At 44.2% G+C, this 237382-nt stretch overlaps 2 protein-coding genes and 1 long non-coding RNA gene across 6 annotated transcripts; 1 reads left to right on the top strand and 2 right to left on the bottom strand.

Moving 5' to 3' along the window:
- Nucleotides 1-73793: 73793 nt before the first annotated feature.
- Ppp4r2 (protein phosphatase 4, regulatory subunit 2) lies at nucleotides 73794-114719 on the bottom strand. Its single transcript, NM_001106613.3, has 9 exons — nucleotides 114464-114719; nucleotides 113585-113666; nucleotides 91844-92014; nucleotides 82374-82467; nucleotides 80542-80579; nucleotides 79120-79194; nucleotides 78619-78762; nucleotides 77659-77945; nucleotides 73794-77494 (listed from the first exon to the last, which is right to left on the bottom strand). The coding sequence occupies exons 1-9, from the start codon at nucleotides 114495-114497 to the stop codon at nucleotides 77178-77180; spliced, it is 1242 nt and encodes a 413-aa protein (NP_001100083.3). The 5' UTR covers nucleotides 114498-114719; the 3' UTR covers nucleotides 73794-77177.
- Nucleotides 114720-115425: 706 nt separating this feature from the next.
- On the top strand, nucleotides 115426-117152 carry LOC134486825 (uncharacterized). Its single transcript, XR_010066234.1, has 2 exons — nucleotides 115426-116459; nucleotides 116832-117152. It is a non-coding gene; the product is annotated as an uncharacterized LOC134486825 (long non-coding RNA).
- Nucleotides 117153-119571: 2419 nt separating this feature from the next.
- On the bottom strand, nucleotides 119572-222043 carry Gxylt2 (glucoside xylosyltransferase 2). 4 transcript variants are annotated; one of them, XR_005503781.2, is made up of 8 exons: nucleotides 221383-221798; nucleotides 195611-195800; nucleotides 186048-186179; nucleotides 157728-157979; nucleotides 154396-154519; nucleotides 145254-145426; nucleotides 138870-139186; nucleotides 119572-120126 (listed from the first exon to the last, which is right to left on the bottom strand). XR_005503781.2 is itself a non-coding variant. In XM_039108771.2 (7 exons), the coding sequence occupies exons 2-7, from the start codon at nucleotides 195698-195700 to the stop codon at nucleotides 139004-139006; spliced, it is 954 nt and encodes a 317-aa protein (XP_038964699.1). In that variant the 5' UTR covers nucleotides 195701-195800; nucleotides 221871-222043; the 3' UTR covers nucleotides 132959-139003. The 4 variants fall into 4 exon arrangements, 2 of the variants coding, with proteins under 2 accessions (XP_038964699.1, XP_001066466.1); XR_005503782.2 differs by lacking the exon at nucleotides 119572-120126 and adding an exon at nucleotides 129266-132057; XM_039108771.2 differs by lacking the exons at nucleotides 119572-120126; nucleotides 221383-221798 and adding an exon at nucleotides 221871-222043 and having other exon boundaries at nucleotides 132959-139186.
- Nucleotides 222044-237382: the final 15339 nt, after the last annotated feature.

Below are 237382 nucleotides of genomic sequence, written 5' to 3'. Positions count from 1 at the left end.
ATGTTGGAAACTGGGTCTGTGTGTGATGGTTCTCCAGAAAGGGCAGAGTAAGAAGAGGAAGGGAGGAGGAAGAAAGATGAAGAGGGGAAGAAACTGAGACTTGATCTAAGGACTTGGTTCCTGCATGTGAGGAGGTTGACAAATCTAAAACACACAGGACTGTCTAGCAAGTTTGGGGCTCAGGGAGAGGGAATGCTGCATTCGGAATCCAAAAACAACTGTCCAGAGAGGCAGGAACCCTTCAGCTAATTAGAAAAGGCTTTAGAAGCGTCACCCACTCAACTCAGATGTTAATCTCCTCTTAAAGAAAAAAAAACTTCATCTAAAATAATGCTTGACCAACTATCTGACGACCATGGCCTAGCCAAGCTAATGCATTAAATCGTCACAGCAATGAGGAGACAACAGGAGACAGGAAGCTTTCTGAGTTACAAGACCAAGTGACTTGCTGCTTTAGCACGGCTCTCCTAGAATGCTCTTAGGACACAAGCTACCCTGAGAGGCCACGTTGTGAGCAAGTTCACGCAGCCATGTGAAAAAGCCAAATGAAGAAAGATATGCCTGATCCATCCCCAGCTGTGCAAGTCCTCCTGCCAGCCTAGGTGGCAGACACGGGAGAAGCAAAGCATCGCAAGTGCCAGGCCCTACCGAGCTTCTGGGGCTTCCAGCCTTGGCTACAACAACACACAATATTCTCAGTGAGAATTGCCCAGCTTGGCCCGTTGCCCCCACGGAACCATGACCAACCTTCATGTACTGCATTCCAAGCCACTTAACTTGAGGGTGGTGTTGTATAGCAATAAGTAAACAGACAGGAATGCGTGAAATGTTAACTAACAGTTCCTAAGGTATGCGTTAAATTTAACTTCACACATATGCACACTGTCTACACCAAAATATTTTAAGAATATAACAGCCAAGATAACCCTCCTGCCACATTCTCTCTTTCCATATTTAGCCCAGTTTGCTCCTTGTATCCGCTCATAACAGGTTCAGGATGCGGAAGAGGGGAGGGGCACTAAGACCCGTATCCGGATTGGAAACCCACGCAGCTCCTCCGGACGAGCACTTCCGTGTTTGCTGGTTTCTGCCAGCTAAAGGTAGGTGTGGTCACGGTACAGAGGACATGATATACAATATGATGCCTTAAGCAATGATGGTGGAATGAGTCTTTCAGCCCTTTATGCTCAGCACTGAGAGTAGATAGAGAAGCAGCATCTCCCCGTTTCCTTCCCCAGGACAGAGCTCCTCTGAGGAGCCCACCAGTCAGGGTGCACGGAGAAATCAGGCATCGTGATTTTTTTCTCCCATTGATTGAGCTCTCCCTACCTGGCTCTTGATTTCATAAGGATGGATGTCCCCGAGGGTACCCACTCTAACCATATACTCAGCCAGCTTTTCTGAATGCCCCTTAGACTCAATCTGGAAAGTTCGCTCCAGGTAAATGAAATGGCAGTGAATACTGACAATCTAACAGATTAATCACTGTAACCGGGTGACCCTGGAGTCACGATTTAAATTTGCTTTTGAGGAAGAGGCTGACAGCCAGCCGCTTCTCTGAAGAGCAGGGTTACCGACTCAATGGCTCCGGGCAGCGGCGATAGTCAAAATATTTAACAACTGCATGCATGCATGGCTTCAGCAGTGGCAATCAGACTGGTGAGAGGGGAAGTCGAGCGGGAATAGAGAAGCTCCCTGCGAGAGGAGGGCTTTCCCACCCCAGCCAATGGCAGGCCTGGGAATGGAAGCCTTACCACTACCAGAATTTTTCTCCGAAGAGGCTCTAATGAGATTTCTTTATGAATCCCTCAGTACAAATGTTAGCAATTCATTTTAATTCCACTGCCCCCCCAAAAAAATTTGTATGTCCTTTGATATGAACATTTGGGGGTTTTATGTTGAAATTCTCAGCCCCTTGCCAGACTTAACAGAACAGGCTTGTACTCTTAGCTACTCAAGGGGTTGAGGCAGGGGACTAGCAGGATGACTCATTCGTAAGGACGAATGTTCCCAAGCCTGACCACCTTAGTTCAATCCCTGAGATCCACAAAAAAAGAAAATCAAATCCCATACATTGTACTCAGATCTCCACGTGTGCTCTGTGGCACATGCATAGTCACACACACACACACACACACACACACACACACACACACACACACACACGATAAAAGGTTCGAAAGCAAAAGAATGGGAAAATATAGTGGGGATATAGCTCATGGGTAGCACACTGATTTGCTAGTATTCAGGAAATCTGGGGTTCAACCCCAGTACTGCAAAGAAAAGGAAAAAAAAGACAGAAAGACATCCAAAAGGAAAAAGAAAGAAAGAAGGAAGGAAGGAGGGAAAGGAAGGAAGAAAGATGATAGATATTGCCTCCTGAACACGTGACTCTCATGAGTAGAATCAAGCTCACATAAAACAGACCCTTGTCACTTTCCCTCACAAGTACACAGCAAAAAGACAACAGACTGCAGTAGTTCAGCCTGCACCTAGTTCAGCCTGCAGCTAGTTCTGCTGAGGCTTCTAGATGCAGGCTGTTGCCTTCTTGCTGTGTCCTCTCAAGGGGAAGTTATCCTGATTTCAAATTCCTAGCCTCTAAAACTGTGGGAAACATATTTCTGTCATCCCTGGGACTCTCAGCTTATGGTATTATGTTATAGAATGCACAACATACTAAGACACGGGCCTCAGTGGGTAGACTAAATGTCTATGATTCTACGCTGAGGCCCTCCTTTAAAGCCAAGCCAGAAATTCCTTGGAGCAAACTGTGCAGTCCCCTGTGAGTCCATTTAGAAAACCTCTTCATCACCACCCAGGGGTAGTCACACTTTGAGAAGATGAAACTGGCTCTCCTTCCCTCTTGCAATGGAATGTTCTAGAATGGTAAACCAGATGAGCTGCAGGCTCTAGGAACTTCCTGCATGAAAATACTGATGGTCCCAAATTCTCCTCCCCAAAAGTCAAAGGTGGATAAAGCCATCACAGAAGACTGTGATGGACCAGGTGGGGTCTACTTTTTAAAAAAAGTAAAAAGTTGTACAAAGAGAATGTCGGGATGGTAGGCAGCACTGGGATGTACCCCTCTATGCAGAGTTAGCTGTAATCCCTCAGTATTTGTGTTCCGGAGAGGGACACATGAAATCACATGAAAGAAGCCCTGAGAATAAGATCATGGTGGCCCATGACCCTAGACCAGCGTTGGCTGTCATACCAGTGACCTCAGGGGCTACGGTCAGTTGGCTTTCCAGACTCCTTTCCCTCCCAGCCTGGTGTTCAGAGGTCACCTTCTGAACTGAGTTAGTGGGTGGGCAAGGTTGCATGAGGGATGTGATATGTGCCAGCATAGAGGTACCACAGGCTTGGCTTAAAGTTTATCCATAAATTCTTCATTTTGAACAATGAATCCTGCATGTTCATTTTTGCATTCAGCCCTGGAAACTATGTACCTAGTCCTACCTGAGGGGGGCAGGGGACAGAAAAGAGGCCACTTCTGAAAAGGAGAAATGGGGACCTTAACAAGTTGGTACAGGGACTGGAGAGATGGCTCAGCAGTCAAGAGCACTGGCTGCTCTTCCATAGGTCCTGAGGTCAATTCCCAACAGCCACATGGTGGCTCACAAGCATCTGTAATGAGAGCTGATGCCCCCTTCCTGTGTATCTGAAGATCGTGACAGTGTATTCACATACATAAAATAAATAAATCTTTAAAAAAGAAGTTGATACAAAGCTAGGCATGGTTGTGCATATCTTTAATCCAAGCATTTTGGGGACAGAGGTAAGAAGATCTCTGAGTTTGAGGCCAGCCTTGTCTACATGGTGAGTTTCAGGCCACCCATGACTATATAGTGAGACCCTCACACAATAGAAGAAGAAAAAAGAAAGAGAAAGGAGAAAGAGGAGGAGGAGGAAGAGGAGGAGGAAGAGGAAAAGGAGGACAGAGGAAGAAGAGGAGGACAGAGGAAGAAGAGGAGGACAGAGGAAGAGGAAGAAGAGGAGGACAGAGGAAGAAGAGGAGGAAGAGGAGAACAGAGGAAGAAGAGGAGGAAGAGGAGAACAGAGGAAGAGGAGGACAGAGGAGGAAGAGGAGGACAGAGGAAGAGGAGGAGGACAGAGGAGGAAGAGGAGGACAGAGGAAGAGGAGGACAGAGGAGGAAGAGGAGGACAGAGGAGGAAGAGGAGGACAGAGGAGGAAGAGGAGGACAGAGGAGGAAGAGGAGGACAGAGGAGGAAGAGGAGGACAGAGGAGGAAGAGGAGGACAGAGGAGGAAGAGGAGGACAGAGGAGGAAGAGGAGGACAGAGGAGGAAGAGGAGGACAGAGGAAGAGGAGAACAGAGGAAGAGGAGGAGGACAGAGGAGGAAGAGGAGGACAGAGGAGGAAGAGGAGGGGGAAGCTGCCATTGTTGGTACAGTCCATCCTTCATGGTGATATGCTAGACAAACTTGCCACAAATGGTGAATTAGAGAACACAGAACCACTGTGCCTAAGGAAAACAGGGTTAGGATCCTACTTGTTATGATCCAGCCATAAAATCTTTATGACGTGATCAATACCTATCCTTATTTTATGTGTATTTCTGACAAGGACAGCTTGTCTTCAGTCAGCTCTCACTGACAGTGGATAGGCCGGCAGAGCCACAGCTCTGGCCTGAACATGGAATATCTCCATGGGACACCTCACGGCCTGAATAGAGAAGACCTCAGCATGGAGATGGATGAGGGGCTGGTTTAACCGAGAACACACTAAGAAACAAACAACCCAAGGAAACCACAGAGAAATGAGAAAAGCATTCCTCTCCACAGACCACAGAGTGACGACATTGGTTACTGTGTGAGAGTTAGGACAAGAAGAACACTTGTCCCATTTCATCTGGGGACATTCCCATTGGGCAACTGAGATTTTCCACCACCATGCATGGCTACAAAGGGCCAGGAGAGCCCCTTAAATACTGATTCGGGGCCTACAAATAAATCTTACCAAATAGAGTGAGTTCGCAAATATGACATCTTCACATAGTGGATGTTATAACTTACCTTATTTTTTTTCTTTTTAAAGATTAATTTATTTTTCATTTATATCAGTACACTGCAGCTGTCTTCAGACACACCAGAAGAGGGCATGGGATCCCATTACAGATGGTTGTGAACTCAGGACCTCTGGAAGAGCAGTCAGTGCTCTTTTTTTTTTTTTCAGTTACTACTGTACTTTATTGTGTTCAACCAAATCACCATGTTACAAAAATAGCAAGCTGCCATAATAAAAAATAAGGCTCCTCTATCCAGCACCAGATAGCATCATTTTACTTTCAAGCCTAGAAATTGCGCACTTGTATATAAACCAACCGAAGATGAGGATTGAGAGTTCATCTTGGTGGATTTTTCCTTTGATGAATATGAAGTGTCCTTCCTTATCTTTTTTGATGACTTTTAATTGAAAATTGATTTTATTTGATATTAGAATGGCTACTCCAGCTTGCTTCTTCTGACCATTTGCTTGGAAAGTTGTTTTCCAGCCTTTCACTCTGAGGTAGTGTCTGTCTTTGTCTCTGAGGTGTGTTTCCTGTAGGCAGCAGAATGCAGGGTCCTCATTGCGTATCCAGTTTGTTAATCTATGTCTTTTTATTGGGGAGTTGAGGCCATTGATGTTGAGAGATATTAAGGAATAGTGATTATTGCTTCCTGTTATATTCATATTTGGATGTGAGGTTATGTTTGTGTGCTTTTCTTCTCTTTGCTTTGTTGCCAAGATGATTAGTTTCTTGCTTCTTCTAGGGTATAGCTTGCCTCCTTATGTTGGGCTTTACCCTTTATTATCCTTTGTAGTGCTGGATTTGTAGAAAGATATTGTGTAAATTTGGTTTTGTCATGGAATATCTTGGTTTCTCCATCTATGTTAATTGAGAGTTTTGCAGGATACAGTAACCTGGGCTGGCATTTGTGTTCTCTTAGGGTCTGTATGACATCAGTCCAGGATCTTCTGGCCTTCATAGTTACTGGCGAAAAGTCTGGTGTGATTCTGATAGGTCTGCCTTTATATGTTACTTGACCTTTTTCCCTTACTGCTTTTAATATTCTTTCTTTATTTTGTGCGTTTGGTGTTTTGACAATTATGTGACGGGAGGTGTTTCTTTTCTGGTCCAATCTATTTGGAGTTCTGTAGGCTTCTTGTATGCCTATGGGTATCTCTTTTTTTAGGTTAGGGAAGTTTTCTTCTATGATTTTGTTGAAGATATTTACTGGTCCTTTGAGCTGGGAGTCTTCACTCTCTTCTATACCTATTATCCTTAGGTTTGATCTTCTCATTGAGTCCTGGATTTCCTGTATGTTTTGGACCAGTAGCTTTTTCTGCTTTATATTATCTTTGACAGTTGAGTCAATGATTTCTAGGGAATCTTCTGCTCCCGAGATTCTCTCTTCCATCTCTTGTATTCTGTTGGTGAAGCTTGTATCTACAGCTCCTTGTCTCTTCTTTTGATTTTCTATGTCCAGGGTTGTTTCCATGTGTTCTTACTTGATTGCTTCTATTTCCATTTTTAATTCCTTCAACTGTTTGATTGTGTTTTCCTGGAATTCTTTCAGGGATTTTTGCGATTCCTCTCTGTAGGCTTCTACTTGTTCTCTAAGGGAGTTCTTTATGTCTTTCTTGAAGTCCTCCAGCATCATGATCAAATATGATTTTGAAACTAGATCTTGCTTTTCTGGTGTGTTTGGATATTCCATGTTTGTTTTGATGGGAGAATTGGGCTCCGATGGTGCCATGTAGTCTTGGTTTCTGTTGCTTGGGTTCCTGCGCTTGCCTCTCGCCATCAGATTATCTCTAGTGTTACTTTGTTCTGCTATTTCTGACCGTGGCTAGACTGTCCTATAAGCCTGTGTGTCAGGAGTGCTGTAGACCTGTTTTCCTGTTTTCTTTCAGCCAGTTATGGGGACAGAGTGTTCTGCTTTCGGGCGTGTAGTTTTTCCTCTCTACAGGTCTTCAGCTGTTCCTGTGGGCCTGTGTCTTGAGTTCACCAGGCAGGTTTCTTGCAGGGGAAAAGTTGGTCCTACCTGTGGTTCCAAGGCTCAAGTTTGCTCGTGGGGTACTGCCTAAGTCCTCTCCGCGGCGGCAGCAACCGGGAAGATCTGTGCCGCTCTTTCCGGGAGCCTCCGTGCACCAGGGTTCCAGATGATGTTTGGTGTTTTCCTCTGGCGTCTGGATGTGCACAGAGTGCAGTCTCTTCTGGTTTCCCAGGCGTGTCTGCCTCTCTGAAGGTTTAGCTCTCCCTCCCACGGGATTTGGGTGCAGAGAACTGTTTATCCGGTCTGTTTCCTTCAGGTTCCGGCGGTGTCTCAGGCGCAGGGGTCCTGCCGCTCCTGGGCCCTCCCCTACGGGAACCCAGAGGCCTTATACAGTTGCCTCTTGGGCCAGGGATGTGGGCAGGGGTGGGCAGTGTTGGTGGTCTCCTCCGCTCTGCAGCCTCAGGAGTGCCCACCTGATCAGGCGGTGAGGTCTCTCTCCCACGGGGTTTGGGAGCAGAGAGCTGCGGCGGGCCGGGATCCGAGGGTGTGGGACTTCCGGTAAACACAGGAAGTGCCCGGTCCTAGAGGAATTTTGCCTCTGTGTGTCCTGAGTTCACCAGGCAGGTTTCTTGCAGGGGAAAAGTTGGTCCTGCCTGCGGTTCCAAGGCTCAAGTTTGCTCGTGGGGTACTGCCTAAGTCTTCTCCGCTGTGGCAGCAACCGGGAAGATCTGCGCCGCTCTTTCCGGGAGCCTCCGTGCACCAGGGTTCCAGATGGCGTTTGGTGTTTTCCTCTGGCGTCTGGATGTGCGCAGAGTGCAGTCTCTTCTGGTTTCCCAGGCGTGTCTGCCTCTCTGAAGGTTTAGCTCTCCCTCCCACGGGATTTGGGTGCAGAGAACTGTTTATCCAGTCTGTTTCCTTCAGGTTCCCAACTTACCTTATTTTTTAAAACTGTTTTAATTTTTAATTTTAATTTTATTTTATGTGTATGGGTGTTTGGCTTACATGTGTGTCTGTGCACTCCATGTGTGCCTGGTACCCTTGGGTGTCAGAAGAACGTTTTGGATACACGGGAACATAAGTAACAGATGGTAATGAGTCAGCATGTAAGTGCCAGGAAGCAGACCGGGTCCTCCGAAAGAGCACATGACGCTCTTAACCTCTGAGCCATCTCCCGATCCCCATATCCCACCTTCCTGTGAGCAGTTTCCGGGCAACAAAGATGAGACTCATAAGCATGCTAGGACTCCAAACTGGCACACAGGTCAAAGTAATCACAACGGTGATGATGATGTGCTGTCACTTGCCCACACAGCAGTCACAATGTAGCTGGTATTCGTTACACACAGCAGCCCGTGGGCATCACAGCAGTTAGGAGGTATGCATGGCCATGATTCACTTTCAAGCTCTTCCGTGGGGATGGTGCAACAAGAAGCAAGTGGCAGCTTGTCCAGCGTTAACTCTGTGGCTAATTTGTTACTCCCATTTAAAAATAAACAAGTCCTATCCATGACTGGGGAAATAGTTCAGTTGGTAAAGTGTTTACTGTGCATGTATGTTCAATCTTACACATGTTCAACCCCAGAATCTATGTTATCCCCATGTATAAGAACCCAAGTTCAATCCCAGAATCTATGTTACCCCCAGCCATCATGGCATATACTTGTCATTCTCATGCTGGTGAGGTCAGCACAAGTGGATGTCTGGGACTCACTGGCCAGGCAGCCTAACCTACTCAGTGAATTCCAAGCCAATGAGGGACCCTGTCTCAGAAACCATGGTGAATAGCATGATATCCAAGATTGGCCTCTGGCCTCCACATGCATACATACTCACATATAGGCATGTATATATATATATACATACATACATACACACACACACACACACACAGAGAGAGAGAGAAAGAGAGAGAGAGAGAGAAAGAGAGAGGCAGAGACAGAGACACACATAGAAACAGACAAACACACTCATACACACAAAGAAAGACAGACACACAGAGGGTGGGGTCCAGTCAGAAGGGCTTCTCCAGAGCTCAGAGTTTCTTTATCTATATTTCCATCAACACTCGAGGTTGGACTCATTAGTGTAACGAATGTCAAAAACAGGCTGACTGGTAAAATTAATGGCTTCCTAAGTGGCATAATGAATGTTCAAGGAGAACTCTTGGCAGGTAACATCAAAGGTCTGTGGCTAAGATGTTAGAGTGGTGCCCTCCCCTTTCAACAAGATGTGAGAATCTGGAGAAATCTCACAGATCTGCTCCCCTAGTTGTAATGCCTGGACTGGTGCACAGGTCCACCTGCTGTTACAGAAGGGTTGTAGTTGCCTAGAGACAACCACAGCAGTTCCTGGAACCAACCTTGCATCAAAGGTGCCAGCCAGAAGAGCCAAAGATCGCAGAGTGCCCAGAGCTTCTCCTGCCAGCACAATGGGGAAAGCACCATCTTCTGCTTTTATCACTGCATGGTGAACGAGTTGTTGAAGGGATGGTGTGGTTTCTCTAACCATGTGCCATCCCTCCCTGACGGAAACAGTTCAAGGCTGCGCCTGAGCCAATCCTCACCTCCAGCTTCTTCAGCAGGTCCCTCATCCACAGCTGAAGATGCTAGGCCTCCACAGCTAGGAAGCAGCAGAGCCGGGGTTCGCTAGTGGAGCCATTCCTGACCATGTGAAGCCTCCCTTCCACCCAGAAGTGAGATACAACCTGAAGCTGCTGCTGTTGCGTATATCGATTTAGCGTAGCCATACAAGCCCCGCACGTCATGATACACACAGTGTCAGGGAAGAGGAAAATGGCCTTATGAGAGGGAGACAAAGAAAATGAACAAACCTAAACTATGAAACTTTCCAAACACCAGGCTCCGTGCATTTTAATGCAATTGTTCAAGGTGGTGCATTGATTTTCTAATTAATTGCCACGGCAACAAAACATGCATATCAGCTAGCATGACTGTAACATTATTAAAATATGAAGAAACGGCCTCCTTGGAGTTAGGGAATTATAGCATTTTTTGTCACCTCTCCTTCAGTCACAGGGGCAAATCCCCTGTCTGCAACTAAGTGTAAGCCTTGGGGATGCCTCTCTCTCCTTGTAAAACCTTGACCTTCTAACATGTGCATGTTTTTTTTAATTAATGTGATACCATAACTGTAATATGCAGAGTAAGCAAAAAGATAGATATTGAAAATAAAATCATATGTATTTTGACCTTTAACATTGAGGAATCTGACAGCACTCAGATACATAATGTAGGTTCAGAATAGATCTTGTTAAGGACAGAATTGGGTATGTGGTGTTGGCCATGTAAATACAAATGGTTTCCAATTTTCTGAAATCCTAAACTCCTGATAGCTTAGTAGTCATGTTGCTGGAGAGTGACACATATATTCAAACTGTTAAAATGGAGGTTTTTTTTTAACTTTTTTCAAGGTTAAGGAGATAGTTCAATGGGTAAAGTATTTGCCGTATGGGCATGAGAACCTGATTTAGTCCCCAGAATCTACATTTAAAGAGCTGAGTGTTGTGCCCTTCACTTAAAAGCCCAGCACTGGGGAGGCAGAAACAGGCAGATCCCTGGGACTCACTGGCCAGCCAGCCTTGCTGAATCGGTGGGTTCAATGGCAGTGAGAAATCCTGCCTCCAAACACAAGGTAGAAGGTGACTAGGAACACATCCGAAGTTGACTTTTGGTTATCACATCTGTGTGTATGCACACTCATGCACACACACACCAAGTTTTGACATATAAAAAAAGATAATACGCAAGGGGTTGCCCATATGCATGCCCAGAGGCACATTTAGGACTTCCTTAGAATTCAGAGCAATTCATTACTTTGTAGAACTATCCCACACATAGGAGATCACCTTGCAGCCCTGTTTCCACCCACTACCTGTCATGAGATTCTGTCCATCACTGCAAGGCTCCACCAGTCCCCCAAATACCTCTAAGGCAGCAGCACTGTCCCCACTGTGAGTGCTACAAGATTTTTTTTCCTGGTCCTTTGTCCCTAAGTCTAGGAGGTCCCAGGAGGCCAGTGACTAAGAATGAAACAAGAATCTTTTGACCCCAAAAGTGAGGAAATTCCTTCAACCCACCCCTCCACCCCCTGGCCCAGAGCCTGGGCTCCAACATGAGGAGGTCAAGACCAAACTGGTCCAGAAGCAGACTGGGAATCGATGACGTTATTAAGCTCTGAACTCGGCTCTGCTTGTGTTTGCTGTGATGGTATGTTTATAAAGTGCTGTGTTTAGAGCAGAACTCCCCTCCCCAGCCCACTGCAAGTGCAAGTAGCAGCCAGAATCAAACTCTGTCCTGTCTCAAAGATGCAACCGAGTTCTCCAGCATTGGCAATGAGCCCAAGGTTTCAAGATTGACCATTTGGGCCCTGAGGAACAGTGTGCTTTGCTCTGCTAAACAGTGGTATCCAACATCTTCAGATGTTGTTCAGATGTGTACCCGACATCTTCAAGATTCAGGCTCCCTCAGTCACACTGCAGAACTGAGGTCCCCATGGGAGAAGTCCTACAGAACGGAGAACCTCCCACAGCCAGCCAGTCATGAGGAATGAAGGGACAGAAGAACAGGACAGTCCACGTAGAGCTGTGGCCAAGCCCGTGAGGTAACGTGAAAGATGGACAGTCACAGGCTGCAGAGATGACACAGAGGTCAAGTGCTTTTGCAGAGAACCCAAGTTCTGTGCCCAGAATACACAGCAGGCAGCGAACGATTGCCCCTAACGCCAGCCCCAGGGAATCCGAGGCCTTTTCTGGCCTCTGCAGGAGCATACATATATTACACACACAAACACAAACATAAACATACACCACACATAATTTTTCAAAATAAATCTTTAAAGAGAAGGGGAAGTGGAGAAAGGAAATGAAGAGAAGGAGAGAAGAGGAGGAGGGAGAGGAAGAAGAGGAGACTGACAATTCAAGGACTTGCTGCTCTGGTAGAGATGGAGACCGTGGCAGTGACAGAGTTTGAGTCACCAGTTGAACAGGAAAGGAAAGCATGTCGCCATCAACATCTAGAAATAGACTCAGCAAAGCCAATGAGACTAGGAAGAAGGGCAGAAGGAAATGAAGAGAAGCCTCTGAGTGCCAGTGGGTAGGAGCTCTCATCAAAGGGAGCTGACTGAACACAGGTGGCAGACAGAGCAGCTCAGCGGTAGAGAGCGCCTAACATGAACCAGGGCTTGGACTCATTCCTGGGTACCAAAAACAGGAAGGAAGGTTTAAACACGATAGGAAGAGAGGTAAACCGACAGCTCTTGGCACCACTAAATTGGAGGAAATAGAAGCTCCCAGAAGGAGAAACAGTCTCCAGTGTCCCCAAGAACCCATAAAATCCTCACATTTCACAAGGCCAGGTCAGTAGCCTGAACATCTGTGAAACAGCTGCCAGGCAGCCTGGGAGAGCCAGGAAAGCTGAAGAGAAACACATATCTCCCAGGGAGGCTTGGCTGCAACCGGTGGGGAGAAAAAACAGGTTCGCAGGAGAATACCGAGGGTAAAGTGCACAGAAGTGGAGGAGAGGCAGCCTGGGGTAGCTCTGGACAGTCTGAGAGCTCCTCCAAAAATGGACAGGAATCAGCTTTGGTCATCACCTTTCCTCAAGTTGTTTGCAAGGTAGCCAGGTGATGTGAGGCCCAAGTGTTGCCTCAGCTTTTACCTGCCATTATTCAGCGTCACATCTTCACCTCCATTTGTGTCTGGTCCCCAACCTCCACGTAGCCCCCGTGGCTACCTTGGCACATGGAGAGGAGTCGACAGGAGCCCCGAGGGTTTTGTGCTGTGGGCTTGGCACACGCTCTTTGTTGGGAAGCGAGTTTCGGTGGGTGCCTCAGTGCCCCTTGTGAAACTGAAGGTACAGAAGGCTTCGGGAATTCAAGAAGCCAGGACGCGCGAGCCCCTGGAGAAGGACTATTTTTAGCACGTGAGACAAAGCAACTGACAGAATCCCTCCCTGGCATCTTAAGCCAGCTTAAAGGCTGACAGCCCAGCCTGACAAAGACCAGTCAAGGCCTTGTCCAAAAACCGTGAAGACGACAACAACTGTCTCCCCAGTAACAAACAGGTGCTGCCGGTAGAATCCTAAATGTCACTTAGGGTTCCAGGAGGAAGAGGAAGCCCCTAATGATAAGGGAAAGATGATTTTGTCAACCTGTGGAAAGGATGAGATTTAAAATTACACTCTATTTCCTATGACAATTTTTTTGGTCTAATTTACAAGGTTGTGAGAATTGGCTGTAGACGACTATTTTAAGCTCCTTCAGCTCATGCACACACACACACACACACACACACACACACACACACTCAAATCTGGTACTGGTTATGCATAATTCATTCACACAAATGAGCTAAAGAAACTAGAGATGAAGTTTGAAATAAAGGTTAATTGCAAAATTGGGAAAATCTTGGACTTATAGAAGGAAAAAGATCTGAGGCGAAGCTGGCTGTCGCTTCAGGAAGCCTGTACCCAGGGCCCTGCAAGAGTAGCAAGTGCTCTCACCCACTGAGCCAGGTCACCAGCGCAGGACACACAGAATTATATATGTGGCAATGAGATGAAAGTGGAAGCCAGAATATCTAGGGAACAACAGGCACTAAGAAAAGGAGAAAGAGAGAGAAAAGATGGGAGACACCAGAGAAGAAAGTGGTCAAAGCACACTGTGCATATGTGCAGAAATGCCCTTGAGCTGTGCAATGAGTGTGTGCCGGTTTAAAAAAAAAAAAAAAAAAAAAAGAAAGAAAGAAAATGCCTTCTTTCATTTCAAGAAAAAGCCATGCAGTGAAATAACAGATCACAGGTAACTTTGAATCCACTTTCATTTTCTAGAAAGTAAGCCAGCACCTAGGCTCCTGCATAACTAATATTTTCCAGCACAATTCACCGAATCTGACGTCTAAGGCTAGCAGTTCCCCAACTCATCTACCTATTTTAACTCTTACTCATTAGTTTTCCAGCCTGGCTCTTAAATCGGCTTTGGGGACATGAGGGTCAATCTTAGTTGTCAAGTTGAGCGCATTTGGAATTACCTAGGAGACACATTTCTGGGCATGCGTGTGAGCATGCTTCCAGAGAGGTTCAGTGGAAATGGGGAAAGTCACCCTTAAGGCTAGGCTTCTAGAAGAAACCAAATAGAGAAAGCAAGCTGTGTATCAGAGTTCACCTCTCTCTGCTTCTTTACTATGAACATCAACTGGGGAATCAGTTGGGAAACCAACCCTTCCTCAAGTTTCCATTGCCAGGTAGTTTCCCACGGCAACCAGAAGAATAACTGACAACACAAGGGATGGAGAGTGGGGGAGGGGTCCACTGTAGTTATTCTTGTTTTCTTTAAATACTGTTTCTTCCAGGGGCTTGCTACTCAGAATTTTCCATTTTAATAGTCTCCGGCAAATTTTCTACAGAGCTCCTCAGGTAACATGTAGCCAGGAAGAGGACAGCTCTTCTTACATATGCATCCACCATCCATCCCAGGTACCCACAAACCTCTCCCTCTGAGCCTCCCAAAGAGCCTTGGCAAGTTCTTCTCAGACAGATAGCAACAAAAGGAGAGTTAGAAGTCTCCCTCGTCGGTATAACAGGTAAACCAAGAACTCCACATCCAAACCCAGTTTCTTCACAAATCCTTCCACTTTCTTTCTTCTGCCCTAAGCTCAACAGCTACACACAGGGCTGCAGATGCTCACGTGACCCTGTAATGGTGCCTTAACCTATCAGTGGTCAGAACCATCTTCTGGGCACTCCTAATAAACAGGTGTGCCATGAACTTAAAGTCATGGGAGTCCACTTCGGTCACTGGGAAAAGATGCCACGTGGGTCCCTACAAGTGTCTCTTGGCCACGCCACAGCAGGTGAGCAAAGGCTTCCAACCTTTTCTTCATACACCCCACATTTTGTGTTTCGTGTTAACATGTGGCCCAACCTATGGGTCCTATTCCTTGTATCTTCAATCAAACCATTTGTTCAAAAGGCAGAGAGAAGAAGATCGGGCTTTTCTATGTAACAATTAAAATGGGGGAGTCGGGTAAACAGACACCTCTTGAAGTTTTGCTATGAACACAAGTAGATGCCAGTTCCCTCAGACAACCCATCTTTGCTTAGCAGCTGCAGAAATAAAACAGCTGACATTGCACTCTCTGTCCCTGTAGGAGACCTTGTATAAAAGGAGCCCACAGAGGTCCCGAAAGCTCTTGGGTCCTATAGTTAAGGTGGAAATATGGAAATTCCGGTGTAGGGAAGAAAAAATATACCACATATGGTTCTAGGTGTTAAACCTGGTGACTTTCGTCTGGTAGACAAGTGCTCTGCGGTGAGCTACATGCCAGCAAAACACACAAGTTATGGTTTAAGCATCTTTTTAATAAACAAAATTGCTTTAACTTACACTGTCATTCCTTGGTTTTTTTGTTTTATTTTGTTTTGTTTTGGTTGGTTGGTTTTTGGTTTTTTGGGCTTTTTGTTTTGGCTGTTGTTGTTGTTTTCGGTCTTTTGTTTTGTTTGGGGAATTTTTTATTTTGTTGATTTTCAGTGACAGGGTCTCACTATGTAGCCCACGCTGGCCTTGAACTCACAGAGATCTGCCTGTCTCTGCCTCCCAACTGCTGGGATTAAAGGCCTGTGCCATCTGCCTTAAAAATCCATTCTTAAATATTTTAATTTTGCAAAAATAATTTGGGTGTATAACTTAAAAGCCATCCCAGCCTAGCAGGACAGATAATAAAAACAAGACTTATGTGCTACATCTCTTTCACCCTGGGAGGCAATCATTACAGACACATACATACTTTCTACTTCTTCTGTGATTGACACCTTACAATTTACTCATTTTCTTCCCTTTCCCCACACCGACATCTGGCACGAAAGGAAATTACACATGCCAACTCAAGCCATCTTTTTAAATGGCTGTACATTTTTAAATTTTACTTACTTTGTTAGTGGAGGGCAGACATGTGGCACACATGTGTAAAGGTCAGAGGACAAGTTACAGGACTCAGTTCTCTTCTTTCTGCCATGTAACTCAGGACATAAGGCTTGGCAACTGGCCTTGCTTCGCTGGCACTTGAGTAATATTTTTTAAATCTATGTGGGAAACTTTTCGTCATTTTTAATGGCTTGGTGGTGATGCATGGGGCCATAGTACCACAGAGCTAAACTTTCTCGAAGGACTAAGGCAAATCAGGACAGGTCACAGAGGGTCATAGCTTGGTGTCAACACAAGTCAAGGAAAACGCACAGAGACTGACATTCTATCTCCTGGACATCTTGCCTTCAAACCGTGAAAAACATCTGTTGTTTCACCGTCTTGGTTCCTGGTGTTTCGTCATGGCTTTCCTGGATGGTTGCTACATCTGTCAATCAAACACTGCTACGCCAATTACAGCATATCCATATAACTTGATTAATATAGCACTTCCAACAGACATGGTGTTAGACTCACGAGCAGGACCACAAGACTTTGTCCTATGTGATCAAAGCAAATTGTGAATATCAGCACTCCCTAGGCCCCTGAAAGACACGGGTCATGCTAGGTCACCCAGAATCAAGTGTGCAGAGAGTGCTTCCAAGGAGGAAAAGGGTTATAGTGGGGAGGGGTGGGGAAGGATTCACTGTGTAAGTTAACAAAAGGCAGCAAAATTATGATTTAAGACAAACAGGAGTTTATTGTAGTTAGTTAATTTCTGAATATGTACATTGAAAAGCAAAAGAAGTGAATGTTTTTAAGATTCTTTGTTTCTTCTTTATGTTATGCATATGCATGCCTGCATGTCCATATGTGCATGCGAATACAGGTGTCCATGAAGGCCAGAAGGGGACATTGGGTCTCCTGGAGTTGTACTTAGAGGTGCTTGTGAACCACCTCATATAGAAGCTTCAAAAGCAAGTGTCCTTAACCACTGAGCCATCATTTCAGCCCCCTCAGAAGAATGTACGTAGAGTAAGACTTTCTCATATTTATCTTGTGTTTATTCTCCTGTACATGTTTGTATGCGGGCACATGTGCTTGTGGGTGCATGTGTACGTGTATGACTGTGCGTGTAAATGCTAGACATTAATAACAGGTCTCTGCTTCCATAGCTCCCCTTTTGGAGTCTCGGTCTCTCACACCACCTGGAACTCACTGATTAGGCTAGACTGGTTAGCCACACGTCCTGGGGACACACTCGTCTCTGCTCCCAGCTCTGAGATTGCAAATGCTTGACACCATAGCCAGATGTTTCCATGAGCACAGAGATCCAAACTCTGGTCTTCATACATGTATGGCAATCACTTTGCTGGTTGAGCCAGCTCCCCAGCCCCTATTCCTGTTGTGTTTTTAATTTCCCTTAGTTTTTAGGTCATTAACACCTTCTGAGTTACAGGCTAACAATGACTTTGTGGATCAAGAGTTTTAAGTATTCCTTGAGCCTGGGTTTCATGTAGGTGGGAATCCAGGTTGATGCCCCTCTACCCAATGTCTATTTATAACTAATTCCATACATGCTGAAAAGTTGGATTTCATAGTGAAATTGTATATGCTTGCTATCCTGACTCCACAATTAATATTTGTCTATCTTGCTTTATCCCATCTACTCATACTGCTATTGATCTGCCAAGCCATCCAATTTCTAAAATACACTTCAAAGGAACTTGCAGACATAAGTAGACTTTCCACCTAAGTAAACTTCTCATATGCATAACACACAACCTTCTCTTCGATGATAAAAATAGAGAAAGTTTACACAGCCAGGAGACCACCCAGTACAAGGTGAGACAGTCAGGGGAGGGGTTTGAGACTTCAAAGGGACTAATTAGTTTACTGTGATGGTCCAGCCTCCACCAAGAGAGAGCAGAGCAATGTTACACCTCATGGGCCAAACACCGATGTGTCCGTCTCTCATCAAAACTGTAGCACAAAGAAGACATATCAAAGAGAGAATCGGGGTCTGGACATATTTGACCATGTTTTCCAAAAGGAGTTGGTGTCTACAAGGCAGAGCTCAGCCCAGGCTGGCTCCATGCCTGTAGCTTCTGGGAAGGTAACAGCAGCCAAGCATCCTTTCAAGTCCCCAAGACAGGGTCTGCTGCTGTTTTCCTGCAAATATTTGCATGTTCATATCTCCAAACATCCTCATGTTCTTCCAGGGCTATTCTCACTACAGAAACCACCATCACTGAAGAGCACAAGAAGCATTCGTGTATGGAACCCTATCACTTCTCCACCCTGACCCGAGAGCTTTATTCCCTCACTTTAAGGTAATCTTAAGCTGTCTTGCTTCTACGTGGCAGGGAACCGCACAGATTAAAGAGCCTCATAGGCCCTGTGACAGGACTCTCAGGAGCCCTTTCAGTGAGAGAGCAGAGCAAAGCAATTTTTGTCCACTCCCTCTCCTTCTCTTTACCCCTCACCCGATAACACACCTGCCTCAGTGACAGTGCCCAGGTCAGTACAGCAGGATGTAACCTTGGTTAGGATGATGGGGAACTGCTGCTGCTTGATCATAATTCAGGGACAGGACACTTAGGTAAAGATTTGGGACAAATGCTGCTCCTTGGGGGGGGGGGTAGATGAGACAGCTGAAGTTCCAAATTTTGAGACCGAATCTTGGGACTGGAGTATAGCTCAGTGGTTAAGAATTCTTCCACTGGGTTGGGGATTTAGCTCAGTGGTAGAGTGCTTGCCTAGCAACCGCAAGGTCCTGGGTTTGGTCCCCAGCTCCTAAAAAAAGAGAGAAAAAAAAGAGCTAGGGTCCTTCACTTTGGGGCTGGAGAGGTGGCTCAGTGGTTAAGAGCACCAACTGCTCTTCCAGAGGTCCTGAGTTCAAATCCCAGCAACCACATGATGGTTCACAACCATCTGTAATGGAATCCAATGCCCTCTTCTGGTGTGTCTGAAGACAGCTACAGTGTACTCATATACAAAATAAATAAATAAATCTTTAAAAAAAAAAAGAATTCTTCCAGAGGACAGAGTTCAACTCCTAGCTCCCCCATCCGTCGGCTCACAACCACCTCATTCCAGCTCTGAGGGATACAGGGCCCACTTCTGGCCTCCTCAGCCACACATACACATAAAATTACATAGACACAACCACACATAAATAAGTAATTAATAATTAATGAATCTTTAAAACATTATACTTAATTATATTTAATTACTTTACACAGCCCACCCCTGCCACAAACCACAGGTGACACACTGAAAGCAAGAAGGAACTCTTTCATATTTTATTTAGTTCATTTTGGGTTTTCCTGAGAGAGGGTTTTACTAGAGAGCCCATGCAAGCCTGGAACTTAAGAACCTCCTGCTTCAGCGTCTGGAGTGCTGGGATAAAAGGAGTGTGCCGCACCCTGCCTGATTTATTGCATGCTTGATTGAAGTGAAAATAAAGGAGGGAAAAGCAATATATATCTTATAAATATATATGAATAAATATATAAATAAATATAGATGGGTATATATAATACACACACACACACACACACACACACACACACACCTTTTCAGTTAAGTGTATGTGTGACTGTATGCTGCATGTGTACACATGACTGTGGAAGCCAGATATGCTGGAACTGGAGTTACAGGCAAGCGTGAGCTGCCAAATGAGACCCAAACTCAAGTCTTCTAGAAGAGCAGAACACACTCTTAACCACCGAGCCGCCTCTCCAGCCTTGTCTTTTTAAAACATATCTGTCCTAACTTCTATTATTATTCTTTTCTATTTGAAATTTGAAACTGAATCAAAAGCTAAGACTTCATGGGGAGAAAGAAATGGCATTACCTTTATCTGTTGAGCACATCATCAGAAAACTAATTTGAGAAAGAAAAGACCAATTAATAGGAACAGAAAAGACTAGTGAGCTTCCTTTGATCTTAGAATTTATTAAATAGTAAAATAACCACTCTGTTTTATTAGGCGCCATAAAACAGGAAAGGCAAAGGAAGCGGAAGCAGGCAGAGGTGACCTTAGAAGAAAGGGCAAGTTCACTGTCAGAGCACCTCTGCCTGGCTGGCTCCCTCAGAGAGCCAGGGGAGCCTCCACCCGGCTTACTGGTGATAGCTCAATTCTAAGTCCCGACTGCTACAGCAGGAGAGCAGGAAGAAGAGCGATCCACCCTCCAGCACTCTAGCTGTGCAGAGGATTTCCCACACAGCACTGGATGGAGCCCAACGGGAGAAATGGTTTCCAAACCATTCATCCAACCAACGATTAATGTCTAGAACTCTTAACCTCAAACAAGTCAATAGACAAGAATAAACAGGAAAGCTTTCTAAACTCTGGGGCTGAGAAGATGGCTCAGTGGGTAAAGAGCCTGCCGTGGAAATGCAAAGACCTTAGTGCAGGTCCTCAGCACCCAAAGAAAGCCAGGCATGAAGTGCACACCACAGGCCCAGAGCTACAGAACTGTGGGCAGGAAGATACTGTTTGTCCAATGAGAGCAAGGCTTCAGCAAAAGACCATCTCAAAACAAACAAACAAATAAACAAACAAAAACAGAGAAACTGAATTAGAAGACATCAGACATCAACCCTTGCACATGCAAGCGTGTGCGCGCGCACGCGCGCGCACACACACACACACACACGCACACACACACACACACACGCAAATGTAATCCAATTTATAAATTTATAAATGTACTAAAAAACTGAATAGGTGGGGTTGGGGATTTAGCTCAGTGGTAGACCATTTGCCTAGCAAGCGCAAGGCCCCAGGTTCAGTCCCCAGCTCCGAAAAAAAGAAAAGAAAAAAAACTGAATAGGTATTTCTTTTATTTAAAAAAAAATGCAGGAGTTGGGCACTCACAAGACAGGGAGAAAAAGCAGGCAGACTACTGTGAGGCCCAGGCCAGCCAGAACTACTCAGCTGGACCTCATCTCAAAATCATAAAGAAAGGAAGGAAAGAAAGGAGTTGGGGAGGGAGGGTCAATAAGACATGCCAAGCCAGTGGAGACAGTTCAGTGAGTGAAGGTGTCTGCTCACACAAGCCTGAAGACCTGAGTTCAATTCCTCAAACCCACACAATGGTGGAAGATGAGAACAACCAAAACTGCAATTGGAATAGCAAAAATACAAAAAAAAAAAAAAAAAAAAAAAACTTATTGTAGAGAATTCAGAGGGCGAAGGCCGCCACATCTGCTGGTGGGAATATATAGTGACACCCCGGAAAACAGCAAGGGATGCCTCAAAAGAGTTAAAATAGGCCTACTGTTTAGTATAATTAATATTCCCTAATAGAATTTTTATTTAAATTAGAAGTACTATATGATCCAGAAATCCTATTACCGTGCTTCTGCTGGGATCAAGTGTAGTGTATCAAACTCATCCACGCAGACACATTCCCTACAGGACTATGCTAGGGATACCAAGCTATGAATGGTGGATAAAGGAACTGTGGGACATGTATACAAAGAAATGTCCCTCAGCCATGAGAAAAGACAAGAGCCTGTGGCTGTGGTGGTAGGGATGAACGGAGATATTTTGTGGAGTAGAACATCTCAGGCACTCCGGGCACACAGAATCAGTTTCAATAAATCACTTATGGAATCTAATAATGTTACATTTTTTTCTCTCCTGAAAGTTGAAAGCAGAATGTAGGTTATCAGAGGCTGGAGAGAGCTGGACACATGGACAAAAGTTTGGAGGGTTCTGGGATGCAGTTAGAGCAGAACTGTCCTGGCTGCACCACAGGAGGGCTACAGACAATGATGACCTAGACAGATAGATAAGAGGACTGTGAACATCTAGGTCAAGGGGACGGCTATGCTAATTACTGTGACATCATCCGTTCACATTGTGTAAATGAATCAATCACTGTGTTATAATATGCCATAAATATGCATATGTCAAAAAAATTGTTTTCAAACCATCATAATCCCAAGAACCACAGGCAAATCTCAGCAGAGGCCTTAATCCCCGCCCTCTGGTTCTTGTCAGTCAGCTACAAAGATAAACCAAATCTCTCAAAACCCCAGTGGCACTCAGAAGACAGGAGCCTAGGCCAGCGAGGATCAGGTCAGAAAGAAATTTCTAGAACAAACAAACCTCAGCAGTCTTGGAGGCTGAGAAGTTAGAGATGTAAATCAAGCTCCATCAGGTCCCCACAGAGCACATAGCTCATGACAAGGCCACGCTCAGTAGAACCAGCTTACATACAGTCACGAAACAGCACTGAGTGATCCAGTAACAGCTGCTAGCTCCTGAGTTCTGTGATCAAATTAGGAGCTTAGACACCACGGCCTGAGTGCACTGCTGGAGAACTCTGAGCGGATGTGGTGCTTCATCACTTGTTGGCTATTGCACCAAGACTTAGTAAGATCCTCAGTACCTAGACGACGAAAAATTAAGAAGACCCAATAAATTGCCATGAGCATGGTAAAAGGAGCCAGGCAAGATGGCATTAGTCTGTCATCTTGGCACTCAAGAAGCTGAGGAAAGTAGACCATTGCAAGTTTGAGGCCAGCCTGGACCACATAGCAAGTCCCAGGTCACAGAGCGCTCCACAGTGAGACCCTATCTTTAAAAAAAAAAAAAAATTTAAAAAAAGACAAAAATGAAAAGTGGTCGGAGAAGAAATTCTAAATAACTGAATGTTTTTTTTTAAATCAGGATGGGTTCATGCCCATCCTGTGGAGCTAGTTGAAGGCTCACATTTGGAGAGGAGATCATAAATACTAGGGGCCTACTACGCTTGTTTCACTAAACGGACATGCTGTCGGGCTGTTTTCTAATGTTTATGTTTATATTCATGGACTGGTTTATGCACCTGGACTGATGCTCTCTTCAGCCTTGACCACAGAACCTTCTCTCTGCAGTGAGGAGTGGTTGGTGCAGCCTCGTGGCAGATCAAAGTGTGGAGAACAAGTGGCCCTGGGTCACTCTTAAATGTGACACTCATATCATGCTCTCCAAGACTCAGGCAACATGATGAAAGAGGAGACGAAATGAATCTAAAAGCCAGATGATGGAGAGGAAGGCATGAAAAGTGTCTTCTGGGTGTGACCTGGCCATGGCACTCGTGAACTCACCATCTGGGATTGCCTGCATCGCATCTGCAGGAGACTGAGCCCCAAAATATTCAGCTGTAGCTGGGAATGGGTTCATGGACCCTGTCCTACCCAGGACAGCAAAAGAGAAGTCATTGTCTTCAGTGATGTAGCCACAGGTAAGTGACTCAGGTTCCAGCTGTCAGTGCCCCACCTATGTCCGCTCAAATGACCTGGTCACAGTCACTGGGTCGCAAAAGAAAAAAGTCATAAATATGGTGTGGGAAGGGAGAGGCAGAGAGAAGGGGAAGGGAGATAGATGTAGAAGAGCAGAATGTGTGTGTGTGTGTGTGTGTGTGTGTGTGTGTGTGTGTCTGTGCATGTGTGTCTGTGTGTGTGTGTCTGTGTGTGTGTCTGTGTCTGTGTGTGTGTGTGTCTGTGTGTGTGTCTGTGTCTGTGTGTGTGTGTGTCTGTGTGTGTGTCTGTGTCTGTGTGTGTGTGTCTGTGTGTGTGTGTGATTGTCAAAGAATAAATTAACTATAAATTCCAAAAAAGAAACTATTTATATAAATATGTATATCAAAATTGACATGTACATTCTTGGGATTTTTCACAATTTGGTTTCTAAAAAGAAGAGGGACCAAAGAGATGGCTCTGCAGTTTAGAATGTATCCTCTGACCCAGGAGTGCAGACATCCTGAGGCCGCAGGACAGACTGCCACCTCTGCATACCTCGGCCTTCATCCCTGGTCCAAAGGGAAACTGCACAGTGCCTCTGGACACAGGATATAGGAACAGGCAGCCACCAGTACCCATGTTTCTGCTCTGTGCCCAGGACCGATCTGAACTGGCCAAACAGCTCCCTGAACCCAAAGCCCGTAGGAGAGAGAGCTGGATCCTCAGAAGTGTGGACACTCCTGAGAAGTCAGAGGAGAATACCCTCTGCCCACAGTCCAGACACAAGAGGGAATCGCATAGTGCCAATTGTGCCTGCTGGGTGCAAGGACTTACACGAGCAATCAGGGGCAGGACCCTTTGATTCCTGCCCACGCCTAGAGCTGGAAGACAGTCTCCAGGAGCACCACCACAGCTGAGATCAGAGCACCTCTTCTCAGGCAAGGCTGTAAGAAAACAGGAAAACAGTTCTACAGGAGTGCTGACACAGAGGCCTACAACAGGGTCAAGTCACTCCCAGAAACAGCAAGACAAGCAAACACCAGAGACAACCCAATGGCTAGAGGCAAGCGCAGGAACATAATCAACAGAGAACAAGACTACTTGGCATCATCAGAGCCCAGTTCTCCCACCAAAGAAAATAGTGGATATGCAAACACACCAGAAAAGCAAGATTCACATTTAAAAATCACATTTTCGGGGTTGGGGATTTAGCTCAGTGGTACACCGCTTGCCTAGGAAGTGCAAGGCCCTGGGTTCGGTCCCCAGCTCCGAAAAAAAGAACCAAAAAAAAAAATCACATTTTTTGATAATGATGGAGGACTTTAAGAAAGACATAAAGAGCCCACTCTCTCCCTACTTATTCAATATAGTTCTTGAAGTTCTAGCCAGAGCAATCAGACAACAAAAGGAGGTCAAGGGGATACAGATCGGAAAAGAAGAAGTCAAAATATCACTACTTGCAGATGATATGATAGTATATTTAAGTGATCCCAAAAGTTCCACCAGAGAACTGCTAAAGCTGATAAAAAAAACTTCAGCAAAGTGGCTGGGTATAAAATTAACTCAAATAAATCAGTAGCCTTCCTCTACACAAAACAGAAACAAGCCGAGAAAGAAATTAGGGAAACGACACCCTTCATAATAGACCCAAATAATATAAAGTACCTCGGTGTGACTTTAACCAAGCAAGTAAAAGATTTGTACAATAAGAACTTCAAGACACTGAAGAAAGAAATTGAAGAAGACCTCAGAAGATGGAAAGATCTCCCATGCTCATGGATTGGCAGGATTAATATAGTAAAAATGGCCATTTTACCAAAAGCAATCTACAGATTCAATGCAATCCCCATCAAAATACCAATCCAATTCTTCAAAGAGTTAGACAGAACAATTTGCAAATTCATCTGGAATAACAAAAAACCGAGGATAGCTAAAACTATCCTCAACAATAAAAGGACTTCAGGGGGAATCACTATCCCTGAACTCAAGCAGTATTACAGAGCAATAGTGATAAAAACTGCATGGTATTGGTACAGAGACAGACAGATAGACCAATGGAATAGAATTGAAGACCCAGAAATGAACCCACATACCTATGGTCACTTGATTTTTGACAAAGGAGCCAAAACCATCCAATGGAAAAAAGATAGCATCTTCAGCAAATGGTGCTGGTTCAACTGGAGGTCAACATGTAGAAGAATGCAGATCGATCCATGCTTATCACCCTGTACAAAGCTTAAGTCCAAGTGGATCAAGGACCTCCACATCAAACCAGATACACTCAAACTAATAGAAGAAAAACTAGGGAAGCATCTGGAACACATGGGCACCGGAAAAAATTTCCTGAACAAAACACCAATGGCTTATGCTCTAAGATCAAGAATTGACAAATGGGATCTCATAAAACTGCAAAGCTTCTGTAAGGCAAAGGACACTGTGGTTAGGACAAATCGGCAACCAACAGATTGGGAAGAGATCTTTACCAATCCTACAACAGATAGAGGCCTTATATCCAAAATCTACAAAGAACTCAAGAAGTTAGACCGCAGGGAGACAAATAACCCTATTAAAAAATGGGGCTCAGAGCTAAACAAACAATTCACAGCTGAGGAATGCTGAATGGCTGAGAAACACCTAAAGAAATGTTCAACATCTTTAGTCATAAGGGAAATGCAAATCAAAATAACCCTGAGATTTCACCTCACGCCAGTGAGAATGGCTAAGATCAAAAACTCAGGTGACAGCAAATGCTGGCGAGGATGCGGAGAAAGAGGAACACTCCTCCATTGTTGGTGGGGTTGCAGACTGGTACAACCATTCTGGAAATCAGTCTGGAGGTTCCTCAGAAAATTGGACATTGAACTGCCTGAGGATCCAGCTATACCTCTCTTGGGCATATACCCAAAAGATGCCCCAACATATAAAAAAGACACGTGCTCCACTATGTTCATCGCAGCCTTATTTATAATAGCCAGAAGCTGGAAAGAACCCAGATGCCCTTAAACAGAGGAATGGATACAGAAAATGTGGTACATCTACACAATGGAATATTACTCAGCTATCAAAAACAATGACTTTATGAAATTTGTGGGCAAATGGTTGGAACTGGAAAATATCATCCTGAGTGAGCTAACCCAATCACAGAAAGACATACATGGTATGCACTCATTGATAATTGGCTATTAGCCCAAATGCTTGAATTACCCTAGATGCCTAGAACAAATGAAACTCAAGACGGATGATCAAAATGTGAATGCTTCACTCCTTCTTTAAAAGGGGAACAAGAATACCCTTGGCAGGGAAGAGAGAGGCAAAGATTAAAACAGAGACTGAAGGAACACCCATTCAGAGCCTGCCCCACATGTGGCCCATACATATACAGCCACCCAATTAGACAAGATGGATGAAGCAAAGAAGTGCAGGCCGACAGGAGCCGGATGTAGATCGCTCCTGAGAGACACAGCCAGAATACAGCAAATACAGAGGCGAATGCCAGCAGCAAACCACTGAACTGAGAATAGGACCCCCGTTGAAGGAATCAGAGAAAGAACTGGAAGAGCTTGAAGGGGCTCGAGACCCCATATGTACAACAATGCCAAGCAACCAGAGCTTCCAGGGACTAAGCCACTACCTAAAGACTATATACATGGACTGACCCTGGGCTCCAACCTCATAGGTAGCAATGAATATCCTAGTAAGAGCACCAGTGGAAGGGGAAGCCCTGGGTCCTGCTAAGACTGAACCCCCAGTGAACTAGACTGTTGGGGGGAGGGCGGCAAGGGGGGGAGGGTGGGGAGGGGAACACACATAAAGAGGGGGGGGGATGTTGCCCAGAAACCGGGAAAGGGAATAACACTCGAAATGTATATAAGAAATACTCAAGTTAATAAAAAAAGAAAGAAAGACATAAAGAACTCCCTTAGAGAAATGCAGGAAAACACAAGTAAACAAGTAGAAGCCCTTAGAGAGGAAACACAAAAAATCCCTGAAAGAATTACAGGAAAACACAACCAAACAGGTGAAGGAGTTGAAAATGGAAATAGAAACAATAAAGAAAGCACAATGGGATACAACCCTGGATATAGAAACCAAAGGAAGAGACAAGGAACCATAGATACAAGCATCACCAACAGAATATAAGAGAAAGAAGAGAGAATCTCAGGGGCAGAAGATACCACAGAAAACATCGACACAATTGTCAAAGATAATGTAAAACACAAAAAGCTCCTAGCCCAAAACATACAGGAAATCCAGGACACAATGAGAAGATCAAACCTAAGGATAATAGGTATAGAAGAAAGTAAAAATTCCCAACTTAAAGGGCCAGTAAATATATTCAAAAAATTATAGAAGAAAACTTCCCTAACCTAAAGAAGAAATGCCTATAAACAAACAAGAAGCCTACAGAACTCCAAATAAATTGGACCAGAAGAGAAATTCCTCCCGTCACATAATAGTTAAAACACCAAATGCACAAAATAAAGAAAGAATATTAAAAGCAATAAGGGGAAAAGGTCAAGTAACATATAAAGGCAGACCTATCAGAATCACACCAGACTTTTCGCCAGAAACTATGAAGGCCAGAAGATCCTGGACTGATGTCATACAGACCCTAAGAGAACACAAATGCCAGCCCAGGTTACTGTATCCTGCAAAACTCTCAATTAACATAGATGGAGAAACCAAGATATTCCATGACAAAACCAAATTTACACAATATCTTTCTATAAATCCAGCCCTACAAAGGATAATAGATGGAAAATTCCACTGTACAGAAAGCAAGAATATAATTTCCTTGCAATGAAACCAAAAGAGAGACAAACAAACATAATTCCACCTCTAACAATGAAAATAACAGGAAGTGACAATCACTATTCCTTAATATCTCTCAACATCAACAGATTCAATTCCCCAATAAAAAGACATAAACTAAAAGACTGGATACATAAAGAGGACCCAGCATTTTGCTGCATGCAGGAAACACAAAGACAGACACTACCTCAGGGTAAATGGCTAGAAAACAACTTTCCAAGCAAATGGCCCAAAGAAACAAGCTGGAGTTGCCATTCTAATACCAAATAAAATTGACTTTCAACCAAGAGTCATTAAAAAAGATAAGGAAGGACACTTCATATTCATCAAAGGAAAAATCCACCAAGATGAACTCTCAATCCTAAATATCTCTGCTCCAAATGCAAGGGCACCTACATTCATAAAAGAAACCTTACTAAAGCTCAAAGTACACATTGTACCTCACACAATAATAGTAGGAGATTTCAACACCCCACTCTCATCACTGGACAGATCATGGAAACACAAATTAAACAGAGATATAGAAAAACTAACAGAAGTTGTGAACCAAAGGATTTAACAGATATTTGTAGAACATTCCATCCTAAAACAAAAGGATATACCTTCTTCTCAGCACCTCATGGAACGTTCTCCAAAATTGATCATATAATCGGCCACAAAACAGGCCTCAACAGATACAGGGAGATAGAAATAATCCCATGCATCCTATCAGATCACCATGCACTAAGACTGGTCTTCAATAACAGCAATAATGACAGAAAGCCCACACATGCATGGAAGTTGAACAATGCTTTACTCAATTGCAATTTGGTCAAGAAAAAAAATAAAGAAAGAAATTAAAGACTTCTTAGAATTTAAGGAAAATGGAGATATAACATTCCCAAACTTATAAGACACAATGAAAGTGGTACTAAGAGAATAACTCATAGCGCTGAGTGCCCGCAGAAAGAAACAGGAGAGAGCATATGTCAGCAATTTGACAGCAAACCTAAAAGTTCTAGAATAAAAAGAAGCAAATACACCCAGGAGGAGTAGAAGGCAGGAAAAAATCAAACTCAGAGCTGAAATCAACCAAGTAGAAATGAAAAGGACTAGACAAAGAATCAACAAACCAGGAGCTGGTTCTTTGAGAAAATCAACAAGATAGATAAACCCTTAGCCAGACTAACCAGAGGTCACAGAGAGTGTATCCAAATGAACAAAATCAGAAATGAAAAGGGAGACATAACAGAATCTGAAGAAATTTTTAAAAAATCATCAGATCTTACTACAAAAGCCTATATTCAACAAAACTGAAAAATCTGCAGGAAATAGACAATTTCCTAGACAGATTCCAGGTTCCAAAGTTAAATCAGGAACAGATAAACCATCTAAACAACCCCATAACTCCTAAAGAAATAAAAGCAGTCATTAAAGGTCTCCCAACCAAAAAGAGCCCAGGACCAAATGGGTTTAGTGCAGAATTCTGTCAGACCTTCATAGAAGACCTCATACCAATACTATCCAAACTATTCAACAAAATTGAAACAGACGGAGCACTACCGAATTCCTTCTTTGAAGCCACAATTACTCCTATACCGAAACCACACAAAGACCCAACAAAGAAAGAGAACTTCAGAACAATTTCCCATATGAATATTGACTCAAAAATACTCAATACAATTCTTGCAAACTGAATCCAAGAATACATCAAAACGATCATCCATCATGATCAAGTAGGCTTCATCCCAGGTATGCAGGGATGGTTTAATATACGGAAAACCATCAACATAATCCACTATATAAGCAAACTGAAAGATAAAAACCACATGATCATTTCACTAGATGCTGAGAAAGCATTTAACAAAATTCAACACCCCGTCATGATAAAAGTCCTGGAAAGAACAGGAATTCAAGGTCCATACCTAAACATAGTAAAAGCCATATACAGCAAACCAGTAAACTAATATTAAACTAAATGGAGAGAAACTTGAAGCAATCCCACTAAAATCAAGGACTAGACAAGACTGCCCACTCTCTCCCTACTTATTCAATATAGTTCTTGAAGTTCTAGCCAGAGCAATCAGACAACAAAAGGAGATCAAGGGGATACAGATTGGAAAAGAAGAAGTCAAAATATCACTATTTGCAGATGATATGATAGTATATTTAAGTGATCCCAAAAGTTCCACCAGAGAATTACTAAAGCTGATAAAATAACTTCAGCAAAGTGGCTGGGTATAAAATTAACTCAAATAAATCAGTAGCCTTCCTCTACACAAAAGAGAAACAAGCCAAGAAAGAAATTAGGAAAACGACACCCTTCGTAATAGTCCCAAATAATATAAAATACCTCGGTGTGACTTTAACCAAGCAAGTGAAAGATCTGTATAATAAGAACTTCAAGCCTCTGACGAAAGAAATTGAAGATCTCAGAAGATGGAAAGATCTCCCATGCTCATGGATTGGTAGGATTAATATAGTAAAAATGGCCATTTTACCAAAAGTGATCTACAAATACAATGCAATCCCCATCAAAATTCCAATCCAATTCTTCAGAGAGTTAGATAGAACAATTTGCAAATTCATCTGTAATCACAAAAAACCCAGGATAGCTAAAACTATCCTTAACAATAAAAGGACTTCCGGGGGAATCACTTCCCTGAACTCAAGCAGTATTACAGAGCAATGGTGATTTAAAAAAAAAAAAAAAAAAAAAAGCTGCATGGTATTGGTACAGAGACAGGCAGATAGACCAGTGGAATAGAATTGAAGACCCAGAAATGAACTCACACACCTATGATCACTTGATTTTTGACAAAGGAGCCAAAACCATTCAATGGAAAAAAGGTAGCATTTTCAGCAAATGGTGCTGGTTCAACTGGAGGTCAACATGTAGAAGAATGCAGATCGATCCATGCTTATCACCCTGTACAAAGCTTAAGTCCAAGTGGATCAAGGACCTCCACATCAAACCAGATACACTCAAACTAATAGAAGAAAAACTAGGGAAGCATCTGGAACACATGGGCACTGGAGAAAATTTCCTGAACAAAACACCAATGGCTTATGCTCTAAGATCAAGAATTGACAAATGGGATCTCATAAAACTGCAAAGCTTCTTTAAGGCAAAGGCCACTGTGGTTAGGACAAATCGGCAACCAACAGATTGGGGAAAGATCTTTACCAATCCTACAACTGATAGAGGGCTTATATCCAAAATATATAAAGAACTCATGAAGTTAGACTGCAGGGAGACAAATAAGTCTATTAAAAAATGGGGTTCAGAGCTAAACAAACAATTCACAGCTGAGGAATGCCGAATGACTGAGAAACACCTAAAGAAATGTTCAACATCTTTAGTCATAAGGGAAATGCAAATCAAAATAACCCTGAGATTTCATCTCACACCAGTGAGAATGGCTAAGATCAAAAACTCAGGTGACAGCAGATGCTGGCGAGGATGCGGAGAAAGAGGAACACTCCTCCATTGTTGGTGGGGTTGCAGACTGGTACAACCATTCTGGAAATCAGTCTGGAGGTTCCTCAGAAAATTGGACATTGCACTGCCTGAGGACCCAGCTATACCTCTCTTGGGCATATACCAAAAGGATGCTTCAACATACAACAAAGACACATGCTCCACTATATTCATAGCAGCCTTATTTATAATAGCCAAAAGCTGGAAAGAACCCAGATGCCCTTCAACAGAGGAATGGATTCAAAAAATGTGGTACATCTACACAGTGGAGTACTACTCAGTTATCAAAAACAATGACTTCATGAAATTCATAGGCAAATGGGATAAACTAGAAAATATCATCCTGAGTGAGGTTACACAATCACAGAAAAACACACTTGGTATGCAGTCACTGATAAGTGGATAATAGCCAAAAATCTTGAATTACTCAAGATGCAATCCACAGACCACAGGAAGCTCAAGAAGAAGGATGACCAAAATGCAGATACTCCCACTCCTTCTTAAAAGGGGAAAAAAATATCTATAGGAGGGGATATAGAAGCAAAGTTTAGAGCAGTGACTCAAGGAATGGCCATTCAGAGCTTGCCCCACATGTGGCCCATATATATATACAGCCACCAAAAACTAGATAAGATTGATGACACTAGAAAATGCATGCTGAAAGGGACTGCATATAGATCTCTCCTGAGAGACACATCCAGAGCATGTCCAATACAGAGGTCAGTGCTAGCAGCAAACCACCGAACTGAGAATAGGACCCCCTTTGGGGGAATTAGAGGAAGGATTGAAAGAGTTGAAGGAACTTGCAACCCCATAAAAGCAACAGTGCCAACCAACCAGAGCTTCCAGGGACTAAACCGCTACCTAAAGACTGTACATGGACTGACCTAGGGCTCCAACTGCATATGTAGTAGAGAACAGCCATGTTGGGGCACCAGGGGAAGGGGGAACCCTTGGTCCTTCCAAGGTTGGACCCTCAGTGCAGGGGAATATGGGGGGGCAGTAAGGGGGATGTATAGGGGGAATACCCATATGGGCGAGGGGGAGGGGAGGGAATGGGGGCTTATGGACAGGAAACCGGAAAGGGGAATAACGTTTGAAATGTAAGTAAAGAAATATATCTAATAAAAAAAAGGAGAATGTATCCTCTTCCAGAAGACCTGAATTTGGTTTCTGGCACCCATGTTGAGCAGTTCATAAGCATTTGTAACTCCAAGTACCAAGGCAGATACAAGGAAACTCCTGCCACCTCCACTGAGGCCGAGGACCCCAGGGTCCCCAGTGGAATCTTTGTGTGAAGCCACCTGTGCACAGAAGGGGGAAACAAGGAATCACCCTGGTCCTCGTAGTACTCACTACTCAGAAAAGTGGAAAAATTTGCATAAAACTGCCAAGACAGAAGAGCCCGCAGCCTCACGTAAGTGGATTGAAACCACCTTCCATTAGTGGCATAAATTTAAAATCCAGGTAGGCAAGCACCATTTCAGCTTGCCCTTGTCCTAGTACTACATAAACGGGACTCAGCTGCCCAGGGTTCCCCTGTCCCAGATGACTATTTCTAATCCATCACTGTCCCCCTGCAAGAGATCAATAGATGTTTTGGATCCTGCTGTCATTGGCTGTCTTCTTCCCCAGGGTAGGATGGGTGGGGACCAGAGATGGGGATGAATCTCACTCCCATATCCTAAGCCTCCTTCATGTACTACGAGGATCAGTCAGAACATTCAACCAATCTCAGAAACTCCCACAAGGCTGGCAGGTGCAACTGCCCTCGGAAGGGTACCGTGCAGAAACACAACTTTGCCTGCTCAACGGCCACTAAAAATGTGGTTTGCAGACTGTAGCAGCTGCCCCAGATAGATGATGAGTAGTCCTGTGGAAGCCTGTGAGACAATCAGGCCCACCTCAAATCCTCTATCACTATCTGTCTCCTGCAGCTATGACAACATTCTTTAGGCTAGATAGTTTATAAAGACTAAAGGTTTGCTTGGCTTATTCTCTAGAAGACGGAAGTCCAAGAGTATAGTGTTGTACCTGCCCGTGATCTAAAAGCCTTGATTGACGTCCTATGGCAAGATCCTTGAGTCCTTGACACAGGAGACAGAGCAAGTACACTCTCACGTGTATCTCTTCCTCTTCTTACGAAGCCACTACTGTCATGACGGGAGCTCTACCCTGATGACCTCCTCTGATCCGAATCACCATCTCAAAGACCCCCATCTCCAAATACCAACAAGTGAACTGGGGCACTAGCCCCTCAGCACACCAACTTTTGAGGAGTGCACTGAAATCATATCACCCAGGGAATAAGAATGGCCACCTTCACAAAACTTCCTGTAGGATCTATAGTGCTAGAAAATCAACCCAATAGAAAAGACATGAAAGAGATCATTTCATAGCTAACAGCGGTTGGAGACATAGCTCAGAAGGAGCCCTTGCTTAAAGCCATCCCAAAGAAGTCCCCAGCCTCCTCTAGCCACTGGCGTCATGCAGTAAAGTCAGAGCCCACAAGTGCACAGGCTGTCAGGGTCTTCCTGCTAGATTGACACTGTGATCACCTCTATGCGGGACATTCTACTCATTCCACAGGCTGTGACCTTGCTGCTAATCATGAACTCCACTCCAGTGGCAAGACCCATTATGTGTTGTGTTATGAGTCTGGCTCCCTCCGCAGGTGGTTCTGACACAGGCTACAACAAACACCCAACAGGGTAATGATTAAACCAGGAATCAAAGGAAACTATGTTTATTTACAATTCTGGTCCCAATACATGGTGGGGGAGAGGGGGAGTAACCAGAACCTTTGGATGATGCTGAGACAAAAGAAAAACATGTCTGTACCTAAATTTATCACAGGCAGGTATGTACCTTGGGGCTACGCAAGGGGCATGGAGGATGGAACCCAGTTCGGGGTGTTTATAGAAGGCTCGTCAGGAGAACACCCACTCCTAATGAGAAGCAGAGTCACTGACAAACAGCTGTGCTGTTAATTGGTAGAAAACTGGAGCATTGGGGTCCTTAGGCGTAGGGGGGTGGGGCCTGGTCTTCATTTAGTCTGAGACAAATATCAACATTTTCTCTGTTGTGGATTCAGCCCCAAGGTAGGTCCTTAGACCCTGTTAATTCTCCACCATCCAAGAGACAAGTTCTTACAACTGCTGGTGAACCATCCTCATTGGGAGTTAGGTGACCTTGGGACACCTCTCCAAGCTCACTCTGGAAAGGAATGCCAGCTCCTGCTTAAAATTTTGCAAAAATCTGTATATTTAGTGTGTGACAACTTGTGTTAACAGAAAAACAGAAAACAAACATACACTTATATGGGTAAACTCATATACCTTTATATAGATAGATACACATTTATACAAACACATGTATCTTACATATACACAAAAATGTATGCTTAATTTACATAAAATTTCCCTTAGCTTACACAACAAACCAGAAGCCATGAAGAAAAGAGGGGTTGTTTGTTTGTTGTTTGTTTTTGTTTTGTTCTTTGAAGCAGGATCTCACTATATAGCTCTGACTAGCCTGGAATGCATTATGTGGAGACCTGGTGAGCCTAGAATTCATAAATATCATGGGTCATATGCAATGGCACATAAACGGAAGTCAGAAAACAACTTTGCAGAGTTGGCTGTCCCCTTTATATGAGTTCTAGGGACCAAACTACAGCCTTCAGATTTGTCTGGCAAGCACCTTTCCTTGCTAAGCCGCCTGCCAGCCCTGAGAGGAGGCTTTTTACTATACAAAGTATAATTCCAAAGTTTAAAGAGGGGAATGTGGGGCTAGTGTTAGGAAAAGGAGATGAGGGAGGAAAGAGGAAGGAAGGAAAGAGAGGGAGTGAAAGAAGGAGGGAGGGGGAAGAGAGGGAAGAAGGAGAGACTATAGATGCAGTAGAGGAATGAGAAAGCAGAAAGGGAACAGAAGGGAAGGAAAGAGATGGGAGGGGAAGGAAAGAGAGAGGATGGGAGTGGAAAGGAGGGGGAGGGGCAGGGAGGGGAAGAGAAGGGAAGGGAAAGGAAAGGAAAGAGAAGGGGAGAGGAGGGTGTGGTGATTTGAATATGCTTGGCCCAGGGAGAGAGTGACACTATTGGAAGTATGGCCTTGCTGGATTAGGCATAGCCTTGTTGGAAGAAGTGTGTCACTATTGGGGTGGGCTTGGAGACCCTCCTCCTAGCTGCCTACAAGACAGTCTGTCCTGGGTGCCTTCAGATCAAGATGCCAAACTTTCAGCTCCTTCTCCAGCACCATGTCTGCTGGCATGCTGCCATGCTTTGTGCTGTGATGATAGTGGATTGAACCCCTGAATCTGTAAGTCAGCCCTGATTAAACGTTGTCCTTTATAAGAGTTGCCTTGGTCACGGTGTCTCTTCACAGCAACCCTAAGGCAGAGGGAAAGGAAGGAAAAGGGAATTGAGGGGAGGGAAGAAAGGGAGGGAAAGGGAGAAATATGGGGGGGGATGAAGGAAAGATGAGTTTTGCACCCTGCAATGTTACTGCATAAGTCACTAAATTCAATTTTTTTTGTTTAAGGAAGGAACACATGAAAAGTTGCTAGAAGCGAATGGACAGCAGAGCCCACCTTGGATCTGCCTGCTCTCTGCCCCATTTGCCCTGTGACTGTCATCCTGGCCCCACAATCTCACTCTTCTCCTCTGGAAACTCAAAAACGGGGTTCACATGGTTTGGTCCCCCATGGAAAGACTGATCACTCTGTCCCAAATGCACCCCGATCCCTACTCACCTATCACCTACTCACCTATCACCTACTCACCTATCACCTACTCACCTATCAACCTACTCTCCTATCACCTACTCACCTACCACCATCTTAAATTGCCCAGGATTGATGGCTATTCTTGGTTTTCAACTCAACTACAACCAGAATTAGCTAAAGCCCAAGTGACTGGGTACACCTGTGAGGGGCTTTTCTTAATTAAATCATCTGGAGTGGGAAGACTCACCCCGACTCTGAGACGAGCCACCTCCAATCTAGCCACACCTCCTGGTGGTAGCCCATATAAAGGACATGGGAAAAGGAAGCTCTTGCTTGTTGCCTGCTTGCCCTAATGCAAATCCATCCTTTCCCTAGTATTGGAGCCCACTTCTTTGGAGACCAGCTGAACTGGACTGAACATCGTAGAGTACACTTACAATCCCAACACTGGGTAAGAAGTCATAGGCAGATCTCTGCTGGCCTGCCCAGCCTACTTGTCAGGTTCTAGGTTAAGACCCTGTCTTAAAAAGAGAACAGGTAGAGAGTGGTCTCTGTCCTACACATGCATGCAACATGAGTACAGGCACACATAGTGATGCTCTCAGAATGAGATTCTGAGCAGACTCTCAGCGGGTTTTTCTGGCTTGGAGGTACCAGATGCCAACTTTCCTTGTGTGGTGCTAGGTAGGACCAGCACCAGCAAAGCCCTGAAGAGTCACATGGGAAGCCCCAACCTCTGAAGGCAACAGTACACAGCTTCTGAGACAACTCATGGTGGGCTGGGAGAAAGCTAATCCACAGGTTCTGCAAGAGGAACAAGGCAATATACTTGAACTTCCCTGGAAAAACAGTGTGTGACTGGAGAGAATCAGTCGCCTCCAGTGACAGACTCCTCATAGGTGTCCAATCCCAAGTGGTCAGCCTTAGGTACATAGAGACACAAACAAGGCTAAATGGTAATGGACTCAGTGGGTCAAATGTGATTTTTGATATAGTAATATATGTGTGTACACACACACACACACACACACACACACACACACACAGACACTTATACGTATAATGCTTAAGAAGAGAGAGACCATGAATTTTAGGAAGACCCTGCAGGAGTTGGAGGGGGAGAGGAAAGAACAAGAACGATATAGCCATAGTGCTCATGAAGCAGATCTCAAAACAAAGTCCACTATCATTTAAGAAGTCAGCGTGCGAAGGTCACAGGCAGTGCAGCATTTGTGATCTTGGGTTACTGCTTTGGGCTATTTGTTTGGGTGCTGGGACAGAAGCCAGCACACAGTAGGGAAGAGCTGTGCCCCTGAGCTGTGCCCCTAGTCTGTGCAATTGTTTTCCTCATCTGATTTCCTTTTCGCTTTTCAGTTTTTTTATCAGCACATATTAAATATATACAATGAAGGGTTTATAACACTTTCAAACACATATGTAATCAGCCTCTCTTGTTCCCCTCCCATTCCTGCTGGCCTCTTCCCAGCTAGTCACCTGTGGTGGTTTGCATGACAATAGCCCCCCCCCCACTCCAGAGGCTCATGTATTGGACATGTAGCACCCATTTTAAAGACAAGAGCCTTTTCCAGTTGCCCACCCAGTCTGCTTCACGCTTATAGTTGAAATCATGAGCTCTCCGCTTCCTGCTCCTGACGCCATGCCTGCCGCTTGCTACCAGGCTTCCCCACCATTATGAACTCTTACCCTGTGAGGTCAAAAGCCAAAATAAACCCTTCCTTTTCTAAACTGTCTTGCTGTGGTATTTCATCACAGCAACAGAAAAGCAATGAATGCAGCACCTTCTGCTTTCTAAATGCCATATTCAAAGAGGAGAGTCTGTCAGCTCTGCAAGCTTTCTTCAAAAACTCATGTGTGACTTGTACTTAAGAATTCAAAGGAAGTCAGATTTGTTTATCGATCATCCACTTAATTACGAAATTCAACAGTCTGCATTCTCAAAATATGATTGATTAGTGGCAGAAACCTAATATGACAAATGAGTGGACTCACACAACGCTAGAAAGGCCACGATCTGGGTCTCTAAACATTTCACACTGTTTCTGCCGCCTGCCAGGGTCGCGGGGTTGGAAACCTCCTCCTCTGACACAGAGAGTCTTCTCCCCAAGTATTCTTATTAGGAGTCGAGATCTGTCCGTATAAAAATTCCTTTTATGTTGGTATTTTAATTGAACACTAAAAAAATAACAGTTCCTGGAATACAAGATTTAGTGTAGCACATAAAAAAATAAAATGACAATAATAAAAAAAAATACCTATTCCACTCACATAAATTAAGGCAAAGCCCTAAAACTTCAGCCCTATGAATATCATATATTCTGCATTTGATTTTCCATTTTGCCTCAGAAATGCAATAAATTACAAAATATTAGCATGCCATGGCACAACTTGGGAGCTGATCAGACACATAATTCTTCCCTAAAACGCTGAGGCCATTTCTTATCATATTTGTCTCTCCAAATCTTTATTAACTCCACCAGAAGAGCTTATTGAAGGCCTCCCTTCATCCCGACCTCAGGGGCTTTCAGCCAGTAAAAACAAAACAAATTAGAACCCTGATATTCCCATACATAAGGGGGGAAATCAATAGTTTTAATTTTCACGTCGAGGCCCACAATTTTCAACTGACGGCCTCAGCAGGTTTTAATGGACACAAACAATTTACTTTTACTGTTTTAATTGTTTTTAGTCAATCACTTTTTATTGCCTCTCTACATCTGACTAAACAAATTAATCGAGCTATATTCATAAATGATGACTTGGTAAAATGGCCAGTTATGTATATTTTACTATTGGAGTCTCAAATCCAGGCAACTTTAGAGAATAGCCGGTCCAAAAGGTATCATAGCCATGAGAGCAGAAAGTAAAGCAAGGCAGGGGAAAAGACAGGGCAGTGACCTCCAGTGGGTGAGGGCACCAAGGGCTATCCCACTAGTCCTTCTGTCAACCAAATGGAGCCCTTCTTCCCTGGGGAGAGGTCACAGGGGTCCCAAGGCAGCCTGAAGGCAGGTGAGAGCTGCCACTGTTGACTTCATTAGGAGGGTTTACCATCCAGGCTAGCTAGTCAAGCAGGCTGCCCGTATCTGCCACTTTCTCGGGAATTGAAGAAACCCTCCCTAGTTTCTGAACACCAAATAACATTCTGAGCTGAGCTGCTGCCCTTTGTGTCTTTAAGTGGTCCTTTATGCCTTGCAGGCAAACTTCAGAAATGCCCCTGAGGCTGAGAAAGCTTGGACACAGCACAACTTGACCTCCCTTTAAACTAAAGTTCCTGCAGCTCGACTCAGAGAATAAAGGCTCTTGCTGCCAAGCCTGGTGACCTGGATTGATACCCAGAACCCACGTGGTGGAAAGAGAAAACTCACTCCCAGAAGAAGTCCTCTGACCTCCACAAATGTTTTGAGGCATACCTACATACACATACACACACACACACACACACACACACACACACACACACACACACACAAGCACAAAATAAATAAATATTAAAAATAAACTAATGTTCCTAAGAGTTGATCTGTAACAGTCTTGACCAAGATAAGCACCTGTACCCCGCAAAGGGTTACATTTTGACTTGTAGGTTAGAGGACCCCTGCCCTGGCTGGATTTGAATCTGGAGGTGAATGAATCCCAGATGTCAGCACAGTTTAGAGAACTGAGTTTTCCAGCAGTGATGGCAAACTTTGAAAAGTCAAGACTTCTTTACATCTCAGTGGAGAACAGCTGTCTCATGGTGGCCTCCGACAAAGACACTTATGTGCATCCTCCCAAACAAGTATTTATAAAGAGAAGGGACAGGATGGGGGGGGTGATACAAGGTTTGCCTAGCATTTGTGAGGCCATAGGTTCAATCCCCAGCACTGACAGAAGCAAAGAAATAGAGACAGACAGGCAGAGATAGAAGAAATAATTCCACTAAGGCAGAGGATTTTGCCCTGGAAGCATGTGGCCACAGCACCAATGCACCCCCCCACACACACACACACGTGTGTGTGTGTTATACATGCATGTGTGTGCAGAGACCACACATCTGTATCAGCTGTCCTCCTACTCTCCACATTATCCCTTGAGACAGAGTCTTGCCCTGAACCTGCAGCTCTCCAATTGTCTAGACTAGCTATGCAGCCCTATGGTCCTCTTGTCCCCACCTCCCAGTTGGGCATTAGAGTTATCCACGGTCATGCTGGCTTTCTCACACTACTCCAGTCCTCATGCCTGTGTGGCAAGTACTTTACCTACTGAGCCACGGCCCTACCCCTGACCAGCACACATCTTGAAATGAGATGAGCTGGGGGCACAGGGTTCAGCTGTTCCCATTGTCATACAAACTCTGGACTGATTCTAAGTCATATCTGGTACTCTGAACAAGCAAGCCACAATGACTTATGACTTCAGAAGAAGTTGGCTGTGGTGGAACCTTGATCTGTAAGCACAGCACCTTCCTGAGGGACCCTCATGAGAAGGAGCCCTCAACGTGCTCCTAACCACCATCTTTAAACTAACTCCCCTGGGTACCTGTGGGCATCCCTATGGGCAAATTATGCCAGGCACAAAGGCTTGATTTATTAACACACTCCAGCAGTCAACCCCTTGAAATCTCTGACTTGACCCACAGGGCAAATAATGACTCCTTTTAATTGTGATAAATCACTCCGAAGTAAGCAAATATTTGATTCTCAATTAATTTGCCAGCAGTGACAGAGTGGTTGCTCCACGGTCCCGTTGAGTTCCCTGGTAGGATGGAGGGCAGATCTGAATGACAGGACAGGTGGCTGACAGTGACTTACAGGGAGCAAGATTGGGAAAAAGCAACACACTCAGAGAAAATCAATATGCAGATCAGAACTGGAGATCAGATATAACAGGCAAAAACTTCAAATAAACTGGAAGTCGTTCTCTGATAAAAGTCATTTATAATGACATAATTCTGACTGTGGGACCAGTAGATGGCACCCAGGGCCAAAAATATCAATCAAGCCTGGACTAGTGGTACACACCTGCAATGCCAGCTACTCAAGACATTGGAACAGAAGAATAACAAGTTCAAGACCTGCTATGCAAAAACCGAATTCACGCCAGCCTTAGCAACTCAGTGAGTTGACCCTATCTCAAAATAAAAATCAAGAGGGAACAAGTTCAGTGGTGGGGTGCTTACCTAGCATACACAAAGCTCTGGGCTCAGTCTTTAGCATCACACATATATGCACATAAGATAAAATAAGTGTCTTTAAAAAGAAAAATAAATTAACAAAATAGTCCGAGGAGGCCTTCCCTTCACAGATGAGTGAATGATGATAACATGATTGGATGCTACTGAAGTGACTTTGCTATAAAATCCCCATCTTCCACAAACACACATTTACACTCACCACATCAGGATCTCTTGTGTCCACCCTCTTTCACATGCAAACATATTTTTTTGCCCTGTGATGCCTTCATCCGTGAAAAAAGTGATCATATAACTTATCAACATGCTAAAGGAGAATCATATCTAATAATGCAGCAAAACAAAATCTAAGAGGAATTCATGAAAAAAAATACTTGTCGCACTAAGAGTATGGAAGCGAAGTCTCGGTGTAACAAAGAGTGTCTATAGAACCCCAGCTAACGGAGCGAGGAGAGCTGAACTCCCTCAATACCACAGCTCTAGCTTAACACAGTTCTGGGAGTCCTAATCCCTGCAATAAAGCGAGGAGGAAAAGCACACATATTATGAAGGAGAAATGATTGCTCCTGACGCAACTGTGTACACAGAACAACCCAGGGCATCTGTCAAAGTCCTTCAGAAAACGACAAAGTCACTAACAGAATGTGAAAGTGAGTACCACAGGATTCAGGTAGCAAGATCAATACACAAAACACAGAGCTCAATCCCATTTCCGTGCAGTTTGTGACACTTAGGTCTGTATTTTTTTTTAATGCATCATTAAACTACTGTGTTGTGGTGTGGACAGGACACAATGTCCTCTAATTGTATACACTCAGGCTTATGATACAGTCTATCGTACAAACCTGTACAGTCTACTTCTATACTAAATAACCTGAGTAACTGTCACACAGTGGTAAACATCTTTATATTTACTTAAACATATCTAAACATAGGAAAGATAAGCTAAAAATACTAGGATCTAGGAATTTCTTGATTCCCTTATAATCTGATGATCTGCTACTCTGGCAAGATTGTCTCCATCACTGGCCAAAATGTTATCATGCAGCCCATGACTAAATATTAAAAATGAATGCATGCCCAGTGAGATGGCTCAGCAGGTAAAGGTATTTACTGCCAAGCCTGATGACCTGAGTTTGATCCCCAGAACTCATATGGTGAAGGAGAGATTCTATTCTCACAAGCTGTACTCTGACCTCTGCCTACCTGCACTCTGAGGTATGTGCATACACACACACACACACACACACACACACACACACACACACGTATGTGTGTGAAAAATGAATGTGTGATAATTAGATTTTAAAACAATCCAATGCCATATTTCTCCCAAAAGTAAATATCCAGCAGTGTCAAAAAAAAAAAAAGAAGAAAGAAAATAATGCAATGTATAATTATGCCAAAGAAAATGGCGTTCTCAACTGTATGGGAACAGAATACACAGATGATCTATCTATATGCAGAAAATTACAAATTTCTCATTGAAGAAAAGAAAGCAAGTAAGAACTAACTGAAGGGACTAGAAAAATGGCCCAGTGGTAAAGGGCGCTTCCTGCTCTTCCAGGGGACCTGAGTTTAGTTCCCAGCACTCATGTCTGACAGCTCACAGCTCTCTATAACTCCAGCTCCAGGGATCCAGCACCCTCTTCTGGCATGCACACACACATGTATTCATGTGCACATACCCACACACAGACATGCACATGCTTGCATAATTCAAAAAGAACTACATATATGAAAAAGTATATCGTGTTCATTGATCAGCAGACCTATTAAAGACATACTTCTTCCCCAAATAGTTCACTAGATTTGTTTCTAACGAAACACCAGTAAGTAAACTTATTAAGACAAGCTAGGATAGACAATGAAATGATACGTGTTTTAAAAAGAGATAAGGAGGGGCCTGGAGAATTGGCTCAACAGCTAAGAACATTGACTGGACTCAATTCCTAGCACCCACATGGCCACTAACAACCATCTGGAACTTCAGTCCCAAGGACTCTGACACCCTCTTCTGGACGCTCTCAGCAAGATATGTATGTGGTACACAGACAGACGTGCAGACAAAACACCCATGCATGTAAAATTAAAACAAATAAATCTCTAGTTGTCACCCAGGCACGGTATGTGCCCAGTCGCCAAGATACTATGGTGTGAGTTAACAGACACACAGATCAACATGACGGGATAAACAGCCCAGAAGGAACTATAAAATGTGCCATGCTTATTTCTGACAGAACTTCAAAGTCAACTATGGAAGGATGGCCTCTCCAATGAGTGGTGCTGGAGCAAATGGTGTTCATGGGGTAAAACAAGCACATATCTGACTCTGACACACTCCTCAAAAGCGATTATGGGCATGAGAGTAGAAAACACAACCGTGGACATTCAGAAGATACCAGGAAGAAAGCCTCCAGGATTTAAGGCTAGGCCATGAGCTGTGTGGTTTGCCACCAAAAGCTTGGCCCATAAAAGGACAAACTGAAGAACAGGACAGAGTAAGGGGACAGGAAATAAGCCACAACCTACAAGATATTTTAGTGGGCAAAAGATACATAGACTATATAAATATCTCTAAAGCCAGAAGACCAAGAACGAATGTTTGATTCAAAATGAGCAGGAGCTGGATGTGGCGATGCTCACCGTCGATTCCAGTCCTCAGTAGGCAGAGGTAGACGGAGCACTGAGAATTCAAGGACAGCCAGAGCTACATAGTGCAGGACTCTAAGAAAAATCAGACTCCAAGCTCTCTCAAGCTAGCGCTCTCTCGCTCTCTCTCTCTCTCTCTCTCTCTCTCTCTCTCTCTCTCTCTCTCTCTCTCTCCTCTCCCTCTCCCTCTCCCTCTCCCTCTCCCTCTCCCTCTCCCTCTCCCTCTCCCTCTCCCTCTCCCTCTCCCTCTCCCTCTCTCTCTCTCTCTCTCTCTCTCTCTCTGTGTGTGCGCGCGCGCACGTGCGTGCACAAGGGCAACAAGTGCTCTTAACCACTGAATCACCTCTCTGGCCCCCGGATGCTCAATCCATCGGGCCACACTAAAAGCTCTAGAGCCCTTCTGGGCAGTGCTATGCTTCTGTGCAGCGACACCAACTTATCACTCAGCAGTGGTTTAAGTCTGGCTTAGATAGGATCCTGGCTCAGCCACGCATTGCCTGGATGACCTGGGAGAAGCCACTTAGCCTGGGATAATTCAGTGTCCTTTTCTATGAAATGGATAAAATGACACTGAGAACCACGCCCGAGGCCTCCCAAGCAGTATCCAGTCCTACCCTCGACTCTTAGCTGCTTTCCAAGAATAAAGAATAACTGGCTTTGTCTTTCCTCCCAATGAAAGAAGATGGAATTTACATTTGACCTGGACGTTGTAACAACAAGGAAAGGCCGTATGTCACACTTTGTCCCTCAGGAACTAGGAGAAACAACTAAAGAGCTACCACAAATCCCTAAATCGTGATCTTTTAATGGCCACGGAGACCGATCTTTTGATAGCTAACGCCCTGCACCACCACCATAAATGGCTCGTTCTTTTCAGGGTTGCAAAGGGACATTTCACAGCCATCTCTCCATTGATCACATGGCTTATTGACACGCCACAGCTGAGCCAACTGGGCCTTTGCAGGTGCTTAGAGCAACAAAACCCTGCCATTTGCGAGTGTGGCGATTAATCGTGAACTCCTCGGTGGCCATGTGGCCACCTCATACCAACCACACAAGAATTTAAAAAAAAAAAAAAGGCTCCTGTGTATTGGGTTGAAGAAGCAATTTCTCATCTCTGGAGGCCTAGATTCAAGCCTCACAGAGGCCAAAAGGGGACATAACTTCTGTGGTCTCCATTTAACCCACAATTGATCCAGTGGGAACAAAATCCACCTCAGAGAACGTTAATCAAAGAGAGGGGACTGTCGCACGGGATGGTTGTGATGCAGGGAAGCTAGGAGTGGACACGTTTAACAGTTCCTCTTCCAGCATAGGCCCAGAGAGGGTTAAAGTGAGGGACACAATCACCAGCCATCCCCAAGTCTGCTCTCCCAGCCCAGGAAAACACGTTGACAATCTGTCTCCAGGGATTTGGCTGTTCTGAGCACTTCACATAAGTGCAATTATGCAGTTCTTAAAAACCCGTGTTCTTTTAGGCCTGTCACTCACAGGTCCTCTGTAGGAGGCTGCCCATGTGCTCTTAACTGGTGAGAGCCTATGTTTGGGGTCTCTCAGTGGTCCACAGGGTAGGGGGTTTCCATGGAGGGTCTTCCACACAGCACATTTTTAAGGTACATCCCTGCTGTGGTATAGAATAGTTCCTAATTGAAGCTGAATAATATTTTTAAAAAATATAGACATACCACGTTTATTTGTCTGTTGTGGGATGGTTGTTTGATGCCACGAGAATCTGTGTACACGTTCCTAACGCCGAGTGGGTGTTGAGGAGTGGGAAAGCTGGGTCTTACGCTGTTCTGTGTTTAGCTTTATGAAGAACTGATAGTTTCCACTGTCTCTGCGCCGAAATCTCCATTCCAGCTTCTCCTCCAACCACTTGCTATTGTCTTTTGCATGTTGGCTATTATGGGGAATTAGAAATTGATCAATTAACCTGACTGAAAGCATCTTTCTGTGTGTTTATTGGGCATTTTATTTAGAAAAAAATCTGTTCAAAATCTCCTTTTTTCAATTTTTCCTTTTTCTTTACCGTCCTTGTGTGAGCATGTGCATAGGCACTCCAGCCATGGCTCCCCTGTGGAGCTCAGAGATTACTCTCTGAGTCAGTTCTATCCCTCCACCACACGGGTCCCTGGATCAAGCCCAGATCAGTGGGATTGACTGCAGACACATTTACCCACTAAGCCATCCCACTCACCATTTTAAAATATTTTGTGCACTTTAAAATTAGGCTTGTTTGTCTGTACCGAGGCTTACTATGTAGCTCAGGCTACCCTAGAACTCATGATCTGTCATGCCTCTTCCACCTGTCTAGTAGTTTGATTTTTTTTATTTTACTATATTTTGATTTATGTGGATATGGATGTGCATGAACCCAGTATGTGAAAGTGTTCTTGGGGGCCGGAAGAGGGCACTGGGTCCCCTGGAGCCACAGTTAACAGCCGGTGTGAGCCACCTCTGTGGATCCTGGGAACTGAACTTGGGTCCTCGGGAAGAGCAAGAAGTACTCTGTAACTGCTAAGCCATAATGCAACTTTTTAATTGTTGAGTTGAGAAAGCTCTTTATAGATTTTAGATGCTAGCTCTCCATTGGTCACACAATTTGCAAACACCTTCTGCAGTTCTGCGAACCATCTTTTCACTTTGAAATCCAATTTTTAATCTTTCCTGTCAGGTTGCTTGTGCTTTACTTTTAAGTAGCAAACACAGGGCACTCTGGGTCACTGTAAAGACTGGCAGTTAGACCCAGCAAGAGGCTCAGCAGGTAAAAATGCTTACTACCAAACCTGAGGACTTGAGTTCGATCTGAGGGAGCAATGTGGACTCCAGCAAGCAGTCCTCTGATTTCTTCATACACACTGCAGAGCTCTCTTATACCTGCATCCCGCATCCTAGGATGAGGGGTGTGTGTGTGTGTGTGTGTGTGTGTGTGTGTGTGTGTGTGTGTGTGTGTTCGCGTGTTCACGCGCACGCGCAGAGGTGGGGGGTGGTGTTAAAGACTGTGATATGCTTTTACTTAAAGTTGAAAACTCTCCAAACCATGATGTGTGTCTATAGTTTTTTATCAATCCACAAAGTAGTTTTAACGGATCGAGATTATAAAACCTGCACTTTTGACACCTACAAAGCTACTTGAAGGGCTGGCTCTCCCACACCAATGGGCCAGCAGTTCTACTTGGGCTGGGTCCTAGATATCTTGTGACACTGTCTTTTTGATCATCAGTAGCTGGCTCCGAGGCCCAGATCTTGGTTGGCTCCCTCCCTGCAACTTCACCACAAACTGTTTCCTTGTTGAAAATCATATTGGTGGCATATGCCGGCCTGCTCCCAGAAGGAAGCAAGAGATGCTCTCTCAGGAGCGTTCCCTGCTGCTATCTATCTTCATGATGGACCCTTCTCAATGGCACTGTCTACCTCCTAGTCTCCTCCCATCCCATCCTTCCCCGGGCCGGAACGGGTGTTATTTTCCTTCCCAAACAGGAAAAACCAAGTGGTGGCACTATAGGGTCGGCACCAACCCTTGCCTCAATTACATAAAACTAAGGGACTTTGAAATATGAAAACACTGGCTTGTTGGACACCTTCGGAGTCAGCACTTTCTTGCTTATAAATGACAATAGAACCCAAAACAGCTCGGATCAAAGAAGTTTGGGAGATCCTGACTCAGAGTCCCAAATACTAGGAATAGCAAAAGGGGGGCAGGACTGGCTAAAATGACGAGCTAGGTAGCTTTGCACCCACACCTGTGTCTAGGAGTCTCTGCGCAGCTCTTTGGTCTTTCTTTACACCAAAGACCACAGACACTCCATAATGGGTGGTTCCTACACTCATATCCCACATTTCTGGCAAGAAAGAGCTTTTCCTCCTGATCTCCATTTTTAGGAAGTACAAGAGAGGAAACTGATTGGATAATCCTGAGTGACATGTTCATTTGTAGACCAATCATGGCAGCCAGGGAATAGGCTACTGTGATTGGCTGTTACATTAGCGAACACCCCATCAGACAATGACTGTGGTTAAAGGAGCTTCAGCTGCCGGAAGGAACTGCTGAGGAAAGGCCGGAAGCCAGAGAGGAGGGTCCCCACGAACTGGCTGTGCCTTGCCTGTAGATACCACTGCAGTACTAGTTAACTTAATACCAAAGAAAAGAGTTAGGAAGGAACAAGAGGGTTACCTAGTATTTACATTGTTTCCATTAATGAACCATTCACTACAAAATATTTCTTACAGTCATGGGGTTGGGGGAAGTTCTATACAAACGAGTAAACTAAGACCAAAAAAAAAAAAAGTTGCTTCGCTGATCCAGGTTCCCAATTTAACAAGTGACGTCACTGTCACTCTAGTCGTGTCAATTTCTTTATCCCAGCATCTCCTGTGGCTTTATTGTAGGCCATCCATACCCACGTAAGCAGGAGAATCCATCGAGGCTATTGTGGACTCCGCCATCTAAACTCTTAGCTTCCCTGAACAGTTCCAGCATTTCAGTCCATGACTGACTCGCACAGTTGCTATGGACCTATGGCAGGAAAGCTAGGCAGGGGTTTGTGGTACAGGAAGCTACAGCCAGGAAGTAAACAGAAAGACTAGAGAGTAGTATCCCATGATCCCCTTCTAGAGAAATGACCTAAGATCTCCCAAAAGACTCCACCTCTTAAAGGTCTCAGCACCTCCCAACAACACAAATGTAGGAATAAATGTAACACATCAGAGTGGAGGGTGGAAGACCTCTTAATCCAAGCCGCAGCACCTCTGCATACAGCAGGGCTCTCAAAAGCTTCGATGGAAACGCAAGCCCCGTTCCGTTGCCAGTCAGCCCCAGTGTAGAGCGGCCTAAGACAGTAAAGAGAGAACTGCGGAGTTTCTTCTCCACTCGGATGGAAAGGAAGGGCAGTAGTTAATGTGTCAGACAAGGGCACAGGTGCTCCACGCTTACCAATTTCCCAAAATCAGTGATCACGAGAAAACCAGCCCTTTTTCTTGTGACTTTGGATTTTTTGTGTTGTCTATCTCTGGTTCCTCATAACGTAATTTGGAATCATTGTGCTTTTCTTCTCTCTCAACACTATCCCTCTATCCTCGTGGTCCGGGGACATTGCCTTGTTTGAGAAAGCATCTTTATGGTTTGGGATTTTGTTGTTGTGGTGATGGTGGTGGTGGTGGTGGTGGTTTTTGCTTTGTTTTGTTTTGACGGTTTATTCTATTTCTTTTTAATCCTTTAAAGAAATATAATTTTTAATTTATTATTTTTTTACTTTATTACTTATTTACTTTATATCCCACTCACTGCCCCCTTCCTGGTCATCCCCTGTACAATCCTTCCCTCATCCCCCAGCCCCTTCTCCTCTGAGAGGAGACCCGTGGGTATTCCCTCCACCATAGCACTTCAAGACTCTGCAAGGCTAGGAGCTTCCTCTCCCACTGAGATCAGACAAAACAGCCCAGCTAGGAGAACATAACCCTCCCCACAACCCCTGTGCAGGCAAAGGCTTTTGGGACAGCCCCCCACCCCAAGTTGTTCAGGACCCACATGAAGATCAAGCTGCACACATCTGTTACATATGTGTGGGGAGGCCTAGGTTCAGCCTGTTGTCCTCTGAGAGGTTCTACCCAGCAACTGACTCAAACAGATACAGACACCCACAGAGTGGATGGACAGAGCTTGGGGACTCCTATGAAAGAATAGGAGGAAGGCCCAAAGGGGATAGGAACCCCACAGAAAGACCAAAGAATCAACTAACCTGGACCCTTGGGGCTCTCAGAGTCCAAACTACCAACCTGAGATGGCATCTCTTACCCTCCACTGTGCCAGGGCTTTCGGTGTCAGGGTCCTGTCACCACTCTGGGTCTCTTATCCACACAAAAGCCCTTTGCTAGCCTCTGCCTAGTTCCAGTTTAGCTCAAAGCATGGCTGTGTGGGCCCCAGACTCTTACTGCTTTATCAACGCTTTCCATACTGAGCAGGGCCTTTGCCTTTCCGCCTTTGTAGATTTCTCACAGCACATGCAATATATATAGCCGTGCATAAGTAATTCATAGACATGGAGGTTCTGCCGCCTCTGAATATGCACATAAAACCATAAAGACTCTGCATGTGGAGGTGTGTGCACACACCACTTCCCGATCCCTCACCTTCTCAACCCTGTAGAGGTGTGCTGTTAGTGCCAACCTTCTTAGGATATATGTGAATTGGGAGAAAGGAGAGCTTTTGAATGTACCTGCATCTATGAGGAATGGGGGTGGGGTGGGGGTGAATCCGCACGGTCAGTCATTACAAGTCCCAGACTGGAAAGCACCTGAGCAGCCTTAGGAAGCAAGCAAAGGAGATTAAAATGAGCTACAATATCAGCAACAGGAAGTGCCGTGTGGCTTTTCCTGTGAGTGAAAGGAAAGAGAGAGGGCTAGAGGGAGATGAGAGTTCCTAAGACTTCACAAGCTAAGGAAACTCAGAAAATACTGCAAACTCAGGAAGCCATAAGCATCCAAAGTCCGTTCCCCAAAGATACTCTGTAAGCTTGTAAGATTGTAAATGAATAATCTCTCTGAGGGAGAGAGGAGTCTCTAGTGGGCCTGCCTGCAAGCACGACAGAGAGCCCAGGGATGCAGCCTTTATGAGCCTTCACCCACGCCTGCAGGGTGAGGAGGCGGGGCCTTCTCAGGGATGCAGCTTCCTTTGAGTTACCTGTGCTCTTGTAAGCTAACACAAAAAACTCACCGGTTACGAAGCCAGACTGGAGTGCAATCTTTTCTTTGGTCTGCCGTGGGCGCACCATCTGAAATGAATAGATCTTTGTTTGCCTGTCCCCAGGAAAGGCCATACGACAGGGAAGGAGCAAAGGGAGGTGCTGAACAGTTGTTCCTATGAAGATAATACTGTAGGTTAGTGAGTGCCTTAAAAACAAACTATAAAAAGCCACTACCCAGGGGAATGGTATAAGGGACATTTAACTTTTGAGATTTTATATTTTAAAATACTTTGTCTGAATAGAAGTGTCGATGTTTTTTTTAATCTTCTTCATAATGCTTTAGATACTGTTAAGATTTAAGACTCCACTGAGGACCCAATCAGAAAGGAAGAAAGGGAACAGGAAGAGGGAGGCTGACAGAAGGAAATGAAGGGAGTTGGAGGCAGAGAGTGATGAAGTAGGCGCCACCTTCAACACAGATTCCTAATGTCCCAAGGACCCATATGAAGGAGAGGATTGTCTCCCCAAAACTGTCCTATGAGTTCCATATGTACACTATGGAAATGCCTCACTATACACTCTTACACATAACACACACACACACACACACACACACACACACACACACACACACACACACACACGCGGGTCCTGGGAATCCAATTCAGGCTGTCGTGGTTGGCCACAGGTCCCTCTCACCTGCCGAGCCATCTCACCAGCCTTGATGTGTGTGCCATTTTTAGCATAAAAGTTAGTCTTTGTTCCAGTTTAATTACTTAATCTCCCTGTGTAGTGCAGGCCAATCCCAAATTCACACTCTTGCCTCGGTTTGACAAATAACGTCAGTTTATGCAGGTAATTGAACGTGGCCTTCCGGGGTTTAGGAGCTTGAGTTCCGGTGCTGGACGAGGCGTAGGCAAGGGTAATCCAGTCTCTGCGATGCTCTCCTTTGTTCTGTGGGAGCCGCACCCTCGGTACAGCCTCACCTTCCCGCTGCAGAAACCAAACAAGGGCTTCACCTCTGTGGATCGCTGCCTGAACTACTACTGACCTAACAGAGCTTATCTCTGGGACTTGCAGCCCCCGGAACGACACCAAACTCTCTTGGTCCTGTGACCGTGGCGCTGCTCGCTGCTCTTAAGTGAGTCCTACAGGCCACTGGGCTCCAGCCTTACGGCTCACGGCTCACGTAAAAATGCTTTGTGGCACCTTTTTTTTTTTCCAAATTAATTCTCCTTTAAAGCTCCTCACACCGCCTGACCCCATCCATCCCCAAGTTCTGCCTCACCTTGAGCTGTTGCAATCTCCTTGTAGCCATTTGTTGGCGGTATTTTCAGACAAGGCAGGAAGTCGTTATTCAGTCGCCTCCGCAAATGAGCTCGCAGCTCCTTCTCGTCCAGGTCCCTGCTGTGTTATTGCTGTGACATGTGCATCCCTCCGTTGAAGGTGGCATTTCATGGTTTTCTTAGGAACCTTGGTTCGCTAAAAATTTACGCCTTGATTAAAAATGTGCTGTCGGGTGAAACACCCCATCCAGGGGAGAGATATTTGCTAATTAGTAAGACAAATCAGGTCAAATGTTCCTCATAAAAGATTTTGCACATCTGCAATCCTGAAATGGCTTAAATTTAGCTTCCTACGTGATTTTGTTTGACAGAGAATAAAGGCAAGAGGAAATCTATATTGTTGTAGGAAAGTTCTAGAAGTAGCAAGAGAGATCTTTTTTTTCCTCGCTTAAGTTTTTATTTTTACTTCATAAAACCATACATCATAAAATAACATCCAAACAATGACAGTTCTGGTCCTACAGGCTTCTTTTGAACTTAAAGTAACAGATACCCAGAGAGCGGCCAACGCTTTTCTCCAAGGCGGGTCATCCAATACTCGATCAGATGATGACCGTTTTTTTAAAGTATGTCCCTCGGGCCCAGGGTCAGCTCTGTGCACATGATGCCTCTCTGCCTGCTCTCAATCTTCAATGGACACATTCTTCATTTCTGCCATTCATGCTGAATAAGAGCCAATGTTGGGAGGCTCTTCTGAATGAAAGCGTCCCTTCCTAGAGGGAGGCAGGACAAGACTCAGAAAGCTAAGGAAACTCACAAGGAACAGAAAGCTGTAACACTCGAAAGGCCCAGCCCTGACGTTAGAGAAGTAAGTATTTGGGACTGGAGAGATGGCTTAGCAGTCAAGAGAGGGTACTTACTGCTCTTACCCGAGTTTGGGTCTCCATGCCCAAGTTGGGCAGAGTGGCTCACAATAGCCTATAACTCCAGTTCCTTTACCAAGCTAGAGTTCAGTGGAATGATTTCTTTCCTCTGCCATTGGTGCTGGAGTAAACTGACATTTGTTCCCCAGGAAAAGGCACCAAACAGAGGCATTCCTGTTTCTGGCCCCTGGGAACCTTCCAATACTCTTCCAGAACAGCCCCTCTGTGAGGCATGCTGTGGTAATGAGCTGAGCCCCATGTGAGTTCAGGTGTGTTCACCACTTGCTCTAGGTGGTCCATTAAGCCCTTCCATCCCTGAGGAACCACGGGGCGATGACATCTTACTCACTTCTTTGATTCCTAGAAACAGAGAGCAGCCCTCAATACTTTCTTCTGAAAGGTTCCCAGCTTCTATCTGCACGGCAAGCATGTGAAATACACAAAGAGACGAAGAAAGCAGGCTTACTTCCCGCCGCTGTCCTGCATTTATTAATAGTAACTGATAAAAATAAGCACGACTTGAACGTTTCACGTGGACCGTTCCCGCATGGCTTTTTGTCCTCTCAGCAGCTCCTTGGCAGCTCTGGAGATTAAACCTGGGTCCTCATATATTCCGGAAAAGCACTCTACTGCTAAGCCTCACCCCCAGCCCAGTGCAACAACCTTTCAGGGTCCAGTTATTTATGTTGTATAAACAAGGAACCCGAGGCTCTGAGGAGTCTCAGGATTTGTGGGCCTTGTGTCTTGCTTGTAGCAGGAAAGGGCCAAAGCAAGGTTGCTTTACCAGTGAGCCCAGAGTCTTAAGCAAGACCAGGCAGTGGTGGTTTTATTCTAAGGACTGTGACAGGGTCAAGGATAAGGTCAGGGACAACACTGTAACTTGGAGAGTCAGGCACCATGGTTGCTTAACAAGTCTTGAAGTTCCTTGTGACTGACACAGAAGGCCAGCTCAAAGTGGTTTTGAAAACAAAGAAGCCCAGTGGGCTCTTTACAAGAGAAATCCTGAGATGCAACTGTGGCAAGACCCAGCTGCTCCCACAGTGTCAGCAAGCCTGGTCCCCAAGTCTTGGGTCTGCTGTCCTCTGGGTGCCTTGCCAGGTGGGCATCTGCTCTGACCACACCACAGATGTCCCCAGCTCCAGGAACACACGGAACAGCTTGGCACCTCCTGCCAAAACCCAGGGCCTCACAGCCAGGAGCTCCAGCCAAGTCTTGAGCCCACCCCCTGCCCGTGTGCCAAGTCCTGTGTGTGTGCCTGGATGCTCTACTGTGCCTGCCCCAGCTGCTGAGGATAGGGCTGCGGAGAAGACACCCTGGCTCCAGGAGGGGAGCAGTCATGATCTCAGAGGGCTCGCTGTGCCAACCATGACCGTTGCCTGTGTTTGCTGTCCTTCCCGGGACAATAAAATAATAACATGAAAAAAAACCAAAATCGAATACAAATTTCAATGAATGAAAGTAATCAAATTACAAATTAAATGGTAAGAATGTAATTGCATCAATTTAAAATAAGTAAGCTATACAAATGTAAATTTTAAGTAAATGAAAAAATTTGGTAAGAGGCATGAACATCTCTGGGGTTGAGTAGCTATGAGATGCCTGAGAAACGGAGGGAAGGAAGCTGTGAAATGATCCTTTGTCCATGAAAACAAAGGGCAAGCACTGGCTGTGTTCTGGAAGCCCCAGCATCTGGTAGTGGGTGAACTAAGTCCAAGCCTACACAAATAAGACCCCAAAGCAATAAAGAATGCATGCACGGTGTTTTAATATGTTTTTCCATCTAATCTTTGAGAGTTCCGTGCATGCACACACTGTGTTTTGGTGATGTCTACCCTATTTCCCCCTGAGGTTTCTCCCAGACTCCTCCTCAGTGTGTTCCTCCCAACTTCTTGCCCTCTCTGGTTTCTTTTCTATGTAATTCATTTGAGTCTGATTAGTGCTGCCCTTGGCACATGGGTTTAGAGCCGTCCACTGGAGCATGGGCAACGACCACAGACCACGCCCCTGAAGAAAAGTAACTCAGCCAGGGGTGGGGCTTTGTGACCTTCCCTGATTTGTGCTGGAAGTTTGGCTGTTTGGTCATGTGTAAGCAGCCATGATCCCTGTGAGATCGTGGGAACAGGGATTGCCGTGCACTGAGGACACCACATCCCAGCAACCCTTTCCTACCTCATACCTCCAACTCTCAAAACCTGCCCATCCCTCTTCTTCAGTGTCCCCCGGGCCTTGGGAAAAGAGAGTGTGGTACGGAGGCCACATTCAGAGCCAAGTACTCCACAGTCACAAATGCACGTACGGCACTTGGGCGAGGTAAGTGTCTGTGTTAGCCACTCAGGCGTAGTATATTTAAGTTAACTATTTTCAAAAGCTTTGTGATTGACAGGACAGTCCCACAGCAGGACACAGTTGAACCTCGCTCAGCTCCCCCATTAGGAGCACCATCGCCGTGTTCTCAAAGCCAGGCTGTCGTTGGCAAATCTTGTTCACTCACCTCCAGATTCTATTTGAATTCCACTAACATTTTTTTTCTCCACGTGGTATTGAGAAGGCAGGCACTCTACCTGGTTACAAAAGCGATGGTTAAATTTCCAGTTGTGTCGCCTGCACTCCAGATAGGGAGAAGGTGGTGTGTCCGCTGCCTGCAAAGCAGCTGTCCTCATAACGAGTCCCTGTGCCCAGAGGACGTTGACCTGTCCTTGGTGAAAACTGGATCACAGGCACAGCCGCCTCTGAAAGAAGCTGGAAATGTGACTGGGGCACTTTCCAGAGTCCAGCGCAGAGGCAGATGGGAAGGAGACAGGTGAGGAGATCGCAGTCAACACTGCCCACTGAAGGAGACAGAACCTAAGAGCATTTCACAGCCACGTCAATGTGAAGCTCTGAATGTGAAGGGTTCGTCTCTGTTGTCTGAGAATTGAGCACTTCCTATCCTCTTAGACACCATCTAATCCACCCAGTATAGTTTATATGAAATTATCTCAATGGCTTGAATAGGTTTGAGCACAGATTATTCTCAGGGGCCTCTGCACTCGGTCTGGAACAGCCCAGGAAGCAGGGATCGAAGCTTGGGCTTGGGTGGGTCTCTGAGGTCCTGGTGTTGAGCGCTTTGCGGAGGGCTGTATCACACAGAATCCAGGCATCACTGTGAATCAGTGAGGGGAGCATTTCCAAAAGAACTAGGCTCTGTCAGCAGTTAGAACAAAACTGAGACAGCAAGCCCACTGTGCTGCCTGCACTCCTGATGTGGGGATGGAGCGTGATGTCCTACAGGACTCTCAAAGGCAGGAGTGAAGTGGGATGCTGGACACTCGTGCACACAGCAGATGGTACAGCCTGGTTGCTCACATCTGCCAAGCTGCCCACTGCCCAGCACTCAGGCCTCACACAAACCATAGCGGCTGTGCCAGAGGGCTCTCTGTGGCCTTTAGTGGGGAGCATCAAGACTCTCCCACTCCCCTAGAGGAGGCTTTCATGGACTGCGACAGACATTCGGGACTAGATGCTCAGCCCTTGGTCTCCAGCAAGACAATTCTGAGATATACTCAGAAAGCCAGAGTATATACTCAGGTACCCAGGAGTGAGGAGGACTGACAACCCAACCAGCTGGGCTCTGTCCCTTTCTGAATCTTACCTCCCAAGATGATTCTTTGAAGCTACCTGGAGGCAAATCCTTATCAAAGGGTCTACTTTTGATAAACACTAAATCGAGACAAAACATCACCTATAAGACTTGCGGGTGCTATTAACGCTTTCAGTAAACACCTGGAATGCTGCCAGACCGGTAACACCCATGCCACTCCTCTTCTCTAGTGGGCAGTTACTGCTGCAGATCAAAAGACTGAGGCTCAAAGAGCCAAGGAAACTTCCTTGGTAGCACGCAGTGAAAACTGTCAGACGTGAACAAGCAAATGAACAGATCATGCTACGTATGCATATAGAAATGTGGATGCATGTCTTCCAAAGGAGCAGCACGCGACCTGCATGCTCTATGCAGGCAGTGCAGTGTGGTTATAGATTTACACACATGCATCTACAGTGGAGTACTATCTGTTTAAAGGTCCGCTGTTCCGTTTACATGTGCACATTTGTGTCTGTGCATGAGGATCATAGGTGTGAGTTAAGATGCTCTCGGAGTCCAGAAGAGGATTCAGAACCCCTCGGAGCTGAAGTTACAGGCAGTGTAGTCTACCCACATGGATGCTAAAAACCAGACTTGGGTCTTCTGCAAGACTGGTATGTGCTTGTAATCACTGAACCCTCTCTCTAGCCCCTGGACCATTATTTTTATTGGCACACATTAACTACATATAATAATGGTTTTCACAGTGACATTTTTATACATACAGATGTGTGTGTGTCCTATTCTTTCTCATCCCCCACTACTGAATCTTGCTTCCCTCTCTCTTGTCCCCACCAACACTCCTCCCCCACTATTCTCAACAACTCCCTTGTCTCTTTTTTCTTGTAATCCCACAAGTTTAGGGGTGCTTATAGGAGCATAAGCGAGAAGCTGTTTATGGGAACATGGCTTCACCACTCAGAAATGTCCTTCCCAGCAACACTGACTACCTATAGATCCCCATGGAAGGGTGGTGTCTTGGGAGTTCCTCCTCTGTCCATAATGAGAAGGCTGGGCCTGAGCATGTACCCCAGCTTCCATGGATTCATATGCAATGTCACGTCATGTCCAGGAGACAGCATTGCATAGCATGCCCTTGAGAGGGTGAAATAGATGTCCCATTTAGGGCTGAGCTGTGCCCTTTAGGCAGTTGTGAGGTTCTGCATTCACCTCCATCCACATCAAGAAACGTCTCTTAGTAAAGCCAGCAGCAGCAATAATATGTGTGCAAATATAATCTTTAGAGTTGGTGTGTTATATCTATATGGAATAGTATGCAGCCCATAAAAAGGAATGCTCTACTAATACATGCTGCCACATGCATAAACTCAAATGCCATGCAGAATGAAGACTCCATATGGCCACCTTATACAACTTCATTCATGTGAGGTCACTGAAACGTGTGACTCAAGACAGGGCTTGAATAGGTAGCTGGCAGGAACCAAGGAGAAAGGCTGCTTGATGGAAAATGGTTTCACTGTGCCATGGAGACATCGCTTGGTGGTCCCAAGGCAGTGGGACCAAGATAGTGAGCCAGGGCAGTGATGGGAGTTGCTGTGAAGAAGTAACAGTCACTGGCTCATTCTCTGAAATAGCTAAAATGCTGGCACTCACTCCCGCTAAGTGGACTAGGGTGGGTCCTATGAAAATGGTTCCTAGCAGAGCATAGTCAATCTCCCTGCCAGGGTGTACCACAGGAAGGACGCCTAACATGTACACATGCCTGGCTGCCTCTGCTTGCTTATCAAAGAGTCATGCTGGGACTGGGGGCTCTCTCCCCCTAAGTCCCCAGAACTTAGATTTGTTGTGGTTTCTGCAAGACAACTCTGAAGCTTGGGGATCATCCTCAGCTGCCACCAAACCTGTGGAAGCTGAACTGCAGACATCACCCTAGACACAGCATGATGGGGGCCCTACCAATAAACCCCAAGTAATGCCAGGCTCCAGAAATCCCAACCTGTGCCCATCAGTACCAAGAAAGGAAAACAAACCCCGTGGATTTGATACAAAATCAGTTAGGTAGAGAAACAAAATTATGCTCATTTTGCACTGGGGGTTGGGAATGGTAGCTCAATCCCAGGAACAAAAGTCTTGCGTGCAATGGACTCTTTTAAAATAAATTTCACCAAAATTACTAAAATAACTCAGAGAGCTTATGTTTGGCATTTTGGCTCTCTCTGTGTGTTTTGTGTGATGCTATGAATCTGCTAGACATGTGCTCCACCACTCAGTCACTTAGAGACCCCCTTCTGAAGCTCTGAGGATAGTCAGCTCCTGAAGCGGGGTGCTGCGGCCCAGTGAACCCTTTAGAGAATCATGATGTGTAATAGCACAGTAAGGCTCTGAGGAGCCTTGCAGCACAAAGCCTGGGGAAGGTCAGCACAGCACTGCAGCTCAGAGCCAGCGTCTGACTTCAAATCCTTACTCAGCACAAGCTGTGTGACCTCAGAAAAGTTAGGCACCCTCTCTGGTGCGTCCTTTGTCTTTTCACTGATAGACTGACATAAGAACTGATTGGATGTATGTGTGATCAGTACAACAAGAATCCAGTGGATCAATCAACTAAATATATATTATATTTAGTATGTATATATATATATTATATTTATATATGTTGTACATAAATAGAATGTATTGTATGTGTATAACATATGTTGTGTGTGTGTATGTGTATATCCTTCAGCACCTACCAGATAAATGTTAGCTACGCATTACAGTTTATAAAGGTTTTCACTCGTTTGCTACAACACATGACAGAACTTTAATTTCATCATAGCTTCATGTGTTTAGAACATATTATGTGGTCCTGTGTATATGCAAACCTATATTTGTGTGCTTGTCAAGCCCATCAATTTCTCTCCACCTTTTTTGAGCCTGGGCCTCACGGCGCTTCCCAATTCAGCTAGACTGTCTGTAGAGTGAGTTCCAGGGTTCTCCTGTCTCTGCCTCCCCAGTGCTCAGCACACAGCACCAGGCCTAGCTTTTGGGTAGGCACTGGGGATTCCACTCGGATGCTTGCTCAGAGATCCTCGCTTTACCAGCCGAGCCAGGGAAACTAGGAGAGTAACACACACTCCATCCAGCCTTGCCTTAGTGCTGAGAAAGCATAGAGCCACCGGTCTCTTTAACTGCCATCGGGATACTGAGCAGTGACTGTACCCCTAACTTCAGTTGGAGCCCTTCAGCTCTACACCCCTTCTTCTGCCTTCTGAGCTGATTCCTCTGCATACAGAGGTCCCCACACGATATATAATGGAGACTTTTGAATCTAACTCCTTAGGCCAAACACGACATCAGATCTTCATTTTAACGACTGCTAGATACGCCGTGATACTGAGAAATCAGAATTTGGCTGGCCAGTTCCCGTTGATGGACAGCTGAGCAGCCCGCCCTCCGTCTCTCACCACCACCACCACCACCACATCGGAGCACGCCTACTGTCTACCTGCAGCAGCCTCCTCCACCTCCACCTGGCCCACTCCTCTCTTCCTCCCGTCCCCAAGGTCTGGCTTGCCCTTGAACCGAGGTTGGTGTCAGAGCTCAGCAGGTTAAACAAGATGTAGGGCTTGATGGTCCAGGGATGACGGTGCTGGCTTCCACCGGGGTCCAAAGCAGATGGAGTCGGCCAGAGGGAGATTATAATAAAGAGGGAGTTGGCAGCTGGGCCTTCCTTTGGGAACCAGGGAGGCCAGGAAGGATGAATTAAATGGGTTTTTTTTTTTTTTGAAAAAAAAAAAAAGGTGACATGAGCTGGAATCTAGCCACAGGCTTGTCTTGTGTCTGACAGCAACACACATGCCTGGCAAAGGCAGACTCGTGGGAGACAGTTTGGGACTCCATGGTGACACGAGGGACACAGGATTACAAAGGCCAGCCTCCCGCGCCCGTTTCGTTGGTTGGTTGGTTTTTCCGCCCACTTCACGCAGCCCAGACCGTGTCAGGGCCTTTGCGCAGGCTAGACCCTGTTTCTGGGATGCTCTTCGCCTAGATGGAGTCTACTCCTTAGGCAGTTTTTCTCCATCCCCTCTCCTCCCCGCAGCCATGGGCACCCTCTGGAAAGCAGCCATTCTTCCCCGCACCTACAACGCTGCCCGTTTGCTCCTCCTGCACAGCCATGGAAAGTTTCTTGGGGCTCAGGTACAGCTTGGTGGTACAGCACCTGTACCAGCGTGACAGTCAACTTTGTCAACCTCACAGGATCTAGAATCTTTTAGGACAAAAAACACCCACGAAGGACTCTCTAGATCGGGTAAACTAAGAAGGGGAGAGTCACTGTAAATGTGGATCAGACCATTCCTGGGACTGGGGTCCCTGGCTCAATAACAAGGAGAAATGAGCTGATGTCAATGTCAATGGCTCTCTGCTTCCTTACCGTGGACGCTGACTGAGCAGCTGCTCGACATGCCAGTTTCTACAACACGATGACCTGCCTTCCAAAGTGAAACGCTTCTTCCTTCTAAGTTACTTCCTTTTCTCTCTCATCTATCTATCTATCTATCTATCTATCTATCTATCTATCTATCTATGGTTCAAAGAATGTCTGTCATGAAACCCAGTTTGTAGATAAGGTTGGCCTTGAACTCACAGAGGTCTGCCTGCCTCTGCCCCCGCCCCCGCCCCCACCTCCACCTCTGCCTCCTGAGTACTGAGATTTTTAAAACGTTCACCACTATGGCCAGCACTTCATTATCTTGATTGGGTATTTTGTCCCCCCAGTGAGGAGAGTAACTAATACACCAAGCAAGTGCAAGGCCACAAGGAAAACAAAGTTTATCTTCTGTTTTCTTGGTTAGTCCAATCTAGAGTGTAAATTCTTCAACGACAGAGATTTTTGTCTGCCTTCTCCCTGCCTCGACCCATCCCAAATTTACATACTGTCTTGCATAGAACAGAAAGGGAGGGAGCCACACAGCACAGGGTTCGAATCAGAGTTCTGCCACTAAAAGAACTGAGCAAATACATACTCAGCTATTTTACACCCATTCTATTCTCTGAAAACGAGAATGAGGGCTAAAGAAATGGTTCTGTCGTTAAAGATACCTGCATCTTCTTGTAGAGGACCCAGATTCAGTTCCCAGCAATACAGGAAGATTTTTGAACCACCTGGTGCAAGGAATCTAATGCCCTCTTCTGGCAACAAGGGAGTACTGCACCCATGTACTGCAGTTCCATACATGCAGGAGAAAAAAAACCTTTTACACAGAAAATAAAATGTTTTATTATAAACAAACAAACAAATAGAAAAAGGCTCTCACCTTACCAGAATGTCACGAACATTAAGCAGCACCCTTGAACACTCCATGCACTATACAAGGGCCCACAGGTCTGTCCAAAGGAGTTCAGCTATGTCAGGCACCACCGCCCCCTTCTGTCCTCCCGTGGACTTCCAAACTCATAATTCTACCCTGAAAGGCCTGGCCCAGATCCCTTTACGGCTGCTGCAGACCGCCAAAGATAATTATTACACGAGTTCTGGAGACCAAAATGTTATTAATCCGTGCTTCTTTACAGTCCTGCTCAAAGGTCAGTTCTTAGCAATTAACGGTGCCTGGGGGGCAGATCCTAACTTACTCATTAAGGTAGAAAACCCTGCCGGTAGCCACTGTCCACTTAAAGCCTTAAATGCCAATGATTACAGCCAGCACGGTCCACACCCACCTGCTGACCAGAGGTATTAATTATTTACAGAACAACACTAGTGGCCTCATCTCTCCTTGAATTCTCAAGTTCCCCGCAACAGTCTCTGGTTGTATCGCTCATTAGCGGCTCCACATGTAGCAACAACCTGCAAGATGAGGGGGGGGGGGGGGTGAGGGGAGGAGGGTGGCCGGAAAATGTTGATGTTTCTCAAAGCATCGTGCTCCCTCTCGTGGCCAGAGTATGAACTGCAACACCAGGATCCAACTAGCCTTAGAGACAGGCTGATGAACTTTAACCGGAAAAGGGGATACACGTGACTTTTATTAAGTCTTATGTGGGAAGACAGGTAATGTGTACAAACTCATAAAATAACAGGAATTAGGGCTTGTGCCAAAGTAAGGCTACACCTGAACCTTTTCCCCTGGATTTCAAAGCCAACTTGTGCCTGCAGGGGAAGGGGAGCTGGGGGAAGTCCTGGGATTTGTTTAGGCTGGGGAAGAAAGGGTTTCCTGCCCTAAGAAGACCGGATCTGAGCTCCGAGCCTCCTCTGGCTGCCAACATTTTCTTAAGCAACCTCCTTTGATGAGGCTGCTACCAATTAATGGAAACACATAGAACACGCGGGGTGATTTTCACAGAAATCCACCAGGCCTGAGAAGGAAGAGAAGCCGGAGCTCGAGGCAGAAAAGAAAGGCTGCCAAGCCAAAGAGAGACAGCCTCAGTTGAATGTGTGGTGGGCCAGCAAGGACCCAGGATCATTAGGAGGGTGGAGATTCCTTGGGGAGACCCACTAAGTTCCAATCCCTCGATCACTTTGTACACAATTCCAACCGGAACGCCTTCCATCCTGTATTTTTTTTTTTTTTTTTTGGTTCTTTTTTTCGGAGCTGGGGACCGAACCCAGGGCCTTGCGCTTCCTAGGTAAGCGCTCTACCACTGAGCTAAATCCCCAGCCCCCATCCTGTATTTCTTGATAATGTTTCTGACACTGAAAATTTCCCAGGTGTCTTTGGGAGCAACCTCTAGGTTTCTGAGTTCCACCCTCTGCCATCCCTTGCAGTGCAAAGGACACCTTGCTGACCCTAGGTGGCCACAAACTAGGCACCTAGTTCATCTGTGAAACCATCAATCCGAAGATTTCACATCCAGGAGTAGAAAAGAGTGTAGGGGACAAGCCATGGCCTGGAGGAGTGGCCATGGGCACAGCTGAGTGGGAAAAAAAAAAGGAAGGAGACGGTGTTATGGGAAGGACGGTTCCGCAATCCACTCCCCACAAGTGGATATTCGGTTTGTAATACAAATACAAACAGAAGTGCTCCCTCAAACGGTTAACAGTAGTGGTGGGCTCAAGAGACTGGTGGGGGTAGGAGCTTGGCATTTTCCCCTCGTAGTTGTATCATATGTCTGGTTAAGAAGCTGAGAATGTAATTCGGTGGTAGAGCACTTGCCTGGCATGCTTCAAGTCCTGGTTTGATCCCCCAGGACTAGTTAATTACTTAATAGCTACAAGAGGATACCCGTCCTTGTGTGCCGCACCTTCCCGAAGCCCCTCTCTTCCCTACGAAAGATTTACTTTCCAAAGGATTTATGCTAAATGCCTCACAACTGAAGAAAGTGGTTGAGCAAGTTCAAACTCTAGGGCTCCATGTACAGAACCAAAAAATGACATGCACCGGTTGCTTCTTGAACCTTGGCCAGCAACAGAAGCCTCTGGAGGGAGTCAGGGCATCCCAGGGTGGCTAGATCAATGGGCTCCATTGGGACCTAGGAGACAGGGTCTTACATCTTGTAGGCTCCAGGATAAAGCTGAAGATGCAATTCCCATTCTGGGAACTACTGAACTGGTGAGCACTGGTCCTGCTGTGAGACCTAAGCAAAGGAGGAAATGACAAATGGAAGAGAGGTTGGCCAAATAGTTCCCAGGCTTGGCTGAGCCTCCTAATGTCATGCCATCCCCGGCCCCCATGCTTGTTAGAATGCAAGTTCCCAGCAAGCCAGCATCTAAAGTTAACATTCACTCCATGAGTCTAAGATATGACCCTGTTTCAGAGTTACCATGATTGGTTTTTAAACTCCCATTTAGATGAAAAGGAACCTTGAAAGAGGGGTCCAGGTGTGGGGCACACACCTGTAATGTGGGAAGCCGAGACAAGAGTTTTACCATGCATTCAAGGCCAGCCTGGTCTACGCAGTGAGACCCTATCTTAACACCATGGGTGGAGGAAGGGTGCAGTAGAGGGCCAAGCGGCCACTCAGCTTAAAGAGCTGCTATAGGTGCTAGGAGACAGCTCACAAAGAGCTGTCATTGGTTTCCCTTCCAGATACCTGAATTCAGTTACTAGCACCTACATGGTAGCTCACGATAGTCTATTAACTCAGTTCTAGAGGATCCAGCAGTGTCTTCTGGCATTTACATGCATGTGGTATACATACATACATACATACATACATACATACATACATACATACATACATACGAACAAACAAAACACTCGGGTTGGAGGGTGTTGGGGTTTTTTTGTTGTTGTTTTGGGTTTTGGGTTTTTTTGTTTTTGTTTTTGTTTTTTTGGTGGGAGGTAGAAGACAAGGGAGACAGGGTTTCTCTGTATAGCCCTTGCCATCCTGGAACTCGCTCTGTAGACTGGCTTCAAACTCAGAAATTCACCTGCCTCTACTTCCCCAATGTTAGGACTAAAGGTGTGTGCCACCATAACCCAGCAACACTCTTACACTCTTATACATAAAGATAGATAGATAAATAAATAAATAAATAAATAAATATCTGCTCAAATGTTAAGAAAAACCTGGAATCCTCCATCGTGTGATAGAGAAAGATTTCCAAAAAACAATTGCTCGATCCTGTCACTACAGGTTACTCATGGACAACTCCAGGCCTCTCATGGGTGGATTTTCTAACCCAGGGAGGGCCTCTCCCTCACCCACACGTGGCACCAGGCTGCGAAAGGTGAAGAAGAATAGAGCCCTGCCCTTGCCTGGCTTCTGGAGCTGCCTCTGCGCTCCTGCAATGTGCCTACACCCCTCCACTCCCTCGTATCCTCCATCCCGTTCCACCACCTGGGCCAGCTTCTTCAACACTTCCTGAAGTGAGTCAAGCCAGTACCACCAACCCGCCTGGGTGTGTCCCTCCCTACCATGGGCAAGCATTCTTCACCGGGGAAGCTGAAGTTTGAAACAGCTTACAAGGCAAGTTCAAGTGGCAAAGCCACAAGGGAACTCTGACTGTGGGACACAAGTACTCCCCTTCTCCAATGACATCGGGTCTCACAGCCCAGGATAGTCTGAAACTCACTATCTAGCCCAGACTAGCCTCCAACTCTCCGTCCTCCTGCCGCAGCTCCAGAATGCCATGTGTAAGAACACCGCTTTGTACTCTGTGGGAAACAGCACCTATGAGAGCAGAGCTTCAGGCACGTCAGGGCCTCCTCTCCCTGAGAGCGGCGTCTTTCTACCATACCCAGCAGCATGGGTTCACATTCCCATGGCTTCATCTTCACATGACTCTTCAGGGACATGGTCACCCCCATTTGACAGTGACCTCCAGTGTACAAACTACTCTCAGACGTTATCGGTCTGACCTAAGTCAGCCGAGTAAAGACAGGCTTCTCTCTGAAGTCTTCACCCCAGATGGGTCCAGATCTGGAGTCACCCTGCTCCACCTGCCAAGGGAGAAGGTCCCTCTTTGTCAACACCAGTGGGGACAGCAGTGAGCAGAAAGGCACCTAGACAGGAGCCCATGGTTTTCCCCGATAGCCTGCCACTCAGACACCTGGGAAGCTGCGGCTGTGGGAAAGCAGCAGGCAGGGAAAACTCATCCACAGACCATCAGAAAACCCCAGGCAGGCACAGCACGGGTCCACGCCTGGATCCTTTCCCCTCACACGAGGACAGAGTCCAGCAAGGGTGGCTGGACGAACGCACTCATACTTTCTCATATACTGAGGGAAATTCAAATTTCACATGGATGAAAAGTTTTTAAACAAGGCTTTAATTAACCCCTTGAGAATGTCATACAATGTATTTTCAAAGAGTTGCTTGCTTTAATTCTGTGTGTGTGTGTGTGTGTGTGTGTGTGTGTGTGTGTGTGTGTTTCCTGTGTGGTTCTGTGTGCTACACGCATGCACTACCTGAGTAGGCCAGAGAGGGCGTTGGACCCTTTGGATCTGGGTTTATAGATGATTGTGAGCCTCCCTGTGGGCATCCAGCTCTCTCCTTTTCAACCACTGAGCCATCTTTCATATACAATGCGTTTTGATCTATTTGAACTCCCACTCACCAACTCTAAGATCCACCCTCTCTATCTTCACCTTCCTGCACTCAGTTTCTAGTTTTTTTTCCTTTTTTCTTAACCATTGAGTCCAGTTTCTGTTGCCTAAGTACTCTTGCGAGTGGGAACTGCCCTGCATTTTGTCACCCTACCCGGGTTAACAACTTGAAAGAAAACTGACTCTCCCTTTCCCAGTAGTTGTCAATAGCTAGTGTAGTGGTAGGACTTCCTGTCCACCTCTCGTCCATGATGACTTGAGTTTGTGAGGGGCTTGTGTATGCTGCCACAATTGCTGTCACTTTACACATGCGACTCTCCTGATGTGGCTGGATAACGCTGCTTTCTTGGGGTTATCCATCACCTCTGTCCCTCACAATCTTTCTGCCACCTATACCTTGAAGGTCACAGAGCCTTGGCTATAGGCGTGTGCTACAGACATCTCATTTAGGACTAAGCACTCCACAATCTCTTTTTCTCCAGGCATGGACCAGGCTAAGTTGAGCGCCTTAGAATTAATCACCATCATGGGGGCTGGAGAGATGGCTCAGCGGTTAAGAGCACCGACTGCTCTTCCAGAGGTCATGAGTTCAATTCCCAGCAACCACATGGTGGCTCACAACCATCTGTAATGGGATCTGATGCCCTCTTCTGGTGTATCTGAAGACAGCTACAGTGTACTTGTATATGATAAATAAATAAATCTAAAAAAAAAAAAAAAAGAATTAATCACCATCTGTTGTAAGAAGAAGTTTCTCTTCTAAGGGAGATGCTGAGTACTGGGAGTGGTTTCTATAGGATGTCCATTCAGCAGAACAACAGCGTTTGGTTCCCTCCCAGGGCTATCTAGACACAGTCCGTGACTCTACTAATGGTGCGAAGTATGAGTTCCAACTCATGGAGCAGGCCTTAGACATAGCCAAAAGGTGGGTGGTTGCCCCCATAACGTTTATGCCTCTACTGCATCAGTGGGTGTGTCTTACTTAGGGTTTCATTGCTGTGAAGAGACACCATGACCAAGGCAACTCTTTAAAAAAAAAAAAAACATTTAATTGGGTGTGGCTTACAGTTTTAGAGGTTCAGTCCATCATCATCATGGCAGGAAACATGGCAGCATCCCGGCAAACATGGTACTGGAGGAGCCGAGAGTTCTACATCTTCATCCACAGAAGGGGGCCTAGAATTCCACACTGGGTGGAGCTTGAGCCCAGAGACCTCAAAGACCACCCCAACAGTGACACACTTCCTCCAGCAAAACCACATCTCCTACTAGTGCTCCTTCTCGTGAGCCAAGCAATGAAGCACATGCGTATATGGGGTTGGGGATAGAGGGCAAACCTATTCAAACCACGTAGGGTGTATCTTGCTGGGCAGTTGTTGTAGCACATGGGAGGGATTTGCAGATGGGTGAGTCTGATGGTTTTCTTTTCTACTCCAGAAGCATGCACAGCATCTTCCAGCACTGTGAAAGCCACAGTCGGGTGAAGCCTCCAGGTGAGTACCGGCTTGATTTCTCCATGTTTTACAATAAGGGCTATCCATGACAGTAGCTTTAGATTCAAGACTCTCTTCATAACTTACCCTGCAATGACAATGTCACAAGGCCATTAATAAGGAAGGACTTCTCCATTTTGATTTTTAAAATTTGTGTGTGTGAGAGAGAGAGAGACAGAGAGAGACAGAGACAGAGACAGAGACAGAGAGACAGACAGAGAGAGATAGTGAGACAGAGACAGAAAGGTGGTGTAGGATGTGTGTGTGTGAATTCAGGTGTGAATGCCACAGCATACATGTGGAGGTTAGAAGAAAACTGGGAATCAGTTCTCTCTTTCGACCATAAAATGGAATTCAGAGCTCCAGGGTTGTGTGTCACGCACTCTTATACCCTGAGCCGTTTCACCAGCCCAGGGGTCTCCTCCAACTGCACACCGAGGATCTAGACAGGCCTCTTCACAAAGTTCACAGGTTTATCCCTTTTCTTCACTGCACTTTCCCTTCTGAAACTGTCTTTATTCTGTGTTTGTTTACTTGTACGCCTCCCTCTTTAAAATCGCTCCCCATGATCGCAGAGGCCGGTTGCAAACAACTGAGGAAGGAATTTCGTTTTGCAAAGCACACAGTGAGCTCAGCCTCCAGCCCTAGATCCTTGAACTCATGCCCTCTCCACCTCTCCGCTGCCTTTCTGGGCCCAGGCTCTGGTTCTCACACACATGCACATGGCTTGCCCAGCTTCCTCCCACACCTCATTGTTGCCATTCAAAATGTTCTGGCAGCTCTCACTGTAAGGCTAGTGGAGAACGCTGAGGAAAATGTCCACTTTTTGCAGAGATTAAAGTTTGATGAATTGCTTTGGCGAGTCTTAAAATGTGCTGGCTAAAAACATATGTAAGACTTTTCCTTCCTTCCCTTCTTCTTTCCTTCCTTCCCTTCTTTCTTCCCTTCTTCCTTCCTCCCTTTTTTTCCTTTCTTCTTTCCTGCCTTCTTTCTGTCTTTTTTAAAAGAAAAAACCAACACCATCTTGCAGATTGACTCATGACCACAAGGGGGCACCATGAGGCCACTCATCTAATCCATCCCCGTGATGGTTTGGTTTGGTACACTGGCAAATTGGCTATTTTTCTTCTGTCTAAGACATAAAACTCTAAGTGGGAACACTTATTTGGGGCGGCAGACTAAGAAGTACCTGTTGAGACCGTGATAACACTAACAAAACGTATGATTTCTTCTTGGTGCCTGAGGCTTTATAACAACTGAGATTCAAGCTTTTTTTGTCCTAGGTTTGTTTTTAAGTCAGAGTTGGGAGAAATGTACAGAGAGCCACAGCAGTGAGCATCCACTGAGGAAACCGGACATCCTGTTAGCTGACGCCTTCAGAAAATCTTTCTTCACATGGAACCTTCAAAAGAGTGAAGACAGGCTGTGAACATGGGTGCTCACGAGGTCAGCCCTCCCCCTCCCCGAGCGCGCGCGCGCGCTCGCTCGCGCTCTGTGTGTGTGTGTGTGTGTGTGTGTGTGTGTGTGTGTGTGTAGAGGGGAGAGGGGAGAGGCAGGAGAGGAGAGAGGGGAACAGAGAGAAGAGGGGAGGAGAGGGGAGAGGGGAGCAGAGAGAAGAGGGGAGGAGAGGGGAGAGGGAGGAAAGGGGAGAAGGAAAGAGAGGGGAGCGGGAGATGAAGACAGAGACAGAGGAAGAGGAAGAAGTAGAGAGGAAAAGGGAGAAGCACAGGGAAGGAAGGGAGAGAGACAGGGAAAGGGAGTAGGAGGGAGGGAGAGAGGGAGAGAGGGAGAGAGGGAGAGAGGGAGAGGGAGAGGGAGAGGGAGAGGGAGAGGGAGAGAGAGAGAGAGAGAGAGAGAGAGAGACCCAACAAGCAGTGGAGGCATTTGAACCCCACCCATTTTTAAATATTGATTCCTTCCGAGGGGACTTGAATAATGCCATTACTAAGATCAGTTGATGAGTTTGGAAGAAGTAGGGAAAAGGGAACAGGAAAGGGTTTTTAATGAGCAACAAATTATTACAAACTTCCCTTGTACAGACAAGAGTTAGACAAAAGGAAAAAACTGAACTTGAGATCCTATTCAGTGTTCACACCGCTGTGTGTCCCTAAAGAAATGAATCAGCCTCTGAGATGCTGTCTTATCTCCGAAGAAGAGGCAATAGCAGGATCTGCTTCCTGGGTTGAGGTGGGTAAGAGTAGGAAGTGGTTGCCTCACTCTGCTCCTGCAAAATAACCTCTGTATGACCTTTATTTCAGGTTATGTGACTTGGAGCCCAGTGAGTGGCACTTCTTGCTGTCAATTTTAAAAGTAAAATGACTCCACGTCTGTGGATGATAAAATGACCCCTTTCGCATCACTCAAAAGATGCCAGGAAAGCTTGCAAATGTTTTGCTTTGTTTGTGATGGGGTTGCACTATACAGCCCAGGTTGACCTTGAACTCTCAACCTTCCTGCCTCAGCCTCCCAAGTTCCGGGATTTTCTTTTTTTTTTTTTTTTTTTTTTTTTTTCCTGAGCTGGGGACCGAACCCAGGGCCTTGTGCTTCCTAGGTAAGCGCTCTACCACTGAGCTAAATCCCCAGCCCTAAGTTCCAGGATTTCCATGCCCAGCTTTAATAGCACACTTCTCAGGTGAGCTGAGGAAATGTTTGTCTTTTTCAGTTTCACCACTTACCCCAGGCCTCATAACCAGGGTGTATTTAAGAACTGACTCTCTTGGTCCTCTCTCTCTCTCTCTCTCTCTCTCTCTCTCTCTCTCTCTCTCTCTCTCTCTCTCTCTCTCGGTGGACATGACGTCAGATCAGTGGCTAAAATACAAGCATTTTTGGAAAATGTGGCTCAGAAAGTAAAGGCGCTTGCTGCTCACGCCTGAGCCCTCTCCTTGAGTTTGATCCCTGAAGCCTACATAAGGACAGAGAATGGACTCCTGCAAGTTGTTCTCTTCAGGGTGTCCTCATTCCCCACCCACACAAAAGATAAAACACAATAAATGCTCTTTTGAAAAGGTAGGGGTTGGAGAGATGGCTCAGCGGTTAAGGGCACTGACTGCTCTTCCAGAGGTCCTGAAACCTCTGGAACTCCCAGCAACCACATCAGGTGGCTCACAACCTTCTGTAAAGGGATCCAGTGCCCTCATCTGTCACGTAGGTCTGCATGCAGATAGAGAGCCCTAATACATAAAATAAATAAATCTTTTTTTAAAAAGAAAAAAAAAAAACAGTTAATGGGGCTGGTGAGATGGCTCACGGCTCACTGATACTAACACTGGCTGCTTTTCCAGGTTCGACTCCCACCACCTACATGACAGTTCACAACAGCCTGACTCCAGTTGCAGGGGATCCAATGGCCTCTTCTGGCTTCCACAAGTACATTAGGTACACAGACATGCACACAGCCAAAACGCTGATACACATAAAGTAATGCTAAATATCAAAAAAAATGTTTTTAAAACCACTTTAATGTGGAGGCTGACCTTTAAGCACCGATTCCCCACATGTCACAAAAGTCCTGGTTTTCTTTGGATCTCTGTTCCAACCACCAAAATGGGGAGTTTTCCTTTTCCCTCCACGATGTCTAAGGAGATGGGTCTATCACCTAAGTGTTCTACTGGAGCAACCAAGGCAGTCTCCAAAGCCGTCGTGCTGGGTACTCTAGAAGACCTTTCTAGCACTGACCGTCCTGCTGTGAGCTTTTGAATGAGAATTCCGGTGGGAACACTATCTGCAGGGACTGACTGACCTGTCTAAACTGCAGCTCTATTGAGAAGTTGGAGTGTAGCAGGCTCAGAGACTCAGTACCTTAGTTCAGGCTAGTTCTGATGCTCTGGAAGAACCGCCATTGCCATTCCTTGCCCACCTCTTCCTCAAAATTAACATCATGTGACTAATGGATAATAATCTTTTGGAATCTATTGACTCAGCAGACCACTAGTTTCCACCAACCCAAAAGCTAAGAATGTCATCAGATAGCATCTAAGACCTACCGAAAAGCTCCCCTGAGCTCCCTGTGCTGAATCTGTCTCTCTGGTGTTCTCACCAATACATTTTAAACTTGCCTTGATTTATGACATTCTACGACCTATCCAACTATAAGGCTTCATGAGACTGCTTCCACACTGGAAATGGAATTTGGAGTTACCTAAATCTATGTTCACAGGTCATGGCTACTCAAAATGGCTCCAGAACAAACTGTCTTGCTCCCTTTAAGATGAGAGCTGTGGTTTTCACATGGACACCTTGACGGCACTTTAGCCAGCCAAGTCACCCAGTCATTGCATTGCAGCCTTAGATCTGCCTGCCTCCATCTTCAGCTCATGGCCGCTTGCTGCTGGCTCTTAGCCACTGGGATTTGCTCTCTTGGAAAAGAGTATCAGAGTGTGTTTATAAATAACTATGTTTCTGTGTTTTGTTTGTTTTAAAGTTGGGGCCCTCAATGGAGGAGAGTCACACACTGTGCTCAGTGTGCTATTTCAAAGGTATCCTACAAAAGGATACCTTCCATGCCAGCTCTGTCCCCACTGTTGAGGGTCAAGCGTTCACCGCTATCTTAATGTGTATTTATCTCCTGAACCCCCCAGCAGGAGTTTGAAGTTATGAACACATGAGTATGTATCACATAACTGATGGCTCTTCCAGAGAAGTTGAAGTTCTGCCTCTCAACTTGGAAACGTAGACATGTCTCTGGAACTCACAGCTGGTACCACCTAGAGGAGGCACAGAGGTCACACTGAAGTCGCTCTACCCAAGGTGAGGGTGGAGGTGATCTTACATGGATGTAGCAATTAACGCCCACCAGAGCCTGTTAGACTCCTAACAGACTGCCCTCTTGTTTTGGTGATTACCCAGGCAACAAGTTGTGGCAGAGTTAGGATTCAAACCCAAGAAATCTGGCCAGCTTCAATTCACATGCAGACACACACATGCGCACACGGTGCTATGCTCCATGGGTAAGGGAAAGGGTTTAAGTGGGGTATGTGGAAATAAAAGCAGCAAAACAGAAATTGAATTTGTCTTATTTGTGCTATTGCTGGGTGTGTGTAAGCTATCCAGAAACTAGAGGTGAAGAGCTGAAGAGATCCACGTTATCTGGTGTCCTTGGCAGGACATCAGGGCAGACCATCCTGACCTCCCTCATAACCAAAAAAGTCCAATCACCTAATTCTTACTTGCCTCCCTTTTTATGTGTATAGATGTTTTGTGTGCATGTATGTCTCTCTACCATATGCCTATAATACCTAAGGATGAAGTCAGATCCCCCAGGAATAACTGTGAACCAACGTGTGGGTGCGAGGAATCGAACCCAGGATCAACATTCAAAATGTATTTTTGCGGGGTTGGGGATTTAGCTCAGTGGTAGAGCGCTTGCCTAGGAAGCGCAAGGCCCTGGGTTCGGTTCCCAGCTCTGCAAAAAAAAAAAAAAAAAAAATGTATTTTTGCTACTCATTTCTGGGTACTAAAAATTTTTTGTATGCCAAACCTAAAGACCATGAACTCTAAACTGGCCACCCAATTCCTGGAAGGACAAGTCAATTCTAAATTTCCATTATTACTGCCAATTCTGTGACATCACAAAGGTCACACGGGAATGAGAAGTAAGAAATCTTGATGCTCTCATCCTACCCTGCAACACTTACCATGCAGGTGCCTCAAGGTGGGGTTTCTCAGATGATTCCAACATGAATCAGTACATGCAAACTAAGCCATGTTATGTCAACAGAGACCCGCATACAGGCCTGGGACCCAACCGCCCATGCTACCCATCTCCCTGATGACACCCTCATGTATTAGACATCGTCCCTGTGGCTCCTCCCTGAAGGGCAATGGGGAAGAGACAGATGTATCCAAATAGTAAATAAAGTGAATCCACACATGAGAACATTCTAGTTCATACTTTATTGCATTATGAAAATAATACATTTATTTGGCAAAGTGATTGATCTAGGCTCCAAATTGAAAGAGAATTCTGGTGTCCGGACTATTTTTTAAATGTGAGATATATGAATCATGGCCAGTGCATACTAGCATCCTCGTTAGGTCAATAACCCCATCACGATAGTTTTCATAATTCCATGAAATTACAAGGTGTTTTTGCATCCATTCATCTTATTAGAACAAATCTTAAGAACTGATCTTCATTTTGTCAAAACCAATAGATCTAAGAAACTCCTGCTCAAGAGACAGTTTGAAACACTACCCAGAGTAGTTTGCTTTGGCTCTGCAGTTACATTTCCACCCTCGGTACAGGCTTCACATTCAAAATTGCAGCAGCTTCAGGCTCTGCCCAGCACCATTCAAGCTAGTACATTACATACATTATTTGAAAAATCGATTTTACAAATGCATAAATACATGCCTATCTACACTGCCAAAATAAAACACAGGGATCTCAATGCTTTAAGACTTTCCGATGCAGGATTCCTGGAACAGCTTTCCAAAGCCAGAGCTGTAACTCCACCGCTCTGGAGTTCCACATGGGAAAGGCTGTACTTGTGACGAACAGTAAGTGGATTAAAGTTATCTAACACTCAAAATATATTTCCACTATGTCTTTTCTGCTACATTTTCAGAACTGAAGACAGTTTTCAAAAACAGTTTCACTTTTTAAAGAGAAGTGACAAAACCATGTCATATGTATACTGTCTCACTGGCATTGGCCAGTTCTTGCCTTAGGATTGGGAATGGAGAAACAGGTTAGGATCTGTTCAAGACAAAGAGCCAGCTACTTCAGCCTCCAAAGCCTTGCCCCTCCCTTGGATCTTCTCATAGGACTTTGCTGGGTACATTAAGGAAATGTGCCTAAAACTTGCCTTTTCATCATTCACATATGACTGAGTTGTTAGAACTGATGCTTTTCTTGCATTTCCTGTAAGTGCATCTAACAAGACTTGTGGAAATGGACTTCCAAGGGGCCAATGCATCCACAGCCTGAACATGGTTTCACAATGTGAATATTGCAACTGCCCTAGAGACCTTTCACCAGTACCCTACATGTATCTGCATAAACAGCAACAACTTTCATCTATGATCAACATAGGAGTAGCTAATAAATATTAAAGCTATTAAACTATAGATTAAAATGCAGACCTCTCATAGAATTGAGTGATGTCATTTTGGTACAGTCACCATTATTAATTGTACTTTATTTAATAAAGAAATACATTTCCCCTTGCAAAGATAGCAATTGCAAGTTTACAAATAAAACCACAGTCCTCTATTCATGATGCTAAATCTTCACCTTTTAACCAGCAGTGAACTGATGTTTGTGAATGGTCCGTGGCACCATAAAGAAAGACTATCAAAGGTCACAGGAGCTTAGAGAACAGGTTTATTGACAACAATCTCATAAATACCCTAAGGAAAATCTCGAAAATTCTAAACCTATAATGTTTAAAATCTGCTCTTACTGGCAATCCCTCAACTAAATAGAGTAACAAGCCATTACAAATGAATGTCACACTTAAAACTTGCTTCATTTTAACCCTTTTGCCAAAACCCTTTTAAGTTACATTTGATTTTCACCCCTCTTGGGTGCAGTAAATCAACATTCATTTTATTAGATTCATAAAATCCAGCTGCTGTGAACCTGAAGGTCATCAGTCAGTAGTATATTACTTTATGAACAAACGGAGCCAAATATCTTTTTAGCCAAAGTAATGTCTAAGCAGTCAAAATCCAAACCTTGTGGTTCCCCTCCAAATCGCCCAAAGCTTAGGATACAGTGTGAGAAACTGTTTGCATCAGCTAGTAAGTCCATCTGTGTACCTCAGATGTCTCAAACTAAAAAAAGGATTTTTTTGTATTTTGATAAAAATGTACTCGAATATTTCATAACATTAATATTTATTGCTTTATATGAATACTGTATTGAAAGCCAAGCATTCGGTTACACACGAAATTATACAATTATATACCGCTTCACAAAGGCAGTGAACACATTACAGTCTACAAAATCTACTTTACAGAAATTTAAAAATTCTAAATATCAAAAAGTACAGCTGAAGAAACAGGTATAAATTTGGCAGCCAGTAATTCTGACAGGGAAGTTGCAGCTTGCATGACTTTAAGTATGTGAATTTGAAAATGTTGAGTTTAGAGTAATAACCATTGTGCTTTGTGTTGATCTGAAAAATATAACACTGGCTGTTGAAGAAGCATGTTCAAAAATAGTAATTCACTTCAAAATGTTATACAAATCATGGTGGTTTCTGTGTACCCTAAAGCTTCAGTCATCTAATCTTAGCTCAGGTACATTACTGAAGGACTATGAATTCTTACAGTGACGCTTCACACCAGTGCCATGCGCACACAGGGTGATTCAGAAGGACAGATGGAACGGTGACAATGTGCAGAAAAGCAATCAAGGGTTATGGGCCTGTGGGCTCTTCTGAGATGGTTTCATGTCAGCTCCTAAGCGCTCATTCTACACAGTAAGCTAATGCTGGAGCGCAACTCCCAAGATAGAGCACGCTGTCTCATAAATAATGAAGTCTTTTTCTCAGGCACCTTAGAAGTATACAAAAGAATTCAGTTTGCACAGATCTCTTGGAATGTGTTTAACCTGGTATTTCAATAGACTTAAAGATTCCCAGGGTTTCACAGGGGCCAGATTTTTGTCTCAATTACTCAGAAGAGAAAGAAAATGTCTTCTGAAAGAAGTGAACTCAGTTATTACCAATAAAAAAGTATCCACTGTATTCATCTCTTATAGAAACAGAAAAATATAACATTCCCCCAGGATAATCTACATATGTATATAGGACTTAAAGTCCCATTGTACAGTCCAACAATAAAAACCTGAAACCACATGAAACCCTATAATTCACATGTTAACATGTTTAAACTATGACCAAAATATGAAACTGCTAGAGACAAGACAAAAATCTTCCTTGTGTATGTATAAACCAAATGAGATCATCTTTAAAGTTTTCAAAATTATAATTATCTTCCAGTTTAAAACCTTTAATTCTAAATTAAAAAAAAAAAATCTATACACAAACCACTGATTTGAGTACACCAGGAAAAAAACAAACAAAAAACCAAACAAAACAAGAAAATCAGCAATAAGCGGGACCCAGAGGAGCCAGTATTCACAGCTCTTCCCACGTACAACTCTTTCAGGGTTTATTCTTAAGGTTCTTTATTTTACAGCCTGTTTCTCTTGTAAAACTAAAGGTCCACTTTATTTATTACTTAAAAGTTTTATACAGTGTAAAACCAGAACTGTATGTAAAATACTGCCTCTAAGTGTTTTTAAGTAGTTATTCTTGTTCCACTGGTTCATCTGTGACTTCTGTGGCTTCATCATTCTCCATGGCTGACCCTGACACACACTCTCCAGTTTTCCTGGCAGGGGGCCCTCCTGACTCCTGTGTCTCCCGGCAGTCAGAGCCACCCCTGGAGGCCCCGGCACTGTCACTCCTTTCTGAAGCGGAGTCTGTCTGAGATGGAGACGCACCAGAGCCCTCCGTCTGATGGCTCTCCTCTGAAGTCTCTTCGTTCACAGTTAAGGCATCATCAGATTCCTTTTCTTGATTTTTTCTTTCTGGAACCATTTCTCTTGGTGTCATAAATGACTCTGGAAATAAACAAATGTTGCAGTTAATTTTCAAAATACACCCAGTTAAGTTTCTTGATTTCTGTGTCTATAGCTCATGACTCCTCGAACTCAGCAGCAAGCACACAGGAACCCCGTGTACATGTATGTGGGAAAGAAGGGGTGATCTCCACCCCCTCTCTCACCTTCTTCCTCCTCTTCCTCCTCCTCTTCCTCCTCTTCTGTACAGTGCTGCCTGGTTCGATTTTCTCTGTCCTTCTCAGGGGGGGATGATGCTGTTTCCGTTTCCTCTGCTCTAACTGAAGAGACTTCACTGGACACCGCTTGGCTAGCTGTCTCTCGGACATCACCTTCATCGTCAAACTTCAGTCTTTTCACCTCACGTTCCTCAGATTCCACAGTATCTTCATCTGGATGTTTGTTTTTACCAGAGCTTGGAGAGGAAACTTCTGAATCAGATGCTGAAGAATCACTGCAGATGGTTTGTTAAAGTGTCATTAATAAAATTACTTTCCTCATAATTTGCATTCTCACCTCTAATTTTAAGTTTAACAAATTGACTGTGAAATTAAATGGTGGTATCTGAATTAAGAAAACCATTTCCAAAGCAACCTGAACTGCTTCATGAACATTCCCATTAGGACCAATTTGTCAGGTTCTGGGAGCTTTCTGGAAAACTCTAGGAAATCTTGTCTACGTTCATCTTCAGCTGTACTGATGCAATACATAAGCCCTGTCCCTTCGGTCACTTTAAGGCCTGTTCTGTCCCTCAAACCCATGGAAAGTTCTAGGACTCCCAGGGCACCAAAGCCTAAAGACCGCCAGTACATACACAGAGCCTCCCTTACAATTACACACCAAATCATGTATCCCCTTTATATATGAATCACTGCTAGGGGACAATACCTAATGCAAACAAGCACTCTGGGCACAGGAGACAAAGTCTATAGCTAACCAGGACAGATGCAAACGTTCTCCTTCTCCCTCATTTACTTTTGATCTTTTACTGACTAAATCTTTCAAACCCATAGATGGAGCCCATTAAATACGGAAGGTCCATTCTATCTTGTAAATAGTAAATCATGCTATAAAACCTTTAACAGATGCTATGCATTTCTTGCTCTTTAAATATAAAACACACAAACCTGTGTCCTTTCTCTTCACTTAGCTGTAGGTCTGAATCTCTGCTATCTGTGCTCTCAGGCAAACCATTTGTTGTTAAGGGGGCTGACAAAGAAAGCTTTGGTCGATTAAGTGGCCTGGGTGTTCCAGGCCCATTTATATTAGACCTACAATGAGATAAATGAACATCATTTTCAACTTTTAGAAATAATATAAAAATAAAAATAAACAAAAATAAGCACGTGCACACACACACACACACACACACACACACACACACACACACACACACACACACACATCACCCCTTCCAAACTACACATCACAAGTATTTGCAATAATTCTGGCTTTTGGACCTGTGCCTTACCCTATATTAGCAAATGTAGCCTGGTGTCTCCAACACGTATCTTCCCCATAAAATGTTTATTTAAAAAACAAAGTATACCGAGCCTTAACTCAAATACTACCAGAAAACAGACACTCTGGGCAATTTTAAAAAAGAAAATAAACCACAATATTCTCACCTGTCAGTATAGTTTGGGGAGTTTCCAGGAAACATAACACCATTCATTCTGTTTAAACTATTAGAATTGTTCTTCCTGTAATTGAAACAAAACAACAACAACAACAACAACAAACAAAATACTTCAGGTGAGCATGGTAGTATATGACTTTAATCCTAACACTGAAAGGCTGAGGAAGTAGAGCTCTGTGAGTTCAAGGCCAGCCTGGACCATAACAAGTTCCAGGTCAGCCAGGGCCACAGACTCAGACCATGTCTCAAAATAAAATAAAGCCATAAAGAAGAAACTGAAGGAAGGAGGTCATGAATGGCTAATTTGTAAGAATCTGGGTATAGGTCTGGAGTGATTACTCAGCAGGAAGAGTCCAAGCCGCTCTTCTAGAGGACTTGCGTTCTGTTCCCAGCACCCACACGGAGGCTCACAACCATCCATTAACCCCTTCTCCAGAAGAGCTAAAGCCCACCTTCAGAACACCATGGCATACACATGGCATACTTACATACATTCAGGTAAAAACATCACACACATAAGCAAAATAAATACATTAGAAAGAAAAATCTAAGTCTAAATCTAAATCTAAGTAGAAGGTCTTGTGTAAACAGCTGTCGAATTCAAACACATTAGCACAGGCACACACCAATATTGAGATTGGTTTTAAAAATAAACTATTAGTCAATGACACTTGCTTCCAAACTCTTGAAATGTCAGCTAACTTTACATTCATCAGAAAAGCAAAATATTTAATTCAAAAGGAAATCAATTTTGTAGCATAATTTTTGGTTCTACCCAGAGACAGCAATAAATTATTTCAGTATCTGATTTAGTTAAAACAAAAAAAAGGTAAAAAAAAAAAAAAGTTCTAAAAATAAAATTTTTGTTTTTAAATAAGTCAGTGGATCTATGCAAGTAGCAGTGTCTTCGTCCCAGCCCTTCTCATGTCCTAGTCTCTGAATGTGCTGGGGTAAGGTTGAGGGGTGAGGGTTCACTAGCCTTCTGAAATTTCTAGGACATCCACAGGCAACAAAGAATTATGCATGTGGCCTAAATACTAATGGTGTCATGGCTGAACAGATGTCTGGAATCAAGTCCTTAATTTGGATAGTTATCTTGACAATCAGCAAATACCCGTCCATCATGGAGAATACCATGAAGTAAATCTTATTTCACACCTAACTGCCACCCTACAAACACATCTACATGGCCAGAACTGGAGTAATTAACTCGTCTCTTTGGTTCACATCTTTCTACTGGAAGCACCTGAATGTCTGGCAACATTCTACCTCAGGGACCAGGTGCAGATCACAACGCATGGATGCCATCGTGTTTAGTTACATATGAAATACTAAATGTAGACTGTTTAAATAACACCATTAAAATAACTAGACTACAGTATTATCTACCAAAAGCAGAAAATATACTTACTCTGAAGAAGGACAAACGCAGCTAACAACCATGACATTCTGAAATAAAAGAAACCGGTGAATGGAAAAGCACAGAACGTAAAATGTCAACCTTGTGGGAGACTTTCACAACCAGCCTCATGGGCAAGCCTCCATTTACTCCAACACAAAGGACTGGTTAAAAATGAAAGCCATCGGGGCTGGGGATTTAGCTCAGTGGTAGAGCGCTTACCTAGGAAGCGCAAGGCCCTGGGTTCGGTCCCCAGCTCCGAAAAAAAAGAACAAAAATGAAAGCCATCGGGGGCTGGAGAGATGGCTCAGCGGTTAAGAGCACCGACTGCTCTTCCAGAGGTCCTGAGTTCAATTCCCAGCAACCACATGGTGGCTCACAACCATCTGTAAAGAGATCCGATGCCCTCTTCTGGTGTGTCTGAAGACAGCTACAGTGTACTTACATATAATAAATGAATAAATCTTAAAAAAAAAAAAATGAAAGCCATCAAAAACTACGAGCAGCGAGACTTCCAGGTCTGACTGCAGCAGCCGCTGGCTTGCTTTACCATGTTGGTATTTACCTCAGATGTGTATATGTCTTTGAATTCAAGTCCACAGAACCTTCCCACTGTACAGGTCTCAAGATCAGGCCTCATCTCCACTCCTACCCATCTTTTAAAGCCCTGGAATTCACTAGATAGATCAGGAAGGTCAATTCAGAGATGAATTAGATTGCCTCTGAGTGCTGGAATTAGAGGCTTGTACCACCACACCAAGATTGTTTTCTTGGGGTTGGGAATTTAGCTCAGTGGTAGTCTAGCAAGTGCAAGGCCCTGGGTTCGGTCCCCAGCTCCGAAAAATAGAAAAAAAGAAAAAAAGAAAAAAAAAAAAGTGTTTTCGGGGGTTGGGGATTTAGCTCAGCGGTAGAGCGCTTGCCTAGCGAGCGCAAGGCCCTGGGTTCGGTCCCCAGCTCCGGAAAAAAAAAAAAGAAAAAAGAAAAAGAAAAAAAAAAAAGAGTGTTTTCTTACAGGAAGGACAATTCCAATAATTTATCAGATAAGTGGCATTATGACCTCTGAAAACTCGTCATCATATTGTAGGGGAGAATGTTGGTTCATTTTTAAATAATTCTTAATACTTTCTTTTAAAAATCATATTTTGGAAGCCAAAGAGAGACCAAACCCCCTCTTCTGGTGATTATACCAGAAAAGTACTTTTAAGTTTGTCTCTTAATCCTGTCATCTAAATTTCAGAAGAAACAAATTTTGTTCAAATCCCTGGGCTCAGAATGTAAAACACCATAGCACTGATTTGACAAATGCAGGCTGTAATACCCTGTCTGTTCATCTAAAACACACACACACACTCACACACTTCAAAACACAATTACTTTGGATCCTTAAGCTGAAGTACTGATGACTCCTGAAGTTGACCTTCGGAACCTCATTTATAAACAAAGACTCAGCAAGTTAGGTAACAAAGACTTAGTAGCTAGGTAAGTCCTAACTACTGAAAAATACCAAAGTTAACAGTCCTAAGATTCCATTCCCAGAGTAAAAGAACTGATTTTGAAACAAAACAAACAAAAAATGGAGTATTTCCATTCTCCAATACTCTTTCCTTTATTACCTTCCACCCATAATCTAAACCAGATCTTTCTAGTCAATATATACCACTTAAATGGTTTTACATTCAAGTTTCCAAGTGCTTCTGACTTTTGGAATTCCACAGTGACATTTACAATGTACTGCTAATTCTCGTGTTTCTGTGTTTTTTTTTTTTAATGCTTTAACAAAGAAAACAAAATAAAAGTAAATAAGCAGATCTCTTCAAACTTAATTCTCATGTTAGAATACGTACCTTTTCTACTCCTCTGAGAAATTTGTCAGTTCCTGTATAATTTCTTCTTGGATCTGTTAGCAATTCACATAGTCGTTGAATAGTAAAAGGGATACTGCAAGATAATTTTATAGTTTGAGGATATTAGTGTGAGAAATTAGGAGCAGTTTAAGTAAGCTACAGAGAATGAATGTAGAAGTCACTTAGAGCAATAAAAAGGAACACAGGAAACAGAATAGTGGGCTGGAGAGATGGCTCAGTGGTTAAGAGCACCGATTATTCTTCCAGAGGTCCTGAGTTCAATTCCTAGCAACCACATGGTGGCTCACAACCATTGTACCAGGATCTGATGCCCTCTTCTGGTATGTCTGAAGACAGCTACAGTACACTCATATGCATAAAAAATAAATAAATCTTTTTTTAAAAAAGAATGCTTTAAAAACTCATTCCAGAAAAAGATTAGTACAATATTGTAAATTCTGACCACTCAATTTGAACTTTTTTTAGAAAAGAGCTAACATAAACAATTATTCAACAACAGCAAGCTTTCAAGCTTTCTTTTGTTCCCATTTTTACTGAACATCATAAATGATTATGATTCTGTTACTAGATAGAGTATAATAAATTAGTTCTGACACAAAAGTATTTTTTTAAAGATTTATTTTATTATATATAAGTACACTGTAGCTGTCTTCAGACACACCAGAAGAGGGCATCGGATCTCTTTACAGATGGTTGTGAGCCACCATGTGGTTGCTGGGAATTGAACTCATGACCTCTGGAAGAACAGTCGGGTGTTCTTAACCACTGAGCCATCTCTCCAGCCCCCGACACAAAAGTATTTTAAGTAGACTTTCCTCCATTACTACAACTTTATACATTTAGTCAAACTTTACTATTTTCTAAAAACTTGTGGGGTTAAATATACTAAACACTTTTGCCAGAGTGAAGTTTTCCCTTAATCACAGCAAATCCAAAATATAAGACTTGGAACAATAATCACTTTACAAAGAATTTAGAAGAAATGAGAGAAATGGCTCATCAGTTAAGAGCATTGAATGCTCTTCCAGAGGATGAGTCCCAGGACCCACATGCAGCTCACAACTTTCTCTAACTCTAGCCCCAAGGCATCCAACAACACTGGTCTCTGTGGGAAGCAGGCACACATGCAGTAGTACATAGGCATACATGCAGGTAAAACAACATATAGAAACAAAGACATTTTTAAAAAAGGTTTTGGACTCAGAATTATTAGCAATCATCAAAATTACAGTAAAGGGAAATGTGAGTACAAAATGGCATGCTGAAAAAATGCACAAAATACATCTCTGGGTTTCAGTGTTTCCATTAAAACCTACTTATGCTGCTTATTAAGGGAATTTCAAAGCCGTAAATTCACAATGTTCACAGTGCCTTCATTTCCACACAACAGTCTACCCTACAAGCAATGCAGATACTGTATGGCAATGCCATAACCTGAACCCAATTCCCCTAACACATCAAAACACACACACATCTTTGTACCACACACATCAGGTAGAAATTATAGTAGTTTTTTTTACTGAATAAACTATACTTAAATCTCACGCTTTTTTAAAAGACAAGGTTTCACTTTTGTAGACCAAGCTGACCTCAAACTCAGATATCTGCCTGCTTCTGCATATTCAGTACTACAATTGAAGACACTGTGCCATCATACTTAACAAAACTCACATTCTTGAGGGGAGGGGTGAGAGACAGGGTTTCTCTGTGTAACAGAGCCCTGGCTATCCTAGACTTGCTTCACAGACCAGGCTGGCCTTGAACTCAAGAGTTCTGCCTCAGAGTGCTGGGACTAAAGGCGTGCACCACCACACCCGTCAAAACTTAGCATTCTTTTTTTTTTTTTTTAAGTACTTATGAGTACACTATAGCTGTCTTCAGACACACCAAATGAGGGCATCGGATCACATTACAGATGGTTGTGAGCCACCATGTGGTTGCTAGGAACTGAACTCAGGACCTCAGGAAGAGCAGTCAGTGCTCTCAACTGCTGAGCCATCTCTCCAGTCCAAAACTTAACATTCTTTTTTTCTTTTTTCTTTTTCTTTTTTTTTCCGGAGCTGGGGACCGAACCCAGGGCCTTGCGCTTGCTAGGCAAGCGCTCTACCACTGAGCTAAATCCCCAGCCCCCAAAACTTAACATTCTTAACACCAATACTATTTCTTGCATTATGTCAGAGTACGATTTAGAAAATATTGTTCATAATAAAACAAATGTTTTCTGATTAAAATCCAAGGTTCTATCTTTATTCCACCAGCAGTCAAATCTGGACATTGTTCTGCCAAAGAATGTAAAATAAGAAGCAGCATTTGCCTCACATCAGAAGCGGACAACACAAAGCAATGTCAAGTACACCAAAGAGACAATCTGAGAACAAAGCTAAGCAGATGACCATAACATCAGACAACCTAATATTAGAAAACAACAAAAAATGACAGTTACAGACATGTGGATCGATGGAACAAAACAGAAGACCCAAATGTGTGCATGTTACTACCATCCCACACTTGACAAAGATGCCAAAAACTACACAATGAATAGAAAGACAGCATCTTCAACAAATAGTGCTGGGGAAACTGGATGTCCACATGTGAAAAACTCAAATAAGACCCATTCTCTATTACCTTGCCCTATTACCATTATAGAAATCCACAAATGTTTAAAATACAAAATCCACAACTGGTGTATCGACAATGCAACCCTTGCTCCCAAGGCTCAGGAACAAAGCCTTAAGATGGGGTGGAAAGATTTGCAGGAATCAGAGAACAAAGATGTCTGCTGCTGAACAGTGTCTTCTAGACTTAACAGGGAAGCTACACCATTAAGTCTCAACAGTACCGCTGTCCAAACAAGACTCGCACAATGACAACATCAGCTGATGTGTGGGCACGAATCGGGGAACTCAGACAAGGTCCTTCCTCCGGGTGAAGACTCACAGGCAAACCGCAAAAGGCGATGGTTAAGAGCACTTACTGCTCCTGCCAAAGATCTGGATTTTGACCTTAAAGTATTCCTGCATGCGTGAGGTACAGAAACCTATACTTGGGTATGTATATATATATATAAAGTTACAGGCAATAAAGGGATACTAAAAGAGAAAATCATTCTTCTCCAGGAATGAGACCCCTGATAAATTATCCAATCCTAAGTGAGTAGCCCAAAACATATATACAGGAGCAACACTCAACTCAGTATGCTACGCACTTACATACCATACACACACAGACAGACAGATGGACGGACAAACAGACACACATACAGTCTCTCTCTGTCTCTCTCTCAAAGGTCATGAATTTGAGAGTAGGGGCAAGAGGTGGAAAGGAAGGAGTGGAAATTATGTAAATGTAGTGATTACGCATTAAATTCTAGGGGGAAAGAAAAGGTCCAAAGAGTCATTCACTTTTGTATGTAGCAAGCATGGAGCTTTAGTATTATGTCTTTCTTTTTTACTCAGTCTACACACTATTCATGGAACCTAATAAATATCAAAAACTGAACAGAAGCTGGGTGTGGCAGGGTACAACATTAAAAGCTCTCAGTAGAACAAGGCAGATGATCTGGGAACTCCAGACCAGTCAGAGATACAAGTGAGACAACAGTGAGATGATGCTGCATCCTTTCAAGGTCCCACAAGCCTGACTGGGAGCAGTGAGGAGGGAATGAAGAAAGGGCAAAGACACACTGACACAGAGAAGCTAAGATCAGGTGGTCTGTGCTCTCAGACAGAGAAACACTGTAACACCCAGGAAGCTCAGTGTGCTTGTTAGTGTTTACAGGGGAATAAGGAGGTGTAGGAGCGCTGTCTTCAAGCCATAAATATCCAGGAGAGGAAAACTACTGTGGATTCCTTTTTTTTTTTTGGTTCTTTTTTTCAGAGCTGGGGACCGAACCCAGGGCCTTGCGCTTCCTAGGCAAGCGCTCTACCACTGAGCTAAATCCCCAACCCACTACTGTGGATTCTTTCTGCACATACTGTCAACATTTACCACTCTCATGGGTCCTTGTCTTGTCAAACACATTCACTCATAATCTCACTTGATCATACGTGACACTGTCTTAAATAAAAGCTGAATAGACTCCTCTCTATACTAAGCCCTAGCAGTTAAATGTACCAACTTCTTTCAATCTTGGCAAAAAGCCAAGATTAAAAGTATTTTAATGTTTGTATCAGCCCATATCCCAAAACCAATCTTCAGTATGTCAAAGTTTTTAAACAAGTTAATCATTTCTACTAGTACTTATAGTACTCTAATATCTCTATTAAATATGTATCAAAAACTAACTAGTTTTATATAAATCTTACTTTCCAATTTTAAGAATTTTATTTGATTATCATACCAAGACCTATCATCACAAGGCAAGGTGAGGGGATAGGATAAGGAGTACCAAATTATACCAATTCTCAACTAATCATACTATGAAAAAGGAAGAGAAAAAATAAGTACATTTTAATGAACAGATTCATTAGTGCTGTTAAGTGCACATAAAACCACCACCCAGGTTCTCAGTGCACACTTGAGAACCTACCAGTCTGGACCTGAAGTCTTCTATGGCCTTGTTTAAGGAAGTCAGTTATCATAGAAGCTAACAGTTCAAGTAATTAAAAAAATTATTATTATTCTACTTTTTAAAAGGGAAAAGTGAGTGGACAACTTGAAATTCAAAGAGCAAAAAATTTACATACACAAATTTACTAAAATAAGGATAAAACAGGGAGGGGAAGGTGAAAGAGAGTAAGGTAGGGAATACAGAAAGGGACAAAAACTAAGTGCCATTTGAGAGGTATAAAAACCCATAAAGTAGAAGCTTCTTGAAATATATACATATCTAAATGAAATCACCATATAATGGGAGAAATAAAGCCCCAGTTAGACACTGTCACCAAATGAAACCTCCAATTCTAAGGATAGGTTACATCTAATCAAGTTGTTGGCCAAAGGGGTCCCATGGACACCCTCAAAGGCTATTGGTTACTTTCCATAAACTGATGGCAAACCCTATTGCTGACTCGACTCAACTAACATAAAGACAAGCTGATACTACTTAAGAGCATTTACCTGTATGAACTAGTGTTCATGACACTACAAGTACTCTACACCCTACCAAAAGGGAAAACTAACCCAGCTACTTCAATTTTCAATGTTAACGGCAACCTACTCTCAAGATATACTTGCACATTAGTGGCATAGTGTCTGTGGGAGTAACCAACCAATACCTGATTGGATTTAAGGCCCACTCCATGAGATGAGACCCATGGAACCCATACCTGACAATGTTTAGAAGACCAAGAACCTGATTTAGATAGTCCAGATACCCAAGGGAAAACCAAATACTACTGTTCTACTAAAAGAACACAGCAATAAAATTACTCCCAATGATATTCTACTTCCTCATACATCAGCAGTGGCGTGCTTGGCCATCCTCAGAGAAGCCTCCTCCTCCTCCAACAGATAAGAACAAATACAGAGTCCCATGGTCAGACAATGTACAGAGTAAAAGACTTTGGAACACTTAGCCCTGAAGGGAAATGAATGTCTCTTATCAATCCCTCTCCTCAGGGATCAGGGAACTCTGAAGAAGAGGAGGCAGAAAGAGTGCTAAGAGCTGAAGGAGATGGAAGACACCAAGGAAACAAGGCCTCTAAACACAGAATGAGTGAGTGTTGCACATACGAACACTTACAGAGGCTGTGGAAGATGTACAGAGTGCATCAGAGGATGTCATAGAACTGTGAGCTAACTAGACACAAATCCTGATCCCCAATCAAAAATTATATACAACTGACAGCCACTTAGTTTTCTCCAGGGGAATTTCACTGGGTAAACAAAGCAAGGATAGGCCACCATTCCCAGCAGCAGACCAACATAAAATGAACCCAATGGCATCTTGGGAAGTTGTTCATAATGTGTCAGGGCCTTTTTTCTTTTTAATTTTACAGGTCCTTTAAGAATATATAAAATTATGGTTTACAGTTTTGTGTTTTCATGAGATTGCTGTGTGAATGTGTGTATGTGTTCCTTGTATTTTATCTTCTGTTCGCTTTGTCCTACTCCAATTTATTTGTTATTTTATCTTATTTTACTTTATTATTATTCCTTAGATGACTGTTTTCTTAGGAGAGACCAAAGAAAAATGTTATAAAGATGGGAAGCCATAATTGGAATATACTGTGTGAAAAACAAAATCTACATTCAATAAAAGAAAAAATTAAAATAAGGAAGTAGACAACTTGCAATTCAAAGAGCAAAAATTACTCAAAATTTACAACAATTTTAGAAAATAGTGATGTGTTAAGATTCTTTGAAGCATTTAATTTACAGCTTTTAAATAAAACTAGAAACACAGCAGCAATACAGTAACACAAATAGAACAAGCGGTTCAGCCTCTAAGATCAATGGCTGCTTTGCAGAGGACCAGCATACACATGGTAACTCATAAACATCTGTAACTCCAGTCCTAGGGGAGCTGATACAGTATCCTGGCTTCCAAGGGCACCATGGACATGGTGCACAAACATACATGCTAACAAAATACCCATCGACAAAAAACAATTAATAAAAAACTTTCATTTTATTTTACAAAAGTACAAACTGGCACCTTGAATGTAGACAGAAAACACAGAGGTATATGTGAGCATTTTGTGATAAAGCTAAGAGGTAACTCAGTGGTAAAATGTTGGCCTAGAAGTTGGAGTGGCTTGATTTCAATCTGTGGCATCATACACACACACAAAGTTAACAGCCTGTTTGTGTTATGTTCTTCCCTAGAGCAACAAATCAGCAAAAGATGTTGTGTAAAAACATATTACAAACAAGCATGGTTCACAGTACTGCTCCCCCTGAGTCACTTTTTAAAAAAAAAAAAAAGCCTGCCTATCTCTAGAGAAAAAAAAAAAAGCACATTCTGAGCTATTTATATATGCTTTCGTTTTTGTTTTTAAAAGGTGTGTGTGTGTGTGTGTGTGTGTGTGTGTGTGTGTGTGTGTGTGTGTGTGTGTGTGTCTCCCCACCAGTTTTCTGAATAGCCTGGCTGTGCTGGAACTAACTCTAAAGACCAGGCCATCTCCAACTCAAGAGATCTGCCTGCCTCTGCCTCCAGACTGCTGGGTTAAAGGCATGGACTGCCATAGCCTGGCTGCAGGTAGTTTTTGAAAAGCCTGACATGGGTGTTGGGAACCTGACTGTGGCCTTCTGGAAGTACACATTCTTAACAGCTCAGCCATGGCTCAAGCCCCTCTCCTTTCTGCTTTTGAGACAGAAGATCTTAACTATGTAGCACAGGCTGGTCAGCACTGAGTCTTAAATCATCCCAGACTCCTGAGTGCTGGGATGACATGTGTGATGAGCTACCACACCAGGCTATACAAGTACCTACTGATCACTGAGGCATCATATCCCTTGTAAAATAAACATACAAGTAGCATACACCATGATTCCAATACATTCTTTTCTGTATGTATTTCTGGACCTAAAAATATATCACTTTTATCAAAGACAACCAATAACACGATTAATGTATACTAGAAAAAAGATTCCCAACTGATGAATAGGCCTGAGGAATGACTCAGTGGGTAAAGTATTTGCTGTGCCTCAACCCAAGGACCTGAATTTGGATAGCCAGCACAAATCTGTATCCCAAATGCTGTAAGCAGAGACAAGTAGATCCCTGGAGCTCAATCACAGCCAATCAATGAACTCCAGGGTCAGTGAGCAGTTGAAGATGACACTCTGTCAGATCTGTGGTGACCACAGTAAACTACACAGATGACCACACACAGGCACACATCACAAACACAATATTACTAAAAAAGAAAGAAGAAAAACTGGATGGAAAGCAAAATGATATGGTTTCTTTTTAATTTATCAAAATCTATATTCAGAACTTAAAAGGTTATCTTGTTTCAACATGTCAATATATAATTATAGACCAAAAAGGCAGGTATAAAATGAAAATTCATAACATACCACTAATTAAGACTTAGATCCTGCCTAATTAGAGTAAATAATTAAAAAACAGTCGTTCTGAAAACTGGAATTAAAATACTTATGGCTCAAAGATGAAAAACACCTTAAGAGCAATTATGCTTAAGTGTGCTTAGGCATTAATGACTGTTCAAATCATCTGAAGTAGATGAATACATGTTTTAACAGGTTAAAAATTAAAAATATTTTAGCCTTATCCAATAACCTACTTATCTGTTATCTATTCTAACTTTAATACAATTAAGAATATTTGCTTTTACTAATTTATAAATTAGCTCAAGTCACAATGAAATTGTATAATTCACTTTAACTCATGTATCTGAAATGGCTATGCATTTTGTGTGTGTACACATACATACAGACACAAGAATTCTACAAAGGAAGTCTGTTTATCCTGCATATACCCAGTTCAAAAATAAATCTTATGCAACATATAGCAAACATAACATGTGGCTTTTTCCTGGTGCTTACTTTCTTAAGAGTCCTAACTAAACTCATAGTGACCAGGCACGCATGTGGTAAATAACTAAGGTGCATGGTCAAGATAAGTCTCCTTCCATTCCAGAGCCAGGGAAAACTAATGTGACGAAACACACCAAGCATAGCATCTCCTGGAAAAAGTAGTTTTATTAATAGACCCAATATCAAAGCATAAGCTTCTGATATCGTAGGCAAACCCCTAAACTTAAAATAATAAGCAGCTGAGAATGTTGGTACACACCTTTAATCCCAACAAAGGATAAAGAGGCAAGTGGATCTCTGTGAATCCAAAGCCAGTCAGGGCTACATAGTAAATAAGACCCTGTTCCAAATACCAGCCCCCAAAACAATCAGGCTATTTATGGATTAAAAACATAGAATTAAAACTTCTTCACAAAACCTACCAGTAAGCAGGAACTTTATTAACATAAACCAAGTCACTGTATTTCATACTGTTATCACACACTTCAAATCGCTAGTGCCAATGCAGTGTGCTCAGCAGTTCACCCTCACAAACGCGTCATCGTCCCTTGAGGACGTAAACACGATACTGTGAAGCACAGCGACGCTGTTATAGCATCACACTCATTTAGTGCTCCTGGTGTTTTGAATGTTTTACAAAAGGTTAAAAGTGTTGAGTTATTGGAAGAAAGGAAAACACATAAACTCTAAAATAAACCTCTTATAAATAAGTCTTCACCAAGTATCAAGATAATAGTAAATAAACAAAAGAAATATTAAAACATAATTTGATATAGGATATCACTGCTAACACGCATGTTTAAAATCTGAACACCCTCGAAATTCATAAGAACAGTTCGAGTTTTTTTCAAGGTTGTAAACATTTAAAATATTTATGAACCAAAATTTGGCAAACACTAAAGATAAAAGTCAATTATCAATCTGATATAGCAAAACTTAAGAAAAAAAATATTTGTTGTTAAAATTAACTCTTGAAAATATTATCACTATCATTATGTGCATACCCATTAAATCCAGTGACAATTTTCAGTATTCTTTCCTTCATTTCATCAAAGGGAATATATTCAACATTAGGATTGGGAGGACCTCTTGGTTCAGGAGCTGAAGTTCTAAAATCATCCATCACTTTCTCCAGTTTGAAAATGAAATAGCCTTTAAATTGGGACCACTGAATCCTATAAAAAAAAGTCACAAAATATTAATAATTACTTAACACTAAACACACAAATCAGACATTATAAATGCGTTCATAATTTTCATACTATAATGCTTATATGGACTAGGAAAGTCTCTTACCACTACAAGTACAGAATATGCCAGGTTTAGTGGTATACACCTATAATCCCAGCACTTGGGAGACTAAGGCAGGGGGATCTCTAAGAGTTTATGGGCAGTTTTGTCTACAATGTAAGTGCCACACAGTGAGATCTTGACTCAAAAATATAGACAAATAACTACATTAAGCCAAAATAACTTTAATTTCACCCCCACTCCTTACACTTTCAGTCAATTGTCATTTGAGGTACTCAGGGTGCTGGTCCTAGCCTGTCTGACAAAGTAAGTAAAGCACACAACTGCCTAAGCTAGGAAGAAGAGCTCAAGCATGAGGACAAGAGGTTGGATTCCCAGAACCAGGTACCAGGTACCAGGTAGGTACCAGTGCTTAGGTGAAGACGGGATCCCTGAAGCCAGCTCACTAGCCTGACAAGCTATGAGCAAGCTCTGGGTTTAACAAGAGACACTGACTCTACTGAACAAATATGGTAGAGAAATCAATTCCAACGCCATCTTTAGATACACATGCACACAAGCACACAAATATTGCATGGGGAAAATATGCATTTTCCATCTCTATTCATTGTTACGTGGCAATTTCCTCTAAGATAAAATGCTCCATCTTTGAAGGAAGCTGTTCAGACTCAGGAAATTAAGGAATGCCCGTAAGACCCAGTCAGTAAACAACTCAGCTGTTTCATAAGGACCTGGGATCCTGACACTGACCAACTCCCTGCAACCTGCTTTCCCAAGCTTATATAATCTGTAAGAACTGTTACTTTTAGTACGTATGGGTATTTTGTCTGAATGTTTGCCTGTAAACTTTCTGGGTGCCTGGTGCCCAAAGAGGCCAGAAGAGGGTGTCAGATTTCCTGAAACTGAAGTTTTGCTGACAGTTGTGAGTTGCCATATGGGTGTCAGGAATCAAAACTCAGGTCCTCTGGAAGAGCAACAAGAATTCTTAACCACTAAGCCATCTCTCTAGCACTGTCTCACTCCAAGGCCACAGTGCCTGGAAGACACTCCCTCTGACATGCTTGGCTAACTACAAGCAGCACAGTACATTCCTCATTTCCAGTTCCCCCGTAACCAGCTACCCATCCCAGAGTGAGCTTTTGGTGAAAAAGCATTTCTGTTCTTGTAAGAAACCCTTCATCCACACTTCTGTAAGGACCATCAGTGCATTTGAATACTTGGTCTTTAGGGAGTGATTCCACTTGACAGGATTTAGGAAGTGTGGCCTTGAGGGAGTAGGTGCAGCCTTGCTGGCAGAAGTATGTCACTGGGGATGGGCTTTGGAGTTTCAAAAGCTCCAGCCAGGCCCAGTGACTGTCTCTTCCTTGCTGCCTGTAGATGGTGACATATAGCTTTCAGTTCCTTCTCTAGCACTCTGCCTGCCTGCGTGCCATCATGCTAATAATGGATAAATTTCTAAACCAGTGTTCTCAACTTCTGAGTCCAGACCCCTTGGGGACTAAACATCCTTTCACAAGGGTCCAGTCAGCTAAGACCATCAGAAAACAGATGTTTACAACTCATAACAGTAGCAAAATTACAGCTATGAAGCAGGAAGAAAACAATTTTATTGTTGGGGAATCAGTTTTACATGAGGAACTGTATTGAAGGGTCACAGCACTAGAAAAGTTAAGAACTACTACCTAAAGTGTAAGTGTAAGCAAGCCCTAAATACTTTCCTTTATAGGAATTGTCATGGTCTTGGTGTCTTTCACAGCAATAGAACATTGACTAAAACAACCAGTAAATGTAAACGGAGCCAGTGCTCACCAAGCTGGACTTTGGTGGCGGTATCCTTTACTTAGGTCTGACACTGGTTCCTAATCAAGCATGAGTCAAGGTTCGTTCATATCCCCTAGGAATAGAACCAGACCTTTTTATCCTCCCCTTACGCTTCACCATTAGTGTAAGAAAAAAAGTAAAGACGATACCTGAGCAAACAGTCTAAGTTCTAGGAGACACAAAAGTTAGGGGTAGCTCCTATTTTCTTGTGCAGACAGAAATTTCATGTAAGTTCACTGTTTAATATAATTATAAAAAACAGCAATAATTCGCAATGGCATACATAAAAATGCTAGACATACAACTCTCTAGCAGTACTGTAAACTACGAAAGTAGCATAGATCATTCATCCATACTTCTATAAGTAAGTGATTCAAGAGAGTAAGGCTTGAATCAGGAGTCAGACATCTTTACTGTGCTGACAATGTACTAATAATGACCCTAAAAGCAATGATGGATGAACTGATGACAACGTAACAGCAATCCAGAAGCACATCAAACTGCACTAACAGCACTTAGGTTTGTTTTGTTCTTTTAAATCTGGGGCTGGAGATGTGGTAGAATGCTCACCTGATGCCCTAGACTTGATCCCTAGCACTGGGAACGTTGATGTAAGACTGCATCCCCAGATCAGAAATTCAAGGTCAGCAGGGGCTATATGAGATAAGCCACCCCACCCTTTTCATTTTAACAACCCACAAGGTCGAGAGCAGTTCAAAGGTCCTGAAGTGATGTCAAAGATTGTGGTCTCAGCTAGTCAAGAGGCTGAGGCTAGGAGATCACGGGAAAACAGTTCCAGGTTAGCCTATCTCAACATAAAATTTCCTGATGAAATAGAAGAGGAAGATCCACAATTAGCAAAATTAATTTCAAAAGACTTAAGATATTAAATAGAAAATTCACAACAGAGATTTTAGGGCTAATACACAGAACTCACAAAAAGATCAAATGATTTACAACTATGGCACAAGGGTATCAGGACATAGTCCAATCATAAGCTAGTTCTTAGAAGGATGAATATAGGGAAAAAATAGAAAAGGTCAAATACTCAAGTAAAGCCAGTGCAAGAAGGAAAAAAGTAAATAAAGGGAACTTCTCATACTCATAATGCTGGCACGGTGGGCCAGAGAATCTTATGTTATGGCAAGCTGCTTTATGTGTTTTGGTTTTCTGCAGCAAGGCCAACCATTATTCACTTGTGCCAGGAACACCAGTCACACCTCAGAAGTAACAGTGACCTGTGCCTCCTGACATTGCTAAATGAATGGCCACCAGTTAAGAATCGCTACAATCCTTAATTCCTCCCTTCTGCTGAGGACTACAATGAAAAATGAAAGTAGGAAACCCAGAACCTCCAACTGAAATCTCACAATGGGACATAACATACAGGTGAAAAGACAAATTCTAAAGTGTAGATGGTTCATTTAAAATACTCTAGCACTGTGACCTTTAAAAATATCCACTTTAGTCTTCTGGCACCACCATAAGACATCACTATGACACTGTAATCCAAACTAAAACCCTTCTCCTTTAAGTTGCTTTTGTCAGGATATTTTATAACAATATTGAGGAGGTCACCAAGACAAGCAGCACATGAAAGACGTCTGTAGGTTGAACATAATAAATGTTAAGGAACTTGAGCATCCAGAATTTGGTATCAGCAGGGCTCCTATAGCAATACCTTGAAGACATCAAAGGATGACTATCAGTTTTCACAGTCAAAAAGTTTAAGGGTAAGTGAAAGTAGCCATGCTAAGAGTTGACAAAACATACATATATCAAGGCACAATGTAAAGTGCATAATCTTAGAGCCCTACAAAAAAGTACTATAATATTTCATTATGAAACACATCAGAGGGGGCTGGGGATTTAGCTCAGTGGTAGAGCGCTTACCTAGGAAGCGCAAAGCCCTGGGTTCGGTCCCCAGCTCAAAAAAAAAAAAAAAAGAAAGAAAGAAACACATCAGAGGACCTCAGATATATAAGTCAGTGTCATAAGAGCAATAGGAAGAAGAAACCTTCGAAATCCAAAGAGATGATGATTTTTTAACTATATGCCCAAACTATCCATCGTTAAGGTGATGCCAATACATCTGTAAACGCTGAAAGCAGAATTAACCAGTTTCCTGTCCAGTATGCCCTTGCTCAATGAAATCAAGTGAATATGGCATATTGCATAGAAAAATGAAAATCAAAAATCAAATTAAGAGCATCTTCATTATAAAAATTGGCATCTTAATTATAAGACTAAGATTCTTTATAACATGGTAGAATTTAAAATCTAAAGGCAATCAATTTGAAATAAACAATCAAGAAAGGCTCTTTCTGGGTCAGCAAGATAATTCAACAGGTGAAGGAGCTTATTGCCAAGCCTGATGACCTTGATTGAGTTCAATCCCTGGAAGCTACAAGGCAGGAGAAATAAGCTCCTGCAAATTATCCTCTGAGTTCCACATGAGCACCACTATACATTATGCCCATCACACAATTGAAACTTTAAAAATGTATCTTCATCGATAGACATGGAGACCCTTGTCTATAATCCTAGCAGACAGTCCTGTCTCAAGCATGTATAATAGGACTACTTGAATCAACCCTTCCAAAACCAAAGAATGATGCAGAAGCAGCCTGTGCATATGACACTAAGTGGTCAACCATGGCTCCTACATAAATTGTTTCTATTTTATCAGACAAAGGCATGTTTCACCTCAAGATTGATATGTCAAAGAATGAAGAGTACATCTAACAGGAATGAATATACTTTAATGCAGGTTTCTCAACCTGTTTGTCATGAACCTTGGTGGGGGAGAGTGAGAGTGTCAACGACCCTTTCAGAGGGATTGCCCAAGATATTTACATTACAATTCATAACAGTAGCAAAAGTACAGTCATGAAGTAGCAATGAGAGTAATTTCGTGTTTGAATGTTACCACATGAGGAACTGCATTCAAGGATAGTAGCATTCAGAAGGTTGAAAACCACCACTCTGAGGAGACATGTATGCTCCCCTCTTCAGCTGTCAGACTGACACTTGCTGCTCCTGCAGAAGGCTGGGAGTAGGTTTTTTTTTGTTTTTTTTTTTTCGGAGCTGGGAACCGAACCCAGGGCCTTGCGCTTCCTAGGCAAGCGCTCTACCACTGAGCTAAATCCCCAGCCCCGGGAGTAGGTTTACATCACTCACACTGTGGTTGACTAGCATTTGTAAATCCAATTCCAAAAGATTTGATGTTCTTCTGACCTCTAGGGGTACCAGGTATGAATGTGGTATATGTATATATACATACATATAGGTAAAACACTCATACACATAAATCTTTAAAAGTAATAAAGCTGAAAGAAATATAAGAACTTGGGGATAACTGCAACATTTTGAGATGACATTATTAACAGTAAAATGGTCAGTTAAAGACTCTTTTTACAGTTTGTTCTGGAACTCACTCTAGCCAGGCTGGCCTTGAATTCAGAGGTCAGATTGCCTCTGCCTCCCAAATGCTGAGATTAAAAGTGTTGTGCAGCCCCCACCCAACAAAATAGACTTCTGTTGAGTTCATAACATAGTATCACATAATAGTTAACTTCAGGATGTCTCTTCCCCAGAAATACTTTCAGAGCACTTTATTCCCTTTTGTTAAGGAGAAGAGAATGAAAATTCTCAGTATTGATTCCCAACTCAAATATTTATTTAAAGATAAAGATGTCAAATGACAGACCAGTATAGAAAATAACAACCAATACAAACTATCACTTGACTTTGTCCTACTCCAGTGAGATTTACTTTTATAGTACTCAATAAGGGAAAGACATTTATGGACTTCACATTCCCAAGTCTGACTCCACCAGGATTTCCAGTGCACTCACCCTTATTTTCACTCTCTTCAGTACTTTTCCTTACTATCCTCACTTCCTGTTTCTTCAAAACTGAAGCATTAGGGAAGAAATACCCAGCTTTCTCTTGCATACTTCCTGATGAACAGTGTATATGCTCACCTATGCACAATAGTGCACAATTTCCCTTCTTATCACATACCTACATAATACTTCATTGGTAAACTACCCCACCTACCTATTTCTCCCATCTTCATTTTTTCCTTTACCGGCCTTTCCTAGTTCCCACCTCATTTCTTCATTGTCCTCTTCAGTAAAATTCCTATAGTGATATCTCCCAGTTAGGCTGACAGCTCTATCGCTAAATCTAACTTGCCCCATCAGGATCATCAGCACCTCCATGTTGCTTTATCTAGTGGTTAATTTAAAAAAAAAAGAAAAGATTATATTTAAATAAGTACACTGTAGTGGTCTTCAGACACTACATGAGGGCATCAGATCCCATTATAGATGGATGTGAGCTACCATGTGTCTGCTGGGAGTTGAACTCAGGACCTCAGGAGGAGCAGACAGTGCTTTTAACTGCTGAACCATCGCTCCAGGCCTCAGTGGTAATTCTAACACCTCAGCTTTCCTGTTCTACAAAGAGCATTCTGCAGGGTTACCATTCTTCCTCATTTTCAAATGTTCAATGCTGCAGCATTCAGGGGTACAACCTACCTTTTCTTTATGAACAGATAATGGTTTTACCCAACATGGTTTTTATACCTATGTATATTAATAAGATATCATTTCTGAGACTCATCCATTCAACCACATACTTCATGTTTCCACTTTGCTTTAATGATTTTTCCCACCAATGGTGCCTACCAGAATTTTCTTCTCCCTATGATGAAATCCCTAATTTCACTACTGTCTCATTTCCCCCATCACATCTTCCTGTCAAAAAATCTATTTATACCTTTAAATTAATACAGCTGGGGCCCAGGCATGATAGTGCACACCTGGAAGGCAGAGACTAGAAGATTTCTGTGAGTTCAAGTGTAGACTAGGGCTGGAGAGATGGCTCAGCGGTTAAGAGCACTGATGCTCTTCCAGAGGTCATGAGTTCAATTCCCAGCAACCACATGGTGGCTCAAAACCATCTGTAATGAGATCTGGTGTAGGGAGCCATATTGGATTTGGGCCTGGTCGCCTGGTAGATTGTTGGGACGAAAACCTCTCCCATGAATTTACGGCACAGGAAGAAAATAATCACGGATACATGTGGAAGCCTTTTGTTCCTTACTAGGAGCAGTCTGGTCTGGTACTTCTCACCTGAGTCAGAATTAGGCTGGCCTTCCTGGTTATTTCCCTAATTTATTCATGTCTCGTGGTCCGGTGGTCTTTTGTTACCGAAGTCTCCGAGCCAGGGTTTCCCACTCTGCTTCGCATATACCTGCTAACTGGTGTACTTGGGATATATAGTTTGGTAAATAAAGTTACAAGAGAGCCTTTCCTCTTCTGGCTTGACACAAATAACCTCTGTGTGTGTGTGTGTGTGTGTGTGTGTGTGTGTGTGTGTGTGTATCTGTGTGTGTGTGTCTGTGTGTGTGTGTGTGTGTGTGTGTGTGTGTGTGTGTGTGTGTGTTTCTTGAATCCCACAGGCTTTCGCCTGATTCTCGGTACCGTGTTGGTGCAGGCATCGACAATCTGGTGCCCTCTTCTGGCCTGCACGTGTACATGCATGTGGGCTGCTGTATACATAATGAATAAAATCTTTTAAAAAAAAAAGTCTACACTATAAATTAAGTTATAAGCTAGTCAGGGCCATTGAAATCATGTTTCAAAAACAGAACAGAAAGCTGGATATGGTGTGTACTCAGCACTCAGGAAACAGACTCAAGGCCTCCAAAAGTAAGGTTAGCCTGATCTACACAATGTTCTAGGCCAGCCAGGGCTACACAATGAGACCTTGTCTAAAAATAAATAAATATATACACAAACCAATTTTTACTACCTCTGGCTGTCACTTATTCAAAAGTACCACTATTCTTTAGCCTGAATTCAAGCTGTGCCTTTTACAGAGCTTCAAGCTCAGTGGTAAAGCTGTGTGCACACTGTGCCTGAGAGCTGGGTTCAGTTAAAAGCTCAAATGAAGGGGAAAATAACAAAGAAAAAACAGCACCCACATCTCCTTTCCCATACCTAAAAGGGTTCAGCACAACCACTCACAGTACAATTCCTTTGAAAATGCAGATTAACATTACTTCTCTCTGTTTCAAACATAGGTTTCACTAAGAGTAAAGACCCAAGTCTTCAAGAGGTCTGCAATGTCATGGTCATCCCACTCCAGCCTCTCCCTAATCTGGGAAAATGCTGCATACCCCTACATTACCTTAATGTACACATTTCTACATTACCTTGTGACTATACAACAGGTGAAAGGTCCAGATAGCTCCTTGAAGCTCACACTCAAACCAAAAGCATCAGCATGGCAAATCATACACATGACTATATAAGTCATCAAGTGTCCTAAGCACTAACATGGGAAAGGAGGTTTTCCAGAGGGACCCCTTAGAATGCCTTTGAATTTGGGCACCCACAAAGGAGGAATATACAGTCACTGTGAAGGCCACAACCTAAGCAGGCTCATGCACTCAGACTCTTAAAACTTCACAGGGCTTTAACATCTAAATTCATGAAGACTTTCAATATGATGTCTAAAGAGAGCAAATGAAACTGTAATTCAGGAAGCCATTTGTCTTAAAGCCTGAGCTTTTAAAAATCCCAAAACAATGGATAGTGTATAGAGAGTGGTCCCAGATGGAAAACCCCAAATTGTCTGATAATCTTATTTCCCCTATTGCAAGTCTCAGTTCCTGAAACTTAACACACCACAGTAGTTTCCTGAGGAATTTTCTTTTGTCCTAAGTGTGCTAGATTCCCAAGAACAAAGCCCTGGATTCTCTTTGCACAAGATCCTTAAGCAACACTTCTAGTCTTTCTACACTAAAAATGAGTCTTTACTAAAGTTTCTGATCCCCTACGGTAACCAGTAACCTTACATTTTATGATTTAATTTTAATCACTGTAGTCACCTACTTCCTTGTATAACTAGTAAAAACTACTGATCCCTTCCCAGGAACCTGACCTAATTTACTTACTGAAACATACACTATAACTGTTAAAGCATCAGATACCTTGGGCTGGAGAGATGGCTCAGCGGTTAAGAGCACCCGACTGCTCTTCCAGAGGTCATGAGTTCAATTCCCAGCAACCACATGGTGGCTCACAACCATTTGTAAAGAGATCTGATGCCCTCTTCTGGTGTATCTGAAGACAGCTACAGTGTACTTATATATAATAAATAAATAAATCTTTAAAAAAAAAAAAAAGCATCAGATACCTTGATGCTAAAAAGTATGCCTGAGAAAGTCACTACCTTCCTTAGTCAGGCTCAGTGGCTCACAGCTTTATTCCTAGAGCTGGAATCTCTATGAGTTCTGCCAGCAGAGTCTGCATGTAGGGGATAGGGGACACTTCTTTTTAGGGGGAAACATCCTTGTTATGAGGACATTAAGTACACACCACCAATTCAAAGACTTCTACAGACTGAGGTACTGCATGTATCTGGATCCTCAAGGCAGGAGTTGCTCTTCCCACTGCTACAAAGTTGCAACTGTAACCCTTACTGATGAACTTTAGAGATCAACTGAGTGGCCTACAGTGCTGGCTGTAAACACAGGAGTTGGCTCCCCAACTCATTTGCAGTCACTACTTTTCTGTGAAGACTTAAACACCGGGACTCCCCTCCCCCAAGCTGTTTCTATTTAATTTTGGTAGGATGGTGACTACCAGGTGTCCTCAAAAGAGTGGATCAAGCCAAACAGATCAATCACTCTGCCTTGGAAATGTGGGGCAGAAAGGAAACAAAGAAAAACCAATTGAAGCACACACAATCAGCCTCATGGAAGCGGCCCAAGGAACACTCTACCCTACATGGCTTTGTCTCCCACAGGTCCCTTATCCTCCTACTCAGCCTACTGTTGCTAACTCAACATCCCCCCCCCCCCAAAAAGGTATCTTTCTCCTCTTTTCCTGTTTCCTTTTGGATTTAAGTCAATCAAAATAAAGTATGCAAAAGTCCTTAAACTTAGTATGATACTTTCTAAAACCCAAATACTCTTTTAGGATAACATTTACAATGCTTCTGTTTCAACCAGAAATGACAGGCGGAGGGTGGTCTCTTAGGACTTTCCCATTACAATTTAAATTTTCATTTCTTATAGTTTAATACTAAAAATGTTGTGGGACTACCCACATTATTAACTCAAGTCTTTGTGAACACTCCCCAATGAGCCATTCAAACATTCACCCTAGCAGATTACCTAACTTAAAAGGTTCACCTTAGCATCAGAGAATCTGAGCTTTAATGTTGCACTCTGTACAATCTTCAATTAGTCACAAATTAATATTTTTGCCATAAACCCTATTAACCTAAAACAGCACATATAATTTGAACATCTCTGAACAACAAATAAACAGCCTGTTTTCTTTTATAACAGTTGCCATAGTCATGGTGGTTCTGCATAGCGATGGAAACCCCAACTAAGGCAAGCCATTGTTGGGTTATAATTATGTCAAAATCGTAGAAGAATTTACATAAATATTCATAAACAGGAGAACTTTACATAAATGTAAATATTTAAAGCTAATTTCAATTTTTCATTTTCCCTTGTTATGTGTACACATTAGAATGCTAGGCTAGTACAAACAACATGACACCGACTCACTGAGCGTCTATCTCCCTAGTCCCCTAAGGTACTTTGGGTACTTGCAACCCAAGCTTGAGGACCAACCTATCTGGTTTTCACAGTGATAAAGACACCACTTCAAGGTGGAAAAAACCTACATACTCATACCATATACAACACACACACAGACAGACAGACAGACATCCCCATACACCCCCATACATATACATGTAGGGAACTTCATCCTTAGGATGAATCCAAAACAAAATCAGTAGTCGTTTGCTGACTTCATTCTGGTCCCAACTAATCCTAGACTCCTCTTAAAAAATATGTGAAATTTCTCCTAACTAAATTTTCAGTCAGGCCCAGTGTCACACATTCACTATAACAGTTGCTTGAGAGGCAGGAGTAAGAGATCAAGGACTACAAAGCATCTCACATGTACAGGCTGTTGAATACCTAAGTAGTCACACAGATTATTCTTAACAAATCCAAGCTCCTTATAGCTCTTTAAAAGACAGCTAAAATGTCCCACAACTCAACATACACTCACAAGACAGTCATCTTCAACAGTGCACCCACACTCCAATTTAATCAGTAAACCTGAGGTTCAGTCACTGTACAAATTTGTGACAAATATTAACCCAATTATGAGATCTTAGAATATTCACAATTTGAAGCTCTTAAACTTCAACACAATGCTTTTAGAGATGGTGTCTTTCACAGGTAATTTATGGCTAGTTAAGAATAGCTGCATGGGACCTTCATGAGATGTTTAGAGCCTAGAGACACGAGAAGCTGACATGTTCTGAAGTGTGATGAAATACTGGCAAGGCAGACAACAAAGTTTCACCATCCGAGGACACCCTCATCTTAAATTTCATAGTCTAAGAAACTGGGAGCAGAAACCTGCTCCCTAAACCATGCAGCCTCTATGTTGTTACATCAGCTCAAGCTAAAATAAAAAGTTTACATTTTAAAAGACCAATGATACAAAAGCATGATCCCAGCTTAGTATTCCAGCTTGTTGTGGTAGTCGCAAGCCTAAAATCAGGAGAGACAGTAACAAGAGTATATAACAAGTTCTAGGCCAGCCTTACATAAACCTAAGAGGTGCAAGGACTGCTCGAACTACAAAATGAGGCCTAGTCCCAAATAAACACATGCGTAAATAAAGCGAGACAAGCCTATTATCCAGTATTTAGAAGCTAAAGACAGACTACAGCTACAAATAAGGACAAAGAGTTCAAGGTCTTCCTGGGCTACAAGGAGATCCATGTCCAATAAAAATTTTAAAAATACACTAAGCATCTTAGTGTATGCCTTTAATCTCAACAATACCAGACCATCAAGGACATTCTGACTCTAAAATAAAAAACTAAAACCACACACACACACACACACACACACACACACACACACACACACACAAATATACAGATAATGACCAGACATCCAAAGGAAACTGGCTTGGCATGAGACATGGTTTTAACAAAACATTCATAATACAAAATAAAACACAGCAAAATGAGAACTTAATGGGCAAGATCACTGTATTCTTCGACAATCAAAGATTTAAGAGATGGATAAACTAATTAAAGAATATACAGATTCTGGACATACAGAAATCGAAAGTAAGCAAGGTATACTCATTCCAAATATGTATACATAAGACAGTCAAGGTTCAGATATTTTCTATTGTTTTCTAGAGTTAAAATATTGTCCTGGATCTGAGAAAAAACTAGAGACGGTGATGGGTAATTATGTAAACCCAGTTTTGAATAGGTGAAGACAGAATTCCTAGGACCAACGAATGAGCTCTACCATCATTAGTGAGTCCAGGGTCCCAGTAAGAAAACTCATCTCAAAACCAAGGTAGCCAAGTGTGCTAGCTCTCTGTGAATTAAAGACAACCTGATCTAAATAATGAGTTCTAGATCTACCTACTTACCTACCCATCTACCTATCCACCCACCCACGCACCTATCTACCTATTGATGAGGTAAGGATTAGATATAGATATATGTGGATGACCACTGAAAACCAACACCTGCATCAACCCCTTCCTCTACACCTCTCAGCACTACTATGCACACCAGTTTTATTCACTGTAAATTTTTTAAAAAACTTTTTCTTCTGTTAACCTAGCTGTGTACCACACTGGAGAACAAGTCAAGCTCTATTCACTCACAGAACCATGAGTAAAAACAAATCATCAACACATATGAATCATGGAAGTTTCTATGAAGAAATACAACCATGAAAAATTTTGCATATAAAACATTTGGTCAGACACTTTATAACTATGGTCATCAACAGAATAAATAAAAAATTCCTATTGCCTAGTGTGATGCCACAGTCTTGCCATCAAAATAATGTATTGCAACACACTACAGTCACACGAGTTTCCCAAGAACCCACTGCACTGTGTAGTTTAGAACTATAATACGTATACAGTGACTATGATGCATAGTTCTTGGTAAGAACATGTGACTCACTGGCCTACATACATTTTATTACTAGAGAAATGTCTCTAGCTAAAACTAGTCTAGCTGAAATTGACTAAATAATAGCAAACTGCAGACTCAGACACCAAGAGGACCTACTGCCTGACCACCACACCTATGTTTGTAAGTGCAATCTCCATTGTTTGCAAATAGTATCAACTCTCAAGGTTCTCAGAAAATAACCCCATCAAGTGATACAGGACTGTGTGTAGAGAGCCCTTTGAACAGTCTTAAATGACAAGATGAAGTAATTCTATGGTGAAAAATCTAAAATATGGTAGGTGGTCGTGGTAGCACATGCCTTTAATCCCAGCACTCAGGAGGCAGAGGCAGACAGATCTCTATGGGTTTAAGAGTCCAGTCTAGTAGTCTACAGAGAGTACCCAGACAGCCAAGGAAGGCTACACAGAGACCTTGTCTTAGGGAGAAAAGAGAAAACCCTAAAAAATTGCCAACAGACATTTAAATTTTAAAAAAGATTTATTTTTATCAGTATGAGTTGTGTCTGCATGTATGTTCATGTACCATCATGTGCACGCAATGCAGTGCCCATGGAGGCCAGAAGATGTCAATCCCTGAAAGTAGTTACAGAAGGGTTTTTTTTTTAATTTTTTTTATTTATTTTATGCATATGAGTACACTGTAGCTGTCTTTGGACACACCAGAAGAAGGCATCAGATCTCATTACAGATGGTTGTGAGTCACCATGTGGGTGCTAGGATTTGAACTCAGGACCTCTAGAAGAGCAATCAGTGCTCTTAACCACTGAGCCATCTCTCCAGCCCCACACAGATGGTTTTTGAGGTGTGTGGGTGCTAGGAAGCAAACACAAGACCTCTGCAAGAATAAATGATCTTAACCACTGAACCATCAACAGTATTTTTAAAGTAGTCACATTTGTGCTGTACCAGTGATTTCAATCATATCCTAGAGTGTGTGGGACAGTAAGACCATAGACCACAGAAAATACAAAAAAGCCAAGCAACAAGGAAATTATGAACCTACCAAATGAACAGTAGCAAAGACCAGAAAATAACCAAAATGAAAGACTACAGCACTGTGAGCTATCTTGGACTCAACAAGATATCTACTCACTGACTCAATACGTACCTTCAAATTAGACCAGGCACAGTAGCACAAACCTCTAATCCTAACATTACAGAGGTGGAAACAGGAAGATCAATCATGAGTTCAAGGCCATCCTTGGTTATATACAAAGTTCAAAGCCAGTTTGAGCCACAAGATACTGTCTCTAAAAAGAAAAATGTTCAAATTTTACCCACATTCAAGATTGTTCTATCAAGAAATACTGTTATAGGGGTTGGGGATTTGGCTCAGTGGTAGAGCGCCTGCCTAGGAAGCACAAGGTCCTGGGCTCAATCCCCAGCCCCGAAAAAAAAAAAAAAAAAAAAAGAAAGAAAAAGAAGAAGAAATACTGTTATAACGGGGTTGGGGATTTAGCTCAGTGGTAGAGCACTTGCCTAGGAAGCGCAAGGCCCTGGGTTCGGTCCCCAGCTCCGAAAAAAAAAGAACCAAAAAAAAAAAAAAAAAAAGAAATACTGTTATAAAACCCCTAAAAAATGAGACCAGTTTCCATTCCCAGAAATGGTAGGAGATACAGAATGCAGCAATCTCAGAAATAACTGCAAGTCACTGTGGAAAGATCCCTAAAATACGATAATTTAAAAAAAAAAATCTATAAGGGGTTGGGGATTTAGCTCAGTGGTAGAGCGCTTGCCTAGGAAGCGCAAGGCCCTGGGTTCGGTCCCCAGCTCCGAAAAAAAGAACCAAAAAAAAAAAAAAAATCTATAAAAACAAACCCTTTAGCATGCAAAACTTAGACAATTTGATAATGGTTGATAAGCCACCTTATCTTCTTTTATAGACACAATAGAGCAAAATCTATACCAGTGTCAGTGAAACCTCTCATATCTCTCAAACTTCAAATTCTTCCATAATTTATGCCTTCATATAATGAAAAGGCTAGGCTTATTTATTACAAACTAAAATAGCATGCATCGATCTAATCATCAATGTCATACCAAATTTATGCCTCTGCAAAAACAGTATTTACATAAACTATTCAGCCTTTGGAGTTGCTAGAAATGTCAAAATACAAAGTGTTAACGAGTACGTGGGTCACCTATTTTCCTGCCAGTGTTCAAGCATCCCCAACCTGACCTTCCAATACCTGTCCAAACACCTCTCCCATGGACAGGGCTCAAGCATCAGGACATGTGCTGTATGCGCAACACAGGAAGGAAAGCTGTGCAGGTATATGAAGTCAGTTTAGGTGACCTATGACAACCTCAAACAACGATGACAATGAATTCTCATGGTGGTTTTAAGTAAGATGGCTTTGGTGGAGAGGGAAGATGTTGCACAAGTGAACACAGCACAAGCAGTGCATCAAGGAAGGAGTTTTGATAGGACGTGATACTGACCATACCCAAGGATGACTGCATTGCTTATCACCTTCACAGAAGATTGTAGGCCTAGTTCCATTTTAAATAGAATACATACATCACAGAAAACAGTCACAAGGACTAAGGCAGGGTATGTACAGGAAATATTTGATGTCTTATACAATATAGGTTTATTGTCTTCCTTGAGGTTTGGTGGGAGACAGTTAACAACCCTACACAGAAATTCCCATGTAAGCCAGGCATATGCTTACCTGCAATTTTAGTACTAAGGAGGCTAAACCAGAAAGGTCACAAGTCAAAGGGCAGCCTGGGCTACAGAGCAAAGTTGTACCCAATGGAAAAAGAAAATTGCCAGGCAGACATGGTGGTACATGCCTTTTAATCCTAGCCACTTGGAAGGCAGAGGCAGGATCTCTGAGTTCAAAGCCAGCCTGATCTACATAGCTATTTCCAAGCCATCCAGAGCTACACAGTGAAACCCTGAAAGCATAAAAACCTCACACTGAAATCCATTATGTATGAATACATACTAATAAGAAAAAAAAATTTTTTTTTTGCTTCTTTTTTTCGGAGCTGGGGACCGAACCCAGGGCCTTGCGCTTCCTAGGCAAGCGCTCTACCACTGAGCTAAATCCCCAACCCCTAAATTTTTGCTGTGGGGCCTTGAGCTAACAGCCCCCTGGTTTCCTGATGGCAAGAGGTTACCTCCTATGTCTCCCCCCCCCCCCAAGCTGGGGACCGAACCCAGGGCCTACCACTGAGCTAAATCCCCAACCCCTAATAAGAAAATCTTAAGCAGCAGAGCTGGGGAGATGGTTTTGAGGGTTAAGAATGCTTAGCAAAACTAAGTTTGAATCTTCAGCATCACAGAAAAAGCAAAGTTTGGCTTTGCGTGCATATAACCCCAGAGTTGCAGGGTGGAGATAGGTAGATACTGAGCTCCAACCAAACCAGCTTAGCCACAAAAGTTGAGTTTCCACTTTTCTAGCCTCCACATGTATGTGCAGAGGCGTGCTCCCAGAGCTCATACAGACAAACAAGAACACAAAAGCAATATATACTTTAGTGTTTATAGACACACTGAAATTAATTTACAAAACTATAGTTCATACAACAGACTAGGTTTTAAATGTTACACCCTTAAAGGGAAAATTAACAGAAGTTAGTCCTGAGGAAGGAAAAAAACAAAGTCTTTAATCTATAGGTTTTTTCCCCCCTCATAAAAAAAGAAACAAAACAAAAACTGGGGCTAGTAAGATGAAACACAATGTGAAGACCTGAGTTGGTTCTGGGGCCGCATAGTAAAGTATTATAATTGATTCTTGCAAGGTGTCCTCTGACTTCCACACTAAAGTATCACACTAAAAAATTAAGATTGAAAAACAAAATCAATATGCTCCAGCAATACAAGATTACTAATAAGTTAAAAAAATTCAGTATTACAAAATATTCCCCACCTTAAAATTATAAAAGACCCACCAACCTCATGCTGTAATAGTGTAGATATTCCCAGTGACAAGTAACTACTTTTAATACCTAACTTTATTTCCTTCCTGAGTATCATATATATAAACATAAGGAAAGTCAGCTAGGACTGCCAGCTGGAACCAACCTACACAATAAACCAAGCTCCAGGCTAAGCTGGACAACAGCTAGACCTCTTCCAAGTCCCACCACAGCCACAGCTGCAAACTGTACCACAGCTATTATTTATTTAGCACCAAGTAGTGGTCTGGGGTTTTTGCATATATTTCCATACTATCTGAGGTACTAGTTTTATTTTAACAGGCTGCTGTGTAACATTTTCCTCCGTGACCAAAGCATTCCATCCTGCAGGCAAGAGGTAAACAAAGCAAGAACTCCCTAAAGCTGAACAGATTCACTAGTCCTATCACTGACTGAGTAAACAATAAAGCTAAGAGTGAGTCCCTCTCAGGGCAAGAGAAGCTGAGCTTCAAAGACTCTAAGAAGAGACCAGCTGCCTGGAAGAAGCAGAAGGCAGCAAAGCTGCTTGGAAGGTTTTACTTCCAGCTGAAACACAAAGAAAGTACTCTTTCCAACACCTATTGTGCTACCTGCAGGCTGTGCAGTGCTTCAGGTTTATCAGACCTTGAGCTGTCACTCTACCTGGGGTGGGCCTTGGTAGTAATGCAGGTAGGTGTCTTTGAGTCATTCTGCTCCTGTTAAGTAACCCCAGTAAAATTCACTGGTTCACCAAGTGGGACTTTGGTGGTATCCATACTTTGGTCTGTTGTGGGCTCCCTATCTTGGGTGAGTATACTGTTCCCCTAAAAAAGTTTTGTCACACAACATTGATCTAGCAAGGATTTAAGTTTTCTTTTAAGAAAAAAAGAAACCAAAAAGAATGGCATTACTGGTTATTGGCTTTGTTCATCTCTTAAAAACCCCTTTGGGACCTACCTATTCAACAGGAAACAATGAATGGTAGACTAAGACAGACAGACAGACAGACAGACAGACAGACACACACACACACACACACACACACACACACACACACACACACACACACACACACACACACACACACACGGTCCAACAGCAGAGCCACGGCAGCCTGAGTTGAGAGCAGCAGTTACAAATTAAATACTCTTGGCCACTCCACCAGTGAGTTAGAAGATGTGAAGGAATCACTTGTGCTCACTGAGCTCCTAAATATGACATTAACAAAGCTCATGTTCAGAAACCAACCCACATAAGGAGACTATGGGTACAGAGTAAGACCCTGCCTCAAAACAGGTAGAGAGGAAAACGCTATGAAATTGATACATTTTTGTTAAAAAATAAAATAACTTTCTTGGGGCTAGAGAGATGCTCCAGCAGTTAAGGGCACCTGAATTCATTTCCAAACACCCACAGGCAGCTCAAAACCCCCTGAAACTCCATTCACTTCTGATCCTGGCAGGCAGAGCATTCGCACAATGCAGACAAACATGCAGGGAAACTACCCATACACATTAAAATAAGGCCCGGCAGGAGTGGCACATGTCTTTAATCCCAGCACTCAGGAAACAGAGGCAGGAGGATCTCTATGAGTTTGAGGCCAGCCTGGTCTACAGAGTATATTCCACAATAGCCAGGACTATACAGTGAACTCAACTTGAAAAGCCAAAAAGATAATTCATTAATAGTAAGTAAGTAAACCTTAAAAATCTAACATTCTTGTTTCATGGAAGTTACACTGGCGTTATTTCCATCTTTTCTCCTGTAAAATAGATTCATGTAGTAACTGTGAGACATACTGATCTGATCATTCAATATCCAGAACCAGGGGATTTGTTGTGGACAAAGTTCATAAAAAAGCTCACAGCATTGGACTGGGGATGTTGCTCAGTGGTACAGTACCTGCCTAGAACACAGATGGCTAAGAGTATCATCTCCAGAACCATTTAAACAAAGTAATTGCTATCTAGTCTGCACTTGTGACTCAAAGGCTGAGCAGTGGGTTAACATATGCAAGAGCCAGGTTCCACCCCAACGACACTATAGTGAAAAACAAGCAAACAAAGGCTACACCTAGTTTGGGGGGAAAAATACTGTTCAAACTCCACTAAATGTAATGAAGAATATAAAAGCACCAGTCATTTTAATTATAAACATCTAAACAAACATTATCCAAACAATGTAGTGAGAGTTCAATTCCTAAATCAGAACAGACCAACTATAGGCATTGTACTTATCAAAGATGGCAACTTGTATAGACCTGACTGATAAGATACCACTCTCCTATCCCCAGACAGGGTTTCTCTGCATTGCCCTGGCTGTCCTGGAGCTCACTCTGTAGACCAGGCAGGCCTGGAACTCAGAGATCTGACTGCTTCTGCCTACCAAGTGCTGGGATCAAAGGTGTAAGTCACCACCTCCAAGTTAAGATAATCTTTTGTAAAATAAAAAACCCACTTTGCAGAAATGAAATGTTTTTCTTGTAATGACAAAAAAATAGTTCAGTCCAGTCAACAGCTCAAGAGGAAGAGAAGCAATATAAGCAATGATTTTTTAGGGACTCATTTAGGGACTACTTTTGAAAAATAGTGCCTAGTCATTTTTAGGCTTTTCTATATAAGTAAAACTAGTGACTTGCATTCTTTCTGGGGTGTTTGCTTGCATGTATAAATATCCACCATGTGAGTATGTTGTCCCTTGGAGCCCAGAAGAGGTCATCAGATCCCCTGGAACTGGAGCTCCAGGGACTACTATGAGCCTCCATGTGGGTGCCAATGATCAAACGTGGGTCCTTTGGAAGAGCAGCCAAACCTATGTAGCCTTGGCTGTCCTTGAACTGGCAAAAATCCACCCGTTTCTGCCTTTAATCTTCTACTGAGATAAAAGGTGTTCACCACCATGTCCTATAAAGATTTCATTCTTAAAACTGACATGCACAGAAATATTAAGTGGAGTAAATGAATCAGTCACATTAGTTTGACAGATATATTTTAACAGGTCAGTGAAAACCTGCTGTGTAACTACTAAATTATGCACTACACCAGATATTTTTTCTTCCTAAAATGCAGCTAGTTATTAGAAAACTAAACTACAACCATAAATCAATCTTGTAAAAGACAGAGACCTGAGCATGTTGGGGCATGCATGTAATCCCAGCACTGTTGAGGTAAAAGAGCAGGACCCTAAGTTCAAAGTCAGTATGGGTAGCTTAAAGAGACAGTAATTCTCAAAATCTTTTTTTTTCCGAGACAGGGTTTCTCTGTGCAGCCCTAGCTGCCCCAGTACTCACTCTGTACACCAAGCTGGCTTTGAACTCCCAAGAGATTTGCCTGCCTCTGCCTCTTGAGTAGTGGGATTAAAGGCTACAAGATGAATTTTTAAGGGGGGTGAGAATATAGTTTGGTGTTATGGCTCTTGTGTAGCACATGAGGCACTAGGTTCCAGCTCCAGTGCCGCTGGGCATACTAAGATGTTGATGACAACTATGGAGGAAGCTTGAGGTGGCTGTCACATCTTTAACCCCAGCACTTGATGGCTGAGTGACTGACTAGATAAGAGTATGAAGTCAGTCTGGGCTACCTGAGTTCCAAACCACCTGAGCTAGATGGAGATTGCATCTCAAAAGATAAAAACAGCCTGACTTGACTACCTAAGACTTTAATTAAGAAGGCAGGGGCAATATGGATCATTTAATTCAAACCCAGCCTGTTCTATACAGTTGTTGGTTCAGGCCAGCCAGGGCTACAGACCCTGACTAAAAACTGATAATGACAGAGAAGCTATATAATCACCGGCTGAGTGTTATATTCAAACTAAGTAGACAGCTCACAACACTGAACCCAAAATAACCTTTCCTCTTTCCGGCCCCACACCCTACACTACTCAGAGCAGCACACAAAGATGGGTTATCTTCTAGAGTAACTGAGCCAAACTGTGAAAGCAACTTTTCTCACAAAGCTACAAAACAATAAACCAGTTCCTTTCTTTTGAAAAAAGTACAGTGTAAGTTCAGATCAACACTTGGAAAAAAGCCTAGTAAGATGTTGGGCATACGTAGGTAAGCTAACCTAGAAAGTCAAGACAGTGACACTTCACCATCTGGAATGTGTCACCTTAAGTCCCCAAGGCAATAAATACAAGTTAGACTTCAAACAACTACAAGGATTAGCAAGACAACAAAAGGCTGGCAAGCAACAGTACAATAACAAAAACAAAAAAAAACAACAAAAAAAAAAAACGTGGTCCACAAATCCCCAAAACAGTATCAAAGCCACACAATGAAACATTTAATTGGTTCTTTCCAACTAAAACTAGTAGATTCTTTGTGCCAAAGCACAGAAGAAATCTAGAAAACTCTGATAAATTCTTAACAATTGTTATGCAACACACAGAAAAGATTCTCACCTTTACTGTGTGTGATCTTTAAGACATCTCCAATTTTTACACTCGTTTATTTATTTGACTTGTGTACGTGTCTGAGAACAACTTTTGGGAATCTCTTCTGTTATGTGGGACTCCCAGATCAAACGCTCAAGTCCTCAGGCCTGGCTTAAAGTAAGCACCTTAACCTGTTGGGCTCTCTCTCCCATCCCCGGGGCTCTCCAATTCTGAAAGACCTATCACACGAGTGTTCAGAAATCCTCTTCCCCCCCACAATCCTGAGCAACTCTGAATGACAGGTAGGCCTGCCGGCACAAACCCATGTTCTCTACTTACATTGTTTCTCCAGTTTTGGCTACATGACAGAGAAACTGATCCAGTACAGGACAAACTTCCTTTTTCCCTCTCTTCTCAAAATCTAGATTAAGAGAAAGAAAAGAAGGGTTATCACTATGTCCTCGCCAAGAAAACTTTATTCAAACTCTTTCTCTACATATCAAGACAAGAACATCAGCCTCAGCTGGGCGCCCGTGGGTCACGCCTTTAATCCCAGCACTTGGGAGACAGAAGCAGGCGGATCTCTGGAGATCGACGCCAGCCTGGTCTACAGAGCGAGGTCCAGGTCAGCCAAGGCTACACAGAAAAACCCTGCCCCCGCCCCCCCAAAAAAATTATTTTTAAAGAAAATCAGCCTTTCACTCAAATACCCACATACATGCAACCCTGAATCCCTACCTCGTCACCCTTTTCCACCGGCAGTGAGAAGTCTCCTAAAGGGGGCACTCCACCTCACAGACCATCCTTCAGTGTTCCCCAAGAGCGGCACAGGGGAGCACCGGCATCCGACCGGAGCCCCGACCGCTGCAGCGTGTATTTGAATGAATCCAGCCCCAAGCCACCCAACTAAGCTGCCATCCTCCAAATGCTCCTGCACGTCCAAGGCGGGGGTCCTCAGAACGCCGGGACCCCGCGGTTCCAAGTTTGGGAAGCAGTGTTCTCGAGCCTGTTGCTTGCCAAGGCTCAGCCTCAGCATGGTGAAGGCGAGCCTCCCCAGGCCCGGAGGCCGCTGCCGCCGCCACACGACGAGGCCGCGCCGGTGCCAGGCGCTCCCCTCCCCCCACGCCCGCAACCCACACAAAGCCCGGCGCGGGCGACGGCGGAGAGGCGCGGGCGGCCTCCGCCCGAGCGCGCCGCCGGCAGCGCGGCGACCCCCACCTTTCAGCGCCTCCTGCAGCCTCTCGACGTCCATGGCGCCGCGGAGTCCCTCGCCGCCGGCGCCTCCCTCGGCCGCCGTCCCGGGGGCCGCGGCGCCCGCCCCCGCCCCCCCGACGCCCGCCCCCGCCCTCGCACACACTCCGCCACACGCCGGCGATCGGGGAGGGGGGTCCCGAAGGGAGCCGGGGGAAAGCGAGAGACGGAGCGAGACGGACAGAGCGAGAACCTCCCCGAGCCGCTACCACCAGCCCTCCAACATGGCGCCCGGCACGTCAGCGCGCGCACGCTCCCCACAGCTGTCGTCCTCGCGCCCGCTGCGCGCGCGCGCACCCACACACGCCCAGGAGCGCTCCCGGCCCGCCGAGTGCGCGTGCGCTGCGGAGGCGCGAGGGACGGAGGTGCGAGTTCGGAGCCCGCGGCTGTTGTGGCGCGCTGCAGGCTGTTGTGGCGCTGAGCAGGACTGTAACCGGAGTGTCCACGTCGCTTCTCTGCGCCTCAGTTTCCCCATCAGTACACTGAAGGCTCTGGTGTGGTCCATGTGTACTGTTGTTGTCATCACAAGGGCTCAGAGAATACATTTTCAATGTTTTTTTTTTGTTTTTTGTTTTGGTTTTTTTTTTTGTTTTTTTGATTTTTGAGGATCTTATGTTTCCCAAGCTGGAGAATCTGGAAGATGACCTTATGCTACTCATTCTTCTGATTTACCTCTCAAGCATTGGGATGAGAGAGGTGTACCACCATTCCTGTTTTTATGGGTGCTGGAATACAAACCAAGTGCTTGGCAAGCATTTTACCAACTGAGACATAATCCAGCCTGTAAGCCTTTACATATATATATATGTATGTGTGTGTGTGTGTGTGTGTGTGTGTCTGTCGATATATATATATATATATATATATATATATATATATATATATATATATATATATATATATATATCGGGAAGGGGGTGTACCACAGCATGAATGTGGAGGTCAAAGGATAACTTGGGGGAGTTGGTTCTCTCATTTCTGCTTGGATTCTATGAATGAAAGCATAGACCCATAGGCTTTCTGGTAAATGCCTTTACCTGCCAAGGCACCTTCCTGGTACCTCTGCATTTTCAAAACAAAACAGACCTGGACTCAACTTTGATATTTGGTGAGAAATGACAGCTACAGCTGAGTAACCAAGAGCCTGAAACTCTAGAAGCAGCTGGATTCTTCTCTCCTCTCCTCTCCCTTGTGTGAGGGCTAGTGACCAAAAGTCAAGAAATTCCCAGAGCCTCATTGTGTATATGAGCACTGCATAGGTAAGGTGAGGCGCTGCACTACATCCTCAGCCCTTGAAACCTCACTTTTCTCCCCGATGAACTGGGAGAGGCTCTTTCAAAAGAGATGTAAGGCTAAGGAGAAGGTGCAGTTAAAAGCATTTGCTCTCAAGCTGGGACTTGAGTTTATTCCCTTGGGTCCCACATGGGTAGAAGGATCGAACTGATTCTCACAAGTTGTCCCCTGATCCTTACACACGCCCACTCTCCATCCCCACCCTACCCCAATATGAAAACAAAACTTTTTAAGCAGACATAATGAAAGAATGAAATGGTGGGTACGAAGCACTCAACCACAGACACTTTGACTCCATTCGGAAATGTTCAGGCAGCTGCTATTGTATTTTAGGCATCAATTCTTACAAGGGGAGGGCAAGAATCTATGAGAAGGTCTTCCGCCATGACAAATAGATACGAAGTATATCAAGACAGTACTAGAATTCCATGACAAATGGATACAATATATGTCAAAACACTTCTAGAATTCCATGACAAGTGGAGACAATGTATGTCAGGACAGTTCTAGAACTCAGAACATCTGGCTTTAAACCAACAGGGAGCATTTTATACTCTTTCTGTGGGCCAGCAAGTAGCTTATGTGGTGAAGGCGCTTGGAGCCAGCCAGAGTTCAATCCATTGCATTCATCTGACTTCCATTTTAGAATTCATACTCAGGCACCCACAAAGTAAGTTTAAAAATATAAAGATAAAAGAAAAGCTATTGCTTGTTCTACCTTCTCTTCCCAAGGCCCACATACCCTGTCGCCTGCAAAGAAGGGACGAAGCCTGTTGCCAGACGTAACTGAGACGGACCCAATCTGAATCTGGACACAGCCATTACAAAGTTGACTTTAAAAAGATGTTTCTGGGGGTTGGGGATTTAGCTCAGTGGTAGAGCGCTTGCCTAGCAAGCACAAGGCCCTGGGTTCGGTCCCCAGCTCCGGGAAAAAAAAAAAAATGTTTCTGACTCTAACCCTGGGCTGTAGATGCAAGCAAAATCCTACCACACTCAAAATACCTGTCAAATTTTGCTGCCAACCAATTATCTATGTCTTTAGGTCACTGCTGATGAGGGTGTGTGTTCAGAAATCACAGGAAGATTTCAGGGGAGGACAATGTTGTGAAACCACTGCCAATGGCTGCCATGTGCCTGGGTCCCTCCACTCTGAATGGAACCACTAACTCCACAACAAAGTTTGCCATCTCCCTCTGCTACCCCAGCCACTGTAGGGCCCAGTTTCTCACACCAGAGCAATCTGCTGTGCAATACAGCTACACTAGCCAAGCACAGATATTTAAGTCTGAGGGGGGGAAAAAACTCAGTAAAATTTAAAATTGAGTTTCTGGATTCTTCAATAAAAACCAGTTCTTGGGCCCCAGCCCTGTTTCAAGTGGCTATTAGCTCTTCTCTTCCATTGTTAGTTACAGGGTTACGGGGAGTTCTATTGGAACCTTCCAGTGGAGAACAAGCCAAGTCCTTTCCCGTCACACTGCTTTGTCCCTGGCATCACTCTCAGCTTGGGTCAAATTAAATTTGTTCATTTTGTTTCAGTTTGTTTTACTTGTTTTGTGGCTAGTCAGAATCCATCTAACTCTTTTCTACATGCTGGGGTTCTAACCCAAGGCCTTTCACGTGCTAGGTAAGTATTGTGCCACTGAACCACACTCCCTACTTAGATGGCTCCTCCCATTCCTTCCTTTTCCTCCTCTCCTCCCTCCCTCCTCCCTCCTTTCTCTCCCTCTCTCCTTCCTTCCCCTCTTTGTCTTCTCTCTTCCTCTTCCTCTACTGTCTTTTTCTCTCCCTTCTCCCCTCACCTGTCCTGTTCTTTCATCCTCCCTTTTCTCTCCCAACATCTATTTCTTAAAGACAAAATTGCACTCTGTAGACCAGGCTGGTCTGGAACTGGCCATATAGCCCACTCTGACCTCTAACCCTCAACCCTCCTTCCTCAGTCTCCTGAGTGTTGAGATTATAGATAAGCATTGACCAGCATGGCCTGCCATCTCTCCAGCCTTCTCATTTAAAGGTTCCTGCTTTGAGGGTTTTCCATTTGAAAGCTCTTCCCCTGAAGATCACTGTGGGACCTTCCTCACACATTTCTGGTGTCAGGCTAAACTCACTTCCTCTGAGAAACTTCCCGTTCCCTTAGGCAGGCATTGCTGTGCGCCCTTCTGTCTCGTACCTTAGCTTCTCTTGTAGCTTATCTGTCATTTGGAGTTCAGGCTTACAAAGAGAGTAGAGGCAGAAAAGGAGCCTGAGGACTGGCTTTTGGGGTTGTTTCCTCCTAGAATTCTTAACTGTGCAATTTCCTGCTAATCTCGTTTTAAATCCCAAAGATGGGAGGAAAAAGACCACCTACCAATATCATGGCCAAATTAATTAAAGCAAACAATTAAAGCAAGCTCTTTTTTTTTTCTATTTTTCAGAGCTGGGGACCGAACCCAGGGCCTTGCACTTGCTAGGCAAGCGCTCTACCTCTGAGCTAAATCCCCAACCCCAGCAAACTCTTTTTATTTGTATAATTGGTGTGCCTCCTCCTAAGGAAGGGTTTGAGAAGTCAGTATTGGATGTGAGGAAGACAAAGTAGAAAAGCTTTAAAAGCTCAAGAGTAGGGAGGGTTCCAAATGGGGGATTTGGCAGGAACACACATTAGTCTTAGCGACCTCCTGAAACAAAGGCACAATTGCAAGGTGGTCATAACAACAGGTCTCACAACAAGGTAGCCATAGCAACCCTTTGAAGCAAAGGGGAGGTTGCAAGATGCTTATTGAAAACAAAGACATGATCGCCATTCCTGGAACAGGCAGCACCGAACCATTTGTAGTCAGGGTTACAGGGGGCATAGCCCGATCCTTGAGAAACAGGTCTAATCATAAACAGGAGTGGATCAATCGTCCTTTGCTGTAAGATGGCCTTTAAGCCTAAGGTGGAGGCAGGCGGGTTCCTCACTTGTTAATTCCCTGGGAGGAGAACTGGACCAGGATGTGGCTGCCAGCCCCAGAACTCCTCATAATGATCCCTGCCTATGTATCATCTCTCCCTACAGTGAGTTAGAGAATTCAGTGTGCACAGAGGAGGCTAAATCATAGAGGACCCTGGGGTTTCCGCCTTGGGGACAGAAGTCAGCTGCCATTTGTGAGAACACTGGCTAGCCCAAGGGAAGGAGCCTGAAGAAGAAAGGCAGAGGAGAGCTTAGGTTGGGGGAATCTCTCAGTGACTGCAGGAACCGTTGATGCTAGGACTGTAGTTAAGGTAGGATCACCTAGAACAGCCCATCTGAACAGCTCCTGAATGACTGATAAAAGGAGTCATAGAAAATGACAATGGTTATAATGTTTCCACCTCTGAAATTTCAGGATTTCTAGATGTACTAGAAAACCAATGCAACCAAAAATTAAATGCTGACAAAAATTAAGTTTTTAGTTTTTTTTTGTTTGTTTGTTTTTTGTTTGTGTTTTGTTTTGTTTTGTTTTTGGACAGAATCTCTTTGTGTAGTGACCTGCCAGAACTAACCAATCTGGAACTCACTTTATAGGTCATGGTTGCATCAAATTCACAGACATCCACCTAGCTCTGCATCCTGAGTGCTGGGATTAAAGGCTAACTTCACACTGCCCATTCCAATTCCCAGGGGAGAAGTAGCAGGAATCAGCAGGGCCAGAAGCGTGGAGTTCGTGGAGTTCCGGACTAAGGGCAGCAATGTGCAACAGCTGGCGTGAACCAGTACCTCAGCTTTCTCCTCACTGTGATCAAATGTCTGACAGGAAAACAACAACAACAACAAAACAACAACAAAATCAGGAAGAGAAATTTATTTAACTCGTGGTTTCAGAGGGCTTAGTCCATTCTGGGGGCAGGGTGGGGGTGGGGTGAGGAGAACGCAGGTGTAGCTCCCTAGTGCTTGATGCGGTAGTTTGTGTCAGACATTGTTCACATCAAAGCAGACAGAACAGGGCATGAAACAACAGTTAGGAATAAGTCTCAAAGGCCAGCTCTTGCAACTACTCTCTCCAACCCACCCACCCGCCCCATTTTCTAAAGGTTTCAAGGTGTTCCTAAGCATTGCCACTTGCTAACGACCAAGCATTACAAACTGAGCCAGTGGTGGACATTTCAGGTTTAAACCAAAACAGGGAAGGACCTTAAACCATTGCAAACAGCAACTGGCAGGCTGTAGCCCCACTGCATGTCACGCATGCGCACCGAGGGAAAGCCGCAAGCGCAGAGAGTGGGTGGCAGAAGATGGAGACAGGAAGAAAGGGTAGAGAGAAGACAGCCAGGGTGACTTCGGAGACCATGTGGGAGGATCTTTTTATAAGTCCATGGAGTCTGGCTGTCATCCTGGACTGAGTCTGTAGAAAAAGACAAGAAAAGATTTAGGAAAAGTATAGAAAAAACAAAAAACCAACATCCAATTTCCACAGGTTGGAGAACAGCAAACAGACTTGGGTTAAAATATCACTGTATTACTGCTTAGCAAAATAAGCAACCAACAGAAAAAACCACACAGAGTAGAAGACCATATTTATAAAGCATCCCTCTGAAAGGGGGGTTGATACTCAGAATATATAGAAAACTGACAAAATTCAGTAACAACAAATCAGTTTAAAATGAGCGTTGAATAGGGATGGAGAGATGGTTCTGTTGCCAGCACCCACATGACAGATCACAACGGCCTGTGACACCTGCTTCTTGCCTCTTTGAGTTCCTGCAGATATGTGCTACACATACAAGCAATCATGCATAAAAATATGAACATTTTAAATGAGACCTAAATGTACATTTTTGTGTGCATGTGTATATTCATGTGTGTTTGGGTTTACATGTGTGTACATGCCCTTGGAGTTCATATCATGTAGGACAATGTAAAGAATCCCCTTTTATGACAAGGCATTCTGTCTGCTACATAACAGGAGGTTAACGGTCAGTGTGTACTTCACAATGAGATCATGGCATTATAGTGCATCTTTTACAAAGCTAGAAAAGGCAGAGCAAGACAGGAAAACCCCTGTGATTCCTTGAGAGGCAGAGGCAAGAGGATCTGAGTTCAAGGCCAACCTGAGCTATAGAATAAGAGTTCCAGAGCAGCCAGAACGGATTCAAACAGACAAAAATAAATAAACAAATAAAACTAGGAAAAAAGACTTTTATCATAAAGAAATGATAAATGTTTGTGAAGATTGATAAGTTTACCTTGATTTAAATAACACACAAAAGCCAAGCCAGGTGGCACACACCTTTGATTCTGGCACTTGGGAGGTAGAAGCAGGTGGATTTCTGAGTTCAAGGCCAGCCTCGTCTACATAGTGAGTTCCTGGACAGCCAACTCTAAATAAAGAGACCCTGTCTCAAAAAACCAAAATCAATATAAATGAATAAAATAAAATCACGTGATACATAGATGATTCCCATAAATTCTCTCAATTTTTTTTTTTTTTTTTGAGTTGGGGACCTAACCCAGGGCCTTGTGCTTGCTAGGCAAGCGCTCTACCATTGAGCTAAATCCCCAACCCTTCTCAATTTTTATATACTTATTCATCAGTTAAACTAAATTTAAATTAAATGCACTATATAAAGCCTGGAAAGTTCTGTGATTCCTGTGGCCTTTTATTTACGCCTTTGTGTCCTTACTTGTACATCACAAAGCATAGGAAGATAGAGCTGAGGTAGACAAAATAGACCGACTGGTTATAATGTTCTAAACGTATGGCGGTTATTCCCATACCCACTGGACTTCCTGTCATCTCTCAAGACTCTCAAAAGTTAACGGGTTCTTAGTGAAAATACAGAGAGCTCAGGTCTGCTCTTAAAGAACTGGGATTGCTTTCTGGGGTGTCATGATCAATGCTGGCGATGAAATGCAGCTTTTGAGCAGATAGAGAAGAGGCGGATAGGCTAGATAAAATGTGTCTTCACGGGGTTGGGGATTTAGCTCAGTGGTAGAGCGCTTGCCTAGGAAGCGCAAGGCCCTGGGTTCGGTCCCCAGCTCCGAAAAAAAGAACCAAAAAAAAAAAAAAAAAAAAAAAGTGTCTTCACTCAGCCTGTCCACCATTGTGGATGTGGGCTTCCAGAAATCTGGAAAAATAAAACAGGAGACTGTTAGGAGAGTGGAGTGTTATACGAGATTAGGAGCCCTGCTCTACCTGCCGGCTGTCCATTACCCCCATCCCTGAACCCCTCCTCCTCCTTTGCCTCTTTATCTTTCCCTCTGAATCTCCCTCTACTGCTTAGGAGTGCACATCTTCATTCTAATTAACTTGCTAAGGACCACTGAGCAGTATGGTTCAGTTACAGGCAAAGTATCTGGTTGGCTGACTCAGGCCAAGTGTCCACACTGCTATACCTAGGAACCAAGGTCTTGTGTAAATCTGGCTGTTGCTGGCCGCTAAGGCAGAGAGTCCAGGTCATGGAAGTTCTCGGAGAAGGGGTGTGGGGATGTAGAATTTGGTCCGACTTTGAGCACATTTGTAAGTATGTTTCTGCATGGGAGAAGCGTCTGAATCAGAAGGCAGATGAGAATAGCTGCCCTTCCCTAATGTGAGCAAAGGGCTCAATAGAACAAAAGCCTTGGGGTTGGGGATTTAGCTCAGTGGTAGAGCACTTGCCTAGCAAACGCAAGGCCCTGGGTTCGATCCCCAGCTCCGGAAAAAAAAAAAAAAGCCTTGCTCTTCCCCAAAGTGATCTTAAAAGTTCTGTCTGATGACTTCGCCCAGGACCTGGTTTGTCAAGTCACCCTGTAGATCATAAATAGGGCTCGCAGCCTGCACAATATGAGCCAGTGTTCCGACAATGCTTATAGTAATTCTCAACCTTTCTCCTGCCTATCTGTCTCACTCTCTCGCTTTCCCTGGTGTTGTCTGTGTGTCTGTACACATCACACTACGAGGCACAGAGTGTGGGTGTCTAATCCTAGTACTGGGAAGGTGGACAGAAAGATCTTTAGGGCTCACTGAGTTCCAGGCTCAGTAAGAAATCTTGTATCAAAAAAACAGAGTCTCTCTGTCCCATATACACTATTTCTGTTTCTTTGGAAAACCTCAGACACATGCATATAAATAGAAAGATACACGTACCACTATCAGTAAGTAATTGAGTGTAATAACATTGAATGTTCTTCTGGTTTACATCAAGGTCTAAAATCTGACATCTGGGTTTAATTCCCTGCTTCCCACTTCCTGATTGTGTGAACCCAGGTAAATCATTAATGTCTAAAATGCCTGTTTCTTCAGCTGTGACCCGAAGCCACCAGAGGTGACTTAACCAGTTAAGCCAGTGGCTTGCTTCAGTGACTGCAACCTGCTGTTCTCGTTCAGGCTGACTGACAAAAATATCTGTGAGTTTGCTACTTCTGCCTTTTGAATACTTTCAAATGCAGTCACAACACTACTACAAGAACACTTTCTCTGAGATGCTTAAGACTAAGGTTCTGGGGGTTGGGGATTTAGCTCAGTGGTAGAGCGCTTGCCTAGCAAGTGCAAGGCCCTGGGTTCGGTCCCCAGCTCCGGAAAAAAAAGAACCAAAAAAAAAAAAAAAAAAAAAAAAGACTAAGGTTCTAAGGTTCTGAGCAGGTAGCCACAGGCTGCTGCAAACCTTGGTGTAAGCCCTTACCACAAGGACAACCATGTTCCTGTTCATTCCATTAAGAAATGAGCAGTGATATGCTTCCTGCATCTGTCATAGAGCCCTTTATAAGAATGGACCCAGTAAAGCATCACAGAGGGGTCCCTGGTAGGAATACCATGGAGAAATGCTGTATTCTTTTCCCACCCCATTGCCGGGCATACCATCATTAAAGATAAGTCACTTTAATTTCGTCATCATGAGTGTGTCAGATTTCTCCTGCATGCATTCCTTCCCTACCCTCGTGTTTGTTTTCTGTAAACAGCAGTGATGATTTACTACTCTCTCAGTTGCTTAAACTAATGGAAAATTTTCCCTCTGCAGCTCTGAGAAGGAGGTCGGAAGCCAAGGTGCAGGGAAGCTGAGTCCTCTGAAGGCTCTCCAGCCAATTCAGGCCCTGTCTCCTCCTCTTCTGCCAGAAATTCTCTGTCTCTGCCATCTTTCTCTTTGTGTCTGTGTGTCTGTGTGTCCCTCTGTGTCTGTCGTGTCTGTCGACCTCCCTCTCCTCTCCTCTCCTCTCCTCCCTTCTCCTCTCCTCTCCTCTCCTCTCCTTTCATGTATCCCAGGCTGGCCTCAAACTCCTGTATCAGAGGACGACCTTGAATTTGTGATCATTCTGACTCCACCTTCAAAGTATTGTTGAAATAGGAGTGGTGGGAGCAACTGGATCATACAGTGCTGGGAATCAAGCCAGTTCACCAACTTGTGATTATTTTGGACAGTCTTGTGTAGCCTAAGCTGGCCTCAGACTTTATATGTAGCCAAGGATAACCTTAAATCTTTGATCCTCCTATCCCCATTCCCTCACCTGCATTCCCCATCTTGTTTGGCAACCTTTTCCCTTAAACTCTTAAAAAAAAAAAAACAATTTAATTATTTTTTGGTGTGTGTATGAGTGGCCTGCAAGCCACTAAGCACCTTGATGATCAGAGCACTACCTGCAGGCATCTTTCTACAACATGAGCCCTTGGGGGATCAATCTCAGGTCGTAAAGTTTGGCAACAAATGCCCTTTCCCGCTGAGTAATCTCTCCAGCCCCACCCTTAGCTTTAAAAGAACTCTAATTGGAGGCTAGGATATGGTCTAGTTACTAAAACTAAACTGTTGTGGTCAAGGAGGTGGGAGGAGGGCCGGAGGGTGCGAAAGAAAGGAGGAGGTGTCAATAGGCCTGTGGGGTTTCTATAAACAATTTAATTCTCAACTCTCAAGGCACATAAGCGGAAATGGTTTAGTTTTAGTTTAGTAGTGTGTGCGTGTGTTGTAAATGAGTGCCTGCACCCCCATGCATGTAGGGCAGAGACCAGAGCACAGCGTGAAGAGCCGCCCTCAGTCCTTCTCTGCTTATTGCCTTGAGACAGAGTCTCTCACCGCACTGGAAGCTGCATGCACTGGCGAGCCTGGCCGGCCAGTGTGCTCACCTCAGTGCTGAGGGTACAGCGCATGCAACCAAGCTTGGCTTTTGGCCCGGTGCTGAGGAATTTGATCTTAGGTCCTTGTAGAGCTGTACATGCCCCTACGGTGGAATGGGCTTTTGTTCTGACTGTACATCTGTTTGTCTTTTTTAGACAAGATCTTACCATGTAGCCTGGCTGGGCTGGGACTCTGCCTGTGTAGACCAGGCTGGCCTTAAACTCTCTGAGATCTGTTTGCCTCTGCCTCCTGAGTACTGGGATTAAAAGGCATGTGCCACCATGTCTGGTGACAGTGAAATGCTTTACCCACCCAAACGACAGACACTGATTTATATTTGTCAAAATCAAAAAAAAAAAAAATCCTCAGTGTTCTTGCCGAATCTTTTTTTCTTGGACTCCCAAGAGAGCACTCATCTTTTAGAGATGCCCATGACGCTTCAACACTGCTCATTCTCAATGTGTAGAGTGATCTGGAATTGTGTGGGGAAGCTTGAGGAAAGGGGCATTCTGGCTCCTATTTCCCAAGAATCTGAGTCAAAGGCCTTGGGTAGGAGCCAGCATTGTCCATTTCAGCGAGAGCCTAAATCGGTGGTTCTCCGAGTTCCCTGAAGGGCTCATTCAAACACAGATTGCGGGCATGCCTACAGTCTTGTGGTTGAGAGGCAGAACGCTGCTTCGGCTTGCCTGAGACTGTTGTCTTGATCCTCAGCACTACCTGAAAGCTGGCTGTGGAGGTCTACTTACAGTTCAGATTCAGTTAAGTCTGTGGCAGAGTCCAGACATATCCATTGCTATCATCAGTGATACTGAGCCTGCCGGTACAAAATACATACTGTAAGAACCGTGGTCATGGGGAACTGCAGTGGGGGATACTAATATATGTGGCCCCCGGAGACAGCACTTGGGGAGACAAAAGCTCATAGAGAAAGTGCTTTCCCAGAAGTGGTGGTGCACACCTTTAATCCCAACATGGTAGGTAGATGTAGGTGGAGTCCTCTCTGGGAGTTCAAGGTCAGCTAGCTGCTTTGCATGGTAAATTCCAGCCCAGCCAAGGGTACACAGTGAGATTCTGTCTGTTTAAAAAAAATAATTTAACAGGGTAGGGACATCCTTGTGGAGCGGGTGGGGCGGGGGGGAGGGGTGCGGGGAATAAGCAAGCAGAGTGCATGGTGGCAGAGGATGGCCTTGAGACAGCCAAGCTGGGGAAGTGCAAAGGGAGCTACTCTGTATGGAAATGTGTGCAGGGGGGTGGGGTGGGGAGAGACAGAGAGAGAGAGAGAGAGAGAGAGAGAGAGAGAGAGAGAGAGAGAGAGAGAGTCACGTGGTACCTGCACATGCAGTAGCTATCTAAAGAGTTGGAGGGCAAATTTAGATGGCTCCAATCCTAATCACAACAAACCAACTACTTTAATTCCTTATTTTTTTAACCTTTATTTTTTTGTGTATGGCTATTCTGCCTGTATGTGGGTCAGTGTAAATTCAAGGTGTTGGATCTCCTAGGCCAGTCTAGAGTTACAGATGGTTTGTGAGCTCCCTGTGGGTGCTGGGAATTAAGCCCCGGTCATCTGAAAGAACAGCCAGCGTTTTTAACCACCGAGCCATCTCTCCGGCCCTCGTAAATTTCGACTTTAAGTGTTTGCCCATTGGAACACATCTTAGTTTTGCTAACTTTTGTCCCTATCACCGCACATATGCCAGCAATAGTGAACTATAAGAAGGCCTGTTCTAATCATTGACTAAGTTTCAAACACTCAGTGTGCCCAAACCGGTATGATTTCCTGATTTTTCTTTTAGCTCTGTATTTTTTGAAATAATTCCTAATAACAACTTAATGAAAAATTCAGTTTCTGAACCAGTAAGATGGCTCAGCATGTAAGGTCACTCGCTGCCAGGCCTGACCACCTGAATTTGATCCCTGGGACTCACAAGGTGGAAGGAGAACACTCATCCCTACAAGTGGATCCCTGATCACCACGCGTGTTCTGTAACACAGGCATGTGATAGGATATTTGAACCTGTTTCTAGTTAGGGTGTGGCTCAGCCCTCAGCACAACACCATTAATATCTCTGGCTGGAATACAGACACACCTTTAGTACACACCTTTAATCTCAATTAAGGTTAGTGTGTAGAAGGACGCACCTGTGTTTCAAAGTGTTGTCTAATTAAGGGGTAGACAAAGTGATGAATAAGAGAAACTTTTGACAGATGAGGATGTTGCCAATTCTCGTTAGAAGAGAGAGGAAATGGAAGCTACTTAAGAGAACAGTGCAGAAAGAGAGAAAAGAGGAGGCAGGTTTTTTTTTTTTTTTTTTTTTTTTTTTTTTTTTTTTTGGTTCTTTTTTTCGGAGCTGGGGACCGAACCCAGGGCCTTGCGCTTCCTAGATCATCGCTCTACCACTGAGCTAAATCCCCAGCCCCGAGGAGGCAGTTTTAATGGGACAGTTGTACAGAGACAGGTTACAGAGGGAGAATGGCTAGACATAGGTGAAGACAGAATGAGGCAGAGAATGAGAAAGGAGCGGGAAGATCTGAACAGATTGCCAGAGTTAGTATTGAGAGGGCAAATCCTTTAAACTCAGGCTCAATTTTAGAGAACCTGACCTAGGATTGAGCTCAGATAAACTAACAGGCCTAACATTAGTTTCCAAGTTACCCACCAACAAAGCCTGAGCCTAGCTCCAGTCTCCAAGTCATTAACCCAGCAGATTTGCACACCCAGATTACAAGTCCACCCCCTGCCTAGCTACCACTAGTGCAAAGGGAAGCAGAAATTAAGCTTATGAGATGACTCCCAGCACTAGCCAATTATGTTAAAGGTCATGGTAGCTCTCCAATTAGATGCTTAAACTCATCCCCATCCCTCTCCCCTTGTAGCTTTCTTTTTTTTTTTTTTTTTTTTTTTTTTTTTCCGGAGCTGGGGATCGAACCCAGGGCCTTGCGCTTCCTAGGCAAGCGCTCTACCACTGAGCTAAATCCCCAACCCCCCCTTGTAGCTTTCTATAAAGACATATTTGGAGCTGCTCACCACTAAAACCATCCTGCACAAAGGCAATATGCTAGGAGCCCCCACATCCCCTAAAGCTAGCTTGAATAGAATAAAGACCCTGTGTGAGTTGCATCGGATCAGCTCCTGACTGTTTTTTGGGGGATCACTAATCCTTCCCTGGCACTACAGTATGAGGCCAAGCAGTGTAATTTAGGAAAGGCCAAGAGAAAAAAAGCCAGATCGAATCTTGGAAAGGAGTTTGAGACAAAACAGCTGAGTTGACCAGCCATTCAAAAGAACAAGAAAGGGTGAGCTTATTCAGCAGTAAGTATCAGAGGTTCAAAACATTCTAGGCCTAGATAAGATTGGACAGAGGTGGCTAGAAGCTAGGTCTAGGTTAGCAGACAGAGGAAATACACCTCCAAGACAACAATTAGAGCAGGAGAAGAAAAGTTACATGCGCGCGCGCGCGCGCGCGCGCGCGCGTGTGTGTGTGTGTGTGTGTGTGTGTGTGCGCGTGTGTGTTACACATAGACAAAAATTAATATTTGAAAAAGAATCCAAATTTTGCTGGGCAGTGGTGGTGCACACCTTTAATCCCAGCACTTGGGAGGCAGAGACAGTGAATTTTGGTGAGTTCAAGGCCGACTAGGTTTACACTGTGTATTCCAAGACAGCCAAGGCTACACAGAAAACCTCTGTCTTGAAAAATAAAACAAAAACAAAAACCAAAAGAGAATCCAATTTTCTAACATAACATATATATACCAGATTTGTCATTTAACCCAAAATGGCCATTCCATTCCCCAGAAAGGGGAATTTTTTTTTTTCAGAAAGGGGAATATTAATGTTTTGGTAAGTCCTACATGTTCACTAAGAGTTGGTGTTTTCACAAGACCCTTTACAGTCACATTTTACATGTCATAAATGACATATATACTACAGATGTGTAGAGGATACATTTACACTCATGATTTGCCTATAGTAGTAGAGGACTGCTAAATGAGTCTTGTCCAACAGATTGGGTTTATGACAAGATCCCTTCAATTATTACTTTGGTTAGTGGATGGTTTGTATATGCTTGGCCCAGGAAGTGGCCCTATTATGGGGTATGGCCTTGTTGAAGTGCGTGTGTCACTGTGGTTGTGGGCTTAAGACCCTCACTCTAGATCCCTGGAAGTCAGTCTTCCACTAGCAACCTCCAGATGAAGATGTAGAACTCTTTTTTTTTTTTTTTTTTTCTTTTTCTTTTTTTCGGAGCTGGGGACCGAACCCAGGGCCTTGCGCTCGCTAGGCAAGTGCTCTACCACTGAGCTAAATCCCCAACCCCGGGTTTTTTTGTTTTTGTTTTTGTTTTTTTCTGGGGAGGGCTTTAGGTGGCCAGTGGTTGTTTACCTTTCAGGGGAAATGAATATGGTAATTATTTTTAGGCAAACACTAGGAGAATAATTTTCTTGATCTTTGGCAGTCTAGCTTGGCAATGTCATGTTTCATCTGGATGTGGAGACAATGTGTTTCTGCAGATGGAAAGATGCTACTGTAATGACATGAACATTTTATGGCTGGGATCCTAGAAGGATGGCCAGTGGTTTTCAGTAAAATATTCAAGACAAAAGCACCATGAAAGAGACACATTTCCCTTGGCATCCTGTGAACCTTTGACTACACACAGATTTGAGGGGGGTGGAGTGGGGTGGGAACCTCGTCACTTACCCAGTCCACATTTATATTTTCCCTTTGTCTCTCCCTGGCTCTGTCAGTCACTGTCTTTGTCTCTGGCTCTCTCTTTCACACACATAGACACACAGACACAGACACAGACACAGACACAGACACAGACACAGACACACACACACACACACACACACACACACACACACACACGTATGCATGCACACATCCTCTATTAAATGACCTATGTTTGCAGTCATTTACAGTTTAAATAGTTAAATGTCTACCAGAAATAAGGTTTCCAGACAAATGCCCTCCTCAGGGCCATGAAGAATGAACTGTGGAAAAAGTGAGCATTTAAGCTGAAAAGCACTTTGGCAATCTCTGTCTCTGTCTCTGTCTCAGTCTTGTCCTTCTTTGGGTAAATAAACTCCTAAGATTCACATAACTCGATAAACATTCAGTGAATAAGACGTCATACCTCTGTAGCAACCTTTCCAGGAAAAGGAATTGTTTTTCAGGATAACCAAATTAGTGTTCTGAAGCTTTGCTGATAGGGCTGGGTCCTGATCAGCATGCAGCCAAATTATTTATTTTTTTGTTAACCATGATGATCATGTGTGTTCATCACCAAAGCTCAGAGCAGAGAACAGGATAACCAGGACTGTGCCTTTGAGGAACGGTGTCTCTACTGGGGAAGGTAGTCAATAAAGTATGGCATACATTTTGTCACTATTTCTTTTTCTACTGTTTCTTCTTTGTTTTCTTTCTCCTTCTTTTCCTTGTTTGTTTTTCTTTCTTTCCTTCCTTCCTTTCTTTTCTTTTTGAGACCACTCTATGTAGACCAAGGTGTCCTCGAAATCAAAGACATCCGCCTGCTTCTGTCTCCTGAGTGCCGAGACTAAAGGCACACTCTACTACGTCTAGTTTTATGTCACTATTTTATTATTATTTCAATAGACAGAAATGACAATGTGCAGGGTGACACATACAAATGAATATATAAGAAGGCCTTGTCATCTTTGGCAGATCATGGGAGGCTTCCAAAAGGAAGTGACACTTTCACTGAGGCCCAAAGAAGAATGGACATTTATCAGATGAAAGAAGAAGGGAGACAAAAGGGATGCTAGAGAGGCTCAAAGGCCTTGTAACAGATGAATGGGGATTAGTGAAGATGTGGGAAAAGGATCAGGAGGAGGTGTGGGTGGGGGATGGGCGGGGGATGGGTGGGAGATGGGCCGGAAGGGTGTGTGTGTGTGTGTGTGTGTGTGTTGGAGCATGCAGAGACCTCCTGGGATCAGAGGACCAGAGATGCCTACAGGGGTTAATGTTTTGAGTGGAGGCAGCAGTGAAGACAAACAAGAAGCTGACTCAGCTATTCAGGATCTCGATACAACTCTGTCTGTGTGGAAGGAAGGAGGGGGAGGGGAGGGGACAAGAGAGGAGGGGAGACTTGAGTTGAGTTGAGGTGAGTTGAGTTTCTGACAGGGTCTCACTACAGAAGCCTGGCTAGCTACAAACACATCATCATCCTACCCTGCCTACTGATGACTGGGTATGCATGCATGCATGCGCTGTGGTGGTAGCTTAGACCTATCTTTTAACCATTATTATTTATTTGCTCTCTGTCATGGCAGCTTCTTGTGGTTTGCCCTGAAGTTATCTGTATTTTGATGCTAATTCCACTGCCCCAAGGACAGCTGCCTAGTCACATACTCAGAACTCAGGTGATTTTACCAGAACCACCTCCCCATTGAATTTGTAAAGTACAGGTGGGGGGCAGGTACAGGATAGAAGGAGGCCTGTCATTGGAGGAGAAGGAAGGATGGGCGGGGGAGAAGTTTGAAGGAAGAGGAGGAGACTAGAACAGAAAGGAGAGAAGCCTTGGCAGGACAATATGACAGGTGACATTAAGATTCTCCTCTGTAGGGGTTGGGGATTTAGCTCAGTGGTAGAGCCCTTGCCTAGGAAGCGCAAGGCCCTGGGTTTGGTCCCCAGCTCCGAAAAAACAAACAAACAAAAAAAAACCCCCAAAAACAAAAAAACAAAACAACAAAAAAGATTCTCCTCTGTGTATTTACAGGTTGTTATCAATGTTCCTAAGGGATGGATGTTTAAGTGGGCAATTATATCTTACCAATTGGATCTAAGATTATTGTGTTGCGTGTTCTTTTATGTGACGGTTTGAGTGTAGGAAAGCGTGTGGCGGCAAGAGACACTGGGCCACTGAGGAATTGTGTTGTGTTTCCGCCAAGATATCTAGCAGATATCATGGGGCACTACGGTGCAGACCTAGCAGGATAAAAGACAACGATACTTTTTAATTTACAATATTTTTACAACAACAGCAGCTTTCTTTCCTTTTTTCCTTTCCCTCTTCCTTTTCCTCTTCCCCTCTTTATTTGGGGGCAGGGGTTGGGGATTGAACCCAGGGCCTTGTGCATGCCAGGCAAGTAAGTCACACCTCTACCTTCAAGTAACGCCATATTTAATATAGTTTCCAAATCTTCAGGATGATACTTTGGGGAGACACACCAGACTCCTTCCATGGTCGGGACTGCCACCTCCTTTCTAATTGTATGAAGCGATCAACCTGTGGGTGGAGATCCCTTTATATTACGACTCATGACGGTAGCAAAACCACAGTTACGAAGTAGCAACGGAATAATTTTATGGTTGGGATCACCACCCCTTGAGAAACTCTATTAAAGGGTTGCAGGGTTAAGAAGGTCGAGAGACACTGTGAGAGAAACACACGCTTAAAAAAAAAAAATGCATTACACATTAAGAACATTGTGTCGTGGCGGTCCTACCTGTCTGGAGCCACACGCCTTTACCTTTTACTCTCTTCACATTTTAGCATCATCAACATACTCACCCGCTGATAGGAGTCTAGAGATGCATAGGGAGAGTCAGAGCTTATTCCCCTAACAGAGGGCTGGAAGGTGTAGAGGGTTACATTCTATCTGACAGTGGTGGCACTAGGATTTAAATTTAATTTTGAGGGTTGGAGAGATGGCCCCCCTGTTAAGAGCAAGTCCTGCTCTTGCAGAGGAAGCGAAGTTTGGTTCCCAACACCCACACTGGGCCGCTCCCAACAGCCTATAGCCCCAGCTTCAGGTAATCTGATGCCCTCTCCTGGCCTCCTTGGGCCCTGTATGCATGTGCACATGCACACATACGTACACACACATGCATATAATTAAACTTAAAAAACACTTCAAATTTAGACTTAACTATGAGGAGGAAATTCAGTAGACAAACTGAACACCTTGTGCTGGTTTTAAAAAGAGATAATAGAAAAAATATTTCAATGTGCTCAAAACCTTTGAAGCAGTTCAATTATTTTTGTATGTGCTGCGGTCAACAAGTCAAGCACAGTTTTGCTAAACATAGCAAGGAATTATAGACAGCTCATTTTCACACGCTCCAAACTCCGTTCATTCTTCCTTGGACAGAGAAGACTACTCAACAAATAATTCACGAGGATGCTATTATAATCAAGGTAAAATTTTTAATGACTTTTTTAAAAAATAAACTATTCTACGTATTAAATACTCTTTACTAGTTATACATACTTAAGATACATATTTAGGCTTAAAATCTTAGGAAGAAAAACATACACATTTCAAAAGCAATATCAAATAACATATTTAAAGCTTTTAAATTTTTTTTAAGGTAAAACAAAGCAAGAGATGAGATATTTAAAAAGATGAGATGGTCATGTCGTCTTAGTTCTTGTCCTCTATTTTACTAATTATAATAATTCCTTCTTCTTGGATTGTTTTTATTCCCCCAGAGCTGAGGACCGAACCCAGGCACCTGCGCTTGCTAGGCAAGCGCTATACCACTGCGTTAAATCCCCAACCCATGTTCTTTTCTTTAAAATGTATTTCTTTGCAAATAAAAATTACAACAAAAAACACCCAAGTTTTTTGAGCAAACTAGACAGAAAACAACCTGTGTTCAGGAATGCAAACATGTCAGCCCAGTGAGGCCAGCACTGTGCCTGGTTCTCACGTGTTTACACATATGGTGACACACACAGTTTTATGCTGCAGTCTCAAGAGAATATTTCCAGTTTTGACCTGTAAAAACCATAACTAGAACAAAGCGCTCTCTCTTTTGCCAGAGAAATCTTGTCAGAGGTAAAGGCCCACAATGCTGTTGTGAATGGAACGGCATTAACCGTGCAGGATTTTTCAACTCAAAGATACAGTAAAAGGTAGTGTCCCTTTTAAAAGGAATATAGCATGTGTGTATGAGTGTGTGCAGGTGTTAAGCTTTTCAAATGTCTGGAACAGCCCCAGTCACAGACAAGTGGATCTAAGCTTTAGTTAGAAGCCTCTTCTACCTATACAGGGGTTCCCAAGAACTGTCCCGGGTTCCAAGAAAGCCCTGGTTCCTGTATGACCCAGAAATTTATAGACAGGAAGGGGAAGGCAAAAATGGAAAACATGGAGATATAGCAGAAAACAAAAATGTAAGAAGAGCTGCCTGCCATTCTATTAAATGACACTTTTATACTGAGAATGAATTTCTGAATTTGATCATGAAATGATGCCCATTTTGGTTCATCAAACACATGACATTTATTCTTTATGAGTAAATACCAAATATTACATCCTATAATTCTACATTTATGTGGCAGGTGACCTGTCTACAGAGCAGGCTATAAGGATTTTAACTTACTGAATCATTGTTTTATGATCACTCAATAACTTTTTATTTTTTTTCAGACCTAGTGCGTGTGCACTTGCTTTGTTTTTGAGAAAGGGTCTTACTATGTAGCCCTGGCTGGCCTGGAACTCACTCTGTAGATCAGACTGACCTTGAACTCGCAGAGATCACCTGCCTATCTCCTGAGTGCTGGGATTAAAGGCATGGACCCTGCTTAGGTGTTTTTAAGTTTTTAAAAAATCACACGTATGGGCATTGTGTCTGCATGTATGTCTGTGAATTACATGCATACCTGTTATCCTAAGAAGTCACAAGAGGGCATCAGATTCCCCCTAGAACTGGAGTTACAGATGGTTGTAAGCCTAGGTGCTAGGAATTAAACCCAGGTCCTCTGGAAAGAAATGGTTACGGTGCTCTTTACCCGTGAGCCATCTCTCCAGCCTCCCCTCCAGCATCCTCTTAGGATGATAGTTGTGAGCCACCATGCCCAGAGCTACCACTCCAGATCGAGCTTTGATTATGCATGGTTTGATGTGTTTGTTGACTTTCGCTTATGGAGACTACAAATTCATCATTGATACCAGCCAGTCTCTGGGAGCATCTAAATGTCCGTTTCAGAAGCAGACAGTGAAAGTGCAGATGGTTCACAGTGGAGCACCGGATATGACATCCGAATGTCACAAAAAAGCTGAAGCCAAGAGCACTGTGCTAAACTACAATTGTCAAAGTCGGGGAGACAGTCAAATTGATTTTGTAGATGGGGCATATTCGAGTATTAGAATTTTTATGTAAGTCACAATTTCTCAGATGTTGGAAATAAACAGCAAGGAGTAACCTCAGTCTTCCCAGCAACCCTGCCATTGAAATCTCACTTCCAACTTGTGCAAAAGCATGGTCATCACTTGCTGTCCCAAAGTTCTCTGACACTCTACACAGAACGCCACAGCTACATCTGTGAAGCAGACTTTTTTTTTTAAATAGGAAATGAGAAAAGAGAGAAGGCAGCAGAGAGGAAGGAGGAGGTGTCCTAGTTTAAATCAGAACGACCCCCATAGGCTCAAAAATTTGCGTGTTTAGTCCCTGGTGGATGGGAGGTGTTCCTTCTTGGAGGAGGTGTGCACTGGGGGTCTCTCAGCCTGAGGATAAGAATGTGAAGCTCGGGGTTGGGGATTTAGCTCAGTGGTAGAGCGCTTGCCTAGGAAGCGCAAGGCCCTGGGTTCGGTCCCCAGCTCCGAAAAAAAGAACAAAAAAAAAAAAAAAAAAAAAAAAAAAAAGAATGTGAAGCTCAACATCACCAAACCTGTCTGCTTCCCAGCATGATGCTAACGGATGAGCTGGTGAAACTGTAAGGCAGCTCCCAGTTAAATGCTTTATTCATGAGAGATGCCTTGGTCATGGTGTGTCTTCACAGCAATAGAACGGCAACTGAGACAAGAGGGAAGGATGAGGAGGGGAAAAGAAACAAGGCCAGAGCAGGCGAGGAGAGCACCAGCTTTAGCCCCTGCAGGGGTAAATTCAGCGTGCCCTGAGGAGCTGAAAGGCAGCAGGGAACTGCTCGGATCAGATCGAGTGTTTTTGAAGTTCATTGAATAAACACGTGGCTCTCCATCTCAAAGGTGTCTGCGGGGGGGCGGGGGGGGGGATACCAAAGACAGAGAAAACCCAATAATTACCACTTTCAGGTACAAAGAGTTGGAAGAAAATTTTTTTTCTCCTTAAATTCTCCACTGGACCTAAAACTGTAGGCCGCACCATGGGAATTCCACCTTGGGGAGTGGGTGTATGTGTGCCACATCAGGTCTTAAAGTGTCACAAGATCATAACTGACTTCTGGAATGTTCTAAAATTCTCCCACTGAGACTCAGTGACAACAGTGCTCTGCATTTGGTTGGCATCAAACAGTTGAGAGTTGAGAGTAGACCTGCTTTCATAAAACCAAAGGCGCTTTTGTGTTTCCTATTTGAAGGCTTCTCCACAGACTTGATGGAAGGTCTTCAGATCTGGTAGCCACTGAGGAGTCTAACTAGCACTCGTGGGTTCACTGGACGTTCCGAACAGACCATGGAGAGCAGACTGGAATGCAAGTCAGCCCTTTATGTGTACATTCTTGGCTCCACCACTAAAGCCCAGATTGTGGGAAGTTACCCCACACCCCATGTGCCTGCAGCCGGAAAGACCAAAATAAGATGTCATGTCTGCTGGTGGGGACACAGAACAGCCGTAAGAATGAGAGTAGCCTACCACAGGGTGATTTCCCTAACGATAGCAGGTGGTAGGCAAGAGGAGAAAGTGGCCAGACCGTAGCATTTCAGCATCACAACTGTGACTACAATCACTGTGTCACACACTAACCGCCACTGCAGGTTAGCACTGTAGTGCTGAGGAGTCCCATCTCAGAATGAGACACTTCTGCAGAGACAGGGGCTGTGATGACCTACTGGTATATGGGCTCCACACTTCATAAATAAAAATAATCTGGTTTTTTTTGTTTTTGTTTTTGTTTTTTTTTTATTTCCCACTTTTCAGATTGCTGTCTGTGTAGGATGAAGGGAACTCGGGATGTTTATTTTTCAAACGTTTTCTTTCCTTCCTGGAAAATAGGATCCATCTCACACCAACCTGTGTTTTATAGAAATGTACTTATACTGGGGTTGTTCCTCTTGCTGTTTTAAAGCAATTAATTAAAAGAAGAAGCCTTTCCAGTCTTTTAACCTCATGGAGATGATAGGGGCCCCTCCTAGTTCTCTAGGCTGCAGGAAACAACAACAAAATAATCGTGTATGCAAAAGTCATTTGAGATAAATAAAGCAGGATGCAAAATGTCCCTACATGGACACCAACATACAAGCAAGGGATTAAGTCAGATCTCTCTCGGGGACAGAACAAGAGCTTTCTCTCCTGTAGCTAGGTGCTAGGATTGTGAGGCTTCTAAACTAAGAGATGGCTAGCCACAGTTGAAAGAGTCCTGAGGCTGGCAGGAATTTGCATTTTCTTGCCAATGAAAATTTCTGAAATATTTACTTTTAGCAAATTAAATCTGAAACTGGAGCTGGGTGTGGGGACACACACCAGTAGATCCAGGATTTACTTGGAAGTTGAGGCAGGCGGGTTGTGAAACCCTGTCTTTAAAATACAAGACAAAAGAACCCCAAGGGGACGGAGAGGGCTCCACAGTTAGGAGCACTTGCTGCTCTTGCAGAGGACCTAAGTCTAGTGCATAGCACCTAAGTCAGCAGCCTCACCCCTTGTAACTCAAGCTCAAGGGGATTTAACGCCCCCGCTTCCAGTCTCCATCGGCACCTGGACTCATATGCCATACACAGACACAGACATAGACAGATACACAGTTAAAAATACAATTAAAACAAATACCAAACATCTGAAGTTGCCCTTTGATATCTGCCCCCTGACCAGTAGTCCAATCAAGTGCTCTTGTCTGAGGAGAAACACAAACTCACACCTCTTCGCTAAAGAGATCCCTTGGGCTTTCTTTTTTTTTTCTTTCTTTCTTTTTTTTTTTTTGGTTCTTTTTTTTTCCGGAGCTGGGGACCGAACCCAGGGCCTTGTGCTTCCTAGGTAAGCGCTCTACCACTGAGCTAAATCCCCAGCCCCCCTTGGGCTTTCTTTTGGAAGCTTTTGTTGCATAGAAATCTCTCGTGATTGAGCCCTCCACGGGGCTCGGCAATCCGTCTGAGATGCACTCTCAGACACATGCTTCATCTTGAAATGCTGCCCAATTAGCTGGTCTGAAAGCCTTTTCCAGACACGACATGCTGTAATTATCTCGTCTGGCTGTTTAGTCTTCTATATGAAATCTCAGCAAACAGGCTGGGCTTCACTGAGGTTGTATGTTTTAAACGTGTTACTGTGGGAAATACAGAAGCCAGGGGAGTTTTAAGGAGTCTGGAAGAAAACGCATTCAAATGGTAACAACCTTTTTCAAGTGGTCGGTAAGATTATGTCTAATCTAATCTTGATTGTGGCACATTGACCTATATTCTCTTCAAGTTTGTTTGTTTCATAATTTATTATTATTATTATTTTAATTTTTAAAATGTTATTATTTTATTTTATGTATAGGAATGTTCTGCCTGCATGTATATCTGATGTGCACACTACCTCTGTGCGTAGTGACCGTGGAGGACAGAAGAGAGCATTAGATACTCTGGATGTGGAGTTACAGACGGTTGTGAACCATTTACATGGGTGCTGAAAATGAAGCCCAGGACCTCTGGAAGAACAGTCGGCGCTCATACCCACCAAGCCATTTCTCCAGCCCTTATTCTTATTTACAATACTATATATTTACAATACTAATACCTTTCTTTACTTGTTGGTGTGAGTGTGGGCACACCTGGAAGTCAGAGGATAACTTGGTGAAGTTCATTCTCATCTTCTATCTAAGGAGTCAAACGCAGGCCTTTAGGGTTGTTGGGAAAATGTTTTTACCGCCTGAGCCATCTTGCCAGCCCCGACGCGTATTGCTTTTCAATAAGATATGAGAGAGCAAGTTGCATAGGAAGAGTCTCAAGAAATCCAGATTATTATGATAGCTGCACATAACGACAGGGGCTCATATTTGAGAGCTAGAAAAACATTCCCCTTCCTCTCTCAACCCACTGGGACAATGTTAAATTCATAAAATAACTTGAAAAATAAAAGATAAATAGGATGTCAGGAGAAAATAAGGAGAAGCACATTCCCTTCTAGGGATAATTAGCTTACCAAAATATAATCAGGCTTTTTAACTTCAACAGTCATAGAGCACCATTAAATATTCACACACAAATATCCAATCCACGTAAGCATCCACGTCCCGGGTTACAGACACCAGGCTGGCTGACAGTGCGAGAGGACGCTCAGCTCATGGGGTTGGGGCCCACGTGGATGACGATGTGCTTCTCGTAAGCTCTTCTCATCGTTTTCTCAATCTGCTTGAGAAAAACCTGGGGGATCCGCCCGCACAGGGTATGCACCGTCTCCAAAAACTTCAGCTGCAGAGGGTAGTACATAGACTGGAAAAGATTGTCTCGAAAGGGAAACTGAAAGATAAGGAAGAAAGAAGAGAGAAAGGGAGGGTGGGAGGGAAGGAGGAAGAAAGAAGCTTGTTATTCAAGTGCTATTTAAAACACAAGTCACTCTTATCAAAACACACAACACAGTGTAAGTTTACTAAGTTTCGGCCCCGTGGTACAACCCCACAGAATCATGTAACTCTCTGGCCCCTCTTATGTTTTCTCTATTTTTCTTTGGAGTCTTCTACAACTAAGAATAACCTTGAACTTGGAATTCTTTTGCCTCCACTTCTAGTGTACTGGGATTACAGGCCTATACCATGATGCCCAGAAACCCCCAAACAACCCCCAAAAGATGATCTGTTTATTTTCCTAAGGCTCTTGAAGTCTGAAGACAATGTCCATCTCTAAGGGGTAGAATGGAGCACAAGGCTGAAGCAGGCAATCATTTGAAAACCACTACAACAAAACACAGTTTATTATTCCACAAGGCTTACTTATTTCTATTTCATGCATATGGGTATATATATATACATATATACATATATACATATATACATATATACATATATACATATATACATATATACATATATACATATATACATATATACATATATACATATATACATATATACATATATACATATATACATATATACATATATACATATATACATATATACATATATACATATATACATATATACATATATACATATACATATATATATATATATACACACACACACACACACACACACACACTGCTGCATTCCTGGTACCCACAGAGGTCAGAAGAGGGTACTGGATTCCTTGGAACTAGAATTACAGGCAGTTATGAGTCACTATGTGGGTGCTGGGATCTGAACCTGAATCTTCTGCAAAAGTAGCAAGTGGTCTTAACCAATGAGCAACCTCTCCAGCCCTAATTAATTAACTAAATAATTAATTTGCCATCCAAGAAACTTAAGAGCCTGTCTACAGTGGCTACAGAAAGCCAAGAGTTTAGCAAATACAAGTCTCTTAGCAAAATGTTCTAGGCACTAGGCTAGGGGTTTGGCTCACTGTTAAAACACTTGCTTAGCATTTTAAAGTTCTGAGTTTGATCCGTGGCATAGGGTCAAGTGGAGAAGGTTGGGGTGGCGGGGAGTAATCAAGAGGCCAAAGGTCAGTGATCACTTTGAGTTTTTAAAATTCACTCAGTATCGAACATGTGAGGATTTGATGTGTTTAATGTCTCTGTATTTTCCCATGAGATATACAAAAGAACAGTATTTTTCAAAATAAACCTTTTGGACTACTTGGAAACTAGCATGTGCCAAGCTTTATCACCATCCTATTGAAAGAGAAAGGGCAGCTGGTAGATCAAGTAGGGAGCTTAACTCTTGCCAATGAAAAAACCCGAGGGAGAAAAGGAGGGAGAAACAGAAAGGTCAAAGGGCAAGCCCTATTCTAGCCCCAGAGCAGAGTGGATGGGTGTCTACTTTGCTAGAACAAGTCTCCCAGTCTTTCAAGGTCATCAGATGTGGATCATCCAGGCGTTGAGGTAAGTTGAAAATGAGCCACATACCAGCTCAGGCTTGGGACACAGTTGCTTTCTCCCACAACCCTTAGCCAAATGACCAGAAATTCCATCTCCATAGCCCTGCCCTCCTACCTTCCCACTTGCACACAAACTCCCTCTAGCTCAATTCTCAGCTGCTATCTATATCACAAACAGCCCTGCACCTCCTCCTCCTTGCAAGTCTGCAATTAGTTGACATAAGCCACCATAGATCACAGCTGTCACTTTCCTGCCCAGACTGCAGTCTAACTCTTGCTTCTAAAGCTCCAGGTGATCTGGAACCCTGCTGCATCTTCTTCCCTCCCATTATCTCTCCATGATGGCTGGAGTGACGATACTCCTGTGCCCTGGTACACCTACTTCATTCCCCACTGGGAGTTTCCTGATTGTGCCCTCTGGTTGGCAGGATCTTCCCTGGGTTTCCCCATGAATGCCCCCATCTGACTGAGTCCCAGGCTAGCACAGGCATTCCCTGACAACCCGGCTACTGAAATATCCTACCTGTTCCTCTTAGAACTTTAATCCTTTCCATTCTGATAGGACCTTCCTTTGTTACAGAAAACTTTTATATCACCTGGCTTGCTCTACTAGGACAGAGATTTTTTTTTTTTGTTTGTTTTTTAAGGCAGGGTTTCTCTGTGTAGTCCTGGTTGTCTGGGAGCTTACTCTGTAGACCAGGCTGGCCTTGAACTCAGAGATCCACCTGCCTCTGCTTCCCGAGTGCTGGGATGAAAGGCATGCACTACCACGGCCTAGCTAGAACAGAGATCTCGACCACAGGGCTTGGTCTATATTGCTAGTCTCCAAATCCTAGGCGACTGGAATTATTCCTGCCTAAAGTAGGCTTTATAGATGACCGTTGAAAGAACTCCTGAAAAATATCTCTCTGATGACTGTTGGAGGGTCACGATGGGGAGCATACACCAGTCCTTCATACAAACATATGCAGGGTTAGGCTGTGTGCATATGAGAAAGAAAGGCTGCACGCTAGGGAAAAGAAACATGTGAAATGTTTGCCATTAGAACAATGTCTACATTCTGAATACAACTGTCAGGTGTGTGATTAAAGTTTAAAGGCCATCATTTCGTTAATCCTCATAACTATCTCATTAGGAAGATAATATTTTTAAAGTCTATCTCTCTCTGTCTCTCTCTGTGTATCTCTCTCTGTCTCTCTGTCTCTCTCTCTCTCTTTCTGTGTCTGTGTGTGTATTTGTGTGTGTGTTTGTGCACATTGCACACACAAGCCACATGTGTGCACATGCCCACAGGAGCCAGAAGAGTTTGTTGGACTCTGTAGACCTGTGAGTCACCTGTCATGAATGTTGGGAACAGAACTCGGGGTCTTGTGGGAGAGCAAGTGCTCTTAAACTCTGAGCCATTTCCCCAGGCCTTAGAAGGTAACATTATTATCTTTTATTTTATTTTATTATTTTAATTTCAAATGCATTGGTGTTTTGTGTGCATGTATGCGTGTGTGAGGGTGCTGGATCCTCTGGGACTGGAGTTACAGACAGTTGTGAGCTGCCATGTGAATGCTGGGAACTGAACCTGGGTCCTTTAGAAGATCAGCCAGCCCTCTTAGCTGCTGAGCCATCTCTCCATCCCTCTATTATCTTCATTTTATGATGATGAAATCAACTGAGGCTCAGTAAGGTAACAGCAGTTAATGACTAATCAGAGGGTGATAGAATTGGGGTTTGAGCTCAGGCGGAAAGCCAGCTCTAATGCTCTTCCATATGGTAAAAATGTCACAGCCCAGTGGAGGAAGGCGGGCACAGGGGAGCGCAGCTTTAAGTTGGAGTGTATTCACTCCCGTGTTGATTTGGAGCTAGTAACTCTCCCCATGGAAATGCCTGAATGAAAGCTTTCCTTCAGCTAAAGTGTGGAACCCCACGGAGTGATTATGTAGAACTGTTTAAGATGCAGAGTCATTTGGCTGTCTTGCTGATCCCTGAGAGAACAAAGCCAGATGAGTCATTTCAGCCCACGATTGCTCAATCCCCAAGCAGGGCCAGATCACAAGGGAAAGTGGAGCCCACGCAGCTGCAGGCTTTCTTGACTTCCACCCGTGCTGGGGATGGGTTTCCCCCTTGAGTCAATGTTTGAGTAACCAAGTGTGAGAATGTCACAGAGTGCATAACAGATTGTGTAATTCAATCACTTGCCCTTTGAAAACTAAATAGCAGGAAACAGGAGAAGAGGTGATCGGATGCACGGTAGGTGATCCCCTGTGGGGAGGACAGCCCTGGCGCGACCAGAGCTGGAATTCTTTAGTAAAATGCTCATCTTCATACAGAGGGATGTGTTATAGGCTGGGGGGTGGGTCACGAAGATACTTTACAGGGCGGGAGATGGCTCAGTGGATAGAGTGCTTGCCATAAAGTGTGACGACCAATGTCTGGAGCCCCAGAGGCCATGAGTAGCCTGTCGTGGTAGCATGTATTTGTAATCCTGTACTTCTCTGGGGACAGAGATGGTGGAGTCCTCAGCATCTCATGGGTCAGCTGACACGCAAAATAGTAAAGGACAGAGACCCTGCCTCCACAAGGTAGGAGGTGAAGAACATTCGAGGGTGTGCTCTGGAGTGCACACGTGGCTGTGGCGTGTGCATATCTGAGTGCCAGCACTGGGTTCTCAGATCTTTAAGAAAAAGAAAAAAAATTTAATATAGTGTATATCAGGGGATCAGCAAACAGTTCTTGTGGTTGGGGGGGGGGAAGGAGTAGACAGCAAATAGTTTGGGCATTGTGGAACCCACAGTCAGGGCCAAGAGCCTTCACTGTTAGAATGCCAATTCAGCCAGTGACAGTGCACGAATGGAGAAGGTCACTGTGCTCCCCATGACCTTGTTTATGAATGCCAAAAACACAAATCTCCTATGGATTCTTTCTGCTGGAAAAGTTTGCTGATCCCTGCCCTGCGTCTTGAAGGGACAGCTTGTGGAAGGCACTCCTTGTAAGTACCTGCTGCTGGCTTCCTACTGGTCATCTCAGTGTCAAGGTACTGGGCAACACAGAATTCCCCGAGGGAATAGTGCATACAACCCCGAATCGCTCCTTAGCCTGTGTTCACACATCTCTTCAAGGAAGAAAGAGTGGGCTCAAACTATAGGAGGTTCCCACTCCCTCCATGGCAGCATTATTGTATATAAAATCATCCTTTAGTCATGGAGTACATTCCTACATTCTTGGTGGATGCCTGAAACCACGATGAGTGAGTTCGGAACCCTACAGACTGGACACCTTGTGGCTACTATATCAATGGTGGGTGAGTAACATATCCCGTGTGGATACATGTTCAAAGAGGTGATTCACATCCCTGGCAGGACAGAGCAGGATGGCATCAAATTCTATGTTACTAGGAACAGCCCACGGTTTACAACTTATGAAGCGGGTAACTCTGGAATTTTCCATGTAATACATTTAACCCATCGTTGGACATGTTGACTGAAGCCATATAAAGTAAAACCATAGGGAAGAGGCTCTACTATATGTGATCTTTGAAACCAAGCACATGCAGCTACAGGGCTCCCCATCGTTGGCTCATGGTCCATGATACGTAGAACTCAAGGCCTCTTGGCTCTCAGAAGATTCCTACCATCTAGGAGGCATCCACACGACCCTTATACCCTTTGGTGGTAAAAATGGCAGGCACCTTTTTTTTTTGCTTCTTGCTTGCACTTATTTAAGTCAAGGGCTTGGTGGCTGAGGATATGGCTCAGTTAGCAAAGAGCATGTGTGCAAACTGAAGGAACTGAACCTGATGCCCAGAACCCATGTAAAAAGTTATGTGTGTGTTGGATTATACCTATAATCCCAGGACTGGGGAGGTACAGACAGTGGGATCTTCGGGTTCATAGTCAAACCAGTACACTCTAGGTTATGTCTCAGAATATAAAGTAGAGGGGCTGGAGAGATGGCTCAATACTTAAGAGTACTAGCTGCTCTTTCAGAGAACATGAGCTCAATTCCCAGCACCCATGTGGTGTCTCACAGCCCTCTTTAATTCTAGTTCCAGGAGATTCAACACACTCTTATGTCCTCCAAGGGCATCAGGCACACATGTGGTGCACAGGCATGCATGCAGGCAAAACACCCATACACACATTTTAAGAAAGGTTGAAGAAAACATCCAGTGTCAACCTCTGGACTCCATATGTACACTCACCCACATATATGCATGCAACGGACACAAACATGTACACACACATACACAAAGAAAAAAAGGAACCGACAAGTTGTGGCTTTCAATGTGGCAGCTTCTAATTGACCTGAGACGTGATTGCTTAAGAGCTTAGAGCTGGTAACCAGGCAACATGCTTAGCTTGAACTAAATAAAACGATCTTTTTTTTTTTTTTTTGCATTCTCTCTTACCCGGAACTCTTACTCTACGGGATGGCAAAAGGCATAGTAGTTTTCTCTGGGAGTATTTGGCCTTCAAGGTCCCTGTGGACCACAGCACTTGAAATGCATCTTGCTGGTAAGCATATGTCTGCTGAGTGGTACTTTGAAGAGGATACTTACATCCCGGATTGCTTCATAGAGCGCTCGGAAAGTGGGCTGCTTGTCATCATGGTAGACGCCACGGTTGCCATGCAGAACAGACACACCTTCCCGCTCAGCCTCTTTGCAGTTGCTTCCATACATGCAGTGATCAGGCCGGTAGTTCCACTGGCAGGGGAACACGTAGAGACACTCTGGTGGTAACAGGGGAAGAGACACAGCTACAGTCAGTGCCAGCTGTCATCTACGTGTCTGGTGCTTAAAACTTAATACTTATAAACCACACACGGTGCATGATTTCAATGCTTATGAGTGTGGCTATGACGTCCTGTGTCAAATATACCACACTTGTTTAAATTCTGAGATCAATGATCCAGGGGGCACCCATGAGTGATGGTAAACAAAAGGCAAACAGCATCTAAAACAAGGAGTTAACGGTGCTGTGTCTTCGTTTGTCTCTCTGTTGCTGTGATGATAAAGCACCATGATAAAAACAAACAAACAAACAAACAAACAAACAAAAACAAAAAAACCTTGGAGAGGAAGGGGTTTATTTCGTACTGACTTCCAGATAACAATTTGTCACTAAAGGGAATCAAGCAGGAGCTCAAGGCAGGAAGCTGCAGGCAGGCACTGAAGCAGAGGCATGGAGGAATGCTGCTTACTGGCTTGCTCTCCATGACTTGCCCACTTTGCTTTCTTAGGCAGTGCTGGATCACTTGCCCCAGGGAAGCATCACCCACAGTGGGTGGGGCCCTCCCACATCAATCATTAACCAAGAAATTAATGCCCCACAGATATGCCCACTGGTCAATATGATGGAATTAATTCCTTAACTGTGGTTTTTTCTAGGTAGCTCAGTCTGTGTCAAACCGACAAAGACCAGCCAGCACACTTGGGTCTGAAGCTCGACTTCTCACTTATGAACAGTGAAACCTGGAACTGGTCACTTCTAGATACTCCAGCTTCCTCATTTATAAAATGGAACTAATAGGATCTCCCTGATTTTGTTTACTAAAATTTTAACATATGTCACGCTGAGGGTGAGAAGTTGCTAACATTCGTGAAGCCCTGTGTTCAACCCCTAGTACTCCAAGAGGAAGAAAAAAAATCAGATACACAACAAATGTGTGCCAAGCACATAGGACTGCCCCAGGGTGTCAGCAATGGATCGTTTCTTTGGAAAGGTTTTGTCAAGTGGAAACATTTTATTTTAAAGCACACCAGTGGACAGCAGCACACAGTACACCTCTGATCAGTGTTAATGACAACCATTCCTGGATGTGCAGCACCATTCTTTTCTATCTTGCGAGCCACAGATCTCTTTAAGAATTTAATGGAACCTTTGGACCCTGAGTATTGAAAAATACAAGTCAGGAACAACACAGGCTTAAAAGAATGGTTGCTTGCTTGTAAGTTCAGGGCCTCACACATTTCCTAAATACCAGCTAAGTCACCCAGCTGCCACACCTCAAATACAAAACTAAACTCGGGAAGAAATTCAATTCACACTTTGACAGAATTTTCTGGAGTGAGAAATGAAAAATATACATGTAGTCATGGGAAGGGTCTGTCCCGTGTCACTTCAGGAGAGTGGTGTCCAGTTTTGACAGTTCCCTTTAAAGGCAGGCTTCGGTCAGGATGCAGTTCTGACAGAAACACAGACTTGGAAGAATACTCCAGGAAGAAGATGGTCTGATCATATTAAAATTCTGGAAATCGGAATGTGTTTTAGAAGAAGGTAAGTCATCCTCTGGGCTTTGCTGGAGAGAAGAGCTCCTCAATGGGGGGAGGGGAGATAGAGGACAAGCTGTTAAATCCACTGCTTTGGTCTGAAATAATCAAGACAGAAATCTGTGTTGGCTGCAGACAACTAAGTAGCTGATAAAATCTGACTTGAGGCTGAATTGGAGGCAGAAGAGGGGCAGGTCCCAGCTTCTTGGGTGGGGACTAATTAGCCCTGCTGCTGGGTAAGCAGGCCCAGGATTCTGTTCTTGGGTTTACAGGATGTAGAAACCAGGGAATATATGGTCTGACTGGTTTAGCAGGGAATCACTGGAGGGCAGGGCTTGTGGACAGCGTGAGATGGGGAAAGAGCAATTCTGTCCAGCAATGGGGACACTGTCATCAAATTAAATAAAACAAAAAAGGCGGTGGGCATAAAAAATAAGATTTGGTCCAGGGGATTGCTTAGTTGACAAAGTGCCTGTTGTACAAGCTTGAAGGCCTGATCGATTCCCAGAACTCATGTAAAAATAGCCAGGTATGGTAGCATCTTTGCATTTTCAAGCAGAGAAGACGAGATCCCTGTGGCTCACTGGTTCATCAGCCCAGCCTGTGTGGTGAATTCCAGGCCAATGAGAGATCCTGTCCCCTAGCCAAGGTGTCTAGTACTTGAGGAACTACATCCATGGTTGTACTCTGGCATGTACACACATATCACACATGTACATGTGCACCTTGCAGTGTATACCCTCCACCCCCTCCGAGTACACCATGAGACTGTCCAAAAACAAATTAAAAACATAACAAACAAGTGAAAATTCAAGTCACTGTTTCTTGAATTCCTCGGTCTTTGCTATTTTCTCTCTGGAATACATATATATATATATATATACATATATATGCATATATGTATATATACATATATATATAAAATTGAGTGGTTCTCTATGGGTTATAGCCATTAGTGATAGATAGTTAGGAAGAGTCTACACAAGTGCCAGGGCCCACTTGTGGCTCCGATGATTCATACCCGGTGGGTGCTGAAGATTTTGGAATGGCTCGTGCCTGGTCATTTTAACTTCACAGAAAGATGATCTTGCCACTCAATTACTACCCTCCAGCAACAGAATGGAGGCTTTTCACACCATGATAATTGTGTTTGGTTGTGGTGGTGCTGTACACCTATAATCCCAGCACTTAGGCGGGGGAGGCAGAATTGTCGCCTGACAGCTCATCTGTGTGGAGAGATGCTTATTCTCTCTCTCTCTCTCTCTCTCTCTCTCTCTCTCTCTCTCTCTCTCTCTCTCTCTCTCTGTCTCTCCCCCATCCCATGTGTGTGTGTGTGTGTGTGTGTGTGTGTGTGTGTGTGTGTGTATAAGTTTCTCTGTCTCATCTCTTTCTGAATTCTTCCCTCCGCCCCCACTTCCCTTTTCCCTCAGTTCCTTGGCCGTGATTTTGTTTCTCTTCCTTTTAAGTCACCCCTCCACTCTATTTTCCTAATTTCCATCCATTAACCAACACTTCTGAGGCCTTGCACTGAAACAATAACAAAACCAAAGCTATAAACCGCGCCTTTCTCATATGGACCCTAATATCCTTTTGGTCTCTTGTGCTGTACATAAATCGTGGTTCGTGAGTTTCTTAGTCCACCAGTGTCCAGAATAACCTCGAATGTGAGATAAATGAATCGAACACCGAAACAGTAACGTTCAGGCTGGCTCTTCTCTCTCCCTTACAGAGTTCAATACTTCTCTTCTGGTTGGGATGCTCTGACTTGTCATTCATACCTGGTTTGTTTTACTTTCTTTGCAGTATTTTTTAGAAATTTGCCCAAAGTGGCAGCAAGTGTGGGTGGGGAAACCTCTTCCTCAGGCCCCTTACAACCAGACCAGTTGGTCTTACAGTTGGTCTATTTCTCTCCCACTTGAATTAGAAACTGTAAGAAAACCATCTTTATTTGCTGTGGTCTCTTATGCATTGACTGACAATCAGGCTGAACCGGGAAGACAGAGAATTTTGTCAGATACTGGAATCTCTTAAGAAGAAAAGATGCCGCAGCCAAGGAGGACTCTGGAGTCTGAAGCAATTACTACAGTCCTTGGCAGCATCCCAAAGACAGCCCCCAGAAAGCCTGGCTTTGCTGGACACACGTGACTATCTCTGCCGTCTGTAGCTGATCTGAGTGGAAAATATGTATGTATGCGTGTGTGGCATGTGTGAGCATGCACACATGCACACATGTGTGCGTGTGTGTGTGCATGTGTGTGTGTGTGATATGCATTGGTGTTTCCCATGTCTGTGTGAGAATGTAGGATCCTCTAGCACTAGAGCTAAAGACAGTTGTGAGCTGCCACGTGGGTGCCAGGAATTGAACCTGGGTCCTCTGGAAGAGCATCCAGTGCTCTTAACCACTGAGCCACCTCTCAGCCCCTTGAGTGGAGTTTTGATCCCTGAGACTGAAGCTCATTCATCTCAACAGAGTTCCCTTGGATTTTGGTAAGGTTTTCTCTATTAAACTCTGGCCAAGACTCAAAGCCAGCCAGCTGTCAAGGTATGAGCTCAGGAGCTGACGAGATGGCTCAGCTGGTAAAGTGCCTGTCTTGCAAGCACGAAGACCTAAGTTTGATCCCCTGCACCCATGTAAAAGCCAGGCACAGCAGCATACACATGTAATCCTAGGGCTGGGTACACAGAGACTGGAGGAATACCCTTCAGGTTTGCTGGCCAGCCAGCCAAAATGGCAAGCTACAGGTTCAAGGAAAGACCTTGTCTCAAAAACAAACAAACAAAAGGTGGAAGTGTGATTGAAGAAGGCACCCAAAGTCAGACTCTGGCCTCCATTTTCCACATGCATGCACCACACATACATGTATGCGTAGACATGAACAATCCCTACCCCCACCCCCACCCCAGGCACACACACACAATGGGAGCTCAGCCTTTCATTCTGGAAGAAGCCACCTTGGCTCACATACCAGGATATGTCCTGTGGGACCCGCTGCCTGCACAGTCCCCATGGGCTTCATTAGCCTCCTCTCCAGGCAGTCTGTAACCTAGCCAGGCACTCACACATCCACAGATTCACTATTTAATTATGGCAGGAAGTTTATGGCAGTTTTTAGCTAATGACTTTTAAATACATGTCAGAAAGCAGGTTGGTGGCTACAGGAGACTCTCATCAGTGCGCGGCTTTATCCATAGCCACCCAATCAGCTTTGACTATGAACATGTTTATCTCCCAGGTCGCTGCCAATATCATCACCCTCTTCTTTATATGGCTGAAGGTGACACATCTTAAAACAAAACAAAACAAATAGAAAACAATTGGCTCTAGGTTGCAGAAAGCCCACATATAAAATAAATGAATGAAAAACTTATAAGGGATGGCTATCCTTAGATGTCTGTAGAGAGAGCCACTGTTTAATACAGTGCCTGGGTAAAATGGGCTCAAATGGCCACACAGAGAGCAGTGAGGGAGTTCACCTAGCACGGACCTGAGACCAGAATTCCTGGTTCCTCATCAGGCTCTGCTCAGAACCAGGGTTTTGAACAACTTCATAATCGTGCCACAGTATCTTTGGCTCAGTGGGTCTCAGAAGTAGGCACCCGTTCTAGTGCTGTGAAGAGACACTGTGTCCACCACAACTCTTAGAAAGGAAAGCATTTAACTGGGCTTGTTTACACTTTCTGAGGTTTAGTCCAGTCTCATCATGCTGGCACAAAGGCAGGTAAGGTGTTGAAGTAGCTAAGAGTTCTAAGTCCGGATCCCAGGCAGCAGGGAGAGAGAGCCTCTGGGACCTGACACAGCACAGGCTTTTGAACCCTCAAAGCCGGCCTTCAGTCTCACACTTCCTTCTAAAAGACCACACCTCCTCATCTTTTAAATAGTGTCATTCCCTACTGACCAGGCATTGAAATAGATGAGCCTATGGAAGCCACGTTTGTTCAAGCCACTGTGGTGGTTTGAATCAGCTAAGACAATAAGCTAAGATGATTTGTGGCAAAGCCACCATACCTTTCCAGTGGCTCATCCTCAGCTTGGGACTGTGGATGGAGGCGTTCATGTCAGATAGTTCTAACCATGTGACAAGAGAACAAAATACCATTTAAGAAAAAGATTCGGGGCTGGGGATTTAGCTCAGTGGTAGAGCGCTTACCTAGGAAGCGCAAGGCCCTGGGTTCGGTCCCCAGCTCCGAAAAAAAAGAACCAAAAAAAAAAAAAAAAAAAGAAAAAGATTCATTTTATGTTTAAGGGTGGTGTCCACATGGGTATGTGCACGAGTGCATGTGCCTGTGCAAAACAGAGGCGGAACTTCCTTTGGGGCTGGAGTTTCACACAGTTGTGAACTCCCTGATGAGGTTGCTGGGAACTGAACTCAGGTCCTTTGCAAGAGCAGTACATGTTTTTTTTTTACCACAGAATCATATCTCCAGTCTCCAGAATGCCATATTTAAAGGAAAGAAATAAAATAGTCAAAATGCCCATGCCAGGATACCTGTCTGGTGCTCTAGGATCCTCTACCCGAGTCTAAGATGTTCACCGCTGCCTCCCTAGGACTGGAATTGGAGTGTGAGCCTCGGTTATATACACCCGTGTTGCGACTCATTACCTCCTTCCTCTCTGTAAGATGCTGTGTCATGATGGTGGTTTGAATGAGAATGGCCCCCATGGGCTTATAGATTTCAATACTTGTCTCCAGGGAGTGGCGCTATTTGAAAGGATTAGAAGGTGTGGCCTTTGTTGGAGGAAGTGTGTCACTGGGGGTGGGTTTCAGAAAGCTCATTCCAAGCCCTGAGTCTCTCTCTCTTCCGGCTGCCTGCGGATCGGATCCGGATGTCGAACCTACAATTACTTCTCCAGCACCATGTCTGGTTGTGTGCTGCCATGCTTCTGCTGCTGCTGATAATGAACTAAATCTGTGAATCTCCAAGCAAGGCCCAATTAAATTCTTCCTTTTATAAGAGTTGCTGTGCTCATGATGTCTCTTCACAGCAACAGAACACTGACTGTGACAGTCATTATGAAGTCTGAATAAGATAAAGCTTAGAGCAACATCTGCTGCTGTAAATTAAGAGCTTCCCCAACCCGCCTTCCAGTTACCCAGCACCAGCAGCTTACGTCATCACCCATTGCCACCAGGTACAGTACATTTCCATTGTTGCTAATAGTTGCTTAGCACCACACATCCTTTAAAAGGTCCCTCTGGACATCACGGCTCTCTCTCATTCTTTCTGTCCCCCAGCCTGTCTGTCTGTCTCTATTTCTTTCTCACGTGCCCACTCCCAGATGGCCTTCTGTTCTTCCCCAATAACCCTCTTACATTGGTTATATCTGTTTCGTGGCATGACCTTTAGCTGAACACCTTGACCTCAACCTGCGCTCTTTCTTAGTACCTGCCACTTGGTTACTAGTTGTTATAGTATGAATCCAAAATGCCCCATAAGCTCAGATTTTGAGTGCTGTTCCCCAGCTGGTGGCACTATCTGGAAACTTTAGGAGACAGTGCTTACCTAGAAGAAGTAGGTCAGTGGGAATAAGCCTTTGAAGGCTCTACCTGGCCCAAACCCACCCCTCAACCCCTCATAGCCAGGGGGCAAGCTGCACCTGGCATCACGGTGTGAGCTGTCTCTCCAGATTGTCCCAGACTGATAACTGCAAACCCATGAGTTAAACAGATCCCTCTTCGTAAAGTTGGTTCTGTCAGGCGTTTGGTCACAGTGAGGAGAAAGCTAACACACTGGTACAAGCCAACCACTATTCCCAAACTCCATGCTGGCCCTGCTAATCCTTGCTAGAGCCCTGTGACTTCTCCCCTGGGAGTGTGTAATTGGCATAAATCTAGTCTCTGTGGGTGACTAGAGCCATAGCAGATTTCAGTACTTTGCTTCAAGGCCCGAGGAGCACAGGACAACCTTCAAAGAGGAGAATAAAGAGCATCAGTGAGAGGGGGTGTATGTCACTTGCATTCCCCACTGGGTCTCATGGCATCAGTGGGAGGGGCTTTATGTCATGTGCATTCCCCACCAAGTCCCTTCCTGTTGCAGTTGCTGGGCTGAGCCTTCGGGTTTTCCTACTCCTTGTTTCCACAAGACACCATCTCTTCATTTAACCAGCACCCACCTGGCTGTCTCCAGGGCCCTAGAACCCTAACTGATGCACTTTCACCTACAGAAAGGAAATCTCTGCTTAAGAAGAAAAAGGAGGTGCAGATCGTGTACTGTGTGTGTGTGTGTGTGTGTGTGTGTGTGTGTGTGTGTGTGTGTGTGTGTGTGTAGGGGATGAATTAAATGTCATCCATGCTGACTTCCTTATTTTCTTTCCCAGGATTTGATTATTTTGGACTCAGAGACATAAGGAGTCTTTTTTCCCCCCTGATCCACAAGTACTTTAAGGGTGACATGTAACAGAGGCCGAATCTTTATCAACATGGTATCTATATCAGGAAAGGAAGGACTGACAGGTGTATTCAGATTAAAATATATAAATAAAGGATTACCTTATTTTATTTTAATGAAATTAAATATGTTTTTAGCAAAGGGTAGGCATGGGAAGAAGGAGCTGTTAATAGATTTAGGTGTTAATATGAAAACAGAAACAAATTTTTATCTCTCTTTGTTCTAATTATGTTTCAATTCACTGTGATAAAGACTACAAGTAAAAGCAACTTGGGGAGGAAAGGGTTTCTTGCATCTTATACTTCAGGTAACGGTCCAGCACTGAGGAAAGTCAGGGCAGGAACCTGGGGGCAGGAACTGGAGCAGAGACCATAGGGTACCACCCACAGTGAGCCCACACAATTGGTGTGGGCCTCCCACACCAATCATTAATGCAGAAAATGCCCCAGAGAGTTGCCTATAGGTCAGTCTGAAGGAGTAACTTTTCTCAGTTGAAGTTCCTTTCCCCAAAGGATCCTAGCTTGGGTTGAGTTCACAAAAACAAAACAAAACAACAACAACAACAATACCCTCCCCCACTCCCACTCCCAGCCACCAAGTTAACAACATATAAAATTTTCTTTTGTTCTAGATAAAACAAAACCCTGGGGAGCCAAGAGCTTACTCTGGGCCCTCTGCACTCTGGACATCAAGCAGTTGCTCCAGCGTGAGGGTCTTGTGCTGAGATGACAACAGAATCATCTGGTTTTGTGGCATATGCCACTTTGCACTGCACTTCTTGGAAGAATAGTGAGGCAAGACTGCAGAGATGCTCTCTAAAACCGGACTGCAGCGTTGGAGGCTTCAACATTTGGCCTTTTGTCCCAGTTGCTAAGAACCTGCCTCCGCAGATACCCAGGGGGCAGATAGAGGGGTGGGTCAGAGGAACACAGGCCTCTCTGTGAACCCTGTAGTCCATCAATGGCAGCCCAGGCCTGGAATGCTCCCTGTGAAATGAGGTGGGTGTAAGCCTACGCAGTGGCATTCTGAAAAGAGCACTTACCTGGGTTGAAATAAAAAATAATATTTAATAAATCCTGATCTCCCCACGTGATGGCATTCTTATACTTCTGGTACAGCGGGAGCAGCATCTCCTCCCAAGCCAGACCTGTTGGAATCAGGCTGTTCTGGAAGAGAGAACCATGAAAGCAGTTGAGGCAAAGCAAGGCACAGCCTTGTCTTGTGGAAATGGGGACGGCTTTCCCTTATCCTTGAGACAGAGCAAATGCAGCTGTGGTCCTGCTTCCCCGGTCACAGAACCAAGCATAGCGAAGCTGTGGGTAGAGCTTGGGGGGATGTGCCTACGGGTGCAGGGTGGACCAAAGTGGAGTGGGCTCCATGGTTTTCTTATCTTTTCTTTTTAAAAAAAGGTTTATTTATTTAATGTATATGAGCACACTGTAGCTATCTTCAGACACACCAGAAGGGGGCATCGGATCCCATTACAGATGGTTGTGAGCCACCATGTGGTTGCTGGGAATGGAACTCAGGTCCTCTGGAAGAGCAGTCAGTGCTCTTAACCACTGAGCCATCTCTCCAGCCCTTTATGGTTATCTTATCTTTTCCCTTTTTTATTTTAAATTTTGTTTATTATTTGAGAGAAAGAAAGAGAGGGAGAATGTGACCGTGTGCCATGGGGTACATGTGGAGGTCCTGGAGGACAGCTTTGTGAAGTTGGTTTTCTCCTACTTTTGTGTAGGTTGCCAAGATGGAATTCAGGGTCTCAGGCTTGTATTGTCAGCTGGGTCCCTTACCTGCTGGGCCATCTCGTCAGCCTTGCCTTGCCTTGCCTTGCCTTCCTTTCCCTTCCTTTTCCTTTCCTTTTCTTTCCTTTCCTCAGGCGTGTGGGATGTGTGAGAATGCCCATTTGTACATGTGGATACAAGCACACATGTATCACAGCACACCCGTGGGAATGAGATGGCAGTCTTCTGATAGCTGGCCCTGCCTTTTCCACTGTGTTTGATACACAGTGTCTTTGCTGCCGACTCTAGGCTAGCTGACTGATAACTGCCAGCATGGCTCCTGTCTGGACCTTTAGTGTGCTGGGGTTGCAGGCCACTGGGCGCCTGTGTCCAGTTTTATATGGGTTCTAGGGTTCTGAACTCCAGTCATCAGGTTGGTACCACATACATTTTTACCCACTGGGTCTTCTCTCCTGATCATGCCTGCGATTTCTAAAACATGCTGAAGTTATGCATGTTATCATGCATAATTATTAAAGTATGAAATTATGAATTATTTCTTTTGCTTTGTTCATTAAAAATATCTTAGAACTATTTTATATCTGAGAAGAAACAAAACAGTGATCACAGAGTCCCGGAGGCATTTAATGGAGAAACCATCTTTCTTTCCTTATATTTTTGGTTGTGAGCCTAGCCTTTAACGGCTGAGCCATCTCTCCAGCCCCCATCTTTCTTTCCTTATTCCTCCATTTAATTAACAAATTTTGGTACGTCTTGCATTACATCCCTGCTGGCCTTCAATGTGGCTCCTGCATTCACCTCCCAAATGGTGTGGTTATGTATGTGCCTCCATAATCCTGTCCTTGTTTTAGAAAAATTATTTTTAAACTAAAGGTAACACACCCACAAGTGAAGTATTCAACTAGCACATTAAGATAAAAAGTTACAAATTGTATTTTTTCTGCTGCCCTTTCTAAATCCTATTTCTACTTTTCACCAAAGCATCTACAATAAACAATTAAAGATCTTCTAAGCATTTTTTCTGGAAATTTCTAAGGCATAAAAGTATGATTATTTTTTCTTCACTTGAGATCTTTGGAAATTGTACTACTGCTAGTAATAAACAGGCTAGCCTGTTGTTTTTAAATTTTTCCTATTTATGTGTATGGGTGGGTGTGTGGTGGTTTGAAAATGCTTGGCCCACGGGAAGTGCTACTATTAGGAGGTATAGCCTTGTTTTGGCACACTGTGGACTGAAGTCTTGCATAGACCACACACTGGTTATTCTTCCTTTTTCAGTGTTTGTGTGTACAGGTATGTGCACATTCATGTGCGTGGTGGTGCAAACCTGTAGGTGAATGTGAGCATGGGTGCAAGTGCTGGTGGAGGCCAATGAACATCAAATGTTGCTTCTTAAAGACCCTTTACTTGTTTTATGAGATGGGATCTCTCAGTGGCCTGGAGCTTACCACATAGGATATACTAGCTGGCCAGTGAATCCCCAGGAACCTGCCTGCCTCTGTCTCCCCAGCACTGGGATGATAAGCCACACCTGGCTTGGCCTGGCTTGGCTTTATTTTGTTTCAAGACAGAGTTTCTCTGTCTAGCCCTGGTTGTCCTAGAACTCACTCTGTAGTCCAGTCTAGCCTTGAACTCAGAGATTCCCCTGTCTTTGCCCCCTGAGTACTAGGATTAAAGGCATGCACCATTTTTGCCTGACTTTTAAAAGATATTTTCTGGCTTTTTTGTTTGTTTGTTTATTTTTTGTTTTTTGCTTTTTTTTAGCACGTGGATTGAACACAGGTCCTCAGGCTTGCAAGGGAAGCTCTTTACCAACTGAGCTATATCCCAGCCCTCCTATTCTTCTTCTTCTTCTTTTTTAAAGATTTATTTATTATATATAAGTACACTGTAGCTGTCTTCAGACACATCAGAAGAGGGCTTCTGATCTCATTATAGATGGCTGTGAGCCACCATGTGGTTGCTAGGATTTGAACTCAGGACCTTTGGAAGAGTAGCCAGGGTTCTTAACCACTGAGCCATCTCTCCAGCCCTCTTCTACTCTTAACACGAGGAGAATGGGGACTGACATCTAAAAACTTTCATTTTGGTTCTTCTTATTTATTTATTTATTTATTTATTTATTTATTTATTTATTTATTTATTTTTACTACTAGAAGAAAAGAGACCAGGATCAGCTGAGCATGAGCTTTGAAGTCCTGGATAAACATAGTTCGGACACTGTAATTTAGAAACATCACATAGTATTTCTGAATGGAGACTATGAAGTTTTATATTCCACAACCCCCCGAGCTCTTCTGAGTAAAATTCAATAATGTTTCAAATACCTTCCTCTGGATCCTTCTATCCACACCCACAGGCCAGATCAGCACAGCCACAGTCACACAAAGTATCCCAGTGTGTCCCTACTGGAAAGGCAAACTCCTGGTCTTTTTTTTTTTTTTTTTTTTTTTCTGATAGTGTTTCTCGAAGTTATCCAGTCTGTCCTAGAACTCTCTCTGTAGATCAGGCTGGCCTTGACTTCAGAGATCTGCTTGCCCCTGGCTCCTGACTGCTGGGATTTAAGGGGCTTTGCCACCATCGCCCTTAACTCCTGGTCTTTAGATGGCATTTTCAAGCTCCTCCTTACCTTGAACTGGGTACTTCTTATGCGAGTCAAGTTCATGAGCATGACCCCTGAGTTAACCCCAGCAGAGCCGTAGAAAGGATGCCGGGCAAAGCGGCTGTACCAGCCAATCTTAGGGATTTCATGCTCTGGGGCCATAGCAGCGAGCTGGGTGGAGTTAAACTGCCTAAGAAGCTTCCAGATGTCGTCCACGGGCCGCAGAAAGAGGACGTCAGTGTCCACGTAGAGAAGTGAGTCCACATCCTTTAAGATTACCTTTGTGTAAAAGGGGCGGAGACAAAACAAAACCAGGTCAGAAACACTGAAAGTGGGTCCACAGGAAAATTGCCACTGACAGTGTCCAGTGTGGGATTCCATACCAGGTACCACTCTTAGCTCCCATTCCTCTCTCTTCCTGTCACCTGAGGATGAGTGGTAGCCAAGGAATGGAGACTTTTTTTTTTCTTTTTTCTTTTTTTCAGAGCTGGGGACTGAACCCAGGGCCTTGCGCCTGCTAGGCAAGCCCTCTACCACTGAGCTAAATCCCCAACCCCGGAATGGAGACTTAAAGGCAGATAAACCTGACTCTAGACTGGCCTGACTTCAGGGACCCTAGTCTAGTTGTCAGTGGACCAGACTTTAAAAGAGTTGAAACCGGAAACCATTGGCTGTATACATTTGCATGTCAGGGTTTGACAAACTTCTCCTGTAGTAGGTCAGACAATACATCATGCAGGCTCTGTTGTAGCCAGTTGGCCCTGCTGATGTATCCTAGAGCAACACTGGCAGCTTGTAAGTGAACAGGGTGTTTGTAATCCAAATGGCATGTAGGGACATTGAAAGGGGAATTTTGTATTTTTTGGATGTCATAGAATATTCTTGCTCTGAGTTTTAAAACAAACAAACAAACCAAAAAAAAAAAAAAACCCAACAAATCATAGACTTCTATTTACTGGGAAGCTTGCTAGCTATCTTTTCCTTAGCCTTGTTGGGTGTAGGGGTGTCCCCTGCACCCACACCCCAAGCCCAGCTTCCAGGGTTATGCCCTGGAATGTGAAACTTTAAAGCCTGAGTCAGCAAGTTGTCTCATTTTGTTGTTGTTGTTTCTCAAACTCCAGAACAGTTTAACCAAGGAAAGATTTAACTCTTTCCAAGTACTCATTGTAATCATACATGTGATGAATTAACACGTGTGTCCCTCTGAGTTCAAATCCACAATGAAACCCTGACTCCTAAAGTGGCAGCATTTGGAGATAAAGCTTTGGAAGACCACTGGGATTAACTGAGATCATAAAGATGTCATCATAATGCATTTGTGCCCTTTTGACAGCAGGGACCAGAAAGTGCCCCATTACGACACAGTGAGAAGGTGCAGGTGGTGGCCGGTCATGTACATCAGGGAGAGGACCTTTGCCCAAACCCAACCCTGCTGGCATCCAAGTCTGGGACTTTTCCCAATCAGAACTGTGGGAAACATGTTTCTGTTGTTAAGGACTCAGTCACTCGAGTCTCACTGGGGAACTCAGTAGATTAATACAGCACTTGTTTGGATCCCAGCATTTAACAGCGTGAACACGGGTACCATGCAATCCAATTTCACAGGGACTTCAACTGGAGTTATTTCAATGCCTATCTGACTAACCTCAGGCTCTTTCTCTCCTTGTCTAATAAAGGAACAGATTGTTTAAATCAGTATATAAAATAAAAAATAACAGCTACCATCCTATTAAAACAAAATAAAACAAACTGGTCAGGCATGGTAATGCACACCTTTAATCCCAGTACTTAGGAGGCAGTAGCCAGCAGATATTTGAGTTCTAGGCTACTTTGGTTTACAGAAAGAGATCAAGAAAGCCAAGACTACACAGAGAAACTCTGTCTCAAAACAAAACGAAAAACAAACAAAAAAACCCCCAAATAAAAACAAAAACACTCAAAAGATCCTGATTTCATTGAGAATTATGATGAATTCTGCAATCTACCACCAGCCAGGTGTGGTGTGGCACAGCTTTAGTCCCAGCACTCTGGAGGCAGAAGCTGGCTTATCTCTGAGTTTGAGGCTAGTTGTAGCCTCCAGAGAAGCCCTGTCTCAAAACAAACAAACAAACACCCTAGATTCTCCATATTTTTCCTTATTTCCTATGGAAAGGTAAAACCTGTCACAGGTTCTGCACCATTCAGAAGTCCTAGTGTACTGTGGAGACAGAGTAAGCTCTCCCCAAAGTGTTAACAAACATGTTATGATACAAAATTGTACATCATATATAATTAGGAACCTGTGGTCTTTTTTTTTAATTGGATATTTTATTTATTTACATTTCAAATGTCATCCCCTTTCCTGGTTTCCCCTCTGGAAACCCCCTATCCCATGCTTCCTCCCTGTGTTTCTATGAGGGTGCTTCCCCACCCACCCACCCATTCCTGCCTCCTGACCCTGGCATTCTCCTACTGGGGCATTGAGACTTCACAGGACCAAAGGCCTCTCCTCCCACTGATTCCCGACAAGGCCATCCTCTGCTACAAATGCTGCTGGAGCCACAGGTTCTCCACACGTTCTCTTTAGGAACCTGTTGTCATATGTCCCCAGGCCATCCCAAGGGCTTCACATCTTACAGATCTAGTCTTTGGAAGGAAACCAAAACACACCTGTTCCAAAGCTGAAGACAGGGTACAGGGGAGATATTTGCTTGCTCTCTTTGTTTTCCTAGAAACAGGACAGAAACTCCTAAAAACACAGACCCTTCGAATCTTCCTCCACTAGTTCCTACCCAAAGAGAGGAGATACATTTTCCTCTGCAGGCCTCTGCAGACATATCTCAACTAGCCTCCCCCACACTGCCCTTCCCAAAATTCCCCTGGAAGCTCGCACAGCTGCTTTGCTTTGTCTTGTCCTTGCTTTGCAATGTATTACTCTCCAAGGGCTGGCGGGACGGCTGGTGGGGGGAGGGGTAAAGGCATTTCACCCCTGGAGGCTGATGACCTGACTTCCATCCTAGAGACCCATATGGTGGAAGAAGAGAACGGAGGCCTGCAAGGTGTCCTCCGATCTCCTCACATTCAAGCCACACTGTGTGTGTGTGTGTGTGTGTGTGTGTGTGTGTGTGTGTGCGCGCACTAACAAAATAAATAAATAAAGTGGTGGTTTGAATAAGAATGACTCCCATAGGCTCATAAGATTTGAATGCTTGGTCACCAGGGAGTGGCACTATTTGAAAGGATTAGGTGTGGCCTTGTTAAAGGAGGTCACTGGGTGTGGGTGTGAGGTTTCAAAAGCTCTTGCCAGACTTTCTCCATCTCTCTGTCCGTCTCTGTGTGTCTCTGTCTCTGTCTCTTTCTCTCTCTCTCTCTCTGGATCAGTAAATATCTCTCAACTACTTCTCCAGCACCATGCCTGCCCTGCCTGATGCCATGCTCCCAGTCATGATGATAATGAACTAAATCTCTGAGATTGTAAGCCAGCCCCCACCTAAATGCTTTCTTTTTTAAGAGTTGCCTTGGTCATGGTGTCTCTTCAAACCAATAGAACAGTGACTGACAGAAATAATGTAATGAAATTTATGGTTCTCAGCTAGATAATTAAATAAGCCAGTCTCCTGCTCTGGTACCCTGTGTGTTCTCCCGTGTGATGTATGTGGCCCTGTGTGTTCTCCCGTGTGATGTATGTGGCCTTGTGTGTTCTCCTGTGTGATGTATGTGGTCTTGTGTGTTCTCCTGTGTGATGTATGTGGCATGTGCTGACAAACTCCCTTCTCTTACTACCCTCCTGTCTCAGACTCTGTCTCAACTACACACTTATGAGAGTTGAGGGGGGAAATTGTATTTCCTCTCCCTCACAAGGAAGAACACTGCAGAGCAAACAGTACTCTAAGTCTGCGTGCCAAACAGTGATTGCTGGAGTGGGGACACAGGAGCCTAGAGTACAATAAAACTGTTGGCCAGAAGTATTTAAGTGTCCGACACTGTATAGTGTTAAAAAAAAATAAACTAATTTAAAACTTAAGAATTAGAGAGGAGGAGAAAGGCACTTCAACTCTCACAGACCTTCTCTTCAGTGTTGTGTAGAACAAGACCCAATTAGGGCATATCATACCAATGCTTTAATTAGCTATGGGGCTCGCGGAAACCTACTACCCAATTGAAGTTCACTGGCTTCACTGAATTACTTTCACTGTTTTCCTTGGTCATTAATCATTGTTATATTGATATTTTCTGTAATAAAAAATTCAGTTATCAACCCTCATCAAAACAAAAAAGAGGGGAAAAAAAAGAAAGAAAAAAGACAGGAAGGAGGGCCAGGAAAGGAAGAGGAAGCAGGGGCGTATCATACCGTGAAGAAACGTCTCTCAGGAGGGGAAAACTGATACACTTGGTCAGAATTCATATGAACAGAGTCCTCTTCTATCCCATTGTTTTAGTTTCTGATACAAGATCTTACTACATAGCCTGTGATGGCCTTGAACATGAGATCTCTGGCCTCTGCCTCTCAAGTGCACCACCATGCCCAGTTAGGACAAAAATGGGGTAACATTTCTATTTATAATATTTATTTACTAGTATAGACAAAGGACAACTTGCTGAAGTCAGTTCTCTCCTTTGACCATGTGGATTCCTAGGGCTGAACTCAGGTCTTCAGGCTTACCAGGAAGTGTTCCTATCAGCTGAATCACAATGCTCTGTCTTTTCCTTTCTAACAGTGACCATCTATTGGTTCAAACAAATTGTTTGTCTGCCCTAGATGTGTTGCAGCTGAGGCTGTTATGGTTAGCAGGTGGCAGAGAGGCTGGGCATTATGGGAGAGCTGGTCCTGGGGTCGTGAGAGTGGGAGAACTGGCCCTGTCCCTCACTGGCTGCAACTCTCAGAAAAGTAGGCCCTGCACCTCACCTGAGCAACAGGGTAGAGCTGGCCTTGGCTTCAGGAATTGGGGATGAGCCCTCATGAGCATGAGAGCCATAGAGCCAGCCTAGCCCCCCTGCCTGATGCAGCATTTGGGTAAGCAGGTCCTGCACCTTGCCAGGGCCCCACAGTAGAACTGGCCCTGATGGTACAAGGATGAATTGACCTCTAAGGCACAAGAGCTGGAGAGCTGGGTCTGCCCCTCGCTGGTAGCAGCATTGGATGGGTCAGCCAGGGCAAGGCAGGAGAGCTTGCTATGGTGGTGTGGACGTGGGAGAGCCCAGGTGGGCTGACCAGATCATATATCTATCAGGCTCAGATCCCGGGCTTTGGATTGTTCACCCCAGCATCTACCCAATTGATGAACTGCTGGAGTGCATGAAGGGGCTGGTTCTGTGGATCCAAAACTACAGGGTCTTCATGACACGGGGCAACAACAGGATATCTGAGAGGAGTCCCAGCAATGTGTCAGTGTTGATAGAGTAGCAAAATCCAGAGGCCTCAAACCAGACCAAGGAGTCATTTGCAATGAACATTTGCAAGCAAAGACATGCGGACAAAGGGTATACTATGGGACACACTGTGACACACTACAGCTTCCACATGAGATTGCTTTCTGTGTTGGGGGGAGGTTGCAAGGGTGGAGGGTAGAAGCAAGGAGAGGGGGAGATGAGTGGGATTTGGGGTGCATGACGTGAAGTTCACAAAGAACCAATGGAAAGTTAAAAATATATAATAAGGGTTTCACTATGTAGCCCAGGCTGGTGAACTCACAATACTCCAACCTCCTGAGTTCTGGGGTAAAAGACTTATGCTACTCTACTTGGAGCTTGTGGTCTAAAACTGCAGAGCTCAGAACAGGTTCACACTGAGCACATGAGAACAGGACAGGGGTGTGTCTGGCACACTAACAAGAAACCACATGACTGGGTACAGCAACAATGGGGCGAGCGAGAGAGAGCAGAAGCTGGTGGTTTAGGACTGAGGACATTCTTCTTTGGATTCTGTGGGATGGTGGCCCTGGGACGGCTCTTCACGGAGGGGCTCCATCACTCTGTTGGATCATCTGCTGAGATCAGACTGTTGGGAAACACAGAGGAAGCAGGGAGATTGATTGAGTTGGGACTGGAGGGTGGACTGACTGTGGTAACAACAAGCAGGGAGTAGGAAATGGTTCAGTCCTAAACAGACAGAAGCCAAGGGAATGACAGATGGACTAAGCATAGAAAGGCAAAGTCAAGGGCAACTCCAGGGATGTTCATTCACGCAATGGGAAACCAGGGCAACTGAGACTGATTTGCATCACCCAGATGCAGACATTCCTCAGAGATCCTGGAGTGTGTAGGTGCCAAAGCCTAGCTCCCTCCATCCTCCTCTTCCTCCTCACCCCACTGCTCAGCACTGGCTAGCCTGGGACTCACTGTGCAGAGCAGGCTGGATTTGAACTCAGATCCACTCAACATGTGACACCATACCTGGTGTCATACTTCCTCTCTTTTCCTGTAGCACTTACAAGCACACCCGAAGAAAACCAACTGGAGGAAGCAACGGTTCATTTTGTTGTATTGGAGATGCTGAGGGGGCTTGAAGAAGTAAGTCACTTTGTGTTCACAAGAAGCAAGCCGAAACAAAGTGATCAGCCCATTCTGTCCCTTCTTCCACAGTCCAAGATCTCAGCCCCAGGAAAGGATACCTCTGGTCTTCCCACATCAATTAACATAATCAAGATTACATTCCTCAAACATGCCTCGAGGCCCATCTCTTAGGTCTTTCTAGATTCTGTCAACTAGACACCAGTAATCCTCAAATTATTCATGAACTCTCCATACCTCAAGGGAAGGGACCCAAGGCAGAGAGCACCTGACTCGTGGGAGGTGCCCAAGTTAGGCTGAGCATGGAGACTTTCAACATGCTCTCTGATGAGTAGATTATATGGTGAAAGAAACACATAAGGGCACCTCTCAGAGGTGGTGAAAGCCTCCCTAAGGGATCTTAAGTCTAGCATTTCCCTGGAACCCACTTTGAGGCAATTATCATGTGGACGTGATGCTGGGTTTTCGGGGCTTCTGCTCCCCAATTTGTAACAGCAGAGTTGAAATGGAAACTTGAGCATTCTTTGAAAAGTCAGTTGATGGTGTTTTACTGGGGCAGACACTTGAAGGAACGTTTAGCTGAAGCAGACACAGGAGAAAGGATGTTCTGCTAAAGCAAAGACGTGAAAGGACACGTGGATTCTTTGCTAACAACATGCATGTATTGGTTACTGTGTAATTGAGCGACATTTGTCAGGACTCCATAGAGAAAGAAAAACGCACCAAAACACTTTGGGCGGTATGCTGCAATTTCTTGCTGCTTCCGTGGACTCTGCTGATTGGCAGAGTGTTGTTAGCGGAGGCAAGACCTGTGGAGGACTCAGCAGACAGTGACGGGGTCGGGTGGGGGGCTGAGCTAGGCTTGCTTATAGAGCTAGCTGTTGGTCTTCACTGATCTTCATTTCTCTCAGAGAAGCACAGCCCAGAACTGACATTCCTGTTGGTCCTTCCTGCTGACTGAGTGCTGGTGCTGAGGCTGAGGACTGGCTGTCTCTGCTAGGTAGTGCCACCACTGCTGATTCCTGTTTGCTATCTCGAGTCTACCTAACTAGGCTGCTGGTGAGGTGTTTGTGAGCAGACCGAGCTATCTTCACTGACCTGTGAGCTGAACTGCCAATTTCCAAACAATGCAGACGGGAGTTGCTCCAAAGAACCTTTCTAAACAGGTCCACTTCCCTCCAACCCGCATCTTTCTTTTCCATTACCTCTGGTGGGAGGTGGGCTAAAGAGAGGGCAAAGCATTTAAGAACCATCATTAAAAATAGGTTTTGAAAACATTAAAGTTACACAGATCATAGCACTAACTGATCACTGAACATATAGCAGCCGGGTTAATCAATAAGCAGCAGCTTTGTGAGCAGAAACTTGTGTTTTTCTGTCTAATCCATCAAGGGCAGGTCGTCATGGTTGACATCAGTGTACATGGCACATCCAGGCAGGCGCCAACCACAGGAAGCATTTTATGTCATCAGCATCAAGAGGAGAAGGAACAGGGTTTTGGGGCCTTCCTAATATCACAATGCCCAGGTTATCTTGACTAGAAACTGGCACTAAACTTTCTCACAATTAATCTGTAAAGACAAAGTACAAAATGTAATAACACTCTATCCCTGTAGGCCTGTAACTATACTAGTTTTACTGTGAAGGGCATCGTTGCTGATTGTGTTATAATGGGAAGAATATTAGTTACCAAAAGTATATAGATCTTGCCATTGTGATTCCTTTATGGAAATTAATGAACACTTGGTGAGAGGCTTTTTTAACAAAGAGAAGTAGGGTGGCACACAAAGGCCATTTGCCCCCAGTGCTGCTCAGTCCTTCCATTGCCAGCTCTGGACGGCCACTACAAGTGACCTAACTCAGAAAGATGTGCTAAGGGTGTAGGAGAGACCGCTCAGCAGGTAGGGACACATCCTGCTCTTCTGAAGAACCGGAGTTCAGTTCCCAGCCTTTGTAACTCGAGGTGATGACCTTTTCTAGCCTACACACACACACACACACACACACACACACACACACACACACACACACACACAAAATAAATCTTTTTTAAAAAGAAAAGAGAGAAAGAAACATGTGCTAAGTGTATTGGAGCCTAGTCACACACAGACAGCCTGGTTATTAGGAACTGGCTAGCGCTCTCTCAAATTCATCTTGCTCCAGCTGTGGACCGATTTCTACAGTATAACTGGGTACAAATTGTGCGTGCCTCTGTGTGTGTGTGTGTGTGTGTGTGTGTGTGTGTGTGTGTGTGTGTGTATTAAAATCTGACTAGCTACATTCAAAACAGCTGGGCCCACCCACTTCTCTCCATTTTCTGCCCAACACCGAGGTACCACGACAGTCCCCCAGGAATCTGTGACATGTTTCATACCTGCCCCATCTAACCCACCCCTCACAGATAGCCATGGAGACTCTCTTAGCTTGCACGTGATTTGATGTTGACTTGGTGGGGATTTCCAATGGCTGTATTTAATTACTCTGTATTTGGAAGTTATCCGATCTTTGTGCATCCACTGCTCATTGAGTTCCCTCGTTGTCAGGGAATACTCTGCGTGACTTCAATTCACCGAGCCTTGCTTTATGGCCCAGCATATGGTCTATCTCTGCGAATGTTTCCTGTAGATTTGCAACACATGTTTGCTCAGCAGTTGGTGGGTGGAGCGTTCCACAAGTTCTGTGGCTGTCCCTGAGGTCACCCGGTTGATAGTGTTGCCACGGTCTTCTCCGTCCACACTGATGATAACCATGTGTGCCCCACGGAGCATCTGCTCCAGACACAGAGAAAGAGGGAACAGTGAGATGAATTGTGATTTTATCCATGACACTAGGTCTGTTCCCTCCCACACTCTGCCCCTTGCCTGGGGTTTGAGAGGAAGCCGCAGCAGGATACTTGTGACTTAGGATGGTCAATTTCCCAGCACTATCCATTAAGGGCCATTGTCTTAATTAGCTTTCTGTTGCTGTGATAAAGACCTTGATCAAAAGCACTCTGTGGTAGAAAGGGTTTACTTGGCTTACACTTTCATGTGATGGTCCATTATTGAGGAGAAGGAAGCCAAGCAGAAATCTGGAGGCAGGAATTGACACAGACGCCATGGAGGAACATTGGTCACTAGCTTGCTTCTTCTGACTCTCTCAGTGCAATTTCTTAGATACTCGGGACCATCTGCCTAGGGGTGGCATGGCCCATGGGGGCTGACCCCTTCCGCATTGATCATCAATAAAGAAAACTGCCCCACAGGCTTTCCCACAGGTCAGTGTGGTTGAGACAGTTTTTCTTTTTTTCTTTTTTTTTTTTTCTTTTTTTCGGAACTGGGGACCGAACCCAGGGCCTTGCGATTGCTAGGCAAGCGCTCTACCACTGAGCTAAATCCCCAACCCCGAGACAGTTTTTCAATTCCTGTTCCTTCCCCCAGATAAGTAGCTTCTGTTAAGTTGAAAAAAAAACCAAACAAATGCAAGCCACTCTGGGCTTCCCTGATGCCAGGCAGAGCTGTGCACACACTGGGTGGCATCCCCAGCTCTGGTTCAAGCCCTTCAAGGGCACCTCTTCCTTTCTTCCGTGTATATCACACCCCATGACTGCCTTCCATTTTCCACATCCCATCACCAGTGGCCTTTCCTAAAATTGCTTCCTCCCTCCATTAGAACCGAAGCCCCATGGGAGCCATAATGGAGTAGCACCTGAAGTCCAGGTGTCTAGGACAATGCCCCTGCTGCGCTGTCTCAGAGCCACTACAATTTCATTGATTTAACATGCAAATGAAAATTGCTTCATCATTGCTTTTAAAAAATGATTTTTTAAACTTGTTTTATGTATATGGGTATTTTGCCTGTATATATTCACCACTTGTGTGTCTGATGCCCGTGGAGATAAGAGAAGGGCATTGGATCCACTGGCATTGAAGTTACAGATGAGTTGCCATGCAGGGCTGGGGATCCAACCTGAGCTCTCTGAAGGGGCAACCAGCAGTCTTAATGGCTGAGCCATCACTCCAGCCCCATTTTAGTCTACTTTTATTTGTTTGTTTATCTGTTGTTTGTATGTACACACATATGCCATGGTACACATGTAGAGGTCAGAAGGCAACTTGTGGGAGCTGGTTCTTTCTTCCCACTGTGTGGATCCCAGAGCTCAAACTCAGCTCACCAGGCCTGGAGGCAAGAGCCTTTAGCCACTGAACCATCTCCCCAGCCTCACTTCCATTTTAAATACACTTCAAGACTGATTGTAGAACAGAGAGACAGACTCTGTGGGTTTGTGCATCACCATCCACCCCCAACATCTGCTGACAGACATCATGTCTCCAAGAGCATAATGCCTTCCCTGTGCCTCCATTTTAAATGGTTCTGTTTTCATTTGTTTGTTTGTTTGTTTGATTTTGTTTTGTTTGGGACAGGATCTCACTATGTCGAGGCCTGGCTGGCCTCGAATTTATATGGAACCCCACCTCTCAAGTACTGGGCTTAAAAGCATGTAGCATCATAGCCAGTCATCTTAAATGACTGGCGAGTGTGTGTGTGTGTGTGTGTGTGTGTGTGTGTGTGTGTGTGTTTGTGTGTAAGCATATATATATACTAGGTTTCCTTATGACCTTTAATGTATGTACATAAGGTAGTTCTGTCATTTTCACCGTCACCCCTTCCTGTTCACCCTCCGTCTCATGCTAATTCCTTCTTCTTTCCAACCGGCTCTCCTTGTATTTTCATGACTTTGTTTACCACATAATGAGCTTCACTTGGGTTCTTTACAGGAGCATGGGTGAGGGCTTGTTTACAGCCGCATGGACACCTTACCAGGGTCTACACCCCTGAAAACATGTCTTCCTTCCCCATCAACCATTACCTGGGTTAAAGCCTCGGTGGGAGTGGGACTCCATGAGATGCCCGGTCTGTGCAGAGAGTCATACTGCTATGATTTCAAGGATGCACAAGCAACATCATGCCCGGAAGCTGGTCTCCATACCTTTTCCCATCCTTCCTCTCATCCACAATCTTTCCACTCCTTACCCCTATTTTTTCTAACTAAAATGCAGTTTTCTTTATAAAAATGTTGTCTAAGGAACATTCTAAGATCATTCTTGATTTCCAAAATGACGGCAGGTCCTCATTCTATTCATGTTTGGAAGCATCTGTCATTCCTGGAGCATACACATCTTCAGGTCAAATGCCATTCCCAAGTTGACACAAACCATCCTTGCCCAGACAGGCACAGCCAGCCTCCGCTAACTTGACTTCTCTCTGTCTGGGCTTTTCCCAGGTGAGAGACTCCAGGGAAGGTCTCCCAGGCCCTCTGCCGCCTCTCATTTCCCGGAAAGATCACTGGTTGCAGCAGGGATTTGAGGGTGACATGGGTAGTTTCAGAGACAATATTTATTGAGCAAACCTTGGAGGCCAGGTCCATGCAGCTATTTGAGCTGATGACTGGCAACCCCTGACCACTCCTCTAGTAACAGATGCAAGCTGTGCTTGAAAGAGGCCAGAGCCCAGTGCTCCAGCACATGACATAATAGTGCTCTGACTAAATAAACTAATTGTAACCATTTGTAACCAGGTGCTATTCAGTGAACTAGCTCATAAAAAATGCAAACAATATACGCTATTTTATTAAGTTTTGGGCATCTAAAATAACATTTGCTTTATGCTTGATGTGGTGATCCGAGAGATCTGAGCCCTCTGCCGAGAACTGGTGGATGGGTCTGACTTATGTTTTCAGGATTAAATGACGTTTTGCAGATGTGGAGGAGAGCGGGCCACAGGGTGGCCACACATGCCAGCTTCAGCCATCTGGACCTAGTGGTGACTGCCAGTACTCTCCAGTAAACTTAATCTTTTCCGCTAAATATTTCGGAGAAGATTCTTTAAAAACCGCAGGAGTATCCTGCTTCGATTAAGTTTTACGATCCTCATTTTAGCGTTCACTGGTTAGGCTTTCCTCCAGTAATTGTATTCAAAGATGTTCTCTCACTCGCCTCTTGCTGTCTCATGCCCTGGAGCCCAGGCTGGCCTTGTGACCCCATGCCTCTGCTTCCCAAGTGCTACTACCTAGGGTAACAGGCACTCACCGCTATGCCCTCACATGTGCGTTCCCTCACTCTTTCTGCAGGTAATTGGAATCCTGTGGAGAAGACTTGTGATTTTTTACGCTCATTCACCCACTCCACAGCTTATATTTATCAGTACGGAAACTATAACACTGTATGTGGGAGAGGGGGTGTATAATGTAGTACGGATCGTCCCTGATTTAACAACGGTTTGAATTATGATTGCATGGGAACATTTTATGTTCAGTCAGAACCCTACTCTCATATTCGTCTCCGGATCTTTCAAGCCGAGGTGCCATCCTCCTGGTGGTGCTTGGTGGCAGTGCTCAGTGCAGTCCCCAGTCTGGGACACAGCACTCGGTTGTGCAGCCGAGCTTGTCAGGCATCTCAGGTGAGGTAAGAGCATCTACACCTTTCTAACAGTTTCCGTAAACGCCCTGAAGTGAATCCCGAGTAAGGCAGGACAGTCTGTGTGGTTACTGTTCATTCTCTCTGTCTCTGGTAACCTGAGCTCTTTCACATGAGTTCCTGTGTCCTGTCAGTCCTTGAAACCTGGTGTGTGTGTGTGTGTGTGTGTGTGTGTGTGTGTGTGTGTGTGTGTGTGACACACATTCACATATTCCCAGTCTGGGATTATATTCAGCTTGGCTGGCTTCATACATGTGTGCCTCTGTGTGTGTGTGTGTGTGTGTGTGTGTGTGTGTGTGTGTGTGTGTGTGGTAGAGGGAGGGGAGGGTGGAGAATGAGTGTGTGTGTGTGCCTGTGTAAATGTATATGCCTCATGTATATGCACATGCCATGGTGCAGGCCAGAGGGCATCAGATTCTCTGCAGCAGGACTTACAGGCAGTTTAGCAAGTTTAAGAATGCTTGGCGGAGTTTTGAGAAATTGGTATGATCTCTGTGATACTGGAAATCTGGAGCAGGAAACTGTCAGGGAAATGCTGATTTTTTTTTCCCCCAGAGAACTTGCTTGGGTTTGTAGGACTTGGTCATACAAAGCAAGAGATGACCCTCAGCCATATGATGAGAAAGCCATTCAATTCATGGGGGAAAGAGACACAGGTGCGAGGGGGATGGGGCAACAGGCCATTACAGTAACACTTTTACCTGTCAACACTGTCACATTTATGTTTTGTGTTAGTGTAAATATATCCAGACATAGCTAGGCATGATGGAACATGCTTTCTACCTCAGCACTTGGGAGGCAGAGACAGCTGGATCTCTGTGAGTTCAAGGCCAGTCTGGTCTACAAAGTGAGTTCCAGGACAGCTAGGGCCTTGAAGAGAGATCAGGTCTCAAACAACAACACAAAAACTATCCAGGCCCAGCACACTGATCTCAAAATGCCTGCAACTTTAGGATGGTTCTAGTGCGCCTGGCTGTCCACGTGAATGTTAACAGAGGATCTGCATGTTTTATGAAAAAGAAAAACAACATTTTTTAAGTTTTATGTTTTAAAAAACTTTATGTGTATGGGTGTTTTTCTATGTGTATATCTATGCACCATGTGCGTACAGTGCCCATGGAAACCAGAAGAGGGCATCAGATCCCACAGAACTGGAGTTACAGACAGTTGTGATTTGGGTGTTGGGAACCACATTCAGGTTCTTTGGAAGTGCTCTAAGCGCTGATCTCTCTCTCCGGCCCTCCACAAATTAAATTCTTAACACACAATCCCATGTCTTATGTTATAAACCTGCACAGACAATTCAGCGGCTGACAGAGTGAGATGTTGCGCTATCCACGGTTATATGTGCTTATAACCTTGGGCCTACGGAGAATCTCTAGTTCGTTCAAGGTGATTCTGAGTGACAGCAAATTCAAGGCCACCCTGAGCTACACAGTGAGACGGCACTGCTTCAAACCACCAGGGGCTGGGGTAAACCTGAGCAGGATCTGGCTATTAGACTACACTTAAGAAGCGTTAATGTTGTGTTGCAAAAATATTTGAGTGATTAAACAAAATGAAACAAAAATCCAAGGGCTAAGGATGAGGATATAATCAGGGGTAAAGAATTTGCCAAGTGTATAGGTTCTGGGTTTAATTCTTAATTGCTGGCATTGCCAATGATAATGACAATGACAATACCACTATACTACTACTGGTAATAAATATCATTATCATTGGTTCTGTACCAGCACTTTCCCCAGTAGAACCACCAAAGCACAGCCTCACGGCCCTCTCTCCTCTCTGTATAATGTGACAACATACTGGTGCAGTGTCTGTCTTAGGGTTTCATTGCTGTGAAGAGACACCATGACCAGGGCAACTCTTATAAAGGACAGCATTTCATTGAGGCTGGCTTACAGGTTCAGAGGTTCATTCCACTCTGTGGTGGGAAGCATGGCAGTGTCCAGGCAGGCATGACACCGAAGGAGCTGAGAACTCTACATCTTATTCCAAAGGTAAACAGAAGACTGGCTTCCAGGCGGCTAGGAGGAGGATCTCAAAGCCCACCCCTACAACAACAAGGCCACACCTCCTAACAGTGCCACGCCCCGAGCCAAACATACTCAAACCACCACGTTTTCTCGCATCTGTGCACATGTGGCACGGTCAGGAAGTCAGATCTCAACTCAATATGACCATCATTGCCATTTCTCTCAGAAAGTTTCCTTTCTCGATTTGTTTAACGACTACTAGAAATGAATCTTGTTATTAATTAATTAACAATTAATTAGTTAAATTTGAGGCAGGGTCCATTATGTAGCTTGAGCTGTCCTGGAATTTACTGTGTAGATCAGGCTGGTCTTAAACTCACAAGAGATCTGCTTGTGTCTGCCTCCTGAGTACCAGATTAAGGGTCAGGCATACTCTTGAGATTCAATAAGTATTGTTGAAGAATAACACCTATTCTCACACACACACACACACACACACACACACACACACACTTACACACATGTATACTTATACACACATGGATATTGTAAATGTCAACAAGGTTTAGTATCCATTCCTCTCCTACTTTCAGGTATCTTCCCTTCATACGTGCAGAGAGCAGAGCTCTTTTTTAAAGCTGCCTATGTCTGTTCACCCCTTTAGCATTGCTGAAAGAATCTGAGTGGAGGGGGGAACAGGGAAACATTAGTCATGCAAAATCTTTTCTGGCTTAAAAAATAAATATATACTGGAAATTTTCATAATATTTTTTTTGTTTTTGTTTTTCGAAAAGGGGCACACTATGTACCCGAGGCTAGCTTTCAGTTGGCTATGAACCTCTATGTAGGCCCTGACTGAACTCATGCCCTCCTGCCTCAGCCATCCTTGGGCTGGGATGACATATGTAAGAGGCTAGAGGGATGCCCTGAATGCCCTCTGTCATTCTCCTCTCTGGTTTGTGGAGACAGAGTCTCTCACTGAGCCCGGAGTGCACCCTTTCACTAGACCAGCAGGTCAGCAAGCCCCAGGATTTGCCAGCTTCTACCCTCCCACCAGCACCGAGGGATCCGGGGATGCAAAGTCAGGTCTTCATGCTTGTACAGCAAGTGCTTTACCCACGGAGCATCTCCCAGCCCCAGTAAGTATTTGTTCTTGGCCAAATGGTATTGTAGCATTTTAACTTTTGATTTGAGATTTTAAGGTTGTTGATTAAATTATTAGCCTAAAATAGGGTGTTAAAAGTCAAACCATACATAAAGTTTGTATTGTTACCTCTATTGTGCCCCCTTGTGGAATTACAAACAGTAAAATGGTATTTATATCATTTCTTGTCATGCTAAAAGACAGGCTACCAGTGCCAGGGGTATACTCTGCAAGATTTTCACTATGAAATAGAATCTGCTGATCTGGCCATCCTGACAAACAAGATTCAGACCTCCTCTGCACCAGGGAACTCTAGGATGGCTTTGCTCAAGATGGGCTCCCTAAAATCCTGCTTCATCGAGCTTCTCTGTGGACTGTGATTTCATTATCTCAGCTGTGTTGGCCAACTGTTGGCTCTGTAGCCCATTTTCCACATGGCTTTTGTAACTGGAGGGATCGGGTTCCTCTCGTGTGCTCTGAGATAATGGCTTTCTCAGATCTTCCATCTGTCCCCGTGTGCCCAGTTGCTTCTTTCCCTTACCAGGTGTTGGCATTAGAGCCAGTAAGTTCACTCTTTCCTTATTGGTATCTCAGAGGCCATGGCAACTGTTGTTTAATGCAGAACTGAGTGTCTTAGTCAGATGGTCACTCCCCAGTGCATGTGCTCTCTGCCCGAGTTGCTGAAACACAAGGACCAGCAGGTCTGCAGAATACAACTGAGTTTCAAAGGTTTTCCCTCTCTGTATAACTGAGAACCAAATCCAACTAACATTTCCTGATTGTTTGAAGGTTGGGCACTTAAGCATTTTATCTTTAAATTCTCTGCCAGCATTTCAAGATCTTTTAAAAAGTTTCCCCATGTACTTTGCAGGGAAAGGTGTAGCCCAGGTTGTCCAGAAGCTAGGACCATTTAATAAAAACCATTCGTCCATGTCTTGTTGTTCAACATCCATCCATTTATCCAACCACCTATGTCCCCTCCCCCGAATCCTTCCAAGTAGTTTTAGGGGATGCTTTCTGTTAACATAGGCATATGACCAGAAACCAAATACCTTAGCACTGACTTTCTGTATTCATGAGACAAGCATGAAACAAACAAACAAACAACATCAACAAAACAAAAACCAAGTGAATTATGAACACTCTGACTCTGAGGGCAGCAGGGTTGGGGAACGCAGGGAGGGGCAATCAGAAGCACAGGAGTCTCACCACCTGGTGAATTGAGCAATGGCAAATGCTAACATGGAGTCCTGCAGAGAGAGCAAAGCTCAGGGGACATTCAGGGATACTCTGGGAATGCTTCCTACAAATGCAAGAGGAAATGATCCATGAACCAGAGAACAGAACAACAACACTGTAGGAGAAGTTGGGCTACTAGCTAGAGCCTGGAGTAGAAGTGGTTAAATCTCCCAGAGCAGCACTGGCCTTATTTGCAAAGAGGATATTCAAGGAGACTCATGCCACAAAGAATTAATGTAATGATATTATCAACCTAAAGATTCTGTGAGACCAGTAAGTGTAGCAAACACAGGCTCTTTGGCTGCTTACCACCATGCATCCTTCTTCGATGGTATGTCCAAAGATACCGCATGAAAAGCTAATATAGCTGTGCATACATCTTGGAAAGAAAGACGCCCCTCCACCCCTCAGGGCTTATCAGCCACCAGATCAGTTCTTGGTCAGTGAAAGCAGTGCATGAACATGCACACCTGCACACACACACACACACACACACACACACACACACACACACACACATCAAGAAAAGATCTCTACTATGCGTGTCTGTGGTAGATGCCAACTATATTCATTTTTTAAATTACATCTTTTAAAAAAATTTTTAACTTGTATATGTGTGTGAGCAGAGACACCACAGCATATGTGTAGAACTCAGAGGACAGTTTGTAGAAGTCTGTTCTCTCCTTCCACCATGGGGGGTCCTCAGGATTGAGCTCAGCTCTTTGGGCTCAGGAACAAGTGCCTATACTTGCGCATGTCCTTTTTATTTTTTAAATTCTCTTGTGCCAGTCTAGTTCCTTTTTGGTGGGTTTTTTTTTCTTTTTTTCGGAGCTGGGGACTGAACCCAGGGCCTTGCCCTTGCTAGGCAAGCGCTCTACCACTGAGCTAAATCCCCAACCCCCATTTTTTGGTGGGTTTTATTGTATCCTTTAATATCTATCCTTTCTGTCTATTTAAACATTTGGACCATACTTATCAACTCTGACAATACTGACAATACTTATCAACTCTTAACTTTAAAAATATGTATATTGAGAGAGAGAGAGAGAGAGAGAGAGAGAGAGAGAGAGAGAGAGAGAGAGTGAGTTTGAAAGCATAAGTGTGGTCAAAGGACAACTTAAGAGTTTATTCTTTCCATAAATTATGTGCATCCCAGGAATTGAACTCAGGCTTGGTGGCAAGTAATCTGTCTTATCTGTCTTATTGACTCCATCTCTGCTCTTTGATTTTATTGTTTTTTCCATTTACATTTAGTGTGGTCTGTATAAGGAATTTCTGCAAACCATTTTGTTTTCCATTTTTCCTTTATTTTTGTTCCTGTTTATTTTTTGTCTTCAGTATTTGCCAATATAGGATTTTAAATTTTCCAATATTTTTAGAGTTCAGCAGGACACAAATTGCTCTATAATCTGATTCACTGAGCATTTGAGGCCAAAGGTGTAATTTTCATCCTGACACTGACAGGGTACTATTTAATTATTGTTGGGTGGGACGTGTGTGTACTTCTGCTTGCACGTTGAGGTCCTAGAACAACTCTGAGGTGTCAGTTCTCTTCTGCTTTGTGAGGTTTCAAGTATCAAACTCAGGTTGCCAGACTTTGTCAACAAACCCCTCGTAGCTCTCCTTAATGAAGAAAGAGGTTGATTATTTTAAGGCTTGTGGAATTTAGTTTCTTCAAAACAACTATTATAGAAACGAGAGGTGCTGACAGCTTGTTTCTCCTAAGGAGATACTGGGAGCAAGAGAAAGAGGGACCCCATGTTCACCTGCCTGGAACCGAGTTTTCATTACAGTGAGCCGGAAGTGTGTCAGAAGCCGTCCAGGAAAGACTAAGGCATGCAAGTGAATTTTCTGGAGACGGCCCACCGTTTGCATGGCCTGTGATAGGTGAACTCTGAGAATGCAGAGTCCATGGAGACTTCATTCAGGGATTGCTTCTTGCTGCTGAGATGCCTTTTCTGTCTCTATTCCATAGCCTAATGATTGCTGGGCATCAGCCCATCCTGTCAAGCAAATTTCCTGCAGATCAACTCGAAGATGAACTTTCATAAATTAATGCTGTTTAGACGAATTAATGACTTTATAGAATTCCTAATATGGTTTAAATAGTTTTAAGAAAAAAAAAGTTTAAGGGGATGGTTTTAGTCATTTTGCCAGAAAGATGTAATAAAATCAGAATCAAGAATATAATGTGACCCCCTCCTCATAGAATAGTAAGTAAAGGATATATAACAAGGACTACAATGAGCTCTCACAGTTACACTAAGATGGGAAATAGGCTTGGAACAAATATGTGATCCAGGAAAAACATTCATTCTAGGCTGGGGCAAGGATGAAGCCACAGGTGTCCACAGTGATAAAGCAAGGCCAGATGAAACTGTTACTCTGAACTTATAATGAGCTTTCAGGACGAAACTCTGCTTTGAACGTACTATCGACATCCTTCTGTAACTCCCCTTTTATGTAATATTTTATCCATGAGGTAATCTTTTTTACATAGACAACTTTTGTCTAAAAGCTATAAAAAGCTGAAAGCAATAATAAAAATCGAGTGTAGCCATTTTTACTACATCGAGTATGTGGTTTTTTTTCTGTGTATGTGACTCTCCTTTCTCTCTTTCTTCCTCTTCTTTGCTCTCTGTCTCACAAAGAGTTAACCAACTCAGGAGTAGAGGCTCTGGAACCAGAAAGAAAGAGCCCTAGCAAGTAAACTTTTTTTTTAATCCCCTGTGTGTGTGTGTGTGTGTTTTTTTAATCCCCTGTGGCTGAACAGCAGGAGTTAATCACTAGAAGTCATCTGCCTTAGGCCTTAAAATAGCAAAGATTTAAAGAAAAAAATCCACCAAAAGCAAGCTATTTTTGCCCCAGCAATTGAAACTTTTGCCACCACTATCACTAATGCCCACATCCATGCCTGCCTCTGTTCACCTAAATGCTGGGGATGTCACTAGCAGAAGGGGAGGGGAGGAAATGCATCCTGGAGTCTTCTTAATAAGCTTTAGTAAATTTTATTAAACAAATATTTTATTTCTTTAGTCCAGATACTTTAGACAGTTATCCAGAAAACAATTTCCACCAGTTCTCCTTGCTTCCTTGGGATCAGTTTCCCAGAGTTCCCCATTCTGGCAGTTTGGATGTTACCGTCCTGGCAATTTAAAAAAAAACAAAACATGAGACAGGGTTTCTTTATGTAATCCTGGCTGTCCTGGAACTTTCTATGTAGGCCAGGCTGGCCTTGAACTCACAAAGATCTACCTGCCTCTACTACCCAAGTGCAGGATGGCAAGTCCTTTAGATGCCACTGCTGTTAAGATTGTAGAATTTGGAATTCAGGAATCCTGAACAATCTTTAAGCTCAGCAAATGAGGCTCACAAAGGCTCTGGAGACAACAGATGAGTCCTGATGACATCACATGAGCCCCTGGATCTAGCTATGCTTAGAGTTAGCCCTCTGAGCTAGACTTCTCAGACTAACCAACAAAAGAATTTCTTCTTTCGCTAAGCTAATGGAATAGCTATTTTCTTTGGCTGTGATGAAACGCCATAACCAAAAGCAACTTATGGAAGAAATGGTTTATTCTTCCTTACAGTTCCAGAGAAATGAGCCTCTATCATGGCAAGGAAGCATGGTAGCAGGAACAGGAAGCTGAGAGCTCGCATTGCCCACCAAAAGCAGGAAGCAGCAGCAGGAACCAGAGGTGGAAAAAGATTAGAAACACAAAACCCACCCCAGTTACATGCATCCTCCAGCAAGGCCTTGCCACTTAATCCTCCACCACGTAGATACCACGCATTCGAAGATAGAAGCCAATGAGGGGCATTTCTCACTCAAACCCCCACAGCTAGAGAGGTTTCCACATGTAACCTAGACTGGAATTAATATTCTGAATGGCAAACCTTTAGTCACATGTGAATAAACAGTAATTCTGTAAAAAGTTTCTTCACAGCTCATTCATAATTAACGCGACCATTTTGCAAGCAAGGCTCATTCCGGTGCTTCCGTGGCCTCCTGTTGCCTGGCAAGATTACAGGCGTCACCCAAGGTGATTCCATTATCCCTCTTAGCAAAGGTATTTAATAGATCCCTATACATTTGTCAGTGTGCGTTCATAGCCACGGGCTGGTTCCCAGGTGTCTCAATGTTAATTGCTAACGCTGAGGTGTGACATAGGTCACATAACAAAGGTCCCACCACAAGTTTAAGAAGTGCAAACGAATGTAACAGGTCACCCTTTCCATTAGCCTATAGCTCGCTCATTTGAACACCACATACATTCCCACACATTGGAACCAGTTACAGACCCCTTTAACAAGCTGTCAATAGACAAGGGAAACGCTGCATGTTGTTCCTTCAGATACATGTGATATGGAAGATACATGTAATATAAGATGTTTGTTCATTTAGCATGACACTGCTTTGAAATATTAAAAAAAAAATGAGGCAAGTTACCAAGAGTAACTTGGAGTCAGACTGCTCAGGATAAACCTGCAGACAGGTCTCAAGGCAATTCCATCCTAACTCCTGCCAAGGATGCAGATGCTTGTGCAAGCAATGGTGGCATGAACTGAAACTCTCTGCAGAAACCACAGTTGCGTTAAGGATTCCGCAGACTGGGGGACCAATTAGAACTTCCTTCCTGGTTGTGGAGAGTTGGAACACTGTTCACCAGGGCCAACATTATCTTATGTCATGGTTAACACCCTTAATTGTTCTTCAACACCCACCTCTGTATCCGGCCTAACATCCCTTTGACAATCAGGGAAAAGCGTGGGCATACCTAACTCCGCTATAACTAAGTTCTAACAACCCAAATGTAGTGGTAATTAGTAAAAGAGCTTTGGCTCCTGGCGGGCCACATGCACATACCTGCCCAGGAGCTATCTGGATTCGAAAATGAAACACACACACACACACACACACACACACACACACACACAGAGGCACACACACATGCATGAGTGTGTGCCAGTTCATTTTAATGTGTAGGTCAAAGACTGGGCAGTTCTTATCCTCCCCGCTGCTAGCAAACACTTTTAAAATCTGTATTTCATCTCTGCTACTCCACACATAACTTTCCCTGATTCTCACATGCCCGTGGGCCTTTTGCTCTGGTCTTTCCTCTTCCCCATCATGGAGATCTCTCTCTCTCCTCTCAAATATCTAGGTCCCGTCTTAGTCTACCTGTGCAGCCATTGGCTGTACGGCAATTCTTCATTGCCAATCAAATCTGGCTGGGGTGGAGACCCTCAGCATCTGGGAATGGGGCCTTTGGGAGCCAAATTAAACTGAGACATTAGAACCAATTCCTAACACCCAAAGCTAAGAATACCATCAGATAATGTCGGGAAACCCTTGCAGAGACTTCCCTACTGTTCTGTGGGTAGTCTGCCTGCCTCATGTCCCCACCAATGTGCTTAGGCGCTTTGTGATGTGACTATAAAAATCCGTGTAACCACTTCCACAGTGGACCACCCCATTCAGAGCATCCTGAGTCCATGTTTGTGGGGTGTTTTCACAATCGTTAGCTCAGAATAAACTATCTCGTATTTCCTGTGACATAAGAGCTACATTTTGCATTGACGAGACATCACCAAGGAATCAGATGTTGTTTAACTAGGAGCGTATCCATTAAAACTTGGTGAAATCCTTCCTCCCCGAGGAAAGCCTGAATAGTGCGTTCCTACCACACTAGGTGCTCCTTGCCAACTGAGTTTCTGAACAGCCTGCTCTTCAGTTACTTCTGCTGTATTCCAAATATTACTATGCTCCTCACACACTGTGATCCAATGGGCACAGTGGGTAGCAATATGTGCAGCTGTTAAAAAACACTGCAACTTCCCATTAGCTGAGGGAAAGACGATGGTCTGCAGTCACTCAAGACAACCATTTCTGTAGAGTGAAGGGTTCACTCAAGTGAACCATTTCTGTTGTTGTTGTTGTTTTAATTAAATTTGATTTATTTGTAGTTGGCATATTGTTTGGGATACTTTAAACTACCAAGTTGCCAGGAATAAAGATGCACATTAGAGAACTTTAAGCCACCTGTAGTGTAGTTTCACCAATAATAGCCTTACCCCTTGGGCCATTATTCCCAGAAGTAGAAAAGCAAACTGATCTCCAGGACTTCCTAACCCAAACATTGGTGAAATTTGAATTCCCCTAATAATGTGTCAGAATTCAATAGGCATGAGATGGAAAATCTTTTCTCTGATGGTAAAATATTAGTTGAGGACTGGGGAGGAGGCTCTGTGGGTAAGAGCCCTTGCTGGGCACATGTTAGAACTCTAGGACCCACATAAAAGACTGGGTGTGGCCATGCACACGTTAGAGACAGGAGGATCACTGTGTTTTACTAGAGCCAAGTTGAGAGACAGACCCTGTTCCAAGGAACAAGGCTGAGAGTGATCAAGCAGGGCACACAATGCTGTCTTCTGGCCTCTACACCTTGGCATCAGCACGTACACCCTCACACATGCACTGGTCCATACACCATACAGACTCATTGTCATCTTCAGAGACATGCATATTAGTTAAGAAAAGGGTTTCTACAGTGTTGTGAGGGAGATGCCAATAGTTATTTTCCTCATGGTGGTGACAAAAACATGAAGGCAACCAAAAGAAGGACCAGTTTGCTCTGTCTCACAGTTTGAGGACATACAGTCCCTCATGCTGGGGAAGGCATGGCAGTTAGTAGCTCGAAACAAAAGGTCATATTGCATCTGCAGTCAGCAAGCAGAGAACAGGTTGAATGTAGAGCGAGACGGAAAGACCGCCAGGCCCACCCCCTGTACCCACTTCCTCTAGTACAGTCCACACACCAGTTCTATAACCTTCTAAAATAGCATGTTCAGCTGGAGGCTGAGAGTCCAAACACTGATGGTGCAGAAGATGGCCAAATCCACGGTTCTTTCCCAGTCAGCCACCCGCTAGAATGCTTGTATCACAGGGCTCCATGTGCAGCACATCAGGTCTGGGTTCATAGAGAGGGGTTTCATGGGACATATGACAGACTTTACTTCAGACTTCCCTGAAGGTCAATACGGCTCAACAATGCTCCCTGAAGCCGTGCTCATAATCCTCCATTATGATGTAGGACTTAGGAGAAGGTGAACATCCTGATAGCCACAATCTCTCTTTATTATTTTTAAGAAGGACTGTTTTCCATTACCAGAAGCAGATAAGGAACGCTAACATCCATTTGTCATTCAAAGCAGACAGCTCACTTCGCTGTAATGAATCACACTCATCCTGGAATGAGCCTGGTTTGGTGATGTTGCTTTAGTAGGGTAAGAAAGTCCCAATTCAAGGTCAGAGAGAATTCCAATGTTCTTCCATTGAGTCGCTCAAACCTTGCATAGGGTTGGTAGACAATTTCCCAACAGCAACTCTGGCTTTCTAGTACTTCCCTGTGCCTTAAACAGAGAGAAAAGCAGGAGCCTGATATCATTTCTCACCTCAAATGACAATTACGGGGTACTTCATCTTTCTAGAAAGTTTAGCTCCATTTTCAGTCAGTCATTCCTCACCCAGGCTTTTGTACAAATAACTCATCTCACATGGTGTAGATGGGAATGCATGTGGTAGATACAGGTCATTCAATTAAACAGCAGCTGAGTCCACTGAGATGCTTAGTGGTTAAATGTGCACCCTGCCCTTACAGAGGACCTGAGTTCAGTTCCCAGAACCCATAACAGGGGGCTTAGAACTGCCTGTAATCCAGCCCTAGGGAATCTGATGTCCTCTTCCAGCCATTGTGGGCAGGCACATACATGCAGTATATATACGCATAAATAAAAATGAAAAATCGTAGAAAAATGAGTAAGTGGCAATCCCAGGCAGCAGAGTGGCACCAGCCTTATGCCCAGGCCATGCTGCTCTTCTCTGTGTTGGAAATGCTGAGGTTATCACGCACCACTATGATTTCCAAATCAACAGATGGGGAAGCACTGCCCCCCTCCCTGATACCCCTAGACACCTCCAAATCAAACACCATGAAATTTAAACTTCCTTACTCAAACTATTGTTCCTGCAGATTTCCTTATTTCTATACAATATCACTACTTATTTCTTAGACAGAGCATTAGGAGAAATTGCCCTTTGTGTAGGCCATTAATGATTAGATATTGACAACTGTAACAATTAACCTGAAATCCTATTTATCCCCCCCCAACCCTCTCATTTCAACTCCAACGGGAGTTGGTAAATCCATTCATTACTTGGGTCTCGAATCTATCACTTAACAGTTTGTCTTTTTTAAAAACCACAAGTCAGACTGTTGTTAGGACAAAACGACAACCAACAGATTGGGAAAAGATCTTTACCAATCCTACAACTGATAGAGGGCTTATATCCAAAGAACTCAAGAAGTTAGACCGCAGGGAGACAAATAACCCTATTAAAAATGGGGTTCAGAGTTAAACAAAGAATTCACAGCTGAGGAATGCCGAATGGCGGAGAAACACCTAAGAAATGTTCAACACCTTTAGTCATAAGGGAAATGCAAATCAAAACAACCCTGAGATTTCACCTCACACCAGTGAGAATGGCTAAGATAAAAAACTCAGGTGACAGCAAATGCTGGCGAGGATGTGGAGAAAGAGGAACACTCCTCCATTGTTGGTGGGATTGCAGACTGGTAAAACCATTCTGGAAATCAGTCTGGAGCTTCCTCAGAAAATTGGACATTGCACTGCCTGAGGACCCAGCTATACCTCTCTTGGGCATATACCCAAAAGATGCTTCAACATACAACAAAGACACTTGCTCCACTATGTTCATAGCAGCCTTATTTATAATAGCCAGAAGCTGGAAAGAACCCAAATGCCCTTCAACAGAGGAAATGTGGTACATCTACACAATGGAATACTACTCAGCTATCAAAAACAATGACTTTATGAAATTCATAGGCAAATGGATGGAACTGGAAAATATCATCCTGAATCCTCATTAACCCAATCACAGAAAAACACACATGGTATGCACTCATTAATAAGTGGCTATTAGCCCAAATGCTCGAATTACCCTAGATGCACAGAACACATGAAACTCAAGAAGGATGACCAAAATGTGAATGCTTCACTCCTTCTTTAAAAGGGGAACAAGAATACCCTTGGGAGGGAATAGGGAGGCAAAGTTTAGAACAGAGGTAGAAGGAACACCCATTCAGAGCCTGCCCCACATGTGGCCCATACATATACAGCCACCAAACTAGATAAGATGGATGAAGCAAAGAAGTGCAGGCTGACAGGAACTGGATGTAGATCTCTCCTGAGAGACACAGCCAGAATACAGCAAATACATAGGTGAATGCCATCATTAAACCACTGAACTGAGAACGGGACCCCCGTTGAAGGAATCTTAGAAAGGACTGAAAGAGCTTGAAGGGGCTTGAGACCCCATATGAACAACAATGCCAAGCAACCAGAGCTTCCAGGGACTAAGCCACTACCTAAAGACTATACATGGACTGACCCTGGACTCTGACCTCATAGGTAGCAATGAATAGCCTAGTAAGAGCACCAGTGGAAGGGGAAGCCCTGGGTCCTGCCAAGACTGAACCCCCAGTGAACGTGATTGTTGGGGGGAGGGCAGTAATGGGGGGAGGATGGGGAAGGGAACACCCACAGAGAAGGGGAGGGGGAGGGGTTAGGGGGATGTTGGTCCAGAAACTGGGAAGGGGAATAACAATTGAAATGTAAATAAGAAACACTCAAGTTAATAAAGATGAAAAAAATATATATGACTATTAGAAAATTTGAAATCACACACACACACACACACACACACACACACACAAAAAGAAACAAGGAGCTGGGGTGATGGAATGCTGATTCGTGGGATAATCTAAAGGGAACCTGGAGTAAATGACTAGATTGATACATAAATAAAAGACTTGGCTTTGGTCAAAAAAACAAACACAAAAACAAAAAACCCACAAGTCAGGTTGTCCACTTTCCATTCTAGATTCACGAATGCTTTCCCTCTGCCTTTAAGTAAACAATAGCCATCTCAAGGGGTTCTCAGAGCCTGCAGTTCAAGCCCTGGCTCAACCTCAACCCACTCTCCATTTCTGATATAGTTCCATGAACCTTTATTGTGGGAAACATCTCTTCCCACACACTGCTCTCTTGCCTTAACCTACCTCTCCCTTCCCCTTCCTCCTTCCCTCTGTCATTCCTCCCTCCCACCCTCCCTCCCTCCCTCACAAACCTTTTTCACCCAGTAACCTCACTTTATTTGTGTCTGGCCACAAACAGTCACTAAGATCTCTTCTGGGACACAGTAGGATTGTGTATAATATATAGCTATGGTGCTTTTTCTCTACCCCAGTCCTGATTAGACTTGAGCTCCTGTTACACTTAAGGAGCAGGACCATGGTCACTTAACTGACAGTATATTGAATGTCTATGGGAAGGCATGGCTCCCTCAGAAATATAAAGGCTGTAATTCTCAGTGTATTTCCCTCCCAGTTCAATACCTCAGTTTTGATGTATCCTTTTGTAACCTCCCCCTTTCTCTTTTTCAACCCCCCCACCACCCCACCACCCCACCACCCGCTTCTTTTCTGTGTGACTAGGGATTGAACATAGGTAGGGCCTTGTGCATGGTTGGCAAATCACCGAGCTATAGCCCCAGCCTACATTAATGATTTAAAACAAAACAAAAATATCTATTAAAAATTTCAAAGCTGAAAGGCTAAGGTGGAACTCTGGACCTTTTATGAATATCTGGTCACATCTAGTTGCGGCTGCTGTTTGAGAAATGCTAATAGAAGCTAACATTGACCAGGTGCTATGAGGAAGCTGAAGCTGGGGGTCACAAACCAGTAAATGGCAAAGCCACAGTCACCAGGTCCCTTGTCTAAGGCATGCTTTGGATGCTCTCCAAAGTCTTGAGGAAAGCCTTAGAGTCGAGAGGAGCCTTCTGTCTGCATACTGCAGGCTGGTCCCCCACAGTAAGGGTCTCTGAACACCTCAGCTGATTTCACTGTTTTCAAGTGGAAGTCTTTCCCAAGCTACACCTTGTTAACAACAGGGTTCCTACCGGAAGAAAGAGTCTCTGGGCCGCACAGGGTTTGAATAGTTTCTTCCATTCCTGAGGGTTTCCGACCGAAAATGTGATAGGGTAGAGTTTGTGCTCAAACTTCTTTGTATATGAGTCTGGCCACTGGCGCAACTGCAAAACATGGGAGACACAGAAGGGTGGGTAAGACACTGGGATAAACAGAGAACATTTGAGAGGCCTCAGGCTGGCACAGTGGAAACCACCCAGAAAATTCACATTTGGGGGTCTAGATTTGTCACTGTTTCCAACACTTTTCCTATAATGCTGCTAGGACTGAAAACAAATGACATTTGCTGTGGGCAGGGGACTTGGGGAGACTGGTCCCCAACACTGCCAAAGGGAATATAAACTTGAATGTACTGCCAAAAGGGCAACTCAGAACACTTCAGAGGGCGGCTAACGAGATCCCAAAGACAGAGGTATACTGGCCTTCATCACAAGGTCGTGTATGGTAACAAAACCTGGGAGAGTCTAAATACCGATGTAGAAGGAACTGGGAAAATAAAAGTTTCTGCATGTTTCTATTTGACATATGCAAAGCTAGTATATGGCCCCGTGCATGCCTGGCATCTCAGAACTAGAGAGGTTGGGGTAAGAGGACCTCGAGTTTGAGGCTAGCCTGGTCTATGTAAAATACTGTCTCAAAAAAATTCTAATGCGGATCCATCTAATTGCAAAAATGTATGCTTCTTTACTTCATGGTTTATTTTTCTCTTTATGTGAATGAGTGTTTTGCCTGCATGTGTGCATGTACATTGTATGGCCTATGTGTGTGTGCATGTGCATCGTATGTGTAATGTGTGTGTGCCTATCGTCTACAGAGACCAGAAGAGGACATCGGATCCCCTGGAACTGGAGTTGCAGTTGTAAGCCACTCAATGTGCATGCTGGGAACTAAACCCAAGTTCTCTGCAAGAGCAGAAAGAGCTCTTAACTACCTAGCCATGTCAGCGTCTCCTATGCACATGCCTTTTATATGTGGAGAAAAACCTTGACAGATGGCCTTCTATTAGTAAAAGTGGGTACCTCTACAGTTGTGGCTTATGGGTCTCATTTCCTGTTAGTATTTCTGTATTCTTCAGAACCTTTAGAGTGAATCCATTCCTTTGTTGCATGCATTAAAACATTTTTAAAGATCTACTTTTTTATGCATAGGAGTGTTTTTCCTACATGCATGTATGTGCACCACACTTGTGCCTGGTGCCTGCAGGAGACAGAAGAGGGCATTGGATGCCCTGGAATAGATGGTGGTGAGCGCCCTGTGCATGGGAACTGAGTCCATCTCTGCATCTGCATATGTAAATTCTTAATGGAATTTACTATTTTATAACACTTGCTGGTTTAGAGGAAAATGGAGCAGAAAGTAAACAGTTCCCATCCTCTCACCCTTCCCACACAGTTTATCAGCACACACTGCTATGGCAAGTTTGCTGCAAATGATGGGCCAATGTTGATTGTTATTAAAAACAACTTGGGCTTATTGAGATGGAGTCCCGCTATGTAGCTCTGGGCTGTCCGGGAACTAGCTACATTTAAACCAGGCTAGCCCTAAACTCATAGAGATCTACCTGCTGAGTGCTAGGACTAAAGGCACACAGAACCTACCTGGCTGGTTTTTAAATTGACGGGCCAGTATTAATTTTTAAATTAAAAATTAAATTATTTTATTCTCTGTGGATGATCGCTTTCTTTGCCTGCATACGTGCTATGTGTACTACATGTGGACACGGTACCCGTGGAGGTTAGAGGAGGGTATTAAATCCTCCGGAACTGGAATTATGGATGTTTCCAAGACAGTGATGTGGGTGCTGGGAACTGAGCCCACAAAAGCAGCAAGGGGTCCTAACCACAGGGTTTAGGTACATGCGTTAAGGCAGGTTCCCACAATTACAGCACACACGAGTGCTTTTACCACCCAGAAAGCCGTCCTCCTACCCATTCACCATGTTTACCCATTCACTCTTCTCCTCCCAGCAACTGCTGATCTTGTCGTTTCTCGGATGTCCTGTCCCTGGACTCACATGGGCCCATCACTAAATGCTGCCTTCTCTCTCTTGGCATTATCCACTTAAGATTTCACATGCCCTTTTTTGAGTTGACAACTCATTTATTGTTGTAAGACTTTAAACTGCTCTTTTCTGAAGGGAATGGAGGAGTGGATCTGGGTGAGAGGGAAGGAAGGTGGGGAAACTGAGGTCGGGTTGTATAAGAGGAGAATGATTGTTTTTAATTTAAAAAAAATTCTTAGAAGTTCTATTTGTATTGGTGAATAATTTTATATTACCAAGTCACTGGCAGCTTATGAAGTATGTCTGAATAACAGAACACAGTGCAGTCCTTAGTGACCATGTCATAGAACTAGAGTCAGCAAATGATGATCTCAGAAGACCACTACCCCAGCCCACCACGCCCAGCAAAACAATTTGACATTTTAAAGTGGTCAAAGAAATCAGGGGGATTGGAGATGGCTCAGTGGTTAGTAATGTACACTGCTCTTGTCGAGGACCAGAGTTCAGTTCTCAGCACCCACACCAGGTGGTTTACATCTCTGGCAGTGTCTTAATGTTTTACTGCTGTGAACAGACCCCATGACCAAGGCAAGTTTTATAAAGGACAACATATATTTGGGGCTGGCTTACAGATTCAGAGACTCAGTCCACTATCATCAAGGTGAGAGCATGGTAGCATCTAGGCAGGGATGGTGCAGGAGGAGCTGAGAGTTCTACATCTTCATCTGAAGGCTGCTAGCGGAAGACTGACTTCCAGGCAGCTAGGGTGAAGGTCTTAAGGCCACGCCCACAGTGACACATTACTCCAACAAGGCTACACCTCCTAATAGGGCCACTCCCTGGACTAAGCATGTACAAACTGTAACAGGTGGCATGTAACTCTAGGGGGAATCTAGTGCAGCTCACCTCCACAGGCACCTCTAGTCACGTGTACATATCTACGCACACACACACACACACACACACACACACACACACACACACACATGTACACATTAAAAGTAAAATAAATCTTTTTAAAAAAATCAAAACAAAATCATGCTTTGAGATAGATTAAGAGTTACCTGAAATTTGAATTTGTATCCCTAAATAAAATGGAATGCAGCCTCGCTCTCTCATGTGCACACACCCTCTCAAGTGCAGCCAGGCCCTCTCATGTGCACATGGCTAAGGCTCCTTTTACACTACAGGGGCCAACGTAGTTCTGATATGCAATAGCCACCATTTTACAGAAATATTTAGAAAAGCCAACTCCTGCTTTAGAAGCAATCTACACGCTGTTGATAGAAGAAATCATATGGTGTATGATTTAACTTCTGATGTTTCTATGAAAAGCTACTGTTCTAGTTCGCTTTCTGTTGCTGTGATAAAGCACCATGCCCCAAAGCATCTTGGGCAGGAAAGAGTTTATTTCAGTTGAAAGCTCATAATAGTCCATCATGAAGGGAAGTCAGGGCAGGAACCTGGAGGCAGGAGCTGGTGGAGAGGCCATGGAGGAGTGCTGCTCACTGTCTTGCCTCTCGTGGCTTGCTTGGCCTGCTTTCATACGCGTTCCAGGACCACATGCTCAACAGTGGCATACCCTCCAGTATCAATCATTAACCATGAATATTCCACAAGATTGGTTTACAGGCCAGTCCGATGATGGAGGCCAGTCCTCAGTTGACATTTCCTCTTCCGACAGTCTAGCCTGTGTCAAGTTGACAAAAAAACTAGCCAGCACACAGAATAGAAAAATATGTGAGCATTGTTCTCCTGAGCTCTACTGTGTAGCTTGTGTCTTTCATTTGTGACTCACAGACTTACTGGTTATTTGTTTAAAATGTACACACATCATCTTTATTTTTTTTTTTTTCAGAGCTGGGGACCGAACCCAGGGCCTTGTGTGCTTGCTAGGCAAGCGCTCTACCACTGAGCTAAATCCCCAACCCACACATCATCTTTATAAACACCAACTTTTAGAGACATTGGGAGCAACTGAAAACTACTGAATGACAGTTGAAAGTATCTGACATTTGATTAATGATGGGCAATGAGAGAACTGAACCTACACCAGCATTAAAACTGCATTCAAGTGCACGGGCTCAGGAGAACCGACACCCGCATATGCTCTTAGTACAGTGATTCACAACCTTTCTAACACTGCGACCTTCCTCGTGTCGTGGTGATTTCCCCCCAAATAATAAAACTATTTTTGTTGCAAACTTCATAACTATAATTTTGCTGCTATGAATCATAATGTAGATATCTGATATGTCTGATATGAGATGGAAGAGAGAACACCCAGAAAAGCCAACCTGTGAATGGGTTGTTTGACCTCTCAAGGGGTCGTGACCCACAGACTTAGTACAACAGCACTAACCACTTAACAAACTCAGGCACTCATGCTGGGCCCAGACTGGGCCGTAACTTAGCCCTCGGAGAATGTGAGGGTCTTTGGATCTCAGTATCTATCTAATGCCTCAGGAGAGAGCAGCCTCAGTCCATTCACACTTATTACAGTGCATATTTCAATCTTTTCTACTTCTTGGGTTTCTTTCCCATCTCCAATCTTGGTTTCTGTTACATGAAGACTTTCTCTCTTTTCCTACTTCCATATTCTATATACCACATCTTTTTTTTTTAAGTATTTCTGTTCAAAATCTTAGCATCCATATGAAGTCAGATGCTGACTGTCATCATACCTCTGACCTACAGAAGATTCACAAAATGATTAACTATGATTCAGACAATGTATTTCAGTCTGATTTTTTTTTAACATTCACTCTACAACTTAAGATTGCTTTTTTTTTTGGTTCTTTTTTTTTTTTTTTCTTTTTTTTCGGAGCTGGGGACCGAACCCAGGGCCTTGCGCTTCCTAGGTAAGCGCTCTACCACTGAGCTAAATCCCCAGCCTCCCCCCCCCCTTTTTTTAAATCATCATTCTTCCACTTTATCCTATAAAAGTCTCGTTAAGTGAAGGTCTTTGGCTGGCTAATTCTTTCATTCTCTATATGTAGTTTAACCAGGGAAGACAATCCAAATTGATGTATTCTCTGCATTTTGAAGGTATTATCTTATTATGCACTAGCTAGTGTTACTGTTGAGAAGTTAACCGTTATAATTATGCTTCTAATAAAATAATAAATTTGGAGGCTGAGGTGGCTTGAAAAACGTCCCCCACAGTCTCAGATGTTTGAATGTTTGGTCCCTGGTTACCGACACTGTTTGGGTAGGTTGAGGAGGTGTGGCTTTGTGGAGGGAGTATGTTACCAGGAATAAGCTTTGAGGTTTTATAGTCACACACCATTCCATTTTTGCTTATGGTTTAAGATGTGAGTCCTAAATGCTCCAGTCTGGGCTGCCATGCTTTCTGGTCATAGTAGACATTTACCTCTCTAGAACTGTGAGCCCAAATAAACCACTTCTTCTAATAAGTTGCCTTGGTCATGGCTTTATCACAGCATGAGTCTCTCTATCAAGTCCAACATAGCAGGTTTCTACCTAAGCAACTGAGACCCACTTAGCTTAAACAGCTACATCCCAGACCAATTTGAAACTAGCAACTAACCCTTAGGGACTGCTCGATACTTAAGCTCACCCAATCAAAGACTGTCAACAAAACCCATACTAGGGACTTCCCTCTGGAATGATCCAAATATGGCTACTGATTTATGCTAAACTTTTTCTCTGGCTTGCTTCCCCTTCCTCCTTACAAGGCCTTCATTCCCTCTGGGAGTGTGTGTGTGTGTGTGTGTGTGTGTGTGTGTGTGTGTGTATGCACATGCTTGCATGTGCACTTGTGGGTGTGCACATGCATGCAGGAGAGAGTAGCCACGTACATGCCAGAGCACACGCATGGAGGTCAGAAGTCAACTTTCATGAGTCAGCTCTCCCCTTCCACCCTGTGAGGCAGTCTCCTGTTGGCTGGCTGGTGAGTTTCTGGGTGTTCTCTCTTCCACCTCAGAGTAGGAGTTCTGGGCCAACAATGTGAGTTGCTTCAGCCTTCCAAGATCAAACTAGGGTCATTAGGCTTGCTCAGTAAGTACTTTAACAAGCTGAGCCTATCTCCCCAGCCCCAGGATACCTTTTTAAAAGGAACATCTGGGGCCGTTTGTTCTTTTTTCTTAAAGAGAGGCTGCATTTAATACAACCTTTTAAAAAGAAGAAAAAGTGTCTAAATATAGAAGACCTAACCCATGGTGCAGCTGCCAGAAGCATGGCAATGGTGGTTGACTTTTTTTTTTTTTATTTCATCCTAAGGTAAAAATATGTGGTTCCAAATGTCCCAGGAAGTTTTGGGTTCATCAATAGTGCTCAGTGCTGGATAACAGGAGAGAAAAGCAGTAACATTGCCCACCTTCTCCCAACCCAGCCTCAGCCAGCTGCCGTAACAAAATCCACAATGGATAGCACACATCCCAGAGAATCTTTGCACAAAGTGATAGAATAAATGTATTATCAGACTGGCCCCAAAGCGATAAATGCGTACACACTCAGATGAAGAATAATTTGTCCCATAATACAGATGACAAAAACCAAAGTGGACGAACAGTCTATAACCTACATAGAGTCTCAGGTTTTAAACCTAAACTGACACGGTAATTATTCTACGGAAAGAGGTGATACCATATAGTCTGCCAAGTGCTTAATAACCTGTATCAGTCAGTTTTACTGTGCTGCAATGAAATACCTGCGGTAATCTACTTAAAAAGAGGAAAGATCCCAGCAGGAGGGTACACACCTTTAATTCCAGCACTGGGAAGGCAGAGGCAGGCAGCCCTTTGTAAATTCCAGGCCAGCCAGAGCTTTGTAGTCAGACCCCGCCTCAACCAAACTAAACTACCAACACCAGACCAACACCAAAAACAAAACAAAAAAAAGCAAAAACTAGCTCTGCCCATGGTTCTAGGCCCTAGTTTGTTGGTCTAGTTGTTGTGATAAGGAAGCAGACTGTGACAAAAACGTGTACAGAATACATTCATGAGATGGATGTGCGTAGAGCACTGGCTATATTTCCAGAAGACCCGGGTTCAATTCTCATACACGTTGTGGCTCAAAACCATCTGTAATTCCAGTTACCTTCTTCCAGCCTCTGTGGGCACTGTATGCATGCAGTACACAGGCATATGAGTAGGCAAAACCATCCATATACATAAGGTTAAACACATCTTTTTTTTTTTTTTAAGAGTGAAAAGGAAGGAACTGAGTCCTGTAGACACAGGAACCAATGAGCACAGGCCTTCCTCTCCTGCAGGTCCACTATCTAGCAGCGCCATGGAGGGCCAAGACTTTAACCATGGCATTTGAGTCCAGATGTAAACCACAACAACTCCTACTACGGCTCCCTTCACTGGTCTCGCAGACTCAGAGCAACTCAAGAGAAGGAGTAAACACATCGGGGAAACCCACATATGCAGAGCACCGTAAGCATCGGCCACAACTTCCCAGAGGCGTGAGCTCCCAGGTCACCACACCTGCGGCTCATCACGCAACTGCCTAGAAACACCCAGAATCAGGATGCCCAAGACACGCTGTTGTCTGAGGCCTCACTCCTCTCTGCTGGAGTCTCTGTATGTCTCTCCACATAGACTTCTTTGAACTTCCCTGGGCACTCTCAGCTGCTACAGTTTGAATTCACGCCCAATAAGTTCATGTGTCAGGAGCCTGGTCTTCAGTGCAGCAATGGCTAAAGGTGGTGTCTAAAGGAAGTAGTTTAGGTTGCTAGGATACGCCCCAGAAGGGGTGGAGGCCATCTTGAAGGACTCTTGAGTTAATTCTAACAAGAGTACCATTATAAAAGGTCAAGCCTCGCCCTGCCCTGGTTTCTCTCTTCATTTTTGTCTGGCCATAAGATGTTCTGCTGTGGTAGGGCACCTTCTGTCCTCCTCATCAGCCAAAGATCCTTACAACTACTAAGATGATACTGGGACCATAGCTATGAGCTAAATGAATCTCCTTTCTTTAGAATGGTACCTGGCCTCAAGTATTTTATTATAGTAATAAAAAAACTAAAATAGAGTTCCTTTCTGTAAAAAGTTGAGAAGAAATCAGAAATCATCAGCTCTCATAATTACTATAATCTTAATATTATCACTGTCCTTTCCCTTACAACACCACTTTAGAGCAGCTAATTGGGAGTGTTCCAATCTTTTCATTCCCCTGTCCCCTGAGGCATTTCACAAGGCACTGTTCCAATTGACCTAAAACCCTAAGGCTTCTATCGATGACATCCCAAGGCAACTTTCCCTTTAGGAAACATAGCTTGATCTCTAGTTTTCTGTTGTTAGTCTTTCTCTGCCCAATATATTGTTTTTGGCGTTCCTCAGGCACTCCACTAGCCTGGTGACAGGACGCAGCAGAACTGTTGACTCAGTCAGCAGAAACAAAACAAAGTAGGCTTGATCTCTGCCAATCCAAGACCTTGGTACAAGAGAAAACTTCCAAGGTAAACAAAGCTTGGCCTGCTGAGGTCAGGCAGGGCCTCTCCTGAGGGAACTGCAGCTTTCTGCAGCTCTTCTGTGTGGGTCAAAACTCAGAGAGGGAAGAGCCAAGTAAACAGAGACCCAGCTACATAGCAAACTCCTCACAGTTGATAAAAAGGAGGTGAGGGTGCTGGAGAACTGACCCGGAACAAGGCTGACAGACCTCGAGGCTGAGAGTGCAGGAAAGCACGGCTCTGATCTACATATGTATGTGTGCTCTCGAGTAGTCATATGGGTGTCTACATATAGAAACATAAAGGAGCAGACACTCACTTCTGGGTACAAAGGAAGACGTGGTAGAACTCCCCAAATTATTAACTCTGACATCTCTTACATGAGACTGGAGGGCAGTAGGGACTCCATCTTCTATCCTCCATAATTCTGGGATTTATTCCATTGGACCTGCTCCTTGTTATTCTCTCATCTATACATAAAAACAAGCTATTTGCCCAGAAGGGTGGATAGTTCTAATAACCCAGCACAGACGAAACACCACGTTATTTGCTCACATGCTCCCAATGTGTTTAAGGGGAGGACATGATTGCCCCAATTTTAAAAAAATGTGTGTGTGTGTGTGTGTGTGTGTGTGTGTGTGTGTGTGTGTGTTTATTGTGTGTTGATGTGTGTATATTTGGGTACACACTCATGTCATAGAACACAAGGTATTCAGACAACCCTGGGAGTTTGTTCTCACCTTCTATCTTGTTTGAGCCAGGGTCTGTTGTTTGCAGCTGCACGAACCAGGCTTGCTGGCCCACGAGCCTCTGTAGAGTCTCCCGTCCCTACATCCCACCTCATTGTAATACGTATTACGTATTACGGACACATGCTGCTATGATGGGTTATGGAAACCCAAACACAGGCTGTCGTGCTCAGCAAGTCCTTCAGAAAACGAGCCATCTCCCCAGCCCATCTCTGAATCACAAGGGGAGGAACCCTCTGAGCCAAGGAGCCAAGCTCACACAAGGGAGCATGCAGCCAGCCCCAGCTGTGAACAGCATCTGCAGCTGCTCCACAGCGGGCTCCTGGCCCTCCCGCAAGCGCTGTGCCTCGGTTGATCCTGCTTCACCTGTTTATCAAACTCGGGCTTCAGAGCATCCTCTGTGAAGATGTGAAAGCGCATCTTCCTGTGGCTGAAGAGCACGGCTGACTTGAGCATGACCAGCGTCTCCTCCAGGCGGTTGCCACAGGCCACCACGGCCAAGTGAATCCAGAGCTCGGGTGGCACGGAGTGCAAACTCCTCACTTCCCCAGACCTCCTAGAAAGAGGAAAAACAAGCCGAACTTAAAAAAAGGAAAAAAAAAAGCCCCACTGAATGGTTGGATGGAACATTTCAAAACACGACCAGGCACAATCTGCTATGTTTTATAAAGTGATAAGCATTTTGACAATTCTTCCTGCTTGTAGAAAAACACCACTTATTCCCATATTTACCCTGGCCATAATGAGATGAGTCACCGTTTGGATGGCTATAGGTGTCTGGGACACTTTTCTGCCAGCACTCAGCTGTCTAGTGCCTGCTGGCTGCCTACAGGACTGTGTTTGGAAATAGCATTTCCAAACTCCGACAGCTGACTGGGGGCTGTGGGGCTCCCACTTGCGCAGGGCCATGGAAATTAGATTCGATGCAACTTGAACCGGAGGAGGGTGGGTTGTGGCTTTCCCATGTGAACCTCGAAACACGATACTCTCATCATCTGGAGGTTTTTAGGTTGCGGTGGAATGCGTGACTGTTGGCTGCAATCATGTGCAGTCCCGGGAGGTGAGGGAACGGAACAACTCCCAGGCCCCCACTCCCACTTTGTCCCAGGGTAGCCTAGCAAACCTGCAAACATGAAGGTATTGAATACTGAATGAACAGCTGGGAAGAGAAACGGGATCCAAGAGTCTAGGATCATCATCCAGCTATTTCCTAGGAATAAAAAGATTGGTCCCAGCCAGTGAGATACAGCCAAACCTCAAATGCACCACTGAGAAACATTTGCAAGCAAGCTGGAAGAAATCGGGCTGGAAAAGGTGCCTTGAGACAAATGAAAGCAATTTAGCCGCTCAGAAGATTTGGAGAGCATGCGAACTTGGATGTCAAATGCCACCTTCCTTCCAAAAACCTTCCAGTTTGCTCTGCAGGCTGCCCCCACCGCACTGGCGAACGTGCAGGCTCGGCCCAGATTGCTTTTACTGAAAGGGGAAGTTGAACTTGTGGGTGGAGCTCTCTGGAACGTGTTTCAGTTTGATTACTTAAGAGCACACTTGGCAGAAGCAGGGCCAGATGCAGCCAGTCCTTGGATTTCACTAACGTTGGGGGTCACAGGGAAAGATGGTATCTTTGTAAAGTTCTCCCTGCTCCTCAGCCCCCCTTTTCTCTTCAGATGTAGCCAGTGACTTCTCTCCCCTATTACCTCGACAGCCCTCTGGGAGGTCTGTCCGTCTCCAGCCTTATCTTTACACCCCAAATTATGTGCTGTCTTCATCGGTGTGTGGGTGGGAAGGTGGGGTTCCAGGATGTCAGACTTGTTATTTCTCCAATTAGAATCATGTGAGGCTTGCCTGTCGTTAAGATCAAGCACGAACTGTCCATCAGGAATCCAAAGTACATCTCCTGACTGCCATCCAGAGACCTGAGTGGATGGCTACTCATCGGCACACTTCTCGTCCCATTCATGGTTATGATTGAGTCCATGCAGTGTCATTTCTAGGACTGGACACATGCTGACTCAGTCAATCCCTTCATCCTATTTTCTCTTTAGAATGTTCTTCTCTCTTTGACCTTTACTAACCGCCACCCATCCCTGTATCAACAAATCTTTAATAAAGATCTATTATGCGCGATAGAGTATTCTAGAATAGAGGTGAGCAAATAGATTCACCTCCTACAGAGGACAAGGGAGGAAGAGAAATAACCCCGAGAAGGCAGCGGAGCTTAGTTGGTGAAGTGCTTGCCTGGAACTCACGAGGACCTCAATGTGATCCCTAGAAGCCAGGCATGGTGTTACCCCCTTGTAATCCCAGCACTGGAGAGCCAAAGGTGGGTCCCTAGGGACGCAACAGTCAGCCAGCCCAGCCCATTTGTAGTTTCAGGGGAGCAAGAAACCATCTCAGGAAAAAGAAAAGAGTTGGATGGATCTTGAGCAACAACACCCGTTTGTCTTCTGCATGCATACACACACGTTCCCATGAACACGTGTTCCTGTGCACACATGTATGCACATGCTTGGAGAGTGACAGTGCCTAAGTGTCTTGCAGAGTCCTGAATCGGATGCTGACAGAGCACTGGGTGCTGACAGGGTGGGATCCCATCAGTGACTATTAAGTGTGGCAACGTACAAGTGAGAACAGGCCTTCCTGACACGAGATCCATCAGTGGCTTCGGGTAGTGGGTCCAGAGGATCTCTGGGGGACTACAGTAGAGAGAAAGCTGAATGGGGATGAGCCTGGGAACCACTTGGACTCTGCCCCCCAGGACTGTGGTCTTCCTATTCTTCATGGAGCTGTCATACCCATCATCAAACCAATTCCCAATTAGCTAGCTTATGTGGACAGGAGGAGAAGTGAACTGAACAACACTAAGATGATACTTAAACACGGTTAAGGCACCAGCCAAGAGGCCCATAATGCTCTGGGGCCTCTGAGATGTTTCTTGCAGCCACACCCTAGGACTTGAGTTTGAGTCCCTGGAACCACATGGCACTAGAAGAGAACCAACTCCTAAACTCCTGCAAACTGTTCTCTTATCTCCACATATGTGTCGTCACACACACACACACACACACACACACACACACACACACACACATTGTGTGTGCCCATGTGCTTTAAAAAATGCTACAAGACCCAATGTGAATACTTGGTTAAAATGTGCCCTGTATGTGGGAAGCTGAGTGTGTTACAAAGGCCATGGCAAATGGAACTGGAATCCAGTGCACTCACGGGTAAAGCAACCGCTAGCAGGCATTAGACCATCCATTCTTCCCTCGGTACCTGAAACATGAGTACCTTCCCAGCCCTAAACAAGGAGTCCACCACGCTCAGCTTCCCACGGTGAACTTCTGCATGGGTAATGAGTATGAGCCGAAGTAAGCTGGGACATACGAATTTAAGTAAATTAATTATTTATACTAGGAAAGATAACAAGGTAAATGAAAAGATAAACTTGATGAGCTTCCCCACGGATGTGGGCAGGGAACAGGCAGCTTTAGTGACTTTAAAGAGACATATGGTAAGTTAGCAGGTTTAAAGATGGACATACAACCTGTTCTTCTGCATAGACTCCTTCTTGCAGAAACTCTGTGTTTGCACAATCCCATGCAAGAACATGAAGAACAGATCTGTTTTTAAAAATGAACCGATGACCATGCAAATGAAAATCAGCAACACATTTGCCATGATGAGAGCATGGGATACTATACAGCAGTGAAAAAGAATAAACCAGGCCTGCATGCTCCAGCATGAGGTCTGAGAGGAAATGAAGAAGTCTGTAAGGTTTCCAACAGGATAAGCCCATTCAGATTTTTCTTTTTTCTTTTTTTCTTTCTTTCTTTTTTTTTTTTTCGGAGCTGGGGACCGAACCCAGGGCCTTGCGCTTGCTAGGCAAGTGCTCTACCACTGAGCTAAATCCCCAACCCTCATCCAGATTTTTCTTAAGAAAGAGTGTTGTCATAGCATAATGTCACTGGGACTTTAAATGAATTTTGTGGGTTAAAGCACCAGGCTTACTGGTGTCAATTTTCATCCAAGATTTTTATTCTCTAATGTTCTTGGTCCCATTGACACATTTCAGTATTTAAAAACACTGCGGTGTTTTTTATACCAAACCAACTATACTCAAGAGAATAGTCGTTATCACTGGTCTGCTGGCCAGTATGATCAGTGTGGTACTATTTTAGTTAGTTAGTTTTGTTTTGTTTTAAAATGAACCATCTTGCCCTTAAATAAAAGAAAAAAGGAGTGTTGTATCTTCTTAGCAGACGTGTATGGAGTAAACTTGAAACAAGAGTGGAACAATCCAGTACAGCATGGTAGTTATTTCCAGAGGCTGATTAAAAGTTGTACTTCTTTCTTTCACAGATAAATTCATTTTTACTTATGAAAATGTGTGTGGGAGTGTGTGTGTGTGTGTGTGTGTGTGTGTGTGTGCAGGTGTGTATGAGTGTGTGTGTGTGAGTGTCTCTGTGTGTCTGTATCTGTGTGAGTGTGTGTCTCTGTGTGTGTCTGTATGTCTGTGCATGAGTGTGTATCTGTATGCATCTGTGAGTGTGTTTAACTGTGTCTCTGTGTGAGTCTGTATCCATATGAGTGTGTGTGTGTGTCTGAGTGTTTGTATGTGTGTGAGTATCTGTGTGTGTGAGTTTGTGTCTGTGAGTGTGTGGATGCATGTGGATGTGTGTATGAGTGTGTGTGAGTGTCTGTGTGAGTATGTGTGAGAGTGTGTGTTTGTGTTTGTGTCTGTATCTATGTGAGTGTGTGTCTATGTGTGAGTGTGTATGTATATTTGTGTATGAGTGTGTGTCTGTGTGTGAGTGTGTCTGTATGTATCTGTGTGTGTGAGTGTGTGTGTGAGTGTGTCTGTGTGTAAGTGTGTGTTGTGTGTACATGAATAGATGCCATCAAAGGCCAGAGGCAGTGTTGATCCTCTGGACTGGAGTTGCAGGCACTTACTGGTGTTGTAAACTGCATTTTTGGTCCTCAGCAAAAGCAGCACACATGCACTCTCAAAGGCAGAGCCATCGCTCCAGTCCTGAAGTTACATTTCTTACGCGGAGTGTTGTGGTGCATACAGAAATTCATTTCATTATCTGTATCTTTGTGTCTTCCAAACTGTTGGACAAATACTTTTTCCACTGAAAAAAGCATGTAGACCAGGGATGTACTTGGTGCTAGTGTGTCTGCCCAGCAGCTTTAGGCTCTGGTCCCCACCCAAAACATCAAACCCAAAAGGAGAAACTCCTACTTCCCAATGCAGAGCAAGCTATCTCTTCCCTCTCTGGGCTCCAGTATTTAGGCCTGCACAGTACTGAAAACAAGGGCTAGGCATGCATAATTCATGTGTCTGATAACAGGTAACAAAAAGCCACTTCTGGTGCCAGGTCCAGCAGGAGTGGGTGGGATTTAAGGAGACCTCCACTGCCCCACAGCTCCCTCTCACATTACATTACAAACTCCAGGCTCTGGGTTGTAGGCAGCCCTGGTGTGCTCTTGCATGAGTAGTGACTGGGTATATGTGTACTGCGATGGTGTGCCTTTCACCGGTCCCCACCCACAGCACACTCACCACCTCTCAAATGTCCTGAGTCTGCAAGGATCTGAGGAGCTCTGTCCAAGAAGTTGGAACTTCTCAACCCCTCAGGGCTCTGGACTCAGCCTTGGGATTTCTAAAAAAGCAACTGGAGTGGGCACTTGCTGTTTGGTATTTAGGGGACTGTGTTGCATGTGGGGGGGTGTTTGCACAAGTGCACGTGTGCAGTTTGCATGTACATGTGCATACAAAATTAGCAGTATTTATGAAGGCCAGAGGACATCTTCAGTGTTGTTCCTCAGATGCCATCTGCCTTTTCAGTTTTTAGTCAGGAGTTGTCATTGGCTTGGAACTCACCTATTAGGCTGGGGTGATTGGTCAAGAGCTTAAGGGTCTTTGCCACACCAACCCTGAAGTTACAGGTATCCTGTGTGCATCACCATGCCTGGCCTAGGGTTTGAACTCAGATCCTCCTGCTTGTAAGGCAATCACTTTACTAACTGAGCTGTGTTTGGTTGGTTGGTTGGTTGGTTGGTTGGTTGGTTGGTTGGTTGGTTGGTTGAGGCAAGGTCTCTTGTCGCCCAGGCTAGCCCAGAGCTCATTATGTAGCTAAGACTAGTCTTGAACTTTTGATCCCCTGCTGCCCATTGCTGAGTTTACAGACATGGCCGCCACCCTCTGCCTTGATTTATCCTTTGAAGTCCCACGGAGTCACCTCTTTCCTGGTGGCCCTGTCACACAACCCTGACCCACACCCTCATCGTGCCTCCAGCTGTAACCAGAAGAAATGGTCTACACCACAGATGATGGGAGATTCCCTGCTTGGTGAAGTACACTCATCTGTTGTTTGTGATCAGGTACACACACACACACACACACACACACACACACACATATACACATAGAAACATAGAAACACACCCTCTACCAAACACACTACACACATATACAAACATATTCACACACACACACACACACACACACACACACACACACACAGAGGGAGAGGGAGAGGGAGAGGGAGAGGGAGAGGGAGAGGGAGAGGGAGAGGGAGAGGGAGAGGGAGAGGGAGAGGGAGAGGGAGAGGGAGAGGGAGAGGGAGAGATTCTGATGCCACAGTCTTGGGGAGTCCCTGGAGGCTATTAACACACATGTACAACACACAACCATCCCCCCCCCCCTCCACAGTTCAGCCCTCAGTCCTTAGCCAGGCTAGGAGTCTCTGAATGTCTTTTTATGTCCCACCCCCTTCCTTGGAGTACCTGCTCTACCTCAGCTCTTGCTTAACATTCCCTTCTCTGGCCTTGATGAAGTCAAAGCTGTCTTGGGAGGGTCCCATCTCCTCGCTGTGCTTGTCCTGTGGAGGGAACAGGACATTCCTAGTGCCTCATGGCCATCCCCACACACAGCATTGTCTTCATCTAGAGGGTGCAGGGCACTGAGAAGCTCTCTTGCATCTCCCCTCTCCTCATGGTATCGTCTATTTCCAGGTCACTCCTCACCTGATGGAGCTTAGTTCTGGTACCACAGCGTTTCTGCCCAGTCGGGTACCTGACATCATTGCTGAGAACTCAGTCCCCACTCAGTAAGGGCCTCCAGCCTCCTGCCCCTCCAGCTCTGTGCCCTCCACATGCTCATCCTGATCTTCCTCTTCTCCCTGACGTACTCAATACAAGTTCTGTTCTCCAACCTGGAATGCTTTTTCCAGCTCCTTCCTGGTGCCTCCTACATGGGAGAAAGGCCATAAGGAGTGTGGGTTCTTTTATTCTCTGTTGTGAATCTGAGTTTCTTCCCTCAAGCTTACCTCAGCTGATGACTATATATCTCATTATTCCATTGTTATTTACATTGTATATTCCACATCATATATTATAGGAGAGCGTATAAATAAACAAACATTTATCTTTAAGAAAAAAGATGAAAAATATACATTTGAAGTCGAAAACCATAAAATACAATATATTGAAATACTGGGGATAGCAAGAGGGTGCAAGCCTGATAACCTGGATCTGATGCCTGCGACTCACATAGTGAAAGAGTGGACTCCTTCAAGTTGTCACGTGACCCTTCACACACGCATCATATCCCCTCAAATAAATAATTAAAATGTTAAAAATCATATAAAATATTAAAGCTGGCAATGCAAACTTCTTCCCTTAGAACTCTTTTATACTTTTTCATGTTGAAATCAGGTCTTTATTCAATTGAACGCGTGCTATTTTTCTTTCTTTTTTGTACAGCTCTTTCTAGCATACATATGCGCGCGCGCGCGTGTGTGTGTGTGTGTGTGTGTGTGTGTGTGTGTGTGTGTGTATGTGTGTACACAGACATTTGAAACAGAGTCTCACTTTGTAACCTTGTCTGGCCTGGAAATGATTATATAGACCAGGCTAGCCTTACATTCACAAAGGTCCACCTGCCTCTGCCTCCCTCGAGCTTGGATTAGAGCATTGGCCAGCACATCCAGCAGGCATATAATTTTAATTATGGTTTCTTATTTGCATCTTTCACATTTCCTGTTCCTTTTAAAGCATAAATGACTATTGTTTTTATGGGCTGTCTTCCATTCCACCCAAGGAAACACCATCACCTATAATATATTCCCTCATTGGTTCTTTCTAACTATCCTGTTATTTCAAAAGCCCACACCAAGCAGTTGTAGCCAGTCGATTTTCCTTCTTCTTCTTCTGGACTATTTGTTTAGACTGGGCTCTTCGAAATGGAACCACTGGTTAATATCTGTCATCTGATTAAGAAGGTCTCAGTTTTGCTAAGTTTCTCAAATCTATCTGGGCCTTCCTGGGGAAACAGGCCTTGAGAAAACTAAACCAAACAGGACTAAGCCACCTTGAGCCAGTGGTGAATGAAATCAGAGTTGGAGACTTGCGTAACTGCTTCCAGTTCCCCAGGGTGATGGATGTATTGCGCTGCTCAGGTTCTGTGGGACAGTCTCTATTCCCAACCCCTCCCTAGCAATGTCAACGACTAAGTCTCAGTCTGGTGCTGATATGCCTTGAGCGCTGTGCTAGATTGCTTAATTCTCCTTCAGTAGACAGAACCTTGGCAGGAAAGAAGACTAGGCTGTTCTCTGTCAGTCATCATCTACCTGGGTGATTACAGCCATTCCTGGTACTGGCTTGGGGTATCTTTAGGAAAAGGAAAGGAAAAGAAACAGCTGGGAGGTTGAGGCAGGAGGTCATGAGTTTGAGGCCGGCCTTGGCAGTGCAGTGAATTCGGGCCAGTTTGAGCTACACAGAGAAGTCCTGTCTCTAGATGTGATTCTTCAGAGGGACATGGCTAGCCTGGCATGTGTGCAGTGTTGAATTTGATCCCAAGCACCAGGAAAATAATTGACTTAGGGAAGGGGAGCCCTTCGGCACAGCTGGTGGCATTTTAGACTATAACAGCCACCCTGGAAAACTGGCAGTTCCTGAAAAATGCTAAATATAGAATGTGCCACCTGACTGAGCAATTTCACTTCAAGCAATGTACAAGAATTGAAAACATATGTCTACACGGAATCTGCACACAAATGTCCATGCCAGCATCAATCACGATCACCAAGCCCACTCTAAACACCCTTCCGATGGCCAATGCTTAAGTAAAATGTGGCGAGCTACACAATGAAATATTATTTGGCAATAGAGAGGAATAAATCCTGACTGATATGTGCTGACACAGAAAACAAAAGAACCTCAAGTCTTTGGATAATTTAGTGGGTATAGTTTCCTTTGGGGTGATGAACGCATTGTGTAATTGAACAGGGGCAGTGGTTGCACAATTTTATAAACAAACAAACAAACCAAAACCCAACATGGCATTGTATATGTGTCTAAAAGTGCTGGCATTAAACCACTGTTGTTAAGCAGGTAAACAAACGCACTCAAACTTATCCCATGGGTTTCGTGGAAGAGATTATAAAGCAGGCCATGGTAGCGCAGCCATCGCACATGTGGCACGGGTGAGCATGGAAGTCGCTGTCCCCATCCTCCAGGCCCCAGCTTCCCCACACTCACATGAAAAATGATCCTTCGAACCCCAGAGGCAGCTCAGGGGGAGCTGAGGCTCCCACACCTCCCCTCCCTGCTGTCTGAGACAATCGGCTCCTTAATCGCTTCAAAGTCTCAAGTGTGTGACTTAATTAAACTTCCATTCCTGGAGCGTATAAATAATGGGAAACGGCATTTATGTATAGTGCTGTTTACTCTGTAGCCTATTACTAAGAAAAACACTGAATTATTAAAGTGGATAATTGGTTCTGCTTGGCCCCTCTTCCCCACTGCCTCCTGCCACCTCTCTTATCAGAGTTCCCCTTAAGTGACAAGCAGAATTAACTCAGGCAAGCCTGATGCTGTGATAAGGCCAGGGAAAGCTGCAAGCAAGATCACACTTCTTTAACACACAGCCCCAGACTGCCAGCGAGGAGCCTCACTCGGGGGAAAGGAAATGCAGAAATGTCCTGTAGAAGATAAAGTCTAAGAAACTGATTATGCTCACTGTAGGCAAGAGGGCATTAGAAGCATTTCTCCAACGCAGTGCTTTGCAAGAGGAACCCATTTGGCTCTCTGAATATGGAAGAAGGCTGTGAAGGACCCAGAGCAGTAGGTGAAGAAATGGAAACACCAAATACAGCCCCTGGAAAGGCAATCTACTGATGTGGAATTTTATTCAAATTACAATTGGGCAGCGACAGTCACTTACAAATGTTCTTGAAGTTCTATTTTTGTGTGTGCACATATATGTGTGTGCACATGTGTGTGCATATGTGGAAAGGCCAGAGGACTATCTCAGGCTGTCATTCTTCCTTAGGTGCTATCTTATTTTTTAAGTCAGGGTCTCTCACAGCAATGTAGAGCTTGCCAATTCAGTTAGGATGGCCAGCAAATAAGTCCCAGGGAATCTACCTGTCTTCCTCCCAGTGCTGGGATTTCCCCTCTCTCTCTCTCTCTCTCTCTCTCTCTCTCTCTCTCTCTCTTTCTCTCTGGTGTGTGTGTGTGTGTGTGTGTGTGTGTGTGTGTGTGTGTGTGTTTCACATGACTGCTTAGGATGGACCTTGGATCTTCTTCCTTATGTAGCTAGGATTTACTGAGGGAGCTATGTCCCCAGCCCTAATCCACATGCTTTAGAAACATGAATGAACACTAGCACAGCCCCCAACCCCCACTGAAGCTGCAATCAGACCTTTCACTTGGAAGGCAGACACGACACCGAAAACTTTGCTAACACTTAAATCAGTTTTAATGACCCGTGGTTTGGAGTCAAATCAAGTACCATTAATCTTTCAAGACAGCCAAGCTGACAGCTTGCCTTGGAGTCACAGTAATATATGAATAATATCAAAGGCATGCCAAAAACATGCCATGGGGGGCTTAATAAAATAATTTGATAAATGCGTTAATGAACAGTACATTTTAAATTTGGTTCGTGGTGTCTGAAACATGGCCGAGTTCCTAAACAAAGTCTAGAGCTAATGCAGTGTAGGTGTCTGATGTCTGAAGTGGGTGGCCACACCCGTGTGGGGATGTGTATGGATTTGCTTCTGACATCCCTGCATACACATACACATGCGTGATTGGTGAGTATCCCAGCGAGGAGCCAGACCTAGGGAACCCACTTAAGAGGCCAGGCTCCCCCTCCTAGTTCTTGGTGGTTTAACGCAACAAAAGTAATTCTCTCATGCTGCCAAGAGATATATAATCAAGGAGTGGGCAGGGCCAGGCTTCTTCTACAGGGTAAGGAGAAGATATCTTCTCCATCTCCCTCTAGCTTCTGGGTCCCAGCAATGCCCAGAGTTTCTCGAAGGTGTAGCCATGCCACTTCAACTGCCACTGTACAAGACACATTTGCCCACATAGCTCTTACGTTTTATTTCTCTTCCCTCCTTTGCTTCTTTTTTTCTCCTTCTTTATTATTTATATATTTATTTATGCATTTATTTATTGTTTTTTGAGATATGTATCTTACTTACTGTGTATCGCAGGCTGTCTCCAAACCTGCAATCCTCCTGTCTCAGCTTGCTGGGTGTTGGGTTTACAGACATGTAGCACTCCAGGCAGCCTGAAGGTGCTGTTTGCCCTTTCCTCTTGTAAGAACGTCAGCCTTCAGACTTGGCTACCCCCACCAAGTCTAACTTCTTGAGACCCTTAGCTATCGGAATCTGTAAAGACCTCTCTAAATGATGAGCTCATATTCTGCAGCAGTTGCAGGGGGCAGAAGCCAGCTTCCAATCATTGCGCTAAACAGGCTACACAACTGAGTCAGAAAGGACCCTCTGTGGACTGATGGAGCTTCCATCCTGGGCTCCTGGGGTAGACTGGACTCCAGTCCTGGGCTCACCGCCTTCTTGGATGCCCTTGTGTGGGGTATGATTCCCAGGACACACCTTAACCGACTCTCTGCCATTATCACACACCTTCTGGTTTTTCTGTTGTAAAATCCCGTGCTGGTGCCTCAGCTCATTTCACTTCTTTTGCCTTGTGATTGCTCCCGACACAAGGGATTTGATTTCTCCACCCCCTCTTCTGTTGAAAGTAGGATGTTGTAGGGAATTTTAAAATATGCAGTGGGAAAGTAAGCTTGAAATAAATGGCACTTGATGTGGGAGGGAGAAGAATCAGACGATCACACAGAATCAGAAAATGTTATTTCCCCTCCTGAAAAAGAGTAGGAGTTGCCACCTTGAACGGGAAGTGGAGGAAAAATGGTCTCTCCAAATACTTCCCATCCTCCAACACCTCAGAACAATCACCAGGTTTTCATATTTATGATTCTTTATAAACTTTTAGTTTGGCGGATTTTTTTTGTTCTTCGTTTAGAAATTATGCAAGTAACTGTTGAGTAGCAATTGGCTCCAAGCTGAATGTTTTCTCTTGGAGGGAGGCTGTGAAGGCCCAACATGTAGGGGTTGGAGTTAAGAGCACTTGCTGCTCTTCCTGTGTTCTCTTCTCAGCACTCACATGTCAGCTCACAACCATGGGTAAGTCCAATTCCAGGGGGATCTGATGCCCTCTCTGGCTGGTGCAGGTACCATGCATGAACACGTGCACAGACATATATGCAGACAAACCATCCTTACATATTAAAAATTACAATAAACAAAAAGCCAGGTGGTAGTGGTGCACTTCCTTAATCCCAGCAAGCAAATCTCTGACTTCGAGGTCAGCCTGGTTTACAGAGTGAGTTCCAGAATAGTTGTCTCCTGTGGTGAGGGGGTGGGGGCGGGGAGTTGGGGGATGAGGACAGCCTGGTCTACAGAGTGAGTTTCAGAACCATCAGGGCTACACTAGGAAACCCTGTCTCTGGTAGGGGGAAGAGAAAAGGGGGAAGGGAGGGAGATGGATGGGGAGAACACAGGACAAATGAAGAGGGAGGAGAGAAGGCACAGACCATGGCTAGGATGAGATGGGAACACTGTATATAACATATAACAGTTCACAGCTCTCAGGAAGTTCCTGAAACTTAGCAAATTCACAAGATGCCACTTCCCTCAAGGTTATCTAAGCAGTCAGGACTGCTGAGAAGCAGGGCCTCTCCTACCTTTACTATAAAGCTGCCTGTAAGCTCTGCAGTGGATTCCAGAACTCTAGCTTTCAAGGGTTGTCTCCACTGAGGTGAGCTTTGCTAACATAGCTACCTTTGAGTCCCCATGATCCTATAAAGTCACTGGTTCACCGAGCAGGACTTAAGAGGTATTCTTACTCTATCCTGTCATCAGTTCCATCTGGGATACGTAGACATTTGGTCACATTTTCCCAAAGAGTATCACATAACAGTAAGACACATACTCATTACAGAAAGCTTTGGAAACACCCATGCATGCTTGTGCTAGCAGGTACATATGTGCCACAGCCCAATACATGGAGGGCAGAGACAACAAGCATCTTTATCCACTTATGTGTCTCCCTGGACCTCCATTTTTCCTAAGCTGGAAAGGGACTGTTTTTTTTTTTTTTTTTTTTTGGTTCTTTTTTTCGGAGCTGGGGACCGAACCCAGGGCCTTGCGCTTCCTAGGTAAGCGCTCTACCACTGAGCTAAATCCCCAGCCCCAGAAAGGGACTGTTTTTATAACTTGCTTATGCCCTTTACAAATACATTCCAAAAAAGAAAAGAAAAGAAATCAAGAGACTGTATCAAAGAGATCTTTTCCGAAGGGATTTTCAGTAGTGATAAAGGGTTCAGAGACTGGGATTTGTTTCTAAGAACAGCATGTGGTTAGCAATTTTTCTCTTTGAAGGCTATGGACAAGGTTTACTTTCTAGGTCTACTGATTGGCTGTCCTATCTAGAGCAAAAGCTTTCACTGTCTCTACCCTGGCGCTTCCCATCTATAAGATGGGCACGCTGATGATGCTGGGTGTCTGTGGCCCTTGCCTTTCTTACCAGCCACTATTTTCAGGAGTTTCAGGGAAGAGCACCTCAGTTACATTTTAAGGGAACCGCTCTTCAGTTATCAGCCCATGATGTCTGAACCAAAGTCTCTTAACCTCACAGCTGCAGGCACATGTCCCATGTGTGGCCATCAGGAAGCGCAGATGCCTGTGACTTAGGGGCACGAGTCCAGATCTGCTTAGGAGAAGAGCACCAGAGAATGTCATTCACACAAAGCTTAATGACAGAGGCAGAACGGTCTTGGCCACCCCTGCAACTGGACTCTAGTCTCCTCTGCGGTCTCTGGTTTTGAGTCAGTAGTTTTCTGTTCATAATGAAGGAACACTGTGCAGGGGCCTACTGTGGGCTAGTGAAGGTGTTCTGCCTTACCCAATAATAGGAGTGACTTTGCAGGTGACAGTGAAGATTTAGTGAAGTAATGCTGCATACGACACGCTTAGCACCTGTCATAGTTAGCTTCCGATGTCAGCCCTGGGGAGAAGAAACCTCCATTGAGGAGTCGGCTCCCTCGGACTGACCTGTGGGCATTCTTGAGTAATGGTTGATGTTGGAGGGCCCACTCCCAGCCTACTGTGGAAAAGGAAAGCAGACTGAGCAAACTGTGAAGCTCACGCCAGCCAGCAGGCCTCGCGTCAGTTCCTGACTCCAGTTTCCTGCCTTGGTTTCCCTTGTGGATGGACTGTGACCTGTAACCTAAACAAACTCTTTCCTCCCCAAGTGGCTTGGACAGTGTTTTATCATAGCAAAACAAAACAAACCGGTCGCCACACATGTGTGGCTCCTCTCTCTCTCTCTCTCTCTCTCTCTCTCTCTCTCTCTCTCTCTCTCTCGGCTTGGACAGTGTTTTATCATAGCAAAACAAAACAAACCGGTCGCCACACATGTGTGGGGCTCCCCCCCCCCTCTCTCTCTCTCTCTCTCCTTGCTCCCCCTCTCCCTTTCTTATCTCTCTCTCCATCCCTCTCTCTTTCTCTCCCTTCCTCTTCCCTCCCTCTCTCTCTAGTGCTAGGACTAAAGGTATGTGCCAGCCTTCCTGGCTCAGTCAATACTGTCCCTAAAGTAATGATTAAGTAGTCATTATCATCATAATTAGAACTAAATATTATCTTTGTTGGGCAGCCATCTGTTTCTCTAAGTACGTTGTATTCATGCTCAAACCAGGCTGGGAGGCAGTTCAGCAAAAAGCATACATGATCTAATTTGCTGCCAACCAAACTAAAGGGTGGGCACACTTTGTAAAATTCTCAGACAATGACCTGGGTTTCCACTAGCCCATTCTCTCTTCCGATGAGGAAACTTGCTTTTCTTGAATGTGTATGACTCTGGGGTCATTAGTCTGACCTTAAAATTCTCAGGAAAAAAAAATGAGAGGAAGAAAATGGAGCACAAAGGTTTGCAAATCCCCCCTCCCCCCACGGCCATGAGTCTGAGGAGATATGTCCTGGATAGAATCCGGCATGGAGTCTCTGGAGTGCACTGCTTAATTCTCAGGAAATGTGTGGCCCACACCCTTCTTTCTTAAGACTAAAACCACTAGTTCTGTGTCCTTGAAGAGACATCAAGATTCTAGTTGGCCAAGATACCAGGTGTGGAACTCTCCAGGAGTCAGTCTAAAGGCTGTCTCCCATACTCTATCAGCTGTTAGCCATGTCGGAAGATGGGGCCTGGTGTCCTTTCATATATATGGAAGGCAAGTCTCTGTGTCCTCCTATCCAAACTCCTCCCCCTTCCAAATATGCTCAAATATGCCTCTGTGCTGTCTCTAGCACCCACAGTTCCTTGTGCCACATGCTGTATGTGGGTACTTCATTTGCGCCATCTCATCTCACCAGTGAGCTTGCAAGGGAGCCAAGGATTTCTGAAGATCGATGTACACAGAGTCACAAATGAGGCATCTGGGCGCAGTTATAGTTTACTTCCTAACAAATGATGGGCAGCGAGTGCCCAGGACAACAAACCACTCTAACTGGACTGTATCCGATGTTTTACACCCATCCTCATTTGACTTCTTTGGGCCTCGGTTTCCACATTCATAGAAGGAAGTCATATTTTTGATTATGTATTCTTTATGTCTTGTGGAAGATGTGAGCCCCGTATTAAACAATATGCATTTCTGCTGGATTACAATACTTCATGTCCTAATAGTAATGTCATCATGTAAAAGTCACGTTCACACACACAAGCACTCTACTGGTAGAAAATCAGGGATTCTCAATAGAATCAGCTTGCTGGAAGCACACATCTGGGTATGCTATGACGGTATTACTAGAAAGGCTTAACTGAAGTGGGAAGGCTTGCCCAGGAACGCAGGAACGCAGGGTGGTGGGGCATCATCCCTTGGGCTGGGGTCCTGGGCTGAATAAAAAGGACAAGGAAAACTAAGCACCGCCCCCCTCTCTAGATTCCTGACTGCAGATGCAGTCTGCAGATGCAATGGGCTTTATGATGAGGGACTAGAACCCTCAAACTGTGAGCCAAAGTTAACCCTTACCTGGTTAAGGTGCAGCTTTAAGTCTTTTGTCGCTGCAACAAGAAAAGTAACCATTGAGAAATCAAGTCAAGACAATTCCTTTTTTCCCCAAGGGTAGTTTTCAGACCCTCATAACCTAAAATTAGCCAAATTCTGGGAAATATTCTGAAGAAATATAAAACGAACTTTATCATCAATACAATTCTCATCTTTTATTGATTTTTTTACATTGGGATAAGACGCAGGTACTCATTTGTTTATTAAATTGTAGATGAAAAAAAGAAGAAAAATAAAACTGTTATCAAATTTCCTTCCAAAGAATCTTGCCTGTATATGTGTGTGTGGAGGAAGTGTTAATTTGTCCAGTGTTGACTGAATTTAGTAAAGGCATTCAGAACAGGTGCTGTGAGTCTCAGATAATTGTGTTTATTCATGGGTTGGAGACAGGCAGGCAAGCCAAACTGGATTCAGAGATAGGGGAACCTGGTAGGTTCTGGGATCTAGAAAGGGCCAGAACAGCTCTGTAGGTGGAAAGCAGAGCTGACCTTGGAACCAAAGTTGGGACCAGCATCAGCCTGATCCAGTGCCTCTGTGCTGCCCTGTAGCCCGGCATTTCTACCCCATGTGGGTTTCCATACTCTCTCAATGCAGTTCAGATTTCTCAGCAGATCAGAGGTTACCTTCCTCTGTCTAAATCACCCTCAACTTAGGATGCAATTAAGCAAACCAAGTGGCTGTTGTGGAGAGCCGATGCTTACTTCCTGTGTGCCCCTAAAACCATCCCCCTCTGTCTTCGTCAATGGCTCTAAGATTTTGACTAAGAAAAAGATCTAGTTCAGCTAGATGCAACTCCAGCATGGGTAACGGGAGGATCCCAGGCTGGATGGACCTTACGACCTATTCATTCTGAGACTTGACAATGTTCTCAAGGTACCTAGATGGTTAATGTTGGTCGTCAACATGACAGGATGTGGGATCGTTATGGAAACAAACATCTGTGTATATCTGTAATGGAGTCTCTAAGCTAACTGAAAGGCAAAGACCCACCACCCTAAGTGTAGGAGGCACCATTCCACAGTCTGGGGTCCTGGGCCAAATTAAAAAGTCGAAGTGAGCCAAACAGAGTCTTTCATCTCTCTGCCTCTTGACTGTGGCTGCTATGCGATCCTCTCGGACTCCTGCTGCAGTGACTTTCTCACCAGGATGGACTGTACCCCTCAAACTGTAAGCCAAACTAAACACTTCCTTCCTCGAGCTGCCTGTGTCGGGCAGTTGTCACAATATTTAGAAAGGTAACTAGCACAATACCCTATTCTTCTTCTTTCTCTACTGCCCTGAATGAAGCTTTTGCCATACAGTTGATTTCCTCAGGAGTAGCTGGGGAGATTCCTCTGGTTATATCTAGAACATAGAGTCTTCCACCCAATATTCTAAGTTGATTCCCTTGGGTGAATAACTGTAGCTAGAGAAATGAATGGGCTGATGTGCTTAGTCCTGGATACACAAAGCTTACACACTGGAAAGACCAGGTTGTCATGTGGGCTTAAGCCATCTATCCCTGGGTGCTATGGTTCACAAAAGAGTTGTGGAGGTACTGGGAAAATGGAGGTCAAATGCCAAGCATAACACCTACCATAAACACTCCCCCAAGGTGCTGTGGGTAGTATCAAGGGATGAGGGTTCCTTAACTTCCATCAGTTGGCTGAGCTGTTCTAAATCTGACCCTCCATCCTTTCCTTCTCCTTCCCTCCAAATTACAGGCATTCTAATCAAGCAGAGCTAATGGGATTTGAGAGGAGCGCCGAGGAAACTAAAGCCCCCATCACACGGGAGGGAAGGAGGCAGGAAGGAGCCATGAAAGTTAGAGATGGAGACATCAGCAGGAACCCACAGTTAGCTTAATGTAGACATTGATGTTCACACATGGAAAGACTAATGTGTGCAAATACACAGAAAAGTATACACACATACATATATTCATTTTGCTCTGTTGGCTTTGAAGGCCTATGAGAAATAGCATCCCAGTAAGCATGCCTAGTGTTAGTAGGCTCTTAGTTGCAAGTTCTGCTCCTGTGCCCTCCCCAACATGCACAAGTTACCAGAGCTTCTTGAAGAAAAAGCTGATATAATGACTGTACAGGATGAGCCTGGAGCAGTTGATGTAGTACCAGAGAGTAAAGAAGTACCACCTCCCCCAGCTAAACTACAAATAAAACCAGGCTGGGTCTGTGGCTTAGCAGGAGAGTGCTTGCCTATGACGTGTGAGATTCCAGGCTGGATGCCGAACACAGAGCCAAACCAAAAATGCATTAAGGGAACACACGAAATCCATCGGCCAAAATGGGAACGGCTTTCACAACAGAACAGCCATACCGAGGCACAACATGAAGCACGGAGGTTCTTGTGTCTAGACCGATGGAAACAAACAAGAAAATGACAGGTAAAGAATCAGAAGAGATGCCAATCTCCCAGTGGGAGGACCTCGAAGAAGTTAACACTCCAGCCTCAAAGATCAGAGCAAGGATCAGAAGCAAACACAGACCATGTTTCCTTCTTGTATGCAGATCAGGAAGGGAGACAGGGTAACCACCCAGAGCAGAAACCCAGCAAGTCCCACCTCAGCCAGGAGACCAGGCTGAGGTAGTTAGTAGTTGTGAATCTTTCAGTTTGTTGGTTTGCTTTGCCTTGCTTTTGGTTTTGTAGCTTTGGCTAGCCTGGAACTGTCCACACAGAAAAGGCTGCCCTTAAACTCACAGAGATCTGCCTGTCTCTGACTCCTCCATGCAGGCAGTAAATGTGTGTACCACTGTATGCAGCCCACCGTGAACCTTACAGACAGTGCACATGAGGACTGATATATGGAGATGGCTTCCCTTGTGGAGAGACCTCTATAACTCAGAAGGCAGATGATCAGAAAACATTTCACGGATTGTGATGAGACTTCCAAGACAACCCACCGGTGTTCTTCCAAACTGCCCAGAGGCTTATAGTTCTATAGCAAAACCCAAAAGCAACCTCCAAAACCTGTCAGGAATGGGCAGTCTGAGAGACTACTGTAGAGCCCATCCTGAAAGGACAACAGCATACAACAAAGTCTGCTGTTTGAGACCCTGTGTTTAGCTAGGGTTTCCATTGCTATGAAGAGACACCATGACCACAACAACTCTTACAAAGAAAAACATTTCTCTGCGGCTGGTTACAGGTTTAGTCCATTATCGTCATGGTGAGAAGAATGGTGGCATGCAGTCAGACATGGTGCTGGAGAAGGAGCTCAGAGACATCTCGATCCACAGGCAGCAGAAGAGAACTGAGCCGCTGGGCCCAGCTTGAGCTTCTCAGACTTCAAGGCCCACCCCCTAGTCAGGCGCCTCCTCCAGGAAAGCCACACCTTCTAATAGTGCCACTTCCTATGGGCCAATAGGGGACTTTTTTTTTCAAACCACCACACCCTGGAACAGAGAATCTAAATGAACATCAACAATAATATCTCAGTGTGGCCTCATTAATGCAGGTGAACCCTAGCAGAGGAGGATCTTGCTGGTCACAGAGGCTGGGCACTGTCTGAGACAAGGTGGATGCTGGCTTCTGTTCTCTAGGCTGTTCCATAAATGTTCACTGGGTGCCCACCATGAGGTCATCTGTGTCTCAGCTGTCAGAGACAGCTGATTAATGACACAGGCAGTGCCCCCGAGATGGGAGAGGTAAAAGTCAGATGCTCACAAGGCTTTGAATGAGACAAAAGCAAACTACTAGCCAGGATGAGCTAGGAGATCCAGAGCAGTGTGGAGCGTGTACTTCTGTCTGCACAGCTTAGAAGGTGAATAAGATATTGGGACGTGGACCCAAAAGCGACGAGGCCCCTGCTGCATGAGGATGCAAGCAGGGAAGGAGGCCCAGGGACGGAAGGGAGGAGAGAGAGAGATGGAGGCAGAGGATGAAGCTGGGCTGATAGAGGGAAGAAGTCAGTGGTCACAGAGAGAGGTTGAAGTTTGTTTATTTGTGTGGGGATATGCACATGTATGGGGGGTCAGAGGACTACTTTTGGGGTGTTCCACCTTGCTGAGTAAGGCTCTCTCTTGTTTCTGATGATGTGCGGCACACTGCAGGTTAGCTAGTCCTCAAGCTTCTGGGCAATTCTGTCTCCACCTTTCATCTCGCCCAGCGGTGCTGGGACTATTTTATGTCGACCCTGCAGATTTAACTTAGGTCATCAGCCTTACGAGGAACATGTTTCTACAACTTGGCATATCTCTCCCACCCAAGGAAATAAGCTCTATTTTTAGTGTGATGGGACACACACACACACACACACACACACACACACACACACCCCTCATGGGTCTAAATTGTTCAAGATTATTTCAACAGCTGTATGGAAAATGAACTGTAGAGGGCGCTAGAGTAGACCCACTCGGGCCGGAGTAGGCTACTGCAGCCTCTGAAGAAGTATGTTTTGTGGCAAAGCTAATAAGAGTAGTTCAAGTAGCTGTGCATGTGTGTGAGTCAAAACAAAACAAAACAAAACAAAAAACAAACAAACAAAAAAACCTGGGCTCTGTTGTCGACAAGATGTCTCAGCAGGGAAAGGTGCTTGCCACCAAGACTGACAAATTGAGTTCAATTCCTGGGACCTACATGGTGGAAGGAAAGAACTGAGTCTGGAAAATTGTCCTCGGTCCATCTACCACATGTGCACGCATGTGAATGTGTTCTCTCTCTCTCTCTTGCTCTCTCTCTCTCTCTCTCACACACACACACAGGCATCAAGACTCAAGCTACGGGCTGGAGAGATGGCTCAGTGGTTAAGAGCACTGAAAGCTCTTCCAGAGGTCCTGAGTTCAAATCCCAGCAACCACATGGTGGCTCACAACCATCTGTAAAGGGATCTGATGCCCTCTTCTCGTGTGTCTGAAGACAGCTACAGTGTACTTACATATAATAAATAAATCTTTAAAAAAAAGACTCAAGCTACATAATGTCATAGATGTTTGCTCAAGACTTTGAAATCTTGACTGTCCTCTAAGGCCACCAACCAATTCCCAGAGGGCTACAGATAGATTCTGCTACATGACATCATCCCTGTTTATTGAGACCCTTGTCCAGGCATGAACCCTCTGATGAGACTCCTCTCCTAGATCAAAGGGAACTGCAGGAAACCGGTGATGAGCAAGGATGCATTTCCTCTCTCTGGGGTGGCTGGGGAGGCGGCCAAGAGCAGCCAGCTTCTCTATTGTCTCCGCCTCCCTGCGAATCCCAGGAGGGTGGAGACTCACTCCATCCTCTGCTGCACAGCAAATGCTTGGCAGTCTGTGTGCCAGAAACATTTGCCCAACAACTGTGGAGTGTATTGACATACCAGGGGACTAGGAGGGAGCTGAAGTCTTCCTCAGAAACCACAGTTTAGGGGCTATGCTAGATGATTCAATGGGCAAGGAACTTGCTGCTAAACCTGACAGCTTGAGTTCAATCTCGGAACCAACATGGTAGAAAAAAAAAAGGCACCAGCTCCCTCAAATTGTCATCTGAACACGTATGTACCATGTCACAAGCTTGCACACATAGACTCACAAAATAAGTACACCTAGCATTTTTTTTTTCCTGAAAGACATATTTTAAGAGAAAACAGGCTAGCTCAGAAGAGAAAGAAGACAATTCAGGAGGGGGTCAGAGTCTGAGCGATCAGTAAGGTGAGACAGAGGCGCTAATCTTGCAAGTGACACTCACAGTTGCAATCTTGCAGATGAAGCTGACACAATCACTACAGGATCATCATGTCAGAGCTGGACCAGGTCTCAGGCACCTTGGGATAAATCTGCTCTTTTTTATAAATGAAGGAAAGGAGATGAAAACAGCTTGGGACCAGAACCCAGTTTGCTGAATTCCTGAGGCCGAGCTTTTCTTTTCTCTTCTTAGTATTTGTGTGCACGTGTGTGTGTGTGTGTGTGTGTGTGTGTGTGTGTGTGTGTGTGTGTATAAGAGTGCACCACCATGTGTGTGCTACACCGCATTGTGCACTTGCAGAAGAATAATCTTAGGCATCTGTCCTTGCCTTCTGGAAAGTCTGAGATAGGCGTATATGCCAGGCTAGCTAGCCCTTACGATTCTGGGGACGTCATCTTTCCAAGCCTCCGATCTCAACATAGGAAGGCTGGGGGTATAGATGCTATTGCATCCAGCTGTCCCTCAGTTCTAGGGATCCAAACTCAGGTGCTTACACCTGCACGCCAACCACTTTATTGACAGAGCCATCCTTCAACCCTGTTTATACTGCCGATCCCCAATTACGTTGAACTTCTTTTTCCACATATCATCTCAAAGAGTTTTCTGAAGCAGAATGGAAACGCAATCTTCTAAAGTCTGAAATCTATTCCCAAGTAAAACTCTTATTTTAGAATTTAGCTTCTTCCCCCGCCCCCCAATCTCTTTGTAAACTTCTCTTATCATTACCGAAAATTAGGCAGCTCACCATGTTCCCTTTTTAATAAGGCTGCCAGGAAGCTCAGAGCTAAATTTAGCATTTAGTCTTTCAGTAACAGTGGTCTCGATTTTAGCAAAGAGTGCTTACTCCCCCCGCCTTGGTCTTCTTATTCAGCTATTTAAGTGACTTTATTGCATACACATTTTTTAAACTATAGTCACCTCAAATTCTTTTAGAAAGCCAGCCAGGTATAAATAATCACTAAACCAAAACAGAAGGAGGACTTTATTTCTCCTGGGCTCTACAGTGACGGCCGCTTTGAGGATGATGTCCATTTTGAGATCGCACTCATGACTGGAGAGACCAGCCCTTACCCACAGCTTCATGTTTATGTAGAAGAAAGCCACTCCAGGACAGATTGCATACAAATGGCTAGTTCTAAAATTGTAGGGTCTGCCTGCTAACCAGGCAAGCGCATGGAAAATTTGCTGAAGATGAAAACAAGATGTGGAAGAAGGCTTCGTCGTTCTCCACCCTGATGTGGTAGACCTTAGAGCAGGGCCCTCAGGAGGCCAGCCTGGGCTCTGTGTGGTCAGCAGGTGGCCGGTCCCATCCACCCTCGAGCTTTCTGCCAACTCCGGCCACAGATCTGACCTTTATCATGCAGGAGAGATCAGGCAGCCTCCCATCTCCTCTGGATTCCAGCCACGTAAAAAGATTAAGCCAGAGGCTTTCTCTTCCCTCCCAACATGGAATTCCTTCTCAACCACAAAAATTTCACCCAGGCAGAATTTGAAAAGCAATAAAGGAGTCGGTGGGGATCTTCCCCTCCTGCTCCCTTTTCATTTAAAATCTTGAGTTACCCTTGCTGTAGAGGTAGCAAAAGAAAGGAGAAAACACCCCCCAAAATGTCATCTGTGAGACTGAGTTACTCACTGACAGGGCTTGCCCCCCCCCCCTTCCAGAGTTTGTGAAGTAGTTCTTTATTCCTGTGGCGTTGCACATCATTTCCATGATCATCGAAGAGATATGTTCAAAAGAAAAATGGCTTCCGGGATCTTGTTGCCTGTGGCAATATTCCTTCTCAGTAGCACCCATTGGGATTCTATTCATGATCTCCTGCAAGTCAGAGCCAATTTGTTCGGATCGAGACAAGAGGATGCTGCCCCAATGTTCCCAACACCTTGAAGAATGAGAGACACAGCCAAGAATCCATGATGCTTCTTTAGGGAAAAAAAAAAAAAAACAAAAAAAAAACCTCAGTGCGGTGATGAATTGCAGGCAGGACTGTTGCCTGACAGCAGCTCAGAAGGTTCTCTCCAACCCCAGGCTGCCTGGGTGTCTTTACCCTCATCCAGCTCTTACCTGTGAGCCCTGCACAAACTTCTGATCCACAGCCTGTATACCTTAGCTAATACTAACAGTGCATGGTGGAGCAGCTCTACCACACCAGTGTGTCCTCAAAGCAAAGCTGAGGGATGAGGAGATGGCTTTGTTGATACAGAGCAGGCAGGCCCAAGGAGGAAGACCTGAGTTCAGTTCCCCAAGCAACTTCTGAGGCAGGAGGATTTGCTGGCAGTCAAATCTGCAAGCTCTTTGTTCAGTGAGAGACCACGTCTCAAAAACACTAAGGTGGAGAGAACTGAGGAAGACACTGGATCTCAACCCCTGGTGTTCACACGCACAAACACACCTACGAACATACAGACGGCAAGGGAGAGAGGTGACCGTGCACATGCATTATTGACTCTGTTCCCATGTTTCTGTAGGACCTAAGAATCTACATTTGAAACAAGTTCTCATGATGTGTACAACAGGTCTATTATGGGGAAATGTGTGGACCACTATCAAAGCATTATTGTGTGGATGGATTGCGGCGTGTGTGTGTGTGTGTGTGTGTGTGTGTGTGTGTGTGTGTGTGCTTGCGCATGCGCGAGTGTGATAATAACTATTTTAACATGGTGCTGTTGACACTGTTTGTGTTAAGTGATGTCATTATGAACTTGTTGTACCTTTACTCTGGAATAATCTACTGTAAATAAGAACCCCAGCAAACTGGAGGGGGGGGGAAACCCTTCTACCAATTATACAAGAGAAATTGTCTGATTTTTCAAAAGTGCATACTCAGAACTTCAAGAGTTCTAACAACTCAAAGGTCCTAAGTTGGAGGAAGGTTCTAAGTTGGAGGAAGCAGGATGCCTCCGTGGTAAAGCTGCCTACTTTGGACCTGATACCCAATCCCAGGTACATACCAGATGGAAGGAGAAAACCGACTTCTGACCTCCCCACATGCCTCCCTCAGCACACACACACAATAAACAAATAATACTTTTTAAAAAAGACTTAGGTTTCTGGGGTATTTTCTCCCCCGACATATCCATCTCTGCATGTATTACAAGGGAAGAGAGGAGAGCTGACACAGCTAATTCTTAAGGTTTCATGTTTCCTTTAACTACAGTTTAAAAAAAAGAAAAAAAAAAAAAGCCCAGACTTCGTCATTATGGTCAAAAAGAATTCAACTTGTTTCAAGTAATTTGGGAGCCCAGCAAATGTGGTTGTTGCAAAGCAGTTAGAAGGAGCAGAGGAAACAGAGTTCAGGGGGATTGTTCGAAACTCCTCCAGAACAAAGGAGACTCCTTAACCTGCGGACGTCTGGTAACAACACGACCAAAGATAAAATGCTGCGATGAAAGGTAGCCGCGTGGACCGCCTCGTGTGGGGAGAGGGCAGGGTCAAAGGTTAAGAAGCTTTCCCAGCGGGAGCCTTTGGCGGCCCTGCTGTTCCATCAGACAGAAACCAGGAAACCCAAACTCTGCTTCTCCCGTGCCGTGCCACGCACCACTCCTTCCAAGAAGCAAACTTCTTTCTAATCAACTAGAGACAGACGCCCGCGGGCAGCACCCGGGTACCCGACCTTGCACCGAACGCAAGCCAGTCCTGGCTCAACATTTAACTTCTCCAACTCCATCAAGATCTAGGTTTCCGCTCTGAATTCTCCCGTGAAACAAGAGAATGAGCTCAAGTTGCCTGTCGATGGCTTTTGAAAAATTAAACAAAGAGCACATGTTTGCAAGAACACAACCAGACGTCTCTCCTGACACTTGCGTCCCCTAATCTACAAGCCATTTTCCCTGACACTTCTTGGAGGAGGTGCATGGGTGTCACCAGGGTGGTCTGCGTGTTTGGCAGGGTGGGAAGAGGTAGAGAGTGGGGTGAAACTTGGAATCTGCCTCTCCATCCATCTAGCTCCAAGGCGCCCTTGAACTTGGCACCGGCGCTGGAAGGGAGACGCAGGTCCTCAGATGGGAGGTTATCCAAGCTGCCACGACTCACCTCGCCAACTTCCCGCGGCTGGCGGCGCGCGGGCGGCTCGCTCCGGGTCGCAGACGCGGGGGCCGGCGCCTGGGGAAACGCGGGCCAGCGGCTCCGGGAAAGGCGCGGGGCTCCGGAGGGAGCGTGGGGACCGGCGCGTGGCGGCGCTGAGGGGCAGCCTCGGGACGCGCAGGGAACCCAGGGGGCTCCAGGTCCTGGCGGGCGCGCAAGGACAGCAGAGCCAGCAGCAGCACGGCCAGCGCGAGCAGAAGCAGCGCTGCCGCCTTGCTGCGGAGCTTCATGGTGCCGCACGGCGGCCCCGGGGCGGCGCGGACCCTCTGCGCATCGCTGCCCGCGGCGGCGCAGCGTCCAGGCCGGCTAGCCCGGGACTGGGGTCGAAACTGGCGGCGGCCGAGGTGGACTGGGAAGAGGAGGGGGGGGGGAGAAGAGAGACAGGGGGAGGACTGGGAGGAGGCGCGAGCTGACTCGGGTGGAGCAGCCCTCCTTACCGTACTGTGTGGAGTAGCGGCCCTGCTGCCCACCACCGGCAACGAAGCGCACAGAGCTCAGGTAGAGCAGGCTCACCACATCTTCAATTCGTCCACTCGAGTAGTCATACTCACCCACACACTCAGTTTCACTCTCCAGTCCACCCAGTTTCCTCAACTGTCTCTCGGACTCAAACAAGCATTCACTCACTGAAGACTCACTCTCCCGCCCACTCACTTGCAGTCCCCACCAACTAATCCTTTGTGCTCCCTCACCCATCCCATCCACAACTCCACTCAGTTCCAGGGTGCGTTTGTTTTTTCATTGGTTTCATCCACTTATCCTGCAGACTTGGGTAGAACTTTTGGTACCCAGGGCAGAACTTTTGGTACCAAGGAGGACACACTCGCTCTAGATACAATGTACTCTACAGCAATTGTAGAACAGATTGCAGGGCTTAAATCTGAAATCTGACAGTCACTGGCTTGATGAACCTGAGAGAAACACAGACCTTTTCCAAGCTTGCAAAATAGGAATGCTAAGGCTGCTACAACAGACAACGGTGAACATTGAGTTAAATAATCCTCTCAAAAAGAACTGTGGGATGTGGGGCTCAAAGTGGGGACCCAGTGAAAAGTATGGCAATGAATGTAACAAAATCGTTTATCATACATACCCCCACGCACACACTTTGTTTTCCTTCTGGCATAGAGCTGAGATCGAGTAATAACTTCACAATGCAATGTTAAGAAAAGGACTCTTGAGAGATGCCATCACTGGCAATCACCAGATCCAGGTCAGATTGCCCAGCTTTTCCCTACAGCATCTCAGTCAGAATCTGAAACAGTAGGACATTCTTGTCTACTCTGCATGAAGCGACAGGAGTTCTATTAACTCTCTCCGAGGCACGTCTATTGAACCAAAACCAAAACCAAACCCAAACAAAGAAGAAAAACCCACCAGTGACCACATTGTTTCTGGGCTCCTAGAAGACTGCATGTTGTCTTATAACTCATCTAAAATTTAATTACATTATAAATCTTTTGGTTAGCATCTGATTATAACTCTCTGGGGGACCTATTGTACTTAAAGTTCTAGCAGTGAGGTTATCTAATAAATGGGACACTCTTACCAAGCAAGCACCTAAGCGGAACATGGAGAGAAAGGAAGTAACTCAGACAGGACAGGGGTCCTGCGTGGGTTTTGGGGAGCCTAGATGTCATAGATCCTATTGCGAAGTGTCTAGACTTTGGGAAAGATGCTTTGGGTGGTCATGGTAATTAGCACGGTTTCTGGCATGTTCCTGACACTGCGGTGACGATCAGAACACTTGGCAGAGTAAAACACGGCCCTGGGCCAAGGGCCACCATGGATACTCCAGCTAAGACCTGGCGTTTGGGCCTTAGAGTCAGAGATGCAGTTACTTTGGAAGATGACCCAGTGAAACAAGTTCCCCTGAGCCTGCCTCAGTGCCTTCCAACTTCCAAAGGAAAATGCATGCAGCAAAGACCTTGTAAGGCCAGTTGGGTCAAATGCATCAGCGTTGTCCGGGTTAGGGTTTTAAACAGGAAGGCAGAGCTTGGAACAGACAGACTTTATCAAACCTAGGATGTGGTTTGGTAGACATTTTCTGAAGGCTATGATTATGTGCATGTGTGTGTGTGTGGGGGTGCACATGTGTTTGCAGTTGCACATGCCGGAAGACACTTGGGCTATGGTTCTTAGGCACGCCCCAGTCTCTCTGGGGAGGCCGAATCTCACAGGTCTCACTACCTAGGCTAGGCTGGCTATGCAGCAAGCTCCAGGCCAACCTCCCTGTCTCCATCCCCAGTGCTGAGGTTAAAAGAGTGCACAAACATTCTTACAGGAAGGGCAAAGCCCTCCACTCTTTTAAAATATGGACACCAGTCCTCTGAAACAGTATGAAATTTATAAAAGAAAGCATTTCATTGGGCTTCTAGTTTCAGAGGATCGGAGTCCATGATGGCAGAGCAAATGGTTGTTGGTTCCTCTCTCAGCTTCCCAGATCTAGTTCTCTCTCTGGAATATTGGCATCTCTTGCCACCAGTTGCTCCTGCCAGAAATTAGACCCATTCTCTTTCCCTCACTCTCTAGCCTCAAAGGGGTGTCTGCAAAATACAGTGAGGTAAAACAATGCAGGTCTGGGTGTTTGTTTGCTTTTTCTTTATTTTTTATTCTGCTATCTTTACCAGTCCTATCGACTATCAATACCAGCCCTACCCCTCTAATTTCATGACACCACTAAAGAATAGCAAGAATAAAAGTCTAAACTGACTTTCATAAATGACAGTGGTATATCAAAATTCATTATTTTTCTTTCTCAATCAAGAGTATATGAGAATAACTTTGCATAATCTTAATTATCAGGTTATTAAGTAAATTTTTCATGTATATTATTCCAAATATAAAATGGTAGGTCATGGACTTACCATGTTACTCCAGCTGGCTGGGAACTTGCCACGTAGACCAGGTTGTCCTTAAATTCCCAGAGATCCTCCCATTTTGGTCTCCTGAGTACTGGTATTAAAGGCATGGGCCACCTCACCTGGCTACAATGCAGATTATAGTTTCTGCTTGTTGGGAATGACGTTGGTTAGTTAAGGCGTGCTGTCCAATGAGAAGACTCTGCTGGGGAAGTCTCATTTGTATGGCAGATGGAAGAATCCAATGACTGTTGGTTCACTAGACTAAGGACCACTGTTTTGATTGGCTGGTGACCAAAGACCTCCCTCAGGACCTTGCCAGTGGGCTTCCCTTTTCTGTCCAGACAGGGTCACAAGACAAGCCAGACAGAGCATTGTCTTAGCAAGATGAAATCTGTGCATGCTTTTTCATGCTTGTCTCAGAGGTGGCTCATGCCACCTCTCTATAGGCTCAATCCAGTCCATACCATGGGGAGGGGATTACACAGGGTCAGGATGGCGGCAGGAAGAGACCGGGAACCCTAGTATACAGGTTCCTATTTCCACAGGCTCCCCAATCAGCAAAAACAGTCAGTTCTGTTGGTTCCCCCTCCCAAACCTAACTAGTAGCTGTGTAGAACCCTCCACAGAAACTGGTAACAGACAGGAAAACCCTACCCTTATCCAACAAACTACTGATGGCTCTTCAGGACAATTTAAAAAATGTGAACCGCCAATGGGGGCAGTTTTAGTGACTTCACAGTTTTGTGAGGTTCCCTCTGGGAGCCTCCTCCAGTTTTCCACTTCCAGCATGGGAAGGAAATTAAACCATTTTGAACCCCACCAGGCCTTCTGAAAAAGGCCTTTTCCCTTCAAGAAAAACTTTCTCAAAGCCTAGGTTTGTTGGGGTGTAAAAGAACCCTACCAACCACCAGAGAAGGGAAATACCCAACTTCAGCCCCTTCCAGTTAGCTTGTCCTACTTAAGGCCGGGTGGGGCACTGGGGAGTACTTGTGATGCTCACTGCTGAGCGTCACAGACATGGCAAGACTGATGGCCAATCTCAGGGCTCTGATCCTGCTTTGCCAGTACATCCCCAGAGCCACCGCCCTCAGTTCTTTACCCAGCACAGAACTCTTGACAGTAGGCAACAACGAAGCCATTGTGAGGTGCATGAAAAGGCAGATGATACAGACTGGAGAGAGAATACCTGTACCAGACAAGTTTCTGACCCACCACTGATGTGACACCACTGGTAGGATTACGGTTAGGGCCTTCAAACAAGTGTCCTTAATACTCTAAAGCTCTAGAAGAGCAAGACAACATGTGAGAACAGATGTGTGATAAAAAGAAAAGGATGGGAATTCGAAGAACCAAGAAGAAGTGCTGGTGATAATAATAATAATAATAATAATAATAATAATAATAATAATAATAATAAGGCCTGCAGAGATGGCTCAGTAGTTAAGAGCACCGACTGTTTTCCAGAGGTCTCGAGTTCAATTCCCAGCAACCATATGGTGTCCCACAACCATCTGTAATGGGATCCAATGCCCTCTTCTGGTATGTCTGAAAGACAGCAGCAGTGTATGCACATATATAAAATAAATAAATCTTATAATAATAATGATAGTAATAATAATAATACACAGAACATAAAAGATTCTCTTTTGCAGGCAGGGTCTCATTTCCTTCTGTCTAGGATGCCCTTGAGCTTCCTCTGTAGCCAAGGATGAACCCTCCTGCTTCCACCTCCTGAGTGCTGGGATTATAGCCCCACCCCTGTCTAAGGAGCTGTTGGTTGTTGACCCCCACTGGGAGAGGGAGAGTCACATTTGTTCAGAGTGTTGGGCCCTGAGAGGCCATTCATTCTCCAGCACATGGTCCCACACCACACACATATGAGCAGTACTAAAGAAACTCGGTAGATGTTAACTAAAAAGACTGAGTTGGGAGGGAAAAAGAGAGAGTGGAGAAACCAGATGGAAAGGAATGGGAGTGCATTGGGTCTAAATATGATGTTTTCATGTATGAATATTAAATAAAATATTTAACTGAAATGTTAATGAAACATGCAATATCCCTACAAATCCATGTGCGTTAAGAGAATGAAGTAATGCTATAAGCCTACGACTACAGATTTAATAGCCTAGATGAAATGAACAAGCTTCTTAAAAGATCTCACTTGTCAGAGCTTCCCCAAGAGCAAATGGAATATCTATTTAGGATATCTATTAAAAAAGTTGAATCAGTAGCAGCCTTTCAGGGAAAGAAGTGCTCTGTCCAGATAGGTTCTCTGGTAAGTTCTACCAAACATATAAGAAGAATTTATATCAGTTCTATGCAATATTCTCCAGAAGACAGAGCCGGAGGGAAAACTCTCCTGCTCACTCTGAGATCTGCATTGCTGTGCTCCCCAAAAAACTGCAAGAAAAGAACTTACAAACTTAGAAAAACATTCGGCAAATGTTAAGAAATCAAATTCGACAACTTCTGAAAAAAAGTCCATATGCTATGATCAAGGGAGACCTCCAGCAGTTGGGCAAAGTTGGTGCGCATTCAAAACCCAGCTAATGGCATTGCATTAACAGACTAGAGAAGAGTCGTGAAGTCATGTGAACAGAAAACGCTTTTGACAGCATCCACTACCCATTCATAACAAAAACGCTCAGAAAACTAGCAACACTCAAACTAACCGAAAGAAAATAGTCTTTGTCATCGTATGTAGTGATGAGAAACCAGGAGCCTCTTTGCTATGATCGGTAGCAAGTCAAAACCATCTCTTCTCAACACTTCAGCCTTGAAGTTCTAGATGATTCCATAAAACAAGAAGCAAAAATAAAAGGGATAATGACTAAGAAGGAAATTCTGCAGTGGTCTTCGCAGATACCATGACCATGTAGCTAGAGAAACCAAACACACGCAATGAGGCAAGAAGACAAGTTCAATTAGAGTTGCAAAGTTCAAAGTTAATATAGAGTCTCATCCCTTTCCTATTTCAGTAATAATCAAGTGGAATTCCAAATTAAAACCATGGTCCTGGGGCTAGAGAGATACCTTGATGGCTAAGCGTGTGCATTGCTCTTGCGCAGCATCTGAGTTCCCTTCCTACCATGCATACTGGGCAGCTCGTAACCACCCTTAATCTAGTTCTAGGAGACACAACACCTTCTTTTGGTTTCTGTGGGCATCCTCACACATGCAACACACACACACACACACACACACACACACACACACACACACACTGCTATTTATTGTAACATCTCAACTGAATTAATGGAGAGTCAGTCTAGCGTCATAGGTTGTACGACTCAGTATTTTCAATATGGCAGTTCTTCCCAATTGATCCATAGAGTCACACACCTGGCATTCAAATATCAAGATACGTACTTAGTAGATTAGAACAAAATGTCTATAAATTTGAATGGCAAGGCAAATGTCTTCAAATAACCATCTCAGTATTGAAGTCATAATGTATACTATATATCAATGATATACTATATATTAGTATAGTATAGTATTGGTGAAAGGACATCCAAATCAATAAAACAGAATGCAAAGCCTAGATGTTAACTCACACAAAAACCGGGCAATGCAACAGAGTAAACACACCTTCTCAAAAAATATGTTGGAACAGCTGGATTCCCACAGACAAAGAACAAATATAGTTATATAGCTTACACTTTACACACACACACACACACACACACACACACACACACACAAAACCAGCACAAAATGGACCACAGACTCAAATGTAACGCTTACTCCTATAAAACTTCTAAAGGACATCCAATCCAAAGAGGTCTAAGTGGCATTGAATATTGTACCAATAACCTATCTTTCTTTCCCTCTTTTTAAAGATTCAGTGCTAAAGGCTGATCCACAAAAGAAATTCACAGACAAGCTGCCCTTCCTTAAAGTAAAATCTGGTCTGTGAAAGACAATGCAAAAGGAATGAGAAAAAACAAAAAACCAAAAAACAACAACAAAAAAACCCCACAGACTCTGAGAAAATGTTTGCAAAGGACTCATCTTATACAAAGAATTCTTAGGACTCAACAATAAAAAGAGGCCAACCTTTTAAATACATAAGCCAAAGACCCGAACAAACAACAAAGACAGACCGAAGTCCAATGGGTATATTTAAAAAAGGTATTTGGTGGGGCCGAAGAAGTGGCTCAGAGGTTAAGTATATTGGCTGACCTTGTAGAGGACCGGTGTTCAATTCTAAGCACCCAGATGGTAGCTCACAGCTACCTGGATATCTGGCACTCTCACACAAACATGCATGCAGGCAATAAATAAATAATAAATAAATAAATAAATAAATAAATAAATAAATAAATAAATAAAATATTTTAAAAGGATATGAGGTACTTTTAGGAAATTTCCCATCAAAACAAGAAAGTGCCATCTCCTGTTAGAAGCCTGGGGACCAAACACAGACACCACCAGGTGCTGAGGCTGTGGAATAACGCACCCCCCTCCAGTGGCTTCTTTGAAAGACAACCTTACAGTTACTTAGAAAGACAAATGAGGGCTTATGACACAATTAAAACCAACACCCATGGCAGTATGAGTGAGAGAGCCCCCCTCCCCCAGGCTCATATTTAAATGTTTGGTTCCCAGTTAGTGGACAATTTAGGAAGGATTAGGAGATATGATCTTGCTGGAGGAGACGTATCACTGGGCTTTGAGGTTCCAAACGCCCATGTCACACCTCACTCTGCTTCTGACTTTTATATCAGCCCTGAGCTCTCAGCTGCTGCTCCAACCCCATGCCTGCCTGCCACCATGCCCCTGTCATGAGCATCGTGGACTAATCCTCTGAAACTGTAAGCAGGCTTCCAATTAAATGCCTCCTTTTAAATGTTGCCTTGGTCATGGAGTTCACAACAATAGAATAGTAATTAAGACAACACCCCCAAATATTTACCTAAATAAGTAACAAAAATGTACATGTGGACACTTACGGAGACTATATCCATTTTCCCCCAAGCGGGAAGTAACCGATACTTTCTACAGTAGGTGGATTAGTAAATAAATAATAACCCGTAAAGACAATGTGATGTTATTGACAAAGAAGGGATGAATGATGAATCCACAAGTAAAACCTGTTTGGGAGCCCTGCATTCATACTAAGTCTGAGAAACTTCTGGAAAGGTTTTACCTTGTGTGACACACTGCCGAAAAGGTAAATCCATGTAGACAGAGGAAGGACGGGGCTCTGCGGTTAAGCAGTCCACTGAGGATTCTTCGGGCACTGGAAGCGGCTGCATGCCACTAGTAATAAAGCAGACTGGAGCCACTGTGGCAAAGTAGGTGCATGTCACTGTGCTGATGTCCAAGCTTACAGAATCTACTGCAGAAGAGTAGACACTCATGGAAAGCTTGGAGTGCGGGTGATGACGACATTCAAAGGAGCAAAGAGGTGATCTTAGGACCTCAGCACTGGGGAGGTGGAGTCAGGCTGATCCTGCGCGCACACTCCAGCCAGACTAGTCAGTCTACTTGGTGAGTCCCAGACCAACAGAAACCCTGTGTCCTAGAACAAGGTAGACAACTCCTAGCGAATAGTATCCTAGGTTTAACTGTGCCTGAGCATACATATACATACACACCTGTCGGAACACATACGCACTTGGACATAGGGGCGTACACATGCGAATATGCACACATGGAGATTGTTCTGCCGTACATCTGAACACAGCTAGTTTCTAGTTTTCTTACTAAACGTTTGCCACTATTGCTGCTGGCCCAACAATTACAGTTGGAAATGAAAATGTCAGAGACCTGTAAAAGTCATCTTCGTGTTTTGAGACAGCGTCTTGGTACGTAACTGAGGCTGGCTTTGAACTTGCAAGCCTCTTTTTTCCTTCTTTTCTGAGTACTGGGATTGTAAGCCTGCGTGAGCCATCATGCCTATCCACCTCCTCACTTTGAAAGGCAGTTTCATCTGAGGCATCTCACTGCAGTGGTGGCAAATCTTTCTGTTGTTCCCACACAGATACCATCCATTCCCACATAGATTTGAGATATTACCTTGTCATGCCACAGGACTCCTGGGTGTGTTTTAGAATTATTTCCAGGGTTTCTGTGCAGTTCTGTTTCTGTGTCTCCTGTGTATGAGCGGAAAGGTGTGTTCCTAGCATCTGTAGCGTGTTTACACTCCCAGCGTGGTGAGCCTGATGCCATTGAGAGCTTCCTATCTATTTTTCTCTGTGTGAACCTAGAACTGGTTCATCTCATTGCAGATTTTCAAAAGGTGCCTTGACACCGAGGTGGCTTCAAATACTGCCTTATGAAGAGTTAACATTTCCATTGCGATGAGCCTCCCAGGACAATGACGTATCTCTTGTTTGTTCGGATTGTGTTTGGTGTCTCTCAATGGTGCATAAACTCCTTTCGATATGCATGACTGAGCTGGTGGGAATGAGGAAAGTCACTGATGCCCCAAACCCAGGAAGCTAAAACTCCAAAGGCTTCTTCAGTACCAAAGCCTAACGTGTCTGTGACGATCGCACAGCTGAGCTCTCAAGGCATGAGGTAATCCTTAGAACACTTAATTAAGACACAGTCCCCTCAAAGAGTGACACTTTGAGTAGAAACACAGCCAAGTCCACCTCATAGAAGCTGCCAAGTGTGTACTCTCCAAAGGATGGGAGGAGGCAACTGGGAGCTGTGAATCCCCAGTAACCCTCACAGGGGTTGATCTTCTGTGGAAAAAAAAGTTTCAGGTAGGAATTTCAGACCAAAATAGTCCTAAATAGGCAGTTCCTCCAGTTCCTAAAAGCAAGAACTAATTTTCATTGACCAAATGCAATTTAATCGTAGGTATAAGGAGTTGAGCAGTGTCTGTTTAAAATCCATGTCTACTTAAACATTGGAATGCTAACCTGATTTGAAAACAGATTATTTTTTATTTTTCAGGTGTAATTAGATAGATATTGCTAATTAGGGCTCCTGAGGTCATTCTGAATGTAGAATAAGCCCTAAAGCCAATGGCTGGTGATCTTACCCATATAAGATGGGGAGAGGAGGACTGGTGACCAAGCCAGCTCAGTCAGTCATCAGGTTCTCCAGTGGCGGAGGGAGGATTAAAAAGAAAGAGACAACTAGACAGCACTGTAGCATGGTTCCCAGCCAGTTCTGAGGCTAAACGGTGAATTTATTTAATAAGGTCAGTTCTAGGTTAAGGGAACAAACAAGACAAAAAACACAAACAGTCTAGGAACAAACAAGGCAATGAACCAAGTCCCCTGACCACTGTTTCTAAGGGATTATGAGGATGACCAAGATTATCTAAGCCTACTTCCCTGTCCTAGGCCAAAGTTATGTTCTTGCTTGAAGCCTACTTCTTTGTTCTAGCCTAAAATCAGATTTCTGACTGAGCCTTTTTCCCATCCTTGTCCAATGTCAAATTCCTGCCAAGCAGCCCCAAAAGCTCTCCACAGACTGGGAAGTGTAACACAGTGGTTGGCTCTTTCTAGTGTATCTATGTTCAAAATCCTGTGTTTGGGGCTGGAGAGATGGCTCAGCAGTTAAGAGCACTGACTGCTCTTTCAGAGGTCCTGAGTTCAATTCCCAGCAACCACATGGTGGCTCAGAGTCATCTATAAGGAGACCTGATGCCTTCTTCCTGGTGTGTCTGAAGACAGCTACAGTGCTTATATGTAATAAATCTTTAAAAATATCATTAAAAATTTTTAAAGAAGATCCTGTGTTTGATCCTCAGGAACACAAAAATATGGAGACGAATAAGTAAGCTGGCTCCGAGAGACACACATACAAGAAAGAAAGCCACATGAAGATGGAAAGAGGCTTGACTCACAGTGTCACAAGTTTAATGACGCCATGGGAACCAGAAACTGGAAGAAGTAAGGAGAATGTTTCCCAAAGTTCTGCAGGGCAAGTGTGTCCCTAATGTGAAGTTATGACTTCAGCATCTTGCCCTCCCAAACTTTGAGAGAATAAATTTCCATTGCTAAAGTTACCCAGACGTGATTTGCTGTGGATGCTCTAGTAAATGAATGCACCAGCCCTCTAAGAATCACACAGATAAAACGTAAAGGATTGATTTTATAACCCCAAACCAGAAACCACAGGAGGGAGGAAGCCATGATAAGCAAAAATCAGCACAAAGAACAAGCTGCAGAGAATGCTTGGCTAGCATTGGGTGGACATAGCAATGGCCAGTGTGGGATCTAAGATATGCACATACATGCATACATACATACATACACACACACATACATACATACATACATACATGCATACATACATGCATGCATGCATGCATACATGCAATAATTCTAAAGAAATAAGTCTTGGGAGATGGCTTAGTCAGGAAAGGGTTTGCCATGTAAGTACAAAGTCCTGAGTTCAGTTTCCCAATGGTCATGGAAAAACCTAGATGTGATGTGACAGAGAGGCAGACACAGGAGTGTCTGTGTGCCTCACTGGTCAGCCAGTCTTGGCCATGTCTCAAAAACTTATGTAGAGCGATAGAAAAAGACATACAACATTGACCTTTGGTCTCCACACGCATACACACATATGTCTAACTTCAGACACGTGCATATGAACATACGTACACACAGTGTCAACATAATTAAAATAATAATAGAGAAATAAGACAGGTTATGGAAGCCGATATTGATATGGAGATTATCAAAAAGAACCAGGAAGTAGGGGAGGAGGCATAACATCTAAAAAACTAAAATGTGTAGCAAGCAGAAGCTCAATGAATGAACTAAATAGCATGTAAAATTTATCTGAGGCCAAAAATGAGATAAACTGGGTGACAGAGCCAAGGGCGCGTCTTAAAACACAGTTCAAATAATTGGTGGTTTTTTTTAAAGTCATAGTTAGGAAGGGTTGGCAAGTTTTCTCACAGGTAAAGCACTTGCAGTATGAGACTGAGGGCTGGGGTTTTGATCCCTGACATCCACATACAAGCAAGTAGGGCAGCCCAATTGTAACTCTTGTTCTCAGGAGGAAGAGATGAGAATCCCCTCAGGCAAACTTTCTAGCTAGACCAGCAGGAATTGGAATTGGCAAACTCCAGATTTGGCAAGAGACCCCTGACTTGAGGCCGGAAAGTTGTTCAGCCTTCAGGTAAGAGCACATGTTGTTCTTGCAAAGGACAAGGTTTTATTTCCAGCACCCAAAGTGTGGCTTGCAAACGTCTGAAGTTCTAGTTCTAATCCTAGGGGACTTAACACCCCCTACTAACATCTGTGGGTACTAGGCACACACATGGTACACAAGCATACAGGCAACACACACACACACACACACACACACACACACACGAAATAAAAAGAAATTAAACAAGCCAATAATAGGCCCCACCCCGGTAAACTGAGGAAGATGCCAGATGTTAACTTTAAGTTTCCACATGCAGCAGCAAATGTGTGCCTACACACATGCGAACACACATATACATCAGCACACACAGCCCCTACACACAAATGTGAAAAAGAAATTAAGATGTTGGGAGTACACCTCTATGATAAAATAGTTGTCACACATGTACAAGGCTCTGACTTTGATCACCAGAGTCACAAACAAATGAGAATCCATTTTTGTCTTCTTCATCACTACGATCAAATACTTGACAAGAAGCAACCTAAAGGAGGAAGGACTTGTTTTAGCTCAGAGTCAGATGCAGTCCATAATAGAGGGCAAGGCATGATCACGAGTGGTTGAGGTGGCTGGTCACATCGCACCTGCAGCCAGGAAGCAAGCCAACACGAATGTTGGTGCTCAGCTAGCTTTCTCATTTGTGTGTCCAACCCATGAGGCAGTCCCATCTACACCCTCCCTCTCAGCTAGTTCCCTCTGGAATCTCACGAACATACAGAGATGTATATCTGAGATGATTCTAATTCAACCATGTTGGCCATCAAAATTAATCATCCCAAAAAATTCAGGACAAGGAGAACAACACTAGAAGATCTAAAATGTTGATTATACACTTAATATTCATATCTATATGTTATCTATGCATTTACCTCTCCAATTAGTGTTTCAGAGGGAAAGACTGAGAGCTTGAAGAGGCAAATTTAGGAATGAAAATGGCTATGTGTTCTATGGAACTGAAGAAGATACAAAGATTTAAAAAATATGCCCTGTAAGAAGCAATCTATAACTAGACATATTTCTACAAAAATACAGAGCATAAAGGTAGAAACCTTGGGCAAAGGAGATAGCTCAGTCAGAAAAGTGTGTATCACACCTAGATGAGCGCCTAATTCTATTTCTAAGACCATGTAAATGCAAGTGTATGTGTGTGTGTGCAGGTGTGTGCATACAGTCCCAGTCAGCATTGGCACACACACTCATGCATGTGTGTATGCCTGTGCACGTGTGTGTGTGTGTGTGTGTGTGTGTGTGTGTGTGTGTGTGTGTGTGTGTGTGTGAAAGTAGCAGGGTTCTTGGGACTTGCTGGGTCACCTTGGTGGGCACCCAATTCCCAAGTCCCTGTGGGACTTTTGAGACTGTGTCTCAAAAAGCAAGGTGGACAGCTTTTGAGAAATGACACTTGAAGCTGATACCTGGTCTTTACAAAAAAAAAAAAAAAAGCATGCGCATACATATGTGCATTCAAACTCATGCACACACACACACACACTTTAAATCCATACAGAGAAAACCCGACTACTTGTAAGTGAACTGAAATCAGATTTCTTACCAGCCAGAGTATACCTAATACCTTCCTAATTCTGGCACCCTGTAATACAATTTTTATGTTGTGGTGACCCCAACTATAAAATTACTTTGTTGCTAACTCATAACTGTATTTTTGCTACTGTTATGAATCATAATGTAAATGTCTGGAGTGCAGGATATGCGAACTCTGTGAAAAAGTTGTTTGAACCCTAAAGGGGTCACCACCAACAGGTTGAAAACTACTGCTATAGATGGAAGACGGTCGAATAGTCATATCTTCAACGTGTGGAGAAAATAGCTTTCCTTCTTTGGACCCCCTTTGTGTGGACAAGTTCCTTGCAGCTCAGAGGAAACAAATTCCCAAATATGTGAAGTGGGTTCTAAGATTGATGCTGGGAGGACTTTGAGATACAGCATAGAAAGAGGCCTAATTTCCCCTAAATATCTGTCGCTGTGATGGGAACATAAAGAACACTGTTGGAGCTGGGTAGAAAGAGTGCACCCGTTTAGAATGTCAACAGAACATAATCAAGTGGTTAGTAGGGGAGGCAAGAGGGTCAGAGGAAGCTGGAGAAAAGGAGCTGAAGCAAGAGGTGGGATTGTTCCAAGTTAAGAGATTAAAGTAAGGGAAAGCTGGGCATGGCGGTGCATTCCTTTAATCCCAACACTTGGGATGTAGAGGCAGGTGGATTTCTGTGAGTTTGAAGCCATCTTGGCCTCCGTATCAAGGTCCAGACCAGGCAAGGACATATGGTGAGACATTACCTCAAACAACAAAAAGACAGTGAAAGAGAGAAAGGAAGGAAGAAAGAAAGGAAGGAAGGAAGAGGAAGAGGAGGATGAGGAAGAGAGAGAGAGAGAGAGGAGAGGAGAAGAGAAGAGAGGAGAGGGAAGGGGAGGGGAGGGGATGGAGGGAGGGAGGGAGGGAGGGAGGGAGGAAGGAGAGGACAAGGGGACAAGGGCATGGGGCCTCTCCTCCAGCCTCTATAACTCAGCCATGATAGTGCTTTAGCAATAGTCCACTGAAACTCATTGCAGACTTCTGACTTCAGTGCGGGAGGACACATCTGCACTGCTTTAAGCCAGTGACTCTGCACAAGAAGCTGTGAAGAGTGTTTGGGGCTCTCAACTTGTCACTGCCTTGCTTTTGGGCTTGTTGTGAGCCAGGCAGGGCGAGAGTTCCTGGTGGTGTTCACTTGATAGCGGCTAAAACTCAGAGAGGAAGGGACTAGGCTCCTACAGTCATTCTGGGGGGAATGCTTCCACTGACTAACTTTGCTTGCATAGGCCCAAACCGCTGAAAAGCTTCAGTTTCTTTCGGTAGTCGCATGGGCTTAGGATCAAGCTCTTCATATATGTGCCTCTGGAGGAACTTTTAGGATCTAAATGACAGCACTATACATTTCAACCATGCCATTAGGCTGCACTGTGATTTTAAAATCCATCTAAGTTTTAGAACATATTGCCTCTCAGTTCATTTTCACCCTACCATGTAGCGGTTACGCAGGATTGTCTGGATAGAGTGTGGTGGTCAGATTAGAAACAAGAAGGCAATGGGAAAAGAGGGAGGAGAGGGGACTTTTATCGTGTGTATGACAAATAGGCCACCAGAGGGTTGCTATGGCCAAGTTCTGTGGGTAAACGAGGGATGTGATTTCACTATTGAAATGCATGAATTCTGCCCACCACTTCCAAAACAGACACATGACTAGAATTAAACATGTTGGGATGTTTGGGAGACTGGACTGTCTGGAGTGAGGGTGCTGACAGAGAATGGATGACATGGACTAGTTAACACACCCTTCAGCTGCAGTAATTAAATCAAGATGGCCTTGGCCCATAACAGCAGATGGATGAATCATAAAAAAATTCAGGGAAATTTCTTGCTCAGAAATTTATCAGAGAAATTCTGTGCTGTGAGAAGAGAATGCCTTTCAGGCTAGTGTGGTAGGATACCTTTGGGGATATAGTATGTTAAAGTACATTCAGCATTGGCCTGGGGTTGTAGCCCAGTGATAGGTTACTTACCAACGAGGGGTGAGGCCCTGGGTTCGAACTTCCAACCAAACCAAACCAAGTTGGTGTGTGATAGAGACTAGAGAAGTGACTCCACAGTCAATACTGCTCATCATATAAGGTGCAGAGTTCAGATCCCAACACCCACATAACAAACCCAGGAGTCCTGTGTTCCTGTAACTCCAGCCCTGGGAGGCAGAGACGAATGGGTTTCTGGGGATTGTTGCTGTCAGCCTGGCCCAGAAGACAGGAGCTCTTGGGTCAAGGGGAGGCCCTGCTGGAAAGGATCAGACTAAAAGGGATGGAAGAGACATGAGCATGCACATATATGCACATATGTGCACATACATACACAACCAAATAAATTAATCTTTGAAGGTGAGTATTAAGGGGGCTGGTGAGACGGCTCAGAA

Source organism: Rattus norvegicus, chromosome 4 (genome assembly GCF_036323735.1).
Source record: "Rattus norvegicus strain BN/NHsdMcwi chromosome 4, GRCr8, whole genome shotgun sequence".
Classification (NCBI taxonomy): domain Eukaryota; kingdom Metazoa; phylum Chordata; class Mammalia; order Rodentia; family Muridae; genus Rattus; species Rattus norvegicus.
This window is presented reverse-complemented; position numbering and strand designations above follow the sequence as displayed.

Coding starts and splice junctions, on each gene's coding strand:
- Ppp4r2 (NM_001106613.3), bottom strand. CDS start 114,497: ATGGACGTCGAGAGGCTGCAGGAGGCGCTGAAAG. Junction 113,667..114,463: donor GCTGCAGGAGGCGCTGAAAG/GTGGGGGTCGCC, acceptor CTCTTAATCTAG/ATTTTGAGAAGAGAGGGAAA. Junction 78,763..79,119: donor TCCCCAAACTATACTGACAG/GTGAGAATATTG, acceptor ATCTCATTGTAG/GTCTAATATAAATGGGCCTG.
- Gxylt2 (XM_001066466.7), bottom strand. CDS start 221,663: ATGAAGCTCCGCAGCAAGGCGGCAGCGCTGCTTCTGCTCGCGCTGGCC. Junction 154,520..157,727: donor TAAGAAGTACCCAGTTCAAG/GTAAGGAGGAGC, acceptor TCTCTCTTCCAG/AACAGCCTGATTCCAACAGG. Junction 139,187..145,253: donor TCTATGAAGCAATCCGGGAT/GTAAGTATCCTC, acceptor CTTATCTTTCAG/TTTCCCTTTCGAGACAATCT.